At 45.4% G+C, this 288,358-nt stretch overlaps 1 protein-coding gene across 3 annotated transcripts; it reads right to left on the bottom strand.

Moving 5' to 3' along the window:
- Window positions 1–51,139: 51,139 nt before the first annotated feature.
- BAK1 (BCL2 antagonist/killer 1) lies at window positions 51,140–169,565 on the bottom strand. Of its 3 annotated transcripts, XM_073670638.1 has the most exons (7): window positions 169,438–169,530; window positions 133,747–133,961; window positions 114,100–114,197; window positions 69,613–69,730; window positions 63,459–63,602; window positions 56,520–56,700; window positions 51,140–51,558 (listed from the first exon to the last, which is right to left on the bottom strand). In XM_073670638.1, exons 3-7 carry the CDS (start codon window positions 114,143–114,145, stop codon window positions 51,448–51,450), a joined length of 600 nt encoding a protein of 199 aa, XP_073526739.1. In that variant the 5' UTR covers window positions 114,146–114,197; window positions 133,747–133,961; window positions 169,438–169,530; the 3' UTR covers window positions 51,140–51,447. The 3 variants fall into 3 exon arrangements, with proteins under 3 accessions (XP_073526739.1, XP_073526738.1, XP_073526740.1); XM_073670637.1 differs by lacking the exon at window positions 133,747–133,961 and having other exon boundaries at window positions 169,438–169,565; XM_073670639.1 differs by lacking the exon at window positions 133,747–133,961 and having other exon boundaries at window positions 69,613–69,725; window positions 169,438–169,487.
- Between the last annotated feature and the right edge of the window lie 118,793 nt (window positions 169,566–288,358).

Genomic DNA, 288,358 nt, shown 5'->3' on the forward strand with positions numbered 1-288,358 from the left:
CATTATAAAGAGAGGGGGGTACATCCTGCATGGGGCATTATAAAGAGGGGGGGTGGCATCCTGCATGGGGCATTATAAAGAGGGGGGATGACATCCTGCATGGGACATTATAAAGAGAGGGGGGGTGACATCCTGCATGGGGCATTATAGAGAGAGGGGGTGACATCCTGCATGGGGCATTATAGAGAGAGGGGGTGACAGCCTGCATGGGGCCTTATAAAGAGGGGGGGTTCATCCTGCATGGGGCATTATAAAGAGAGGGGGGGTGACATCCTGCATGGGGCATTATAAAGAGAGGGGGGATGACATCCTGCATGGGGCATTATAGAGAGAGGGGGTGACATCCTGCATGAGGCCCTATAAAGAGGGGGGGTACATCCTGGATGGGGCATTATAAATAGAGGGGGTGACATCCTGCATGGGGCATTATAAAGAGAGGGGGTGACATCCTGCATGGGGCATTATAAAGAGAGAGGGTGACATCCTGCATGGGGCATTATAAAGAGAGGGGGTGACATCCTGCATGGGGCATTATAAAGAGGGGGGGGTCACATCCTGCATGGGGCATTATAAAGAGGAGGGGTGACATCCTGCATGGGGCATTATAGAGAGTGGGGGTGACAGCCTGCATGGGGCCTTATAAAGATGGGGGGTTCATCCTGCATGGGGCATTATAAAGAGAGGGGGGGTGACAACCTGCATGGGGCATTATAAAGAGAGGGGGGGTGACATCCTGCATGGGGCATTATAGAGAGAGGGGGTGACATCCTGCATGAGGCCTTATAAAGAGGGGGGGTACATCCTGGATGGGGCATTATAAATAGAGGGGATGACATCCTGCATGGGGCATTATTAAGAGAGGGGGGGTGACATCCTGCATGGGGCATTATAAAGAGAGGGGGGGTGACATCCTGCATGGGGCATTATAAAGAGAGGGGGGGTGACATCCTGCATGGGGCATTATAAAGAGGGGGTGTGACATCCTGCATGGGGCATTATAAAGAGGGGGGGGTACATCCTGCATGGGGCATTATAAATAGAGGGGGTGACATCCTGCATGGGGCATTATAAAGAGAGGGGGGTACATCCTGCATGGGGCATTATAAAGAGGGGGGGTGACATCCTGCATGGGGCATTATAAAGAGGGGGGATGACATCCTGCATGGGGCATTATAAAGAGAGGGGGGTGACATCCTGCATGGGGCATTATAGAGAGAGGGGGTGACATCCTGCATGGGGCATTATAGAGAGAGGGAGTGACAGCCTGCATGGGGCCTTATAAAGAGGGGGGGTTCATCCTGCATGGGGCATTATAAAGAGAGGGGGGGTGACATCCTGCATGGGGCATTATAAAGAGAGGGGGGGTGACATCCTGCATGGGGCATTATAGAGAGAGGGGGTGACATCCTGCATGAGGCCTTATAAAGAGGGGGGGTACATCCTGGATGGGGCATTATAAATAGAGGGGGTGACATCCTGCATGGGGCATTATAAAGAGAGGGGGTGACATCCTGCATGGGGCATTATAAAGAGAGGGGGTGACATCCTGCATGAGGCATTATAAAGAGAGGGGGTGACATCCTGCATGGGGCACTATAAAGAGGGGGGGTCACATCCTGCATGGGGCATTATAAAGAGGAGGGGTGACAGCCTGCATGGGGCATTATAAAGAGGGGGGTACATCCTGGATGGGGCATTATAAATAGAGGGAGTGACATCCTGCATGGGGCATTATTAAGAGAGGGGGGGTGACATCCTGCATGGGGCATTACAAAGAGAGGGGGGGTGACATCCTGCATGGGGCATTATAAAGAGAGGGGGGGTGACATCCTGCATGGGGCATTATAAAGAGGGGGTGTGACATCCTGCATGGGGCATTATAAATAGAGGGGGTGACATCCTGCATGGGGCATTATAAAGAGAGGGGGGTACATCCTGCATGGGGCATTATAAAGAGGGGGGGTGGCATCCTGCATGGGGCATTATAAAGAGGGGGGATGACATCCTGCATGGGACATTATAAAGAGAGGGGGGGTGACATCCTGCATGGGGCATTATAGAGAGAGGGGGTGACATCCTGCATGGGGCATTATAGAGAGAGGGGGTGACAGCCTGCATGGGGCCTTATAAAGAGGGGGGGTTCATCCTGCATGGGGCATTATAAAGAGAGGGGGGGTGACATCCTGCATGGGGCATTATAAAGAGAGGGGGGATGACATCCTGCATGGGGCATTATAGAGAGAGGGGGTGACATCCTGCATGAGGCCCTATAAAGAGGGGGGGTACATCCTGGATGGGGCATTATAAATAGAGGGGGTGACATCCTGCATGGGGCATTATAAAGAGAGGGGGTGACATCCTGCATGGGGCATTATAAAGAGAGAGGGTGACATCCTGCATGGGGCATTATAAAGAGAGGGGGTGACATCCTGCATGGGGCATTATAAAGAGGGGGGGGTCACATCCTGCATGGGGCATTATAAAGAGGAGGGGTGACAGCCTGCATGGGGCATTATAAGGTGGGGAACAGCCTGCATGGGGCATTATAAGGGGGGGGACAGGCTGCATAGTGCATTATGTGGGGGGAACAGCCTGCATGGAGCATTATAATGGGGGGGACAGCCTGTATGGGGCATTATGTGGGGGGTAACAGCCTTCATGGAGCATCATAAGGGGGGGGACAGCCTGTATGGGGCATTATGTGGGGGGTAACAGCCTGCATGCAGCATTATATGGGGGCCAGTATCCTGTATGGAGTGTTATAAGGGGACCAGTATCCTGTATGGAGCGTTATATGGGGGTCAGTATCCTGTATGGAGCTTTATAAGGGGACCAGTATCCTGTATGAAGCGTTATATGGGGGCCAGTATCCTGTATGGAGCTTTATAAGGGGACCAGTATCCTGTATGGAGCGTTATATGGGGGCCAGTATTCTGTATGGAGCCTTATATGGGGGCCAGTATTCTGTATGGAGCCTTATATGGAGGCCAGTATTCTGTATGGAGCCTTATATGGGGGCCAGTATACTGTATGGAGCCTTATATGGGGGCCAAGTATTCCGTATGGAGCCTTATATGGGGGCCAGTATTCCGTATGGGGCCTTATATGGGGGCTAGTATTCCATATGGGGCCTTATATGGGGGCCAGTATACCGTATGGGGCCTTATATGGGGGCCAGTATTCCGTATGGGGCCTTATATGGGGGCCAGTATTCCGTATGGGGCCTTATATGGGGGCAGTATTCTGTGTGGTACGATTTGCTGGTTTCTGAGCTATTGTGGAATTTACAATAGATATCGCTCATGTAATGTAAGAAGTGAAATCTTTGCATTGTACTATATATATATTTCTCTGCGGTATCTGTGCATCATGAATCGTGGTATGTATTAAAGGGGCCCACTGAGACTCTTTCGCCCGGGGTCCAGAAAAACCTGGAGCCGGCCCTGTTGGTAAGCCCTTTTTTTTCTGTGATGTTTTTTGAATTCATGTCCTTTTGTGAGCAGTTTTTAATTTTAGAGTAGGGACTCGCAAGTGTTAGGACCCTTCATGCGGGTTGGCCAAAATATCGACCAATACCTCAAGTAATATATTTATCTTATACGTTATTTTTCATACTGTTATTCCACATTTTTCATTTTTTTCAAGCTGCAACTGGGCCTTTTAGTGTTGGTTGAGTGAATTGGGGTGTCTGTCTTGTGGGGTGCACTTATATAACTTATATATTGCTGGACAGCACGCTTGATCTACAATTATGGGCGTCATTAATAGGCTGTAAGCCAGACACTGTGCATCACACCTATCTGTGTGACTGGCGTCCTATGCAAGCACCATCTGTGTGCTTTTGTAATACTACACAGCCACTCACATATCTGCCAATTCATGGAGGGGATGGCTGTCAGTATTTTGCACCTGTGTTGCCCCGCCTTTATCATGGAAGTCTGCTGCATCCTCCTTGTGCTTTGGTAATCTGACCAGGTGTTGGTAAGGTCTGTTTTTTTCTGTGATGTTTTTTGAATTCATGTCCTTTTGACGGGCGAGCTCAGGCTACTCATCCATTTTTGAACATCAAAATGTCAAAGTGTCCAAAACCTCCCTGATGGTATTGATATTGAGTTATAGATACACGTGCACCATCCTCTTCAGTCATTCACCATGTGTCAGACTTATGCAACAGCACAACAGAGCATGAGCTGGTGTAAAAAATGTGTGAAAGGACTCACGGAAATTGCTTCTGCCACTTACACTGCTGCTGCTAATATTTTGGTGTTGACGAATTGACGTGCCGATGGTTGGAAGTGTAGAGCTGCGATGCACACTGTGTGTCTCACTGCTGTCTTGGGGAAAGCCTCTCTTAAGGTTGTGTAAAAACGTGTTTCGATACTTCAGCATTCGCGAGTCCCTTTCCAGGGTGGGAAGCATCTGGCAAAATGTACTCTTATAACGTGGATCTAACAGAGTGGCAACCCATTAGTCAGCACTATTTCGAATCATAACTATACAGGGATCATGTTACAGACAGTGCAGCAAGAAGGCACTCATACGTCAGGCTCTTGCATGAGGTCCAAGCCAATGCTGTGTTGGTGGCTTGGTAACTCTTGATGCTTGTTTCCTCCGTCCCCTCCCGTCAACCACGAACAACAGAGAGGGATGATTATCTTCTTCATTGCCCATCACCTCTTTCTCCTCCCCATTTGTTCCTAGGCTCTTGCACCTTCACTAAAAGTTTGTCTGATATCACCAGCCCCCTCTCGATTGCACTAATCCACCCTCCATTGGCACCCTGAGATGTCCCCTACTGTATCACGTTAGTAATAAAGTATTTTTTTAGTGTGGATGAGACCTGTATAACAGAGAAGATATGCACCAAACAATTTCAAACTCAGATCTAACCTGCTGAATCACGTTTGTCACAGAATAAAATAGATTTTTTTACTCTGCATATAGCTGAATTTCACCCCCACAAAATGACAGGGTGGCCTATGGTGTGCTGTATCACGTTTCTCACAGAAAAAAAAATTTTTTTTTACTCTGCATACAGCCAAATTTCACCCCCACAAAATGACAAGGTGGGCTACTATGGCTTGTTGTGTCACGTGAGCAGATGAAAAAAATAGATTTTTGTACTCTGCAGGAGCTCTGCATGAAGCTGAATTTCACCCCCACAAAATGACAAGGTGGGCTACTATGGCTTGCTGTATCACATTAGCAAGTGAACAAAATAGGTTTTTAAAGGTGTACTCGTGCATAGAGCACAATAGAAGCAGTGCACAACAGACTTCTATGACATGCACCCTGCTGTCTTTGTGTGGACCTCAGTAATGGCACAAGAAAAAAAAAATCTGCTGGAAGTTCAATTTCACAGCCACACAGGACACTAGTGATCTAAACGATCTGACTTAGGGGTTTGCTTCAATCTCACTAGCTAAAATCTCTCAGTCTGCAGGAGCAGCGTCTGTGACCCGTTATAATCACAAAATGGCGCTAAAACAACAAGTCCGCTCTTTATATAAAGAGGGACATGTGATTTCAGCAGCCAATGGCCCAATCCCTTCTGACTGGACAGTGTGGATGCTTCCTGCGCCCTGATTGGCTAGCGGCAATTTGCATACATAAAGTTAGGGAAAAAAAAAAAAGATTACAAGCATGCCGCTCCTCTGAGCTCTTGTTTGCTCTCCCCACCCCTTCCCCTCATCAAACACATCCCCCAGCTCATCATACACCACCACCATGCTAGCCAAAGTGTTAAAAATACTTTAGTTGCAACGCAATAATTTCCTGCACTTTTTCACCAAATTTTACCGATTTTAAGAAAAAATGCTCGTGTTTCCGATCACAAATCCAAATGTGCCATATTCGTGCCAAATTTGAAATTGGGGATCATTTTTCGAACATATTTGCTCATCACCATTAAAAACACATTTGCATTTGATTGCTTTCTTGCCTTGTGGTAGTTTGGTGAGTTCCCAATTTTGAAGTTGATGAAGAACCTTCATTTCCTCATTAGCAGTATTAATCAATTTCAGTTTTTCATGGACAGGTAGTTGTTGCATCTCATCCCATTACTGCGGCTCTGACTCAGTAGTGTTTTGACAAAGTAGGATAGATACTTAGCTGGTATACCTTTATTTGATCTTGATGATCTCCTGACTTCAGGTTTACGTGATTTTTCTGTTGCTTCTTCAGTGGTTGAAGAACCTAACGAAACTTCTACATCCTTTTTCTTGTTATTTTGACATTGTGACTGAGATTGTTGTTGCTTCAGTTGGACTGGTATGAGGTCAAGAAACGAGCAAAATGAAGTTCTCATCAATCATTACATCTCTGCTTATTGTGACCTTGTTCGTTTCTGAGTGCAGGATTCTATATCCCATTTGGGTTTCACTGTAGCCCACCAGAATAACCTCTTTTGCATGAGATTCCCAATGGGTACATCTTTCTTTGGGAATATGTACAAATACTTTACTTATGAATATTCTTATGTGTTGTAATTCAGGCTTCTTGGGGTTACATTGCTCAAATGGAGTATTATCAGTAGCTTTACCTGGTAGTCTGTTTTGAAGAAAGCAAGCAGTCATGATTGCTTTGTCCCAGTATGTGGTTGGCAAATCTGTGTCAAGTAGCATAATTCAACTTTCACAAAGTGTCCAGATTCTTCTTTCCGCTTCACCATTTTGTTCAGGGTTGTATGGTACAGTGGTCTGAAACATGATTCCATTGTTGCTTAAAACGCTTTGTGTCTCATTACTTGTATATTCAGTTCCATTATCTTCATCTAGAATTTGTTATATACTTCAGCAAGATATATTTCAAGTTTCTCTGGAACTTCATCTTTGCTCTAAAGCAGATAGACAACTGTATAGCTTGAATATTCATCAATAAATGTGAGAAAATATCTCGTTTCCAGGAGTTCAGTACTCATTGGAACACAAAGATCTGTGTGTATTAAGTCCAGAAGCTGTTCTGATTTTGTAGTACTATTCATAGGAAAGGATTTTCTAGACATTGTCCCGTTTAGACAGCTAGTACATTTCAAGCTCTGATTATACAGATCGACTGTAACACCATCAGCAAGTTGTTTTTGAACTAACTTTCTTATTGCTTCTGGGTCTCTATGTGCAAGACGCCAGTGCCATACATGGAAAAAATTGATGAGCGAGCACTAAAATGCTCGGGTACTCGTTGCTCGAGTCGAGCAAATTGGAATGCTCGAGTACTTGGCCAAGCAACGAGCACAATGTAAGTCTATGGGAAACTCAAGCATTTTTCCGGCGGCCTCCCCTCGGCGACCAGCAGAGGGCCTAAAAATTGCCCAAATCGATGAGAACAGTGCTCAAATGTCATGGGAACAGCATGGAGAAGACCCCTGGAAGCATCACTGACTCCCAGGTCACTGCTTTCAACAATGTTGTCAGGGATATTACGCCACTTTTACAGACTCACAATAAAACATACAAAAACAAAACCAAAATGGATTTTCCTGGGAAAAATGTTAAGGAACAATCTTTCCAGGGTAATGACTTGTATATAAGGCAAAATAAATATACAAAAATGCTTCTCCACACCTTGGGCTATGTTCACACGTAGCGTTTTTGATGCATTTTTGCATTTTTACTTTGCTTTCAACAGTGAAAAATACATTCACTGGTAAATGTAATTTTAACATTTTACTACCTTATCTGGACATGTGGTGTGTGAGACATGATCAGACACATCCTGTTTCATTTATGTAGGAGGGACTCTGAAAGTCAAAAAGACTATTTTTATAGGGCCAGCAGTTGGCCCTCACTATTTTTAGAGGACCATAAGCCGGCTATGCTTTGTTGTTCCCATTATTAAAGAGTGGGTCTCCTATACTGTTATTGCTTATGCAATGACTGCAAGGGCTGCCAAAAATTTGTACGCACCCCAATACCCCTTTGAAGAGACAAAGGAGGGCCTCAGTAAAAAAAATGTTCCCATTATAAAGGAGTGGGTCTCCGATAGTGGTAATCCCCATGCAGTGAAAATTTAGGAAAAACCCCAATAACAATTTAAAGACACATAGAGGGGGACCTCAGTAACGAGTACGACATGTATCCATTAGAAAGGAGCGGGTATGGTTTACAGTTATAGGGTATGCAGTGAGTACAATGGCTGCCAAAATTTAGGAAAAACCCCAACAACAATTTAAAGACACATAGAGGTAAGCCTCAGCAATGACATGTTCCCGTTAGAAAGGAGCATGTCTCCCATATTGTTCTTGCGTATGCAGTGACTTCAATGGCTGCCAAAAATTTGGAGGCAGTCCAATGCCCCTTGCTAGAGACGTAGAGGAGGACCTCCTGAAAACAATGTTCCCATTATTAGGAAGTGGGTCTCCCATACTGTTTGCCTATGCAGTGAATGCAATGGCTGCCAAAAATTTGGTGGCACTCCAATGCCCCTTGCTAGAGACGTAGAGGAGGGCCTCCTGAAAACAATGTTCCCATTATTAGGAAGTGGGTCTCCCATACTGTTTGCCTATGCAGTGAATGCAATGGCTGCCAAAAATTTGGAGGCAGTCCAATGCCCCTTGCAAGAAACGTAAAGGAGGTGATATGGTGGTGAATTATATGGTGATGGAGGATGAGGAGAAGGAGGAGGACAAGAGCAAATAGACAACATCAGGAAGTGTATACTCATGTCTGGGTGTGAAGAGGTGCATGGGAATAAACCTCCCAAAAAAAAAGACACTGAATTTGAGCTTATGTTACGCTGCTGTCATTCGGTGGTGTTGAGAAGTCTGGCCCAATCCAGCCCTTGTTCATTTTTATAAGAGTCAGCCTGTCAGCATTTTCAGTTGACATGCGGATGCGCCTACCAGTTATAATTCCACCAGCGGCACTAAAAACCCGCTCTGACAAAACACTAAGTGGCAGGGCAGGCCAGGACCTCCAAAGCGTAGCGAGTCAGTTCATGCCACGTGTCCAGCTTGGATACCCAATAATTATAAAGTACAGAGGAATCAAGGAGGACATTGATACTGTCAGCAAGGTACTCCCTCAGCATCTTCTCAAACTTTTCCTTCCTTGTGAGAGGACCCCGCGCATCAGGGCCTGTGCGATGGCAGGGTCTGAGAAAACCGTCCCAGAACTTTGACAGTGCTCCCAGCCTCTGCTTAATTGCATTTGTGTCTCTCTTGCCTGTACTCCTTAGTTGTCCAACAAACTGTGACCTCTGCCACCAGCGTTTTCAGATGGAAATTTTTTTAATAATTCAGCAACAAGGGCCTTCTGGTACTGCCCCATTTTATTAGGCCTGTCCGCCGAGGGAATAACATATATAAAGTTATTCTTGTAGCGTGGGTCTAGAAGAGTCACCAACCAGTAATGACCATCACCCAAAATTTGGACAATGCGAGGGTCACAGGAAAGGCAGCGTAACATATTCAGCTATATGTGCAAGACTGCTAACAGGCAAGACATCCGTGTCTTCACGAAGAGGACGACTGACTATGCTCTCCTCCTCCTCCCTGTCTTCAAGTCATCCACGCTGAACAAACGGTATGACAGTTGTGCAGGTAGTACCGTCTATAGCACAGGAAACTAGCTCCTGTTCTTCCTCCTCCTTCTCATGGTCAACCAATCCACATTGGAATGTGATGAGGCTGGTCTGTGTGGAATCACCCTGTATGGTTCCTTGCTCCGTCTCATCGTGCTCCACCTGCAATGCATCCTCTTTAATTGTGAGCAGAGAGTGTTTCAGAAGACATAGAAGAGGGATGGTGACACTAATTATGGTGTCATCGCCGCTCACCATCTTGGTGGTGTCCTCAAATAATTGGAGGATGGAACAGATGTCTGACAACCATGTCCATTCCTGAGGTCTTATATGTGGAGTCTGACCTGAATACCGACGGCCTTGTTGATGCTGGTAGTCAACCACTGCCCTCTTCTGTTTACAAATCCTTCCCAACATCTGCAATGTAGAGTTCCAACGCGTGGGGACATCGCACACCAGTCAGTGAGCTGGAAGCTGCAAATGCTGCTGAAGCATGGTAAGGGCAGCGGAAGCTGTAGCTGACTTTCTAAAATTGTCACACATGCGGCGTACTTTGACTAGCAGATCCGCATAGGTTTTGAGAAACCGCTGAACCAAGAGGTTAAGCATATGGGCCAGGCATTGTACGTGTGTGAGCTCGCCTCGTTTCTGAGCTGCCACCAGGTTCCAGTCATTGTCACACATGACCATGCCTGGCTGTAGATTCAGCTGTGTCAGCCACAGATCTCAGCAGAACATGTATAAGAAAGTCGGCACCACTGCACCACTACAACCCGGCTCTCAGCAAACAAGATGGAATCAACAGAGAAGTTCAACTCCAGGATAACCAGGTGCATACCATCAACAAGTAAAGATCCATGATCATGGAGAATAAGAATGGCAGATCTGTTTTAGCATTCAGTGAACGTTTTAAAAAAACAAACAAAAAAACAACTGTGGTATTGCACTTTTTTTGCAATTTCCCTGCACTTGGAATTTTTTTCCGGTTTTCCCGTACAAGATATGGTATAACCAGCAATGTCGTTCAAAAGTACAACTTGTCCAGCAAAAAATAAGCCCTCACACGGCCATATTGACCAAAAAATTAAAAACGCTATGGCTCTGGGAACAAGGAGAGCAAAAAACGAAAACGCAAACACGGAAAATCCCAAGGTCCTTAAGGAGTTAAAGGGGTATTCTCAAGTCTGAAAGTTATGACCTATCAAAATGGTCCCTAGCCGCTGGGACACATACTGATCCTGAGAAATTGGGTTCTTCATTCTTGTGATTGGCGCGGTGGTCGATTATGCGCACTTCTGCTCCATTCATTCTTAATGGACCTGTCACGCAAGGTGTGGGAAAGACTTAGTGCAACACAAACGGAAGAAGAAAAGGGAGCCCAGACTCTAGGGAAAAGGGGGAGTGGAGACCTCCTAAGATGGTCTAGTGTCACCCTGTCTATCCCAAAGACCCTATATTGGCTCTTCACCAATCGCCGCACGCGTGCCTCGCCCTGTCTTTCCCTGGCATATGGCTAAGGCTTGGGAAGGGAGGAGATTAGTACTAGTCGATCCCCACTGAACACTGAATACAACCAGAGAGGACAAACAGGGAGAAATTGCTTAGCTTTAGATGACTCCAGACAAATGCACACACTTCCTCAAGCTCCAGAGAGGAAGAAGTACTGCTCTTGCTAAAGCCTTCACAAGTAGTAATGAATATCGTCGACACCTCCCTCTGGAACACAGCAGGTATTTATACACCCAGGCCAGGGTGTTAATTAGCCAGAGGAAGGTAGCCGCTGGGTCCTGGAGACAGCCTCTAAGAAGATGTCTGTAATGCCAAACGTAGAGATCTTCTGCAACCCACTGCAGGGCGACTGTCTGTCACTTCTCACACACCCGTGACACTTGTAGGGGCTTTCCCTTTTTTACAGATAACAGACATTTTACCTGGAGTCATACCTTAACCTCCGTCACCGGGTTATACATAGTTTCCACAAGACTGTTGTGTGATGGTGCAATATCTTAGCATTTGAGGCCCCACTTTGAATTTTGCCTGGAGCCCCGCTTTGTCTAAAATCAGCCCTGCTTTCGTATATAGGCCAGAAACATCCACAAAGAGTTTATTTTAGTACATAATAAATACAGGGTGGTATAAAAGTAGGTGGACAGAAAGTGTAATAAGGTTATGAAGGGGGAGATTTATCAAACACTAAATTGCAGCCACCTGTCTGGATCATCCTCCAATAAACCATGAATTAGATGTGGACGATAAGGTTTCCACCCAATAGATTTCAGGATTCGCATGATAGAAGCTCGTGAAATTCCCAATTCCAAAGAGGCTCTTCTGGTGGACTTTTTTGGACTCTGAACAAATGTTTCAGCAACAAGTTGTTTATTATCTTCTGTACAGACAGTTTTGGGTCAACCAGTTTTTGGAACATTAAGGATTGAGCCAGTGGCATTGAATTTGTCACGAATGCGGTAAATGGTTTGTCTCTTTGGGGCTTGATTACCAAATGTTTCAACCCAATTTGCTCTAACGGTTTCAGCATTTTGAGATTTCCATTACTCTGTTAAAATCCATTTTCTTTGATCTGTAGTTAAATTATTCGCCATTATGTGTTATCTGAATTATCTGAAAAGAAAACAGATTTGGGGGAGATCTCTCTGTGAAAACTAGATCTGTGAAACTGGCTCAGTTGCCCTTAGCAACCAATCAGATTCCACCTTTCATTTTCCAAAGAGTCTGCGAGGAATGAAAAGTGGAATCTGATTGGTTGCTAAAGGCAACTGAGCCAGTTTCACTTTACACCATGTTTGATAAATCTCCCCCTTCATAACCTTATTACACTTTCTGTCCACCTACTTTTGGACCACCCTGTATAGTAATATATCCTCACCATTACAACGGCTTTACTATAGATCAATTCTAGAGTTCGTTGTGTAGCACACGAAAGCTGACTGAGATGAAGGCAAACTTTTGTTATGCTGTGACAGATGCTGTGTGTGACTCATTCTCTGGCACTCATGAACAGAAATCATGTTCAGTAGGAGGAAATGAAAGTTTCAAATGGCCTTTGTTTCTCTGGTAATCATTTTATTCAAACTGCACTGGCTCATTTATTTATTTCAGTATAGTAGCCATATTCTGATTACACTTTCCAAGCCAACTAGATCCATTATGTTCATTTTTGAAGTTTTCAGGACACACTTGCCCAAAGTTTTAATCTGTCGTCCATTAATAAAGGATGTATGTAGCATAGTACAGAAATAAAACCATGCAAATAATATAGGCACGACGGCAGTGAGAACCAATATTTGCATATTTGAGTGAATTTACATTGCAATGAGATTTATAAAGACCAGTTGAAAATAATGCAAAATAGTAATCAGTACTTCAATAAGAATGTGCAGCAGAATACATCCCTCTATTTGTATGAACCATTAGAAAAGGAGGCCTATTGAACAAAACTGCATTACAGATCTATATAATGCAAATCCAGAATATGGTCCTATAGCCTACTATGGGCTAATGCTATTTTTTCCGGAACCCACAAAAAAAAGTGTTATGTTAAATTTTATATCATATTACAGTATTTTTCCCTAGAAGCATTGCATAATACAACAGCACAAATCCTGACTTCTTATTGCACTTTAATATGGAACAGCAGGGATTCATACTGTGTGCATTAGCCCTTAGTTTCAGCATTCCAAGAAGCAAGTGCTTTTCCCTAACCCTTGTATGAAAGGGAACCTGTCACGTCATATTGCCCTACTAGGCTACATTCCCATAATGAGCTTTTGGTGCATTTTTGACACTGTGTATGTTTGCTGCACCAAAAACGCGTATTAATAGTATAGCAAAGTCAATGGGATTTATAGAGATCTCCTGCCCACTGTGCTTTTATTTTACTCAGCATAAACTGACCTGCGGTGCGCGTTTCAAATCTACAGCATTTTAATTTCTCTTGCGGGTACGCTGAGTTTTCTATGTAGATTTTCCCTATAGACAAGCATTAGATGTGGAAAATGCACAGGGAAAAAAAAAAACGCCCATGCATTTTTAGTGCATTTCTGTGGCGGAAACGCATCAAAAATGCATCTAATCCGCACCCAAGTGTATTAAAGTCCCGTCAAAGCCAAGCCAAACACAGAAAATTCTTAAAAATAAAGCAGCTTTATTTAAAGCATGACACACCAAAACCAGACAAAGGGTATGTGCACACGATGCAGAAATGCTCCGGATTTTTTCCTGAGCGTTTCTGCATCTCTCTGGCAGGAAAAAACGCATGCGGATTGTACATGCGGTTTCCTGCCAGGGACATGTGGATGTGAAGCGGTCTTCACTTTCATTTCCACATGCGGGTTGACAAGCGCTTTCCAAGCGATTTTAGCATCACTTGGAAAGTGCTTGTCAACTTTACACTATATAAATCCATGCAACCGGCATGGATTTATATAGTGTGTGAATGTCAAAAAATAAAAAATAAATATATACTTTACCCTCTGATGGCCCCCGGTGTCCGGCTTCGCTCGGTCCCGGCTGCCGGCAGTGAAGACTTTAGGACCTTCCGACATCAGCGTCACGTGACCCGTCACATGACTCTGACGTCAGCGAAGGTCCTTCTTCATTCAAACCCGAAGTGCCGGGAACCAAGCAGGAGTGCTGCGCGGGCCGTCAGAAGGTGAGAATATATATATTTTTTATTTTATTCTTTTTTTTTTTAATGGTACCTGGGTCTGGATGAGAGTCCTCTCATCCACACCCGGGTACCATCCGCACATTAGACCGCATGAAAAGCGCATCAACATATACAGTGATGCGGATTCCATGCGGTCTAATGCAAGTCAATGGCGGCAAAAGAGCAGCGTTTCCGCAAAATTAATTGACATGCTGCGGATTTTTGACCGCAGCGTTTATGCTGCGGAAAAATCCGCATCATGGGCACAGCACATGCGGATTTCAATTGGGGAACATTGCTGCCCTTCTACCATGCGTTTTTACTGCGTTTCCGCGGCGTTTACGCACCTGCAAAAACGCAGCGGAAACGCATGAAAAACGCATCGTGTGAACTCAGCCAAAAAACGCAGCATCAAGAACACAAAAACGCATTTTAAAAAGAGACAAGAAAACACAATGAAAAAACGCAAGTAACCTAATATAAATAATAGGTGCAGAAATTCTGCAGCAACAAAAAGTAACCAAAAGCTCACTGTGGGAACGTAGCCCTAAACAGAGTGATCTATTTCAAGTGTTTATTTCTGTTAATGTTGATGATTATGGCTTACAACCAATGAAAACACAAAAGTCATTATCTCAGTAAATTAGAATAATTAGCAAAAAACAGCTGCAAAGGCTTCTTAAGCGTTTAAAAAGGTCCCTTAGTCTGTTTCAGCAGGCTCCACAATAATGGGGAAGACTGCTGACTTGACAGATGTCCAGAAGGCAGTCATTGACACACTCCACAAGGAGAGTGAGCCAAAAAAGGTCATTGCTAAAGAAGCTGGCTGTTCACAGAGTGCTGTTGAAGTGACCGCGGGCAAGGCCGCGCATTGGTATCTATAATCTGGCCCAGCAAGATCCCCACACACAGACTCTATCTTGATAACCGTATCTTTACTCGTATACATTTTTAACACAGCAAAGTAAAACAATAAATGACAACCGTAAATATGCACAGTAATAACGTGTACTGATAAGCTGACCCTCACTGTCCCTACTCACACGTTACCAGTCCTTTACTTCAGAAGGATGTGTCCCCCGTCGCAGGCCTGTCTGTCTTTGCAGGAGGGCGTCCCAGCCGGAAAAAAAAAACAGGAACAGCAGAATTCGCGGAAAGAAAGGAAGGGATACTTCGGCCTCTCGCCAGAGGTCCCGCTTACAGTCTCTCTGATCCGGATAGAAGCTCTGGTGGGTCCCCTTATGTAGTCCACACTCCAGTAGCAGGGAGTATAACAGCTGAGTCCTTCAGCAGTGCAGAAGCTGGGGAAGGCTCCGAGGATATGGTGTCAGATAGAAGAAATCAAGTTGAGAGTCTCTCCTGCGCCACACACGAGGGCCTGCACACCGTCCTGGCTCTTTTCACAGACCACAGCAGACTCTTCGCGCGCTTTTTTCTGCTTCCCACTTTGGTCACGTGACTCTCTAGGGCGGGACACAGGAGGCACAGTCTTTTTCTCTGTCATCACACCCTGCGCAGGTGCAACCTCTGGCCACAAGGTGGCAACATCAACCTGCGTAATCACTTCTGTAACAGACTCTATTTCAATGATCACAGAACAGCCAGAGCCGGCCAGCTCACTACACTGTATCCAAGCATATTAATGGAAAGTTGAGTGGAAGGAAAAAGTATGGTAGAAAAAGGCGCACAAGCAACCGGGATAACCGCAGCCTTGAAATGATTTTTAAGAAAAGGCCATTCAAAAATTCGGGGGGAGATTCACAAGGAGTGGACTGCTGCTGGAGTCATTGCTTCAAGAGCCACCACACACAAACTTATCCAGGACATGGGCTACAAGTGTTGCATTCCTTGTGTCAAGCCACTCATGACCAATAGACAACGCCAGAAGCGTCTCACTTGGGCCAAGGAGAAAAAGACCTGGACTTTTGCTCAGTGGTCCAAGGTGTTGTTTTCAGATGAAAGTAAATTTTGCATTTCATTTGGAAATCAAGGTCCCAGAGTCTGGAGGAAGAGTGGAGAGGCACACAATCCAAGCTGCTTGAGGTCTAGTGTGAAGTTTCCACAATCAGTGATGGTTTGGGGAGCCATGTCATCTGCTGGTGTAGGTCCACAGTGTTTTATCAAGACCAAAGTCAGTGCAGCTGTCTACCAGGAAATTTTAGAGCACTTCATGCTTCCCTCTGCCGACAAGCTTTTTGGAGATGGAGATTTCTTTCTCCAGCAGGACTTGGCACCTCTCCACACTGCCAAAAGTACCAACACCTGGTTTAAAAACAACAGTATCACTGTGCTTGATTGGCCAGCAAACTTGCCTGACCTTAACTCCCATAGAGAATCTATGGGGTATTGTCAAGACGAAGCTGAGAGACACCAGACCCAACAATGCAGAAGAGCTGAAGGCTGCTATCAAAGCAACCTGGGCTTCCATAACACCTCCGCAGTGCCACTGGCTGATCACCTCCATGCCAAGCTGCATAGATGCAGTAATTGATGCAAAAGGAGCCCCGACCAAGTATTGAGTGCATTTACTGAGCATACATTTCAGTAGGCCAACATTTCAGATTTTAAAAACATTTTTCAAGCTGCTGTTCTAAAGTATTCTAATTTACTGAGATAATGACTTTTGTGTTTTCATTGGCTGTAAGCCATAATCATCAACATTAACAGAAATAAACACATGAAATAGATGACTCGGTTTGTAATGACTATATATATATAATATGAGTTTCACTTTTGGTATTGAACAACTGAAATAAATTAACTTTTTGATGATATTCTAATTTTGTGAGAAGCACCTGTACGTATGCATATTAAAGTTGGGTGTAGGACTTTCGTAGCATGCGCAGATTGAAAATCATGCTGGAGACACACATCCAGCTTCAATATGCATGTTTGGGGAGCTGGATGTCCGTGCAAAGGCGCAGGATTTCCTCAGCGAGCACTTAGATGTGGGGGCAGTCCAGTGACCTCAATCAAACTGCAAAGGGAATCACTACTGGGTGCAGGAGCATGACTGAGCCACTATTCACCGCCATCAACATGATGGCAATCCAGTAATTTATAAAGAAGGTGACTAAAAATAAAGTGTTTTTACTTATATACTACAGTCTTTATGTTCACTGAAACATATTAGTGATGTACATCTCATAACCTATATGGCAAGTTGGGCAATATAGTGTGGCGAAATGATGTGACAGGTTCCTTTCACCTGAATTGTTCCTCAGCTTCCCAGACCAGTACACTGCATGTCACCACTATAGACAAGAAGTGTTGACAGACCTGAATAGCTGGAAATAGCTGAATGTGAAGACCACCACATTGTGTACTAGCAGAATGAAAATCTGGAAAAGCACAATGGAACTCTATTAGGAAATAGCATTATTTAGCAAGTGTACACTGTCTGCACAAATATTAGGCAAGTGAGTATTTTGGCCATATCATCATTTTTATGAACATTCTCCAACTCCAAGCTGTATAAACCTGAATGCTTATTGGCTGAAGTACATCAGGTGATCTGTATGTGTAATGCCAATGATGCACTACGCTGTCATAGGTCACGCACCATGTAGTGTGCTGATGTTACCACCTCGCTACGGCAGGGACAACAAATAAAAAAAAAATGTAGTGTCTTATATTCTAGGTTCTTCAAAGTAGCCACCTTTTGCTTTGATGACTGCTTTGCACACTCTTGGCATTCTCTTGATGAGCTTCAAGAGGTAGTCACCGGAAATGGTTTTCACTTCACAGGTGTGCCCTGTCAGGTTTAATAAGTGGGATTTCTTGCCTTATAAATGGGGTTGGGACCATCAGCTGTGTTGTGCAGCAGTCAGGTGGATACAAAGCTGATAGTCCTACTGAATAGACTGTTAGAATTAGTATTATGGCAAGAAAAAAGAAGCAGCTAAGTAAAGAAAATTTTAAGAAATGAAGGTCAGTCCGAAAAATTGGGAAAACTTTGAAAGTGTCCCCAAGAGCAGTTGCAAAACCATCAAGCGCTACAAAGAAACCGGCTCACATGAGGACCGCCCCAGGAAAGGAAGACCTGCTTCTGAGGATAAGTTTATCCGAGTCACCAGCCTCAGAAATCGCAGGTTAACAGCAGCTCAGATTAGAGACCAGGTCAATGCCACGCAGAGTTCTAGCAGCAGACACATCTCTTCAGCAACTGTTAAGAGGAGACTTTGTGCAGCAGGCCTTCATGGTAAAATAGCTGCTAGGAAACCACTGCTAAGGACAGGCAACAAGCAGAAGAGACTTGTTTGGGCTAAAGAACACAAGGAATGGACATTAGACCAGTGGAAATCTGTGCTTTGGTCTGATGAGTCCAAATTTGAGATCTTTGGTTCAAACCACCGTGTCTTTGTGCGACACAGAAAAGGTGAACGGATGGACTCTACATGCCTGGTTCCCACCGTGAAGCATGGAGGAGGAGGTGTGATAGTGTGGGGGTGCTTTGCTGGTGACACTGTTGGGGATTTATTCAAAATTGAAGGCATACTGAACCAGCATGGCTACCACAGCATCTTGCAGCGGCATGTTATTCCATCCGGTTTGCGTTTAGTTGGATCATCATTTATTTTTCAACAGGACAATGACTCCAAACACACCTCCAGGCTGTGTAAGGGCTATTTCACCAAGAAAGAGAGTGATGGGGTGCTTCACCAGATGACCTGGCCTCCACAGTCACCAGACCTGAATCCAATCAAGATGGTTTGGGGTGAGCAGGACCCCAGAGTGAAGGCAAAAGGGCCAACAAGTGCTAAGCATCTCTGGGAACTCCTTCAAGATTGTTGGAAGACCATTTCCGGTGACTACCTCTTGAAGCTCATCAAGAGAATGCCAAGAGTGTGCAAAGCAGTCATCAAAGCAAAAGGTGGCTACTTTGAAGAACCTAGAATATAAGACATATTTTCAGTTGTTTCACACTTTTTTGTTAAGTATATAATTCCACATGTGTTAATTCATAGTTTTGATGCCTTCAGTGTGAATGTACAATTTTCATAGTCATGAAAATACAGAAAAATCTTTAAATGAGAAGATGTGTCCAAACTTTTGGTCTGTACTGTATATATATTAGCATTTTTATTGGTATATGGTCTCCCATGCTAGTATGTGCTGCCCCCATCCTGTCCCCACCATCCTATCCTGGTATGCATGACACCCCTCACCCCCAATCCTGGTATGCATGGCACCCCTCACTCCCAATCCTGGTATGCATGGCACCCCTCACCACCAATTCTGGTATGCATGGCACCCTTCATCTCCAATCCTGGTATGCATGGCTCCCCTCAACCCCAATCCTGGTATATGTGGCACCCCTCAACCCCAATCCTGGTATGCGTGGCACCCCTCATCCTCAATCCTGGTATGCGTGGTACTCCTCATTCCTATCCGGGTATGCATGGCACCCCTCACCCCCATACTGGTATGCATGGCACCTCTCACCCCCATCCCGGTATGCATGGCACCCCTCATGCCCAATCCTGGTATGCATGGCACCTCATCCCAAATCCCGGTATATATGGCATCCCTCATCCCCAATCCCGATATGTATGGCATCCCTCACCCCAAATCCCGGTATGTATGGCATCCCTCATCCCCAATCCCGGTATGTATGGCACCCCTCATCCCCAATTCCGGTATGCATGGCACCCCTCACCCCCAATCCTGGTATGCATGGCCACTCATCAATATCCTGGTATGCATGGGCCCCTCATCCTCAGTCCTGGTATGCATGGCTCCTTCATCCCCAATCCTGGTATGCATGGTACCCCTCATCCCCAATCCTGGTATGCATGGCACCTCTCATCCCCAATCCTGGTATGTATGGCTCCCTCATCCCCAATCCTGGTATGTATGGTACCCCTCATCCTGGTATGCATGGCACCCCTCATCCCAATTCTGGTATATATGGCATCCTCATCCCAGAAACCTGGCATGCACGGCACCCAATCCCTCATCCTAGTATGTATGGCACCCCTCATCCTTATCCTGGTATGCATGGTACCCCTCATCCCTATTCTGGTATGCATGGCACCCCTCAATCCTAATATGCATGGTCCCCTCACCCCCCCAATCCTAGTATGCATGGTCCCCTCATCCCCCAATCCTGGTATGCATGGCCCCCTCACCCCCACCCCCCAATCCTGGTATGCATGGTCCCCTCATCCCCCAATCCTGGTATGCATGGTCCCCTCATCCCCACCTAAAATGGTATGTGTGGTACCCCTCATCCTGGTAAGCATGGTCCCCTCACCCCCCAATCCTGGTATGCATGGTCCCCTCACCCCCCAATCCTGGTATGTGTGGTACCCCTCACCCCCCAATCCTGGTATGCATGGTCCCCTCACCCCCAAATCCTGGCATGTGTGGTACCCATAATCCTGGTATGCATGATCCCCTCAACGCACAATCCTGGTATGCGTGGTCCCCTCACCCCCAATCCTTGTATGTTTGGTACCTCTCATCCCTCCAATCCTGGTATGTATGGCACCCCTCATCCCTTTCACGCTGTACACACATACAAAAAAATAAACACTTATGCTCGCCTTTCTTCTCTGTGCTCCAGCACTGCTGCGTCCTGTTCTGCTGGAGGCTGGGGGAGGAGTGCGGCGCGAAGGTACACGCTGTCCGGCGCCATTTTGCTGAAGACACACTGCAAATGTGTCTTCATTAAAATGGCACCGGATAGCGCTATGCACATGCGCTGATCCGGCGCCTCACTCCTGCCCCAGTCTGCGGCCAGAAGAGAGGCGCCGTGGCAACGCTCCTCCCGGGTCAGGTAAGTATGTAAGTATGGCGCTGGAGATGGCGGTATGCGCTCAGTGCCTACTGTAATGCAGTGGCTTGCTGCATTGCTAGAATGTCCAGGGGGTGTGCTCTAGCTGACCATTTACCTCCCCCTCATGTGACTGATCACGTGACTGTGACATCATCACAGGTCCTGTGTGCACAAAAGGATATATAAACCCTGGTAGTTTTGAAACAGGGAGAGAAAGAGTGGCCTGGTGAGGCCTAGGTAGAGAGGCCTAGTGAAGCCTGGAAGGCAGAGATTGGATCCCCGGTGTGTGAGATACCAGTAGTCTTCGAGGGCGAGAGGCCAGGTCCCTGTGTGGGACTCCACTAGCCTGGAAGGCAGAGGCTGGATCCCCCTGTGTTAGAGATACCAGTAGCCTGGGAAGCCTTAAAGCCACAGCTGTGGCAGAACCGAGCTGACTGAAGCAGCTACGACCCAGCAAAGGTAAAAAAGCTGCTTGATGTGGACATTGATATTGTTACCTTGCTGAAGGCTGTAACTGGAGCCCAGTGGGCATGTCTGTCACTAGAAAGGCTCTGGGATATTATGTGTAACATGTCGGCGAGCCACTGAGATGGACTATGTCATTAGAGGTTTATGAGATGTAAAACTGCTGTACTGTGAATCACTGGAAAAACATTGCATGTGTGCTTTGATTGACCCGGTGAAGCGAGTGCACCCAGCGTGATGAATAGCGCTACCTTACATGTGGTTGGAGAATGAGGGCAACTGCAGCCTGGTTGCTAGGGGTAACGGCATAGGACGACGATTGTGGATGCAAGCATCTTGCTGTGCTTCGGCGGGGTCACGAAGATTAAAGCATCTGGCTGTAACTCGGCGGGGTTACGAAAATTGTCGTCGCACCCAAACCTGGTTTGCTGTGGCTCGGCGGGGCCACGAAAATTTTCCGGGGAGAGTGGTGTGAAGTGTCTAGTGTGAACAGCGTACCGCGATGGCTATGAATGGAGCAGTATCCCCAGACGGAATGGAGAAGTGGTTAGATGACCGGCAGCAAACACTCTTCAGCAAAATAGAATGTTCTGCAGAAATGCAAGAGCAGATAAAGATGGCTGTGAAGGGAGCAGCAGATGAGACTGAAGCTGCTGAGCGGTTAAGGTACCTGATAAAATTGCAGCAACAGGACATGGTGCAGGAACGGCAGGAGCTGTTGGCACCGTATAGAATGGTGGCAGTTGACCATTCTGTGAGTTCTACGGGGGCGCCAGTATTGTCCCAGAGTGCCCGGGGAGGTGGTAAGAGATGTTGTGAACTGAGTCCTAAGACTATCGCGTGTTTTTTTTTTTTAAAAAACCCTCTACAGGTGTGGACGTCCAAAAGGGGGCGGAGTCTCAAAAGGGGGCAGATTTTCAAAAGAGCATGGAGTATAGGAAACCAAAATTGGTTACTGGTTGTGGGTTGGTACCGCCTAAAAATGACAATTTGACCATTGATAACGGGGTAGCTCCAGTAGAAGGGGTTGACGTCAAAGTGGGAGGTGACTTGTTGGTCCACAACACAATGGGGAGTGACACAGACCCCCCAACTGATGGTGACACTACGAAAGTAGAAAGAGAGTTCAGTCAGGAGGAGCTAGACGAGGTGAGAAAGTCCCCCTCTCGTTGTTGACGGCGCAAGGGTCACAAAAAAGTTGCTCCTGTAGCCTTTGCTGAAAGCGCAAATAAGGAAAATGCATGCTGTGTGCTTTTATTCCGAGTGTGGATCCTCCTTTAGAAGCAGAAGAGGAGGTGACGTTGCCAGTAGCAACCTCCGATACAGTACTGAGACAGAAGGATCAGGATCCGACAGCCCTGAAAGAGGAGGTGGCCAGTCATGACCAAGAGCTGGAGCCTATCAGGCAGCAGTATAAGAGTCATGTGCAGCAACTAAGGAAAAACCTGGAGAACGTGTCCTCAAACCAGCTGAGCCTGGAGTCTGAATGCAGAAAATAAACCAGGTTGTGAGGAACTTACAGCGAGAACTGGAGGAAAGCAACAATTGGAAGGAAAAGTCCCAGAAAAGTAAAGAGGAGGTTTTTCAGTTGGAGCTTGACAAAGCGGAGTTTGAAGATGAGCTGTGCGAGTTGAAAGATTGGTTCTCCCTGGCACACTTAGAGCTGATGCAGGTGAAGCAAAAGCTGGATGAGGGACTACACCAGAGGGATAGGGAGCTGTCTGCCTTAAAAGAGGCACTGCAGGATGAAGTTTCTGGACGTGACCAAAACCTAGAACGACTGCGCGAACAGTTCAATCGGGAGCTGTGTGACTCCAAGAAGGAGTATGGTGAATTCATGAGGGAGCTGCAGCAATTCCAGGACCAAGTAAAGCCTCTAATGAAGGAGAAGGAGCGGCTGGTGGACTCTCTGTACCAGCGAGACCCGGAGTTATCCGCCCTGAAAGAGGCAATAAAAGATGAAGTGTCTGGTCACGACCATGAGGCAGAAAAGAGGCATGAAAAGTTCAATAGGGAACTGAAACAAATCAAGAGAGACTATGAGGATTTCCTCAAGGTTAAGGAAAAACTAGAGGATGATAAAACTGATGCAGAGCACATGCGCCAAGTGATTGAGACTACTCTACAGGGCACCCGTGCTGAGAATGATGATCTCCGCAGAAAGATCCCAGGTCTGGAAGCTCAGGTGGAGGAGCTGCAGACGTTCTGTGGTGATCTCCAGAGGACAGAGACATGCCTTAAGGATAGAATCTGCAGGATGGAGGAGTCCATCGAAGAAGGGAGGTATGAAGCAAATGCCTCTTCGGATAATGTGAGCTTGGGTGATTCGGTGGATGTAAGAGCCGAGATCAAGAAACTCAAGGAGACGCTACAAGCCCATTGGAAGCAAGAGAAGATTGAGAGACTGGCTGTCGAGAGCCGAGTGGGCGCATTGGAGACAGAGAGCTCTGAGAAAATTCTGCTGATAAAGGAGCAGTTGAAGCCGGAAGAGCTTCAGAGATCGGCTGCTGAGAGGTGAATAGCTGAGCAAGAGAAGGAGGTTGTCGAGCTCAAAGGTCGCCTAGCAAAGTACCAATCAGTGAACGAGGCCTCCTTGCAGAAGGAGAAGGGCAAACAAGTTGCGCTCAGTCCTTTGGGCCATGAGAGGGTGGACCTGAGGAGAGCTGAGAAAGTGTTGAAAGAAAATAAGTATGAAATGGGGGTGGTCAAGACAAGAATTCTTGAGTTCATAGCTGTGAGTCAGATCAGGGGAAGCATACAGGGTGAAGAATCTGAAAGTCAGTTGTCCCTGAAACCTGAGCCAGATGATCATTTGGAGACCACTGGTGAGACAAAGGTCTCGGTACAAGTGCCTCATAGATGTACCCCAAAATTTGAGAGAATGTACCAGAAAGTCAGTGCATGAAGAGTTTAAGAAGGCCCTTGGGAGCCAGTAAGGTGTACTCGACCTCAGATGCTAAACAGCTGGTGGCGCTGTCCACAGCCGAAGTCACAGCGAAGAGGGTGACTATCCTAAGTGACATGCACTGGCGATGTATTCGCACAAAGCGGTTTGTCCGGTTGAAGACGGAACAAGCCATTAGACAACTGGAGCTTATGAGAAAAGCTCAAAGTCTGGGGGAAGAGGTCATCCGGGTGCCTCATGCTCTGGTAAGAAAGCTCATTGGGAGAAATGGCCAAGCCATGCAAATGATGGTAAAGAAGTCTGGTGTGATGAAGGTAAGCAGTCCACGTGAACGCCAGGACTGGATACCAGATGAAGACGGCATGGTGTCATTCTCCGCTGTAGGAAAGGAAGAAAATCTTGCATATATACGCATGCTGATGGAGTATCAAGTGACCTACCTGCGAGAGGTAGAACAGTTGAATCTCGCCAGACTGCGAATTGAAAGACAGCATCGTCTGAGCAGGAGAAGATGGCAACCATCTATAAATTGTGAGACCAGACAGAGAAAGGGCCCTTCAAATAATAGGACAGCTACAGTAGAAGTTAGAGACCTTTCAAGATGTCCTGAGGATAGTGGGCATGGGTTTAGAGGTAGTGAGACCTCCAGTAACTCAGGTCTGAGAGGCCCATACAAACGACCCAATAGAGTATGGGACAGCATGAAGTCAGACCTGACCGTAGATACAAGGGCAAGTAAGTCACACTGCTGTATTGACCGCTGGGAGCGGGGGAGGTCTGACAAGGTTACTACTCGGAAATGTGATTTGACGAAGTTAGTGACAATGACAGATGGTAGGTCCCTAAGGAATGGGATAATGTCGATGACTAATGTTCCAGGGGCTGGGCAGCGCAATTGTCAAGTACATGGTCTCTGTGTGAACTGTGGGTTATAATGTGATTGTGTATGCTATGTGTTCAACCCCACAAGTTTGAACAGAGGGGGGGGATATGTAATGCAGCAGCTTGCTGCATTGCGAAAAAGTCCAGGGGGTGAGCTCTAGCTGACCATTTACCTCCCCCTCAGGTGACTGATCACGTGACTGTGACATCATCACAGGTCCTGTGTGCACAAAAGGATATATAATCCCTGGTAGTTTTGAAACAGGGAGCGAAAGAGTGGCCTGGTGAGGCCTAGAGAGAGAGAGGCCTGGTGAAGCCTGGAAGGCAGAGACTGGATCCCCGGTGTGTGAGATACCAGTAGCCTTGGAGAGCGAGAGGCCTGGTCCCTGTGTGGGACTCCACTAGCCTGTAAGGCAGAGGCTGGATCCCCCTGTGTTAGAGATATCAGTAGCCTTTGAAGGTATGTGGCCCGGAGGCCCCATCTGGGAAGCCTTAAAGCCACAGCTGTGGCAGAACCGAGCTGACTGAAGCAGCTACGACCCGGCAAAGGTAAAAACGCTGCTTGATGTGGACATTGATATTGTTACCTTGCTGAAGGCTGTAACTGGAGCCCAGTGGGCATGTCTGTCACTAGAAAGGCTCTGGGATATTATGTGTAACATGTTGGCGAGCCACTGAGATGGACTATGTTATTAGAGGTTTATGAGATGTAAAACTGCTGTACTGTAAATCACTGGAAAAACGTTGCATGTGTGCTTTGATTGACCCGGTGAAGCGAGTGCCCCCAGCATGATGAATAGCGCTACCTTACTCTACGCATACCGCGATCTCTGGCGCCATACACTCCTCTTACCTCTAACGGCGGTCTTCTGTCTGGAGCCAGACTGCGCGTCGAGCATCCGCAGTCTATAAAGGCTTCAGACAGAGACACGCATCCCCGGTTATATTATAGACATACATTACAGACCAAAAGTTTGGACACACCTTCTCATTTAAAGATTTTTCTGTATTTTCATGACTATGAAAATTGTACATTCACACTGAAGACATCAAAACTATGAATTAACACGTGGAATTATATACTTAACAAAATGTGTGAAACAACTGAAAATATGTCTTATATTCTAGGTTCTTCAAAGTAGCCACCTTTTGCTTTGATGACTGCTTTGCACACTCTTGGCATTTTCTTGATGAGCTTCAAAAGGTAGTCTCCTTATGATCGGAATATACCACGAAAGGATGTTTAGCTCCCTCCAATAGGTACCTCCACTCCGAAAAAGCCATCTTAATAGCAAGTAATTCTTTGTCCCTAATCGTGTAATTCCTGCTGGAGAGAAGGTCTTGGAGAAGAAAAAACATGGTCTTGTCCGACCCTGTTCGTTCTTTTGAGAGAGAACCACTCCTGCTCCTACAGAGGAAGCGTCGACCTCCAGGAAGAATGGCTTGTCAACATCCGGGCGATGGAGAATGGGAGCTCTAGAAAAATAGGATTTAATCTCCTGGAACGCATCGGATGTCTCCTTAGACCAATTCTTCAGATTGGCACCCTTCCTGGTTAAAGTGGCCAAAGGAGCCACCAGGTGGAAAAATGTGGTATGAACTGCTGGTAGTAGTTGATAAACCCCATGAAGCATTGTACCGCTTTAAGGGAATGGGGCTCCTGCCAGTTCTGTACAGGCACCAACTTTTGTGGGTCCATGGCCAATCCCTTACTGGATACGATGTAACCCAGGAACGGCAGAGACTCTCGTTTGAACTGGCATATCTCCAGCTTACAATACAGAGAATTCGAACGCAAGCGTTCGAAAACTCTGTGAACATCCTGTAGCAGGGGGCAGAGACGCCGTCCCTCTCACCGCCGCGCTCCCTGCCCGGCGTCCTCCAGCGCTCCTCTTCCTGCTTCTGCTGCCGGCGCGCGCAGCTTCCCGGGCACTGTGCTTAGGGCGCGCGCATGCTCCCTCCTTCTTAAAGGGGCCGCGCGCACCGCCCTAAGGAGTCCCCGGCCAATTTCCGGAGGTCCTCCCATATATAAGGCACCTCCTCCAAAATGGAGGTGCCCGAGTAATAATGCACAGTGTACTTACCTCTGCTTAAGCCCTCAGGTCCCGTTGCTAGCCTGACTACTCTCCAGCCTGACAGTCTGTCTTCCGTTGAGTCAGCCAGTCTCTCTATGGGCTTTGCCGCCTGCTTACCTGGAAGCACCTGCCTGTTACCAGTCAGCCTACCTGGAGGCTCCCGCCTGTCACTTGCCGTGACCACCTGACTGCCTACCTAGAGGCTCCTGCCTGTCGCTTGCCGTGACCACCTGACAGCCTACCTAGAGGCTCCTGCCTGTCACTTGCCGTGACCACATTTCAGCCTACCTACCTCTGCCGGTAGCACCTGGTCCCTCTGCTTGGTCCCTCCCTGGTCACGGAGTCGTTAGCCGCCGTACGACCTAGGTCGATCCGAGTTGATACTTAGTTACGCCCCTCTGGGTCACTCCTTGCACCGCAGCACAGAGGTTCCACCACCCGGATCCGTAACAGTTTGCTCGGGCCATGGAACCCGGCGGCCCCCAAGATTCCCTCGCTCTCTGACCTGTACCAGGAGGTTTCTCGTCAGAGATCCCAACAGGAAACCATCCTGAACTTCCTGCGGAGTGTCAACTCCCGCCTGGATACACTGACTGTTCCACCTGTGTCCGCCTCGAGTCGTGCGACTCCCGCTCCGGCAGCGCCGCTGCCCACCAATACCACGGCATCCAACCCAGGTCCCCGGCTTTCTGCACCTCCTCATTTTGGAGGTGACCGCGCTCTAGCTCGGGGTTTCATAAACCAATGCACCCTGCACTTTGAACTTTTGGCACATCAGTTTCCCTCCGACAGGGCCAAGGTGGCGTTCATCATGTCTCACCTCACTGGGGAAGCACTGGCATGGCTAAATCCCCTCTGGGAGAGAGGGGATCAGCTGGTGTCCGATCTATCGTCTTTCCTCGCTGCTTTCCGGAAAGTCTTCGACGAACCAGGACGAAAATCCTCTACTGCCTCCTCTCTGCTTCGTATCCGCCAAGGGAGTCTCACCGTGGGCCAAAATGCCATACGGTTCCGTACTCTCGCTTCTGAGCTTGCCTGGGAGGGCCTTTCTGGTCGGATTAAGGATGAGTTAGCCGACCGGGACATTCCTACCACCCTGGATGACCTGGTGTCGCTAGCTACATCAACATCCGTTTCCTGGAACATGCTAAAGAGACTACCCGGGAGCGCAGATTTCCTCGTCTTGCTCCTACTTTCCAGAGACCTGTCTCTCAATTAGCAACTCCCTGGGCACGCTCGCCCGAACCTATGCAGATCGACCAGACCAAGATGGTCAAATCTCGCCAAGAGTCACGCCGAGCCGAGGGGAGCTGTTTCTATTGTGGCAGTAAGGAACACTTCATCCGTTCCTGCCCGGTGAATCCAGGAAACGCCAGTTTCTAGGACCGCTCGGAGAGGTCGTCCTAGGCAAAAGTAAACCCTCTCCTTCCCTGACTTTGTCTGGCTCCATCTCCTGGGGAGAGAACCGCTACTTTGAAATTGCACAACTAGATTCTGGAGCTGCTGGGAACCTCATTTCCCAGTCCCTGGTAGAGAAATATCACATTCCCACCAAACCTCTGGCTGAACCATTGGCAGTCGCCTCCGTGGATGAAAGACTCCTTCCGGTGACCATCCTGCTCGTCACAGAACCTATAACCCTGCAGGTGGGAATGCTGCACTCTGAAAGGATCTCCTTCCATGTGCTTTCCGGTCTCTCTGAATCCCTATTGCTTGGTCTACCCTGGCTTCAGAGACATGAACCCGTGCTGAACTGGCAATCCGGTGAAGTTCTCCTTTGGGGGCAGGATTGCCATAAGACCTGCCTGGTCCCGGTCCACCCGGTTCATCCGCCCCTCACCCTGGCTAATCTACCCAGGTTACCGACACCCTACTGGTCCTATGCAGATGTCTTTGACAAAAAGGAAACAGAAACACTGCCACCTCATAGGCCATATGATTGCCCGATCGACCTGGTAACCGGTGCCACTCCACCCCATGGGAGTATTTACCCGTTGTCGTCGGCCGAAACCCGGGCCATGTCGGAATACATTAAGGATAATCTGGCTAGGGGATTCATCCGGAAATCTACCTCCCCGGCTGGAGCCAGATTCTTCTTAGTCAAGAAGAAGGATGGTTCACTACGCCCCTATATAGACTATCGAGGACTCAACCAAATCACGGTCAAAAACAAATACCCCCTGCCACTCATCTCTGAGTTGTTTGACCATCTTAAGGGCGCTAGGATCTTTTCCAAGCTGGATCTATGTGGGGCGTATAACCTGGTCCGGATCCGTCAAGGAGACAAGTGGAAGACGGCATTCAATACCCGGGACGGTCACTATGAATACCGTGTAATGCCCTTCGGTCTCTGCAATGCTCCCGCCGTCTTCCAAGAATTAGTCAATGACATCTTCCGTGATCTTCTATATTCCTGCATAGTGGTGTACCTGGACGACATCTTGGTCTTCTCTCTGGACCTTCCCACACACCGGAGGGATGTTCGCCAGGTTCTGCTTAGACTCAGGCAGAATCACCTCTATGCCAAATTTGAGAAGTGCCTCTTCGAACAGACCTCCCTTCCGTTCCTGGGATATATTATCTCTCAGACAGGTCTACGAATGGACCCCGAGAAGCTCTCTGCCATCTTAAAATGGCCCCGTCCGGAGGGGGTGAAGGCGATTCAGCGATTCCTGGGCTTCGCCAACTACTACCATCTCTTCATCCCGCACTTCTCTTCCCGAACTGCTCCCATCTCTGCGCTCACCCGTAAGGGAGCCAATCCCAAGGTATGGCCGCCCGAAGCTGAGGAGGCCTTCCTTTCCTTAAAGCAAGCCTTCTCCTCTGCCCCAGTGCTGCACCGTCCGGACTGCAACAAACAGTTCTTTCTGGAGGTTGATGCTTCCTCCTCCGGAGCCAGAGCGCTGCTCACCCAAAAATCTTCATCTGGGAGAATGGTAACCTGCGGCTTCTTCACCAAACTCTTCTCCTCGTCGGAGCGCCACTACTCCATAGGAGACCGAGAACTGCTAGCCATCTATACTGATCACAAAAACCTTGTATATCTCCAGAATGCCCAAAGACTCAATCCGCGTCAGGCCCGGTGGTCTTTGTTCTTCGCTCGCTTCGACTTTATCCTACATTTAAGTCCGGCAGACAAGAATGTTAAAGCTGACGCCTTGTCCCAATCCTTCCTGTCCTCCGATCTAGAGGAGGAGCCTATGCACATCATCGACCTCTCCAAAGTGATGAGTATGGCCCCCTTAGATCTGACTCACCTCCCACCCGGTAAGATGTTTGTAGCAGTTCCAGATCGGGAGAAGATTCTTCACTGGGGTCATTCATATAAACTAGCCGGCCATGCTGGTCAGAAGAAAACTTTCCTGCTCAATACCCGGCATTACTGGTGGCCCACCCTGCACAAGGATGTGGTAGACTTCGCCTCAGCCTGTTCGTCTTGTGCCCGCAACAAAGTTCCCAGACATCTTCCAGCCGGTCACCTCCTGCCTCTTCCCGTACCTGCTGCCCCTTGGCAACACATTGCTATGGACTTTATTACAGATCTCCCTGTTTCTGCCGGCTGTACAGTCATTTGGGTGGTCGCCGACCGCTTTTCTAAAATGGCCCACTTCATCCCTCTGCCTGGTCTCCTGTCTGCATCAGAGCTGGCTAAAGACTTCTTCCTTCACATTTTCCGTCTCCATGGCCTACCCCTCCACATTGTGTCAGATCGAGGGGTTCAGGTCACCTCACGCTTCTGGAGAGCTACGTGTAAGCTTCTGGATGTCACCCTGGATTTCTCCTCCACTTACCATCCACAGTCCAATGGCCAAGTGGAGCGTATCAACCAGATCCTTACCAGCTACCTCCGGCACTTTGTTAATGCTCACCATACCAATTGGGTGAACCTCCTACCATGGGCCGAATTCTCCTACAGCAACCATGAGAGCGAATTGACTTCCAAGTCCCCGTTCTTTGTAGTCTATGGTCAACATCCCCGGATTCCGTTTCCCGTCTCCGCTTCTGTGGACAATCCTGCCGCGGAGTCTCTGGTCAGCGAATTTTCCACTATTTGGGAGAATACTAGGTCCGCACTTCTTCAGTCCTCCAAGCGGATGAAGAGATATGCTGACAAGAGACGTCTGGATCCACCTCAATTCCATCTGGGAGACAAGGTTTGGCTCTCCTCCAAACATGTTCAGCTCAAAATACCCTCCTACAAGTTGGGTCCTCGGTTCATCGGTCCATCAAACAAATCAACCCAGTGGCCTACAAGTTAAAACTCCCGGCCTCCTTACGGATTCCCAACTCTTTCCACGTTATCACTCCTCAAACCAGTTGTGTTTAATTATTTTTCCAACAATCTAGGTACTCCCCCTGCTCCGGTTTCCGCTGAGGACGTTTTTGAGGTAGAGAACATTCTGGCCACCAAGAGGGTAGGAGGAAAAACCTTTTTTCTGGTGGATTGGAAGGGGTTTGGCCCATAGGAGAGAACTTGGGAACCCAGGGAGAACATTCAGGCCCCGCTTCTCCTTGAAAAATTTCTTTCTGGCCTAAAAAAGAGGGGGCGTAAAGGGAGGGTACTGTAGCATCGGCATCTCTGCCCTCTGCCAGGCAGAGACGCCGTCCCTCTCACCGCCGCGCTCCCGGCCCAGCGTCCTCCAGTGCTCCTCTTTCTGCTTCTGCTGCCGGCGTGCGCAGCTTCCCGGGCACTGTGCTTAGGGCACGCGCACGCATGCTCCCTCCCTCTTAAAGGGGCCGCTCGCTCCGCCCTAAGAAGTCCCCGGCCAATTTCCGGAGGTCCTCCCATATATAAGGCACCTCCTCCAAAATGGTGCCCGAGCAATAGTTGATGCACAGTGTACTTACCTCTGCTTAAGCCCTCAGGTCCCACTGCTAGCCTGACTACTAGTTCTGCCCGCCAGCCTGACTATCAGTCCAGTCCGCTAGCTTGACTACTCTCCAGCCCAACAGTCTGTCTTCCGTTCAGTCCGCCAGTCTGTCTATGGGCTTTGCACCTGTTAACTGTCAGCCTACCTGGAGGCTCCCGCCTGTCACTTGCCGTGACCACCTGTCAGCCTACCTGGAGGCTCCTACCTGTCACTTGCCGTGACCACCTGACAGCCTACCTAGAGGCTCCTGCCTGTCACTTGCTGTGACCACCTGTCAGTCTACCTGGAGGCTCCTACCCGTCACTTGCCGTGACCACCTGACAGCCTACCTAGAGGCTCCAGCCTGTCTCCTGCATTCTCTGCTGGTTCATCTACTCGGATCTCTCGTCAGCCTGCCTGCTGTGCCCATCTGCAGTATGGGTCAGTCTCAGCCATCTGACCCGTGGGAGTCGCCTGCTCTCTTACAAGGTTGTCCCCAGAGCAGCACCTGGTCCCTCTGCTCGGTCCCTCCCTGGTCACGGAGTCGTTAGCCGCTGTATGACCTAGGTCGGTCCGAGTTGATACTTAGTTACGCCCCTCTGGGTCCCTCCTTGCACCGCAGTACAGAGGTTCCACCACCCGGATCCGTAACACATCCTCTCTGTGTGTGGAGAGGTCCGGGGGAAATATAAGGACATCATCAAGATAGACTACCACGGATGATAGCAGCAAATCCCGAAAGAGATCATTGACAAAATCCTGAAAAACAGCGGGGGCATTGCATAACCCGAAGGGCATGATGAGATACTCGTAATGACCATCACGAGTGTTAAAAGCCATTTTCCATTCGTCACCTTCACGGATTCGCACGAGATTATATGCCCCTTGCAGGTCCAATTTTGTGAAGATGTTAGCCCCTCGCAACCTGTCAAACAGTTCAGAAATAAGGGGCAGAGGGTATTTATTTTTGATGGTGATGGTATTTAGTCCTCTGTAATCAAAGCAGGGACGTAAATCACCCTCTTTCTTCTGGACGAAGAAAAACCCCGCTCCAGCAGGAGAGACCGATTTTCTGATAAAACCACGGGCTAGGTTCTCTTTGATATAATCTGACATGGCCTGGGTCTCGGGGATAGACAGTGGATAAACCATACCGCGAGGAGGCTCCGTGCCGGGGAAAAAATCAATAGGACAGTCATACGGTCGGTGGGGAGGTAAAGTCTCTGCAACCTTTTTGGAAAAGACATCCGCAAAACTCTGATATTGCACAGGAAGAGCGGTCAAGTCGGTAGAAGGCTCTGAGACTACCCTCCGGGCGGCTGTAACCATGCACTGAGAAACACAATTCTCACCCCAGGAAGAAATTCTTCCCGTATTCCAGTCAATGTGTGGAGTGTGACAACGTAGCCATGGAAGACCCAATAGCACCTCATCCATTCCACCGGGAATAATAAGAAAGGAGATAACCTCCCGATGACCCTGAGGAAACGACATGGTGAGGGGAATCAACTGGTGAGTGATTTGCGTGTCCAAAAGTGAACCGTTGACCACCCTATTGTTCATTGGTTTTGGCAGTAACTCCATAGGAATGGCATGCTTCAGGGCAAACGTAGATGACAAAAAATTGCCATCAGCGCCAGAATCCACCCACGCCTTGGCAGTAACCGTGGTTGTTCCGAAGAGCAAAGTCACCTCATACAATAATTTGGAGGAAGAAGCCCCAGAATCTAACACACCTCCTCCAACGATGGTTAGACACATTCATTTCCCGACCGCTTGGAACCCTTATTAATGGGGTACTCCAAGAGATGTGCAGGTCGGAAACGAGGGTACTTAGACTTAGTCCGGGATATATCCATAACCTCAGACTCCGGGTCAGGAGTCGCGGGTTTGGAAATAGGTCTAGAGAATGAAGGTGCCAACCGAAACCGAGGTCTGGAGACCTCCAGCTCTAACTTGCGTTCTGCATGACGCAAATCTATTCGGTTAGCAAGAGTGATTAACTCTTCCAGAGAGGTTGGAATCTCTCTGGTAGCTAGAGAATCTTTAATATGCCCAGCCAGACCCTTCCAGAACACCGCTCAGACCAATCCAATTCAGCTGCTAAGGTTCTGAACTGGATGGCATAGTGGCTGGCAGTGGCCGAACCTGGACCAACGCAAGAAGCTTAAGAGCCGTATCATGCGTTACCTGAGGACCTAGGAAAACACTCTTTAGGGCTCTAAGAAAGAGGCCCGCATTAGCCACTACCAGGTCATTCTGCTCCCACAGAGGGGTAGCCCACTCTAAAGTCCTGTGGGAGTGTAACGACATGACAAAACCCACTCTGGCTCTTTCGGAGGGGAACCGGTCTTCCATCATCTCTAACTGAATGGAGCACAGATTAATAAAACCTCTGCAGGATCTGCTGTAGCAAGAAAATTTTTCCGGTAGAGCAAAACGGGGTACTGGAGCAATAGCAGCAGCCTCAGCATTCACCGCAGCAGTGTCAACAAGATTAGCCGTCTGTGAAGCTGCCTGGGTAGCTACTGCAGTGATATCAGCCACCGGGGCAGTTTGTTCCAGAGTCCTAAGTCTGGCCTCAAGTTGCTGTATATAGCGCTGCAGTTGCTGGTTGTCAGCCATGTTCGGCTAGACCCTGGCGCTCTGATACTGATAAGGGGACGGTTGCAACAACTTTATTAAAATGAAATGCAACCGAACCCGGGTTACGCGATGCAGCCTAGAAGACTGCGGCCGAACACCAATGGGGTAAGAGTGTAAAACAACCAACTTAAAGTGTAAATCACTCCATTTTTACTACACACCTGGACGGGAAAAGGATTCGCACTATCTCCGTTAAGTACATGGGAGATATGTGGCAACTAACGTAGCTGTAGCTGTGTTGACTGCACAGAGGCTACGCAGCAGAGGCTAGGAAGTGTGTGTGACTCACGCCGGCGTGCACTTGCTCCCAGCCGGAGTGTGACCGGTCTGCGGAGTAACTCTCCAAGTGGCTAACAGGCGGTGCCAGGGATACGGAACCCACAGTCTGCTCGGGGTGTATAGCAACCCCCTTGCCGGAGCCAGACTGCCAAACGGGAACTACCTGCCTCCCCCCGCTAAGCCTGCCTAAGCGACTTGTGCTAATCAGCCGAGCGAACTCTGGCATCGGCAGGTCACGGAGAGAGCAGCTAGGGAGCACATGGAGCCCAAACAGACAAGCGTCCACACATGTACACAACCTAAACGGAATGATCATAGCGCACAGCCATGCTTGTGGGCGGGCTATTTAAAGACCAAGCCCTGCCCACAGTCGCATTATTGGTCGCACTACTGATGACGTCACCCGCGGCCAATCAGGCGGTGCCAGGTCACCGGATCAGCTGACACCAAACCACCAATCACGGTCCGCCATGTCACGGGCATGTTCAGTGCAGTGCATCCTGGACTTAGGCTATAGTAGCCCTGCTCCCCTCCGCAACCTATGCTTAATGCTACTAGGAAAAAAGACCTGAGAGACAACTTGTACATCTCATGCACCAGCTAGGCGTTGGGATTGATGGTGATGCTGAGCAGCATCTGCCCTGGCTGGACCAGAATGGGAGACCACAAAATCTCATTGATGGTTCTGACCCAATTTCAGGTCCACCCAATGCCTAACAGCATGCATGCAAACACAGGTAGAGCCAGACAAATAATTCAGCAGAGATTCAATTCCAATGCAGCAAGCACAGTTATTTTCCAGTATAGGAAGTACTAGCTTCTGCTTATATGCACAGTTGTCCATTGCTGAGGCTGTGGTCTCTCATATACAGGAGCTCTGAGTTTCCCTACCTGCTGCTTCAGCTCTCATAAGCAAAGACAACCAGGACCTGGTCATATGGTATAACCATGTGACCTTATTGCTATACATGGAAAGCAGGGCTGAATTGATAACTCTAAGCAATCTCCTGATAGCAGAACATAATAAGTCCATCACTTTATGCATATTTAAACCACTTCTATGTACTTAATCCTCATGTACATTATCTGAAAAAAGGAAATGTGAACATATTGCAAACATAATGAGGTAGCTTCTAGCTCTGCTGCATCTTAAAAGTACATACACAACTTTGGGGCAAAACATATGTGTAATGAGGGAGGATGTGAACCACCATTTATCAAGGTGTGCAGAATTATTAGACAGCTTGTTTTCCTCAGTCAAAATGGGCCAAAAAAAGAAATGTAACTGACTGAAAAGTCAAAAAATTGTTAAAGTCTTATAGAGGGATGCAGCACTCTTGCAATAGCTAAGAACCAGCTTAAAAATTAAATATAAGTAAGGGTAAGGACATGACCATCTACATAAACAACCCCTTTAAAAGTATATTTTTATTAAAAATATTAAAATATTCCCAACTAAAGTGAATAAAGTGCTCAACAAGGTACAGAAACCTTTACTTAAATCAATATCACAGTCAGGGTAAGTAGGCAGAGAGGGGAAATATCTGTACTCGATATACCGTAACCTCACCCTTCCTGTCCGTGGAGGTTGGCACCCTAATTCAGTAATCCAGTGACAACGCCACTCACAAGTTGTCTGTCTCTCAGTCTCCCTATATGTCCCTAATCCCACTGGTTACGTGGATAAACCTGGATCAGACATGAAATATACTCAAGACATAGGCACATTAAGTATATTTATTAAAAGGGGATGGGTACCTGCACTAAGTAATTGAATAAGCATGGAAAATATACCCCAAGTTGGCCACAGATTATTTAAAAAGGATTTGTAGACATGATATATATGTACACTACCGTTCAAAAGTTTGGGGTCACCCAGACAATTTTGTGTTTTCCATGAAAACTCATACTTTTATTTATCAAATGAGTTGCAAAATGAATAGAAAATATAGTCCAGACATTGACAAGGTTAGAAATAAAGATTTTTATTTGAAAGAATAACTTTCTCCTTCAAACTTTGCTTTCGTCAAAGAATGCTCCCTTTGCAGCAATTACAGCATTGCAGACCTTTGGCATTCTAGCTGTTAATTTGCTGAGGTAATCTTGAGAAATTTCACCCCATGCTTCCTGAAGCCCCTCCCACAAGATGGATTGGCTTGATGGGCACTTTTTGCATACCATACGGTCAAGCTGCTCCTACAACAGCTCAATGGGGTTGAGATCTGGTGACTGCGCTGGCCACTACATTACAGATAGAATACCAGCTGCCTGCTTCTTCCCTAAATAGTTCATGCATAATTTGGAGGTGTGCTTTGGGTTATTGTCCTGTTGCAGGATGAAATTAACTCTAATCAAGCACTGTCCACATGGTATGGCATGGCGTTGCAAAATGCCTTCCTTATTCAAAATCCCATTTACCTTGTACAAATCTCCCACTTTACTAGCACCAAAGCAACCCCAGTCCATTACATTACCTCCACCATGCTTGACAGATGGCGCCAGGCACTCTTCCAGCATCTTTTCAGTTGTTCTGTGTCTCACAAATGTTCTTCTGTGTGATCCAAACAACTCCAACTTTGATTCGTCTGTCCATAAAACTTTTTTCAAATCTTCCTCTGTCCAATGTCTGTGTTCTTTTGCTCATATTAATCTTTATTAACCAGTCTCAGATATGGCTTTTTCTTTGCCACTTTGCCCTGAAGGCCAGCATCCTGTAGTCGCCTCTTCACTGTAGACGTTGACACAGGCGTTTTGCGTGTACTATTTAATGAAGCTGCCAGTTGAGGAGCTGTGAGGCATCGATTTCTCAAAATAGAGACTCTAATGTACTTGTCTTGTTGCTCAGTTGAGCAGCGGGGACTCCCACTTCTCTTTCTACTCTGGTTAGAGCCTGTTTGTGCTCTCCTCTCAAGGGAGTAGTACACACCATTGTAGGAAATCTTCAGTTTCTTGGCAATTTCTCACATGGAATAGCCTTCATTTCTAAGAACAAGAATAGACTGTCGAGTTTCACATGAAAGTTCTCTTTTTCTGGCCATTTTGAGCGTTTCATAGAACAAACAAATGTAATGCTCCAGATTCTCAACTAGCTCAAAGGAAGGTCAATTTTATAGCTTCTCTAATCAGCCAAACCATTTTCAGTTGGGCTAACATACTTGTGCAAGGGTTTTCTAAACATCCATTAGCCTTCTTACACAGTTAGCAAACACAATGTACCATTAAAACACTGGAGTGGTGGTTGTTGGAAATGGGCCTCTATACACCTGTGTAGATATTGCAATAAAAACAAGACGTTTGCAGCTAGAGTAGTCATTTACCACATTAACAATGTATAGAGTGTATTACTGATTCATTTAATGTTAGCTTCATTGAAGAAAATGTGCTTTTCTTTCAAAAATAATGAAATTTCTAAATGACCCCAAACTTTTGAACGGTAGTAAAGCTTGTTTAGGGGGAATTTTCTATACTCAATATTCCCTAGGCTCAACCTTCCTAACCATGGAGGTTGCACCCCCACTAGTTTAATAGAAACACCTAGGGCAGACAGAAAATATTCAATACATAGGTACTCTCAGAATTTCTGACAGAACAGTATAAGTACATCCACTAAACCATCAAATATATATATAAGAATATTCCAAATTAGCCATGGGTTTGCAGGATAAGTCAAGTAAACACCAGTAGAAGTTGCCTTTGCCAAAAGATCTCTCTATACTATGTCAATGTCAGCACTTGATGGTCTCAGATAGATTTTATGTATATAGTCACCTGTCCCTTGGCTGTGTGCACACGGTGTGTTTTTGGTGCATTTATGCAGAGTTGTTTTAGTGCGGAAATGCATCAAAATTACTAGGGAATCCTTGTGCCATCTAATGCAATGACAATCCTAAAGTACTGTGCACATGATCAGGAATTTTCCTGTCAGGATTTGCATTGTGTTTAAATCTGCACCATGTCAATTCTTTGTGCGTTTTTGACCCATTAACGTCAATTAAGTCAGTCAGATTTTTGCTGCATATTTGATTGACTCAATTTTAGTCAATGGGTCAAAAACGCCGCAAAAACGCACAAAGAATTGACCGCGGGTGACAGGCGTTGGCTGATGAGAGACTAGTCCTCCCATCAGCCTATGGCTGCTGCCGCTGATAATAGCGAGAGCAGGAGCAGCTGATGGGAGCTGTCATCAGCCGGCGTTTGTGCTCACAGTGATAAAAAGAAAAGTTAAAATAAATGAATGTTAAAATAAAGAACACATTTTACTCACCTATCTGCTGTAATCCCGAGTGTCTCACGGCGATCTGATCACCCGGCAGCACTCGTATTCACTGACAGGAGCATGATCGCTCCCACCAGTATATAATGCTGAGCTGCTGGGACAGAGGTCACATGAGTTCATCAGCTGATGAGCTCCAGTGACCTCACTTACTGCACCGCTGTGAGAATTTTTTCACTCAGCGGTGGTGCAGTAAGTGAGGTTACAGGACCTCATCAGCTGATTATCTGCTGAAGAATGCATGTGACCTCTGTCCCAGCAGCTCAGTGCTATACACTGACACAGGAGTGATTACACTCCCTGTCAGTGTATAGCCTGCGGCCCTCAAGAGCAGTCACATCAGTGATTGCTGATGTGACTGCTCTAGAAGTGACCCAGATCTTTTTGGGACTCTGTGGATTATGTCATCACGTTGGACAGATAAGGGATATGGTTGTTTTTTTACAGGTGACAATGGCTTCAGTGGATTAGGTGTTAGGTGAGTTTACAGTGTTTTTTCTTTTTAAATAAATTATTAAATTGTGGACTTTTATTTCAAATAAAGGATTTTTTTCAGGTAGTGTGTTTATTTCAAAATATTGACTATGGGGTTAGTAATGGAGGTATCTTATTGCCGCCCGCCATTACTAACCTGGGCCTCATGTCAGCTGCCAATACAAGGCTGACATGAACCCCAACCCTATTACCCCACTTGCCACCGCACCAGGGCAAGTGGGAAGGGCGAGCCTAAGTGCCAGAATTGGCACATCTTATGGATGCGCCATTTTTTGGGTCTACTGAGGGCTGATATTATTAGCCTCGGAGGGGGCCAGTATCCTTGGCTCTTTCCCTGGCTATTAATATCAGGTCACAGCTGTCTGTTTAGTCTTTGCTGGTTACATTTTATAGAAGGATCCTGCATCAATTTTTTTTCTGGGGTCCCCCTTGTAATCTAGCCAGTAAAGGCTAATCAAACAGCTGTGAGCTATTATTAATAGCCAGGGAACATTTTTGACTAATTTCCCCTTCCCTGGCTAGTAATATCAGCCCCCAGTGGTCGGCTTTCCCTCTGCTGGTTATGAAAATGACGCAGGAACCCACACCATTTTTTTAATTTAATTCTTCATTTTCTTTCATTTATAAGAAATCCCATGCCCACTAAACTTGCTTTTGACGCTGTGTAAACTCACCAGCAGGATGTAAATTTCTGTAGCGGAGACGCTAGTCTATGCTGCAGATTTTGACTGATTGAAATGTCATTACATGCGGTGGATCTGCATGTACTTGTAAAACAAGTGCAGCATTAGGACAGTGAAAATATGCTGTGTCCAAAGCACTGTTGGTTCCTGATAGTGGGGACGTTGCGGCTAACCAAACAGCTTTGACCTATTAATAGCCAGGGAACATGTTGTCCTAATGGCCCCTTTCCTAGACTAAAAATAACAGCCCTCAGCTGCCCCAGAAATGACACTTCATATTTGAATGGATTAGGGCTAATGGGATTAGGTGTCGCTAACACCAAGCCCAAGGTTTAGTGATGAAGAGGTGTCAGCCAGACACCCTCATTACTAAACCAGTAAGTAAAGAGTTAAATAAACACACACCGAGAATAAAACACTTTATTTGAAATACAACATACACATTTAATCATTTAAATTAACCAATATACTCACCTCCAGTCTGACGATAATCCTAGGGTTAAAGCGATATCCCACATTTCTTTTTTCAAATATCTTTATTTAGCTCCAAAAAGCATTCATTGCTGTACAAAAATGCATCAAAAAACACATGAAAAAATGCACCAAAGGTGCCAAAAGATGCAGAAACCTTGCAGAAATTTCTGAAGCCAAATACTCAACGTGACCACATAGCAGAGTAGTATACATCTATACAATAGGTGTATATAAGGTTAGATCTATAGTCCTAGATAAACATACACACACCATCATACCACCGGTACCCAGATATCAATACGACAATAGTTCACACAGTAAGAGACAATGCAGCAACTTATACGCAAGTGAAAAAATAAATAGATCTGATATAATGATTATAATATCAAAGATGCAAATATAATATGAAAGATCATGCACAATGATACTAATTGTTATAGAGAAAATTAAAATGCTTATAGAGAAGTTAGACAGAGCTTGCACTCTACTCTGTGTGGCTGACCCCCTCCTTTAGAATTAGGTAACCAAGGAAACTCTCAATGGCCAACATGTGAGTATTATAGAGCAGATTTATTGTCAAGATAAGACTTTTAAAAACCTGGGATATCTTTGTCTGCTTGCTAGAAATTAAGAAGGGAAGTTTGCATGATCTGCGTCGATCCAATAAATAGGAAAATCATATTTTCGGAAATGTGATGAAGTGGGGAATGCAAAGCCTGGTTTCACGTTGCTGAGAGATGACCACAATCCTTTCAATTGAATACGGGCCTGATACATGAAGCTACACCTCTCATATTTGGTTTCTTAAGATAAAATCATGATAAAAAATACGACATCAATATCAAGCACCTGCGACTCTCCGTAGCAAAGATGTAGTCAATGTAGGGAACCTCATAATTGTCTGAAACTGAAGCCACATCCAGGTCCAACCCTGGAAGGAGTCATCAAAGGGAGGTGTGTGGGTGTAACTTAGGAGTTAATAAAAGGCAAATACCTACTTTTGAGCATAGTTAGTACTTGGAGGCACAGTTCACTGTTGCTGCTGTCCAGTTTCCTGGAGTACCTCCCTCCATAAATCTGAAGCCATTGCTGTAACGACAGGTTTAGTAACTTTCTTTTGTTAATCCTGTTTGTTTTATGTAACTGTATATGCTGTATTGCTTTGTCCCCTTTGTAAAATCTTCTGCATATTTTTTTATAAACACTGCCTATTGTTCTGGATTAAATATAACATTTAATAGTGCTGCTCCTTTTGGTTCTGGTCCTGAAAGCCACACGCTACCTGAAACGGCGTCCAATCATCCGGAAAACGATTGGTGGTGGCAACCAGTCTTTTTTGGGTTATTGTGGAGTTAGCAGTGAGCATACCAAGGGGTATACACATATATTCCATGCGCTGGAATCGGAGCTGTATATACCATACACTAACTGTTAGTTTCTCAATAACCAGCCTTAGCCTCCTCCGTTAATTGTCGGTCAATTGCTAATTGTCTGGACGATAGGGGGCAGCAGAGTGCTGTTCGTGACAAAAAGATAACAGCTTAGTTGGTTCAGTTATGACCTCACTGGCTGCGATCTTTGACACTTCTCAATCTACATGTTTTTCTAGGTTACATCTCGACGTGTTTCCCCACCAGTTAGTTAATCAGAAGATCTATGGTTTAAGAATTAGCATATCTATATCCTGCAGATGAGTTGCACTCCTTCTGTTGAAATCCCACTAAATTTACCAGTATATCTCTATTCAGGGTTGGCAACCCCCGACCTCATGAAACAGTTCCTGTTTGGAGGGGATAAACTCATCGTAAGATCTATATTAAACTCTTTTGATACCTTTCTGTCCTAGGATCCCCTACTGTGCATGTCCGAGGATTTTAATCACTAGATGTCTGTCTGATACGATTGCACAGGCGCTGTAAGGGGAGATGGTATCTCCCTCAGCTCATCGAGTGTCTCATGGAGTCCACCATTGTGAAGGAGTGCAAATGCAACCCGTGGCTGTCGGGATAGATAGACCTGCGCAAGCGCAGAACACGGACTGATTTCACCTGGTCCCCCTCAGTCCAGCGTAGGCGTTGTTGGTATGATAACAACCCCTGACTTGGTCAATGTGCATGTCACGATCTATGATATAGTTAATCTTACATCACGTAAGTCAACTTAGGGAAGACCAATCAATTTCTGTGTTTGTGTAGTAGTGGGGAAGGAGGTAGCTTTCCACTGGCACTAAAAGGGTTGAACAAAATGTTCCCGATAGTTAGATCTCTCTGGGCTGCAGTTAGGTCCAGTTAAGGGGTTAACTGTGATAATCCAGCCCAGTAGAGTAAAAGGGGGAACCCAGTGCTATGGGTTAGCACAGAATGTGAATAAGGCTTTTTTTCTAATATGTTTCCTTGTGGGCTGTAGTATTGGTAACCAGCAACAAGATGCCACTGTCCTGGGTGCAGATGACAGGTTAAGTCGGCCAGCAGTATTGCAGACATTTAGGACAGTGAAGGGGTTAATTGTGTTTGAGGACAGCCCATAGAGGGTGGGCACATTAGGAAATTTTCTGCTTAGTTTCCAGAAGCAGTTCAGTGTGAGTGTGTACTTGGAACAGTTTAGGCCGCCTGAATATAGTGGTTGCTAGGGGAAACATGAGCCCCATACCCCGGACAGTAGGATCACCAGAGCGAAGATTCCCTACACAAGAGTCTCTTAGCGGGCCAGAGAAACTCAACAGAGTCATTGAGGACCCGGGGACACAATCTGTCTGCAGGCTGCAGAAGGAGCTAGGACTCAAATCTAGAACATGTGGAAAACTAGGATCCGGATATACTGTCATTGGTGAGCAAGATTCTCTAGGGCTAGAGTACAGAGCAACAGAGATGCTTCACTTAAAGACGGAACCGGGGCTGAAGGTGTATCAAGTACCTGTGGAAAAGATGACAACCCGTTGGACCTTATGCATTATATCTGCCTGTAAATATTGTACATATTCCTCTTCCCCAAGTAAAGTCACAGGTATTGTTATGAACCTTGTGTCCTCTGTATTTATTGCTGCCCTGGTTCCAGAAGAGAAATGCCTGGAGACTGAAGTGACCGGCTGGTCTGAAGTAAGTGGAAAGCACCACATACACCGCAGCACACCAGCGGGCGGACACACCTTGTCTGTAGGGTGCCAGAGCGGGCAGGGACCACAGCTCGCCCACGACTACCTCGCTGGGGCACCTTACATGTGTACCGCACAGCCACTGATAAGTCACACAGTCTCAATAATTGTGCATAATTATGTTGCATTAGTCATATACGATATACCAATTATATAGCTATGTTTTATTATGAAAAAAGGGACGGAGTGAAGGGGGGGGGGTGGATACCAAGGGCCCAGAAAGCACATGTTAAGAAGTATATACCAACCCTAATGATATCAGGAGAGAAGAGGGAGGACACAGATAGTAGTCTGGTACTAACACTATAGTGTCCATAGATATAATCATACGGCCCAATAAACATGGGTCAAAGAGACCAAAGTGTATGTGCAGGCTGATAGATCAGATCAACCTCAGAATGAAATAAAGCTACAGAAATTCAATTGTTCATTGAGTCCATTTGGTGACATGGATTTCAAGCTGAATATCGATTGGCATTTCTTTTGTAATAAAAGTTTATCCCAGTCACCTTTTTGGGGGCTCTGTCTCACTACTTCCAAAACATAGTTAAATGGGCATGAGCAGATGGACATATATACCAAACCCATTGAATTGCAATTAGCATAGTCACTCATATAATTTATCTTTGGGGTATGTGTGCCAGTGAAACTTTTACATGACCGAATCCAACTACAAAATTTGCAGTCTGTTACTCTGATTATCAGTGCCTGTGCGGCACATACACAAAGATTGATGGGTCTTTCCTAAGTTGACTTAAGTGATGTAAGATTAGCTACACTGTAGAGTGCGTTCTGCGCATGCGCAATGACCAAGTCAGGGGTTGCTATCATACTAACCGCTACTGTGCCAGAATGAGGGGTACTGAGTGAAATCTGTCCGTGTTCTGCGCTTGTGCAATTTATCTACGCCGACAGCCACGGGTTGCACGCACACTCCTTGGAAAAACATGGAAAATACAGTGGGTACAGAAAGTATTCAGACCCCTTTAAATTTTTCACTCTTTGTTTCATTGCAGCCATTTGGTAAATTCTAAAAAGTTCATTTTTTTCTCATTAAAGTACACACTGCACCCCATCTTGACTGAACAAAAACAGAAATGTAGAAATTTTTGCTAATTTATTAAAAAAGAAAAACTGAAATATCACATGGTCATAAGTATTCAGACCCTTTGCTCAGACACACATATTTAAGTCACATGCTGTCCATTTCCTTGTGATCCTCCTTGAGATGGTTCAGCTCCTTCATTGGAGTCCAGCTGTGTTTTATTAAACTGATAGGACTTGATTTGGAAAGGCGCACACCTGTCTATATAAGACCTCACAGCTCGCAGTGCATGTCAGACCAAATGAGAATCATGAGCTCAAAGGAACTGCCCAAGGAGCTCAGAGACAGAATTGTGGCAAGGCACAGATCTGGCTAAGGTTACAAAAGAATTTCTGCATTACTCAAGGTTCATAAGAGCACAGTGGCCACAATAATCCTTAAATGGAAGAAGTTTGGGACCACCAGAAGTCTTCCTAGACCTGGACGTCCAACCAAACTGAGCAATTGTGGGAGAAGAGCCTTGGTAAGAGAGGTAAAGAAGAACCCCAAGATCACTGCGGCTAAGCTCCAAAGATGCAGTAGGGAGATGGGAGAAAGTTTCACAAAGTCAACTATCAGAGCAGCCCTCCACCAGTCGGGCCTTCATGGCAGAGTGGCACGACGGAAGCCTCTCCTATTAGAACCCTCCTATTTGTTGATTCCATCTTGTGTTTTGCGGTCACATGACCATCTGCCTTTATATTCCAGCTCCGCCTTTTTGGCTGTGCTGGACTTCAGTGTTTTTTGACTGTTTTACTAGCCAGGTGTTTCAGTGCCTATCTCTGTCAGTTTGCTTTGGTCCTTCTGGGACCTCTAGTACCTTTTTGTCAGTTTCTTTTTTTTGTGTTCTGCAACAACTTTCTCTGTTCAGGAGGTCTCCCATTTTTGTTCCAGTCCTTAGTTCTTTTAGGTACCCCTTCCCTTTATTCTATAGGTCTTCGTTCAGACTAGCCTAGGACTTAGGCGGGTCTGTTCGCAAGGAACAGGCAGCCCGCTACATCGTAGGGATTCAGCTTAGTCTTACTGTAGGGAAAGCTTCCCCCTTTCTTTCCTTAGTTCTTGTTGCAGATCATAACACTCCTCAGTGCAAGACATATGAAAGCCCGCATAGAGTTTGCTCAAAAACACATGAAGAACTCCCAGACTATGAGAAATAAGATTCTCTGGTGTGATGAGACGAAGATAGAAATTTTAGGTGATAATTCTAAGCGGTATGTGTGGAGAAAACCAGGCACTGCTCATCACCTGCCCAATACAATCCTAACAGTGAAACATGGTGGTGGCAGCATCATGCTATGGGGGAGTTTTTCAGCTGCAAGGACAGGATGACTGGTTGCAATTGAAGGAAACATAAATACGGCCAAGTACAGAGACATCCTGGATGAAAACCTCTTCCAGAGTGCTCTGGACCTCAGGCTTGGTCGATGGTTCACCTTCCAACAAGACAATGACCCTAAGCACACAGCTAAAATAACAAAGGAGTGGCTTCAGAGCATCTTTGTGACCATTCTTGACTGGCCCAGCCAGAGCACTGACCTAAACCCAATTGAGCATCTCTGGAGAGACCTGAAAATGGCTGTTCACCATCCAACCTGACGGAACTGGAGAGCATCTGCAAGGAAGAATGGCAGAGGATCCCCAAATCCAGGTGTGAAAAACTTGTTGCATCATTCCCAAGAAGGTGCATTGCTGTACTAGCTCAAAAGGGTGTTTCTGCTCAATACTAAGCAAAGGGTCTGAATACTTATGACCATGTGATATTTCAGGTTTTCTTTTTTAATAAATTTGCAAAAATGTCTACATTTCTGTTTTTTTTCAGTCAAGATGGGGTGCAGAGTGTACTTTAATGAGAAAAAAAGAACTTTTTAGAATTTACCAAATGACTGCAATGAAATAAAGAGTGAAAAATTTAAAGGGGTCTGAATACTTTCCGTACCCACTGTATACCCAAAATTGGCCACAGGTTATTTAAAAAGGGTTTATGGACGTGATATATATCTGGCTTGTTTTGGGGGAATTTTCTGTACTCCATATTCCCTAGGCTCACTCTTCCAGACATGGAGCCCCCACTCACATGTTGTCTGTCCCTCAGTATCCCTATATGTCCCTAATCCCACTGGTTTCGTGGATGAACCTGGATCAGACAGAAAATATGCTCAAGACATAGGCACACTAACTATATTTATTAAAAGGGGAGGAGTACCTGCACTAAGTATACTTAGTGTGCCTATGTCTTGAGTATATTTTCTGACTGATCCAGGTTTATTCACGTAACCAGTGGGATTAGGGACATATAGGGAGACTGAGGGACAGACGACTTGTGAGTGGTGTTCTCACTGGCGTACTGAATTAGGGCGCCAACCTCCACGGAGAGTTAAGGGTGAGATTACGGTATATTGAGCACAGTTATTCCCCCCATCTGGGTACTTGCACTGACTGATATTGATTTAAGTAAAGGTTTTTGTACCTTGTGGAGCACTTTATACATAAAAAAAAAGACGCAAATTAGCTTGAGAAGAATCAAACATGAAGCGGACAGGAACTTATTATTCTCCAGTGCGATCATATTCCAGAAACACAACCTCCCTGGAGTGTCCAGAAGTACAAGGTGTTCAATGCTCAGAGACATGGCCAAGGTAAGGTATCAAAGATGAGCTAGTTGGAGTTTGTTTGGTTGAAGATGGACTCAAAATCAACTTTCAAACTTATAGCCAGTTTTAAAACATGTTTTCTTCAAGCAGTGGTACAGGAAAAGCTGCAATTAGAAATGTAGTATAGTTCTCCTGATTCGCTGTGTTCCTTAACACATGTGCAGGGCATTGCAGTAGCTTAGATATCCATATTGCCCTATTGTCTATATGAACAGGTGATTCATATTGAGTTGTGTAATATCAGTTACAGTAGCAATGGGTGCAACACTGAAATAGCTAATGCTGCACTAGTAATTTTTTGCACAAACCTGGGAATGTGCAATATTTAAACTGAGAGTGCTAATAATAATATCTAACTGTTGAGGCACCACTAATCTGATACATCATTCTATCGACTTTTTGTGGATTTAGGAAACCACATACTATAGAAATACTAATCTTATACAGTATACATAAGTTTATGATTTGTATATTTGATTTTTGCTGTGCTCGTCCATTTTAATGAATACCTAGTAAAGGTTATATTTTAACAGACCTTTAACAGCTAATCAGTGAATTAGTTGATAAATTTGTTTATGGAATTTTTTGGATTATCTTTCAGTGAAGTGCAGAAATGTATTTTCGGACATTCTGAGTTGTTTGGTTATCATTCTCACTTTAACATATCACAGACAACGGAGATGGGAAAATTCAGATTTTTTATTTAGTTGCATTAGAATTCTGTACACATAGTTTCCCAATAATTTAGCACACATACTGTAGATAGTGTCCAAAGAAAGATAAAACCACACTTTTACTTTCTTAAATATTCAGGTTTCAGGTTTATTAACCTTTTTGCTGGACCGAAAGCACTGTAGTTATTCAATAAAAAAATTAAATAATCAAAATGACAAATTGCCTAATAATTGTGCACACATTGTAAGACCCACAGCTGGTGGGCAGATATGAAGTGTGAAGAAAATCTCAATATAATCGAGTAAATGGCTAAAGCTCTAAGAAAGGGTTGTCATGATTTTGCCCATATGGGATGCTGATGCCAGATTGTGCATTATAAAAATGTTTGCTGCCATGTTAGAAAAAAAGAAACATATAGAAATAAATAACTGAGTAGTAAATAAAGAGCTACAAAACCTTTTTTTAAAAAGAGTTTTAGGCATATACTATAATTAGTCAAAGGATTTCTCAGTCCCCAACTACAGATGTAAATGAACTTCACTGCAGTAAAATGAGAAAAAGAATAGCAAGAATGCAAGGAAGATGAAATGTGAAAACGCATTGATTGCACAGTATGGACTACCCATGTATTCTCTATTGTCTCACGTTTCTTTAAGTTCTTTAGTTCCCCAAGAGACAGCTAAGGTGTAATTTTACCTTTTATATATAAGTTTTGTTGCAGGAAGATGGGTTGTCACGCTCAATGGTGCTGAGGTTTGTGTGTTGAGGTTAATGGATGAAGGAATGAGAAACTATTGGGGGACAGTAGCAAGGCAGACATAGAGAACGAATCACAGGGGGACAAAGTATTGTTACATGGATACACTGGTACCACAATATAAGACACGTCAGAAAAGTGCCCACATAAAATGGAGGTTTACAACCATTTGGAGACTGTGTGGTAAGTTGCCAAGTTTAAGTGTGCTTGGTCTAAGCAGAAATGGGTCATGTCCGTGGTCATATGAAGGAGCAAGCTGGTCTCCACAGGGAGGCAGAGGATCACTCTAATACTACTGCTGAGAAGTTAGTGTATGAGAGGTGAGGAGACGTGACAATAGAAAGTGGGAAGCTGTAGAGCAGGGTCGCATACCAAAGTGAGAATTGCCATTGAAGCAGTTTGGCTACCTACTGGACGGAACCAGGAGACAACATGGCAGAGATAGTGCCCTTGGAAACCTAACCCTGAGCCACAGAGAATTTACAGAAGGACAGAGAACACTGACAAAGAGAAAAAGACATCCCTTTGAGAGGTGTTCCCATCTCAGACATTTATTGCTCATCTACAGGACATATGGATGCATGTCCCACTTCTATAAACGTGACACAGGACCCCACTATTGAGATGTTACGGAATATTGCTCCTGTGGAAATGAAATTCATGTATGAGACGGGACTCCTAACGAGGGCTGTCGCTCTCCAGGACCTTGTTTCACTCTCTAAATATATTGTATTTATTAGAGATTGACACTAAAAAGGCATAAACTGGGAGTATGGTGTTAGCGTGCATTAAGCGTGTCGGGTGAAAAGGAAAGGCTCAGTGAAAAAGGGATATAGACCTGAGCAAGAGAATTTATTTAAGGATCTGTCAGCACAAAATGACTATTGAAACAAAAGCATAGGCCTTCCTACTTTCTTATTTTGCATCTATGTCCACCCCTACTTCTGTGATTGACAGCACTGGCTTTACAGGCATCAGTGAAGAGCCGTAGGCGAGAAGGTGGATTGAACTGTTTAGCCACACCAAGGTGGCATAAAGTAGCTGTGCTTTCTTTGGATAGTCAGTTGGTGCTAACAAGCACCCTTTAAATAGTTTCATGTTTTTTCAATTTTGTTAGCTGTGCAACGTTTAAGAATGAGGTCTTTTTTTAAAATCATCACTTATTGCATGGATAGTAACAAAAAAAAATTTGCTGTGTTTACACTTGTGTTCAGTAAAATATTACCTGTTGAATTTATTTGGCCTATGCTCGTCTTGTATATTTAAAGAAACACTCACAAAAACATAATCCCCAAAACTTTTCTATATATACACCAGTAATGCAGTGTGGTTGCATTAAAAATACTTACTGAACACCACCTTTACTGGTTTCCAGCCCCATTCTGGTCCTTTTCTGGGTCATGTGACCACTCCTCTCCTTTGCGGCCTCCCAAAGGGGCTGCCATGTGGGGCGATGCCATTTCCGCCAATGTAATAATATAGAGCCTCAGGACGAAGCTCCATAGACTTAAATTGTGAAAACTACTTCCAATCCAGACAAAATCCCTCTGTGGTCTGGCTAATTTGATTAAAGTGACTAATAAGAGGACCGGAATGACAGTGAAATCAAGGGAAAATGGTGACGGGTAAGTATTTTAATACAACTACAACTTCATATTAAGTGCCTAAAAGGGGCAGGGTGTTTTGCACAAAGTCGGGCTGAGGTACACAATAGAGAGGCACTAAGCCTGTGGACAGTCCTTGTTGCTCTAAACTATTGCCTTGCAGTCTTTCACATCCAAAATTCTTTCATTGTTTTCAAAGACAATAACAGGAAAAAACGAGAGGATTGTAGAAAGGCATATTTATTAAAACATGAATATATTCAAGATGCACCATAACAATTTACCCTTTATTCCCTGAGAATGTAACAAAGTTATAAATTCGCTCCTAATTGTTGGTTTTTAAAATGAAAGTGCCAAGGTACTGTAGCACATGAATAAAATCTAGAACGCCTTTAGAAATTAACCCATAGATCAAGTTGGGTTAAAAAAAAATCGCTGTTTAGAAATTAAGAGTCCTCATGACTGCAGCAACATAATTCGTGACAGGCACCTGAATGATGAAGAAACATACTCCCAGAAATGTGTCCATTCCTCAGCGGTCAAGTGACGATAAACGGCGCATCACAAATTGCAGTATCAGAACGACACCCAATGCCATGAGTACATATTTCACACTGTTATTTGTTAGTTTAAGGACAGCATCCTGTTTAAAATAAAAACAGAATATAGGAAAAAGATTAGATATCAGTTCTTAGCAATTTGTGTGGACTAAATAATAAAATATACATTATTCAACTTCAATTAAATATTACAATAATTGACACACTACAATATCATGAAAAGTAACTTGTAGCTGTGAGGCACTCTGAGCAGAATTTTTGGGGAGTAAGACGGGGTAAACAAAAAAAAAAGTATCTTTCAAAGACGACAGCTCTCTTATAGGTGTTTTGTCAACTCGTGTTTTCAGCAGCTCACAGCTTTGAGGTCTCCTTATGGCCTGGTTTCTGGGGGATGGGCACTCGTCCTTTAGGCTATGAGCCCACGATGCAGAAATGCTCCAGATTTTTCCTGAGCGTTTCTGCATCTCCCTGGCAGAAAAAACACATGCGGATTGCACATGCGGATTGCACATGCGGATTGTACATGCGGATTGCACATGCGGATTGCACATGCAGATTGCACATGCAGATTGTACATGCGGATTGTACATGCGTTTTTCTGCCAGGGACATGCGGATGTGAAGCGTTCTTCACATGCATTTCCGCATGCGGGTTGTCAAGCGCTTTCCAAGCGATTTTAGCATCACTTGAAAAGTGCTTGACAACTTGGTCACACTATATAAATTAATGCAAATGGAATGGATTCATATAGTGTGACCGTAAAAGAATGTTTAAAAATAAAAAATAAATATTATACTTACCTTCTGATGGCCCCCGATGTCCTTATCCGATCCATCCTGGCTTGCCGGCAGCTTGAGGTGGACTAAAAGGACCTGTGGTGACGTCATTTAGTCATGTGATGGCTCACGCAACCGCCGACGTCAGCGGTCACGTCACCCGTCACATGACTAAATGACGTCACCGCAGGTCCTTTTAGTCCACCGCGAGCTGCCGGCAAGCCAGGATGGATCGGATAAGGACACCGGGGGCCATCAGAAGATAAGTATAATATATATTTTTATTTTATTCTTTTTTTACAGGTACTATGGTACCCGGGTCCGGAGGAGAGTCTCCTCTTCTCCAAACCCGGGTACCATCCGCACATTGAACCGCATGATATCCGTATGATATCCGCATGTGCACATGTAGTGATGAGGATATTATGCGATTCAATGCAAGTCAATGGCGGCGAAAACGCAGCAATTCCGCAAAACAATTGGTAGTGCACAGCACATGCGGATTATCATTGGGTAACATGGCAGACCTTCTTTTTAAGAGTTTCTGCAGTGGAATTGCCACTGCGGAAACGCTGAAAAAACGCATAGTGGGCACACAGCCTTAGTAACATTTCTGGCCAGTGGTATAGCAGAACTTGTGCTGAGCTTTATTGTTCTACTGTAAAGCCCACCATACACATTAGATGGCTGTCAGCCAAACAACAGTTTGGCCAATTGGCTTTCTCATACACAGAAGCGTTCATTCAGCTTAGCCAAGTGTTCCTGTTTCCTTAATGAGGGAGCCATCACCAGACATGTCTAGTGGCAGCTCATCTCTGGAAGATCAAATCGATCCACAGTCTGAAATCAGACATGTCCGATCAACATCTTCCCTACAAACAGTTGTCCTGGGCTCCCATACATATTAGAGTGCCAGCCAAACCCATCGATATCGTCAGGTTCGGCAAACATTAGTCTATGTGTATGTGGGCCTTATCACATTCAGTTATCAGTGGATTTTTTCGGAAGTGTACACTGTAATTACTATATTTGCATATAGAGATAACAGGGCATTTGAACAAACACAGGTCTCTGGAAAGTAAGATTTATGATTAGGAGAGTGGTTCTGGAAGAAGGTACTGTTGGGGGCTAGGGCTGGTGTTTTTGCAAGACTGATAACAGCTCAGAAGTTGAGGGGGAGGGAATGGTAGGTGAACAGCCAACTGTTTTATAGAAATAAATGGGATGGACAGAGGTGGCTGGGATCTTAGGCGCTAACTCCTCAACCTGGAATATAGTAACTAAGCATACTCAGCGAGGCTCTGTTGATCGATCTCCTTGGCAGCAAGCTGTACACTATGTAAGATAGAAGCTCTCATATCAAGAGAATGAGAGCAGAAAGAAAAAGCAAATATAATTTATCAAGAGTTATCAATTTCTTTTACCATTGGTCATGCACAAGCTGCAGTAATACCCCATTTTTATATATAGGAGATGGATTTTTCAGTTGCAGAAATTTCTGCATTACCTCAACAAGCATTTTGAAGGAGGGTAACATATATAAGATGTATTTTAATTTAATGATTCTTTTAAACACAAATCATTGCGGAAAAAAAGTGAATAGCACCATAGACTTTAATGGGTACATGTACTATCCGTGAAAAACAGACATAACATGTATATGTCTCGCGGATGAAGGAGACACTGTCTGCTCATAAAGGTATTTCAACTGATTAATGGGAGATTCACATCTCGAAAATATAAAGAATATCCAAAGCATATGCCATAGATACCTTTTAAAAACATGTAGCTCTTCTGGGACTTGCAAATATCTTGACAATCAAGCCCAATTCCGCGCCACCAGGAATAGAGAGATGGCTGCAAATGCACGGCTCCCTATGCTCACTTTAATTGGTGTTAGGAAAATGGCCGAGCATGCTTGTTAGGCAATTTTCCAAACTCCCTTAGATGTATGGCCACATCTCCTTTCCTGGAAATGTGACCCCGGGCCCGGTTTTCAAGATGGATTGAAGCACTAGTCCACTACTGAATTTTATTCTACAAAAGGGCACCTATAGGTCCTAAAATGAAAAGTTCATGAGAATTACGGGCATAGCTGAGTCAATGTTTAACTTTCAGACCTCCAGTAATAGAATTTTGATATAATGGCAAGTATATTGATACCAGATGAGGCTATATGATCGTTGTCAATTATAAATTAAGACAGGACATAAAGTAACAAAATCCCTACAATAATAGCTTCTAGATATTAAATAGTGCTGGGTGGACCTGTAGATGTTCGGATCAGTCCGAACATTTAAAAAAAAAAAAGTTTGGTTCGGGTAACAAAACAGTATCTGAACTCAAACCTGGACCCCATTCAAATGAATGGGGGGCCAGAACATCTGGTGTTTCCCAAGCTATCATCTGCAAAGGTTGATAACAAACTAAAAAGGTTACCGCCAGTCACAGACATCGGCTGATAAGAGTACTACTCTTATCATCGTACGCCTGGTCTAGCTGATAGCAGCGAGAGCAGGTGTATGCTGATGAGGGTATTCACAAGCCAGCGCCTTTGCAATAAATAAACAAAATAAATAAAATGGCGTGGGTTCCCCTTTATTTTTGATAACCAGCGCAGGTAAAGCTGACAGCTGCGGGTTGCAGCCCCCAGCTTTATATTGGTTGGTTATCAAAAATAGACAAGTCCCCATGCCATATTTTTAAATTATTTAACTAAATAATAAAAAAAACGGCATGGGGTCCCCCTCATTTTTGACAACCAGCCAAGCTAAAGCAGACAGCTGGGGGCTGGTATTCTCAGACTGGGAAGGGACCATGAATATTGGTCCCCCCAGCCTAAAAATAGCAGCTCACAGCCACCCCAGAAAAGGAGCATCTATTATATGCGCCAATTCTGGCACTTTGCCCTCCTGTCCAATGATCATCCATATGTCCCACAACGTGCTTCAACGTTGCTACATCTGGATTGCATGGCATGATGCAACCGCTCAGCTGTGAATCCAGGAGACACTCTGGTGAGCCAGCTTCAGTGCCGAGCGGTTACGTCAATAAGGTCAGTGGAGTTCATAACAGATGAACTCCGGTCACCTCACTGACGTCAGCGCTCATGAGAGAGCACTCACGCAGCGAGCGCTGACGTCAGTAAGGTGACCGGAGTTCATCGGCTATGAGCTCCAGTCACATTATTGACATCAACGCGAGGCACTGAATCTGAGTTTTTCAGGCTCAGCTCAGTGTCTCATGCTACCTATCAGCCATGCAATACAGATGTAGCAGAGTTGGAGCACATTGTGGGACATATGGATTATCATCAGACAGGTGAGGAATATAGTGTTTTATTATTTTTAATTTCACAGTATTAAATAGGTGAAAGAGGGTATGGAATGTTTCTTTCAAATAAAGGAGTCTATGTTCTTATTTCAATTAAAGGACTTTTTTCTGTTTGTATGTTTCTATTACATTTGACTTTGGGGTTAGTAATGGGGGAGTCTTATAGACGGTCCACCATTACTATCCTGTGGGCTTAATGTCAGCTGACATTACAAAGCTGACATCAATCTCACAAATATAATCCCACTTGCCACTTCACCAGGGAAAATGGGAAGAGCCAGGCAAAGCGCCAGAATTGGTGCATCTAATAGATGAGTCTTCTCTGGGGTGGCTGCAGGCTGATATTTTTAGGCTGGGGAGGGTCAATATCCATGGCCCCCGCCCAGTCTGAGATTACCAGCTTAGCTGTCTGCTTTAGCTTAGCTGGTTGTCAAAAAGGGGGGGAACCTCCGTTTTTTTTAATTATTATTATTTTTGATAACCAGCCAATATAAAGCTGACAGCTGGGGGCTGCAGCCCACAGCTGTTGGTTGAACTTGTGCTGGTTAGCACAAATAGAGCGGATCGCACACCATTTTTTTTCCCCACAGTGTGCCCCAGCCAATCACAGCCATGCCAATACTTGTCATGGCTGCGATACCCACACCGGCAAAACTTGCTGTTTGCATGTGCTACAGCCTTTCAATAAACTTTGTTTGGGCTGCAGGGCACAGACTTCCTGGAGAAGTCAGTGTTCGGGGTCCATGAATAGACACTAGGTGTTCGGTACAGACCCCTAAATTTACGGTTCGGGTTTGCCCATCCTTAATATTAAAACAAAACATGGAAACTAGAAGATTATATTTTACTTCTCGTTTTGGACAGAAAGCTAGTATATATAGTACTGATTAATGTATATCTCAGGTCTTGGAAAAAAAATGAGGTTTTCAACTTACCCAACCACCTTGTCTTGCTATCCACTGTGCAATTTGACTTTCCACTAAATATCTAGCAAGACATTGAGCGATTTTCCTTAAAAATTTATGCTGTCCTTTTTTCCAAATGTAGACCGCCATCCGGTAACCAAAACCAAGCAGGGTTAAAATACGTCCCCAGTTCACGTCAGTTTCAAAAACACTGCAAAAGAAGTTTGTAACCATTGAATTACATTATGGGTTCTTTTAGGGAAAAAAGAAAGCATATGAGGTATTCAAAACAATTAAAAGGAAAATGTGGTGAAGAGCAAATAAAGTACCGTAACAAATCCATATAATAAAAAAATATATGGTTAAAAGGGAATCTGTCAGTAAGTTTGACCTCCCTCATATATATGTGCATGTAGCTCAGTGAGAGATGAATTCATGAGTTCCTTTATATTGTCAATCCGTTGCCTGAATCTTTACTAATCCATGTTTTTAATGCCGTGCAAATGAGGTGTTAACTGCATTGGACAGGAGAATGCATTTAACCAATCAGTTCAACCAATGAGTTCATCTTTCACTGGGTTACATGCGCATATACTGTAAATAGTTTATGGGGGAGGGGGATCAAACTTGCAGAATGATTCATTTTAATTATTTTCATCCATTAATCAAAAAGTAAAAGGAGTCAAAATAAAAAAATATATATTTAGATTCTGCAAGTCTCTGTTGGTGTCTTCTTCAAATAATAGCCATATGACAAGACTCCGCTAAATAAACTAACTTTATATAATCTGTTAAGCCCTTTGAGAAGTGGGCATTATTTACTTCTGTTTTTATGTCCCTCACCTTCCAAGATCTATTTTTTAATTTTTCTATCGGCATAGCAGTTTGAAAGTTGTTTTTTGCGAGAAGTTTTCTGGTTTTAAATTACACTATTCACTTTACCATACGATGTACAGAAAAAAAAAACTGAAAAAAATCCAAATGGTTAAGAATAAGGAAAAATTCCACAGTTTTTTTTTTATCTTTTAATTAACTTTCAGGGGGAAAAAGATGTAGGTGACAAACACATCCCAAGAGTTTTGCTAATAATCTATGAGGTATAATTTGCTTCCGATGATTGTGGCACACAATCAGCACCTGCACCATCCCCTTGTGGTACCATTTAAGGTAAAGTGCTTGCAGTGTAAACTAAACATGGCTGCTTGATCACATTCACAAATTTTGAGGCTGTTGATATTTGATGTACAAAAAGGTTAAATTGTTGATTGATATATGACCTATATGCCATAATTAATCACATAAACGCACCATTATTGATGTAGTAATATGAGAACCTAATAGTAGTATAACCATAGCCAGGGACGGACTGGCCCACCGGAGAATTCACGTTCTCCCAGGCATTGACATCTGCTTACATAGTGTACATAAGACACCTGGCATACAGACCATTCTCCCTGGTTAATTAATCAGGGTGCAGAAGCGATCTGTTACTTACAAATAGTGAGCAGCAGTCAGCAGCAAGCGAAGGCATCATCAGTGATGTGCGCACTGGGTTGTCTAACTCTAGGAGGAGTTGCAAGCTGGACAACCTTCCAGCATGTACATCACTACTCCTCGTGGCTCCTCCCAGAGTTAGACAACCCAGGAGAGCAGTGCTCGCATCACTGCTGACACACTCGCCTACTGCAGACTGCGGCTCGCTATTCGTAAGTATCAGAGCTGTTGCACCGATGACTTTTTATGTCACCACTGTTCCAAGTATTGAACAAACAGGGAGAGCGGTGCAGCTCTTGATAAGGCTAACACTGATTGACCGTATCGCAGCGAATTAGTGTCCTCTACTCCCCGGCTGTACAGCACAGTTCAGGTAATGAGCTGTGCGGTCACTCAGAACGCACGCTCCCATCCCCCACAGTTTAAGCAGCAGAGGGAGATAGACAGCTCCCTGCTACAGCTGCAATGATTGAAGGAGGCCACGCTGCCAGCCTAACAGTGAGTAAGTGCAAATGGAGTGCCTTTAGCCCTGGGTGATAGAGGGGGAGGGGCTAATGCCTTTTTAACTCATCTCTCCTTTCACCCCTGACTGACTGCACCCCCTCCCCATATCACCCTTGACTGAGACCCATCACCCGTGACTGCACCCCTTCCCTGTGTCACCGATGATGAGACCCTTGCCCTATATTATCCCTGACTGCACTCCCTCCCCATGTATTAACACCAACGACTGAGCCCCCTCTCCTCCCTGTATCACCCCTGTCTGACTGAGCATCTCCTCCCTGTATCACCCCTGTCTGACTGAGCATCTCCTCCCTGTATCACCCCTGTCTGACTGAGCATCTCCTCCCTGTATCACCCCTATCTGACTGAGCATCTCTTCCCTGTATTACCCATCTGACTGAGCATCTCCTCCCTGTATCACCCCTGTCTGACTGAGTGTCTCCTCCCTGTATCACCCCTGTCTGAGCATCTCCTCCCTGTGTCACCCCTGTCTGACTAAGCATCTCCTCTCTATCACACGTCTGCCTGAACATCTCCTCTCTGTATCACCCCTGTGTGACTGAGCCCCCATTCCCTGTATTACCCCTAACTAAACTGAGCATCTCCTCCCTGTATCACCCCTGTCTGACTGAGCATCTCCTCCCTGCATCACCCCTGTCTGACTGAGCATCTTCTCCCTGTATCATCCTTGTCCGACTGTGCCCCCTCTACGTTTTTCACCCCTGACTGACTGAGCATCTCATCCCTGTATCCCCCTGAATGACTGAGCCTCCTCTTATATCATCCCTGACTAACTAAAAGTTTTCTTCCCCAACTACTAACAAACATAAAAAGTTATGGCCTTATAGGTGGCAGAGAGATTTCTGTAAAAGTGTATGGGGCATGTGGAGAAAAGCTCTTTCAATATTAGCGGGTACATTCCCACTATTAGTGGGTACATTGACAATGTATTTGCTGCAGAATTTCTACAATGGAAATCCCTCAGCAAATTAACAGCGGTAATATCCCTACAGATATTGCTATGTCTACTACTATGTAATGGTGCACCTTTACCACTGACTTGATCCTTTATGTTGCAAAGGATGAAATCAGTGGTGAATATCCGCAGCATAAATTGATACATTGTTTATGTCTAATCCGCACCGCAGATCAATTAACGCCGCAGGTTTTCTCAGTATATGGATGAGATGTCATACAATCTCATTCACTGTGCTGGTACTATAATACATTGGTTTAGAGGTTAATAGTAAACACATCAGGGGACATTTATCTTTGAGTTTGCACCAAAATGTGGGCACCAGCTCTTTTTAAACCAAGTGTACTACCTTATATTATACCCTGATTTCACATGTAAAGCGCCATGGAATAAATGGCGCTATAATAATAAGTAATAATAATATTAGCACTTTTGACCACACAATTGTATTTTTTTCTATGTAGCTACATAGTGGGCCCCCAAAATGATTTTCTGTGGGGGACCCAAGGTACTCCAGTCTGACGCTGGAAATAGCCACAGGACTACTAAATTCAAGCATCAATTACTCAGCAAAGGTGTAAGTTATTAAAACATATAAGAGTGACTAGCCTTTGTAATAAGATGGCTTACACAATGAGACATATTCAGGTGACGGATCTGCTTTAAAAGGGTATTCCCTTGCAGATATTGGCCTTGGTAGGATTTGTATGTTCTCCCCGTGTTTGCGTGGGTTTCCTCTAGGCACTCCAGTTTCCTCCCACACTCCAAAGACATAATGATAGGGAATGTAGATTGTGAGCCCCAATGGGGACAGTGATGATAATGTTTGTAAAGAGCTGTGGAATATCATGGAGCTATACAAAGTAAGCATAATAAGAAATCCAAATGTACTGTACATTCATGGCTTATCATTGGGGTATGCCATAAATGTTTTACATGGGAATATCCCATTGACTGTAAAGTAATGCTATGATATTTCCTGCATGTTCTTACTGAAGGCTGTAAGGCTTTTTGCACACTGTGCGTTTTTGCGGCATTTTTTCAGCGTGGAAATACGCAAAAATGCTAGGGAATCCTTGTGGCAGCTAATGCAATGACAATCCTGAAGTGCTGTGCACATGATAAGGAATTTTCCTGTCAGGATTGCATTTTCATCTGCAGCATGTCAATTCTTTGTGCGTTTTTGCAGCGTTTTTTACTCATTGACTTCAATTGAGTCAGTCAAATCCGCAGGTATAAAAATATTTGCGGATCTGCTGTGGATAGCCTTCCCTGGCTATTAATATCAGCCCACAGGTGTCTGCCTAGCCTTAGCTGGTTAGAATTTGTAGGGGGACCCCAAGTCAATTTTTTTCTGGGGTCCCGCTGTAATCTAGCCAGTGACAGGACTGACAGTGAAAGGAAAGGCTTTCACTGTCAGAAATTAAAAATGTATAATTATTTTTCATTATGCAGTTGAATCAACTTATTACATTTGCTTGCAGTTTGCTATTCTAGTCTGTTTTTCTCTACAAACATTACTTACAGGAACAGTCTCCCCTGGGTTGTATAGAAATCAAGTGTAATGCTGTCACAATCTGCACAGCATGAAAGTCTAGCACTGTGCTCTCATTCTAATTCGGAGGTGGTCCTCACTGAGATACCCCTGCTGACTCTATTCCCATCTTAATCCTACCTTTCAGTGGTCTCAGTTTACATCACACCTAATACCTGGAGTGCTATGAGACAAAACAGCAAAAAGCATGTTGTTATATCATGTAGAAGGATTTGTCATGTGTTAAGGGAAATCAGAACAACAGAAGGAATGGTTAGGGAAACTGAAAGATTAGAGAATACAGAGAATTAAAGGATCAGAAAGACCAAAGTAGTATAAAATTACCTGAAGACATATGGAGAATGCTAGCCCATAAAGCGGGCTGGGAGGCAGGAGAAAGAATGGAAAAGTTACGCAAGCATGTACAGATCACAGAAAACATGCACAGTATTGGAATAGGTTATAGCTGGAAATAGTCCACAAATACATGTTATGGTCTTGGCTACTAGTTTGCTAAAAAGAATATGTAGTCAGAAAATGACTTTTTCATTATTTAAAGGGAGTCTGTCACCTATAAAACTGAAATAAATCTTTTATACATTCATTATACATGGACATTGTCCACTGAAAACAAAGTTATAGAGGTGAATAATCCGAAAACGAGCGTTCATAAAAGCGGTTAGATTGTAATTTTTGCCCCTTTTAAAAATGCTGCTGCTCACCTGAAAAACATGCAAACCGCTTGTTCAGCGAGTGTTTGGATCGTTCTGTTATCGCCTTATTACGGGGGATGAGCAGTCGACAACAAGATTATGTATACGGACAAAACCAAGATATTAAAGATGCTTGTTCCCTATATAGCTGTTGGCAGCTCAAGTGAAAAGTCCAGCAGATGAGATTGATCTTCGCTCACTAACAAGCCAAATTAAGCCCATCTAAAAGAGCCTAAGGTCTAATAGAAGACTCCTCCTATAGCATAAATTCTGTATAGATGATTTTTCAGCAGTCATTATTAGGCCACATTCACACGTTCAGTATTTGGTCAGTATTTTACATCAGTATTTGTAACCCAAAACCAGAAGTGGAACAATCAGAGGAAAAGTATAATAGAAACTCGTCACTCCTGGTTTAGGCTTAAAAATATGGATGTAAAATACCAAAGGTGTGAACATGGCTTTAGACAGGATTACAATGACAGATAACACATCTCTGTACAATAGGTAACACAGGGTCCACCATTAACAGTAGGTGATGATCACAGCTCCCCTTTTCTTTCCTTTGCAAAAGGAGTGGCAGACATCCCATTGGTGCAACCTGTGTAATTGAGCAGGGGCCTAAAAGGCAAGGGGCCCATTACCACCTCCTAATCAGGGGGAATTGTGCAATTATATGACTACTGGACTGCAGGGGGCCCATATACTGTTCTTGGTCCCTCTTCTGTCCGTGTCCTCTTCTGATTCAGAGCGTGCTTAGAATGCTCTTCTTTAGAAAGTCAATGAGTCAGCCGTCTATAGCTGCCTATGTGTATTTGACTTCTGAAAAGTCATCTGTATGGAACAAGTAGCAGGGTCTAGAATTAGGCTTCATAACCAGTGTAAAAATGGCAACATTTCAGCATTTATTATATTTTTTAAAAGATAGATCGTGAAATAGAAATTCTTTTTAAAGGTAACACACAAAGAAGCTTCCTAATGCAAATAACCCAGAAACTAACCCTAGATTTATTGCAGCAGTGACAGATTTTGCAGTGGTTTGATTTCTGCAGATGCAATTAGAACTAAGCACAATGTGCCAAGTCATTAGCTGCATGATGATGGAAACTAAATAGTAACTTTTCACAACCTATAGGTAAACATTTAGAAACATTTGTACATATTCCTGACTATATAGGGCTACAGTCAGCCTTCCTCATACTGTGATCTGTGGTTAGAAGCATGCCCCAGCACTCTGACTGACAGCTAGTGGTACAGAGTGAGCTTGCAATCAAAGTGCCGGGCTTGCTTTCAGCCGTCACTCACAGTATGGAGAGTAGTGTTGTGAACGATGATTGTAGGTGCTACGTGCATGCCCCCAATTACTTAAAGGCGGTGACCCTCAGGATGAAATAATTTAAATTTTTTCGCACCAGTCGCACTTTCAGTAAGACAGCGGAGAAGCATTGTAATACTATTTACCTGCACATTAACACCACATCTGCAGGTAAATAGTGCTTTCCAAAGGTGACAGGTTCTTTCTAACTGTGTTCATTCCAGGCAGCAATACAGATTCTCAGCTTTTCTTTATTACCCAAGAGCAAAAACGAATCCCGGCACTCACATGTGGTGAATTAATCTTGTTTATTCCACATCTCAAAACGTTTCAGCTCATTTGTTTTTGCTCTTGGATATATCACCTCTCCTCGTGCACCACGAAAGGATTGCCGAGGGCCCACCGCATTTTGAACGTTACACTTCTTTATTACCTGGCAGCTATCTTTTTGAACAAGTCATAAGCATTTCCCAGGTTGGGGTCCAAGTCTTTCAGGAAATTATCGAAGGTTGACTCATATCGCTTATATATGTCATCACCAATTGTAGCTAACTGCTTCCCCAAGGTGTCTATATTACTGTGGAAAAAGGAAAAACAATAAAAATCAATCGTTATACATTTTATTTTAATTTGTCATTTACAAAACACATATGATAATTATACCTGTTTTGTTAAGTAAAAGAGTTGTTTAATGACAAACATTGTTGAAATACGACTATGGTATGCCATCACCTTCCGATTCAAAAAGGTCTCATTGCTATGACAGTCACTGTGTGCTGTCAGATCCAGGCAGCCACATAATTTGCCAATGACATTGGGACCATTGGAAAAAGGAGAGTGGAGTCGGCATGAAGTGACACATACTTTCCATACTGCCATTTCATTCTAGTGATTGGTGGGATTTTCCTCATGACACCAGTATGCCTTTTTGACAAGTGGGCTCTTTAGAATAACAGCTGTAGTGATGAATGATATCAATATTTCATGCTTTAGGTTTTCTCCTATGAGCACTTGGTATACAGTGAAGCCAGCCACAAGAAAAAGAAGGGATATGAATAGTTGTCGAGGAGGGCTGCAGGTGTGTAGAAAAGGCAATAGCAAGTAGAGAAAAGCTACTGAAAGTTAGTGCAAAGAAATTCCTTGCGGCGCTGATGAAGTTAAGGAGACCGAAAAAACAAAATATTAAAAACACTTCAAGTAGAAAGTTGTTGGAGGAGGACAGACATAAGAAGTGCAACCCCCATTATAGACTGCTTAAATGCAGGACAGATTTAAAGAGCGCAAAGTATGCAAAGTGAAAAAATAGAAAAATTAGACATGCTAAACATGGAAAACCAGGTCCAGAATAAATGATTTATAAAACAAATGCCACATGTGATATGGCATATAATACATCCCAGATGAAAGAAATGTGAAGGTCATAATGACATTGCTTAAAATTCTCCCCCTCCCACCCACAAAAAGAAATTTGTATACGATAATATATAAAAGACAAAATAGGATACAAATTAGATGGCTAGCAGATGACAAATAGTTATTGGTGAAGAATAAGTACAGTTAGCCGTCCTTCACACGTCCGTGTTTTAACACATATGTTGAAACGGTAACGGTGCCATTAGTGTTTTCCGTCAGTGTCTCATCAGTGTTTTTCACGGATGGATAAAGAGAGAGATGATGAAGCTTCTCCTATACTTTGCAATGTTAGACACGCACAGTACATGGATGGCACGTAGATGCCATCCGTGTGCTGTGCGTGTTTTTCACGGGCCCATTGACTTGTATTGGCCCTTGTCATCTGTGCTACTGGAAAAAAACAGACATGTCTCGTTGCACGGACACATGGTCTGTATAAAAACATGGATGTGCATAGCACCATAGATTATAACGGGTACGTGTGGTATCCGCCAAGAAAACGGATGCTGCACAATTTGGAAACATGGAAGTGTGAAGGACGCCTAAAGAGAGAATGAACATGCCAAATGTGATACTGTCCAAATAACCGGACTATCAAATCAAAACAACACAAAATAAATAATGGCACAAAAATAAATTTGCACAAGTGATATAAGAAATGTAGCAAAAAAACCATCACATGATGGCTAATAAAAATGTACCAGGCCCATGTCAGTAGCAGATACATACAGGGACAACTACAGTGGAGGCTGCAGCATTGGGGCTACAGTAACTTCATTGGATAGCTGGATTTCCTTGTCCATTTAGACCCAGCTCAGCCCTGACCGTGACAAATAAATGGTGTAATTCACTACATAAAAAAGCCTGCATTTAAAGAGAATCTGTCAGCATGATTTTATAATCTAAAATAAAAATATGGCTATAATGGCTCATTAATACAGAGGGGTTGGGGAATCACAGACAGAGGAGAAGACCCAGTGTACAGTCTGACCCCTGTGCACCGAAATCTAATTAGCAAAAGTGTCCAACTGGTGATGAAAGAAGAACGTGGATTTCTTCACCAAAATGATCTTTTTAGTCAGTGTTACAGCACCATTACAGCCATGTCTTTACACTACAAAATCATGCAGACATGTTCTCTTTAAAAAGGTGGACATTCACTTAAGGACAATGAAACTGACCTCTTACACAATTAAGGTAGACATTTCACCAAATTTTTCATGTTGAACTCGACACCATGCAATTGTGGCTGCAGAGAAGAATAATGCATTTTTTTTTTTTTTTCTAATTTTGGCTAGTCATTGCAAAGATATTAGTATTTGGTACTGATATATCAAGTTTTTTCCCTATGTCCATAGTGTTATTACAGAATTTGGAAACCTAAGAGGTAAAGAGGACCACAATATTTTTTAGTTTACACTGTATATATCTCTAAAGAGGGGCTGAAGTGCTGATTTATAAGTTTTTTCCATTTTTTTTTCTTCACTAAGGGCTTTTGAAGTTTAGGAGACCCAAATCTGCAAATGTCCCCTTTTCTCTTCTTCTCTGAAGGCATTTACTTTTCCCCCTGTATAATGCCGCTCAATCATAAGAAGGCAGCATCATATAGGTGAAAAAAGCAAAAGCTCTCAGAAAAGGTCAAAATCACCATTTTCAGTATTATCTGGTGACACTTGAGTTTCACCTTATCACACCAAGCTATCTTCATGCCAATTACTTACTGTCATTACAGCAGCGGGAGGGGAGAAGCTCTTTAGCAAGAGAGTACTGGATCATTGAAGATCATTGTGTGATCAGCATTTGTCACACACAACGCTCTGGATCTAATACAGGAATCTGGGCATATCGTCAATCTCCTTATTCCTCGATATCTGCAGTAGTTCCACAGCATTGTATGTGACAAAAGCGACTCCCACAATAATCTTCAGTGCTCAGTTGTTCACTCACTCTCCTCCTAACCCAGTGTGGTAAGGACATTACATAGCAGCGGTCCTTCTCTCCCAGAGTTGTAATCACAATAAGCAACGGGAGTGAGACATTCTCAGCGTGAGCAAGTGATCCACATCAATTCTCACCAGATCACAATGAAAAAAGCCTACTTTGACCTGATCTGTGTCCATTTGGGCAGTGTCAGAGGTGGAAAAGTAAACACCCTCAAAGAAAAATCTCTATTAATGCCCCTTTGGTTGGGGGAACAGACATTGTATCGTTTGATCCATAGACCTAAATCGAAAGGTGGTATGGCCTGTCTCCATTATGGCTCTCCCTACTTGGACATAAGGGGGTCAAAGCACTGCAGCTGTGCCTTAAATGCTTTAGGTTAAGCGCTCACAATGAGATTTTGGTGAGGTTTTGAGGCGGAGTATTTTCAATGGGATTTATAAAAATCTCTTGCCCACTGTGATACAGGGAAAATATATATCTTTGTATCGTGTTAGCCAGTAGATAGAAAAATATTTAGATTTATGTGTCCTGAGTGGTTGATCAGATGTCCTTTTCAGTTAGCCATTAAAAGGTAACAATTTGCAAGCTACTATTAGACTACTCAGGTCTCTTCATCAAGCAGAGTATAACACAAAATTTGAAGAGTCACATATTTATGCACATCAAGACAAAGAAATAATGCAATAGATGGGACAAGTGACGTAAAGAAGAAGTATTATTATAGGAGAAGTTGTGGCCATAAATATTGGAATAGTTCATAGATAAGGAGTGCGAAAGTTTTATTATCCGGTGATTGAGGTCCGGTCCAGGGTTGTGATGACCCCACAGGTTTGAGGAGCACATTCCTTAGTTGATGTAGAATGACATAAATCCATGCGACACATTCATTACTGCTCTGAAGGTGTCAAAGATCATCATGAGTTTATATTCTTAAAACTTTTCTGTCTCTTTGAGATTTGAAATGACCTTGTAATACCAGTAATTTCATGTCGGCGATGCTGTGATCAGGGAAACAAAAATGTTTGGCCACAAGTAGATCTATTCTTTTTTCTTTTATTGTGTGGCGATGAGAATTCATCCTTGTTCGAAGTTTTTGCTCTGTCTCCCCTACATACAGACCCCCAGAGGGACATTTGGTACATATAATTAAGTACACCACATTAGATGTGATGCAGCTGAAAGTACCTGGAATCTTGTAGTCCTGATGTGAGTTGGGTATCTTCATTTTGTCTGTGGTCATTATAAATGGACAGGTTTTACATTTTTTCTGGTTGCGGGGAAAGGTTCCTGTAGCTGGTGGAGATGACAGGGAGCTTCTGACAATGATGCTTCTTAGATTTGGGGGCTGCCTGAAACACAAAAGTGGGGGGTCTGGAAATATGGATTGTAATAAGGCATTTTTATGTAGTAAAGGTTGTAGTTTCTGTGCAGCTTCCCTTAGCGCCTCCAGATTTGGATTGTAGGTGGCTACTAGAGGCATCCGGTTGATTTCTTGTTTTGCTTTGTAATGAACAATGAAATAGACATCCCTGTACCAGAAGCCAATCGACCGTCCTACATACCTTAAATAGGACAGTTTGCATTCAAAACACACAAAAAAGCTCTCTTGTCTACAGCCAAGCCATCAGATACAATCGGATACGTTCCAACCCTATGGATAGAGACAAACACCTTGGTGGCCTCAGAAAGACCTTTTTGAATCAGGGCTATCATCCAAGAACAATTGAGAACCAGATTACAAGAGCCACCACAATATCAAGGAATCACCCCCTACATTACAGAACAAAACAAGAAAGCAACCGAGTGCCTCTAGTAGCCACCTACAATCCAAATCTGGAGGCGCTAAGGGAAGCTGCACGGAAACTACAACCTTTACTACATAAAGATGCCCGATTACAATCCATATTTGAAGACCCACCACTTCTGTGTTTCAGGCAGCCCCCAAATCTAAGAAGCATCATTGTCAGAAGCTCCCTGTCATCTCCTCCTGCTACAGGAACCTTTCCCTGCAACCAGAAAAAAATTTAAAACCTGTCCATTTATAATGACCACAGACAAGATGAAGATACCCAACTCAAATCAGGACTACAAGATCCCAGGTACTTTCAGCTGCATCACATCTAATGTGGTGTATTAATTATATGTACCAAATGTCCATCTAGGGGTCTGTATGTAGGGGAGACAGGGCAAAAACTTTGAACAAGGATGAATTCTCATCGCCACACAATAAAAGAAAAAAAAGAATAGATCTACTTGTGGACAAACATTTTTGTTTCCCTGATCACAGCATCGCCGACATGAAATTACTGGTATTAAAAGGTAATTTCAAATCTCAGAGAGACAGAAAAGTTTAAGAATATAAACTCATGATGACCTTTGACACCTTCAGAGCAGTAATGAATGTGTCGCATGGATTTATGTCATTCTACATCAACTAAGGAATGTGCTCCTCAAACCTGTGGGGTCATCACATCCCTGGACCAGCCCTCAATCACCGGATAATAAAACTTTCACTCTCCTTATCTATGAACTATTCCAATATTTACGGCCACAACTGTTTAATCCTTCTCCTATAGCAATACTGCATTATGTCACTTGTCTCATCTATTGCATTATTTTAATGTCCTACTGTGTATAAATATGCCACTCTTCAGATTTTGGGTTATACTATGCCTGATGAAGAGACCTGTGTAGTCTCGAAAGCTTGCAATTTGTTACCATCTTTTCAGTTAGCCATTAAAAGGTATCAACCACTGAGGACTCTCAAATCGTAATATTTTACCCACTGTGGGTTTTTTTTGACACAGCATAAACTGACCTGCAGTGTGTGTTTGAATTCCACAAAATGTCAATTTCCCTTGTGAATATGCAGAGTTTTATATGCAGATTTTCCATACAGAATTTTATTAGTTTCGGAAATTCCACAAGTAATAAGACACTGTGGAAACACACTATAAATGCATGTAATCCACACATGACTATCAAGAAAGTTTTGTCAAAGTCAAATAAAGTATCAAAAACCAAGCAATTTTAGTTAAAATATGAAATACCAAAAAGAAACAAAAAATCGCAAAGTCAAAAACGTGATAAAACGCAATAAATAAAACACAACCTAATTTATATAATGGTGTGTTTTTTGCTCTTCTTGGGGATGTAGCCTTAAACCTCACTAATGTCTGTATATTGTGCTCAAATGCTTGGTTGTCTGCATTTTTATATCAGACTGGTACCTGTCACATTGTCTTGCATCTTCTATTTCATCACCGAGTGGTTTAATATCCTCATTTTCACTTCTCATTGCTGCCATGTGAAATGTGTAACTAAGGAAAACGGCCTCTGCCTGCTGCTCTGTAGAAATAAAAACATTATACTAATAAATTAGCCTTCCATCCAGGAACCACAATCATGTTACTACCAAAAAAAACAAGAGCAGTCACTTTGCTTAGTTACATGGTATACAACAACAGTACGAAACAGTACAAAGGAAATAAACGTTTAGCAACACAACTTACTACTCCTTAACACGTTACATTTGTTTTCAAACAATTTAAAAAAAAAAAACGAACTCTTAAAGGGGTTTTCTCATGAACAAAAGTTCTTGGAATAATAATAACTTCAACAATTTGATGTGTTTAAATAAAATGTTCCTGTGTTGAGATAATCTTATAAATGCTGTGTACTGTGTAATGGCTGTGTCTGACTGTGCAGTAACATGGTCTGATCATACCACATCTCCTGGGCAGAGGAGGAGCAAAAGACTATACAGACATTACAGTAGGGGATCACAGAGGATTCTTTCTTTGAGGTAAAACATTGTTTAAAAACAGTCAGTGAAATGTTCTACCTCACAAAAAGAATCAGCTGTAATGTCTGTTTAGGCTTTTGCTTCCTCCCCTGCCCAGGAGCTGTGGTATGATCAGACCATTTAATGTACACGGTCAGACACAGCCATTACACAGTACACAGCGGGGCATATTTATAAGATTATCTCAGCACAGGGACATTTTATTTAAACACATCCGATTTTGGAAATTTTTATTATTCCAAGATAAATTGATTAACCCCTGAAGGATCCTGGGATTTTCCATTTTTGCATTTTCGTTTTTTGCTCCCCTTGTTCCCAGAGCTATAAAGTTTTTTATTTTTTGGTCAATATGGCCATGTGAGGGCTTATTTTTTGCGGGACGAGTTGTACTTTTGAACGACATTACTGCTTTTACCATATCATGTACGGGAAAATGGGTAAAAAAATCCAAGTACGGTGAAATTGCAAAAAAAGTTCAATACCACAGATGTTTTTTTTTTTTTTTTATCACGTTCACTGAACGCTAAAACTGACCTGCCATTATTATTCTCCAGGTCATTACGAGTTCATAGACACCAAACATGTATAGGTTCTTTTTTATTTAAGTGGTGAAAAAAAATTCCAAAGTTTGCTAAAAAAAATGGCGCCATATTCAGAGACCCGTAGCATCTCCATTTTTCGGGATCTGGGGCCGGATGAGGGCTTATTTTTTGTGCGCCGAGCTGACGTTTTTATTGATACCATTTTGGGGTAGATCCAATGTTTTTATCGCCAGTTATTGCTTTTTATTACAATTTTGCGGCGACCAAAAAAAGTAATTCTGGGGTTTAGATTTTTTTTTCGTTACGCCGTTTACCGTTTGGATTAATTCTTTTTTTATGCTGATAGATCGGGGGATTCTGATCAAGGCGATACCAAATATGTGTATGTGGTTTTTTTTTAAATTACTTTATTCTGAATGGTGCGAAAGGGGGGTGATTTAATCTTCTATATTTTTTTTTTATATTTTTAAAAACTTTTTTTTTTACACTTTTTGCTTGCTTCTATAGTCTCCATAGGAAACTAGAAGCAGCAACTGTCCGATAGCTTACTGTACCAATTTTAAGATGTTTGTAAGAATTTTCTGTTCTTTGCATCTGCCTATATTTGTATCTTTATTCAGTGGGAAAGACTTTGAAGACATCCTTCCCTGTTGACACATTACTTTGTGTACAAAATATAAATGTAATAATAATTTTATTCATATAGCGGCAACATATTGGGCAGCACTTTACACTTAAGCGGGGACATCACAAGATGACACATAATTCAACAGTCACAGGAGGAGCGAGGGCCCTGCTTGAAAGCTTACAATTTTTAAGGAAATAGGTGGGAAACAATAGGTAAAAATTGCTTGTCATGTATGGTCCAGCCATCATTATAATAAGGCATTTCAAATAATGCTGCATGATCCAGTCACCAGCCAGTATCTGTGTCACGGGTGTGTCAGGTGTGACAGACTGTCGCTCTGGAGCTGGCTGTAGAAGGTCACTGTGCTTGACATTGCAGACACCTTCTTGATTCCCTCATCTCTGTAGTATAGTTATATCCTTCTTCCCTTAGGACCCAGCAGCGACCTCCACCTTCTTCTGCTGATTGACACACCCTTGCTGGGTAGTTAAATAGTTTCAGTTTCTCAAGAGAGTTAGTTCTATGTACCTCTGCGTAGGCTTGGAGCACTAGCAGTTGGCTAGTTCTTCTCTGGTGCCCTTGGAGGACAGTTGGCCTTATCTCTCTGGTGTCTGCTCAAGCTAAGTGTATCTCCTTTGTTTGTCTAGCTTGTTGTCTTTAGTTTATAGTGGGGCTTGACTAGTGCTCCCACTTTACCCTCCCTATCTAGGGCCAAGCTCTAAGGACATTCAGGGCTTAGGTCCCCCCTCGGTGATAGGTGTGGAACCTATATGGTGATGATAGGGTAGGCAGGGTGATATTAGATCTGCCTAGGGGTCTCCACTCCCCCATTCCCTAGTGTTTGGGCTTCCTCCCCCTCTTCCCTTCGTGCTCCACTTAGTCTTTCCCTCACCTTGCCTGACAATCTGTCCAAGTACAATTGTCAAGTGCTATTGGGTGCAAAGAGGAAGTGGTCACAGATGAATAGGAGGGATAAGGTTCTGAGTAAAATTTAGAAAGAGGGAACAGGGGAGAGTTAGGTTGGTGAATTGAGGCGATAGTCTTAAAAAGAGATGTTTTTGAAGTACATTTAAAAACATGGGGCTATTAGTTGAATCATCTGAGGTAGTGCATTCCAGAAAACTGGCACAGCATGAGAGAAGTCTTGGAGAGGGAATTGGGAGGTTTGTACTATGAAGGATGTTAGTCTGAGATGAGTTGTGAAGCGGAGAGAGGTAGGGTGACAGACAGAGATGAGGGAGGAGATATAGGGTGGTGCAGAACTGTGGAGATCTTTGTGGGTGATTGAGATAAGTTTGCATTATATTCTGTAGCGAATGGGCAACCAGTGCAATGACTTGCACTGGGTAGAGGCATCGGTGTAGTGGTTGGAAAGAAATACAACCCAGGCTGCTGCATTCAGGATGGTTGGAGAGGAGAAAGTTTGGTTAGACGGAGACCGATCAGTAGAGATTTGCAGTAGTCCAAAAAAGAATGATTTAGAGCGAAAATGTATATACAGTATTAAAAAATAGATTGTTCATCGTGCAACGAGAATATGAAGCTGTCCTTAATTGTGTTGGGTGCCATTGCAATGCTGCTGACCATCAGAAAAGTGCATGAAAAAAAGGGAAAGTTGATAAGCACAACCAAAGTTAAATAAAAAAACACCTTATTTCATAGAAGTTAAATAATTAAAATGCACATGTTGATGACAAAAAAAACACTGTCGCATTTCTGGCACTGCCTGCACACTTAGGCTTAGATGATAATGAAATATTGTGGAGGCAAACTTAAACCTCCACCAATCGTGTGAAAACAATAATTATAATTCTGCAAATATACATCAGAATAAACAGGGTCTGACTGGCAAAATTTGGCCTCGGGCGCAATCACAAAGCAATGGCCCTCAAGTTGCAGAAGCCCATCTTTAGCTTGCTTATCTCTGGCCGCAGCATTAAAGCAGCAAAGGTAGAAGGCTTTAATCCTAATGGTGGCTGGCAGGGCTGCCATCAGGGCATTCCTGCCCTTACTGCTGTATGGGGCCCGGTGAACAGCTGTAAAGAGTTCGGGGCCCCAACTCTTGTGCTTCTGCTCACCGGGCCCCAGGGTATCGGCTGCTGGCGTGCCACCGCCAAACTACATCTCGGCGCAGGGAGCTTCAGGCATAGCCAAATGGCTGTGAGAGCTCCCGGCCTCCTCTGTGATGTGCTGGAGACGGCGCATAAGCGATGACGTCAATGCGTACTCGCCGGGCCCATCATAGATCACCAGGATGTTGTTCAAGCAGTGGAGCTGCGCTTGCAGGGGATCATATGAAAGGTAAGTATGAAAACCTTTTTTTTAATAGAATTAAATGAATTTGATAGGGGTGGGGAGAGCACATGATGAACTCGGAGAGGGGGGTGGGGAGAGCTAATGATGAATTAGGAGTGGGGGTTGAGCAAATGATGAAACGGGGGTGGGGAAAGCAAATGAATTGGGAGTGGGGAATGGGGAAAGCAAATAATGAATTGAGGGTGGGGGAGCACAAATAATGATGAATTGAGGGTGGGTGTGGGGAGAGCAAATGATAATGAATTGAGGGTGGGGACAACAAATGATGAATTTGGGTGGGGGAGAGTAAATGATGAAGTGGGGGTGGAAGAGAGAGAGGACATGACAAAATGAATTGGGGCAGAGGGGGGGCATGTAAATATAATGAATTGGGTGAGGGGGCGTTGAGGATGATAAAGTGTGATTGGTAATAAATTGGGGGAAAGAGTACAGGTTCTAATTTAAATATTTATTAGGTGGGGAAAGTGGCCATTTACATTTAGTGGGGACACAGTGGTGGATTACAATTTATATTTGGAATGGTGGGTTGTATAATATCTAATTATATGTTATTGGTGGGTGCACTTCAGTAATCAGCTGCATATTGTAGAAAATGGGAAACATGCTCTAGATAACTGTGTGTTATTTTATGCAGAGACGAGTCCTGGTTGGAAGAAGTGATGGTGGTCTGTGATGAATGAAGGAGAAAAGCGAAGATGAAGGACTTGAACTAGAGACGTCAGTGGTGAGTCAGTGTTTTATCTGTAAACTGACACTATACACTATATACAGAGCTCCTGTGTATAATGTCACTGGTGATACCTGTACACTGACACTGTACACTGTATATTATGTGCAGAGCTTATGTGTATAATGGCACTTATGGAAATATTAGTATTGTGTTTTTTTATTAATAATCAGTATTGCAGTATTTGGTCACTATGTGGTGGTAATATGTGATCTGATCATGCTGTGGCAGTATTTGTTCCTTTTATGTGGTATTATTCGGTCACTAGTTGGTGGTAATATGTGGTCTGGTTATGGTGTGGCGGTATTTGTCCCTTGTATGTGATATTATTGGTCTTTTTAAAAAATTTATGTGACACATTCCCTTAATAAATAAAAATATACCTAAAAGTATTGGATATTATAAGAAATATTTAATAGGTTAGAGTAGAGTAGGGCCCTGACAGAAGAGTCTACCTTGTCGTGGTGGCGGCTTAAAAAATCTTTGGGCCAAAACAAAAGCTGATGGCTATGAATGTGATATGGTATTTTATGGGAATTGGTAATGTGTGATTGGTGAGGACATGGTGCAAAAGTAGGCATTGGGACTGTGGAAGGTTCAAAGGATGGAAGCGGAGCTGGGGTGGAGACTGGGCGGAGTCTCAAGGGGCCCGGAAATTTTGCTAGTATAGGGCCCTGAAATTCCTGGTGGCAGCCCTGGTGGGTGGTACATAGATATGTGAACAGAACAGAGCTTACTACATAGATACAGGAACAGAAAGAAATTACAGCACAGATACAGGAACAGAACCAAGCATACTACACAGGTATATGAACAGAACTGAGTTTACTACATCAATATGAGAACAGAACTGCACTTACTACATAGATAGAGCTACAGAACCAAGCTTACTACATAGATACGGGAACAGAACCAAGCCTACTGAATAAATATGGTACCAGAACAGAAATTACTACATAAATACAGGAACAGAAAGAAGCTTAATGCATACATAATTGAGCAGAATTCAATTTACTACATAGATGCGGGAACAAAAACAAACTTACTACATGAATACAAGAACAGAACCAATCTTAGTACATCAATATAGAAACAGAACCGTGGTTATTTCATAGATACAGCAACAGAACCAAGCTTACTGCACAAATATCCGGGGAGAATGACTCCTGCAGCGAGTGGGCCCCGGAGCTGCACTCAGAGAGCGGTCTCCTGTCACTCACTGAGTGCAGCACAACTCCTGGGCCCACTTGCTGGAGCGAGCCATTCTCCCCGGCTCCTTGGAGGGAGCGGTTACATGGATTACAGCGGTGGACACTTAAGACAGATGAGTATATGGATTTTTTACATTTTATTCTTATTTTTACAGGTGGACACTGCCAGAGCAGACTACTACTCTCATCATGGTCCCCTGCTGTTGTTGATCGCAGGACCGGCAGGGAACAATGATGAGGGCAGCATTCAGCATCTGGCACTTGGGAACAGCGCTAACTGTACTGCTGATTCCCAGACGCCGGTACGTATGCTCATGATTAGTGTTGAGCGAATTTGTTTGGCATTTTAAATTCGTGTTCAGAGTTCCGGCTTGTTCACGCCAAAAAGTCGGCTCCACCCACAAACATCACTGATTTGGGATCAGCGTGACAAATCAGGGATGTTCATGGGCGGAGCCGATATCTTGGCACGAACAAGCCGAACCCCCGAACACTAACTTGAAATGCCAAACAAATTCGCTTAACACTACTCCTGATGTGGCACACAGGCGGCACACATGTGCCACACAGGTGCACATGGACACTGATATCACCAGTACTGGTTTTCCGGTACCGTAAAATTCAGAAAGCGTGAAAAAGCCCTTAGGGATATTGAGCTGTGTGAAGACTTCTCTTTTGTGCCCTGAGCTGATGTTTTTAGTGATACCATTTTGGGGAAGATGCAATGTTTTGATCGCCTCGCATTGCATATTACTGCCAAAAAAAATGTAATTCTGGAGTTTCAATTTTTTTCTCAATATTGGCATCATGTCACAAGCGTGCGGATGGGCGTACAGAATGGTGCAGTAAAATGCTGCTGTCAGAGCTTCCGAACTTATGTTCAGAGGAACCTGTGTACTGTTACTTTCTTCCGTTGTAGGAAGAAAGACCTAGATGAGACATAGGGAGAAGATCAGAGCACTAGTGTTGAGCGAACATGCTCGACACTGCTCGGTACTCGCCCGAGCATCACGCTACTCAGGATGTTCGGCGAGCACCGAGCATTTCCGGGTTACTCGGGCGGGAGCTCGGGTCTCCGCCCTGCATGTTTGGCGCTCTTTACAGAGCCAATGAACATGCAGGGATTGCCAGCCAGTCACTGTAATGCTGCAGCCATGTTGGTTGTGGGCATTACAGTGATTGGCTGGCCGCACAGCGTCACCTCGAGTATTTAAAACCGGGCGCCGCCATCTTGGACACAGTCGCTCCGGATTAGACAGTGTAGGGACAGCGCTGCTGATTTAGGGAGAGATATAAACTGCGAAATAGTTAGTGTAGGGTCTGTAAAGGCTGCCAGAACAAACAAACAGTCCTTTTCAGGACTAATATCCATCCCAGATACCAGGCAGGCAGGCTGTATAGGAGACACAGTGGTTATACCAGCAAACGCTGCATTACAATCCTGTGTGCTCCTGTTGCTCAAATTGCTGGACTTAGCACCAGGTGTCGGGGGCCAGGAAAAACCCTTTTTTTTCCATCTAAATCCTTCTTTTTTTTTCCTCCTTCACACTGTACAAATACCAGTCTTATTAACCTTTTGGTGTGTCCCTCTCCCCCCCCCCCCCAAAAAAAAAGCGTGTCTGATTTTTCAGACACAAATATAACTGTTGAAAATAGTCTGGTGTAGGCTAGAGAAACAGAAGTGTTGTTTTGCACTTCCACGGTTCAAACCTCTGTATTATCCATTTTGGGCCATTTGTATCTAAAAAAAAAACACAGTTTGAGTGTGTCGCTCACTGTTCAGCCGCAAATATCTCTATTTAAAAAAGTATGGTATACCCCAGTAAACAATAACTGTGGTTTTGCCATCCCACGGTAAAAATCTCTATTATTCAGGTTTTGGTAGTTTTTTCCGTAAAGAAAAACAGTAGTGTCTCCTGACTGTTGTGACACAAAAATATATCTGTTGAAAATAGTCTTGTGTAGGCCCGACATCCCAGTGTGGTTTCGCAGTTCCACGGGTCAAAATCGCTGTACTATCCAGTTTTGGGCCTTTGGTATCTAAAAAAAAAAGCAGTTTGAGTGTGTCGCTCACTGTTCAGCCGCAAATATCTCTATTTAAAAAAGTGTGGTATACCCCAGTAAACAATAACTGTGGTTTTGCCATCCCATGGTAAAAAATCTCTATTATTCAGGTTTTGGTAGTTTTTTCCGTAAAGAAAAACAGTAGTGTCTCCTGACTGTTGTGACACAAAAATATATCTGTTGAAAATAGTCTTGTGTAGGCCCGACATCCCAGTGTGGTTTCGCAGTTCCACGGGTCAAATCGCTGTACTATCCAGTTTTGGGCCTTTGGTATCTAAAAAAAAAGCAGTTTGAGTGTGTCGCTCACTGTTCAGCCGCAAATATCTCTATTTAAAAAAGTGTGGTATACCCCAGTAAACAATAACTGTGGTTTTCCTCTTCCACGGTTCTAATCTACTCTTTATTACCCTTTTTCCATTGATCGTGCAAGTGTAAGCTATTTTACTTCATTTACAATGGGCAAGGCGCGTGGCAAGGGACGTGGAAGTGGACGTTCTGGTGATGGTTCGTGCAGAGGACGGGGCCGTGGCCAAGGTGAAAATGTGCCACAACCAACAGCCACATCTTCTCGCTCCCACTTCTTGACCGAATTACTAGGGAAGCACAGAACAACACCAGTATTGAGAACTGATCAGTGTGAACAGGTTATTAATTGGATTGCAGACAATACTTCCAGTTACCTGGGCACCACCACCTCTGGTCTGTCTTCCACACGGTCAACTCTTAGTAGTCGTGAGTCTCGACCGCATACTCCTCCTCACCCTGATGCTCCTTCCTCCCACCATGCCGAGTGTCGTCAGACAGCAAGTGATCCCACACTTGGACACTCTGAAGAGCTGTTCACTGGTCCATTTCCATATTTGGGCCCCTCGCCTGATACGCTTGAAGTGGTGGAAGAGGAGATCCCATCTTGCGATGCCCAAATATTTGAACAGCCACGGCCACAGGAAGTCGACGTTGGCAATCTGTCACAAGAGGTGGACGATGACGAGACACAATTGCCAGGAAGTGAGGAGGAGGATCGTGGTGCGCAAGTGGAAGAGGAGGAGGTGGTGGATGATCTAGTAACTGACCCAACGTGGAAGGAGGACATGCAGAGTGAGACCAGCAGCACACAGGGGGAGGGAGGCAGAGTACCTCAACAGGCAAGAAGAAGCAGTGTGGTGGCCGCAGACAGAAGGCAGGCAACCATTTCCCGTAACACCAACACGAGGGACGTTGCCAGTACAAGCGGTAGGTCTTCCAGAGTCTGGAATTTTTTTAAAGACTCTGCTGATAACCCCAAAAAGGCCATATGTTCCACCTGCCATGCCAGCATCAGCAGGGGTGACAAAACTACCAGCCTGACCACCACCAGCATGATCAGGCACATGGCAGCAAAGCACCCGACTTTGTGGGGCGAAACCCAGGGTCCACGACCAGTGTCAGGGGGTGTCACCACTGCTTCTTCCACTGTTGAGCGTGCAATAGAACCCCCTGTTGTGTGTGCAAGGCAATCCCCTGTCCATACTGCATGTAAAGATGCCCCCTCCTCTCAGTCTTCACTTGTTAAGGCAGTTTCTCAAGAAACAGCATCAACGTCCACGTCCACGTCCCACCGCAGAGTTCAATTGTCCATATCCCAGACCTTTGAACGAAAGCGGAAATTCGCAGCTAACGCCCCACAGACCACAGTCCTAAATTCGCACATTTCATGACTGCTTGCATTGGAAATGCTGCCTTTTAGGCTGGTGGAGACGGAATCCTTCCGCAATCTTATGGCGGTGGCCGTCCCTCAGTACTCGGTCCCCAGCCGACACTATTTTGCCCGGTGTGCCATCCCCGCACTACACAAGCACGTGTCCCAAAGCATCTGCCGTGCCCTCAACAATGCAGTTACTGGGAGAGTCCACCTGACAATGGACACGTGGACAAGTGCTTGTGGCCAGGGACGGTACATCTCTCTGACGGCACACTGGGTAAACATAGTGGAAGCCGGGACCCAGTCGGACCTTGGGACGGAACACATCCTCCCCACACCGAGGATTGCGGGCCCTATGTCAGTCAGAGTTGCCCCCACAGTGTACAGCTCCTGCGCATCCTCCTCCTCCTCCTCTTCCTCCTCCTCATGTTCAGCCTCCATCTCAGATATCACCACATCAGTTACAAGCTGGAAGCATTGCAGTACTGCCTCCGCCAAGCGGCAACAGGCTGTGCTGAAACTCATAAGCTTAGGTGATAAACCTCACACTGCTTGTGAGTTGTGGACAGCTGTGAAAGAGCAGGCAGATCTGTGGCTGAGACCGCTGAACCTACATCCCGGCATGGTCATGTGTGACTATGGCCGTAACCTGGTGGCGGCTCTGAAGCGAGGTGAGATCACACACGTACCATGTCTGGCTCATGTGCTTAACCTCGTGGTTCAGCGGTTTCTTAAATCGTACCCCGAGTTGCCAGATCTGCTCGTGAAAGTACGCCGCCTGTCAGCTCATTTTCGCAAGTCGGCTACAGCTTCTGCCGCCCTTGCTGTGTTGCAGCAGCGTTTGCAGCTTCCGGCACACCGACTGGTGTGTGATGTCCCCACACGTTGGAACTCTACCCTCCACATGTTGCAAAGGATTTGTGAGCAGAAGAGAGCAGTTGTGGAGTACCAGCTGCAACAAGGCCGTCGATATTCAGGTCAGACTCCACACATAAGACCTCAGGAGTGGACCTGGATGTCTGACGTATGTACCATCCTGACAAACTTTGAGGAGGCCGCCAAGATGGTGAGTGGCGATGACGCCATCATTAGTGTCAACATCCCACTTGTCTGTCTTTTGCAAAGCTCTCTGCAGAGAATTAAAGAGGAGGTATTGCAGCCAGAGTATGATGAGATGGATCAAGAAGCCGTAGCGGGCGATTACACACAGCCCAGCCTCATCTCATCCCAACGTGCATTGGGGGACAATGAGGGAGAGGAGGAGGAGGAGGAAGAACAGGAGCTGCTATCATGCGCTGTAGACGGTAGTACCTGTACAAGTGTCATACCGTCGGTTCAGCGTGGGTGGCCTGAGGACAGGGAGGAGGAGGAAGAGGAGGAGGAGGAGGAGAGCATGGTCAGTCGTCATCTTGGTGAGGACTCGGAAATCTTGCCCGTTACCAGTCTGGCACGCATGGCTGACTTTATGTTACGCTGCCTTAACCGTGACCCTCGCATTGTCAAAATGTTGGGTGACAGTCATTACTGGTTGGTGACACTTGTAGACCCCCGCTACAAGGAGAACTTTCACTCTCTTATTCCTGAGGTGGAGAAGTCTACAAAAATGGGGCAATACCAGAAGGCCCTTGCTGCAGAACTCTTAAAAAAATTCCCATCTGAACACGCTAGCGGCAGAGGTCACAGTTCGTTGCCCAACCAAGGCGTACAGGCGAGAGAGATGCAACTCCAATCCAGCAGAGGCAGGGGAACACTGTCAACGTTCTGGGACAGTTTTCTGACACCCGCCCAGCTTACAGGCCCTGATGCGTGGGGTACTCTCACAAGGAGTGGAAAGTTTCAAAAGATGGTGAGGGAGTACCTTGCCGATCGTACCAGCGTCCTCCGTGATTCCTCTGTGCCTTTTAATTATTGGGTATCCAAGCTGGACACTTGGAATGAACTCGCTCTGTACGCCTTGGAGGTCCTGGCCTGCCCTGCCGCTAGCGTGTTATCGGAGCGTGTTTTTAGTGCCGGTGGGGGAATTATAACTGATAAGCGCACTTGCCTGTCAACTGACAATGCTGACAAGCTTACCCTTATCAAAATGAACAAGGGCTGGATTGGGCCAGACTTCTCATCACTACCAAATGACAGCAGAGTAACATAAAGTCAAATCCACTGTGTTATTTCGGGAGGTGTATTCACATGCACCGCTTCACACCCACACATGGGTATACGCTTCCTCGTTTCGGCTGTTTAATCTTCTTCTCCTTATCCTCAGCCTCCACCACCACTATACCACCAGGGTGCCAGCATTGCAAGTTGCTGCGTCCTAATTTTTGGCAGCTTTTGCTTGCAAGGCATAAGCAAATACTATGGGACACCCACTCCCCAATAATGGGACTTATGTTTGTAATATGCTGTACTGCATGGCTCTTGTAAGGGGCATTGCAAGTTGCTCCGTCCTAATTTTTGGCAGCTTTTGCTGGGAAAGCATAAGCAAATACCATGGGACACCCACTCCCCAATAATGGGACTTATGTTTGTAATATGCTGTACTGCATGGCTCTTGTAAGGGGCATTGCAAGTTGCTCCGTCCTAATTTTTGGCAGCTTTTGCTGGGAAAGCATAAGCAAATACCATGGGACACCCACTCCCCAATAATGGGACTTATGTTTGCAATATCCTGTACTGCATGGCTCTTGTAAGGGGCATTGCAAGTTGCTCCGTCCTAATTTTTGGCAGCTTTTGCTGGGAAAGCATAAGCAAATACCATGGGACACCCACTCCCCAATAATGGGACTTATGTTTGCAATATGCTGTACTGCATGGTTCTTGTAAGGGGCATTGCAAGTTGCTCCGTCCTAATTTTTGGCAGCTTTTGCTGCGAAAGCATAAGCAAATACCATGACACACCCACTCCCCAATAATGGGACTTATGTTTGTAATATGCTGTACTGCATGTGATGCGCCCCCTGGGCCGTATGTACACGTGTGTGGGATACCCGGTGCCGGGTCTCTGGGGTCTGTAGTCTCCGTGGCGGTGACCCGGTCCCGTGGCTCAGGCTGGTCAAACCAGTGGCAGTCTTTCTTAGGTTCTGAGGTTAATTGTCCGACTGCGCCACCCGTGGATTGCGGTCAGGGAGTACCACCGCTGCGAGGCAGACCGCTGAGGCTGGTGTTGTGTGTGCAGCATAGAATGGGATAACTCCCCTCGGGAGGAGTATAGCCTCAGGGCAGTGAGTGTGGATGATGGGGGTGACGGTGCACGAGCGCAGCAGGAATGACTCAGAGTCTTTGCAGTGCAGTTCAGGGTCTTTACTGATGATTATAAGGTAGACCCTCCCGGGAGTACTGGCTAGCATAAGAGGCCTGGTCAGTCTGTGAGCAAGCAGGAGTTCCTCTGGCCAGGTGGAGTTGTAGGCCTCCCCGTCTGTCTGCACTCTTCCTGGCTACCATGCTGTAAGCGGGTAGAAGTAGCCCACGTCCCTGAGAGTACCGTGTAGTGCTCACCCGTATGGCTGGTGACTTGGGGCCTTATGTTAGCCTCTGCTCCACGACGGCGGTGCTGGTCCCTTGCTTGTGACTGAGCCTCCGGGCTTCTATGGCCAGAGGACCTGAAATCCCCTGCCGGCTGGTTTCTGCTGCTGGATATATAAGTCCTCACAGCTTCGGACTCCTGTGTCCGGTTCCTATTGTCTTCTGCCAGGGCGAGCTCTGCTCAGCTTCCAGCCCCTGGTCTTTAGCTCCTACAGAGCTCCTTGCTGTTACTTTCCCTTGCTCTCACTCTGACTCTGACTGTTCTCTGACTCACTCAACCCCGCCCCAGATCCAGTTTATAAGGGCAGAATTCTCCCCTCCCAGGACTGGGGCAGGAGGATGTTGCATGTTTAAGGGATCCTGACCAGGAAACCTCCCACTTGCTCTCCGACGTAATATCTCTATTACTGTGGTGACCAGACCCCTGGGGTGCCACACATGGCTCTTGTAAGGGGCATTGCAGTTCCTCATAATTTTTGGAAAGCCTTCCATTCACTGCTTAGGCCAACAGTGCACGGGAGACCCAGTTGCTATAAATCGAAAAAAAGGTTTAGTTAACGCCCTCTGACCTCCATGTCATTTCCAAGGGGCATTGGAGTGGCTCGAAATTTTTGGTAGGCATTGCACTCACTGTATGCCCTATAACTGTGTAGCCGAACCGCTCGTTTTGTTACAGAAACATATCCTACAAGACATATCTGGTTGACTGGTCTGATATTGATGTGAATGGTCCCTGTTCCTCCTGCTCTTTCTCCTTTGCCACCACCTCATCCATCATTTATCACCTGAAGCTTTGTTTTAACGGGAGTCATAGAACTGGGATAGTAGCAGGAAAACAACCAGCAATCCTCGGAGGAGGTAGGATATGCGCCAAAACGCGGACCACCTCAGGCCTAGCCGCTACTACATACATGCGCTTGCATTCCAAGGAACAGAAAGCTAAGGAGGTGGATGGCCTCATGATCATAAATAATTTACTCGTTGTGTAGGAGTCCGACCACTGCTGCTGTCTACCTTCTGAACTTTGTGTTGAAGCCTGATTGACCCAGGACCCGCAATCCTCTATGTCTGGAGGACGTGTTGCATCCCAGTGTCCAACTGTGTCCCGGCTTCCACAATATTAACCCAGTCTGAAGGCGTCAGTGAGATGGACCATTCCTGGCCACATTCACTTGTCCACGTGTTTGTGGTTAGGCTGTCCTTCCCACTAAATGCACTGGGGAGGGCACAGGTAATGTTTTGGTATGCGCGCTTGTGTATAAGGCGCACCGGGACAAATAGGGGCGGCTGGGGACCGTTTATGGACACCCGGCCACCCCCACACGGCTGGGGACTGGGTGTGGGCACCCGGCCACGGGGCGGCTGGGGACTGAGTATGGACACCCGACCGCCCCCTGGCGGCTGGGGACCAAGCGTGGACACCCGGAAGCCGGGTGGCTGGGGACTGAGTATGAATACCAGGCTACCGACGCAGCCATGACGTGGTGGCCAGATTCCACCTCCACATGCCTAAAAGGCCCAATTTCAAGTGCAAGCAAGCTAGCAGTATGGTATTGCAGCCTGGGGGTGGGTGGGTGGCAGGTTGCATACTTGCGCTTGTATTGCAAGTTATGGGGGAGGTACAATTGAACACTGCCCTGGGACAAGGACTTGCACGGGGATAGTTGCAAGTCTGCATCTTCTGATGCGGCAAGGATCACTTCTGATGGGCACACTTTTAGGCAGTGACCTGGGTGTCAGAGATGCTTCCAGGGGTCTTCCCCCTGCTGTTCCCATGTCTTTTTAGCACTGTGTGCATGTGTCACACAGCACATGGCCAGATAAGGTTGTAAAATGTTAAAATGACATTTCCCGGTGAATGCATTTGTCACGGTTGAAAGCAATACAAACGTGCAAAAACGCATAAAAAATGCTACTTGTGAACATAGCCCAAGGTGTGGAGCAGTATTTTTGTTTTTGGTTATTTATTTTACCTTATGCACAAGTCTTTACCCTGGAAAGGATGTTCCTTAACCCCTTTCCGACCTGGTCAGTAATAGTACGCACCAGGTCAGGAAGGCCGGTTCAGCGGGGGCTCCGGCGGTGAGCCCGCACTGAAGCGAGCACATGTCAGCTGATTATTGGAATCGCAATCCACCCGCGGCTGTTAACATGTTAAATCTCTGACAGTGGCATTTAACTCGCGCTTCCGGGAGTCCTAAGCCCCGCCCATCAGTGACCCCGTCACGTGATCGCGGGTCACCAATGGGTGGGCATGACAACTCAGGGTCTGCAGCAGACGCCTGTGGTTGTCATGTCTCAATTGCTATGAGCGCCACCTAGTGGTCAGCGCTCATAGCAAGTGAGCATTTCTCCTGCATACAAGCGATCTGCTCATCGCTTGTATGCAGTAGAAGCAATCAGACAACTGCTGCTTCTAGTCTCCTCTGGAGACTTTAGAAGCAAGCAGAAAGTGTTAAAAAAAAAGTTTTTAAAAAAATAAAAAATATATAAAAGTTTAAGTCACCCCCCTTTCGCCCCATTCAAAATAAGATATATATATAAAAAAAAAAAATACATACACATATTTGGTATCGCCGCGTTCAGAATCGCCCGATCTATCAATATAAAAGAAGAATTAATACAATCAGTAAACGGCGTAACGAGAAAAAAAATTTAAACGCCAGAATAAAGTTTTTTTGGTCGCTACAACTTTGCAATAAAATGCAATAACGGGCGATCAAAACATCGGATCTACCCCAAAATGGTATAAAAAAAAACGTCAGCCCGGCACGCAAAAAATAAGCCCTCACCTGGCCCCAGATCCCGAAAAATGGAGAAGCTAAGGGTCTCGGAAAATGGCGTCATTTTTTTTTTTTTTTTAGCAAGCTTTGGATTTTTTTTTCATCACTTAAATAAAAAAGAACCTATACATGTTTGGTGTCTATGAACTCGTAACGACCTGGAAAATAATGATGGCAGGTCAGTTTTAGCAATCTGTGAACATGGTAAAAAAAAGACCCAAAAAACTGTGGAATTGCATTTTTTTTGCAGTTTCACTGCACTTGGAATTTTTTTCCCATTTTCCAGCACACGATATGGTAAAACCAGTGATGGTGTTAAAAAGTACAACTCATCCCGCAAAAAATAAGCCCTCACATGGCCATATTGAACGAAAATTAAAAAAGTTCTGGCTCTGGGAAGAAGGGGAGCAAAAAAGGAAAACACAAAAACAGAAAGACCCATGGTCGTTAAGGGGTTAACATATTTCACAGGAAAGCAGTTTCAGTTTCGTTTTTGAACGTTTTATTGTGAGCCTGTAAAAGTGGCTTAATACCTCTGACCACGTTGTTGACAGCAGTGACCTGGGGGTCAGAAATGCTTCCAGGGGCGATCCCCATGCTGTCCCCATGTGATTTGAGCACTGTCACTATCGTTTTGGGCACTTTTTAGGCTTTCTACAGACTGCCGGGGGAGCCGCCGCAAAAATGTTCGGGTCTCCCATAGACTAACATTGGGCTCGTTGCTCGGGTCGAGCACCCGAGTATCACAGTGAGCTCGGCCCGAGCTTCGAGCACCCGAGCATTTTAGCGCTGCCAATAGCTCTTTTTCATAGGTTAGAACCTTTCTAAATTAAATGTTAGCATCTAAAGCCCTGGTTTCCCAATCCTATCTATCCAAGTCAGACAAATCTATTCAGGAAGGCCGAATTGCGAACTCAACAATCTTGCCGGTAAATTAATTGACCTACAAAATGGATAGAAGAGGAGACGGTTGGTAAAAGTCTAACTGGATGCAGTAACTGCTGCCTGGGGGCATCTGCAATGAAAAATGGAAGTTCTAGTCTCAATCTGAAGAATTCTTAGTTTAACAGGCATTCAAATCCTGCCCTGGTAGGAATAGACCAAGATATCTCTGGAAGAACTCTGACATGTGCCCAGACCCATCACCTACCAGCGAAAACCCTATAGCAGGAAGTAGACTTTTTGGGAGAATATCAGAGGTGTATAATCTTCAAACCCCCTGCAGTACAGGCAACACAACAAAAGGTGGACCATCTGAATGACCTGCCTTAAGTCTTTAAAAAAAAATGGACCTGGCCAGCACTCCCATATGCAGTAAAAAGATGGAAATACTGCTAGTATACTGTAACCCAGCCATCAATAACTGTAGGTGGAAAAAGAAAAACTAGGTTAAGATGGAGACCTCCGTATGGGCCGAGACATCATTAATGAAGAACCCAAGTATTGAACTAGTCGCCTCAAAAAGGTGGCTACAATAGTCACTTAATGCATCTAATGTAGTGCCCAATCAAGAGACAATGCATCAACAAGGGCAGGAAATCTGGACACTCCCAGAAAAAAATGAAGCCCACTGGCAAGAAGATCAGACTGTCAAGGGGATTTGAGGTGACTTGACTCTATGACTTAGGCAGCATCCATCCCTGTGTACTTGATCAATGTTCTAAGGCACCATGAAAAAAGGACTCCTCCTGGCTGAAGAAGCTTATAAGATTGTGATCCACCAGCATCCCCTACTGCAAAAATAAAAAGGGCTAGCTGAGTGAAGCAGTCACCCCTGTCTCTAGAATGAGATGAAATGTCCCTGCTAAAGACTACAATCATCTACCAATACAGAGCTATCTTCCTAGCAAGGCTACCTGGACTGCTTGGTGGATGCACTAAGCTGAGAGGTCTCTTCCAGAGTCAAAGATCCTCGCTGAAAGTTAGAGAAATGCACAGAGGTCTGCGACTCTGTCAAAAGCGGGAAGTCTCAGTTGATAGGTCTGATTAATCTAGAACAAGGTCAGAGATATATTCCTCACCAGAATACACCCCATTAACGGGTCTAAGTTCACTGCACTGACTCAACTTGGACGAGGTCAGTGTCCACTGCAATACTGAGAGTCTCAGCTTGGCTGACTCGCCAATAAAGAGGCACTTTTCTTGGAAGGTAGTCAGCATCTCCTCAGGTTATATTATGTGCTATCTTCAACTTAGAAGGCTGAGCCTGGTGATCGATTCATCCAGGTTATCGATCAGTGTACTGTCTGGTCTGCTAGCGTGATACTGTCACGGGTGTGTCAGATGTGACAGAAAGTTGCCCTGCAGTTGGTTGCAGGAGATCTCTTAGTTTGGCAGTACAGACAGCTTCTTAGATCTGTCGCACTCTAGGACCTAGGGGCTACCTCCCTCCGTCTAATTGACACCCAGGCCTGGGTGTTTAAATTATTCCTGTTTGCTACAGAGAGGTGACAGTGATAGTCACATGACCACTTGTGAAGGCTTGGAGCTGTTGCAGTGTGCTTACTTTCTCTGTGGTGCTAAGAGGCCTAGTGTGTAACCTCTCTGAAATCAGCGCAAGTTAATTTAATTCCCCAGTGTCTGTCTCCCCTTGCTGTCTTTAGTTGTTAGTGGGGACTGACTAGCGCTCATACCTCCCTTACCTAGCCAGGGTCTAGCTCTAGGGAGATACAGTGTTTTAGGTTCCTGTCCAGTGATTGGTGAACAACCAATATAGGGACAGTACGGAAGACAGCGTGATATCAGATCAGCCTAGGAAGTCTCTACCCCCTCTTTCCTTAGTGTCTGGGCTCATTTCCCCTCACCTCTTCGTGTTGCACTTGGTCTTTCCTACATTGTGCGTGACATTATCACCGGCCATGCACATTTAGGAAAAAAAAACAAAAAACTGACACTTGGTTTTAATTGTGTGGTTTTTTTCGGGCGTGTTTTTTTTTTTTTCCTTTCTCCTTGTTATAGGTTCAGTTGCAGAGCTCGCAGAGCAGCAGTGCGGTCTGTCTCTGGAGGGGAATGACCACCGCTGTGAGGTTCAGCAACAGCATCAGCAGCTACTGGATGCTAATGTGGGGGCCTCTGCAGGTAGGCCTGTCCAGCCTGAACCCAAGGTTGCCCTCCTGGACAGGTTTTCAGGAGGTAGGGACAAGTTTTTTGTGTTCAAGGAAGCCTGCAAACTGTACTTGAAACTTCGTTCTTACTCCTCCGGAAATGAGGAGCAACGAGTGGGAATTGTTATCTCACCATTGCAGGGAGATCCTCAATCCTGGGCTTTGACTTTACCACAGGATTCGGTTTGTCTCCAGTCTGTGGAGGGTTTTTTTGGGGCCCTGGCCCTCATCTACGAGGACCCTGACCAGGTCGCCTTAGCTGAGTCTAGGCTATGTCGTCTTCAGCAGGTTAATCGGTCAGTGGAGAAGTACAATTCTGAATTCCGTAGAGGGGCAACAGATTCTAAATGAAATGACTCAGCACTTAGAAGCCAATTTTGTGAGGGCCTTACTAAAAGGTTGAAAGATGCTTTGGCAGTATATGAAACCCCTCAGTCCTTGGAGGCTGCCATTTCTGTGGCTATACGCATTGATAGACGCCTTCGGGATAGGCGGGTGAGACCACCTTCTCCGAAGCCTTCTTGTTCTTCTTCTTGTTACTTCTCCTGGAGTAATTTTGTCCCCCAGCCTTTCTCTATCAGGAAATAATTATATCTCAGATACCTGGCCAACATTAAGAGGTTCCTATGGCTGTGGTCACACACGCTGTTTTTCATGCGTCTATGTCCAGAAAAGCACAACATTTCAGTCTTCTTTTACATAGAGATAATATATTAACCATTTAGAGGAGGGGAACACAAAGGGAAAATTCTCAATAGAGAATCCTTTTTGGATTTTTAGATTAGTTACCAAAATATTGTAAGGTCTGAACATCAGATAAGATTTAATACTATAATACACATAATTAATCGGTTGGAAATCTATCTTTTGAGTCTCTTTATGTCATTCTATATTTATAATAACTAAGAATATTGAATAAAAACTCATCAAGATGGAAAGATATTTTTCTAACCAAAATAAATTCCCATATATTTGCAGGTTAATTCATCAAATTTACTGAATATAAACAATTGTTTCCTATAAAAAAGTTATTTAAACTAATCCCTATCTGGTATAAACAATAATTTAGTAGAAACTAAACAATTGATCTTCCAAAAAAAATGGTTTGTTTGTTTTTTGTTTTTTTTTTCACACAGGATCTCTCTCTCATATTCTCTCTTTTGTTATTTGTTTGTTTCATGATTTATATATACACTTTTCTTAGATTTGTTTTTTGCTGTGATGGTATAATATCGTTACTTTTAACATGTATTCTGTTATATGAGCATGTCAATTTTAAATTTACTCCTATTCACTAATTAGTTATTTACCACTTGTGCCTAGGTGGAGCTACCGCTGTATGTTCAGTTATATATACTACTATGCTTCACAGTGAATTTATCCCATGATTAAGGCTAACACCTAGCTGAAACGCGTTGGGACGACCATGCTCTGTGGATTAGTACTCCGTGTGTTGTCCTTGTGACATGGCTGCTTTTATATGTTTTCAATAAAAGCTATATTTTAATGAAGATCCGCTGGATATCTGGTGCTCTCTTTTTCCTTGCTCTATATTCCAAGTGATTGCCTGGAACCAAGGTTATTCCGCTGTCGGATCACCTCCAACACAGAGCCTCCAGCTGGCTACTAACGGGTGAGCTGATATTTTTTTCCCTCTCCCTCTTCCCTGCTATTTTGCCAAGACTCCAGATACTAAGGGATAACAAACTTTATGCCAAACTAGAAAAATGTGTTTTCACGGTTCAGGAGGTGCAGTTCTTTGGGTACTTGTTGTCATCTTCGGGTTTTCGGATGAATCCGGAAAAGATCCGTGCAGTCCTTGATTAGGACCGCCCCGAGAACCAGAAGGCTCTACAACGTTTTCTGGGCTTTTCTAATTGTTACCGGAAATTCATTCAAAATTACTCAGTAATCGTGAAACCCCTTACTGACATGACTAGGAAGGGGTCTGATTTTTCCAAATGGTCGGATGCCTCCCTCCAGGCTTTTTCTTCCTTAAAGAATTGTTTTGCCACAGCACCTATACTCAGTCAACCAGATGTTTCCCAACCCTTTATTGTGGAGGTTGATGTGTCAGATGTAGGGGTTGGGGATGTGTTGTCTTAGGGTCCATCCCCTGGTAAATGGCATCCATGAGCCTTATTTTCTAAAAAATTGTCTTCGGCTTAGAGAAATTATGACGTGGGTAATATGGAACTCTTGGCGATCAAGTTGGCATTCGAGGAATGGCGACAATGGTTGGAGGGGGCTGTCCATCCTATTACTGTTCTTACTGACCATAAGAACCTGTCATATCTCCAATCAGCTAAACGTCTCCCTAGGCAAGTCAGATGGTCCAGGGTTTTACTAGGTTCAATTTTATTGTTACTTTCGTCCAGGGGTCAAAAATATCAAGGCTGGTGCTTTGTCCCGGAGCGTCCCTGGTGGCGGTGACCATGAGAACCCTGCCCTGAAGGGGGTAGTCGTTTTGGCATTATATCCTTGACTGGAGGGTGAGACGTTGGAGGCTCAGGGGGATGCCCCTGCCTCCTGCCCTTCAGGAAGGTTATTTTTACCATCTAATCTATGCCGCAAAGTAATCAAGGAACATCATAACTCTGTGCTTGCTGCTTATCTAGGTGGCAAGGCAACCACAGACCTCCTTTCTCGTCATTTTTGGTGGGCAAGGTTGCATCAGGGTGTGATTGAACACGTATCTGTTTGTAGTATTTGCACGCATTCTAAGGTTTCGCATACCCGTCCGTCTGGTACTCTTCTTCCGCTACCTATCCCTAGTAGGTCATGGACACAATTGTCCATGGATTTTATTACTGACCTACTGGTTTCTGCAGGCAAAACTCTGGTTTTGGTGTTAGTATATATGTAAGTAAAATGGTTCACTTCTTCGCATTACCTGCACTTCCAAATGTGTTTATAAAAGAGATTATAAAGCGTCAGGGGGCTCCCTCCGATGTGGCGTGAGATCGGGGGACCCAGTTTGTTTCCAAGTTCTGGAAAGTATTCTGTACTCGACTGAGGGTGCAGCTGTCCTTTTCCTCGGCCTTCCACCGGCAGTAGAATGGACAGACCGAGCGTGTCAATCAGAATTTGATTGACATGCTCAGGTGTTTAGTCTCCGAAATTCAGGAGGGTTGGGCATCCTACTTACTGCTGGCAAAATTTGCTATTAATAATTAAAATCAAGAATCCACTGGCAGCTCACCGTTCTTCGATGCATACGGTTATCACCTACAGTTTGGTACCTTTAGTGGGGGAGGAGCTTCAGGAGGTCCTGAGGAGGAATGTTTTGCTTCGTCGCTCTCCTCGTGTGGCGGTGGGTTCTGAGTAGTTTAAAGATCATGGGAGACAAGTATAAACGTATGGCTGACAGAAAACGCTTGCCAGGTCCGGACCTGAATGTGAATGACTTTGTGTGGATGTCTACCAGGAACATCAAGTTGAAAATCCCTTCTTGGAAGCTGGGACCTAGTTTTATTGATCCCTATTAAAAAAACGCTGTCATTAACCCAGCAGCGTTTTGTCTTGAGCTTCCTCAGGCCCTTAAGGTCCACAATGTTTTCCACAGGTCCTTACTCAAGAAATATGTGGAACCTCTTGAGCTCTCACCCCTACCGCCGCCTCCAGTAACGGTTGATGGTAATTTGGAGTTTCAGATTTCGAGGATTGTAGATTCTCATCTTCAATGTCGTTCCCTACAATATTTGGTGCATTGGAACGGTTATGGTCCAGAAGAGAGGATGTGGGTTTCAGCATCAGAGGTGAACGCTCCCAAGTTGGTTCATTAATTTCACACCTCTTATCCTGACAAACCTGGTCCTGAGTGTCCAGAGGCTACTGGTAGAGAGGGGGGGTACTGTCATGGGTGTGTCAGATGTGACAGACAGTCGCCCTGCAGTTGCTTGCAGGAGATCTCTTTGTTTGGCATTACAGACATCTGGGTCCTAGAGTGAGACAGATATACCCCAAATACCCAAAAGTGACACTATTCTAAAAACTACACCCTCAAGGTGCTCAAAACCACATTGAAGAAGTTTATTAACCCTTCAGGTGCTTCACAGGAATTTTTGGAATGTGGAAGAAAACAATGAACATTTAATTTTTTTCACAAATATGTTACTTAGACCCAAATTTTTTTTATTTTCGCAATGGTAACAGGAAAAAATGGACCCCAAAATTCATTGTTCAACTTCTCCAGAGCACGCAGATACCCCATATGTGGGAAAAACCACTGTTTGGGTGCAAAGCAGGGCTCAGAAGGGAAGGAGCGCCATTTGACTTTTTGAATGTAAAATTTGCATGAATAATGGTGTGAAATTCCCACTGTGCACGCAGATACCCATATATGGTCGAAAACTACTTTTGAGGCACAGTGCAAAGCGCAGAAGGGAAGAAGCACCATATTGGAGTTCATATTTTGCTGGGCTGCTTTGACAGTGCCATGTCACATTCGCAGAGTCCCTAAGGTGCCAAAACAGCAGAACCCCCCCATAAGAGATCCCATTTTACAAACTACACCTCTCAATGAATTCATCTAGGGGTGCAGTGAGCATGTTGACACCACATGTGCCTCACAGAATTTTACTCCATTGGGCTGTGAAGAAAGAATAATTACTTTATCACCCAAGTTTTGTTTTAGCCCCATTTACATTTTCACACTGGAAAATGGGTAAAATTGCACCAAAATTTGTCACACAATTTTTGCTGAATGTAGAAATACCCCATATGTGGCTGTAGAGTACTGCTTAGCCACACGGTGAGACTCGGGAGGGACGGAGTGCTATGTGCCTCCTGGAGCGCAGATTTTCCTAGAATAGCTAGAATAGTATGCAGACTCCATATACAGAGCTCCTACGTAATTCAGATGAACCCCGATGGATCCATTCACTATAATGAGGCAGCAGAGTTAGGCCTCTTTCACATGTCAGTGTGTCCGGTACATGTGGTAACAGTTTCCACACTTACCGAAGACACACACATACAGAGCTCAGTGTGTGACAGGACACCACTCACTGAGGGCAGCTCCAGGGCCCGCTCACTGGAGTGAGTCAGTCATTCTCCCCGGCTACTCTGCATTAGTGGTCAGATGGGTTACGGAGGGGGACATCTTTGGACAGGTGAGTATAAGCATTTTCTTATTTTATTTTTACACCAGGACACAGCGGGAGCAGAATACTACTCTCAACATTGTTCCTTGGCAGAGGACAATAATGAGGGCAGCGTTCAGAACCTGGCGCTTCCAGGCGTCGGTACGTGTGCTCCTGATGAGGCATGTGGGCTGCACACTGTTAGCACACAAGTGGACATAGATACCTCCGGTACTCGTTTTTCAGTTTTTTCGGGTACCGGAAATATCAGGACGTGTGAAACCGGCCTTACGTCTGGCCTCTGTTTAGCCGTGTCACTTTGAACAGAGGTTCACAAAACTGTCGCCGACGGCATTTTTATGCACGCCTAATAAAAAGCCAGACACCATGGGATCACAGGACAGACGGCATCCATGGTGCCTCCATCTACCTCATTATAGGGAATCTTCCGCCGGGGTTTCCGTCTGAATCACGTATTTCAGATATTAACAAGAAAAATCCGGTGTAAGTGCTCAGCACAGAGCGCAGGATAAACGTGCGCCTAGCCTTACTGCGATCTTTGGGAGGCAGAATGAACAAATCAGCAGCAGGTGAAGAATTGGTTTTATTTATTTTCAACGCCGTTCCTCGTGCAGTATAAGTGACTAGACTATTTTATTCTTCGGGTTGGTGCGTTTACAGCGATACCAGATTTATATCGGGTTTTTATGTTTGGCAGCTGTCACACACTAAAAAAAGGTCTTTTTTTTGCAAAGACTAGTTTTTCATCGCCATATTTTGAGAGCTATAATTTTTCCATATTTCGGTTGACAAAAGTTATGTAAGGGCTTGTTTTTTGTGGAACAAGTTGACGTTTTTATTGATACCATTTTTGGGCATGTGACGTTTTTTGATCGCTTTCTATTCAGATTTTTGGGAGGCAGAATAAACAAAAACCAACAATTCAGGAATTGTTTTTTGGTTTATGCCGTTCCGCGTGTGGTAAAATTGATAAGGCAGCTTTATTCTTTGGGTCAGTACGATTACAGCGATACTACATTTATATCTTTTTTTTATGTTTTGGCGCTTTTACAGAAAAAAATTTTTTGGATCGCTTTATTCTGAGAGCTATAACTTTTTAATTTTTCGACTGATGGAGCTGTATGGCGGCTTGTTTTTTGCAGAACAATTTGACGTTTTCAGCAGTACCATTTTTATTTACATTCGTCTTTTTTTTTCATGTTTTATGCCACTTTTTGTTCGGCAGTGTGATGATAAAGCACCATTTTTTGCTTTAACTAGTTAACTAGAGGGGTTGACTAGTGAGACAGTTTTATAGGTCAGGTTGTTCCGGATGCGGCAATACCAAATATGTATACTTTTATTGTTTATTTTTGGGTAATAAGAGAGATGGAGAGAGATGGAGAGAGATGGAGAGAGATGGAGAGAGATGGAGAGAGATGGAGAGAGATGGAGAGAGATTTTTTTTTATATTTTTACAGCTTTTCTTTTACTTTTTTACTATGGGACTTTCACTTTCTGCAGGCTGATCGCAGTTATAATGCATAACAGTGCAGAATCACTTTACCTCATAACTGTCAGTGCTGTAGACACAAGATAGTTTGATCATGAACTGCGCATGATGAAACGAACTTGCTGGTGCCTGGTGACCCAGATGTTTTCATGACGACATCGGGTCACCATGGCAACAATCGGAACACCGTTGTGACGTTGCGGGGTCTCCGATCCAACAGCAGAGGTGCTTCTGCGATCGCAGCATTTAGGGGGTTAAAGTGCTGGGAGCGTTGCGGGCACCAGTCCTGGCACTGAGTGCCTGGCGTCAGCTGTTAGAATCAGTGTGCAGGCGCAATAGCCAAGATGTAATAATATGTACCAGGTCACAGGGACGTATTATTACGCCTCACGTCAGAAAGGGGTTAAAGTGGTTGTCCGGGCTTGCGCTAAAAGTCAGCAATCACTCTGACTGCAGACTGTGAAATCATGAGAGGCTGCAGTACACCTGCTGTCATGAGTCCTCAATATCATCAGTGTGATCACTTATCATACACATACAAATAGCAGACATGTGGTCACATGACCGACCGATCACACTGATGATATTGGGGACTCATGGGCCATTACTACTATACATTTGGGGACACAGGGGACATTATTAAGTGTTAAGTGGGCACTTCAGAAACATTATTGTTAGAGGGTCACTCGGGGTATTGTGAACATCAAAGGTGCATATGGTGGGGTGCGAAATGTGGACACTGTTTTCTAGGGCACTTACACAGGGCAGTAAAATGTTATAGGGGTAGTTTTATTATCTAGAGGCCACAAAGGGGGGATTTTAATTTGTAAGATGCACAGTGTTGGCATTACGTTGGGGCACAGTGGTGGGCATTATTATGTTGAGCAGTAGGTGCAGTAATAGGGACATATACAGCAGCGGCACAGCATTGGAGTATCAGCAGGATATGGAGTTTTTGCAGGTTGAGAATATATGGGAATGGTGCATGAAATGTGAGAAGTCAAATGTGTCATTGGTGTAATTTCTGTAGATGAGTCGTAGCTGAAAAGTCGTCATGTAGGTCTGGGCCAGATGTAAAAAATGGGAAAAGTGAATGACTCCATCAGAAAGAACATCTGCTGCGAGTCACTAACGATAGCTATAATCTCTTATATGTTCTGCAGCACTGGTTTATACCACTATACGGTCACCATATGGCAGTAATATGAGTGTTGGCGTTTGTATAGAAATTTATTTTCAGTAATGGTGTGATCATCTGCTGAGGTTTCCCTTTGCCCACTATTAGGGTCCGCCACTGTAGGTGTAATCAGGGTTAACTGGTTAGGGTAACATTCTGATGTTTCACGCCCCCTAAACTGGATCCCTAGCTACGCCTCTGCAAGTACCCTATGGCTAACTTTTGCGGTATGACCTAAAAATGAGAGAAGACACTGGTTAAAAGTCAGACTAATTGAGTCTGAGTACCGTCAGGTTCACTTGCTCTGTTACGTCCTATTGAGGGGACTATGCCTGATAATGCAACTCCTCTGGTAGAAAGCAGATTGAGTACCCTGAGCGATTTGTCAGGCCAATAAAGTAACTTCATGGTTCAACCCCCTTGGAAGTGCTCAGAATATTGTCTGGTCCGCTACTAAGATCTACCCGTAAGAGAGAACACGACCATAGCCACCCTCACAATAAGTACTGCTGAGAGGACTCAAATAGCTGTTCTGACTCATACGGAAGCATGGTCAGGATACGGTCTGGCTCACCTGAACGCTTCACTCCTCTGAGCGAAATCTGTTTATCTGACCCACTGTGGAAAGTGGTCTCTGCATTGTAAGGTACAACTCACACTCTCTGGATCACCTGCGCTATCTGCTGGGGGTTCAGATTCACTGAGGAGAGTGGTCGAAGCACCTGTACAGTGAGTCCGGAAAGTATTCAGACCCTTTTACATTTTTCACTCTTTGTTTCATTGCAGCCATTTGGCAAATTTTAAAAAGTTCATTTTTTTTCTCATTAAAGTACACTCTTGACCGAAAAAAACCCCATCTCGTCTCTGAGCTTCTTGGGCAGTTCCTTTGGGCTCATGATTCTCATTTGGTCTCAAGGACGATCACAAGGAAATGGACAGCATGTGACTTAAATATGAGTGTCTGAGCAAAGGGTCTGAATACTTATGACCATGTGATATTTCAGTTTTTCTTTTTTAATAAATTTGCAAAAATTTCTACATTTCTGTTTTTGTTCAGTCAAGATGGGGTGCAGAGTGTACTTTAATGAGAAAAAAATGAACTTTTTAGAATTTACCAAATGGCTGCAATGAAACAAAGAGTGAAAAATTTAAAGGGGTCTGAATACTTTCCGGACCCACTGTAATTCTCTAAATGTGCAGTGTGTCAAATAGAGAGAAAACATAGTGGATCTGACTCACCAAGGGAAGCGTTCAGTGTGCTATATGGATCACTTTTTCAATGCTCCACCTTGCCTGCTATGGGAGGTGGTCAAATAGCATCCAGGTTGCAGGTTCACCTGTGCATTACTCATGGCTGTGAGGTCTCTTCTGGAGGTTTTGACTCACTCTAGAAGGTGGTCAGAGTCGCATCTAGATTGCAAGGTCTTCTGCGAGATTTGCCAGACTGTGAGGTCTCAGCTGATGAGTCTGACCCACTCAGGGAGGTAGGCACAGTAGCATTTTAGTTGTAGGATGCTCTACCAGCTTATCACAGCTTTACAGCCCCAGGAGATAGGTCTGACTCATTCCAGAAGGTGGTCAGAGTGCCAAGGACAGAGAGGAAATAGGAAGATAATTCACAACCATAATCAAGGACAATGACACCTTGGCAAACTCAGCCCCTGACTGAGACAGAGCAACAGCACTCTTAAGAGGAGGAAGTGCTACCTACGTTGGTAGCTCCTGAGCGGGCGTCAATCAAGAGGAGTTTAAAATTATTTTACACCCACAAACTACCTCTACCTGAGAGGCTATATCTTCTAACATTGTGAGCGATTTTGGTCTCCACCTATCCTGCATCACATGCTCCTGCCTCTAACCCTTGAGGCCTCGAGGAGTTGCCAGCAGAGTACATCAGCACTGATTAAATCAATGTAAACCTGCACTTACTTAAGGGTAACCAGGGCAGGCTTGTGAACGCAATGTTTACTAGGTTTGGACCTAATAGGAGCAATAGAGTTGCTGAGGCACTGCTAGTGCTGGTCGTCCGGCCAACCCAAAGCCCATCTGGCCCTAGATGATGACTTGGCCTAGTTGCGGGAGGCTAGTGGTGGGGCAGCGTTGTCAAGTAAAGCTGTGAGATGAGGCTTCACTGAGGCTGGGCAATGGAGTTGAGAGAGGTCAGACGGCTGTGTCAGATAAGCTTGACATCTGCCTGCCTTTCAAGGCCAGTCTGAGTATAGGCCACATTGTTGCCTGCAGATAACCTGTCATTAAGATCACCCATAGTCAGCATATTGATGTTGAGCATAGAGTACACAGCTCATCCACATAACATAAGATGGACCAGAACTCCCAAATGCTAGTGATTCAGCAACCTAAGCCTCCTATATCAGCTAGGATTTACAGTGCATGCCACAACACTCAGCTCTGCAGAGAGGCTAATCGGCGACTGTGTAGATGCTGGTGGTGAGGTTTCCTCCTTCCAGTGTTCAAGAGCCATGTAGCTCGAAACGCGTATGGACAGACTCCTGTTATACACACCACCCTTCTTTATTGCTTTGTTGTCTGAGATGCCCAATTTTTCAGCAATTTTATTTTTAAAGGATTTCCAATAAAGATTTTGTGAATTTTTAATTACTCCGGTGTGTTGAGCTGGTTCCAACTCTAATGTCCTTTAAAGACAACAGGCGTAAGTGTGAGTGCAGATCTATATCGGTGTTGTGAGATTAAAGATGAATGAAGTACAGAGCCAAGGAGACATTGGCAGCGTCCAGAGCACACAAACCCGGTTACAGACTAAGAGAAAATGGAGTTGATTAATCCACAGAAAGAGGAGCTATCGGTGAGCGGGAGGTCTTTGGCCTCTCTGAATGGCTGATGGAAGGGAACTTGTTGGCCACTCTGACTGGCTGGCAGGCAGGCTCAACCCGAAGACCTAGGAGAGAGGAGCAGAGGAGCAAAGGGACAAGGGAGCCCGGAGAAAGAGCACCAATTAGTACCTGGCCAGGACCCAGAAGTCAGATAGCCGCAGAAATGCTGCAACGACCACAGGGGGGCCAGTGCAACACATGGCCACAGTAATGGACCTACTTAATGGTCTTTAAGAGCTTTGGTCCTGTGGCTAGGCGTTGGGAAGTCCGGGCTCAATCTTAGTCTCCATGCAATCACACCAAGCTATGGAGGGCAGGCAGTAGGAATCACAGGCAAAAGGACCCCTGCTTGAGGTACCTGATCGCAAACTTCGTCAAGATACATGGTCCTGCCATAGCAACATGAGAGGATACAGGGTGACAAGTAAAGGCTGTACACTCTGTTGCACCATGGCAGAGTGGCATCATTGCTCTCTGTTACCTAACCAAACAAAAATCCGGCTCATTGGAAAAAAAAAGAAAAAGCTTAGATCCTAACCTAACCAATGCCAAGACAAATCTGAGACTCTGTCCTATGTCTGCCTCTGAATTTCACTAAAGGCCCCCATACAAATTTCGGCAGAGCCCGCTGATATTGACAGTCGGCAGACAGATGGTCGGGAGAGATGTCTATTGCGCATATCCGACTTTGGAATACCAATCGCATTGTTCTCCCTGAGATAAGACGCTGGTTGACATGTCAGCTAGCAGCTTTCTCAGGAATATTGGAGCGCTAGACCAAGCAAGTTTTCCTGTTTATAAGAGAATCAGTTGAGATGGCTGTTGGCTGAACGATTGTCCAAAGAATCATTTGGCCGACAGCCATCTAAAGTGTAAGGCCAGCCTAAGCTAAACTGAATCGCTGTGTGTTGGCAGCCCAGGTGTAGTCTGCTGGGGAGGAGTCAGTTTTTTTTTTTTATAACATGTATTTTGAGTGTCAGCCTCCAGATAGCAGCACATAACCCATGATTCCTGTGTCCCCCAAAGAAGCGACCAAAACATTTTTTTTAAGTGTAAGAGCAGTAAAACATACAAAAACACAATTTTACAAATTGGGTAACACTGTACATGTATCGACTAGTACTATAAAACTATCTTTAGCTATTCCATATATTAATGCAAAAAAATAAAGAAATATAAAACTGCGACATATTTCCTACTTTTTATTCATCCCTACTTATCATAAAAATGAATAAAAAGTGATGAAAAAAAAGTTGCATGTATCCAAAATTGGGACCAATGAAAACTACACCTGCGACCAAAAATTAAACCCTTATATAGCTCAGATAACAGAAAAATGTTTAACTTCTGGCTTTCAGAATACGGTGAAAGCACATCAAATATTTTTTTTAAATAGAGTATTTATTGTGTAAAAGTAGTAAAACTGCATAAATTGGATTATCGCCGTAATTGTGCCGACCCACAGAATAAAGTCAACACTTTACTTGTACAGCAAATGAAAAGGGTAAAATTTAAAATGTCAAAAACAGAGGAATTGTTTTTTGATTTTTTTCCTATGAAAAGATAATATAAGTTAGGTATTCGTTTTTATATACAGTACAGACCAAAAGTTTGGACACACCTTCTCATTTAAAGATTTTTCTGTATTTTCATGACTATGAAAATTGTACATTCACACTGAAGGCATCAAAACTATGAATTAACACTTGTGGAATTATATACTTAACAAAAAAGTGTGAAAAAACTGAAAATATGTCTTATATTCTAGGTTCTTCAAAGTAGATACCTTTTGCTTTGATGACTGCTTTGCACACTCTTGGCATTCTCTTGATGAGCTTCAAGAGGTAGTCACTGGAAATGGTTTTCACTTCACAGGTGTGCCCTGTCAGGTTTAATAAGTGGGATTTCTTGCCTTATAAATGGGGTTGGGACCATCAGTTGTGTTGTGCAGAAGTCCGGTGGATACACAGCTGATAGTCCTACTGAATAGACTGTTAGAATTTGTATTATGGCAAGAAAAAAGCAGCTAAGTAAAGAAAAACGAGTGGCCATCATTACTTTAAGAAATGAAGGTCAGTCAGCCTGAAAAATTGGGAAAACTTTAAAAGTGTCCCCAAGTGCAGTTGCAAAACCATCAAGCGCTACAAAGAAACTGGCTCACATGAGGACCGCCCCAGGAAAGGAAGACCAAGAGTCTCCTCTGCTTCTGAGATAAGTTTTTCTGAGTCACCAGCCTCAGAAATCGCAGGTTAACAGCAGCTCAGATTAGAGACCAGGTCAATGCCACACAGAGTTCTAGAAGCAGACACATCTCTACAACAACTGTTAAGAGGAGACTTTGTGCAGCAGGCCTTCATGGTAAAATAGCTGCTAGGAAACCACTGCTAAGGACAGGCAACAAACAGAAGAGACTTGTTCGGGCTAAAGAACACAAGGAATGGACATTAGACCAGTGGAAATTTGTGCTTTGGTCTGATGAGTCCAAATTTGAGATCTTTGGTTCCAACCACCGTGCCTTTGTGCGACGCAGAAAAGATAAACGGATGGACTCTACATGCCTGGTTCCCACTGTGAAGCATGGAGGAGGAGGTGTGATGGTGTGGGGGTGCTTTGATGGTGACACTGTTGGGGATTTATTTAAAATTGAAGTCATACTGAACCAGCATGGCTACCACAGCATCTTGCAGCGGCATGCTATTCCATCCAGTTTGCGTTTAGTTGGACCATCTTTTGCTTTTCAACTTGACAATGACCCCAAACACACCTCCAGGGTGTGTAAGGGCTATTTGACCAAAAGGGAGAGTGATGGGGTGCTACGCCAGATGACCTGGCCTCCACAGTCACCAGACCTGAACCCAATCGAGATGGTTTGGGGTGAGCTGGACCGCAGAGTGAAGGCAAAAGGGCCAAAAAGTGCTAAGCATCTCTGGGAACTCCTTCAAGATTGTTGGAAGACCATTTCCGGTGACTACCTCTTGAAGCTCATCTAGAGAATGCCAAGAGTGTGCAAAGCAGTCATCAAAGCAAAAGGTGGCTACTTTGAAGAACCTAGAACATAAGACATATTTTCAGTTGTTTCACACTTTTTTGTTAAGTATATAATTCCACATGTGTTAATTCATAGTTTTGATGCCTTCAGTGTGAATGTACAATTTTCATAGTCAAGAAAATACAGAAAAATCTTTAAATGAGAAAGTGTGTCCAAACTTTTGGTCTGTACTGTACCGCTAAATGGTGTCACAGACAAATGCAACTCATCTTGCAAAAATCAATCCCTTGTATACACTACATGGACAGAAAATAATTATAATTTTGGCTCCTGAAATTCGAGGATGGAAAAGAAAAAAAAAACATAAAAAGATACGTGAACACTAAAAAGGAACCTAACATCAGGCTTTACCAGCCACCTAATTGCTCTTTATAATGATGCTTGTATTATCCTTAAACGTTAAATGTGTGGATCTGGACCTGACTGCCTTTTTATTTGGCACGGGTGGTAGCAGACACGGAGAGTACCTGCAGCTGCGCTGCCGGCAATAGCAAATCACAAAGTGGATGCAAAAGTCTATTCTGGGCCCTGAGCATTCTCCATGATTCGGGAAGTACCTGGCTTGAAGAGGCCAAATCTACTAAGGGAAGAGACCTAACAGAGGATCCAATAGTAAAGACTGAGATTCAGCCCGAAACATATTTTTTGGAAATTGTTTATCCAATAACAGCTGGATACCCCTACCTTTTTCTGTAACCGAGGATCACCTGGAGAGGTAAGAGATTTTTTTTTTCAGGGTGAAGCATTGTACGGGTTGGGTGGCAGAAATGGATATGGCATTGCAATTAATTGGGGGGTAGAGAGGACATATAATTGGAATTAGTGGGTAACTGGGAGAAAGCACATGCAATTGTAATAAATTGGGGGAGAGTGGAGAAAAGGCATAAAATTGTAATGAATTTGAGTGATGGAAAGAGGACATGAAATTGTAATACAGTGGCGAGGTGGGGGTGAGAGAGAGGACATGTAATTGTAATGACTTAGTGGTAAAAGGCACAGGATAAAGACCTGTAATAAAATGGGGTATGGAAGTTGGGGGTGAAGACACAGGAGGCAATTTATTAGGAGGGAGGCATAGTTGCTAATTAATTTATACATTTTTATTTGACAGTGGAAAAAAAGACTAAAAGTAGTTAATTGGGTGGGCACAAGGCTGGTTTATCAATTTTCAACTCACTTCATCAACCATTTACAATATACAAACCTTAGGGCAGAGTAGTACAAGGGGTTGTATGATCTTGAGGAGGATAGCTATGACCTCTTTCCAAAAGTCTGCAATAGAAGGGCAGACCATAAACATTCCTTAACTCAACCCTACGTATATACAGTAAAGGATGCACCCTATTAAATTACAATACATAACACTCACAGGGACCTAGTTCATGGGAATAGTGATATGGTGCAAATGCCATGACATTTAATAATTAAATCACTTTTTATTTTAGATTTCTAAAAACATGAACATACAATACAATTATAAAAAATCAAGAGTGCAATGGCATGTGCCTGGGATCAGTCACATAATAAAGGACAATAGAAACGGTAATGATAAAACATACAAATAAGAAGTGGTTACATGCTTACCCGGTGATCTTCCAAAGCCCCAATGGGCGTTTCACCCTGCTACCTCAGGGGGCGTATGTGTTGGGTAGTAGTGAGTTAAGGGTTAAAATACTGTGAGTTAGCCAATGATAAGAATAGCATGTTTATACTCACAGGAGTTTTTCATCATCATTTAGGTCCCATGTGCGGCGCATCACACGCCGTCTCCCAGGCCGTTGGAATGTCCACTTCCTGTTTTCGGGCTGCAGGACACAAGCCAAGAACAGACACCATGGCAACATGTGCCAGTGTGCCTGCGCATGTGCCAGCTCCCCGCCGTGCTATACTGCAGGAGGAGGAGCCCAGAAGTTTCGGCCATACATGCGCACAGCATGATAAGGGGCGGTGTGTATATAGATCTAATATACACAACCTTTCAAAATTTTGGGGTCACCCAGACAATTTTGTGTTTTCCATGAAAACTCATACTTTTATTTATCAAACGAGTTGCAAAATGAATAGAAAATATAGTCCAGACATTGACAAGGTTAGAAATAATGATTTTTATTTGAAAGAATAATTTTCTCCTTCAAACTTTGCTTTCGTTAAAGAATGCTCCCTTTGCAGCAATTACAGCATTGCAGACCTTTGGCATTCTAGATGTTAATTTGCTGAGGTAATCTTGAGAAATTTCACCCCATGCTTCCTGAAGCCCCTCCCACAAGTTGGATTGGCTTGATGGGCACTTTTTGAGTACCATACGGTCAAGATGCTCCCACAACAGCTCAATGGGGTTGAGATCTGGTGACTGTGCTGGCCACTCCATTACAGATAGAATACCAGCTGCCTGCTTCTTCCCTAAATAGTTCATGCATAATTTGGAGGTGTGCTTTGGGTCATTGTCCAGTTGTAGGATGAAATTGGCTCCAATCAAGCGTTGTTCACAGGGTATGGCATGGGGTTGCAAAATGGAGTGATAACCATCCTTAGTCAAAATCCCATTTACCTTGTACAAATCTCCCACTTTACCAGCACCAAAGCAACCCCAGACCATCACATTACCTCCACTATGCTTGACAGATGGCGCCAGGCACTCTTCCAGCATCTTTTCAGTTGTTCTGCGTCTCACAAATGTTCTTCTGTGTGATCCAAACACCTCAAACTTTGATTCGTCTGTCCATAAAACTTTTTTCCAATCTGCCTCTGTCCAATGTCTGTGTTCTTTTGCCCATATTAATATTTTCCTTTTATTAGCCAGTCTCAGATATGGATTTTTCTTTGCCACTTTGCCCTGAAGGCCAGCATCCCAGAGTCGCCTATTCACTGTAGATGTCGACACTGGCGTTTTGCGTGTACTATTTAATGAAGCAGCCAGTTGAGGAGCTGTGAGGCGTCGATCTCTCAAACTAGAGAATCTAATGTATTTGTCTTGTTGCTCAGTTGTGCAGCGGGGCCTCCCACTTCTCTTTCTACTCTGGTTAGAGCCTGTTTGTGCTCTCCTCTGAAGGGAGTAGTACACACCGTTGTAGGAAATCTTCAGTTTCTTGGCAATCTCTCACATGGAATAGCCTTCATTTCTAAGAACAAGAATAGACTGTCGAGTTTCACATGAAAGTTCTATTTTTCTGGCCATTTTGAAAGTTTCATAGAACAAACAAATGTAATGCTCCAGATTCTCAATTAGCTCAAAGGAAGGTGTAGCATCGGAGTTTCTGCCTCCTGCCTGGCAGAGACTCCGTTCCTCTCACAGCCGCGGTCCTGTTCCGGCGTCTTCCTGTTCCCCTGCTGCTAAGGCGCGCGTAAGTGGTTGCGGGCTTATAATTGTTTTTTGTTTTTAATCTCATATTTTTTACTTTACTTTTTTAACTGGTTTATTTCTTTAGCTTTTTTCTAGATAATTTAATAACTTTTTCGTTCTGCACTGCACTGGACCTTTCTCTTATTTGTCTCAAGTGAACTCTATGACGCTTATACCTCAGATCGCACAGAGGATGGGATGACAAAAATTATCACAAAGGAAAAGAGAAAGAAAAGAACACTGATGGACTAAATACACTATATACTGGATTATCCACTTATCCATCTGCTTATCTCAACTTTTTCCTCTGTATATGATTGGTTGTTGATTTGGACCCCATTACTTATGTACACCTAATGGCAGGTGCCGCTGTCCCCGGATGCGGTGTGCATGCGCCGGCTCTCCTGCAGTTGGGCGCGCTCCCAGCTGTCTTTATGGCGTCCTCGCACGGTCGGGGACTTCCGCATTCTCCTGCGGCGTGCCCGCGCGTGCGCGGAAGGTCTTGACGGCTCAGGGTTGGCGTCTGACGTAGGACTCGGCGGGCGCATGCGCCGTTCTCGCGCCTGTGGGACATCCGCACCCGCCCCCTCTGATCATGCGACCGGTCACGTGACAGTGCACGTGACCGGCGCAAAAGATTTAAAAAGGTCCTTCACTGTAGATACCACTACTGCCCCTTGAGAAAGCGGCCTTAGACGCCGCGAAACGCGCGTCGGGGAACGCCCTGTGACCTCTGCCTGACCAGCCTGCTCCCAGTCTATAATTTTGGTAAGAATACCACCCCTAATATAACTCTTTAAAACTATAGGTATCTTTTTCCCATTATTCAGTGATTAAGGGGTTTGTGGGTATTTTCTTACCATATCAAATTAGATTGCATGTAGCACTTTATATACTGCAGGTCTGGTCACTCTTTGTATTGTGCCACATAGGCACGCCACTGTTTGGCCAGCCTACTGTCAGCCCGCCAGCCATGGTGTGACCATCACCCGCAATAAGCTCTCGGAGCCACAGAGGTACTACACATTTTCCTGTTACTCTGGCTCTAATAATAAGTGATTGATTATTCCCTGTTTAGTAACGGGGGCTACAGGGGTAGTGTCTCAACCCCATGGCTGTTTAGGTATCAATTCTTGCAACTTTGCACATATCGAATGAGTATATAGCACCTTATATTTTGGGCTGTGTTTAGTCTGGCCGTTCATATCATTGTTCACCTTGCACTTTATCCTGATGTTTTGGATTCTCTCTTTTAATGAACTTTGTTTAATAAAATATGTACTATTTTCTAAGCCGTGAAGACTCTGCCTTTCTGTTTATAAAAAATGTTTCCAATGAGTCGGTATAGAGGGGTGTTTGGGGGAAGTGGTTCTCCCCACGTACACCTCAATCTTGATTTTTGGGCTGTGTTTCTAATTAAGGCGCGCACTGAGCACAGCTTCCCGGGCACTGTGCTTAGGGCGCGCGCTCCCTCTTAAAGGGGCCGCACGCGCCGTCCTAGAGTCCCCGGCCAATGGCAGGAGGATTGTCCCTATATTAAGCACCTCCTCCAAAATGGAGGTGCCTGTGCAAGGTTGTTGTTTGTGTGCTAACACTCTTCTCAGCCCTCAAGTGCCTTGCCCGCCAGTCTGTCTAACAGTCCAGCCCGCCAGTCTGTTTACCAGCCGTGCCTGCCTGCCTACCCGGAGCACCGGCCAGTTACCTGCCGTGCTCGCCAGCCAGCCTACCCGGAGCACCTGCCAGTTACCAACCATGCCCGCCTGCCTGCCTACACGGAGCACCTGCCAGTTACCTGCAGTGCCTGCCAGCCAGCCTACCCGGAGCACCTGCCAGATTACCTGCCATGTCCGCCGGCCTGCCTACCCGGAGCACCTGCCAAGTTACCTGCCGTACCCGCCTGCTCGTGTACCCGTAGTACCTGTCTGGATATCTGCCGTACCCGCCCGCTTATCTACCAGGATCACCCGCCAGCCTACCTGCCGTGCTCTTCCGCTGTACCGGTCAGCTCCTGTCATCTGACCCGTGGGAGTCACCTGCTCTAAGACAAGGTCGGTCACAGAGTGGCACCCGGTTCACCTGCCCGGTCCCTCCTTGGTTCAGGGAGTCGACTAAGCCGCCGTGTGACCTGGGTCGGTCCGCGTAGGCACTTAGTTACGCCCCTCTGGTCCCTCCTTGCATCAAAGCACAGAGGTTCCACCACCCGGATTCGTAACAGAAGGTCAATTTTATAGCTTCTCAAATCAGCCAAACCATTTTCAGCTGGGCTAACATACTTGTGCAAGGGTTTTCTAGGGTCTTCTAAACATCCATTAGCCTTCTTACACAGTTAGCAAACACAATGTACCATTAAAACAACGGAGTGGTGGTTGTTGGAAATGGGCCTCTATACACCTATGTAGATATTGCAATAAAAACAAGACGTTTGCAGCTAGAATAGTCATTTACCACATTAACAATGTATAGAGTGTATTTCTGATTCATTTAATGTTAGCTTCATTGAAAAAAAATGTGCTTTTCTTTCAAAAATAATGAAATTTCTAAATGACCCCAAACTTTTGAACGGTAGTGTATATATATTATATATATGTTGTAAGTAACATACAAGTACTGTTTTAGTGCAACATATTTGAATTGTAATATTCTGTTAGTATTACTATCCAACTATACAATCTATGTACTCTATAACCTTGTGAATTGGTTCACCTACCCGTGTTCCCTTGAGGCACTCTTTCTTTTTTATAATTGTATTGTATTGTCTTGTATTTAGAAATAATCTAAATAAAGGTCATTTTAATAATTAAATGGCATGGCATTGCCAGATCACTATTCCCAAGATCTAGGTCACTGGGAGTGATATGTTATAGGATGGTAAAGTCACGTGAGGTGTATAAAATCTGCCGCTTCCTCCACACCTATGGCAATCTGTAGTGGTAGATCTATCCATGTTGTTTAAGCTAATACGGGTCAGGTAGCAGTAATGGACTATAAACACATTTGAACTAACATTGCGGGGAAGTCAAGGCCTCACTCCAATGCCCATTTGATAGGTAAGATATTATTGTCCTTAACTAACAATCACGATGAGGAGCATTGCCTGCTCAGTAACTGGGCATATAAAAAAATAGATTAACTCCTTGGTCACAGTTTTTTTTAGAATCCTAATCAGGGGGTATTGGGATAGGAGACAATGCTTAATGTTTGGAAACTGGGTATTCAAGGTTGTAGGTATTCCTTAGTTGAAGATAACTAAAGAAAGACTGCCTGCTGTGGTTGACATTGCATAAAAGAAAAAAGAATACCCTTATATAACTGTGTCAATGTCTTGAGCCTTTGGTCCGATCAAAACTGAAGCTCTCGGGGATATATCAATTCGGAAAGAGCCTTATTATGCCATAAGGGGGGGGCTCAGCTACTGTGTCCCTGAATTGAAAAACCTTTTTGGTGGTTCCAAATGCTTGAATGATAAGTAAATGGGCCTCAAGAAGAGTGAATATAAGTTTGGAGCCTCCAAGACTCCTCATAGTCTTTGAAGATATAAACTGTGTGCAAGGTGTTCAAAGTTAAGCAATAGGTTATCTGATATTAATCTCTTCACCCCCAGGCCATTTTCCATTTTTTCGTTTTTGTTTTTTTCCTCCTCTTCTTCCCAGAGCCATAATTTTTTTAATATTTCCATCGTAAGGGATTGTTTTTATCGTGACGAGTTGTATATTTGAATGGCACCATTGATTTTACCACACAGTGTACTGGAAAATGGGAAAAAATTCCAAGAGCAGTGAAATTGGAAAAAAATGTTCAATTCCACAATTGTTTTTTTTTTATTTATCATGTTCGCTATATGGTAAAACTGACCTGGCAATATGATTCCCCAGGTCAGCATGAGTACACAAATACCAAACGTGTATAGCATATTTTTCATTTAAGTAGTGAAAAAAAATTCCGAACTTTGCATGAAATTTTTTTTGGCTCCATTTTGCGAGGACCGTAGTGTTTCCGTTTTTCAGGATCTGGGGATGTGTGATGGCTTCTTTTTTTGCACCCTGAGCTGACGTTTTTATGGATACAAATTTGGGATAGATATGTTTTGTTCGCCTCTTATCGCAATGTTGCGGTGGACAAAAAAATGTAATTCCGGGGCTTTCAATTTTTTTCTCGTTGCGCTGTTTACCGATTAGATTCATTTATATCATATTGATCGGACATGTAGCGCAGCGATATGAAATGTTTATTTTTTTATTATTGTTTTATTTTCAATGTGGCAAAAGGGGGTGATTTGTGTTTTATTTTTTTCACTTTTTACTTTATTTAATATTCCCTATAGGAAACATGATGCTGTGATCATACGGTCGCCTATGCTATACATAGCAGGGCTTCAGCACTGCTATGTATATCAGAAACCACGAAATATATCAGAAACCACGATCTATGAATGATGGCCACGGGCCGGCGTTCACAGGAGTATCGTAACGACAGGCATGGAGGTCTTCTGCGCAGATCCCCGGCTGTCATGACAATCCATTGGTGTCTCCCAATCACATTACAGGTGAGCCGATGGGCAAGATTGAACTGGTTAAAACCCATGGCTGTGCATGGGGTCCTGATGCTCGCTACATCTGGTCAACTGCAGAGTTTTGTTTGCAAGTTCTAAAGCAAATGGCTTATAAGCATGCACTCCTTGCCTAGAAACCAGTAAAACTCTTAAACAACCGCAAAACTGTAGATATAAAAGTCTTTCAGTTCTTGAGAATAGAGAGAATTTTTAACAATACTGTGAGGACCTGGCCACTTACTAAGTACTTTTCCAGCACTGAGCACCCATTTTCGTTGATCTTATTTTTTTATTTTGTTAGAAATTTGCTTGCTGTGTTTTGTTAGTGATTTGTTTGCTCATCAGTTCAACCTCAGGTATCTATTCCATTCAGTGACCTTATCTCAGGGGCCTTAGGCCATTGTTCTTTCAGCCAGTGGACCACTTATGTAGATGGAAAGAGTGGACACAGTGGAAACTTCACCACAGGAGATCTTACATGCAGTCTCATGTTAAAGTAAATGCTTAAGGGGGAGGGTGTCATCACTTCTGACCTTTGGAGTGGGCTGACCCCAGGGAGGAAAACAGACATGCTTTAGTGAGGAGTTTGTGGAAGGACACCGAAGGGAGAGGATCGATGGCTATGGACGTGGAGCCGAAATATGAATGGCTTATGGATTGTTGGAGATCAGTTACTAGCTAAGCTGGATAAACGTGCTACAGTTGTGGATATGTTTTGTAAAAATAAATATTGCGCTGTTTTTAAATGGACACCTTGTGTTATTCTTTATTTTTAAACTTCTCTTGGAGCTACCACTCCTTGTGTTTATATGCTTTTATCTTACATTCTTTCTTTTTTCTTTGATATCTATTTTGACCCAGATTTGCTATGCCATAATACTGTGACGACATGGACTGCCGGGAGGGCTGTATTTGATATTCGCTCAACAGGGGATATGATATAAGAATTCTTCAATGAATATCACAAACGATCTATAAAGCATTGAGGAGAAGAATCTGACGACAGTCTTAACGTAATAGAAGAGACTTATGGAGATACTTGCGTATATTATTATTATTATATCTTTTGTCTTCTAATATAAATTCTGTTTAATTGATTTCTATTTCTCTGGAGTATCTTTCTGGATTTATATTTTTTTGATATGTCTATCAGCCATTTATCTGTTTTAGGATTTATATATACTGAAGCTGTTTGATTATTGCTCTGATGACCACTATGTGCTTTCTTAATAAAGCTTTGACTATGAATTACATATCTGCAGTTTTCTCTATAGTCTTGTATGGACTTACAATTCTCAAACCACCTCTGGGTGATAGGTAGTTTAAACTAATTACTTTCTCTTATGGTGATATATATGACCTTCTAAAACTACTATCCCTACTGTCTGATTTCTGATCCCCTGCTGGCATGAACACAGCACCTTGCGACACAGTGAACTGGCCACTCCGTGTGTTCGCACTGTGCTGTGTTCTGCATAGCCTACAGCCCTCACGCGCACTCCCCCTTCTGACAAGCTTAGATATCCGGCATCACCTGCTGCTATACGCACATGCTTCCCCTCTGACGGCGTCCTGAGCAGAGCGCGCTGCCGCAGCAACAGAGGAGATTCCCTCTCCTCCCTCTAGCTACGTGCAGCGCGTTCACTCGGTCGCGTCATCGCCGGAGGCGGGGCCTCATGACGCTTAGGCCCCTGATTGGTAGAGTCACGTACATAAGGTGTCCCCTTTCCTAATGACAGCCACGCCTCCTGACGAAGCCATTCCAGGTGAAACGCGCGTCGAGGCTGCTTCACATCCCCAGCATTTCAGTTTGTGCCACTTCTGACCACATTAAACATGACCCAAGGTAATTGAAACTTTACAAATATATAGATCTCTTATCGCAAATGATTCACCTTATAGAGTTGTTACCTTGGTGACATGAGAATTTTTTATAATATCTATCTTGAACTGATTATTTCTCTCTGTCCTTTCATGTCATAGATTTTTGATACATGGACTGATTTGGTCTTTGCTAGGATTTCCTTATTTTGTATTACCTAGCTGGCTATTGATATTTACACCAGATATCTAATTAATGCTGACTAGGGATGTAGTCTCTTTGCTGGATCTTTTCCATCTTATCCTGCTTTATAGTTGTCCTCTCTTTTCAAACTCCTTTCCCCTCTTTTTCATATCTTTCAATCTTATTTATTGTATATGTACAATTTTATAAATATTGTCTAATAAAGTTTATATATTTTATGACACAAAATCCCTCTTTGTCATTTTGGGCTACTGATAAGTGGGCAGAGATTGTAGTTATAATTAGGGATGGTTTTCCCTCACACTTAATCTCCTCTTTCCAAAATGGATCATATGTCGGTTTTTCTAGTTGTGGATATGTTGTTTGGATTTAAACTTTCTTAAAAGGACTGTGGCTGCCGGATAATTGTGCTTCCATCATTTTATCTGTCATCTGGAGGATCGTGGACTGTGACTACAGACTAAACTGGCTGGTGATACGAAATCTGTGGGCCAACCAAAAGTTGGGAGACATTGAGTATCGCCTGGTACAAAGCCAGTGGAACTACTGATCCCAGATAGGGAACTTGAAGACTGAGAACACTGTATTTTGGCCATTTACCTGGAATTGCTTTAGTACCATGGATGTTGTGAGGACCTGGCCACTTACTAAATACTTTTCCAGCACTGAGCACCCATTTTCATCGATGTTATTTTTGTATTTTTTTAGAAATTTGCTTGCTGTGTTTTGTTAGTGATTTATTTGCTCATCAGTTCAATGTCAGGTATCCATTCCATTCAATGACCTTATCTCAGGGGCCTTGGACCATTGTTCTTTCAGCCAAGGGACCCCTTATGTAGATGGAAAGAGTGGACACAGTGGAGCTGTCACCACAGGAGATCTTACATGCAGTCTCATGTTAAAGTAAATGCTTAAGGGGGAGGGTGTCATCATTTCTGACCTTTGGAGGGGGCTGACCCCAGGGAGGAAAACAGACACATGCTTGAGTGGAGAGTTGTGTGGAAGGATTGAAGGAAGAGGATGGAGACCGTGGACTTTGAAGGATGGATGGATAAACATGTTACCATTATGGATTATGTCGTTTGGATTTAATCTTTATTGAAGGACTGCTGCTACTGGATATCTGTGCTTTCATCATTTTATCTGCCGTCTAGAGGATCATGGACTGTGGCTACAGACTATACTGGCTGGAGATACGAAATCTGTGGGCCAACCAAAAGACAGTGAGTATGCCTTATACAAAGCCAGTGAAACTACTGAACCCAGATTGGGAATTTGAGGACTGGGAGAACTATTTTGGCCATTTACCTGGAATTTCTTTATTACCATGGCTGTGATCAATAAAATATTGTTGCCTCGTTAACCTGCCTAGGTGATTACTTACAACCCACAACCTCAGATCTTTACAGATGTGATTAATAAAATCCTGTTGCCTCGTTAACCTGCCTAGGTGATTACTTACAACCCACAACCTCAAATCTCTGCAAATAGTTAAATTGCAATTTTTACCTATTAAACATCCCCTTTAAATCGATTATCTTGTATAACTAACTGATAACTTTGTTCTTTAGATATATATGGTTCGATGTTTATTCTTGCTTCAAGCTTTTCAATCTGCTTTCCTTTGTAAACTTTAAATACTAATTTAGCCTGAAAATATCCTAACAGATGAGGATCTTGGTGTTGGGTGTCTATATTTATGCCATTTCTTTGAATGTATATATTAACCTATGTTTAGGGGACTCACCGCCTTCTGCTACATCAGCAACGTCTTCTCCTCCTCTGGTTGCCATTGTTGATAGATGGAGCAAATTAAAAGGAAAGGATCAATATTCTCCAGGGATCCTGCAATGCATAACTCATTTAAGACACAAAAATAATTGTTGAGGCAATGAATGCAAGCCTAGCATAAATAAATGGCCATAAATGGAATACAGTATATTTAAAGCAAATGCAACATTAATACAAAACAGGTTTCATTTACCTTAAAGTGGATCTGCCACCACATTTCACAATACAAATTGCATATATTATTAAATCGATCATCTCAACCTGATGAGGCTCTCGTACTTACTCCATATCAGAATGTCTGTACAATCATTTTTGTAAATTAAATGTAACCTATTATTAGGTGCCCCAGTGCCCCCAACTGCTACCATTATCAGATAGACTTCTATTCCTGTATTGTAATAAAGACCTTGTTGTTCAAAAACTCTCCTGCTGCTGCTGTGTTCTCACAATGCTTGGTACAAACTGCAGCTGTGAGTCAGATTAGGTGGCTGGAGACTGAATAGATTTGCACTCAGAAACCATTTAATTCTATAAGCTGTTCCAATAGGAATTTTCAAAGATAGTACACCAGCCTCATCAGATCTAAGATCTATTGAATAATTTATCCAGCTTGTATATTGAACCTCTCATGAAATTCTTGATATAAACATTTTAGTAGCTACAAAATGAAGCTCCACTTTCACCTTCTTATGAAAAAAAGTAGAAAACCATACACAAAAATTCTGAAATATCCAATTGATTAAACAATTTGCAATAAAGATATTTTTTTCAAGACCCTATGGTTTTCTACTTCAACTGTTTGATTACTTGACCCTGTAGCACAACAAGGAAAATAAACTGCTGTCTTTACTTCTGATTTAGGTTTTCTTCACATGTCAGTGTCTCCAATACGTGTGGTGACAGTTTCCACACGTACCGGAGACAGTGACACACAGAGACCCATTCAAATCTATGGGTCTGCGCACATGTCAGTGTGTTTCCATTGACCGTGTGTCTGTGAGCTCCACACGCTGACATGTCCGTTTTTTCTGGCTGCATGGTCCGCAAAATGTCTCATGCTGAACACACACGAATGACATCCATGTGTCATCACTGTGACAAGTTCCGGCGCCTGGGAATCAGCGGTTCAGTTAGCGCTGTTCCCAAGCACTGGGTGCTGAACGCTGCCCTCATCATTGTCCCTTGCTAGCGTTGTGACCAGCATGAGCAAGGGACAATGTTGGTAGTAGTAGTCTGCACACACAGTGTTCATGTGTAAAAATAATAATAAAATACGGTAATTAAATCCTTACACTTACCTGTTCGAAGATGTCCCCCGCTGTAATCCTCTGACTGCTGACGCCGGAGAGAATGAGCTGCTCTAGCGAGTGGGTCCTGGAGCTGCACTGAGCTCAGGAGCGGTATCCTGTCACTCAGTGAGCTCAGCAGAGGTCCGCGGCCCGCTCGCTACAGCAGCTCATTCTCCCCGACACTTTGGAGTCAGCGGTCAGAGGATTATAGCGGGGGACATCTCTGGACAAGTGAGTATAAGGATTTTATTATTTTATTCTTATTTTTACACATGGACACAGTGGGAGCAACTCCCAATATTGTCCCTTGCTCGTGCTGATCACAGTGTGAGCATGGGACAAGGATGAGGGCAGCGTTCAGCACCCGGCACTTGGGAATAGTGCTAACTGAACACTGATTCCCAGGCGCAGGTACGTGTGCTCCTGATGCGGCACACAGGCAGCACACGGTTGCCACACACGGGAAACGGATATCTCCGGTAGTGGAAATATCCGGACGTGTGAAAAGCCCTTAGAGCGAGCTAAAGGGAGTCTATTAGCACCAAATAACAGTGCCTGTGCTTGGTTTGAACAATGTGCATTCATGGCATAAAGAGCTGTTCACTGATCACATGTGCCTGATTAACTGTGCACTGATCTGAGTGTTAATCAAGGAAGATGGGAATGGAGACAGATGCAAAACAAGTAGGTGGGAAAGTGCAATAAACTAAGTGGCCACGCCAATGGTGCACAGAACTTGTGCTTGGTTTGAAAAGTCATTTTGCGCTGACAGACTCCTTTCAATCAACATATTCTTTCACGTTTACTGCAGTACAAATTACTGAGCCTATTTATTGTACTAATCCTAACCATAGCATTATTAAACCTATTCTGCACATTATCCGGGCCTTTTTTTAGTATGACTGAAGCAATGCAAATCTAGAAAATATCTCTGTAATACTGCACTGTCTAAACGCACTGAGCTGCAGGGGCTCCATGCCATATTACCACTTATGGTTTATATATTACAGCTATAAAAACAAAGAAAATTGTTCAAGTTCAAACATTTACCTTAAGGGTTCATATTCATCTGCATTTAAAATCAGACGAGTGCAATCCGATAAAAAAATCAGATTGAACTCTGACTAATGTTATTCAATGATTATGTATTCATCTGTGATTTTTTTTCTCAGCTCGAATCGGACGGAGAAAAAAAAATGCCGCATGTTGCGAGTGGCTGTGTATATCGGACGAGACTCGACAATGCAAGTCAATGGGTGAAAGAAAAGGGAGAGATTTGTACAATTAAAGGACTTTTCACTGTTTGTGTCTTTACTAATTTTGACTATGGGGTTAGTAATGGGGGTGTCTGATAGACATATTCTCCATTACTAACCCCTGGCTTGATGTGAAACAGCTGAGGCTCAGCACCATAATTGGTGAATCTAATGGATGCGCCATTTCTGGGGCGGCTGAGGGCTGGTGTTATTAGTCTGGGAGGGGGCCAATATCCATGGTCCGTTCCCAACCTTTTAATATCATCCCACAGCTGTCTGTTTAGCTGTTGCTGGTTATTAAAAAAAATAGGGGGGATCCCAAGTCATTTTGCTTGATGTCCCCTCTTTTTAATAACTAGTAAAGGCTATGCAGACAGCTGTAAGCTGTTATTAACCCCTTCGCGACCTTGTGATTTTCCGTTTTTTGCATTTTCGTTTTTTGCTCCCCTTGTTCCCAGAGCCATTGCGTTTTTATTTTTTGGGCAATATGGCCATGTGAGGGCTTATTTTTTTGCGGGACGAGTTGTACTTTTAAACACTATCACTGGTTTTACCATATTGTGTACTAGAAAACGGGACAAAAATTCCAAGTGCAGTGAAACTGCAAAAAAATGCAATTCCACAGTTTTTTGTTTTTGCTTCTTTCCACGTTCACAGGATGCTAAAACTGACCTGTTATTATTCTCCAGTAGTGTTGAGCCACCCCCGTAGTGTTCGAGTTCGGTTCGGTTCGTCGAACACCCGTGTGTTCGCCGAACTGTTCGTCGAACTGTTCGTCGAACACCGTTAAAACCAATGGCAGGCAAACAAAAACACATAGAAACACATAGAAAACACCTTCAAAGGTGTCCAAAAGCTGACAAACTGCTCAGAAGACACAACTAACACATGGAAAAGTGACAAGTACATATAGTCATGCGAAAAGAAAAGAGGTGGAGGAGTAAAAGGAAGGGGAGACACAGATATAGGCATGTCATGCCCTTCTAAAATCCAAAAAGTGAAAAGCCGAGACGGCCAGTCCGCTCCTGCCCGTGCCACCTCCGTGTCGCCGGGTTTGTGCCAGAGCCGCGGTGAACCCTGACGGCCAGCCCCCCTCTCCCAATACTGGTGCCTGTCCGCTGGTGGGTCGAGAGAGCCCCCCTGTGGTGGAGGCAGCTCTAAGCTTTTTAATTTAAATTGTCCCTCTAATTTGAATGAATACACTTTAAATCCATTTACAAGGATCTATTGGAGGGCAAGTCTCATGCCAGCAGCCGCGTAATTCCAGCTCCAGTAGCGTCCACTAAAGCTGCTGCAGTTAAAAAGCTTTTATAAGGATCGAGCTCGGCTGTCCACCGCAAGGCATCCTACCGCCAGTCCCAGCCCCTATGCCTTGGGGTGCCTCCTGATGCTCTTCACTGAGTATCCCGTGGTCCCGAAGCATTTCCTTTGAAAAAATTAAGTGTCCAAACTACAGGTGGTGTAGCTTGCTTAACAGCCGGGATAATCCGCTGACTAGCAGACACTGCTACTAGGCACAAAGTATTTCCTGGGCTAGATGCAGTTAAAAATTTGTAAGTAGATACTCTCGTTGGATGCTGAGAAAGCATTCCATAGAGTCTCCTGGCACGCCATATATGATTCTCTTAAAAAGCTTGGGGTAGGGGTCTAGGGGACCCTTTTATAGCCAAAATCACGGCCCTGTATCACAATACGTCACCTAGGCTGAAGATAAATGGAACTGTAGCACCGAGGGCTCGGTTGCTACAGACGTATTGCACCTCACCCAGAGGTGTGATATCTCACTCTCAGATAAGGATGGAGTGTGGATCAGGACCCGACACCTGCATGCATTACACCACATTGCCGTGGGGCAGGGCGACCAATATGCCCCTGAGATGGGCACGACAGTCCCTGTCCCTGGCTGGAGTGGGGGGAGGGAACACTGAGGAAGGGGAACCCTGCAGTGCAGGAGCAGGGAGGAAGCAGTTCCTGGGTGCATTGAGAAGGGAGTATAAAAGGTGGGCACCATCTTAGTTCAGTGCAGAGAAGTCTGAGCAGAAGTGGCAGGGAGCAGGGGCTCTGCATGAGCTCTGCTCCGGAGGCGGGCCTAGTAACAGAGGCCCAGGCCTGCAAGAGGGAGAAGGAAGGAAGAGGAGCGGAGAAGGCTCCAGGAACGAGGAATGAAGGGATCCCAGGGGTGCGGACGGGCGAGTCGCCACCGCACGCCCGAATCCACCTGCGTGGAGGGGTCAGGCCAAAGGGGGAGACCGGTCCCCGAACTAGTGGAGGCAGGAAACGACCCTCAGCTAGAAACCGGAGGCTCTGACATTTTATGTGGCGCAGCCCCTTGCTCCACCCGCTAGGAAGGCACCACATAGGGTCAGGGAAACTGGCGCCAAGTTTACCAAGAGGAGGCCCGAGGCAGCCGGACAGAAGTGTTGGTAAGAAAGGCCAGACAAAGGACACACAAAGGGGGTCCTGTGAAGCGCTCCAAAGTTATCTGGGAGTTGTCTGAGCCCCTCACCTGGTGAGCACAGTACGACGTGGGCAGCCGTTACCTGCAGACGTGGTCTGGATAATAAGAACTGTGAGTAAAGGCCCTGAACTGCATCACTGACTCCGTGTCGTTACTGCTGCTGCCCTGCACCATCACCCCCATCCTCCGCATACACTGCCCTGAGGCTATACTCCTCCCGTGGGGAGTTATGCTACGCTCTGCTGCACCCACAACACCAGCCTTAGCGGTCTGCCCTGTAGCGGCGGTTCACTCTGACCGCAATCCACGGGTGGCGTAGTCGGACATTTAAACATCAATACCACATAAATAGTTCCGCCACTGGTTTGACCGCCCTGAGCCACGGAACCGGATCGCCGCCACGAAGACTACAACCACCAGCATCCACCAAAAAGGGTCCGGCTCCGGGTGTCCCAAGGCCCAGGGGGTGCGTCAGAACATTTTCATCACCTTTCACAATCACCAATGGGACAAGGCAGGGATGTCCTCTGTCCCCTCTCTTATACATCCTAGTGACGGAGCACCTGCTCTCATCAATTCGCCATAACCCCAATATTAGGTGGATTGAGGTGGGAGGCACCGAGTACAAGTGCTCTCTATTTGCTGATGATGTCCTAGTATATATCACTCAATCACATATATCCATCCCTGCTGTTATGGCTGAAATAGATCACTTTGTTACATGGTAAAATTTTAAAATCAATGCAGCGAAGTCTGAGGCCCTCGATGTCTCCCTCCCTAAATCCATATAGGATTCCATCCAGTCCAACTTTCCCTTTGCCTGGCCCTCACAGGGTATCAAATACTTAGGAATTCCTATTCATAGAGACCTCTCCCGTCTATGTTATCTTAATTTTGGGCCCTTTATTGAACAATTCCATACAGACCACGGTTGGCAAGTTAGAACTGTAAGATTCACTACGTGAACCACTGGTGTTTTGTTGAAAAGCACATGTACACCGCGTTCCAAATTATTATGCAAAAAGTGTTTAGGAGTGATAAGGGAAGAATTTGTTTGTTTGTCAGTTAAACTCATTGATGGTGATGTGTGTCAGGGCTCTTTATATCACTGTAAGCAATTGCAGACACCTGTGCTAATTAGTTTGGCAGGTGTGTCCAATGAAAGGCAAGACTACTTAAGAAGGCTCTCTCACATTATTAAGCAGCCTACATTTTCTGCCAAAATGGGAAAGAAAAAGGATGTGTCGGCTGCTGAGAAGCAACAAATTGTGGAGTGTTTAGGTCAAGGCATGACTACAATCAACATTGTGCGATGATCAGGATGAAGTGTCTTGGCAATCAAGAAGTATGTAGCTGATTCACAGTACACACGTGTGCGTGCTGATAAGGGCAAATTGAGGACTCTTTCCTACAGGCAATTACGTCAGGTTGAAAGAGCAGCGGCAAAAAAGCCTTGTCATAGCAGCAGACAAGTTTTTGAAGCTGCTTGTGCCTCCAACGTCCCCCGAACAACAAGATGCAGGGTCCTTCAGAGGTTTGCAGCTGTGCATACGCCATCCTGTCGACCTCCTCTATCCACTTCACACAAGCAGAAACGGCTCCAGTGGGCCAAACATTACATGAAGACTGATTTCAAAACCGTTTTGTTCACGGATGAGTGCCGTGCAGCGCTCGATGGTCCAGATGAATGGAGTGGAGGATGGCTGGTTGATGGACACCCCACGCAAACACGGCTACAGCGCCAACAAGGAGGAGGTGGAGTAATGTTTTGGGCTGGAATCATGGGGAGAGAGATTGTCGGCCCCTTTAGGATCCCTGAAGGCGCTAAAGATGAACTCCATAATGTATGTCGATTTTCTCAAACAGCACTTCCTGCCATGGTTCAAGAAGAAGAACCGTGTATTTCACAGCAAGATCATTTTTCTGCATGATAATGCACCATCTCATGCTGCACATAAAACATCTGCATCTCTGGCTGATATGGGCATAAAAGGGGACAAACTTATGGTGTGACCCCCATGCTCCCCTGACCTCTACCCCATTCAGAACCTTTGGAGCATCATTAAAAGGAGTGTCTATGATGGCGGGAGGCAGTTCACATCTAAGCAACAGCTCTGGGAGGGTATTCTGTCCTCATGCAAAACAATTGAAGCAGAAACCATCCAAAACCTGACAAATTCAATGGACGAGAGAGTTCAGAAGCTCCTTTCGAACAAGGGGTCCTATGTGAAAATGTAACATCACCTAGAATAAAGTTTTGAGTTGAAAACTGTTTGATTTCAGTTTCTAACAACCTGCTAATGCTTATAATTTCAAAAATTAAAATGAAAAGGTTGATCGAAAAGTTTGGGGGATCTAAGAGTGTGGCAACCCAGTAGTCATGATTACTTCGAATTCTGACAATATGAGGGTCATGCTGCAGGTAGTGCAGCAAGAAGGCACTTATGTGTCTTGCGCATCTCGGAGCCCCAAAATTATTTTCCGGGCTAGATGCAGCTAAAAATTATTGTTAATTTTAAATCTGGTGAAGCTTATTATAGATGGCCTAATAGGATCAGTGCTGCACACTGCTACAAAGCCCAAATTATTTTCCAGTCAAGATACAGATAAACATGATTAGTAATTTGAAAGCTTAAAACGGTTGGTAGGGTGATTTTAACCAATCATCAAGCTTTTACTCTCCCCAGGATGACACAGGGGTAGAAAAGTCGTTTCGGATCCATGATTTGTTCATCTTTATGAACGTGAGTCTGTCTACATTATCAGTGGAGAGCCGCGTGCGCTTATCTGTCAGCACACCACCAGCAGCGCTGAACACACGTTCAGACAGAACGCTGGCTGCGGGGCATGACAAGATCTCCAAGGCGTAAGTGGCTAGCTCCGGCCATTTATCCAGATTGGAAGCCCAAAAAGAGCAAGGGTCCAGTGACACAGTCGTGGCTTCAATGTTTACTTGGAGATACACCTGTACCATCGTCTCTAGGCGTTGACTATGTGTCAGACTTCTTGTCTCCTGTGGCCTTGCAAAGGATGGGCTAAAAAAGTGGTGAAATGATTCCGCAAAATTGATGTTACCAGCAGATACTGTGGTTCTGTTACGGTTTGAGTGCTGAACACTTGACGGTCCCACGGTTGGCAAGTTGGAACTGTGAGATTCACTACGTGCACCACTGGTATTTTGTGGAAAAGCACATGTAAGATTCTGCAACAGTCTCTGCTGATACTCCTGCATGCGTGCATCCCTTTCTATGGCAGGAATAATTTCTGCAAATTTACTTTTGTACCGGGGATCTAACAGTGTGGCAACCCAGTAGTCAGCATTATTTCTAATTCTCACAATTCGAGGGTCATGTTGCAGGTAGTGCAGCAAGAAGGCACTCATGTGTGTTGCGCATCCAGGAGCACCAAGTCCCTGTTGTGTTGGTGGCGAGGTAACAATCATGCTTCCTTCCTCTGTCCTCTCCCCCCAACCTCGCACAACAGAAATGTGATCAAGGTCTCCCTCATCTGATGAGTCTTCCATCAGTTCGTCCTCCACTTCTTCCTGGGCTCCTGCACCTTCCTCACTAGTTTGGCTGCTACCATGCGCCCTGGTAAAATCATCTCCCCCACCCTCACATGCCTGCCGCCTTGGTGCTGCCGACCGTCTGGACCTTGCAGATGTTAGCCCTTCCGCATACAACTCCTCCTCCTCCTCTACTTCCTCCACCTCCTCTTGTGCCACCACCTGACTCCGAATTCTGTTTAACATGTGCTCCAGCATGTAAATCACCGGAATAGTCATGCTGATAATGGCATCGTCAGCACTAAACATCTTCGTCGCCATTTCAAAACTGTGCAGAAGGGTGCATAGGTCCCTGATCTGAGACCACTCCTCCAGCGTGATTTGCCCCACCTCTGAATCTCGTTGGCCCAGGCTATACGTCAGAACGTATTGCACCAGGGCTTGTCGGTGCTGCCACAGTCGCTGCAACATGTGCAGAGTTGAATTCCACCGGGTAGGCACATCGCATTTTAGCCGGTGAAGTGGCAGGCCCAACGACTTCTGTAGAGATGTAAGTCGCTGAGCTGCGGGATGCGAACGGCGGAAGTGAGCACACAGCGACCGTGCCCTCTGCAGAAGGCCATCTAGTCTGGGATAGTGGGCTAAAAATTGCTGGACAACCAGGTTCAACACGTGAGCCATACAAGGCACGTGTGTGACATTGCCCCGGCGAAGGGCCGCACCCAGGTTTGCAGCATTGTCGCACACGGCCTTCCCTGGTTTCAGGTCCAGTGGAGACAACCATTCATGAAATTGGTTCTCCAGAGCTGACCACAACTCCTCAGCTGTGTGACTCACATTTCCCAGACATTTCAATGTAAAAACCGCCTGATGACGTTGAGCCCTACTGCCAGCATAGTAAGGAGGTGTGCAGGATCCCTTCTGCGCAGTTAGAAAGCTTGTGGCATGACCAGACAGGCTTTGGGTGCAGGTGGAAGACCGAGAGGAGGTTGAGGAGGTTGAAGAGGCAGAAGCAGTGGAGGAACTTTGACATAAAGAGGATTGACGCACAACTCGTGCGGACGGCAAGACTTGGACAGCAGCCCCTTGTCCTGCTGTCACCATAGTTACCCAGTGCCCAGTCAGCGACATGTAACGCCCCTGTCCATGCCTACTCGTCCAAGTGTCTGTGGTGAAATGCACCCTGTCACACACAGAGTTTCTCAAAGAAGCGGTGATGTTGTGTGCGACATGCTGGTGGAGCGCAGGCACACTTTTCTTTGAGAAGTAGTGCCGACTGGGCATCTGGTACTGGGGCACTGCGACGGACATAAGGTCTCGAAAATCCTCTGTGTCCACCAGGCGGAAAGGCAGCATTTCTGTAGCCAAGAGCTTGCAGATGGTGAAATTCAACCTCTTAGCTTTCTCATGGCTAGGAGGAAATGGTCTTTTACTTGTCCACATCTGAGGGACCGAGGGCTGGCTATTGTGCTTAGACGGGGTTGATAAGGGTGTCCCCGGCAAACTGCCGGTCTGTGAGGAAGATGCAGGCGGACATGTTAGGTTGCCTTGATCCAAAGGTGGTGCTATCGATGTCGGACAGCGCTCAAGACCAGCTGGTGTTACCACCTCCAAAGAAAATGATGACCTGCCAATCACGCTGGCTGTTGCGGGTAAAGAGGTGGCAGGTCTGCGCCCCAAAACAGGTGTGACTGCTGTCCCCCCAGTCACAGAGGATGAAGAGGCCGCGGATGCACAAGATATGGCAGACGGTGGTTGGCCCGGCCGGCTAGGCCGCATTGTAGCACACTGAGCTTCCCACTGCAACTTATGCTTCATGTCCATGTGCCGGTTCATGCATGAAGTACTCAAACTATGTATTTTTTGGCCTCTACTTAGCTTTTGCTGACAAATGTTACAGATAACACGAGTTGGGTCATCTTTATCGATCTGAAAAAATGCCCAGGCTATGCAAGGCTTAGCACCCATGCGACCTGAAGAGCCACCACGACTTGTGGTGAGAGGCAGAGTTGTGTTTGAGGATGCAGTTGTTGACGTGCTTCCAGTACTACGTCTCTGTCCAGGAAGGCGCAACCTGACCTCGTCGTCACTAGCATCTTCCTCCACCTCCTCTGCTGACCTCATCTCTTGGCTGACTGTGGGTTGACAGTAAGTGGGATCTCCGACCTCATCATCATCACCCTGTGCGTTATCACACCCGTCGTCCTCAGAGCCAACCTGTTCCTGCCCTGACAAAAAACTAAAGTTGTCGCTCCAATCAGGTATTTGAGTCTTATCATCGTCTTCCTCATTGTCTCCACCAACAGGAGTTACAGTTTGGGAATGAGGGTCTACATTATGGTCAGAACCTTCTGCGTCTGGTCCTGGATCCGACTCATAAAGATTCTGGGCATCAGTGCAGATCATTTCCTCGTCTGGATTCACAGAAGCGCTGGAGTCGACCTCTGATTCCCAGGCTATAGTATGAGTAAACAGCTCTGCAGACTCAACCATCTGTTCTACCTCATACTCAGACGGGCAGCTGGAGATTTGGGAGCTGTGAGGAAGCAAGTGCGATTTGGGTGACACCTTTGAGGACTGGAGTATTTGTGATGTTGAAGTTGATGTGGAGGAGAGCCCACTTAAAGGAGCACTTGATATCCGTTGAAGCACCTGCTGTTTTTGTGCCTCATCTGGAATTTGTAGCGATTGGCGTGGCCGTAAGAAAGGGATCTTATCACATTGTCCGCTAAAAGAAGTAGACATTTTAGTTTGGCTGGAAGATGGTCTTTCTTCTGCACCTACCCCACGGACACAACCTTTTTTCCCCTTCCCAACACGCCTATTCCCCTTTCCACCAGCAGCAGGCCTTTTTCCACTCATTTTGGTGGTTAACTAATTCACAACTCTGGAGTTGTTTGCACAAAAAAACAATGGATGGTAACCGAGCAGAGCTGAGTGGCCAAACTGTGGTATTAGGCCAAAACTATTGGCTGGGTTAGATGCAGAAAAAAATTATTTTTAATTTGCAACCTGATGGAGGTCAGTATAGATGGACTAATAGACCAAGTCCCACACACCGCTAGAAGCCCAAATATTTTTTCAGAGCTAGATGCAGAAATTTTTTTTATTCAATTTGCAACCTGATGGAGGTCAGTATAGATGGACTAATAGACCAAGTCCCACACACTGCTAGAAGCCCAAATATTTTTTCAGAGCTAGATGCAGAAAAAAATTATTTTTAATTTGCAACCTGATGGAGGTCAGTATAGATGGACTAATAGACCAAGTCCCACACACTGCTAGAAGCCCAAATATTTTTTCAGAGCTAGATGCAGAAAAAAATTATTTTTAATTTGCAACCTGATGGAGGTCAGTATAGATGGACTAATAGACCAAGTCCCACACACCGCTAGAAGCCCAAATATTTTTTCAGAGCTAGATGCAGAAAATTTTTTTATTCAATTTGCAACCTGATGGAGGTCAGTATAGATGGACTAATAGACCAAGTCCCACACACTGCTAGAAGCCCAAATATTTTTTCAGAGCTAGATGCAGAAAAAAATTATTTTTAATTTGCAACCTGATGGAGGTCAGTATAGATGGACTAATAGACCAAGTCCCACACACTGCTAGAAGCCCAAATATTTTTTCAGAGCTAGATGCAGAAAAAAATTATTTTTAATTTGCAACCTGATGGAGGTCAGTATAGATGGACTAATAGAACAAGTCCCACACGCTGCTAGAAGCCCAAATATTTTTTCAGAGATAAATGAAGAAAAAAATTATTTTTAATTTGCAACTTGATGGAGGTCAGAATAGATGGACTAATAGACCAAGTCCCACACACTGCTAGAAGCCCAAATATTTTTTCAGAGCTAGATGCAGAAAAAAAATATTTTTAATTTGCAACCTGATGGAGGTCAGTATAGATGGACTAATAGACCAAGTCCCACACACCGCTAGAAGCCCAAATATTTTTTCAGAGCTAGATGCAGAAAAAAATTATATTCAATTTGCAACCTGCTGGAGGTCAGTATAGAAGGACTAATAGAACAAGTCCCACACACTGCTAGAAGCCCAAATATTTTTTCAGAGCTAAATGAAGAAAAAAATTATTTTTAATTTGCAACCTGATGGAGCTCAGTATAGATGGACTAATAGAACAAGTCCCACACGCTGCTAGAAGCCCAAATATTTTTTCAGAGATAAATGAAGAAAAAAATTATTTTTAATTTGCAACCTGATGGAGGTCAGTATAGATGGACTAATAGACCAAGTCCCACACACTGCTAGAAGCCCAAATATTTTTTCAGAGCTAGATGCAGAAAAAAATTATTTTTAATTTGCAACTTGATGGAGGTCAGTATAGATGGACTAATAGACCAAGTCCCACACACTGCTAGAAGCCCAAATATTTTTTCAGAGCTAGATGCAGAAAAAAATTATTTTTAATTTGCAACCTGATGGAGGTCAGTATAGATGGACTAATAGAACAAGTCCCACACGCTGCTAGAAGCCCAAATATTTTTTCAGAGATAAATGAAGAAAAAAATTATTTTTAATTTGCAACCTGATGGAGGTCAGTATAGATGGACTAATAGACCAAGTCCCACACACTGCTAGAAGCCCAAATATTTTTTCAGAGCTAGATGCAGAAAAAAATTATTTTTAATTTGCAACCTGATGGAGGTCAGTATAGATGGACTAATAGAATGATGCTATGCCCAAAAGATTTTACTTCACTAGGTGCAGTAAAAAAATTGGTATTCTATACACAGGTGGTATATTTTGCAACACAGATAGGCTACTCCACTGACTAACACACTCTGCAATAGGCCAAAAAGGATTAGCTTTGCTAGATTCAGCCAAATGCTGTGAAAAAAACTTGCACAGCACTGGCACAGACCTGCCTGGCAAAAACTGATAGGAACTGATGTAACCTAGTCCTGAAAAGGACTCCAATTACAATTAGTCTTTACTCCCACAATCTATCTATTTAAGAGCACAGACCTGCCTGATAAAAGTCGTAGGAAATGCTGTAACCTAGTCCTTAAAAGGACTGCAATCACAACTATTCCCTACTCCCAAGCTATCTGTATATTTGTGCGAAAATTGGCTTGAAATTAACAAGGTATAGCACACACAGCAACAGCGGTGCCGTCTAACACGCAGCTGCAGCAGTGAGAAAATGGTGGCGACGGGGAAAATGGCTTGGTCTTATAGGGCAAGGACATGTGACATACACTGCCAATCACACATGCCCTTGCTTGTGTGAAAAAAAGCACTTCGCTCCGTGTGTGCGCTGCTGATAGGCTGACAGATTGCACCTCCCCACTGCAAATGCGGGAAAGAGAAAAAAAAATGGAGATCTTCATTGTTCCTGCAGAGATCCATCCCCTGCCCCTCCCCCCACCCCGCTGTACACTCAAACTGCGTATTAACATTAATTTTCATCATTACTGAGAAAAAATCCAGTTATGATTTTGGTGCACGAACAGTTATCGAACATAACCTCGAACAGCCGAATTTTTCTCAAATTGTTCGTGTTCGCCGACCGGCTCGAACACCGCCCAAAACAGCTCGAATTTGAGATTGGCGAACAGTTCGAGTAGAACAACGCTCATCTCTATTCTCCAGGTCATTACAAGTTCATAGACACTAAACATGTATAGGTTCTTTTTTATTTAAGTGGTGAAAAAAAATCCAAAGTTTGATAAAAAAAAAAAAAATGGTGTAATTTTCCAAGACCAGTAGCGTCTCCATTTTTCAGGATCTGGTGCCGGGTGAGGGCTTATTTTTTGTGCGGTGGGCTGACGTTTTTATTGATACCATTTTGGGGTAGATACGATGTTTTAATCACCCGTTATTGCATTTTATTGCAATGTTGTGGCGACCAAAAAAAACGTAATTCTGGCGTTTGGAAATTTTTCCTCTTTACGCCGTTTAACGATTGGATTATTTGTTTTTTTATATTGATAGATCAGGCGATTCTGAAGCGGCGATACCAAATATGTGTATGTGGGGTTTATTTTTTATTATTTTATTTTGAATGGGGCAAAGGGGGGGTGATTTAAACTTTTCTAATTTTTTATTTTTTTTAATATTTTTGAAAACAATTTGCATGCTTCTATAGTCACCATAGGAGACTAGAAGCAGCAATTACCTGATCGCCTCTGCTAGATAGAGGTGATGAACAGATAACCTCTATGTAGCAGAAATGCTCCTGTGCTATGAGCGCCGACCACTAGGTAGAGCTCATAGCAATCTTTTCGTGACAACCACTGGGGTCTGCTGCAGACCCAGGGTTGTTATGCCCACCCATCAATGACCCGCGATCAGGTGATGGGGTCACTGATGGGCAGGGCTAAAGCCGCGCTTCCGGCGGGGCGATGTTAAATGATGCTGTCAGAGATTGACAGCGGCATTTAATATGTTAACAGAATCGTGATCCACCCACGGCTGTTGCGGGCACATGTTAGCTGTAAGAATCAGCTGACATGTGCCAGGTTCAGTGCGGGCTCACGGCCGGAGCCCTCACTGAACCGGGGGGGTGATGGCCTGGGGCGTACAAATACGCCCTGGGCCATTAAGGGGTTAATAAGCTATGAAGACCCATGGATAGTGGCCCCTTCCCAGAAAAATAACACCAGCCCCCAGCTATCTGCTTTCCCTAAGCTGGTTAGTAAAATAAGGGGGACCCCAAGCTATTTTTTTTAATTATTTAATAGGTTTAAAAAGGCTAAACACTCTTTAGTGCCACATGAAAGGCAATAAAGGTTGCTAGTTTATTATATGTAGGGAGTTTGTGACATTAAATATCTATAGGACATCTATCCTATTTATTCTATCCTATCTGTTGAGGTACATCGGCTCACTTGGTTGCACATAGAGGTACACAGGAACACTGTCTCTTTAAATTCTCCCCAGATTTATTAGGCAGCATAAATCACGGGGAAGTAAAACAAACACAGCCATTTGGGCAAAAACAGGAAAACAAAACAAAATGATGATACCAAACAGTCCTTGTGGTAGCGGGGATCCACCCATTCAGAGTCCAGCAAACACAGGGTTCATATTAGCACAGAACACAAGTTTCCTCTCTGGAGTATTCCTCTCCAGACACTGAACACTGAATGCCTCAGAAGGCCGAGTATTTAAACCCCAGACCACACCCTGAGGTGGAGATATGGTGAATGACCTCCGCCCTTAACAATGGCCATTCACAAAAACCACTCCCTTTTAAAATGGAGGTTTAACCCTCTCAGCAAATAACATGCTGGTTTTAATTCAGTGAAGCTAATAGAGAGAAGATAGATTTCATGGAGGCTATCACTTTACCAGTGTCTATATATAAGATTGCTTTTTTACTGAAATGACGCATGACACTCATCCTACTTTTCAGGAACAACGTCAACGTGATTTTATTTACTCTGATGAGTGCGATCCCTAAAGGGGTTATCTGGAACTACCATATTAACCCCTTTCTGACGTACGTAATAATACATCCCTGTACCCTGGGACTTATGGACCAGGTACGCATTGTTAAGTCTCCTTTTTAATGTGGCACTGCGACCGGAGTTGCGGTGATCACATTAAAATTCCGGCGCCATCTTACCTCAGGTAAGACCGCGTTGTCATCCTGGCGGGTGTCGCCGCCCCCTCGCAACTACGATTGCTGTGATTGGTTGTTCAATTCTGAACAGCCAATCATGGCATTCCTTAGTGCTTCAGCCAATCAGATTGCCTGAAACACTTATGTCCAGCCTAGGATCGGTGCTATAAGAGCACCGATCTTAAGTTGGTGCCTGGCAACACCAGGCCTCGCCTTAGCACGCTCTGATTGGTGCGATCGACTATGACTTTGATCGCATCAATCACAGCGCACAGTCGTTCTGTGACCGCCGTGCACTTCCTTTATAGTAGCTGAGGATTTGTACAGGGCAGTCACATTGTCAGATTGTGCGCTGTGCTGGGCCTTTTGGTGCCACAGAAGCCTGTGACAACACAATCCTTGCTCCTGCTGCTGGTGAAGAAAGAAGAGAGAAGACATCTGTAAGAATATCCCTGCCTGATATCTCCTCATCCACCCCAATCTCCCTCTACCCCCTTCCTCTCCTCCCCACTTCCCCCTTTCTGCCACCGAGCATTGATCAGTACTTGATCCCTCAATTTTCAGCAGTTGCAGTTTTTTTTCTGTCCCCTGCAGCGGCCATGCTCACTGTTTTCCAGGATTTTTTTTGTTCCAGTCTAATTCCCCCCCCCCCACCACCACTTTGCACCACCTCCAAGCGCACATCCAGCAGCCGCCGAGCGTTCATCGGTGAAGCAAATCACTGATCCGCACTCGTGCTTGCTGTTTTACACTTTTTTGCTCACTGACTTTTTTTGTATAGGGCGGTCACTCTGTCCGATTGTGCGCCGTGCTGGGCCTTGTGGTGCCACAGAAGCCTGTGACACCACAATCGCTGCTGCTGCTGCTGCTACAGAAGAAAGAAGAAATAAGACAACTGTAAGTAGATTTTTTTGATCCCTGCCTGATTTCTCCTCATCCACCCCAATCCCCCTCTCCCCACCTCCCCTTTCTGGCACCGAGTGCTAATCAGTACTTGATAGCTTGATTTTTGGCGTTTTTTAAATTTTTCCTTTCGTGCATCCTGCAGCGGCCGAGAGGTCATCAGTGACCGCAGATCACTGATCCACCCTCGTGCTCGCTGTTTAACACTTTTTTCTTCCCCCTTTGCACCACCTCCGTGCGCACATCCTGAAGACGCCAAGATCTTTGACGCAGATGACTGATCCGCACTCATGCCGCTGTTTGCACCTCCTCCAGTTGTTGCTTTTTTCCTTTTATCTTTTTTTCAGAAAAAAAAAAGTTTACACCAAGCACTTTCCCATACACAACTGAATAAAGTACTGACACAAACACCACATACATTAAAAAAAAAAAAATGTCGTCCCGCTCATCCCAAACCTGCTATTCAGTGGAGGAGGCATACATTTTCCTTGCCTCCGACCCCTGAGTGAGGGAGAGGATCCTACCTTTCTTTATTTTTCTGACTTCTCCTCTTCCTCCTCAGGTGATGCTGAACCGCCACGAAGACACCCCAGGACAGAAGCTGAGCATCGCCCCCCATTACTGACCCCGTATGGACCTCGTCCCCTGAAAATTATGAGCCACTGATTCCTGATTTTGTGGCGCAATCAGGAATCAAGTTTGACATCACCGGCCTCACAGAAATAAACTTTTTCAAAGTCTTTCTCTCTGAGAATTTTTTAAACCCCATGGTGGGCCAAATTAATTTGTACGCTGAGCAATTTTTAGCACAAAATTGCTCATCTTTTTCTAACTGGACTCCTGTAGATGCAGTAGAAATGATGAAGTTTTGGGGCCTGGTCCTTCACATGGGGATCCAGTAGAAGCCAGAAGCTGGACAATGCTGGAGTGTTGATGTTTTGTATAACACTCCAGTGTTCCGAATAGTCATGACCCGAACACGTTTTGAGGCAATCCACAAATTCTTGCATTATAATGATAATGCACGGTGTTCTCACAGAGATGACCCCAACTTCGATAGTCTTTTGAAAGTTCGGCCGATTATAGAACTTCAACAAGCTTGCTGAAGTGCACGTGCCCTAAAGGGACATCTGCTTGTTTGAGTCCCTAATTCATTTTAAGGGGAGGCTTAAATTCCGGCAGTACCTGCCAAGTAAAAGGGCCAGGTACGAACTTAAGCAGTATAAACTATGTGAGAGTACCTCAGGGTTCACCCACAAGTTTAGGGTTTATGAAGGGAAGGACTCCCGGATTAAACCCCCTAAATGCTCCCCTGTCCTGGGAGTGTGAAAAGTGTGGGGGATTTGGTGCACCCACTGCTGGATCAAGGTTATCACCTCTACGTGGATAACTTTTATACCAGCATCCCACTCTTCAAGTATCTCTCTGCGCAAGGTACTGCAGCCTGCAGTACTGTCCGCAAAAATCAGAGAGGCCTCCCGAAGACGTTAAATGGGCAGGAGCTCAGAAGGGTTGACAGCAGAGCCCAATGTAGAGACCACTTGCTGATGGTCAAGTACACGGACAAGAGGGATGCCCTTTTCTTGACCACCATACAGCACTGTACGAGGTACCTCTACACAGGTCGTCAAACCAGACTGTGTACTGGGGTATAACAAGTACATGTGGGGAGTTGATCTCTTTGATCAAGTCCTCCAGCCGTACAGTGCTTTTGAGAAAAGCCAAGGTGTGGTACAAGAAGCTGGCAGTGCACATCGTATAGATGGCAATGCACAATGCTTTCCTGCTATCACGATATGCAGGACAGACTGCTACATCGTACTTTCAGCTCCAGGGGGTAGGGATCAAGGCCCTGATAATTGCCAGTGGTGAAGGAATGGGCCTCAATACTTCTGGAACTAAAGGACCTCGAGTTGTACCAGGCCAGCATTTCCCGGGGCAGATCCCTCAAAGTGCGAAAAAAGGTAAGTCACAAAAGAGGTGCAGAGAGTGTTACAAAAGGGGGATACGCAACGACACCATTTATCAATGTGACACCTGCCCCGACAAACCTGGCCTGTGTATGAAAAAAGGCTTCAGACTTTACCACACATCCATGGACTACAAAATTTATTTCTGACTTACACAACCAACGTATGACAACCTGACGAACACTAGATAACTGACGTATGACACTATATTATAACATTCATATACCAGCAAACAGTAAATCAGTTCCAAAAAGGGGGCACTTGTTGGGCATTTCTACTGTTTATGCACATCAGGGGCTCTGAGAACGTGACATGATGCCATTCCATCAGAGTCTGCATTCCAAAACGTCACTCCTTCCCTTGTGAGCCCTGCCGTTTGCCCAAACAATGGTTTCCCCCCACATATGGGGCATCAGCGTTAACAGGAGAAATTGCACAACAACTTTTGGGGTCCAATTTCTCCAGTTACCCTTGTGAAAATAAAAACAAAACAGCGGCCAAAAGATAATTTTTGTGGAAAAAAAAAGATATTTTTTTCACGGCTCTATGTTATAAACTTATGATAAACACTTGGAGGTTCAAAGTGCTCATTACACATCTAGATAAGTTCCTTAAGGGGTCTAGTTACCAAATTGGGGTCACTTGTGGGGGGTTTCCACTGTTCAGGCACATCAGGGGCTCTCCAAACGCGACATGGCGTCCGTTCTTAATTCCAGTGAGTTTTGCCTTGAAAAAGTCAAATGATGCTCCTTCCCTTCCAAGCTCTGTCGTGCGCCCAAACAATGGTTTTCCCCAACATATGGGGTATCAGCATACACAACAACTTTTGGGGCCCAATTTGTCCTGTTATCGATGTGAAAATAAAAAAATATAAATAACATATTTTAGTGAAAAAAAAGTTAAATGTTCATTTTTTCCTTTCACATTCAATTAATTGCTGTGAAGCATGTGAAGGGTTAATAAACTTCTTGAATGTGGTTTTGAACACCTTGAGGGGTGCAGTTTGTAGAATGGTGTCACTTTTGGGTATTTTCTGTCATAAAGGCCCCTCAAAGTTACTTCAAATGTGACGTGGCCCCTAAAAAATGGTTTTGTAAATTTTGTTGGAAAAATGAGAAATCGCTGGTCAACTTTTAACCCCTATAACTTCCTTAAAAAAAATATTTGGTTCCAAAACTGTGCTGATGTAAAGTAGACATGTGGGAAATGTTATTAACGCTTTTGTGTGACATATCTCTCTGATTTAAGGGCATGAAAATTCAAAGTTTGAAAATTGCAAAATTTTCAAACTTTTTGCCAAATGTCTGTTTTTTTCACAAATAAACGCAAGTGATATCGAAGAAATTTTACCACCATCATGAAGTACAATATGTCATGAAAAAACAATCTCAGAATCAGGGGGATCCGTTGAAGCGTTCCAGAGTAATTACCTCATAAAGTGACAGTGGTCAGAATTGTAAAAATTGACCTAGTCATTAACGTGCACACAGCCTTGGTAGGTAAAAGGGGTTAATGTCCTCTCAGTAGAATCGGTCATCAATATAAAAATTGGTGAGGGTCCGACACCCAGCAATCCAACTGGTCAGCTGTTATGTGCAATGATGGCTGGTTATACACAATGTACAGAGACAGAATGGCGCGGCTCGATACTTTACATTAATGGTCACCTACTGCACCTTTTCTCCTGTGCATGTGAATAAGTACATAAGGTACAACCCTTGGATCACCTTATGTACCAACAACATATGGAGCCAAGCTGTTTTGGCTCCCTACAATGTTTACATTTGACTGCCTCCAAACCAGATAACAGCTGATTGGTGGGGGTGCAGGGTGTTGCTCCCCCACCACTTTCACCTCTAAGATTTAGGAAATTTTACTAGGGCAAACACAAGTGAAATTAAAAGTTTATTCCTGGCTGTGAAGATCATGATAAAAATATTATAAGTTATTCAGCTACTGAATGTCTCTAATTCATAGAGTATTGCATAATTTACTGTAAATTACCACTTCAGAACTAGTTTTTCCCACTCAGTGTTTCTAGATGGTTAATATTCAAACAAAGTTCATACAAGAATGTCAACAATCTATTTCGGAGTACTCTCAATTAAGCCGTTTCAGAAACATACACTGAACCAATGCTTGGAGATAGAACAGACTGTACATTTGCATCACTGTATATATTCCAAATTCAGCTTAGTTAGGGCACACTGACCCCTTTGGATTTGTGCCCTGGGATCCCTATTTACGTGATTACTTTGCACAATGCCTAAATAGATTCAGTGAAAAGAAAAATATGGTAATGGAAAGGAAATCAGCATCGCTGCCTTTGTTTTAAGAATCAGTGGGTATCGAAGTGGTTTGATCCCACCAAAAGCTATGATGCAGAAACATAGCTTAATACATTAGAAAACCCACAATCTGCTGCATAAAAATAAATAAGCCACGTTCACACGTTCAGTATTTGGTCAGTATTTTACATCAGTATTTGTAAGCCAAACTCAGGTGAGGAACAATCAGAGGAACAGTATAATAGAAACACGTCACCCCTTCTGTATTTATCACCCACTCCTGGTTTTGGCTCCTGAGGTAAAATACTGACCAGTTGCTTAATATGTGGACATGGCCTTACATGTCTCCTCACACACTCAGTTTATGTAGGAGTTTAACCTCTTAAGGACCAGGCAATTTTTTTGTTTTTGCGCTTTCGTTTTTTTCCTCCTATTATTCCAAGAGCCATAACTTTTTTATTTTTCCATCCACATGGAAGTGTTAGGGCTTGTTTTTTTTGCAGGACAAGTTGTACTTTTGAATGGCACCATCCATTTTAACATATGACGTACAGGAAAGCCAGAAAAAATTCCAGATGTGGCAAAATAGGCCAAAAAAAAGCACAATTACGCAGTTGTTTTTTGGGCTTTTTACTTACAGAGTTCATTTACGTTAAAAATTTTAATATGATTCTCCAAGTTGCTTGGATTTCATACATACCAAACGTGCATAGGTTTTGTTTAATTTAAGTGAAAAGAAATGTAGAAAGTTGTAAAAAAAATAAATAAAATAAATAATAATCACTTTGTGACTCCATTTTACAAAAGCCTAAACGTTTTCAATTTTCAGGATATAAAACTGTGTGAGCGATTGTTATTTTGACCTTGAGCTGTTGTTTTTATTGATATTATTTTAGCATAGATACGATGTTTTGATCGCCTCTTATTACATTTTTCTGAGTTGTTGCCGCAGCTGATAAATCGCAAGTCTGGGGTTTCGATTTTTTTTTCCTCGTTACACCATTTAACGATCGAATTAATTTTAGATATTGATAAATCAGACTTTTACAATAACAGCGGTACCAAACGTGTGTATTTTTTTTTTTCTTAATTTTTAACCCCTTCACGACATTTGACTTAAGTTTATGTCATGGTCAGGAAGGGGTTACCGCAAAATGACGTAAATTTATGCCATGGTGATCATGCGGGCACAGCCTTGTCAAAGCCATAGGCGAAACGAGCATCGGGTACGTTCAGCCACAGTTGGGTTAGTATTTACTATTATTCTGCCATCTTTTTCTACACACATTATAACATCATGTCGCTAGTTTTATTAAATGCACATGTCATTTTAGGATACTGAGCATACCACTTGGTTCTTTTACAATGTATTCATCTCAGTGACTTGTACTTCTGTATTAAATGTTTCCTATTTCTTCTGTCGTATGTTGAATCTACTGTCCATAATTTTCTTTTAAAATCCTGTGCTGTTATACTTCTGTCATTTTGTGACTCGTTGGCTTCTATTATGGATTAATAATCATATGCAATATATATCTTTGGACCATGTCTCCCCCATAGCAACATGTACACAAATAAGAAGATAATATACATTTGATGGTTTATATATTACGCTGTATATATTGTTCATTTGATTTATAATGATTTTCGTTTGATGTATAATTATACATACAATAATGTCATAACCCCACTTGATTGCAATTTTTTGTGGACCCCTTTTTTCCCTTGACATTTGAATGGTTTTTAATATCTGATAAATAAAATTTCCACAATTGATTGCTCAATAAAATTGTATCATGTTTATAGGCTGTAGACTTTTTTACAAAAGCAGCTATACCTAATGTGTGTACTTTTTCTTTCTAAAATTTTTAACCCCTTCACAACACTTGACATAAGTTTATGTCATTATGTCATAGTCAGGAAAAGGTTCCTGCAAAATGACGGAAATTTACGTTCATGGCGATCATGAAAGCACAGCCCACACCTCTCCAGGCCACTTATCCCCCAAATACTGGGATCGATAGCGAACACAGCATTTGAAGGCAGGGAGAGGGATAGAGCTCCCTCAACCCTTCAGATCGATGTTATTGCGACCTCCGTGTCAGCCAGCTACAGCAAGCCTGTTAAACCCATGCTGAGAGCATGGTCTACCAGGCATCTCTCAGTGCAGCATTGACAGGTATAATGCATTGCACTGCTTTATAACAGCAATCAGAATAATAACAGTTAAAATCTCAGAGCACGCGTCAAACTCTGGCCCGCAGGGTGATTATATTTGGCACAAGACTCCAGCACCGCTCTCCCACCCCTGCCCTGCATTGCACTTTTAACTGTATCGGCATCCTGGATGTGGAAGTTATTATACTGTATGGAGGACAATGTGGGCGGTGCCATTATACTGTATGGAGGACAATGTGGGCGGTGCCATTATACTGTATGGAGGACAATGTGGGCGGTGCCATTATACTGTATGGAGGACAATGTGGGCGGTGCCATTATACTGTATGGAGAACAATGTGGGCGGTGCCATTATACTGTATGGAGGACAATGTGGGCGGTGCCATTATACTGTATGGAGGACTATGTGGGACCCATTATATTGTGTGGGGATCACAGTTGGGGCAGCATACTGTTTTGGGGTCACCATATTTTGCTGCTGGAGGCTACAGTGGAAGAATTCACTGTGGGGGGTATCATAATGTGTTTGGGCAGGGGCATACATAGAAATCATGGGGCCCCATAGCAGAAGATCTAATTCCCCCCCCCAAAAAAAATATATATATATTTGTCAGTGTCACAGAAGAGCAGATCTCACAACTTTCCAGCCTTTACTTTGTAATTTTCCTCCTGCTGAAGTCCTAGACTCCTCTTTCATTGCCCCATAAAGTATGATGCCAATAAAAATGCCCCCCAAACACAGTATGATACCCCTATGGTGCATTCCTCCATATGCACAGTGTAATGACCCTATTGTACCCCACTTCAATTCCCAAGGCAAAGTATGATGAATCTAGCACAGTATAATCCCCCAACTGTGACCCCCACACAGCCCTCCATACAGTATAATGGGCCTACATACAGTATAATGGCCCACACAGCCCTCCATACAGTATAATGGCCCACACAGCCCTCCATACAGTATAATGGCCCCTTACATAGCTCTCAAAATATTATAATGGCCCCACATAGCCTTCCACATAGTATAATACGCCACCCATAATCCTCCATAATCCACCCATAATCCTGGATTTGGGGATCCTTTTCTCCAGAGGATCCCCAAATCCAGATGTGAAAAACTTGTTGCATCATCCCAAGAAGACTCATGGCTGTACTAGCTCAAAAGGGTGCTTCTACTCAATACTGAGCAAAGGGTCTGAATACTTATGACCATGTGATATTTCAGTTTTTCTTTTTTAATAAATTTGCAAAAATTTCTACATTTCTGTTTTTTTTTCAGTCAAGATGGGGTGCAGAGGGTACTTTAATGACAAAAAAAAAATTTCTAGAGTTTACCAAATGGCTGTAATGAAACAGAGTGAAAAATTTAAAGGGGTCTGAATACTTTCCGTACACACTGTACATGTGTGTATAAGTGTGTGCCTTGTACATGTGTGTATATAAATGTGTATGTTTATAGATTTTATTGCATTATTCTAACTTGTATATAGGTTAATAGTATATGTAGATGGTCTGGTACAGACACACAGTGTGTGTGCGTGCCTAATCCACATTTATAAATCCCGGCAGCGTGCCCATCAATCTTCCTCAACCGATGTAAAGAGACCAGGAAACAGACGTCGAACGACTTTAATATTGTCGATCACGCTCATTAAACGGCCTGAACTCAGCGCATGTAAATACAACCGAAATGTTTCTGCTCGATGGTGCAATATGTGAGCATTTAGGGCCACACATTAAACTTTTGCCTAGGGCCCCACTTTGCCTAAAAGCGACCCTGCCGGGAATCACTGCTTTTTCCTGTTTGGTTTGTATACTGTACTTACTACTACCACTGCACAAATCATAATGTAAGATTATCACTGGGGTCTATGTAAACTACAGCAACACAATACACAAGGTGGAAGCAGAGTATTTACTGAATTGTGTTTGGAAATGTAAATATTTGGGACTACATGACAAAGTGAATAGTCTCCATAACGTTAATAGTGTCAAATCTACAGTTAAAAGAAAAAGGATACAATAACTAGTTTTCCATTAGCAATGATTCAGTGTTTGTAGGAATGCAATCGATTTCCACCAAGATGGGTTCCATTAGCCTTTCTTATAGCCAGAACATATAATGAACTAATGATAGATCCATTAGATATCAGGTCCCCATAGAAATATGTGCGCCACAGATATAAACCTACATGCACGAACAAGTTTTTGTTTTACCGATAATTGCTGAAGCTCTAAAGCAGATAAACCTGTTCTCTATTGCTGACAAATGCAGAGTCCATGTTTTAATGTCAAAAGAAAAACAGTGTGAAAGAAGTAGCACACAGCAGATGCAGAAGAAAAGATAAAAGACCCACACACACAGTTGTGCTCAAAAGTTTACATACCCCGGCAGAATTTTTCCTTTCTTGGCCTTGTTTCAGAGAATACGAATGATAACAAAAACCCTTTTTCTCCACTCATGGTTATTGGTTGGGTGAAGCCATTTATTGTCAAACTACTGTGTTTTCTCTTTTTAAGTCTTAATGACAACCAAAAACATCCAAATGACCCTGATCAAGAGTTTACATACCCTTGTGATTTTAGCCTGATAACATGCACAGAATTTGACAAAAATGGGTTTGAATGGCTACTAAAGGTAACATGCTCACCTGTAACCTGTTTGCTTGTAATCAGTGTGTGTGTGTGTGTGTGTGTGTGTGTGTATAAAAGCTGAGTGAGTTTTTGGGATCCAGACAGACTCTTGCATCTTTCATCCAGCCATTTCCAGATTGTGAGTCATGGGGAAAGCATAAGACTTGTCAACGGATCTACGGGAAAAGGTAGTTGAACTGTATAACACAGGAAAGGAATACAAAAAGATATCCAAGGAATTGATAATGCCAGTCAGCAAAGTTCAAACTGTGATTAACAAATGAAAAATCAGGGGCTCTGTAAAAACAAAAACCACGGTCAGGTAGACCAACAAAAATTTCGGCCACAACGGCCCGGAAAATTGTTTGGGATGCAAAGAAAAACCCACAAGTAACATCAGCTGAAATTCAGGACTCTCTGAAAACTAGGGACTTGGCTGTTTCAAGATGCACAATAAGGAAGCACTTGAAGAAAAATGGGCTGCATGGTCAAGTTGCCAGAAGAAAGCCATTACTGCGCAAATGCGACAAAGTATCTCGCCTACAATATGCCAAACAGCACAGAGACAAGCCTCAACTTCTGGAACAAGGTAATTTGGAGTGAGGAGACCAAAATTGAACTTTTTGGCCACAACTATAAAGTTTACATTTGAAGAGAGGTCAACAAGGCCTACGATGAAAGGAACACCATTCCTACTGTAAAGCTTGGAGGTGGATCGCTGATGTTTTGGGGATGTGTGAGCTACAAAGGCGCAGGAAACTTAGTAAAAGTTGAAGGAAAGATGAATGTAGCACGTTAGCAGCAAATACTGGAGGCAAATTTGCACTCATCAGCCCGGAAGCTGCGCATGGGACGTACTTTGACGTTGCAACATGACAACGATCCAAAACACAAGGCCAAGTCGACCTGTCATTAGCTACAGCAGAACAAAGTGAAGGTTCTGGAGTGGCCGTCTCAGTCTCTTGACCTCAATATCATTGAGCCATTCTGGGGAGATCTCAAGCGCGCAGTTCATGCTAGACAGCCAGGAATTTACAGGAACTGGAGGCTTTTTGCCAAGAAGAATGGGCAGCTTTACCATCTGAGAAAATAAAGAACCTCATCCAAAACTACCACAAAAGACTTCAAGCTGTCATTGATGTTAGAGGGGGCAATACACAGTATTAAGAACTTGGGTAAGTGAACTTTTGATCAGGGTTATTTGGATGTTTTTGGTTGTCATTAAGATTTTAAAAGAGAAAACAATAAATGACTTCACCCAACCAATAACCATGAGTGGACAAAAAAATTTTTTGTCATCATTCATATTCTCTGAAACAAGGCCAAAAAAGGAAAAATTCTGCCGGGGTATGTAAACTTTTGAGCACAACTGTATGAAGAGTAATTGCAAATTGGCAAAGAGTCAGGCTGACAGACCTCACATTCAAGGAGTAGTCATACTTTATAGTTTTTAAATATTTAACAAACTTATTTTATCGTGAAACAACAAATACCTGCAGAATGAATTCCAGTCACCCAGCTATATATGCCGACCACCTTGCATATCACAGTGCCACTAGAAGCAGTGTTTGCCACTCAGTACTGATTCTGTATCATTTCGGGAGTAGGGGGAGAGAAGCTTGGAAATTTTACAAATTTTGAGCTATTCTGACTCCATAACTAGGCTGAGTATGTGGGGCGCTTGAGAGACCGTTTCTGTGCCAGTCTATGTACCGTTAATAGTAGAAGAACAACTTGGCACTCAGGTAAAATAAAAAGTGATAAAAATATATTGGCAATCCATACAGTGTAATGTTTCAGTCTTATTTAGACCTTCATCAGAACTGATTGCCATATGTAGAGGCAGACTGTCAACTGGCAGCGCTATGTGGCATTAACGTTCCATACGCTGTTGAATCGCGCCACATAGTACTGTCCGTTGATAGTCTCCTTCTACATACGGCAATCGAAACGTTACACTGTATGGATTGCCAATAAATCTTTATCACTTTTTATTCTACTTGCATGCCAAGTTATTATTCTACTATTGATTGACAGGTTGGAACCCTACTTGGGCACCTTAATCTACTACCAGGAGTGCCGTATAGTTCTCGTTACTCACAAAAGTGATCTCATCAGATGATTTGAACTTGACTGCAGGAGTCACATGTGAAGTTTCCAGAAGAAGGTTTATTTTCCAGCTGAATTTTTGTAGTAATGCACAAATACAATAGGTAAACAGAACTTATTCTGAACAAGAGATGCAGACACGTGTACTTCTTAACATGGCTGACATACAGAATGAGGAAAAAGAAGGGAGCGGTTACTGACATCAGAGCTAGATCAGAGACACATGGAGAGAGGAAGGACAGACTTCTAAAACGGGGGCAAACCTTGTTGCACAGCAACCATGTAGTAGCACAATAAAATACAATACTGTCTGTATGATTCCTAAATCATGGGACATACCATGCTAACCCACTGCTAAGGGTTGACTACTGTTCTAAAAGGTGGTGAGACCAATTTAAAGGAAAAAATGAATGACAAAATGATCACGAACGTTCTACTGTTCGTATGCTCATCGTAGCTTAGTACTTCTTGTAAACTGGAGTCTATATAATAATATAAAGTAACTGTAGAAAGAGTCATTTTTTATTTTATAATAATTATCAGAAGGAATTTGCAAACATGAGGAAACCCAATTATGAGCCATCAGGGATTCAGCCTATAGGAAATAAAACTAATTGCATGCCTTTTGCCTGCAGGCTTTGTTAGAGTAGGCCCACAAGTTGTGCAGTACTAGCTAAGTAGATGAGATTTCATCAAGTTTCATTTACACATTGCTGAAAAGTTTGGTAAAGAAAATGGCATGCTGTAACACATACAACTAACCATACAAAAGGATGACTGGTTAGTTATGGCACTGTGATTGTTCCCAGGAGGCTAAGGCTACGTTCCCACAATGAGTATTTTGTGAGTTTTTGATATTGTAGATTTTCTGCAACTAATTAGCCAAGTTATATTACTTATGTGTTTCTCATTACGTTTTTTTTACGCGTTCTTATTGCGTTTTTGACGCTGCTGTTTTTGTCTCTGGTATGTCATGTTTTAAAACTGCCTTGATACTTCCTGGTATTTGGCTTTAACAAAACTACATAGATATAGTCATGTGAGGATTACATGCAATATTGGTGCATTCACAAAGCAGAGACGTATGCATATGCATTTTTTAAATCCAATCAATTCTATGGGGAAAATTGTCACATAAAACTCTGTGTCCTCACAAGAGAAAATTATATATTGCTGATTCCAAAAATGCATCACAGGTCACTTTATGCACCATAAAAAAAAGCACCATGGACATGAGATTTCTATAAATCCCATCCACTTGGAACTGTGAAACGATGCCTTTTTATGTGCAACGAAAATACAGTGATGTGAAAAAGTGTTTGCCCCCTTGCTTATTCTTTTGCATGTTTGTCACATTTAAATGTTTCAGATTACAAAATAAATTTAAATATTAGACAAAGATAACACAAGTAAACACAAAATGCAGCTTTTAAATTAAGGTCTTTATTATGAAGGGAAAAAGTAGGTTCGGCTTTCTTTTTCCCTTCATAATAAACACCTTAAAGGGAATCTGTCACCCCCTGGCACGTATCTGACCTCTAATATGGGCATGCAGGTGACAGAAATGTAAATCTATACTTACCTGTATGCCTCATATTAGAGGTCTTGTTGCAGTGAAATGTCTTTTTATTCCTACAAGCTTCTGATGTGTTCCATTCCCGGGAACTGGAAGAAATCCCCACCTCATATGGTTATTATAATGTTTCCCCCCCTCCCCTGCATCCCACAGTGCCCTGTGATGTGCAGTTGCAGCAGCCAAATCCTGGCACTGTGACATGCAGGGAGGGAGGAAACATGGTAAATCAGACAGAAGGCGGGGAGTTCTTCCAGTCCCTGGGACTGGAACACATCAAACTTGTAGGAATAAAAAGACATTTCACTGCCACAAGACCTCTAATATGGGCCATACAGGTAGGTATAGATTTACATTTCTATCACCTGTATGTCCATATTAGAGGTCAGATAAGTGCCAGGGGGTGAGAGACTCCCTTTAATTTAATTTAATTTAATTTAAAAACTGCATTGTGTGTTACTTGTGTTATCTTTGTCTAATATTTAAATTTGTTTTGTGATCTGAAACATTTAAGTGTGACAAATATGTGACAGCATTATGCATTAGATTTTAGGAGAACTCATGCAAATGCTGTTAAAAATATCAGCAGATGAAGTTAACTAATGCTTTGAATTTATAATGCTCTTCCCTAGTATGATTGTAAGAAATACAGTAGCTTGAACATTAAATAAAACAAATCATATACTTTTTTTAAATCAGATTTAATATATGGTATGATGATTATCAACAAGCTGGAATTTGCATCTACCGAATTATCTAACAACTCACAGAACCCATACTCAACATTACTATACAGCTGTAGAGTGTGTCCACAGACCACTGCTTGTCACACAGCCAAAACTCTGCCCAACTGAGGAAGGCCAATGGCCCGACCTGTAGTGAGCACACGGCCGCTCGACTGTATCCACACACACTTAAACAGTATTACAGCGCACCTGTCAGCAGGAGTATGCCCGTTAAACCACATACACTGTCAAGTGGACCCTGATACACTGATTAAAATGATACCTTTGTTGATGAAATCTGTCATGTGGTTCTTTTTTAATCTTTATTTTCATTGCGGAGATGAGATTCTCGTGCTTCGGGGGCGGCCTTTGGGGAGGTGCTTTATGTGGTGCTTTGATCATGTATTCCACTGTATGGATTCTGACTGTGCCTTCAGTGACCTGCCTCCTATTTTAATTACTGCCTGTGTAATTGTGGTAGAAATCGAAAAATTTATATGTAGCAAAATGGCCCAGCCGTCCGCACATCCACAGTAGCATCTCTCGTTTGCTGAAAGATGCTACTACGCATTGGCGGGTGGCGGGGCCATTTTGCTGCAGCCAAATTTCTTTTTCCTCCAGCAAAATGACATTTTAATCAGTGTAACGGCGCCCACCTGACTGTGTATGTGGTTTACTGGGCACAATCCTACTGACAAGTGCGCTTTAAACGGGTTGTCCAGGCATTCAGTAAAATCTGTGTAAGCACCTAGGCTGCAGAATGCTGACAGTTTGTAATTTACTCCCTGTCAGCATTCTGCTTTTGCCTAGCAACATACATGCCATTTGACCAGCCTCACTCATGATTCTGGAGGAGCTGGTGAAAGTCAGACTAGACTCTGCCAGACCCTCCCCCTCCTCCTGCTACAGCCTCCCTTGCAGTACACAGTGGGAGGGAGGGAGGCAGCAGGGGAATGACTCCGCTGATTGGTAACAGCAAATTTGGATTGGTTTGTCCAGAGAGAGACTGCTGAATTGAATGGTGGAGAATAATGCTGAAAGCTTTCTCCACTGTTGAGTCTCAGGCAAGTCTGAAGTTCCTGCCAGGACCTTTGCGTCACATGACAGCCTCAAGTGACAAGGTACCAAATACCCAGTGTTCTCCTGAAACCCAAGAAAGAAAAGGCTTCATATGGGAGTATAATGTGCTGTGTATGTCTATCTATCCATCTCTATTTATCTGTATATTTAGCCATATCTCTATCTATATATCTATCCATCCATCTATCCATATCTATCTGTATATCTATATCTGTATATCACTGGCTGCTGTGATTGGTGTTTTGGTCAGGTTGGGTTTGGGTGAGCTGTTCCAAGGATCCTGACTCGGGTGGACCACCTATGTGTAGGAGGGCTTTATGGTGATGGAAGCTTGGATCGCTACTACGTAGGTGAGCCCAGAATGCCAGCTCCCTCTTCACAGCTGCTAGGTGTAGAGGAAATCTGCCCAGCTCAGCCCGACAGGCAATGGTGGTGGTGCTCCGATGGACCTGGAGAAGGCGCTTACAGAATTCCATGTGGAATATTTCTGTTTGGCTGGAATCCTATCTTGACCAGTCTGGGTATGTGTAAGGACCCCAGACTTCGCTACTGTACAGGAGGATTGGGGTCAATGATGGCATTGAAGATTTTTAGCCAGACTCTCAATGGCGGCTTCAGATGGTAGTTTCCTTCGGATGGCTTAGAAGGTTTTACAGGCCTTGTCCTTCCAAGTCTCTATGGCTTATTTGAAGCTCCCTGACTGATGAATTTCCAGGCCCAGGTAGGTGTATTTATACATTCTTGTAAGAGTATAGTTGTTTAGTATAAATGAAGGGTGCTGGTCTGATCTTAGCTGTTTCCTCTAGAACACCATGACATTGGTTTTATTGAGGTTAATTGGGGGTAGTGCCCATGTGGAGCTGAATTTCTCCAAGATTTTCAGGTGGTCTTGAAGGCCTTTCTCGGTTGGTGACAGCAGCAGTAGGTTATCAGCATACAGCAAGAATTTCACTTGGGCGTCATGGAGTGTGAGACCTGGTTCCGTAAAGGATTTCAGAGCAGTGGCCAGCTCATTGATGTAGATATTGAATAGTGATGGACTTAGGCTACAGCCCTGTCTGACTCCTCAACTCTTCTAGAAATCAGCCATTCTTTTCCGGTTCACATTCAGGCTGCAGCGGTTCTCGGTGTAGGAGCTTTTGATTACATCATAGGTCTTTCCTCCTATTCCGCCGCTCTCAAGCAGTTTCAGAAATAGGCTAATAGGCTCAGGTGCCACACTGAATCAAAGGCATTTTTAAAGTCTACAAAGCAGGCATATATCTTACCGTGCTGTGTGTTGTGGATGTGGCTCTGAAAAAGGCTGTGCAGAGAGTAGATGTGGTCGGTGGTGTGATGGTTTGGCATAAACCCTGCTTGGTTTTGGCTGAGGACGATGTGCTCTGTGAGGAAACAGACGATCCTCTTGTTCTGGATGCTATTGAACAGTTTTCCCAGGTTGCTGCTGACACATATGCCTCTGTACTTGGCCGGGTCATACTAGTCCCCCACTCTTGTGGATGGGTGAGATGAAGCCTTGGTTCCAGGTACAAGGGAAGTAGCCAGCACTCAGCACAATATTGAGCAGTTTAACCATTGCAGCCTATACTTCTGGTGGGCTGTATTTCAGCATTTCTGGTGAGATTCTATCAAGGTCACTGGCTTTTCTACATCTTATGGAAAACATTGTCTCTATAACTTCCGTAATGTAATTGGTGTATCCAGAGGATTTTGGAATTTTTTTACTGTTTCCTCCATTTCTTTTAGCTGTGCCATCATGTTTTTCTGTTCTTGGCTTAGTCCTTCCTTCGGGATGTCTTTATAGACGTACTGGAGTCATATATTGCAGTTTTGAATATGAATGTTGTTTTTCTTGCTTTTTGTGCCCATGTGGTACCATAGTTCCCAGAAGGAGTGGTCTTGAAGGGCGTCTTGGAGTTAGCCAAGTTTGGTAGAGATGTAACTCTGCTTCTTCCTTCTGAGGATGGTTTTGTATTGCCTTTGTATGGTGTCATAGGCATCCCTCAGACCTGGGTGGTTGGGGTCACTGTTTCTTGTTTGAGGCTGTTCGCAGGATTTTCCATATGGCTTTGCATTCTCTGTCAAACAAACCATTGCTCTGTTTTTCTTTTGGTCTCTTGTAGTTGACTTTAAAGTTGTACAATCTGGCCATGGTGTAGAATATATCATTGACCTCTTTTGCAGCTTGATTCACTCCTTCTGTGTTAGGTTTGTATTCGTAGTTCTAGAAGTGGTGGAGTATCTCCTGTATTTTGGGTCTGCTTGGAACCTCTTTATATTTTATTACCGACGTATTGAACCATTTATAAGAGAAGCCGCTCGGCTGAGGCTTTTCTGTTGATGATTTCTTTGAAGATTTAATTTATAGAATTTGGCTGTAATCCGACAGGTGCGTTTGTGGGGTGACTATAAAGGTGCCGATATTTGCCAGGTACATACAGTGGGGAAAAAAAGTATTTAGTCAGACACCAATTGTGCAAGTTCTCCCACTTAAAAAGATGAGAGAGACCTGTAATTGACATCATAGGTAGACCTCAACTATGAGAGACAAAATGAGAAAACAAATCCTGAAAATCACATTATCTGATTTGGAAAGAATTTTTTTTTTCAAATTTTGGAGGAAAATAAGTATTTGGTCAATTACAAAAGTTCATCTCAGTACTTTGTTATATATCCTTTGTTGGCAATGTCAGAGGTCAAACGTTTTCTGTAAGTCTTCACAAGGTTGGCACACACTGTTGCTGGTATGTTGGCCCATTCCTCCATTCAGATCTCCTCTAGAGCAGTGATATTTTGGGACTGTCACTGGGCAACAGGGACTTTCAACTCCCTCCAAAGGTTTTCTATAGGGTTTAGATCTGGAGACTGGCTAGGCCACTCCAGGACCTTGAAATGCTTCTTATGAAACCACTCCTTCGTTGCCCTGGTGGTGTGCTTGGGATCATAGTCATGCAATGTTTCATCTTCAATGCCCTTGCTGATGGAAGGAGGTGTGCATTCAAAATCTCACGATACATGGCCTCATTCATTGTTTCATGTACACGGATCAGTCGTCCTGGTCCCTTGGCAGAGAAACAGCCCCAAAGCATGATGTTGCCACCCCCATGCTTCACAGTAGGTATGGTGTTCTTTGGATGCAACTCAGCATTCTTTGGTACAAACACAACTCGTCGTGTTTGGAGGAGAAACAGTTCTACTTTGGTTTCATCTGACCATTTGACATTCTCCCAATACTCTTCTGGTTCATCCAAAGGCTCTCTAGCAAACTTCAGATGGGCCCGGGCATGTAATGGCTTAGCAGGGGGACACGTCTGGCACTGCAGGATCTGAGTCCCTGGCGGCGTAGTGTGTTACTGATGGTAGCCTGTGTAACGTTGGTCCCAGCTCTCTGCAGGTCATTCACTAGGTCCCCCCGTGTGGTTCTGGGATTTTTGCTCACCGTTCTGGAGATCATTTTGACCCCACGGGGTGAGATCTTGTGTGAAGCCCCAGATCGAGGGAGATTATCAGTAGTCTTGCAGGTCTTCTATTTTATAATTATTGCTCCCACAGTTGATTTCTTCACACCAATCTACTTGCCTATTGCAGATTCAGTCTTCCCAGCCTGGTGCAGGGCTACAATTTTGTTTCTGGTGTCCTTCACAGCTCTTTGGTCTTCACCATAGTGGAGTTTGGAGTGTGACTGTTTGAGGTTGCGGACAGGTGTCTTTTATACTGATAACAAGTTCAAACAGGTGCCAGTACTACAGGTAATGAGTGGAGGACAGAGGAGTCTCTTAAAGAAGACGTTACAGGTCTGTGAGAGCCAGAAATCTTGCTTGTTTTTAATTGACAAAATACTTATTTTCCACCAAAATTTGAAAAAAAATTCTTTCCAAATCAGACAATGATTTTCAGGATTTGTTTTCTCATTTTGTCTCTTATCGTTGAGGTCTACCTATGATGTCAGTTACAAGCATCTCTCCTTTTTAAGTGGGAGAAGTTGCACAATTGGTGGCTGACTAAATACTTTTTTTCCCCACTGTATCTGTAATGGCATAATCTATACTCCTTCCTAAATGGGAGTTTAGTGTACACACTCCTAGAGAGTCTCCCTTGTTACGGCCACTGAGTATATGAAGTCCTAAACTTCTGCGTAAGTTCAGAAGCTTTTTATCTCTTTTGTTGACTGTACTGTCATAGCTGTTTCTCTCCATGTGTACTGAGCTGTGGCTGTCAGTCTCTGCTCCAAATGTATAGATGTTTCCATCCATGGTCAAAAATTATTTTTTTCTCCATGTTTTTGCATTGAGATCTCCAAAGATGAGAACTTGACCCAGGGCCTGACAATGGGCTGTTTCTCCTTTTAAGCTCTCAAAGTTGTCTGGATTGAAGGAGTGTGACTCTGGCGGCGGTATGTAGGTAGCGTAAATCTATCCATATCTACAGTGCCTACAAGTAGTATTCAACCCCCTGCAGATTTAGCTGGTTTGATAAGATGCAAATAAGTTAGAGCCTTCAAACTGCAAACGAGAGTAGGTTTTATGAACAGAAGCATAAATCTTACAAACCAAAAAGTTATGTTGCTCAGTTGAATTTTATTAAATTTTAAACATAAAAGTGTGGGTCAATTATTATACAACCCCTATGTTTAATATTTTGTGGAATAACCCTTGTTTGCAATTACAGCTAATAATCGTCTTTTATAAGACCTGATCAGGCCGGCACAGGTCTGTGGAGTTATCTTGGCCCACTCCTCCATGCAGATCTTCTCCAAGTTATCTAGGTTCTTTGGGTGTCTCATGTGGACTTCATTCTTGAGCTCCTTCCACAAGTTTTCAATTGGGTTAAGGTCAGGAGACTGACTAGGCCACTCCAACACCTTGACTTTTTCCCTCTTGAACCAGGCCTTGGTTTTCTTGGCTGTGTGCTTCGGGTCGTTGTCTTGTTGGAAGATGAAATTACGACCCATCTTAAGATCCTTGATGGAGGAGCGGAGGTTCTTGGCCAAAATCTCCAGGTAGGCCGTGCTATCCATCTTCCCATGGATGCGGACCAGATGGCCAGGCCCCTTGGCTGAGAAACAGCCCCACAGCATGATGCTGCCACCACCATGCTTGACTGTAGGGATGGTATTCTTGGGGTCGTATGCAGTGCCATCCAGTCTCCAAACGTCACGTGTGTGGTTGGCACCAAAGATCTCGATCTTGGTCTCATCAGACCATAGAACCTTGAACCAGTCTGTCTCAGAGTCCTCCAAGTGATCATAAGCAAACTGTAGACGAGCCTTGACATGACGCTTTGATAGTAAAGGTACCTTACGGGCTCGTCTGGAACGGAGACCATTGCGGTGGAGTACGTTACTTATGGTATTGACTGAAACCAATGTCCCCACTGCCATGAGATCTTCCCGGAGCTCCTTCCTTGTTGTCCTTGGGTTAGCCTTGACTCTTCGGACAAGCCTGGCCTCGGCACGGGAGGGCACTTTCAAAGGCTGTCCAGGCCATGGAAGGCTAACAGTAGTTCCATAAGCCTTCCACTTACGGATGATGCTCCCAACAGTGGAGACAGGTAGGCCCAACTCCTTGGAAAGGGTTTTGTACCCCTTGCCAGCCTTGTGACCCTCCACGATCTTGTCTCTGATGGCCTTGGAATGCTCCTTTGTCTTTCCCATGTTGACCATGTCTGAGTGCTGTTCACAAGTTTGGGGAGGGTCTTAAATAGTCAGAAAAGGCTGGCAAAAGAGATCTTTAATCCACACATGTGAAGCTCATTATTCTTGGTGCCTGAACTACTTCTTAATACTTTAGGGGGACCAAACAGAATTCTTGTGGTTTGAGGGGTTGAATAATAAATGACACTCTGAATTAACTTTTAACGTTTTAAAAAAAAAAAAAAAAATTTGCTGCAGTGCATTTCCCACTTCCAGGCTGATCTACAGTACAAATGTCACAATGCCAAGTTAATTCCGCATGTGTCAACCAGCTAAATCTGCAGGGGGTTGAATACTACTTGTAGGCACTGTATTATCTATTCATCCATTTATCTATCAATCCATCCATTTATCTACCTACCAACCATATGATAAAATGAAGGCAGCACACCATTTTCAGAAAGTGAAAAAAATACTTTTTAATAGCTCATGTTGGCAACAGTTCGGCTTCGAGGCTTGAGAAAGACTCACACCTTGAGCCAAAACTTCAACAACATGTGCTATTAAAAAGTTGTTTTTTTTTCACTTTTTGAACTGGTGTGCTGCCGTTTTCTTATATGGTATATAAAGCTTGGTTTTTGCTTGTGAGGCTCTGCACCCTAGCTGTATTTGCTGGTGCTGTTTTCTATTTTCTTTTTTATATATCTACTAGTGTACAGATGCCTAGTCACACACAGCGCAGCATGACCCTATAGTAGCTGTTGGCAAAGTCTGTGGAGTGTCAGAACAAGGCTCCATAGACTTTTTGGCAGAGTCGCTGGACTATGTCAGATTAGGTGGACTATGTCAGACCTGCGTGGGATTTTTTCTTTTTTTTTTTTTTTTTTTTAAATAAAGTGGTGAATGAAGGAAAGTGTGAGCAAGTGTTTACATCAATACATTTTTTTCTGTGCATGTTTTTCCTTTTTATTACTGGGCTAGTAATGGGGGCGTCTGATAGACACCTCTCCATTACTAACAACAGGGCTTGATGCTAGCTAACATTACACAGCTGACATCAATCGCAAAACATATTACCCTGATTTCCAAAGCACCAGGGCAATCGAGGAGAGATGGATAAAATCACCAGAGTTGGCGCATCTCATGTAATGTGCCAATTCTGGGGTGGCTGCGTGCTGGTAATTTTAGGCTGGGAAGAGTCCAATAACCAGGGATCTTCCCAGCCAGATAATATCAGCTCACAGCTGTCTGCTTTACCTTGGCTGGATAGGGTGCAGTTTTATAATATGTTGTGTGGTTGTGAAGTTATACATCTTCTGGATTTTGTATTATCTATTTATCCATCTATGTATTATATGGATAGATTATATAAGATCTTTGCACATCTTTTCTCGCCAGAAATAACGTTATTAACCTGTAGATATGCGGTTAATCTACAGGATTACACCATTATTATGCTGCCTGGCGCCTGCACATAGCCAAACGCTGGTGGGAGAAAATTAACTTTGTTCCCTCCGCAGCATTCTGGTTTCAGACATGAGATGGAACATGCCACACTTTCGCGTGTACATATGAAGGAGGCCTAAGATGTATAGTGCTGTTCTGCAGCAGCTGAGGTGTATTACAAGGTTATTAGGAGATATATACAGTATAGACCAAAAGTTTGGACACACCTTCTCATTTAAAGATTTTTCTGTATTTTCATGACTATGAAAATTGTACATTCACACTGAAGGCATCAAAACTATGAATTAACACATGTGGAATTATATGCTTAACAAAAAAGTGTGAAACAACTGAAAATATGTCTTATATTCTAGGTTCTTCAAAGTAGCCACCGTTTGCTTTGATGACTGCTTTGCACACTCTTGGCATTCTCTTGATGAGCTTCAAGAGGTAGTCACCGGAAATGGTTTCCACTTCACAGGTGTGCCCTGTCAGGTTTAATAAGTGGGATTTCTTGCCTTATAAATGGGGTTGGGACCATCAGTTGTGTTGTGCAGAAGTCAGGTGGATACACAGCTGATAGTCCTACTGAATAGACTGTTAGAATTTATATTATGGCAAGAAAAAAACAGCTAAGTAAAGAAAAACGAGTGGCCATCATTACTTTAAGAAATGACGGTCAGTCAGTCCGAAAAATTGGGAAAACTTTGAAAGTGTCCCCAAGTGCAGTTGCAAAAAACATCAAGCGCTACAAAGAAACTGGCTCACATGAGGACCGCCCCAGGAAAGTAAGACCAAGAGTCACCTCTGCTTCAGAGGATAAGATTATCCAAGTCACCAACCTCAGAAATCGCAGGTTAACAGCAGCTCAGATTAGAGACCCGGTCAATGCCACAGAGAGTTCTAGCAGCAGACACATCTCTTCAACAACTGTTAAGAGGAGACTTTGTGCAGCAGGCCTTCATGGTAAATTAGCTGCTAGGAAACCACTGCTAAGGACAGGCAACAAGCAGAGGAGACTTGTTTGGGCTAAAGAACACAAGGAATGGACATTAAACCAGTGGAAATCTGTGCTTTGGTCTGATGAGTCCAAATTTGAGATGTTTGGTTCCAACCACCGTGTCTTTCTGCGACGCAGAAAAGGTGAACGGATGGACTCTACATGCCTAGTTCCCACCGTAAAGCATGGAGGAGGAGGTGTGATGGTGTGGGGGTGCTTTGCTGGTGACACTGTTAGGAATTTATTCAAAATTGAAGGCAAACTGTACCAGCATGCCTACCACAGCATCTTGCAGCGGCATGCTGTTCCATCCGGTTTGCGTTTAGTTGGACCATCATTTATTTTTCAACAGGACAATGACCCCAAACACACCTCCATGCTGTGTAAGGGCTATTTGACCAAGAGGGAGAGTGATGGGGTGCTACGCCATATGACCTGGCCTCCACAGTCACCAGACCTGATCCTAATCGAGATGGTTTGGGGTGAGCTGGACCGCAGAGTGAAGGCAAAATGGCCAACAAGTGCTAAGCATCTCTGGGAACTCCTTCAAGATTGTTGGAAGACCATTTCTGGTGACTACCTCTTGAAGCTCATCAAGAGAATGCCAATAGTGTCCAAATCAGTCATCAAAGCAAAAGGTAGCTACTTTGAAGAACCTAGAATATAAGACATATTTATCAGTTGTTTCACACTTTTTCGTTAAGTATATAATTCCACATGTGTTAATTCATAGTTGTGATGCCTTCAGTGTGAATGTACAATTGTCATAGTCATAAAAATACAGAAAAATCTTTAAATGAGAAGGTGTGTCCAAACTTTTGGTCTGTACTGTATGTAGATATACACACACACACATATACTTCTACTCATACACACACAAACACACACACATCACTATAGACTGAGATTCTGCAGCAGCTGAGGTGTGTATTATGAGGATCTGCAGCAGCTGTGGTGTGTATTATGAGGTTCTGCAGGAACTGAGTTGTGTACTATGAGGTTCTGTAGCAGCTGAAGTGGATTATGAGGTACAGTGGGGGAAATAAGTATTTGATCACTTGCTGTTTTTGTAAGTTTGCCCACTGACAAAGTCATGGACAGTCTATAATTTTAAAGGGTAGATTAATTTTAACATTGAGAGATACAATATCCAAAAAAGAAAAAAAAAATCAAGAAAATCACATTGTATAAATTAGATAAATGTATTTGCATTTTGCAGTGAGAAATAAGTATTTGATTCCTTTGGCAAACAACACTTAATACTTGGTGGCAAAACCCTTGTTTGCAAGCACAGCAGTCAGACGTTTTTTGTAGTTGATGATGAGGTTGCGCACATGTCAGGAGGAATTATGGTCCACTCCTCTTTGTAGATCATCTCTAAATCATTAAGATTTTGAGGCTGTCACTTGGCAACTCCCTCCATAAGTTTTCTATGGGATTAAGGTCTGGAGACTGGCTAGGTCACTTCATGACCTTAATGTGCTTCTTTTTGAGCCACTCCTTTGTTGCATTGGCTGTATGTTTTGGGTCATTGTCTTGCTGAAAGACCCAGCCACGACCCATTTTTAATGTCCTGGTGGAGGGAAGGAGGTTGTCACTCAGGATTTTATGGTACATGGCTCCATCCATTCTTCCACTGATGCGGTGAAGTAGTCCTATGCCCTTAGCAGAGAAATACCCCCAAAACATAATGTTTCCACCTCCATGCTTGACAGTGGGGACGGTGTTCTTCGGGTCATAGGCAGCATTTATCTTCCTCCAAACACGGCAAGTTCAATTAATACCAAAGAACTCAACTTTTGTCTCATCTGACCACAGCACCTTCTCCCAATAACTCACAGAACCATCCAGGTGTTCATTGGCAAACTTCAGACGGGCCTGCACATGTGCCTTCTTGAGCAGGGGAACCTTGCGGGCACTGCAGGATTTTAAATCTTTAAGGTTTAATGTGTTACCAATGGTTTTCTTGGTGACTGTGGTCCCAGCTGCCTTGAGATCATTAAAAAGATCCCCTCGTGTACTTTTAGGCTGATCTCTCACCTTCTTCATGATCAAGGATACCTCACAAGGTGAGATTTTGCATGGTGCCCCAGATCGATGTTGATTGACAGTCATTTTGTATTTCTTCCATTTTCTTACTATTGCACCAATACTTGTCTCCTTCTCACCCAGCGTCTTGCTTATGATTTTGGAGCCCATTCCAGCTTTGTGCAGGTCTATGATCTTGTCCCTGACATCCTTAGAAAGCTCTTTGGTCTTGCCCATGTTGTAGAGTCTGACTGATTAATTGAGTCTGTGGACAGGAGTCTTTTATACAGGTAACAAGTTGATTAGGAGTGTCTAATTGGTCTGTAGGAGCCAGAACTCATAATGGTTTGTAGGGGATCAAATACATGTATTTGCATTTTGCAGTGAGAAATAAGTATCTAATTTATACAATGTGATTTTCTTGATTTTTTTTTGGATATTCTCTCTCTCAATGTTAAAATTAACCTTCCCTTAAAATTATAGACTGTTCATGTCTTTGTCAGTGGGCAAACTTACAAAAACAGCAAGGGATCAAATAATTATTTCCCCCACCGTATATACAGTTGAAATCTGAAGCTAACATGCACTATATAAAAAGACACATATGCGCCTGTGGACTATCTGAAGAATTGTGAGTAAAATCTCGGATGACTGCACCGTACCGCCTCTGTGTCTATTCTTTTATCGGCGGCATTGTTCCCTCTCTGCACTACAACGCCCAGCGCAACCACCATTTCCCTACACTGCCCTGAGGTCTGCTCCACCTGTGGGGAGCCGTCCCATCACAAGCTGCCCTAACATCTGCCTCAGAGGACTGTTGCAGCGCTGGTGATCCTCTCTAGGCACCACAGGTGGCGTCACGAACTTTCCAATCCCATATAATAATCTCCCCCTTTTTACTGACCGCCCTGGGTCACGGACCGGGCCAGCCACTGTGACATCCCCCGGCAACCAGAGGCCCGGCTGCCGAGTGCCCCACGGCCCAAGGGGAGCGTCACAGGCGTATGTCTTTAAGCCTGTATCCACTTAAACATGGAAAAGATTGGTAAATAAACCTGGCAAACCAGGAAAATCATGTTTTAGGTCAGTGTTACAATACAATGAATGCTGTAAAAACAAGGGCGGAATTGAGGGGTTTTTTTGCTTTTACACAGCATCAGGATTTTGTTCTCCTTTTTCCAGTACACTGTATGGTAAAAAGAATGGTAGCTTTTGAATGACTCGACTTGCCCTCCAAAAACATAAGCCCTCATATGTTGAAAGATAAAAAAAAAAAAAAGTTATGATTCATGGAAGAGAGGGAGGGAAAATGCAAAAACAAAAACATATTTGGTCACTAAAGGGTTAAAAATATAACACATGTGTTTACTACTTGATTGCAAATGTCTTGCTCTGGGAACTTCTAGAGAACACCTGTCTGCTCTCCTGACAAGTCTATGTTAGTAATAAGATGCATTTCCCAGAAATTCTTATGGCACATTTTCTTAGAACTCTGCATTGTTTCATTCCTGTTATTCTTCAAAGAAATGTACACGGAAATTAACAGTTATTGAGAGTTACCAATGCTGATGAGGTCTAATCAATAAGGACCATGTCAGACTATATAGGGGCACCACAAATGGTTAAAAACAAAGGGTTAGGCTCGATTCACACATCAGTATTTCTATGCCAAAACTAGGAATGTCTCCAAAACACAGAACAGGTGTCTGTCAATATTTCTATGGGGCCACGGCCCCACTATCAGTATTTGGTCAGTATTCTTTCTCAGGAGTGGGAGCCAAAACCAGGAGTGGGTGATAAATGCAGAATTGGTGACTTGTTTCTATTATACCTTTTCTCTGATTGTTCCTCACCTGGTTTTGGCTCCCACTCCTGAGAAAAAATACTGACCAAACACTGACCAAATAGTGGGGCCGTGGCCTAATACTTTTCCTCTGATTGTTCCACTCATGGCTTAGGCTTACAAACACTGATGTAAAATACTGACCACATACTGAATGTGTGATCATGGCTTTAGTTTCCTAGTTTAATGCCAGGAGTAATAACAGAGTGCTAGCGCAATACAGAGCTCTAAGAAAGCGTTTTCCATCATTTCTGTTTTAGGATATGTTTACAAGGAAATTTGTATAGTGGATTTTGAAGAAGATCTGCTTCAAAATCCATTAAAAAAATAAAAATAAAATGTGAATATCTTAGGTGCGTATTTATGGAGCAGACTAAGGGCCCTTTCACACAGCGTTTTTGTCTACATTTGATGGTCCTGTAGGGGCTTGTGCCCGAAACACCTCTGCCACCCGCAAAATAGGATTCGGACGTATGCACCGACTGGGCCATAGACTATAATGGTGCCGACAGTCAACATGTGCTCTGAAGTGCAACATTTTCGGAGGTGTATGCCTACTGGAGAACACCCAGATGCAGTTTAATACAATGAGTGTCCGCCTCCAGTAGGCATACATGCCCGAAAATGATGCACGCAAGAGCAAACGTTGACTGTCGGCACCATTATAGTCTATGGCCCTGTTGAAGCATACGTTCAAATCCCGTTTTGCGGGGGAAGTTCGGATACAAGCCCCGACGGGACCAAAACGCTGTGTGCATGGGCCCTAAAAGGAGCTGAGCCCACTCCAAATGCTGCAGATGCCAGCTGTATTATACAGCCTGCATTTGGCGGTAACACCAACAACTAGAGATTGCTCCAATCACTGCTGTTTAACTATTTAGATGCCACTGTCAATCATCTACAGCAGCATTTAAATGGCTTAGTCACTGGTGTGCGTGGGCACCAGCGACCTTCTGAAGGCCCCTGTCATTACCATCTTGGTCTTCTTGTGAAGCCCACCCTGTGGCTAATTAATTTCATTACATACTGCTATGCTAGGAAATTGTGTTTTATAGAACAACTGATCAAACAACAAAAAGTGTAACAGTTTTAAAACATATTAAAAAAATACCTAACAATAAATAAATAAAAATTTAATAACCTCCCTTTTCTTCATTTAATCGTGAAGAGAATAAAAAAAAAACATATTTAGTATTGCCATATCTGCAAAAGGCTGATCTAGCTAAATATAAAAATGATTTCAGCTAAATGTTGATAAAAAAAAAAAACAAAACTGGCATTTTTCGTTCACTGTACACCATAAATGCAATAAAAAAAGACGATTGAACAATTTTATGTACCCTGAGGCCTCATGCACATATTGCATATTTGGTGAATTTTTACCTCAGTACTTGTAAAAAAACAAAATGAGCAAATACCCTGCAGTAAATAAATAAATAGCAATTGTGCATGAAAATAACATAGGGTACTCAGCTAGCAATTTTAATTAGAAAAATAAAAGCCATCCACCACATCAAGGTGACCCTATTCTATTCAGGACTGTCCTATCCTCTAGTATTAAAACCTTACCATATGTCAAATGAACATGTTGCATGCACACCAACTTATATTCCAGTTCATCCTGTTAGGTTTTTGTCTCAGTATTTGTAAACCAAAACCAGGAGTAGGTAAAAAAAATCTAGAAGTGGTGCACGTATTTCTATTATACTTTTTCTCTGATTGCTCAAATCACGTTTTTGGCTTATAAATACTGATGTAAAATACTGACCAAATATTGACCATGTGCACGTGGCCTTAAGGCTCCGTCACACTAAGCGATGCAGCAGCGATCCCGACAACGATACCACCTGTCAGGGATCGTTGCTGCATCGCTAATACATCGCTGGTGAGCTGTCAAACAGGCAGGCTCACCAGCGATCAGGGGAGCAGCGACATCGTGGAAAGAATCTTTCCACGATGTCCTGCTCCCGTTACCAGCCTGCTGCAAGCAGGAGCAGGCTGGTAACTATGGTAAACATCGGGTTACTAAGTGCGCGTGTGCCCCTAGTAACCCGCTGTTTACCATGGATACCACTCTGCTACGGTGCGCGGGAGCCTCCGCGCACCGTAGCAGAGTGGTATCCATGGTAAACAGCGGGTTACTAAGTGCGCGCGTGCCCCTAGTAACCCGATGTTTACCATAGTTACCAGCCAGATCGTTGGTCCCGCTGGTCACACACAGCGATGTGTGCTGGCCAGCGGGAGGCCAACGACCAAAAAATGGTCCAGGACACTTTGCAACGATCAGCGACCTCACAGCAGGGGCCTGATCGTTGCAAAGTGTCACACACAGCGACATCGCTGGTGAGGTCGCTGGTGAGTCACCAAAACCGTGACTCAGCAGCGATCTCGCTAGCGATATCGCTATGTGAGACGGGGGCTTTATACTTTTCCTCTGATTGTTCCGCTCCTAATTTTGGCTTACAAATACGGAGGTAAAAAAAAACTGACCAAATATCCAACGTGTGCACATGGCTTAAATAGTACCAATAACACAGGCTTTCACACAGATCCATCGATGGATAATAAAAGTAATATCTTATACCACACTGATTAAATTAGTTTCTATTTGTTTGTTTGTTTTTTTCTTTTTACAAATTGCTACACTTTTTTTGCTACTTGAGGCTGTGTGCCCACAATGCGTTTTTTTTAAGCGTTTCTGCAGCGGCAAAAACGCTGCAGAAATGCTTAAAAAAACGCATGGTAGAAGGCCTGCCATGTTCCCCAATGATAAGCCGGATGTGCTGTGCACATGCTGCGGAGATTTCCGCTGCGGATTATCATTGCGGAAAAAAACGCAGCATGTCCATTAATTTTGCGGAAACGCTGCGTTTTCGCCACCATTGACTTGCATTGGAACGCATGGATTACGCATCACTGCATCTGTAGATGCGCCTTCCATGCGTTTCTATGTGCGGATGGTACCCGGGTGTGGAGGAGAGGAGAGGAGACTTTCATGTAGACCCGGGTATCATAGAACCTGTAAAAAAAAGAATAAAATAAAAAATATATATTATATTTACCTTCTGATGGCCCGCGGTGCGCTGGTCTTTGAAGATCGCGGTGAACTGTAGGACCTGCGCTGACGTCATTTAGTCATGTGACGGCAAGTCCTTCAGTGTAGTGTACCGCGATCTGCCAGCAGCAAGAAGCAAGACTGCGGGGGCCATCAAAAGGTAAGTATAGATTTATTTTTTATTTTTTTAGCATTCTTTCGGTCACACTATATAAATCCATGCCGGTTGCATGGATTTATATAGTGTGACCAAGTTGTCAAGCACTTTCCAAGTGATGCTAAAATCGCTTGGAAAGCGCTTGACAACCCGCATGCGGAAATGCATGTGAAGAACGCTTCACATCCGCATGTCCCTGGCAGGAAAACGCATGTACAATCCGCATGTACAATCCGCAGGTACAATCCACATGTACAATACGCATGTACAATCCGCATGTACAATCACCATGTACAATCACCATGTACAATCCGCATGTACAATCACCATGTACAATCACCATGTACAATCACCATGTACAATCCGCATGGGTTTTTTCTGCCAGGGAGATGCAGAAACGCTCAGGAAAAAATCTGGAGCTTTTCTGCATCGTGGGCACATAATCTGAATGAAATAAAATAAAACCTTATACAACTTTGCCATCACCATAATTTTACACACCTGTGGATTCATGTTGCCTGGTCAATTTTAGCACAAAGTGAGGAATCCAAAAACAATGGTGGAATTGCATTTTTTTCACCATTTCTCTAAAATTCCAGTACATTGTATGGAAAAATGAATCATGTTATTGAAAAAACTATACCCCTTACAGCAAAAAACACAAGCCACTCTCTGTGGTGTCAATTAAGATGATCAGAGTTCACATACAAACTAATGCCATTTTCTGATAGAGAAAAAAAACAACTTTTGATTTTTTAAACATGGATGTTTTTAACCCCTTTCTGACACGAGACGTATCCATACGTCCCTGTGGCGTGGTGCGTAATGACCAGGGACGTAAGGATACGTGTCAGCGATTCTGCGCGCACAGAGGCTGTCCATGTGCGATCGCCGCCGGTTGTCAGCTGATTCTGACAGCTGACACCAGGCACTTTAACCCGCTAAATGCTGCAGCATTTAGCGTGCAGGCAGAGGGAAGAAAGACCCTCAAGCTTAGGATCGGAGACCCCGCAACGTCATCACTGGGTCCCGATCGTTGCCATGGTTACCCGATGTTGTCATGACATCCGGGTCATCAGAGCTAGGAAACTTGGTAGATCATGAGAAGTGCATGATCTAATAAGTTTGCCTGTCAGTACAGCAATGACTGTATAGTATACAGTGGGTACAGAAAGTATTCAGACCCCTTTAAATTTTTCACACTTTGTTTCATTGCAGCTATTTGGTAAATTCTAAACAGTTAATTTTTTTCTCATCAATGTACACTCTGCACCCCATGTTGACTGAAAAAAAACAGAAATGTAGAAATTTTTGTAAATTTATTAAAAAAGAAAAACTTAAATACCACATGGTCATAAGTATTCAGACTCTTTGCTCAGACACTCATATTTAATTCACAGGCTGTACATTTCCTTGTGATCCTCCTTGAGATGGTTCTACTTCATTGGAGTCCAGTTGTGTTTAATTAAACTGATAGGACTTGATTTGGAAAGGCACACACCTGTCTATATAAGACCTCACAGCTCACAGTGCATGTCAGACAAAATGAGAATCATGAGCTCAAAGGAACTGCCCAAGGAGCTCAGAGACAGAATTGTGGAAGGCACAGATCTGGCCAAGGTTACAAAAAAAATGTCTGCAGTACTCAAGGTTTCTAAGAGCACAGTGGCCTCCATAATCCTTAAATGGAAGAAGTTTGGGACCACCAGAAGTCTTCCAAGACCTGGCCATCCAGCCAAACTGAGCAAATGTGGGAGAAGAGCCTTGGTGAGAGAGGTAAAGAAGAACCCCAGGATCACTGTGGCTGAGCTCCAGAGATGCAGTAGGGAGATGGGAGAAAGTTCCACAAAGTCAACTATCACTGCAGCCCTCCACCAGTCGGGCCTTTATGGCAGAGTGGCCCGACGAAAGCCTCTCCTCAGTGCAAGACATATGAAAGCCCGCATAGAGTTTGCTCAAAAACACATGAAGGACTCCTAGACTATGAGAAATAAGATTCTCTGGTCTGATGAGACGAAGACAGAACTTTTTGGTGATAATTCTAAGCGGTATGTGTGGAGAGAACCAGTCACTGCTCATCACCTGCCCAATACAATCCCAACAGTGAAACATGGTGGTGGCAGCATCATGCTATGGGGGTGTTTTTCAGCTGCAGGGAGAGGACGACTGGTTGCAATTGAAGGAAACATGAATGCGGCTAAGTACAGAGATATCCTGGATAAAAACCTCTTCCAAAGTACTCTGGACCTCAGACTTGGCCGAAGGTTCACCTTCCAACAAGACAATGACCCTAAGCACACAGCTAAAATAACAAAGGAGTGGCTTCAGAACAACACTGTGACCATTCTTGACTGGCCCAGCCAGAGCCCTGACCTAAACCCAACTGAGCATCTCTGGAGAGATCTGAAAATGGCTGTCCACCAACGTTCACCATCCAACCTGACGGAACTGGAGAGGATCTGCAAGGAAGAATGGCAGAGGATCCCCAAATCCAGGTGTGACAAACTTGTTGCATCATTCCCAAGAAGACTCATGGCTGTACTAGCTCAAAAGGGTGCTTCTACTCAATACGGAGCAAAGGGTCTGAATACTTATGACCATGTGACATTTCAGCTTTTCTTTTTTAATAAATTTGCAAAAATTTCTACATTTCTGTTTTTTTTCAGTCAAGATGGGGTGCAGAGTGTACTTTAATGAGAAAAAAATTAACTTTTTAGAATTTACCACATGGCTGCAATGAAACAAAGCGTAAAAAAATTAAAGGGGTCTGAATACTTTCCATACCCACTGTAGGAATGCTGCTGCATCCCTATACTATATAAGCGATCAGCCTACAATTAGTGAAAGTTCCATAGTGGGACAAAGTGTAAAATAAGAAAAAGTGCAAAAAAAAAAATTGCAAAAAATATTTAAAATAAATAATCACAAAATAATAATAAAAAAATATATATTGTACCCATAAATAAATATTTTTATGGAAAAAAAAGTACACATATTTGGTATTGCCCCGTCCGTAACAAGCTGACCTATAAAACTGTCCCACTAGTTAACCCCTTCAGTGAACTCCGTAAAGTAATAAAAAAACAAAAAGAAGAGGCAAAAAACGATGCTTTATCATCATACTGCAGAAGAAAAAGTCGAATAAAACGCGATCAAAAAGACAAATGTAAATAAAAATGGCACCTCTGAAAACGTCATCTTGTTCCGCAAAAAAACAAGCCACCAGCTCCATTAGCGGAAAAATAAAAAAAGTTATAGCTCTCAGAATAAAGCAATGCAAAAATAATTATTTTTTCTATAAAATAGTTTATTGTGTAAAAGCTCCAAAACATAAAAAACAATATAAATGTGGTACCGCTGTAATCATACTGACCCGAAGAATTAAGCTGCCTTATCAATTTTACCTCACGTGAAACTATAAAAAAAAAAACAATTCCCGAATTGCTGTTTTTTGTTCATGCTGCCTCCCAAAAATCAGAATAGAAAGCGATCAAAAAAAGTCACGTGCTCAAAAATGGTACCAATAAAAACGTCAAAAAACAAAACGTCACATAACTCTCTCAGCCGAACTATGGAAAAATTATAGCTCTCAAAATATGGCGATGCAAAAACTAGTTTTTGCAATAAAAAGCATCTTTTAATGTGTGACAGCAGCCAAACATAAAAACCCAATATAAATCTGGTAAAACCCAATATAAGTCGCTGTAATCGCACTGACCCAAAGAATAAAGTCGCCTAATCAATTACACCGCATGAGGAACGGCGTAAAAAAATAAATAAAACCAATTCTTCACCTGCTGTTTATTTGTTCATTCTGCCTCCCAAAAAGATCGCAGTAAGGCTCGGCTCACATTTATCCTGCGCTCTGCGTTGAGCAATTATACCGGGGTTTCTGTGTAAATCTCTGACAGAAACCCCGGGCGGAAGATTCCCTATGAGGCAGATGGAGGCACTGTGGACGCCATCTGGTCTATGATCTGTCGCCGCCCGTCATTTTATTAGGAGTGCATAAAAGTGCCGTCACCCACAGTTTTGTGCACTTCTGAAAAAGACACCACTAAACAGAGGTCAGACGGGGTCCAGAGTAACTCTGCTGCCTCATAATAGTGAATAGATCCCTCAGGGGCTTCATCTCAATTACGTCACTCGGAGATTTAGATGGAAACCTCTATATAAAAGTGATCAGCGTAGAGTGCAGGATAAATGTGATCCAAAATGTTATGTAAATAGTTCCCAACAAAAGCTTCAACTCAATCCACAAAAAAAAAAAAAAAAACAGGTTCTCTTTCTTATAGGAAATATAGGGGCTTCCACATTACTTGTAGCACAAAGTCTCTGGAAAAGCGCCATGGCTCATCACCCCCCAAAAGAAATTGAGTAAATTCTCAACTCCTAAATCCAAATGCCCCCCTTCCTTCTGAGCTCTAGTGTGCCTAAACCGCAGTTAGCGTCTACATGTTTGGCATTTCTGTAGCAATGAGAGCCCGCCTAATTTATGGGTGTGTGTCTCCAGAAGAATGAGCCGGGCACAACGTACTGGTCACTAGAATGGCAGTTTGCAATTTTCACTTAGCAACATCCACTGCTGCTTGTTTCTGGAAAAGACCAAAGGAGTCAAAATCTTCACTACATCTATAGATAAATTCCCAAAGGGGTATCATTTCCAAAATGGGGTCATTTGAGGGGGGGGGGGGGGGGGGATTATGCTCTTCTAGCATTACGGGGCTCTATATATGGAGTACGTATACTATTCTAGAAAAATCTGTGCAATATCCTTTCCGAGTCTCGCCGTATGGCTAAGCACTACTGTACATTCACATATCGGGTATTTCTAAATTCAGCAGAAATTGTGAGACAAATTTTGGTGCCATTTTTATCCATTTTCCAGTGTGAAAATGTAAAATCTGGGGCTAAAACAAAATTTTGGTGGTAAAAATGTCATTATTTTTTTCTTCACTGCCCAATGGCATAAAATTCTGTGATCCATCTGTGGTGTGGGTCTGCTGTTATGGCACCTCAGAGGCTCTGCCAATGTGTCATGGCACCCTCAAACCAGTCCAGCAAAATCTGAACTCCAATATGGTGCTTCTTCCCTTCTGAGCTTTACACTGTGCATCAAAAGTAGTTTTCGACCACATATGGGGTATCGGCGTACATAGGAAAAATGGTGTCTCTTGTGGGGGGTTTCCACTGTTTAGGCACATCAGGGGTTCTCCAAACGAGACATGGCGTCTGCTCGTTATTCAAATTTTACAGTCAAATGGCACGCCTTCTCTTCTGAGCCCTCCCGTTCACCCACACAGTAATTTTCCCCCACATATGGGGTATCGGCGTGCTCAAGGGAAATTACACAACATATTTTGTGGTCCATTTTTCCTGTTACCTTTGCGTAAATAAAAAAAAATGGGTCTAAAGTAACATTGTGAAAAAAAGTTAAAATGTTAATTGTTTTCTTCCACATTCCAAAAATTCCTGTGAAGCACCTGAAGGGTTAATAAACTTCTTGAATGTGGTTTTGAGCACCTTGAGTTTTTCGAATGGTGTCACTTTTGGGTATTTTCTGGCATAAAGGCCCCTCAAAGTCACTTCAAATGTGATGGTTTTGTAAATTTTGTTGGAAGAATTAGAAATCGATTGTCAACTTTTAACCCTTATAACTACCTAACAAAAAAAAAAATTTTGTTCTAAAATTGTGCTGATGTAAAGTAGACATGTGGGAAATGTTATTTATTAACTATTTTGTGTGACATATCTCTCTGATTTAAGGGCACGAAAATTCAAAGTTTGAAAATTGCAAAATGTTCAAATTTTTTGCCAAACTTCCGATTTTTTCACAAATAAACGCAAGTGATATCGAAGAAATGCTACTACTATCATGAAAAAAACAATCTAAGAATCAGTGGGATCTGATGAAGCGTTGCAAAGTTATTACCTCATAAAGTGACAGTGGTCAGAATTGTAAAAATTGGCCTGGTCATTTACGTGCCCACAGCCTTCGGGGTAAAGGGTTTAAAATTAGAAGAAAAATTTAAAAAAGAGACGTCACCTTGAAGCTCCCCCAGTGGATCCAGTGCAGGACGCCACGGACATATGCGCCAGTTCTAGAAACGTCTTCTCCGTTGAGAAGTCGCAGGAGTGCTGAAGCCTGTGGCTGTAGCAGTCAGGTGACTAGAAGAGTGCATCTGATGACATGCTCTTCTTGTCACCTGACCGCTGCAGTCAATCACAAACTTCAGCGATCCTGTGATTTCCGAAAGGCACAGACATCACCTCCGGAGAGGCCATGTTGGTACATGAATATTTTTCTGCTTTTTACTATAAAAGCATCCATGACTAAAAGGAAAAATATTGTGTTATAAAATCCCTTTACGTGATTTTTTTTTTTTAAAAAAAAGGTTTCTTTTATTCCTATGATATTGAATGATGACCTATCAGTATGGGTCCAATACCTGATGTCTCCGTCAATCATGTTACTAACTCTAGCAGCCGCGACTAGATGTATCAGAATACAGAGCAGAACACCTCTGCTAGGTCACACTGTTTAGTGACCCCACCCCGATACTATAGATCGGCTCCTAATCACTTTAATAGGAATAGGTCCACAGTACCAAGCAGGGCCGGGAAAGTGCCGGGGCCCTGAGCTGGCAGGGGGCCCACTTGCCCTTGGGCACCCTGGCGGGCTTTGGGGCCCGTGAGCGGAAGAGTGCAGTGTCAGAGCCCGCGACTGGCCACCCCCCCCCCCCACCCGTGCTTGCTCAGGGCCCGTGGCACAATACTTACCTCTCCCCGTGCCTCTGCAGGTCCTGTCAATTCCACGTCTCCTGACTGTGACGTCTCAGGTCAAAGGGTGTGATGACGTCTTTCCAGCACGCCCTCTGTTGAGCAGTCACAGCACAGAGAGCGGGAAGACGGCGAAGCTGAGAAGTCCCGAGCAGAGCAGCAGGAGAGGTGAGTATTTGATTTTTTGATTTTTTTATGTATGGAGGCATGGGGCATTATATGGGGCCAATTACACTGTGTGGAGGACTATGTGGAGCCCATTACACTGTGTGGAGGACTATGTGGAGCCCATTACACTGTGTGGAGGACTATGTGGAGCCCATTACACTGTGTGGAGGACTAAGTGGAGCCCATTACACTGTGTGGAGGACTAAGTGGAGCCCATTACACTGTGTGGAGGACTATGTGGAGCCCAATAGACTGTGTGGAGGACTATGTGGAGCCCATTACACTGTGTGGAGCCCATTACACTGTGTGGAGGACTATGTGGAGCCCATTACACTGTGTGGAGGACTATGTGGAGCCCATTACACTGTGTGGAGGACTATGTGGAGCCCATTACACTGTGTGGAGGACTATGTGGAGCCCATTACACTGTGTGGAGGACTATGTGGAGCCCATTACACTGTGTGGAGGACTATGTGGAGCCCATTACACTGTGTGGAGGACTATGTGGAGCCCATTACACTGTGTGGAGGACTATGTGGAGCCCATTACACTGTGTGGAGGACTATGTGGAGCCCATTACACTGTGTGGAGGACTATGTGGAGCCCATTACACTGTGTGGAGGACTATGTGGAGCCCATTACACTGTGTGGAGGACTATGTGGAGCCCATTATACTGTATGGAGGACTATGCGGAGCCCATTATACTGTATGGAGGACTATGTGGAGCCCATTATACTGTATGGAGGACTATGTGGAGCCCATAATATTGTATGGAAGACTATATGAAGCCCATAATACTGTATGGATAACTATGTGGAGCCCATTATACTGTATGGAGGACCATGTGGAGCCCATAATACTGTATGGAGGACTATTTGGGGTCCATTATTCTGTATGGAGGACTATGTGGAGCCCATTATACTGTATGGAGGACTATGTAGAGCCCATAATACTGTACGGAGGACCATACTGTCCGGTCTGCATTGTGCGCTGTGAGGATTCACTGGTTTCTGAGCTACTGTAGAATTCACAATAGATATCGCTCATGTAATGTAAGAAGTAAATTAAATCTTTGGCACTGTAATATATATATATTTATTTATTTATTTATTTTTTTTAATTACATCTAGATGCTGCAAGTTGGACCTGGACAATCTGATAGTAGTGACGTATCCCAGGAATAAGTAATCAATATCATAAAACGATAATTGGATTTGATAAAATGATAATTGGATTCTATAATTGGAAAACAATGCTTTGATACGGTGAGCCATAGTCCAGATTCACAAGCTTTTTGGAATCTATGAGTTTCTTACCAGACCTTGAAACAACAAAACATCTGACAGTCTCTGTGCAAACTTGTAAGAGGAAATGGCCTGTGTAGACTCTGGACAGGAATGTGTGCAAGTAAGAGCCACTATACAGAGGGGAAAGCACACAGACTGGGGAGGGGATGTCCCACTCTAAGCCATCGGTGACAGCAGCTGTGCTGCATACAGATGCCTCCTGATGGGGCAGGCAGCACACAGCTGGGGGAGCTTGTACTGGAAGTCATATACTGTACTGATAAATGAGAAGCCAAGCAGCAGATCACTATGCTTCATCTAGAACAGCCCACTCACCCTGAGGAGTCTTCCTCTGCTCACAGTGCAGCCTGCTTCTGCTAATGCAGAGGCTACTTGTCACTCCTTCCTGGAGGATGAGAAAGGGTTGGGCCCTGAGTTAACTAGTTCAGGCCAGAGTCAGTATGACAGCTGTGCAGATACAGGGAGGAGTATCTCTTACTGGAAATGGAACCTGTTCTAAAAAATAGTCACTGATCAGCACCGAAAGTGAAATAATAGCCTTAGACATAGTTTTTCGATAGGTTTGTCGTGCATGATGTAAGTGTTGTCGCCTCAGTCACATCTGCCTGCACCCTGCTACGTCAGATGTCCCTAGTGTGCTACAGCGGACCTGAGGCCGGGTTCATACTACTGTCGGTCAGACAGAGACAACTAGGGATCCCTGTGCAAAAATACAGCCTGCAGTTCCCTTACCACCAGGATACTTGCAAACTAAAGTGTAATCTATAAGGAAAGGGAACAATGGAGACTGTGGGGGGAGGGGAGCAACACATCTTTTAATGGTTGTGGCCAAAGTTGGTCCACTGCTCCTTTGGGACCCTGTGCTGCCTGTTTATGTGTCCGCCCTTGCTCTGATTCAGTAATAACTTGTGTAGTGCATGTCAATAGCAGGCAGCTCCTGCGCTAGTCTGTTATGTGGCAAGCCAACAGACCTCCACACAGAGCCCGTCATGTCTGCAGTTTCTACCCATGGCTGGCCTTAGTTTTAACATTCTGAAGCATGCCTAAAGGGGGCTATCTCACAAATCAAGTTTGCACAAAGAGGTCATGAAAAGCTATTAACCCCTATTTTAATCATTTGGCTTTGACGATAGTTCTGGCCTTCATGATCCAATTATTTGATATTATATTTATTATATTTTTTCATGCATTTTGAGAAAACGTATTACTTTCCTCACTATGCTCTGCTCTTTTGGCCTCAAGGACATTGCTCTTTCTTGGTTCTCCTCCTATCTCTCTGACCGCTCCTTTACTGTATCTTTATTTGGCTCCTCTTCCTCTCTTCTTCCCCTTACTGTCGGTATTCCTCAAGGATCAGTCCTAGGCCACCTCCTCTTCTTATACTGCCTCTATTGGACAAACCATCAGCAGGTTCAGTTTCCAGTACCATCTCTATGCTTGTAACGGGGGGCAGGGTGGTAGTCGGTGGCGAGTGGCAAGTCAGTTTCAGTGTTTGGATCTTCACCCTGGACCGCTATAGACAATGGGGACTCTGAGAATTCCTGTGTGTGTGCTGTAGTGATTCTGTGGAGGGAGCCTCCATACTCACTTCTGACCCGCCGTCCCAGGTGTCGACTCTTTCAGCCTTCAGAAGGAGGAGACCGGACAGTTTGATAAAAACCAAGTCCATTTTACTTGTGAAACAATCAGCATACAAAGGATAGCAGGAATTATACTTATTCACTTCTGCATCAAACAGAGGCATGTTCTTGGCGGTTACTGGTGATGGCACAATACTTGTGGCAAACGTTACTGGCAATTCACAGTTTAGGCAGAGGACCTCCATATTACTAATGCAGCACCACCCGGGTCGATGTGTTTCGCCGTGGAACTGAACTCAGACCAATCTTTCCTAGGGAACAGAAGTAAGGGAGCTTCCCCCACTATCTTCTTCCAATTCGTGCCTAGACCTCACTGTCTCCGTCCATCTGACTGCAGCTCTCGGGCCTATCCAGCACTAGGGCAGTTCACACCACCTCTCTTAGAAATGTTCCTCAAACGTCTCTTCTTGACTGTAGGTCCCCCAACTTGCCTGTGTCCAGAGAACACACACTGTCGCACTGTAGTTTTGCTGAGAACACTTGCTTCCTTTTACACCAGCTCCCACACACACCCTTCTGTTGTACTTGTTCCTGTGTCCTCCTGACACGTCTCCACTCTTCACTGTCCCCTGAACGACTAACTAAGATGGCCTAAACTAACCTCCCAGAGATCCCTCAGTTCCCCCTTGTCACCGAGGGTGGCCCATCCTAGGTTAACCCTCTATGTGCCCCCAACTACCATGAAGGTAAGATAATACAAGTATAAACCTCTGCTGCCATCTAATGGCCGTACCTTAAAACAGTTTTTTTCAGATGACTAAAACATACACAGTTATTAAAAAAGTACAGTTCTATAGGGGAGTGGAGTAGACATTCTCCACACACCCCTCACCTGCTGATGACATCCACTTATACATATCATCTCCCAACATCACTCCCACCTTAATACAGAATACTAATGACTGTCTTTCCACTGTCTCTAACATCATCTTCTCCCTCTATCTTCCCTTCATCTGATCACTCTCTCGCTTATATCACCTACATCTTAAAAACATCTGCAAAAACTCTTACTGTTGCTCGTATTCATTCTCGTCTAGATCATTGTAACTCTCTACTAATCGGTCTCCCTCTTACTAAACTCCTCCCTCTCCAATTTATCATGACTACAGCAACCAGGATCATATTCTTTCCCAACCACTACACTGATTCCTCGACCCTGTGCCAGTCGTTTCACTGGTTACCCATATGCTACAGAGTACAATCCAAACTCATCGCTCTCAACCATGAAGCTCTCCACAGTTCTAGACCAACCTACATCTCCTCCCTCATATCCGTCTATTAGCGTACCCGTGCCTTCATTCCGCTGATGACCTAAGACTAAAATCCTCAATATTAGTTACCTCCCACTCCTGTCTGCAAGACTTCTCACAAGCTGCTCCGATTCTCTAAAATTCACTACCCAGGAAAATTAGATTAATTTCCAATACCAGCAGTTTTAAGCTTGCCCTAAAAATGCACTTCTTTAGACTTGCCTATTGCCTCACCGCATTTTATGCAATTATTCACGTTTTACACTTCCAAAATTTTCTTCCAAATTTGGTCCTTTGTAGCATCTGTTTACACATCCTCTATGTACGTAATAGCCCTCTGTGTCTGTGCTGTACACATACTGGCTGATGACTGGTTCATGCAGCGTTATATGAATACCCTATTTATTATATTACTGACTCTACCATACAATGCAATCATTTTTTACCATTCACCTTTCATGTCTCCCCTATTTCCTCATTGATCGTAAGCTGTACTCTTGGTAACTGTTGAATTATGTATTTACTCTGTTATATGTCTTTAAATTTCAGTGGATACTTCTACAGAAAATAAAGTGCTATGTAACATGCTGGCACTGTAGCAATAAAAATATTATTTTCCCATTTAACCCCTTAGTGACAGAGCCAATTTTTACCTTAATGACAAGGCCAATTTTTTAAAATCTAACCAGTGTCACTTTATGTGGTAATTAGTGCTGAGCGAGCACTAAAATGCTTGGGTGCTCGAAGCTCGGGCCGAGCTCGCCGTGATACTCGGGTGCTCGACCCGAACAATGAACCCAATGTTAGTCTATGGGAGACCCGAGCATTTTTGCGGTGGCACACCCGGCAGTCTTTTAAAAGCCTATCAAGTGCCCAAAACGATAGTGACAGTGCTCAAATGACATGGGGACAGCATGGGGATCGCCCCAGGAAGCATTTCTGACCCCCAGGTCACTGTTGTCAACAACGTGGTCAGAGGTATTAAGCCACTTTTACAGGCTCATAATAAAACCTTCAAAAACGAAAGTGAAACTTTTTTCCTGTGAAATATGTTAAGGAATTTCTTTTCCAGGGTAAAGACTTATGTATAAGGTAAAATAAATAACCAAAAACAAAAATAGTCCTCCACACCTTGGGCTATGTTCACAAGTAGCACTTTTTATGCGTTTTTGCACTTTTGTATTGCTTTCAACTGTGACAAATGCATTCACCGGGAAATGTCATTTTAACATTTTACAACCTTATCTGGCCATGTGCTGTGTGACACATGCCTACAGTACTGAAAAGACGTGGGGACAGCATGGGGAAGACCCCTGGAAGCATCTCTGACTCCCAGGTCACTGCCTAAAAGTGTGCCCATCAGAAGTGATCCTTGCCGCATCAGAAGATGCAGACTTGCAACTATCTCCGTGCAAGTCCTTGTCCCAGGGCAGTGTTAAATTGTACTTCCCCCATTCCTTGCAATGCAAGCGCAAATATGCAGCCAACCACCCACCCACCTGCAGACTGCAATACCATACTGCTAGCCTGCATTTGAAATTGGGCCTTTTAGTTTTGAGGAGGCTGAAGCTGGCCACTACCTCATGGCTGCTTCGGCAGCGAGGTATCATACTCAGTCACCAGCCGCCCGGTAGCCGGGTGTCCACACTCGGTCCCCAGCCGCCAGGGGGCGTCCGGGTGTCCACACTCGGTCCTCAGCCACCCCGCGGCCGAGTGTCCACACACGGTCCCCAGCCGCCCCGATTTCTCCTGTTATCGACCCACACACTTTTCTTAGACTGGCCTGCTTTAGGGCAGCATTGGACGAGCCCACCAGAGAACCAGACTCCTCCGGTGGGCCCTGGCTTCTCCATCAGGGGAGTTGAGAGTGCCAAGGTGAGGAGCATGATGATGATAGAAGTTAGCATCTGCTTTGTTTTCTTTGAAAGCAAGCACATGTATGTAGTAGCGGCTAGGCTTTAGATGGTCAGCGTTTTGGCGCATATCCTACCTCCTACGAGGATTGCTGGATGTTTTCCTGCTACTATCCCAGTTCTATGACTCCTGTTAAAACAAAGCTTCAGGTGATAAATGATGGATGAGGTGGTGACAAAGGAGAAAGAGCAGGAGGAACAGGGACCGTTCACATCAATATCAGGCCAGTCAACCACTCATGTCTTGTAGGATATGTTTCTGTAACAAAAGGAGCGGTTCTGCTACACACTTATAGGGCATACAGTGAGTGCAATGCCTACCAACATTTCGAGGCACTCCAATGCCCCTTGGAAGTGACATGGAGGTCAGAGGGCCTTAACTAAACCGTTTTTTCCATTTATAGCAACTGGGTCTCCTGTACACTGTTGGCCAAAGCAGTGAATGGAAGGCTTTCCAAAAATTATGAGGAACTGCAATGCCCCTTGAAACAGACGTGGATTACAGCGTACTAAAAACCTTCTACCCATTATTTGGGAGTGGGTCTCCATTAGTTTTCGCCTTGGCATTGAAAAGCAAAAGCTGACTAAAATTAGGAGGAAATACAATGCCCGTTGGAAGAGTCGTGGAGGTTAGAGGTAATTAAAAACAACATTTCAATGCCCCTCGGAAGAGACGTGGAGGTCACAGTAGCTTAACAAGACGGTTTTAATGCCCCTTGAAAAAGTGGTGGAAGTCACAGTAGCTTAACAAGACGCTTTTAATGCCCCTTTGAAGAGACATGGAGGTTGCAGTAGCTTAATAAAATGGTTTTAATGCCCCTCGGAAGAGATGTGGAGGTCGCAGTAGCATAACAAGACGCTTTTAATGCCCCTTGGAAAGTGGTGGAGATCGCAGTAGCTTAAGAAGACGGTTTTATTGCCCATCAGAAGAGACGTGGAGGTCAGAGTGGTATAACAAGACGGTTTTAATGCCCCTTGGAAGAGACGTGGAGGTCAGAGTGGTATAACAACACGCTTTTAATGCCCCTCAGAAGAGACGTGGAGGTCCCAGTAGCTTAGCAAGACGCTTTTAATGCCCCTCAGAAGAGACGTGGATGTCCCAGTAGCTTAACAAGATGCTTTTAATGCCCCTCAGAAGAGACGTGGAGGTCGCAGTAGGTTAACAACATGGTTTTAATGCCCGTTACATAGCCATACAGTACAGCATATTACAAACATTATTCCCATTATTGGGAAGTGCGTCTCCCATAGTCTTTGCTTATGCTTTCCAAGCAAAAACTGATAAAAATTAGGACGTAGGAACTTGCAATACCCTTACCAGAGCCATGCAGTACAGCATATTACAAACATTATTCCCATTATTGGGGAGTGGGTCTCCCATAGTATTTGCTTATGCCTTCCAAGCAAAAGCTGCCAAAAATTATGAGGAATGCAATGCCCGTTCGAAGAGTCGTGGAGGTCCCAGTAGCTTAACAAGACCATTTTAATGCCCCTCAGAAGAGACGTGGAGGTCAGAGTGGTATAACAACATGCTTTTAATGCCCCTCAGAAGAGACATGGAGGTCAGAGTGGTATAACAAGACACTTTTAATGCCCCTCAGAAGAGACGTGGAGGTCACAGTAGCTTAACAAGACGCTTATAATGCCCCTCGGAAAAATGGTGGAGGTTGCAGTAGCTTAACAAGACGCTTTTAATGCCCCTTACAAGAGCCATACAGTACAGCATCTTAAAAACATTATTCCCATTATTGGGGAGGGGGTCTCCCATAGTCTTTGCTTATGCCTTCCAAGCAAAAGCTGCCAAAAATTAGGATGAAGGAACTTGCAATGCCCCTTACAAGAGCCATGCAGTACAGCATATTACAAACATTATTCCCATGATTGGGGAGTGGGTCTCCCATAGTATTTGCTTATGCCTTCCAAGCAAAAGCTGCCAAAAATTAAGATGGAGGAACTTGCAATGCCCCTTACAAGAGCCATGCAGTACAGCATATTACAAACATTATTCCCATGATTGGGGAGTGGGTCTCCCATAGTATTTGCTTATGCCTTCCAAGCAAAAGCTGCCGAAAATTATGAGGAAATGCAATGCCCGTTCGAAGAGTCGTGGAGTCCCAGTAGCTGAACAAGACCATTTTAATGCCCCTCAGAAGAGGTGTGGAGGTCAGAGTGGTATAACAAGATGCTTTTAATGCCCCTCAGAAGAGACGCGGAGGTCACAGTAGCTTAACAAGACGCTTATAATGCCCCTTGGAAAAATGGTGGAGGTTGCAGTAGCTTAACAAGATGCTTTTAATGCCCCTTACAAGAGCCATACAGTACAGCATCTTAAAAACATTATCCCCATTATTGGGGAGGGGGTCTCCCATAGTCTTTGCTTATGCCTTCCAATCAAAAGCTGCCAAAAATTAGGATGGAGGAACTTGCAATGCCCCCTACAAGAGCCATGCAGTACAGCATATTACAAACATTATTCCCATGATTGGGGAGTGGGTCTCCCATAGTATTTGCTTATGCCTTCCAAGCAAAAGCTGCCGAAAATTATGAGGAAATGCAATGCCCGTTCGAAGAGTCGTGGAGTCCCAGTAGCTTAACAAGATCATTTTAATGCCCCTCAGAAGAGACATGGAGGTCAGAGTGGTATAACAAGACGGTTTTAATGCCCCGCAGAAGAGACGTGGAGATCAGAGTGGTTTAACAACACGCTTTTAATGCCCCTCAGAAGAGACGTGGAGGTCAGAGTGGTATAACAAGACGGTTTTAATGCCCCTCAGAAGAAACGTGGAGGTCACAGTAGCTTAACAAGATGCTTTTAATGCCCCTCAGAAGAGACGTGGAGGTCAGAGTGGTATAACAACACGCTTTTAATGCCCCTCAGAAGAGACGTGGAGGTCAGAGTGGTATAACAAGACGCTTTTAATGCCCCTTGGAAGAGACGTGGAGGTCAGAGTGGTATAACAACACGCTTTTAATGCCCCTCAGAAGAGACGTGGAGGTCCCAGTAGCTTAACAAGACGCTTTTAATGCCCCTCGGAAAAGTGGGTGAGGTCCCAGTAGCTTAACAAGACGCTTTTAATGCCCCTCAGAAGAGATGTGGAGGTCCCAGTAGCTTAACAAGACGCTTTTAATGCCCCTCGGAAAAGTGGTGGAGGTCGCAGTAGCTTAACAAGACGCTTTTAATGCCCCTTACAAGAGCCATACAGTACAGCATCTTAAAAACATTATTCCCATTATTGGGGAGTGGGTCTCCCATAGTATTTGCTTATGCCTTCCAAGCAAAAGCTGTCAAAAATTAGGATGGAGGAACTTGCAATGCCCCTTACAAGAGCCATACAGTAAAGCATCTTAAAAATATTATTCCCATTATTGGGGAGTGGGTCTCCCACAGTCTTTGCTTATGCCTTCCATGCAAAAGCTGACAAAAATAAGGACTGAGGAACTTTCAATAATGGCAACACGGACCATGGTCACCCTGGTGGTATAGTGGTGGTGGAGGCTGAGGATAAAGAGAAGAACATAAAACTGCCGAAATGAGGAAGTTTATACCCATGTGTGAAGCGGTGCATGTGAATACACCTCCCGAAAAAACACAGTGGATTTGTCTTTGTTACTCTGCTGTCATTTGGTGGTGATGAGAAGTCTGGCCCAATTCAGCCCTTGTTCATTTTGATAAGGGTCAGCTTGTCAGCATTGTCAGTTGACAGGCGAGTGCGCTTATCAGTTATAGTTCCCCCAGCGGCACTAAAAACACGCTCCGATAACACGCTAGTGGCAGGGCAGACCAGGACCTCCAAGGCGTACAGAGCGAGTTCATTCCAAGTGTCTAGCTTGGATACCCAATAATTAAAAGGCACAGAGGAATCACAGAGGATGCTGGTACGGTCAGCAAGGTACTCCCTCACCATCTTTTGAATCTTTCCACTCCTTGTGAGAGTACCCCGCGCATCAGGGCCTGTAAGCTGGTCAGGTCTCAGAAAACTGTCCCAGAATGTTGACAGTGTTCCCCTGCCTCTTCTGGATTGGAGTTGCCTTGGTTGGTCAACGAACTGTGACCTCTGCCGCTAGCATGTTCAGATGGGAACTTTTTTAACAGTTCTGCAGCAAGGGCCTTCTGGTACTGCCCCATTTTTGTAGACCTCTCCACCTCAGGAATAAGAGAGTGAAAGTTCTCCTTGTAGCGGGGGTCTAAAAGAGTCACCAACCAGTAATGACCGTCACCCAACATTTTGACAACGCGAGGGTCACGGTTAAGGCAGCGTAGCATAAAGTCAGCCATGCGTGCCAGACAGGTAACGGGCTCGACTTCAGTGTCCTCACCAAGATGACGATTGACCATGCTCTCCTCCTCCTCCTCCTCCCCCCTGTCCTCAGGCCACCCACGTTGAATCGACGGTATGACAGTTGTACAGGTACTACCGTCTACAGCACATGACACAAGCTCCTGTTCTTCTTCCTCCTCCTTCTCCTCCTCCTCCTCTCCCTCATTGTCCCCCAATGCACGTTGGGATGAGATGAGGCTGGGCTGTGTGTAATCGACCGCTACGGCTTCTTGATCCATCTCATCATACTCTGACTGAAATGCCTCCTCTTTAATTCTCTGCAGAGAGCGTTGCAAAAGACAGACAAGTGGAATGCTGACGCTAATGATGGCATCATCACCACTCACCATCTGGGTGGACTCCTCAAAGTTTGTCAAGATGGTACAGATGTCAGACATCCAGGTCCACTCCTGAGGTCTTATGTGTGGAGTCTGACCTGAATATCGACGGCCTTCTTGAAGCTGGTACTCCACAACTGCTCTCTTCTGCTCACAAATCCTATGCAACATGTGAAGGATAGAGTTCCAAGGTGTGGGGACATCACACAACAGTCGGTGTGACCGAAGCTGCAAACGCTGCTGCAACACAGCAAGGGCGGCGGAAGCTGTAGCCGACTTGCGAAAATGAGCTGAGAGGTGGCGTACTTTGACGAGCAGATCTGGCAACTCGGGGTATGATTTAACAAACCGCTGAACCATGAGGTTAAGCACATGAGCTAGGCATGGTACATGTGTGATCACGCCTCGCCTCAGAGCCACCACCAGGTTATGGCCATTGTCACACACGACCATGCCTGGATGTAGGTTCAGCAGTCTCAGCCACAGATCTGCCTGCTCTTTCACAGCTGTCCACAACTCACAAGCAGTGTGAGGTTTCTCACCTAAGCTTATGAGTTTCAGCACAGCCAGTTGCCGCTTGGCGGAGCCAGAACTGCAGTGCTTCCAGCTTGTAACTGATGTGTTGATATCTGAGATGGAGGATGAACATGAGGATGATGCGCAGGAGCTGTACACTGTGGGGGCAACTCTGACTGACATAGGGCCCGCAATCCTTGGTCCCGTCTTCCACTATGTTTACCCAGTGTGCCGTCAGGGAGATGTACCGTCCCTGGCCATAAGAAGTTGTCTACGTGTCCGTTGTCAGGTGGACTCTCCCAGTAACTGCGTTGTTGAGGGCACGGCAGATGTTTTGGGACACGTGCTTGTGTAGTGCGGGGATGGCAAAATAGTGTCGGCTGGGGACCGAGTACCGAGGGACGGCCACCACCATAAGGTTGCGGAAGGATTCCGTCTCCACCAGCCTAAAAGGCCGCATTTCCAATGCAAGGAGTCGTGAAATGTGCAAATTTAGGACTGTGGCCTGTGGAGCATTAGCTGCGAATTTCCGCTTTTGTTCAAAGGTCTGGGATATGGACAATTGAACGCTGGACGTGGGATGTTGATGCTGTTTCTTGAGAAACTGCCATAACAAGTGAAGACTGAGAGGAGGGGGCCTCTTTGCATGCAGTATGGACAGGGGATTGCCTTGCACACACAACAGGGGGTTCTATTGCACGCACAACAGCGGAAGAAGCAGTGGTGACACCCGCTGACACTGGTCGTGGACCCTGGGGTTCGCCCCACAAAGTCGGGTGCTTTGCTTCCATGTGCCTGATCATGCTGATGGTGGTCAGGCTGGTAGTTTTGTCACCCCTGCTGATGCTGGCATGGCAGGTGGTACAAATGGCCTTTTTGGGGTTATCAGCAGAGTCTTTAAAAAAATTCCAGACTCTGGAAGACCTACCGCTTGTACTGGCAACGTCCCTCGTGTTGGTGTTACGGGGAACGGTTGCTCGCCTTCTGTCTGTGGCCACCACACTCCTTCTTCCTGCCTGTTGGGGTACTCTGCCTCCCTCCCCCTGTGTGCTGCTGGCTTCACTCTGCATGTCCTCCTGCCACATTGGGTCAGTTACTAGATCATCCACCATCTCCTCCTCTTCCACTTGCGCACCACGATCCTCCTCCTCACTTCCTGGCAATTGTGTCTCGTCATCGTCCACCTCTTGTGACAAATTGCCAGCGTCTACTTCCTGTGGCCGTGGCTGTTCAAATATTTGTGCATCGCTACATGGGATCTCCTCTTCCACTACTTCAAGCGGAGCAGGCGAGGGGCACAAATCTGGAAATGGACCAGTGAACAGCTCTTCAGAGTGTCCAAGTGTGGGATCAGTTGCTGTCTGACGACACTCGGCATGGTGGAATTAAGGAGCATCAGGGTGAGGAGGAGTATGCGGTCGAGACTCACGGCTACTAAGAGTCGACCGTGTGGAAGACAGGCCGGAGGTGGTGGTGCCCAGGTAACTGGAAGTATTATCTGCTATCCAATTAATAACCTGTTCACACTGATCAGTTCGCAATACTGGTGTTGTAGTGTGCTTCCCTAGTAATTCGGTCAAGAAGTGGGAGCGAGAAGATGTGGCTGTTGGTAGTGGCAAATTTTCACCTTGGCCACGGCCCGGTCCTCTGCACGCATCATCACCAGAACGTCCACTTCCACGTCCCTTGCCACGCGCCTTGCCCATTGTAAAGTAAGTAAAATAGCTTACACTCGCACTATCAATGGAAAAAAGGTAATAAAAAGTAGATTAGCACTGTGGAAGAGGAAAACTACAGTTCTATTTCTCTGGCCCACACCCGACTCTTTTAAACAATCTGAACAATCAGGGAGAAAATATTACTGTTTTTCTTTACGGAAATAATACCAAAAGCTGAATAATAGAGATTTCTTACCATGGAACAGCAAAACCACAGTTATAATTTACTGGTGTATGTAGGCGAGACTTTTTTAAATATATATATTTGCGGCTGAACAGTGAGCGACACAATCAAACAGTTTTTTTTACATACAAATGGCCCAAAAGTGAATAATACAGAGGTTTGAACCGTGGAACTGCAAAACCACACTTGTATTTCTCAGGCCTACACCAGACAATTTTCAACAGATATATTTGTGTCTGAACAATCAGGAGACACTATTATTTATTTTTTACGGCCAAAAATTGCGAAAAGCAGGATAATACAGAGATTTAACCCGTGGAACTGCAAAACCACACTTGTATTTCTCGGGCCTAAACCAGACTATTTTCAACAGATATATTTGTGTCTGAAAAATCAGGGAGACACTATTATTTTTTTTTTTATGGCAAAAAATGCCAAGAGCAGGATAATAGAGATTTTTTACCATGGAACAGCAAAAGTTCACTTTTGTCTCTCTGGCCTACACCAGACTATTTTCAACAGATATATTTGTGTCTGAAAAATCAGGAAGACACTATTATTTTTTTTTTTATGGCAAAAAATGCCAAGAGCAGGATAATAGAGTTTTTTTTTACCGTGGAACAGCAAAAGTATACTTCTGTCTCTCTGGCCTACACCAGACTATTTTCAACAGATATAATTGTGTCTGAAAAATCAGGGAGACACTATTATTTATTTTTTTACGGCAAAAAATGCCAAGAGCAGGATAATAGAGATTTTTTACCGTGGAACAGCAAAAGTACACTTCTGTCTCTCTGGCCTACACCAGACTATTTTCAACAGATATATTTGTGTCTGAAAAATCAGGGAGACACTATTATTTTTTTTTGCAGCAGTAAAAAATGGCAAGAGCAGGATAATAGAGATTTTTTACCGTGGAACAGCAAAAGTACACATCTGTCTCTCTGGCCTACACCAGACTATTTTCAACAGATATATTTGTGTCTGAAAAATCAGGGAGACACTATTTTTTTTTTTTACGGCAAAAAATGCCAAAAGCAGGATAATAGAGATTTTTTACCGTGGAACAGCAAAACCACAGTTATAATTTACTGGTGTATACCAGACTTTTTTAAATATATATATATATTTGCGACTGAACAGTAAGCGACACACTCAAACTGTTTTTTTAGATGCAAAAGGCACAAAACTGGATAATACAGAGATTTCACCCGTGGAACTGCAAAACCACACTTGTGTTTCTGTGGCCTATACCAGATTCTTTTCAACAGATATATTTGTGTCTGAAAAATCAGAGACACACTTTTTTTTTGGGGGGGGGGCACCAATAGGTTAATAAGACGGGTATTTGTACAGTGTGAAGGAAGAAAAAAAAAAGAGGATTTAGATGAAAAAAAAAGGATTTTTCCTGGCCCGTGAGACCTGGAGCTAAGTCCAGCAATTTCAGAAACAGGAGCACACAGGACTGTAATGCAGCGTTTGCTGGTATAACCCCACTGCATCTCCTATAGAGCCTGCCTGTCTGCCTGAAATCTGGAATGGATATTAGTCCTGAGAAGGACTGTTTGTTTGATCTGGCAGCCTTAACAGACCCTACACTAACTATTTTGCAGGATAAATCTCTCCCTAGCTCTGCAGCGCTGTTCCTACACTGTCTAATCCAGAGCGACTGTGTCCAAAATGGCGGCGCCCGGTTTTAAATACTCGAGGTGACGCTGTGCGGCCAGCCAATCACTGCAATGCCCACAAACAACATGGCTGTGGCATTACAGTGACTGGCTGGCAATACCTGCATGTTCATTGGTTCTGTCTAAAGCGCCAAACATGCAGGGTGGAGACCCGAGCTCCCGCCCGAGTAACCCGGAAATGCTCGGTGCTCGCCGAACATCCTGAGTAGCGTGATGCTCGGGCGAGTACCGAGCAGTGTTGAGCATGCTCGCTCAACACTAGTGGTAATAACTCTGGAAGGCTTCAATGCATCCCACTGATTCTAAGACTGTTTTTTCATGACACATTGTACTTAATGTTAATGGTACATTTTGGTCGATATTTTATGTGTTTATTTGTGAAAATATCGGCATTTTGGTGAAAATTTCACAATTTGCAAGTTTTCAATTTTTATATCCTTAACCCCTTTACAGCCCATGATGTACTAATACGCGTCTGTGTCCTGGGCTTTAAGAGCCTGACCCGTATTAGTACGTCATCGCGATCGCGCGCGCACACAGGCTGTGCGGGCGCGATCGCCGCCGGGTGTCAGCTGATTCTCACAGCTGACACCCGGTACTATGTGCAGGGAGCGGTCCCGCACCGCTCCCGGCACATTAACCTTCGCAATGCTGCGATCGAAGTCGATCGCAGCATTGCGGTGGCAAGGGGAGGTAATCGGTATACTCACCTCCTCTTCCAGTCACCAGCGCTGTCTGCCGCGGCTTCCCGGGTGTTGCCATGACGACCCGATGTTGTCATGACAACATCCGGGTCACAAGGCAGCAGGAACATTGTTTGGTCATGCGCAGTGCACGACCAAACAATGTTCTCACTGTGCAGCGCTGACTGCCTGCATGGCACAGGGATGGTGCTCCATCCCTATGCTATGCAGGCGATCAGAATAAAAAAAGTGAAAGTCCCAGAGTGGGACAAAGTAAAAAAGTGTAAAAACTCTCAGAATGTGAAAAAAAAATAAAAAAAAAATGTAAAAATATAAAAAAATAAATAAATAAATAATCCACCAAAAATAAAAATATAATGTACCCATCAATAAATATTATTATGAAAGCAAACAAACAATAAAAGTGCACATATTTGGTATCACCGCGTCCGGAATGACCTGACCTATAAAACTGTCCCACTAGTTAACCCCTTCAGTGAACACTGTAAAAAAATAAATAAAAAACGAAGCAAAAAACAATGCTTTATCACCATACTGCCAAACAAAAAATGGAATAACACGCGATCAAAAAGACAAATATAAATAAAAATGGTACCTCTGAAAACGTCATCTTGTCCCGCAAAAAACAAGCCACCATACAGCTCCATCACCCGAAAAATCAAAAAGTTACAGCTCTCAGAATAAAGTGATGCAAAAAAATATTTTTTTCTATAAAATAGCTTTTATTGTGTAAAAGCGCCAAAACATAGAAAAACAATATAAATGTGGTACCACTGTAAACGTACTGACCCGAAGAATAAAGGTTATCAATTTTACCACACGCGGAACAGAATAAAAAAAAAAAAAAAAATTCCTGAATTGGTGGTTTTTGTATATTCTGCCTCCCAAAAATCGGAATAGAAAGCGATCAAAAAATGTCACGTGCCTGAAAATGACACCAATAAAAACGTCAACTCATCCCGCAAAAAACAAGCCATCACATGACTCTGTCTGCCAAAATATGGAAAAATTATAGCTCTCAAAATATGGCGATGCAAAAACTAGATTTTACAAAAAATGCGTCTTTTAGTGTGTGACCGCTGTCAATCATAAAAACCCCATATGATTCTGGTATCGCTGTAATCGCACCGACCCGAAGAATAAAGTCATCTAATCACTTATACCGCACGAGGACCGGTGTAAAAAATAAACTCTCGTGTTAGGGTTGTGCTAGGGTTAGGGTTGTGCTAGGGTTAGGGTTGGGCTAGGGTTAGGGTTGGGGTTGGGGTTAGGGTTGTGATGGGGTTTGGATTTTTTTCAAAACTAAGAAAAAAAATGACGATATGACGACTAGTGTTGAGCGCAAGTGCTCACTACTTGAGTTTGCATCGGGTGCTCTGGTATGCATTGAGTATCGTGGGTATTTGAGTGACATGCTCGAGTCTCTGCCCCATATGCTACGCGGCCAAAAATACTTTGCGGGGATTGCCTGCCATGCACGAGCGATCCCCGCATGGTTTTTTTGGGTGTCTAATAACCGTGAAACATGCGGGGCAGGGACTCGAGCATGTCACTCGAGCACACGAAGTGCATGGTGCATACCTGAGTACCCGATGCGAACTCAAGTAGCGAGCACTTGCGCTCAAGACTAATGACAACTTATTCAATATGATGACCTAATGTTATCAAATTCTGTGTCGTACCTCTGGGCTCAAAATGTTCACTATAGCCCTTGATAAAATCCTTAAGGGGTCTAGTTTCCAAAATGGGGTCACTTGTGGGTGTTTCCACTGTTTAGGCACATAGGGGCCCTCCAAACGCGACATGGTGTCTGCTAACAAATTGAATGGAAAATCGGCTCAAATTGTTAGCGGACACCATGTTGCGTTTGGAGAGCCCCTGTGTGCCTAAACATTGGAGCTCCCCCACAAGTGACCCCATTTTGGAAACTAGACCCCCCAAGGCACCTATCTAGATGCATAGTGAGCACTTGGAACCCCCAGGTGCTTCACAAATGAATCCGTAAAAATAAAAAAGTTTTTTTTTTTCCACCTTTTTCATTTTTACGAATCAATTTGTGAAGCACCTGGGGGTTCCAAGTGCTCACTATGCATCTAGATAGGTGCCTTGGGGGGTCTAGTTTCTAAAATGGGGTCACTTGTGGGAGAGCTCCAATGTTTAGGCACACAGGTGCTCTCCAAACGCAACATGGTGACCGCTAACAATTTGAGCCGATTTTCCATTCAATTTGTTAGCGGACACCATGTCGCGTTTGGAGAGCCCCTGTGTGCCTAAACATTGGGGCTCCCCCACAAGTGACCCTATTTTGGAAACTAGACCCCACAAGGCACCTATCTAGATGCATAGTGAGCACTTGGAACCCCCAGGTGCTTCACAAATTAATCCGTAAAAATAAAAAAGTGTTTTTTTTTCATTTTTACGAATCAATTTGTGAAGCACCTGGGGGTTCCAAGTGCTCACTATGCATCTAGATAAGTGCCTTGGGGGGTCTTGTTTCTAAAATGGGGTCACTTGTGCGGGAGCTCCAATGTTTAGGCACACAGGGGCTCTCCAAATGCAACATGGTGTCCGCTAACAATTTGAGCTGATTTTCCATTCAATTTGTTAGCGGACACCATGTCGCGTTTGGAGAGCCCCTGTGTGCCTAAACATTGGAGCTCACCCACAAGTGACCCTATTTTGGAAACTAGACCCCCAAGGCACCTATCTAGATGCATAGTGAGCACTTGGAACCCCCAGGTGCTTCACAAATTAATCCGTAAAAATAAAAAAGTGTTTTTTTTCCACTTTTTCATTTTTATGAATCAATTTGTGAAGCACCTGAGGGTTCCAAGTGCTCACTATGCATCTAGATAGGTGCCTTGGGGGGTCTAGTTTCTAAAATGGGGTCACTTGTGGGGAACTCCAATGTTTAGGCACACAGGGGCTCTCCAAACGCAACATGGTGTCCGCTAACAATTTGAGACAATTTTCCATTCAGTTTGTTAGCGGACACCATGTCGCGTTTGGAGAGTCCCTGTGTGCCTAAACATTGGAGCTCCCCCACAAGTGACCCCATTTTGGAAACTAGACCCCCAAAGGCACCTGTCTAGATGCATAATGAGCACTTGGAAACCCTAGGTGCTTCACAAATTGATTTGTAAAAATGAAAAAGTGGAAAAAAAAAAAACTTTTTCATTTTTACGGATTCATTTGTGAAGCACTTGGGGGTTCAAAATGCTCACCACCCATCTAGATAAGTTCCCAGGAGAGTCTAGTTTCCAAAATGGGGTCACTTGTGGGGGGTTTCCACTGTTTAGGCACATCAGGGGCTCTCCAAACGCAACATGGCGTCTGCTAATTATTCAAACAAATTTTACAATTGAAAATTCAAATGGCGCTCCTTCCCTTCCGAGCCCTGTCATGCGCCCAAACAGTGTTTTTTCCACACATATGGGGTATCTGCGTGCCCAGGGGAAATTGCACAACAAATTTTGGGGTCCAATTTTTCCTGTTAACCCTGCAAAAATAAATAAAATTGGGTCTATAGTAACATTTTTGTGAAAAAAGTTAAATGTTCATTTTTTTCCTCCACATTCCAAAAATTCCTGTGAAGCACCTGAAGGGTTAATAAAGTTCTTGAATGTGGTTTTGAGCACCTTGAGGGGTGCAGTTTTTAGAATGGTGTCACTTTTGGGTATTTTCTGTCATAAAGACCTCTCAAAGTGACTTCAAATATGATGTGGTCCCTAGAAAAATGGTTTTGTAAATTTTGTTGGAAAAATGAGAAATCGCTGGTCAACTTTTAACCCTTATAGCTCCATAACAAAAAAAAATTTTGGTTCCAAAATTGTGCTGATGTAAAGTAAACATGTGGGAAATGTTATTTATTAACTATTTTGTGTGACATATCTCTCTGATTTAAGGGCATAAAAATTAAAATTTTGAAAATTGCAAAATTTTCTACATTTTTGCCAAATTTCCGTTTTTTTCACAAATAAACGCAAGTGATATTGAAGAAATTTTACCACAATCATGAAGTACAATATGTCACGAAAAAACAATCTCAGAATCAGGGGGATCTGTTGAAACGTTCCAGAGGTATTACCGCACAAAGTGACAGTGGTCATAATTCTAACAATTGGCCTGGTCATTAACGTGCAAACCACCATGGGTTGTAAAGGGGTTAAACCAGTAAGTCATGCTGTACAAAATAATGAATTAATAACATTTCCATATGTCTACTTTACATCTGCATCATTTTTCAAACGTCATTTGTTAGGATTCTGGAAGGGTTAAAAGTTTATCAGCAAATTTTTAATTTTCCAAGAAATTTACAAAACCTGATTCTTTAGGAACCTATTAAGATTTAAATGGACTTTTAGGGGTCTATATATTGGAAACTCCACTGAAGCGATACCATTTTAACCCCTTTACACCTGAAGGGTGTTTGCTCGTTAAAGACTGGGGCTCCTTCCCTTCCGAGCCCTGTCGTGCGACCAAACAATGGTTTTCCCCCACATATGGGGTATCATCATACTCAGGAGAAATTTCTCAACAACTTTTGGGGTACAATTTCTTCTGTTATCCTTGTGAAAATAAAAAAATTGGGGCTAGATGTTCATTTTTTGGGGGAAAAAAGTGATATTTTTTATTTTAACAGCTCTACGTTATAAACTTTTGTGAAACACTTGGTTGTGCAAAGAGGACACCACACATCTATATAAGTTCCTTAAGGGGTCTAGTTTCCAAAATGCGGTCACTTGTAGGGGGTTTCCACTGTTTAGGCACATCAGGGGCTCCCCAAACGCGACATGGCCTCCGCTAATTATTCCAGAAATTTTACGTTCAGAAGTCAAATGGCGCTCCTTCCATTCCAAGCCATGCCGTGTGCCCAAACAGTGGATTTCTCCAACATATGCGGTATCGGCGTGCTCAGGAGAAATTGCACAACACATTTTGGGGTCCATTTTTTCCTGTTACCCTTGCGAAAATAAAAAATTTTTGGTCTAAATTAAAAAAAAAAAATGTTGGTTACAAAATTGTGTGTAAAGTAGACATGTGGGAATATTTTTGTGTGACATATGTATTGGATTTAAGGGCATGAAAATTGAAAGTTTGAAAATTGCAAAATTTTCACCAAATTTCTGATTTTTTCATAAATAAACGCAAGTCATATCAAATAATTTTTATCACTATCATAAAGTACAATATGTCATGAAAAAACAATCTCAGAATTAGTGGGATCCATTGAAGCGTTCTAGAGTTATCAAAGCAAAACTCACTGGAATTGAGAGCGGATGCCATGTTACGTTTGGATAGCCCCTGATGTGCCTAAACAGTGCAAACCCCCCAGAAGTGACTCCAATTTGGTAACTAGACCCCTTAAAGAACTTATCCAGATGTGTAGTGCGCACTTTGAGCCCCCAAGTGTTACACAAAAGTTTAAAACGTAGAGCGGTGAAAATAAAAAAAAACACTTTTTTCCACAAAAATGACCTTTTAGCTCCATTTTTTTATTTTCACAAGGGTTATAGGAGAAATTGCACCCCAAAAATTGTATTGCAATTTCTCCTGAGTACGCTTATAACACTCACAGCAAAAGCTACACTAAGAGGAAATAAAATTCCCCCAAAAATTCAAGAAAAAACAGCAAAAAAGGGCAGCAGTGTTTACCTGCCCAGATCTTCAAAACCAGATACTGTGCACTACCCTAGTGTGAACAGCACCCTATACAAGTCTATCTTTGTGCAATTCTAATACTAAGCAGTCACCCCCTCCATGAAATGGTAGGTTGTGAGTGATTGTCTCATCAGTGTTTTGCACCTGTGTATCCGCCATTTTTATATGGGTCTGCTGCATCCTGGTAGTGCATTTGGTTTTGAAGATCTGGGCAGGTAAACACCGCTTCCCTTTTTTGCTGTTTTTTCTTGAGTACGCTTATACCCCATATGTGGGAAAAAATGACTGTTTGGGCGCACGTCAGGGCTCGGAAGGGAATGAGTGACATTTTGGAATGCAGACTTTGATGGAATGGTGTGCAGGTGTCACATTTATGTCACATTTACAGAGTCCCTGATGTGCCTAAACAGTGGAAATGCCTCACAAGTGACCCCTTTTTGGAAACTAGACCCCACCCAATGAATTTATCTAGATGTGTGGTGAGCACCCTAAACTCTCGGGTGCTTCACAGAAAATTATAACATTGACTTGTGAAAATAAAAAAAATCTAATTTTTTTCCACAAAAATTATATTTTAACCCAAAAAATATTTTCACAATGGTAAAGGAGAAAGTGGACCCCAAAATTTGTTGTACAATTTCTCCTGAGCAGGCAGATACCCCATATGTGGTCAAAAACTATTTTTGATGCACAGTGCAAAGCTCAGAAGGGAAGAAGCGCGATATTGGAGTTCATATTTTGCTGGGCTGGTTTGATGGTGACATGTTACATTGGCAGAGCCCCTAAGGTGCCAGAATAGCAAAACACCCCATAAGAGACCCCATTTTACAGACTACACCTCTCAATGAATTCATCTAGGGGTGCAGTGAGCATGTTGACACCACATGTGCCTCACAGAATTTTACATCATTATATGGTGAAGAAAGAATAATTACATTTTTATCACCAAAGTTTTGTTTTAGCCCCAGATTTTACATTTTCACATTGGGAAATGGGTAAAATGGCACAAAAATTTGTCACACAATTTCTGCTGAATGTAGAAACACCCCAGCCAGGACCCCCCTTGTAAACGTCCCCCCTTGCTGAACACACACTGGACACACAAGGGGAACCTGGCTGGACACACAAGGAGGGCCCTGGCTTGACAGACAAGGGGGGCCCTGGCTGGACACACAAGGAGGCACTGGCTGGACACACAAAGGGGGCCCTGGCTGGACACACACTGGACACACAAGGAGGGGCCCTGGCTGGACACACAAGGGGGGGCCCTGGCTGGACGCACAAAGGGGGGCCTGGCTGGACACACAAGGGGGGACCCTGGCTGGACACACAAGGGGGGACCCTGGCTGGACACACAAGGGGGACCCTGGCTGGACACACAAGGGGGGCCCTGGCTGGACACACAAAGGGGGGCCTGGCTGGACACACAAGGGGGGACCCTGGCTGGACACACAAGGAGGGACCCTGACTGGACACACACTGAACACACAAGGGGGAACCTGGCTGGACACACAAGGGGGGCCCTGGCTGGACAAACACTGGACTCACAAGGGGGGGCCCTAGATGGACACACAAGGGGGGACCTGGCTGGACTCACAAGGGGGGGACCTGGCTGGACACACACTGGACACACAAGGGGGGGACCTGGCTGGACACACAAGGAGGGACCTGGCTGGACACTCACTGGATACACAAGGGGGGGCCCTGGCTGGACACACAAGGGGGCCCTGGCTGGACACACAAAGGGGGGCCCTGGATGGACACACAAGGGGGGCCCTGGCTGGACACGCAAGGGGGGGCCCTGGATGGACACGCAAGGGGGGGCCCTGGCTGGAGACTGGACACACAATGGACACACAAGGGGGGACTTGGCTGGACACACAAGGGGGGCCCTGGCTGGACACACAAGGGGGCTCTGGCTGCACACACACTGGACACACAAGGGGGGGCCCTGGCTGGACACACACTGGACACACAAGGGGGGGCCCTGGTTGGACACACAAGGGGGGCCCTGGCTGGACACCCAAGGGGGTCCGACTGGACACATAAGGGGGAGCATGGCTGGACTCACAAGGGGAGCCTGACTGGATACATAAGGGGGAGCCTTGTTGGACACATAACGGGGAGCCTGGCTGGACACATAAGGGGGGGCCTGGCTAGACAGATAAGGGGGGGCCTTGCTGGACACATAGGATGGATATATGGGGGGGCAGGCTCAATACACGTGGGCTTCGATAAATATATGGAGGGACCACGCTGGACATATGGGGGCCAGAAGGGATATATAAGAGGGGGTGTCAGGATGGATATATGCGGGTGGGCCAGGATGGATATATGGGGGGGCCAGGGTGGACAAGGGACTTAATTACTGTTTGGGGGCCAGATTGAGGAACATATTTTATTAGTTTATGGTGGCGAGTGGGAAACAATATTACTTTAGAGTCCAATTAGGGACATTATTACTTCTGTAGTATAATTTACTTTTTAGGAAACTGTTTTCCATGAGAGGGGACAAAAGGGGGGACGGGGGACCCTGTTACTGTGCAGGGCGGCACTGTCGCTTTTTTCCTTCAACTGGTGTAGTGTAGAAGTCGGGGGGAAAAAGTGGGAATGTGCTCTAGAAGAGATCAGTTATTAATAACTGTGTGTTATTTTCTGCAGAGATGATTCCTGGCTGGAAGAAGTTATCGCGGTTAACACTATATAGTATATAGAGAGCTCCTGTGTATGTCACTGGTGACCACTGTATTACCTATACACTATATACAGAGCTTCTGTGTATAATGTCACTGGTGATCACTGTATTACCTATAAACTGACACTATATACAGAGCTCCTGTTTATAATGTCACTGATGATCACTGTGTTACCTGTACACTGACACTATATACAGAGCTGTGTATAATGTCGCTGGTGGTAATAACAATGTTGTTAGTATTGTGGTTTGTATTCATGATCAATATTGTAGTAGTTGGTCACTTTGTGGTGGTAATGTTTGTTCCTTGTATATGGTATTATTCGGTCACTTAGTGGTGGTAATATGTGATCTGGTCATGGTGTGGCGATATTTGTCCCTTTTGTATGTGGTATTATTGGTGTTGGTATAGTGGATTGTGTTGTGTATGGCGGTCATTTGTTCTCGCTGATATTAACTAGGAAAAGATTTTTTTCCATTAGGACACAGCCCCACTATCAGTATTTGGTCAGTATTTTTTCTCAGGAGTGGCAGCCAAAACGAGGAGTGGGTGATAAATGCAGAATTGATGACTTGTTTCTAATATACATTTTCTCTGATTGTTCCTCACCTGGTTTTGGCTCCCACTCCTGAGAAAAAATACTGACCGGATACTGAGCAAATACTGATAGTAGGGCTGTGGCCTTAGAGATTAAATACTTGAACCAGAGTGGCAGAGATGCACTTACAAGGGTCTCTGGTGAAAACAAGTAATCATCTCTCCACAGGATAAGTGATAACTTATTAATTGGTGGGGGTCAGACTGCTGGCACACAATCGGCAGAATGTGGAGCTTTTCTCCCCATTAGACTGAAGCTGATGTGCGACTCGACCCCTGATCCATTCATTCCCTCAGTGGCTGTGAGCGCTGCTCTTTTTTGGAAGCCCCCAAGGGAATGAATAGAGCTGCGGTCAGACATCCCACCTGTCGCTGCATTTTAAAATGGGGATAAGTGTCCTGACAGGGATAAAAAGTCCCCATTCTTCTGATCTGTGCGGTTTCCAATGTCCGTACTCAAATGATCAATAAGTTATAACCAAAGAACCCCTTTACTGCTAACTACAGTAATTGTATATCTCAGTTATAGTATGTGCACAGTAGATGTGCAGGAGCCGCCATTCAATGCTCCACTATAACAGGCATAACAGATATTTGCATATTGCTGTAGGTGAGCCCCTATAGTCAATCCCCCCTGTGAGCCCCAGACACCCCAGTCTGACCGTCTACAGGTGTGGTGAGGATTTTATCTACATGGGTGTTTTCCAAAAACAAGCAGCAGTGGATGCTGTGGAGTAAAAATTGCAAACTGCCGTTGTGACCAGTACGTTATGCCCAGTTCGTGCTTCTGGAGACATGCACCTGTAAATAAGGTGGGCTCTCAACGCTACAAAAATGCCAAACATGTGGACACTAAATGTGGATTAGGCACAATGTGGGGCTCAAAAGGGAGGTGGGGACGCTGAGTCACTTTTCACAAGCAAGCCGTGAGACGGGATAGTCAAGGAGTCCGAAGTCAAAAGCCAGGAGGGTACATCATAAACTGATGGAAGAGACAAAGGCGTAGTCAGATAACTTTCCATTGGTCAGAATACCAGGAGGATAGTGGATCAGCGCAGAAGAGGTTAAACAGACATATGGTCAGAACAAGGTGCAAGGTCAGGCAACAGAAGATCAATACACAGAACACTAAGCACAGAGACACAAACCTCACGCAAGCTGAATGTACAGTACAGACCAAAAGTTTGGACACACCTTCTCATTTAAAGATTTTTCTGTATTTTCATGACTATGAAAATTGTACATTCACACTGAAGGCATCAAAACTATGAATTAACACATGTGGAATTATATACTTAACAAAAAAGTGTGAAACAACTGAAAATATGTCTTATATTCTAAGTTCTTCAAAGTAGCCACCTTTTGCTTTGATGACTGCTTTGCACACTCTTGGCATTCTCTTGATGAGCTTCAAGAGGTAGTCACCGAAAATGGTTTTCACTTCACAGGTGTGCCCTGTCAGGTTTAATAAGTGGGATTTCTTGCCTTATAAATGGGGTTGGGACCATCAGTTGTGTTGAGCAGAAGTCAGGTGGATACACAGCTAATAATCCTACTGAATAGACTGTCTGAATTTGTATTATAGCAAGAAAAAAACAGCTAAGTAAAGAAAAATGAGTGGCCTTCATTACTTTAAGAAATGAAGGTCAGTCAGTCTGAAAAATTGGGCGAACTTTGAAAGTGTCCCCAAGTGCAGTTGCAAAAACCATCAAGCGCTACAAAGAAACTGGCTCACATGAGGACCGCCCCAGGAAAGGAAGACCAAGAGTCACCTCTGCTTCTGAGGATAAGTTTATCCGAGTCACCAGCCTCAGAAATCGCAGGTTAACAGCAGCTCAGATTAGAGACCAGGTCAATGCCACACAGAGTTCTAGCAGCAGACACATCTCTACAACAACTGTTAAGAGGAGACTTTGTGCAGCAGGCCTTCATGGTAAAAAAGCTGCTAGCAAACTACTGCTAAGGACAGGCAACAAGCAGAAGAGACTTGTTTGGGCTAAAGAACACAAGGAATAGACATTAGACCAATGGAAATCTGTGCTTTGGTCTGATGAGTCCAAATTTGAGATCTTTGGTTCCAACCACTGTGTCTTTGTGCGACGCAGAAAAGGTGAACGGATGGACTCTACATGCCTGGTTCCCACCGTAAAGCATGGAGGAGGAGGTGTGATGGTGTGGGGGTGCTTTGCTGGTGACACTGTTGGGGATTTATTCAAAATTGAAGGCATACTGAGCCAGCATGGCTACCACAGCATCTTGCAGCGGCATGCTATTCCATCCGGTTTGCGTTTAGTTGGACTATCATTTATTTTTCAATGGGACAATGACCCCAAACACACCTCCAGGCTGTGTAAGGGCTATTTGACCAAGAAGGAGAGTGATGGGGTGCTACGCCAAATGACCTGGCTTCCACAGTCACCAGACCTGAACCCAATCGAGATGGTTTGGGGTGAGCTGGACCGCAGAGTGAAGGCAAAAGGGCCAACAAGTGCTAAGCATCTTTGCGAACTCCTTCAAGATTGTTGGAAGACCATTTCCTGTGACTACCTCTTGAAGCTCATCAAGAGAATGCCAAGAGTGTGCAAAGCAGTCATCAAAGCAAAAGGTGGCTACTTTGAAGAACCTAGAATATAAGACATATTTTCAGTTGTTTCACACTTTTTTGTTAAGTATATAATTCCACATGTGTTAATTCATCGTTTTGATGCCTTCAGTGTGAATGTACAATTTTCATAGTCATGAAAATACAGAAAAATCTTTAAATGAGAAGGTGTCCAAACTTTTGGTCTGTACTGTACGTCTGGCAGAGGTCTAGGAGAAATAGTAGTTAAGTAGCCTGGCAGTCACCTGGAATAATGAACACCTGGAAATAACCGGCCCCACCCAATCCCAGATTGAACAGCCGTGCTGTAAATCAACACACTGACAGCTTCAGCATGCCCCTGTACCAGATTAGATGGCCGAGCTGTCAATCAAAGTATTGACAGCTCCTGCACGCCTCTGCATCAGACTGAATTGCTGTGCTGTCAGTAATTGCATCCCAGACACACTGAGGGGTGGAACCGTGACAGTAGCACAGAATATGTGGAATTTCTTTTAGGGGGCAAGGCCCATTTCACTTTTCCAGAGCCTTTGTGCTACCAGTAATGTAAAAACCCCATATATTTCTGTTAACAGATGAGGGACCTGAGTGGGGACTTGCTTTTTTTGTAGATTGAGTTGAAGCTTTTATTGTTATTGTTATGTAAAATGTTCCCATTTATCCTGTGCTCTACGCTGAGCACTGATATCGGGGTTTCCATTTAAATCTCCTAGTGATGTAATTCAGATGAAACCCCCAAGGGATCCATTAACTATAATGAGGCAGCAGAGTTAGTCCTCTTTCACACGTCAGTGTGTCCGGTAGGTGTGGTGACAGTTTCCACACGTACCTTAGACACATACACATGCAGACCCATTAAAATGAATGGGTCTGTGCACATGTCAATGTGTTTCCACTGATCGTGTGTCCGTGGGCAAAACACGTTGACATGTCTGTTTTTTTTGCGCTGCATGGGCCCCAAACTGTCCCTCACTGATGACACACAGATGACATCCGTGTGTCATCCGTGTGACATGTACCGGCACCTGGGAATCATCGTATAGTTAGCATTGTTCCCAAGCGTGGGGTGCTGAACGCTGCCCTCATCATTGTCCCCTGCTTGCGCTGTTATCAGCACAAGCAAGGGACAATGATGAGAGTAGTATTCTGCTCCCCCTGTGTCCTGGTGTAAAAATAAGAATAAAATTAAAAAAATCCTTATATTCACCTGTCTGAAGATGCTATAATCCACCTGATCGCTCACACAGAGGAGCCGGGGAGAATGACTCTCTCCAGCAAGTGGGCTCCTGCTCTGTGCTGAGTTAAGTGAGTGACATGACACCACTCGCTAATCACAGCTCTGGGGCCTGCTCGCTGGAGTGAGTTATTCTCCCCGGCTCCTCAACATGAGAAGGTCAGATGGGTTACAGCATGGGACATCTTCGGACAGGTGAGTATAAGGATTTTTTTATTTTATTCTTATTTTTACACCAGGACACAGTGGGAGCATAATACTGTGCTCAATATTGTCCCTTGCTAGAGCTGATCACAGCGATGGCAGGGGACAATAATTAAGCACCCAGCGCTTGGGAACAGTGCTAACTGTACCGCTGATTCCCAGGCACCGGTACCTGTGCAAATGTTGTGGCAGACAAGCAGGACACAGTTGTCACACGTATGCCGCACAGGTGCACACGGACAAATGGACATCTCCGGTACTGATTTTTCTGTTACTGGAAATATCAGAACGTGTGAAACCGGCCTTATTCTGGACTCCGTCTGACGTCTGTTTAGCGGTGTCCTTTATTTCAGAGTTTCACAAAACTGTGGCCAACGGGTATGCCTAATAAAAAGATGGACACTGTGGGATCAACAGGTCAAACAGTGTCCACGGTGCCTCCATCTGCCTCATTACAGGGAATCTGCCGCCGGGAGTTTCGTCTGAATCACGTATTTCAGAGATTTACACGGAAACCCCGGTGTAAGCTCTTAGCGCAGAGCGCAGGATAGATGTGAGCCAATCCATACTTCGATCTTTGAGAGGCAGAATGAACAAATCAGCAGCAGGTGAAGAATTGGTTTTATTTATTTTTTACTCTGTTCCTCATGTGCTGTAAGTGATTAGACGACTTTATTCTTAGGGTCAGTGCGATTACAGCGATACCATATTTATATCGTTTTTTTTATGTTTGGCAGCTGTAACACTAAAAAACTTTTTTTTTTTGCAAAGACTAGTTTTTGCATCGCCATATTTTGAGAGCTATAATTTTTCCATATTTTGGCCGACACAGTCATGTAAGGGCTTGTTTTTGCGGGACAAATTGACGTTTTCAGCAGTGCCATTTTTATTTATATTCGTCTTTTTGATCGCGTTTTATTCCACTTTTTGTTCAGTGGTATGATGTTAAAGCACGCTGTTTGCTTCATTTTTTTTCACTAAAAGAGGATAACAGTTTTATAGGTCAGGTTGCTCCAGACGCGGCGATACCAAATATGTGTACTTTTATTATTAGTATTTTTTTTATAATAGTAATAATAATAATATTTATTTATGGGTACAATATATATATATATATATATATATATATATATATAATTATTTTTTAAATATTTTTACTACTTTTTTTAACTTTTTTCACTTTTTTCCTTAGTCTCACTATGGGACTTTCACTTTCTGCAGTCTGATCACACTTATATGGTATAGCAATGCAATGCAGACCTGCAGACACAAGATAGTTTGATCATGCTCTGTGCATGATCAGGCTACCTTTCTAGTGCCTGGTGACCCAGATGTCGTCATGATGACATCAGGTCACCATGGCAATGATCGGGACCCTGTGATGACATCGTCGTGTCTCCGATCCAAGAGCAGAGGGGCTTTTGTCCCTCTGCTCTCTCGCTAAATGCTCCGATCGAAGCAATCACAGCATTTAGGGGTTTAAAGTACCGGGAGATGTGTGGGCACCGCTCTTGGCACTGAGTGCCGGATGTCAGCTGTTAGAATCAGCTATTATTATGGCTTACATCAAAAAGGGGTTAAAAACCGCAACCTTCAAATACTTCAAAAGTGCTGTCAGGACTTTTTTTTAACCCTTCAGGTGCTGCACAGAAATTAATGCAAAATGGAATGAAAACAAATTTTAAAATTTTTCCTCTAAAATGTTGCTTTAACCCCAATTTTTCCCTTTTACAAGGAATAGCACAAGAAAATGCACCCATAAATTGTTACCCAGTTTCTTCTGAGCACGCTTATACCCCACATATGGTCAGAAACTTCTATTTGGATAAATCGCATGGCTCAAAAGGGAAGGGGCACAATTTGAATTTTGGCACACAAAACTGGCTGAAATAGATAGAGGGCTAGGTTGCATTTGTAGGGCCCCTAAGGTGCCTAAACAGCAGAAACCCCAAAAAATTGACCATATTTTGGAAACTACACCCCTCAAGGATTTTAGACAGGGGTATAGTGAGCATTTTGATCTCACAAATACTACACAGAATTTGATAACTTTAGGTCATCATATTGAAAATGTTCATTTTTTTCACAAAAATATTGCTTGAACCCCAAATTTTTTACTTTTGCAAATGGCAAAACGAGTAAGTGGACATCACAATTTGTTTGACACTTTCTTCAGAGCGCAGTGATCTCCATATGAAAGGAAGGGCTCAGGAAGGAAGAATCGACATTTGGTATTGTAAATTTGGCTGGAATAGATTGCAGACACAGTTTCATTTGCAGAGCTCCCGAGGTATCAAAACAGCAGAATCCCCCACAAGTAACCCCATTTTGGAAACTACACCCAAGAAAAATATCATCTAGGGGGGTGTTGAGCTTATTGAAATTATATGTTCTTCATAGAACTTTTTAAAATGTGGATGTAAAAACAAAAATTACAAATTTGAAGCTAAGATAATATTTTAGCATAAAAAACGTAATTTTCACAATGGATAACAAGACAAAACGGACCCCATAATTTGTTACGAAATTTCTCCTGAACGTGATGTTACCCCATATGTGCTCCAAAACTGCTGTTTAGGCAAGGCTCATAAAGGAAAGAGCCCTATTTGATTTTTGAAGCATAAATTTGTCCAGAATAGATTGTGAATGGCATGTCACATTTGCAGAGCCCCTGACATGGCAAAACAGCAGAAAGCACCCACAAGTGATCTTATTTCGGAAACTAGACCCTCAAGGAATTCATCTAGGGGTGTACTGAGCATTTTTACTGATTCACAAAACGTTATAACATTTAGATGAGAAAACAAAAAATTACTTTTTTCCACTAAAATACTGTTTTAGCACCAAATTTATAATTTACCGTATTTTTCGGACTACAAGGCGCACCGAACCATAAGACACACCTAGGTTTTAGTGGAGGAAAATAGCAAAAAAAATTTAAGCATAAAATGTGGTCATGATGCCCTATTAAGGAGGAGGGGGTCTGCTGTTGACACTGTTATAGGGGTAATGTCCCCCAATTCAGTTAATATCCCCATCCTGGTATATATGGCCCCCTCCTTCCCATCCTGATATGCATGGCACCCCAATCCACCATCCTGGTATGCATGGCACCCCAATCCCTCATCCTGGTATGCATGGCCCCCTCATCCCTCTTCCTGGTATGTATGGCACCCTTCAATCTGTTATGTATGGACCCCCTCACATCCATCCTGGTATTTATGGCACCTTATCCCTCTTCCTGGTATGTATGGTACCTTCATCCCTGTATGTATGGCCCCCCTCATCCTGGTATGTATGGCCCCCTTCATCCCTGTATGTATAGCCCCCCTCATCCTTCATCCCTGTGTGTATGGCTCCCTTCATCCCTGTATGTATGGCCCCCTCATGCCTCATCCCTGTATGTATGACTCCCCTCATCCTTGTATGCATGGCCGCCCTCATCCCAGTATGTATGCCCTCCCTCATCCTTGTATGCCAGGCCCCCTTCATCTCTGTATGTATGGCCCCCTCATTCTGGTATGCTTGGCACCCCCTGATCCCCTTCACTCTGCACAGAAAAAAAATAAACTGTCATACTCACCTCCTCTCTCCTGCAGCGCTGTTTCTAGCTCTGTGCCAGAATAGTCACTGCTCTCCATACCGGGACTGTGTGTGTGAGGAGCAGTGACCATTTATCTCCCTAATAGCGCGCACACTGTAGCCGCAGTGCTGCTCCTGCTGCGCTCGGCTGTCAGCGTGCCCGCTATTAAAGGCCACACCCTCCGTTCTGATGATGTTACCCTCTGTGCTTATCCTGACATCTAAAAATTCGAAGTTAGGTCCCCCAAAGCAAGAAGTGAAATACATATTCACATCATTACTTGAATTTAGGTACCCAACGAATTCCTTGAATAATTCTTTTGTCCCGGACCATACCACAAAAATATCATCAACATATCTGAGGTATAATCTAATATACCTCAGATATGTATTAGAGGGAGCATACAAGTATCTTTCTTCGAAGCCCGCCAGACACAAATTTGCGAAGGTGCAAGATACTGGTGTCCCCATCGCAGTGCCTTTATGTTGAATGAACCATTCGTTCATAAATTGGAACGCATTATAGTTGAGTATGAAATTGATTACTTCAGAAATGAAATCTGCCATATTGTGGCTGATGTTTGTGTTAACCAAAATTGCTTTAATTGCATTCACACCTAACTTTTGCGGGATTCTCGTGTATAAACTTTCTATATCAATGGATGCCAATGAATAACCTTCCTGCCATGCAAAAAAGCAGAGGTGTCCTTTAAATAAGACGGAACCGATTTTAATAATGGTTTTAATAGCCACTCTATATATTTTGACAGGGGTTCAGTTACTGAACCCATCCCTGATATAATGGGGCATCCTGGGGGTTTAGTCATAGATTTATGCACTTTTGGAATAAAGTACCAGTTAGGCTTCCTGGGAAATTCTGGATATAATTTCTCAGCTATTTTATTTGTAATTAAACCTTGTTCTACTTGTCGCCTCAAAAAACTTTGTAGGTCTTTTTTAAATTTGTGAGTTGGATCGTAATCAAGTTTTTTATAGGTGTTTCTATCAGTCAACTGTCTCATAGCTTCTTGATGATAGTAGTCCCGTGTAAGCAAGACAAGGTTGCCACGCTTGTCTGCCTCCCAGAAAACCACATCATCCCAGCTTCTTAATTCTGTCAGGGCTTTCCTTTCTCCCAAGGTTAGATTATTAGGAAATTTAGGATAAATTAACACCTTCACATCCCTTAGTACCTTATCATGAAATATATCTATGACATTTCCTGGGGAAACGGGAAGCATGTATGATGATTTTAAGCCCCCAGTAAAAGGTTCTGAATGGGTTAATGAAAATGAGTGATCTAATTGATTGGTTTCATCATCAGTTAAATTCGCTAAGAGCAAAGCATCATCTCTTACCATTGCTAAGGAAGTGGTTTCCAATTTCCCAGCTATTAAACCCAAAGGAACAACATTACATGGAATTTCCCCTTCCGGGAGATTTTTTGTAGCCTGTGAAGATGAAGCAAATTATTTAAATAAATGCATCACAGATTTAAACATGTCAATTTAAAATTCAGTGTAATCAAAGCTTTCAGGGTGTGGTAGGACGACTCGCTCGGCCACTTCCGAAAGTAGACTCAGGAACCCGGGTTTTCCTTGCAGGCTTTATTAATAGCTGTAATGTAGCGGCTTGCTGCATTTGCCAAAATGTCTGAGGGGGTGTGTTCCGGCTGATCACGTACCTCCCCTTCAGGTGACTGATCACATGACTGTGACATCATCCCAGGTCCTGTGCACACAGAGGGATATATATCCGGGTGGTTTTGAAACACAGAAAAAGGCAAGAGACCTGTGTTTGGGACGCCAGTAGCCCTGGAAGGCACGTGGCCTGGAGACCACGTCTGGGGAGCCTTAAACCACAGCTTTGGCAGAACAGAGCTGTTGGAAGCAGCTAGACCCGGCAAAGGTAAAAACGCTGCTTGATATGGACATTGATGTTGTTACCTTTCTGAAGTCTGTATCTGAAGCCAAGCGGGCATAGCTGCCACTGAAAAGGATCTAGGACATTACATGTGTAACATTCCTGTGAGCCACTAAGATGGACTATGTTATAAGCAGTTTATGATGTGTAATAAACTGCTGGACTTCAGATTACTGGAAAACATTGCATGTGTGCTTTAATTGACCCGTTGAAGTGAGTGCCCCTCAACATTAACAATAGCGCTACCTCACGCAGCATAAAGCTTTACACTCCAGCAAAATAACTATAGCACAGTCCATGTATGTGTGTACGGGTCGCACACACAGGTTATGTCCAGCATTCAGCTCCCTCCTGAGCTATGGCTGTCCAGTCTGGACCTTGCCTCTCCAAACACAACTCACAGAAAAAAAAACAGGGCTGAACATTTAAACGATGCTCAGCCACACCCAGAGGTGGAGGTATGGGGAATGACATCCCTCCCATCACTGTCATTCCCCTTGAACCACGCCCTTTAAGGGAATTAACCCTCCAGCATATAACATGCTGGCAGAAAGTTCATTGGTTTCAGTTCACACAGGCTAGCAACCTGTGCGACACATACTTCCCCTCATATACCATACCAGTGACTCTGTCACAAGGGATACAATAACTAAGACCTTTAGATAATAAGCATAAAGCGTCCTCGTTCAAATTTTTTTCTGTAAGGCTGATAACTTTTAGATCATCTTAGAGTTCTATCTCCATATAACTTGTTTTCTCTTTCGAGTGATTCCGTGAACGCTGTTTCCTACCGCCCCTCCTGATTCTTCTCCAGGGGTTAGACCTACCAAATCCCGCTCCAAAGGGTCAGCAGTGTTAATGTCTGTATAAGAACCATTGTCCTCATTCACACTGGAATTGGAATCTGTGGTCCTGTAGTCCTTTGGTGGGCATTTTTTATACTTTCTATTTTGATGTGGGGTTTTATTAGAATTGAATGGATGGTTACTATTTCTTTGAAACTTATTCTGCCACGGAAAAATATTTCCAGAATCGAAATAAGCCTTATCTCTAATAAATTTGTCCTGTTTTCTCTGTTTTATTTCTGTTTGTATTAGTATCAATTTCTTGTCCAATTTTTATTAAATGTGTTCCATTGTAAATTCGTATGTCGGGTCTTTAACTTGTTCTTCGCTTTTTCTAATTCGATAGTAATGTTCTGATAATTTTTATTATTTTCTTCCCACATTAGTTTAAGTAGCTCCTGTGAGCTACAAAGTAGAATATTTTCCCAGGCAGATACAAAGTCTTTACTTCCTTGAAAGTGTGTATTGTTCTTATTAATCCGCAAACCTCTTGGAACCCTTCCACACTCCATGTAGGATTTAAGAGAGTTGTTAGTCCAAAAAGATCTGACCTCCTTTTCGGCCAAATTAATGAGTTTATATTCCAGCGTCTTCGTGGTAATGGTTTCTATTGCACCTTTTTGATTGCAGTCTAGAAAAAAGGTGTTCACATTTTCCCTCCCAGCTTGTAAAGCATTTGGGGTCAACGGTGCTCCTCTGTCCATTTTGCGGACCAGTGCCTGCTGGTGCACGGTAAACAAAACTGGTATAGAGATCCACATCATAAAGTAAATTAGAATACCGGCACCATTGCATACTACACTGCTCAAAAAAATAAAGGGAACACTTAAACAACAGAATATAACTCCAAGTAAATCAAACTTCTGTGAAATCAAACTGTCCACTTAGGAAGCAACACTGATTGACAATCAATTTCACATGCTGTTGTGCAAATGGAATAGACAATAGATGGAAATTATTGGCAATTATCAAGACACACTCAATAAAGGAGTGGTTCTGCAGGTGGGGACCATAGACCACATCTCGGTACCAATGCTTTCTGGCTGATGTTTTGGTCACTTTTGAATGTTGGTTGTGCTTTCACACTCGTGGTAGCATGAAACGGATTCTACAACCCACAGAAGTTGCTCAGGTAGTGCAGCTCATCCAGGATGGCACATCAATGCGAGCTGTGGCAAGAAGGTTTGCTGTGTCTGTCAGCGTAGTGTCCACAGGCTGGAGGCGCTACCAGGAGACAGGCCAGTACACCAGGAGACGTGGAGAGGGCCATAGGAGGGCAACAACCCAGCAGCAGGACTGCTACCTCCGCCTTTGTGCAAGGAGGAACAGGAGGAGCACTGCCAGAGCCCTGCAAAATGACCTCCAGCAGGCCACAAATGTGCATGTGTCTGCACAAACGGTTAGAAATCGACTCCATGAGGGTGGTATGAGGGCCTGACGTCCACAAATGGGCTCACAGCCCAACACCGTGCAGGACGCTTGGCATTTGCCACGGAACACCAGGATTGGCAAAGTCGCCAATGGCGCCCTGTGCTCTTCATAGATGAAAGCAGGTTCACACTGAGCACATGTGACAGACGTGACAGAGTCAGGAGATGCCGTGGAGAGCGATCTGCTGCCTGCAACATCCGTCAGCATGACAGGTTTGGTAGTGGGTCAGTAATGGTGTGGTGTGACAATTCTTTGTAGGGCCGCACAGCCCTCCATGCGCTCGCCAGAGGTAGCCTGACTGCCATTAGGTACCAAGATGAGATCCTCAGACCCCTTATGAGACCATATGCTGGTGCGGTTGGCCCTGGGTTCCTCCTAATGTAGGACAATGCCAGACCTCATGTGGCTGGAGTGTGTCAGCCGTTCCTGCAAGATGAAGGCATTGAAGCTATGGACTGGCCTGCCCGTTCCCCAGACCTGAATCAGACTGAGCACATCTGGGACATAATGTCTCGCTCCATCCACCAACGTCACGTTGCACCACAGACTGTCCAGGAGCAGATGCTTTAGTCCAGGTCTGGGAGGAGATCCCACAGAAGACCATCCGCAACCTCATCAGGAGCATGCCCAGGCATTGTAGGGAGGTCATACAGGCACGTGGAGGCCACACACAATACTGAGCCTCATTTTGACTTGTTTTAAGGACATTACATCAAAGTTGGATCAGCCTGTAGTGTTTTTTTCCACTTTAATTTTGGGGGTGACTCCAAATCCAGGCCTCCGATGGTTAATAAATTTAATTTCCATTGATGATTTTTGTATGATTTTGTTGTCAGCACATTCAACTTTGTACAGAACAAAGTATACAATGAGAATATTTCATTCATTCAGATCTAGGATGTGTTATTTGAGTGTTCCCTTTACTTTTTTGAGCAGTGTATATTTTTTCTCTGTTAAGCAGGACTAAGCACCTATCCCTTACGACTGGGTGCTAAACCTCTGTGTGAAGATTCAAGTGTCCATATATTAATGAGAAAAGTAGAAGGCACTCACAATTGCTTTTTTATTATTTCATGGATAATAAAACAAGCTGGGGGTGTACGTGTTGCACCTGCAAATGCGCTTCGACGGGTCAAACAAGTATGGGAGAAGTGACGGAGGTAACCATATAAAACTAATGTGTTCACCATCATTAACCAATCCCAAAAATCCATACAGCTGCAAATTAAAAGGTCAATTAAAAACATATTTCAGGACATGCTAAGATACATCTCCTTATAGCACATAAAATGCTGATTTCTCTTTTTATATACATGTAATCAACACTAGTTGAGATCGTGGGAATAAACCCTCTGAGATTACTATAGGAACACTGACATTTCTATTCTATGATTCATCAAAAAACTGGTTAGATACGGATTCCCCCGAAGGGCAATTTTAAATGTCCATTGCAACTATTGTCAGTTCCACATTATGGACAAATGGATTAGAATAGGGAGTATCAATCACTTGGTACGGAACTTTATTTCTTGCTGTACAAAATTCATTGTTTATGCAATTATATCTCCCTGCAATTATTTCTACAACCCCTGGCAAAAATTATGGAATCACCGAGCTCGGAGGATGTTCATTCAGTTGTTGAATGTTGTTGAAAAAACGCCGATCACAGACATGGCACAAAGCTAAAGTCATTTCAAATGGCAACTTTAGGGCTTTAAGAAACACTAAAAGAAATCAAGATTAAAAATGTGGTACTCAGTAAGGTTATGTGCCCATGATGCAGAAATGCTCTGGATTTTTTCCTGAGCGTTTCTGCATCTCCCTAGCAGAAAAAACGCATGCGGATTGTACGTGCGGATTGTACATGCGTTTTCCAGCCAGGGACAAGCGGATGTGAAGCATTCCTCACATGCATTTCCGCATGCAGGTTGACAAGCGCTTTCCAAGCCATTTTAGCATCACTTGGAAAGTGCTTGACAACTTGGTCACACTATATAAATCCATGCAAACGGCATGGATTTATATAGTGTGACCGTAAAGAATGGTAAAAACTAAAAAAATAAATCTATACTTACCTTCTGATGGCCCCCGGAGTCTTGATTCGATGCGTCTCGGCTTGCCGGCAGCTCGCGGTACACTGAAGGACCTGCCGTCACATGACTAAATGACGTCATGGCAGGTCCTTCAGTCCACCGCGATCTGCCGGCAAGCGAAGACAAGCACACCGCGGGTCATCAGAAGGTAAGTATCATATTTATTTTTTATTTTATTCTTTTTTTTACAGGTTCTATGCTACCCGGGTCTGGAGGCGAGTCTTCTCTCCTCCAGACTCGGGTACCATCCGCACATTGAAACGCTTGGATTGCGCATGTACAGATCCAGTGATGCAGAATAAAAGCGTTCCAATGCAAGTCAATTGGGGCAAAAACGCAGCGCTTCTGCAAAATAATTGGTAGTGCTGCGTTTTTTTCTGCAATGATAATCCGCAGCGGAAATTTCCACAGCATGTGCACAGCACATGCGGATTATCATTGGGGAACATGGCAGGCCTTCTACCAAGCGTTTTTTAAGCGTTTCTGCAGCATTTTTGCCACTGCGGAAACGCTTAAAAAATGCATCGTGAGCACACAGCCTTAGGGTATTTTTTTCAGACCAAGCAGAGGGAAAAAATTATGGAATCACTCAATTCTGAGGAAAAAATTATGGAATCATGAAAAACAAACACACAAAAGAACACTCCAATACATCACCAGTATTTTGTTGCACCACCTCTGGCTTTAATAACAGCTTGCAGTCGCTGAGGCATGGACTTAATGAGTGACAAACAGTACTCTGCATCAATTTGGCTCCAACTTTCTCTGAATGCTGTTGAAAGATCAGCTTTACAGATTGGAGCCTTGTCATGGACCATTTTCTTCAACTTCCACCAAAGATTTTCAATTGGATTGAGATTCGGACTATTTGCAGGCCATGACAATGACCTTATGTGTCTTCTTTCAAGGAAAGTTTCCACAGTTTTTGCTCTATGGCAGGATGCATTATCATCTTGAAAAATGATGTCATCATCCCCAAACATCCTTTCAATTGATGGGATAAGAAAACTGTTCAAAATATCAATGTAAAATTGGTCATTTATTGAAGATGTAATGACAGCCATCTCCCCAGTGCCTTTACCTGACATGCAGCCCCATATCATCAATGACTGTGGAAATTTGCATGTTCTGTTCATGCAATCATCTTTATAAATCTCATTGGAACGGCACCAAACAAAAGTTCCAGCATCATCACCATGCCCAATGCTGATTCGCGGTTCATCACTGAATATGACTTTCATCCAGTCATCCACAGTCCACGATTGCTTTTCCTTAGCCCATTGTAACCTTGTTTTTTTCTGTTTAGGTGTCAATGATGGCTTATGTTTAGCTTTTCTGTATGTAAATCTCATTTCCTTTAGGCGGTTTCTTACAGTTTGGTCACAGGCATTGACTCCAGTTTCCTCCCATTCGTTCCTCATTTATTTTGTTGTGCATTTCCTGTCTGGGAGACATATGGCTTTAAGTTTCTGGTCTTGAAGCTTTGATGTCTTCCTTGGTCTACCCGTATGTTTGCCTTTAACAACCTTCCCATGTTGTTTGTATTTGGTCCAGATTTTAGACGCAGCTGACTGTGAACAACCAACATCTTTTGCAACATTGCGTGATGATTTACCTTCTTTTAAGAGTTTGATAATCCTCTCCTTTGCTTCAATTGACATCTCTAGTGTTGGAGCCATGATTCATGTCAGTCCACTTGGTGCAACAGCTCTCCAAGGTGTGATCACTCCTTTTTAGAGGCAGATTAACGAGCATATCTAATTTGATGCAGGTGTTAGTTTTGGAAATGATAATTTACAGGGTGATTCCATAATATTTTCCTCAGAATTGAGTAATTCAATAATTGTTTCCCTCTGCTTGGTCTGAAAAAAATTACCCTTACTGAGTACCACATTTTTAATCTTGATTTCTTTTAGTGTTTCTTAAAGCCCTAAAGTTTTCATTTGAAATGACTTTAGTTTTGTGCCATGTCTGTGATCTGCTTTTTTTTAACAACATTAAACAACTGAATGAACATCCTCCGAGCACGGTGATTCCATAATTTTTGCCAGTGGTTGTATATAGGAAAAACAATTTGTCCACTCTTTGTAAGGTCCATGAGCATTATAAGTCTATTCAAACTAAAAAAGGGTTCCAAAAGATTGATTGATCATATATGTGAATGCCATGCGGGAAATCCACGGGTCCTGCGGTTTGCAGGATTGGAGCAGGTACATTTGCCAAAGCAAGGTGGAGACCTGCATAAACTTTTGCTTAGGAGAGAGGCATGGTGGATCCTTTGCTCACAAGCACAGGGTCCGACCGGCTTAAATGATAGAAACTCCCACAAGTGTACCCATATTGGAAACTTCACGGCTTAAGGACTTCATCTAGGGGTGTTGTGAGCATTATGAATCCACAGGTGCCTACAGAATTGTATAACATCGGGACGTGGAAATATAACATTTTAATGGTAAAAATATTTGCTGCAAATTTGTCAGTTACACAAGGGTTAGTAGGTGAAACTGGACCCTAAAATTTATTGCGCAATTTCCGCAACGCAGTGATGCCCCATATCTCGGCAGAAACCACTGTTAGGCCTCACGTAAGGGCTTTGAAGACAGGAGCGCTATTTGGCTTTTGGAGCACCGATTTTGGTAGAATAGTTTGCGTTCGACATTTGCAGAGCCCCTAAGGTGCCAGAAGAGCAGAGAAACCCCAAAAGTGACCCCAATTGTAGAAACTACACCTCGCAATGAATTTAATTTTGGAACAATCACGCCATGCTTTATTCTGAAGAATTGTAAATATGCCAGTTTAGTGCACATACATTGTGCCCCCATACAGTGTAGTGCCCCCATACAGTGTAGTGCCCCCATATATTGTGCCCAGCTTGTGCTTCTGGAAAAACACACCTGTAAATTGTTAAGTGCGCTCTCCCCACTTCCATAATGCCAAAGATGTGGCCGCTTAGGCTGTGTGCCCATGATGCGTTTTTTAAGCTTTTCCACAGTGGCAGAAACGCTGCAGAAATGCTTAAAAAACACATGGTAGAAGGCCTGCCATGTTCCCCAATGATAATCCGCATGTGCTGTGCACATGCTGCGGAAATTTCCGCTGTGGGTTATCATTGCGGGAAAAAACGCAGCACTACCAATTATTTCGCGGAAGCTCTGTGTTTTTGCCGCCATTGACTTGCATTGGAATGCTGGGATTCCGCATCACTGCATCTGTAGATGCGCAATCCAAGCGTTTCAATGTGTGTATGGTACCCGGGTCTGGAGGAAAGGAGACTCTCCTCCAGACCCGGGTACCATAGAACCTGTAAAAAAAAAAGAATAAAATAAAAAATAAATATTATATTTACCTTCTGATGGCTCGTTTGCCGGCAGATCGCGGTGGACTGAAGGACCTGCGCTGACGTCATAGTCATGTGACGGCAGGTCCTTCAGTGTACTGCGAGCTGCCGGGAGGCTGGACGGAGCAAATAAAGACTCCAGGGGCCAGCAGAAGGTGAGTATAGATTTATTTATTTTTTAGCAATCTTTTCGGTCACACTATATAAATCCAGGCCGTTTGCATGGATTTATATAGTGTGACCAAGTTGTCAAGCACTTTCCAAGTAATGCTAAAATCGCTTGGAAAGCGCTTGTCAACCCGCATGCGGAAATGCATGTGAAGAACGCTTCACATCCGCATGTCCCTGGCAGCAAAAATGCATGTACAATCCACATGTACAATCCGCATGTACAATCCGCATGTACAATCCGCATGTACAATCCGCATGTACAATCCGCATGTACAATCCGCATGCGTTTTTACTGCCAGGGAGATGCAGAAATGCTCAGGAAAAATCCGGAGCATTTCTGCATCGTGGGCACATAGCCTTACTGCGGTTTAGTGGGGTTTAGAAGGAGGAGGGACTTGGGAGCGCAGATTTCACTGGTTTGTATTTGAGGGGGTGGGAGGAGTTGCTTTTCCAGAATCTTTGTTCTACCCTATATTTCCAGTGACAGATAACAAACCTCAGTGAGAGCTGGTTTTGTGCGGGATAAGTTAGGATTTTTATTGGCAACATTTTGGGGTATATAGCATTTTTGATTACTGGGAACAAATTCTTGTGTTCTACGGACTTACATCATGGTTTCTGTGTAAATCCTACACAAAGGAGATTCAGAAAAAAAACTCAATGGAACCACTCACTATAATGAGGCGTGTGGAGACACTTTAGACTCTGTTCCAGTGCTATCCATCTTGTAGGCCACGTGCACACATAGATTATTTGTTGAGTTTTTCACCTCAGTATTTGTAAGCAAAAATTAGGTGTGTAACAATCAAAGGAAAAGTGTAATAGAAACACGTGCACCACTTCTGCATTTTTTGCCCACCCTTGGTTTTGGCTTACAAATACTGATGTAAACCACTGATTAAGTACTCATCATGTGCACTTGGACTTAGGCGTGCACAGAACTGTGGTCAACCACACTTGTGGGCTAAAAAGAATCGTAAAATAGTGGGACATCGCCTGAACAGAGACCAGACAGAGTCCAAACTGACTCCATCTGCCTCGTACGTGAGTGGTTCCATTGGGAGTTTCATCTGAATCGCATTTTTTGGGAATTACATGGAAACCCCGCTGTAAGCGCTCAGCGGAAAGCACAGGATAAATGTGAACCGAGCCTTGCTCTGATTTTTGGGAGTCACTGTGAACAAATAGACCACAGTACAAGAGAAGTTCTTCTTTTTATTTTTATGCAGTTCACCATGTGGTATTAGTGATAAGACTGCCTTATTCTTCGGGTCGTTGTGATTACAGTGTTACTAGATTTATATTGTTTTTTTTTTATGTTTTGTTGCTATCACAGTAAAAATGTTTTTTATAAAATAAAATAGTTTTTTCGTCGTAATATTCTGAGAGCTGTAAAAAAAAATTTTTTATTTGAACATAGCTATATGAGGGCTTATTTTTGCACGACAAGTTAGAGAATTTTTTTGGTAAGATTTGGGGCCCATAAAGTTTTTTGATAACTTTATAATCATATTTTTCAGACGCAGAATGGACAAAAAACAGTAATTCAGTTATTGTTTTTCTTTTTTTTTGCGATAAAAGTGATAAGACTGATTTGTTCTTCAGGTCAGTGTGATTACAGTGATACCAGATTTATATATATTTTTTTATACTTTGCTACTTTTACAGACTAAAAACAATATTTTACAGAATTATTTTTTTTGTATGATCAATCCATATTAGGGCTTCTTTTTTGCGGGATGGTTTGGAGTTTTCATTTATAGAATTTTTTTTCTACATATGACTGTTGGTCACTTTTTACTTAATTTTTTTTGTGTCAGTGTGATGAAAAAGCTAAATTTTTAGTGTTTTTTTTTATTATTTTAATTTACAGTATTCTTCACCGTACAGAATAAGTAGCGTGATATCATTTGGAACGCAACTATACCAATAATGTGTACGTATTTTTCTTGGTTTTGCTTTAACACAAATGCTGAGTTTTTAGTGGGGAAATGGCTTTTCCTGATTTGTGTTGCGTTGTTTTGTGTGTTTTTTTACATAAATTATTTTACTTTTTTTCCACTTTTTCACTTAGTCCCATTGTGGAACATGTGTAATCTCATGCATTGCAGTACTCATCTACTGCAGTGCCTGAGACCTGTCAGTGACTCACTGGCAGAGCCTGTAAGGCCACGTTCACACATTCAGTATATTGTCAGTATTTTAAATCAGTATTTGTAAGCCAAAACCAGGAGTGGAATAATCAAAAGACAAGTATAATAGAAACACGTCACCACTTCTTCATTTTTCCCCCTTTCATTTTTTTGGCTTACAAATACTGATGTAAAATACTGACTAAATACTGAACATGGCCTAAGACTTGGCTTATAGCAGGATCTTACAGGCAACCACAACTTGGGATCGTAAGATGACCTCGGGTACCATGGCAACAATCAACACCTACTATTACGATCTTGGGAGTCAGTCCTGTCAAAGGGGGTCTTCTAACCCCTTTTTAACTATTTAGACACTTCTGTCACGATTGACAACAGTATATAAGGGGTCATTCAGTAACAAAACCAGTTGGGGGGCCAATACTGCAGGGTGTCAGATGTCATATACAGCTGTCATTCGCAGGAATTGCGCCTGCAGAGCGGCGCTATTCACTTATTCCTCAGCTCCGCTGAACGCCATTAAAAAATGTATCGGTGGTCATGTTCACTTTTTTGATAATTTTTATTCTATTTTAGGGAGGAAAGTGGAGCTAAATTTCTGTCATTGCTCAACATGTGGTGAATTTAACTATTTTTTCTTTTGTATTTTTCTAAAACCTTTTTGTTTTTCAACCTTTTATTATATTTTTCTCACTAGGGGACATCCGATCTCCTTATTGCTTAGTGTAAGGTTCCCTCGTCAAAGCCCACAGCAAGGCGAAACGTGATTTGGGAGTCAGTCTGGGATACCCCCCCTATATATGGTATATTACCCTAACCATGCGCTTTACCAGTACTGTAGCCTGCAGTTTTCTATGCACTTTGGCACTTTACAGGATCTAATTCTTTGTTTACTGTATTTATTTGCACTGACACTTTATTATTTACTCTTGGACAGGGTCGGACTGGGGTGTCTGGGGCCCACAGGGAGAACTGACTCTAGGGGCCCACCTACAGCCATATGCAAATATCTGTTATCCGCTATCCCTGTTATAGTGGTGCATTGACTGGCGGCTCCTGCACATCTACTGTGCGACACTAACTGGGATGTACAATTACGGTAGTTTGCATTAAAGGGCTTCTTTGGTTAAAACAAGTTATCACCGATCCATGGGATCCACAGGATCGGTGATCACTTATTGATCGTTTGGGTCCGAACATTGGAAAACGCGCCTATCAGAAGAATGGGGAAGTTTCATCCCTGACAGGACACTTATCCCCATTTTAAAATGCAGCTTCCAAAAAAGAGCAGCGCTCACAGTCACTGAGGGAATGAATGGATCAGTGGTCGCATCTCACATGCCGCTCCAGTCTAATGGGGAGAAAAGCTCCACATTCTGCCGATTGTGTCCCAGCAGTCAGACCCCCACCAATCAATATTATCACTGATCCTGTGGAGACGTGATTACTTGTTTTCACCAGAGAACCCCTGTAAGTGCATCTCTGCCGCTCTGGTCCAAGTATTTAATCTCTAAGGCTGCGGCCCCACTATCAGTATTTGGTCAGTATTTTTTCTCAGGAGTGGGAGCCAAAACCAGGTGAGGAACAGTCAGAGAAAAGGTATAATAGAAACAAGTCACCAATTCTGCATTTATCACCCACTCCTGGTTTTGGCAGCTACTCCTGAGAAAAAATACTGACCGAATACTGATGGTGGGGCTGTGGCCTAATGGAAAAAAATCTTTTCCTAGTTAATATCAGCAAGAACAAAATGACTGCCATACACAACACAGTCCATTATATCAACACCAATAATACCACATACAAAAGAGACAAATATCGCCACACCATGACTAGATCACATATTACCACCACATAGTGACCGAATAATACTACATACAAGGAACAAATACGGCCACACCATAACCAGATCACATATTACCACCCCAAAGTGACCAAATACTACAATACTGATCATGAATACAAACCACAATACTAACAACACTGTTATTACCACCAGTGACATTATACACAGGAGCTCTGTATATAGTGTCAGTGTACAGGTAATACAGGGATCACCAGTGACATTATACACAGGAGCTCTGTATATAGTGTCAGTGTACAGGTAATACAGGGATCACCAGTGACATTATACACAGGAGCTCTGTATATAGTGTACAGTGTACAGGTAATACAGTGACCACCAGTGACATTATACACTGGAGCTCAGTATATAGTGTCAGTGTACAGGTAATACAGGGTTCACCAGTGACATTATACACAGGAGCTCTGTATAGAGTGTCAGTGTACAGGTAATACAGTGATCACCAGTGACATTATACACTGGAGCTCTGCATTTAGTGTACAGGTATTACAGTGGTCACCAGTGACATTATACACAGGAGCTCTGTATATAGTGTACAGTAATACAGTGGTCACCAGTGACATTATACACAGGAGCTCTGTACATAGTGTATAGTGCACAGGTAATACAGTGGTCACCAGTGACATTATACACAGGAGCTCTGTATATAGTGTACAGATAATACAGTGGTCACCAGTGACATTATGCACAGGAGCTCTGTATATAGTGTACAGGTAATACAGTGGTCACCAGTGACATTATACACAGGAGCTCTGTATATATTGCACAGGTAATACAGTGGTCACCAGTGACATTATACACAGGAGCTCTGTATATAGTGTACAGATAATACAGTGGTCACCAGTGACATTATACACAGGAGCTCTGTATATAGTGTACAGGTAATATAGTGGTCACCAGTGACATTATACACAGGAGCTCTGTATATAGTGTATAGTGTACAGGTAATACAGGGATCACCAGTGACATTATACACAGGAGCTCTGTATATAGTGTCAGTGTACAGGTAATACAGGGATCACCAGTGACATTATACACTGGAGCTCTGTATATAGTGCACAGGTAATACAGTGGTCACAAGTGACATTATACACAGAAGCTCTGTATATAGTGTATACATAATATAGTGATCACCAGTGACATACACAGGAGTTCTGTATATACTATATACACACGTGGTCAGAATTGTTGGTACCCCTCGTTTAATGAAAGAAAAACCCACAATGGTCACAGAAATAACTTGAATCTGACAAAAGTAATAATAAATTAAAAATCTATGAAAATGAACAAATGAAAGTCAGACATTGCTTTTCTGCTTCCACTGAATTTTAAAAAAAAATTAAACTCATGAAATCGGCCTGGACAGAAATGATGGTACCCCTGAAAATAATGTGACAAAAGGGACATGTTAAATAAAGTTGTGTCCACTAATTAGCATCACAGGTGTCTACAATCTTGTAATCAGTCAGTGGGCCTGTATATAGGGCTACAGATACTCACTGTGCTATATATAGGGCTGCAGATACTCACTGTGCCTGTATATAGGGCTACAGATACTCACTATGCCTGTATATAGGGTTACAGATACTCACTGTGCCTGTATATAGAGTTACAGATACTCACTGTGCCTGTATATAGGGTTACAGATATTCACTGTGCCTGTATATAGGGTTACAGATACTCACTGTGCTTGTATATAGGGCTACAGATACTCACTGTGCTTGTATATAGGGCTACAGATACTCACTGTGTTGTTTGGTGACATGGTGTGTACCACACTCAACATGGACCAGAAGAAGCAAAGAAAAGAGCTGTCTCAGGAGATTAGAAAGAAAATTATAGAAAAGCATGTTAAAAGGTAAAGGTTATAAGACCATCTCCAAGCAGCTTGATGTTTCTGTGACTACAGGTGCACATATTATTCAAAAATTTAAGATCCATGGGACTGTAGCCAACCTCCCTGGACGTGGGTGCAGGAGGAAAATTGATGACAAATCAAAGAGACGGATAATATGAATGGTAACAAAAGAGCCCAGAATAACTTCTAAAGAGATTAAAGGTGAACTTCAAGCTCAAGGAACATCAGTGTCAGATCGTAGTATCCACCGTTGTTAGATCCAAAGTGAACTTCATGTAAGACGACCAAGGAGAACACCATTGTTGAAAAAAAAAATAGTAAAAAAGCCAGACTGGAATTTGCCAAACTACATGTTGACAAGCCACAAAGCTTCTGGGAGAATGTACTATGGACAGATGAGACAAAAATTGAAGTTTTTGGCAAGGCACATCAGCTCTATGTTCACAGATGGAAAAATGAAGCATATCAAGAAAAGAACACTGTCCCTACTGTGAAACATGGTGGAGGCTCTGTTATGTTCTGGGGCTGCTTTGCTGCACCTGGCACAGGGTGTCTTGAATCTGTGCAGGGTACAATGAAATCTCAAGACTATCAAGGGATTCTAGAGAGAAATGTGCTGCCCAGTGTCAGAAAGCTTGGTCTCAGTCGCAGGTCTAGCAACAGGATAATGACCCAAAACACAGCTAAAAACACCCAAGAATGGCTAAGAGGAAAACATTGGACTATTCTGAAGTGGCTTCTATGAGCCCTGAGCTAAATCCTATGGAGCATCTTTGGAAAGAGCTGAAACATTCTGGAAAAGGCAACCTTCAAACACGAGACAACTGGAGCAGTTTGCTCATGAGGAGTCGGCCAAAATACCTGTCGAGAGGCGCAGAAGTCTCATTGACAGTTACAGGAATCGTTTGATTGCAGTGATTGCCTCAAAAGGTTCAACAAAATATTAAGTTAAGAAGAAGAACCATCATTTCTGTCCAGGCCGATTTCATGAGGTTAATTTTTTTTTAAATTCTGTGGAAGCAGAAAATCAATGTCTGACCTTCATCTCTTCATTTTCAAAAATTTGTAATTTATCAGATTGAAGTTATTTCTGTGACCATTGTGGGTTTTTCTTTCATTAAACGAGGAGTACCAACAATTTTGACCACGTGTGTAGTGTAAGTGTACATGTAATACACTGACTCACCAGTGATGTCTCTAGGTGAAGTCCTTCATCTTCGCTTTTCTTCTTCATCTGGCACAGACAGCCATCACTTCTTCCAGCCAGGAATCATCTCTGCAGAAAATAACACACAGTTATCAATAACTGATCTCTTCTAGAGAATATTCCCACTTCCCCCCCCCCCGACCTCTACACTACACCAGTTGAAGAAAAAAAGCAACATAGTGCCGTCCTGCACAGTAACAGGACCTCTCTTTTGTCCCATCCCATGGAAAACAATTTCCTAAAAAGTAAATTATATTACAGAAGTAATAATGTAATAATAATTGGAATCTAAAGTAATAATGTTCCCCACTGGTCACCATAAACTAATAAAGTATGTTCCTCAATCTGGCTCCCAAACAGTAATTAAGTCCCTTGTCTAGCCAGGCACCCCCATATGTCCCTTCTGGCCACCATTTGTCTAGTGTGACCCCTCCATATATTTATCCTAGCACATGTGTATTGAGCCTGCCCCCTCCCATATACCCATCCTAGCCCCCCCATGTGCCAGTCTGCCCCCCCACATATCCATCCTTGCCTCCATGTTTCCAGCCTGCGCCCCCATATGTCCCCCCCATATATCCTCCATGTGTCCAGCCTGCCCTCTACATATTCATCCTGGCCTCCATGTGTCCAGCCTCTCCCCTCATATATCTATACTGCCCTTACCCCCTGCATATATCCATCCTGACACCTCCCATATATCCAGCGTGCCCCTCCATATATTTATGCTAGCCCATGTGTATCGAGCCCGCCCCCCCCACATATTCATCCTAGCCCCCCCCATATATCCATCCTGGCCTCTATGTGTTCAGCCTGCCCCCCCCCCCATATATCCATCCTGGCCTCCATAAGTCCAGCTTGCCCCCCCCATATATCCATCCTGGCCTCCATATATCCATCTTGCCCCCCCATATATCCATCCTGCCCCCCCCCCATATATCCATCCTGCCCCCCATATATCCATCCTGGCCTCCATGTGTCCAGCCTGCCCCCCATATACCCATCCTGCCCACCCCCCTTTGCCTGGGTCCACCTTGGTTCCCCCTTGTGTGTCCTGCCAGGGCTCCCCCTTGTGTGTCCAGCCAGGGCTCCCCTCCCTTGCGTGTCCAGCCAGGGCTCCCCCCTTGCGTGTCCAGCCAAGGCTCCCCCCCTTGCGTGTCCAGCCAGGGCCCCCCCCCTTGCGTGTCCAGCCTGGGTTCCCCCCTCGTGTGTCCAGCTTGGCCCCCCCTCGTGTGTCCAGCTTGGCCCCCCCTCGTGTGTCCGTCCAGCTGGGCCCCCCCTCGTGTGTCCGTCCAGTTGGGCCCCCCCTCGGGTGTCCGTCCAGCTGGGCCCCCCCTCGTGTGTCCGTCCAGCTGGGCCCCCCTCGTGTGTCCGTCCAGCTGGGCCCCCCTCGTGTGTCCATCCAGCTGGGCCCCCCTTGTGTGTCCATCCAGCTGGGCCCCCCTTGTGTGTCTGTCCAGCTGGGCCCCCCCTTGTGTGTCTGTCCAGCTGGGCCCCCCCTTGTGTGTCTGTCCAGCTGGGCCCCCCCTTGTGTGTCTGTCCAGCTGGGCCCCCCCTTGTGTGTCTGTCCAGCTGGGCCCCCCCCTTGTGTGTCCGTCCAGCTTGGCCCCCCCTTGTGTGTCTGTCCAGCTGGGCCCCCCCTTGAGTGTCTGTCCAGCTGGGCCCCCCCTTGTGTGTCTGTCCAGCTGGGCCCCCCCTTGTGTGTCTGTCCAGCTGGGCCCCCCCCTTGTGTGTCTGTCCAACTTGGCCCCCCCTTGTGTGTCTGTCCAGCTGGGCCCCCCCTTGTGTGTCTGTCCAGCTGGGCCCCCCCCTTGTGGGTCTGTCCAGCTGGGCCCCCCCTTGTGTGTCCTGCTGGCCCCCGCCTTGTGTGTCCAGACCATTACACACACACACACCTCTTACCTTCCTGCGATCCCGTGCGGTGTCCTCCTTCTCCTGAGTTGCGCGCCTCCTTCACAGCAGGCGCATGACGATGACGTCATACGCCGGCCGGCGAAGGGAGACACGCAGCTTCAGCTGCTTCACTGGGACGTGCGCCGCGGTGGTTCAGGTAATGAACGCTGCGTGCGCGCGTCCCTGCATACACTGTGCCTGCGCTTTTAAAGGGCCTGTGCCCCTTAAAACCGCAGGATTTTTTATGTTCTCTTCTCCCCCCTCTACTCTGCAGCAGGGGCGGGGTCCACCGGGAAATTTCCCGGTATCCCGCCAGCCCAGACCGACCCTGCTCTTGGATACAGTTTTTCATGGATTTCTTTTTTGCAGTTTGCCCTTATGGTTTAGAGAGGATTCTCTATAATAATATTTAAACTGCTATTGAGACATCTGCCACTGCCTAGGCTCAGTAATTATGTGTATCCTATATTATTGTCCTCCTGTTTGGATTTTTTGCTCCTTTTATACATTTACCTGTTTGCCACTTAGTTGTTGAATAAAATCATTTATTTGTTTATTAAATTTGTGCTTTGTAATTGTTTGTAGGTTATTCTTAGTGTAAGGTTGCAGTTGGACAGGGCGTGAACGGGAGGTATGTGTCCCTGAGGTGCCAAGCTTTGGTGATGTAGGACCCGGTGAAACAGGCTCCAGCACACATAGTGCTGAGAGGTAGTTAATTGGCCCGGATTATAGGGCCGGGTTTTACGAGCAGCTGAAAGAGCTGGGGGGATCGGCTGCTCACTTACCTCCAGTCCTGGTCTTGAAATGTCCTGATTTAAGGCAGCTGGGTCTGTCCCAGTCTGTTTATGTGTTTTGCAAGATGAACAAGCCTTGCATGTGCTGCTTAAGCCCTGCTGAAGGCAGAGAAAAGCACTTCATTTAACCCCTTAATGACCGCTGTAATGCATTTTCACAGAGGTCATTAAGGGTATTTATTCCTCAGTGCCGTGAAAATGCAACACTGAGGAATAGGTATATAGCGCCACCCGGCGACGGTGATTCCTGCAGGTGTCATATGTGTGACAGCTGACACCCTGCAGTATCTGCCCCAGCCAGTCTCGATGCCAATCGGGTCCGATTAACCCCTTAAATACCGCTGTCAATCGTGATATTGTCAGCGATATTTAAGTTGTTACAAGGGGATCTTGCGACACCCTTAGTAACCATCGGACTCCCGCGATGAGAATCGCGGGTCCCGATCATTACCATGGTACCCTGAGATCATGTGATGATCCCAGGGTATGGTGGCCTGTGGGATCCAGCAATAAGCTGGATCTCACAGGCTGAGTCAGTGAGTCAGACATGACTCACTGACAGGTCTCATACACTGCAGTGTACTGTATTGCAGTGTCCTGCAGTGTATGAGATCAGATCAGCAATAAAAGTGAAAATCACACATGTCCCAAAAAAAAAGTAAAAAAGTAAAATAAAATACGTAAAAAAAGTAAAAAAAAACACAAAAAGCGCACATAAATCATTAAAATCTGTTTCGCTGCTCAAAACGCAGTGCTTGTGATAAAACAAAAATGAAAGAAAAAATGTACACATAATTGGTAGCGGCTAGTGCGGAACGACCCGCTTTATAAAACTGTGGTGTTATTTAGTCCATTTGGCGAATGCCTTAAAAAAAAAAAAAAAACAACACGCCAAAAATGACACTTTTTCGTCATACTCACAAAAAAGTGAATAAAAAGCGATCAAAATGTCACATGTAAAAAAAAATTCTACAAATAATAATGGCAAACCGTCCCGCAAAAAACAAGCCCTAATATGGCTCATTCGGCAAAAAAATAAAAAAGTTACAGCTCTCAGAATGCTGCAATGTAAAAACAAATTCTTTTTTGTAAAATACTGTTTTTTGTCAATAACTGAATTGCTGGTTTTTGTTCATTCCGTGTCTGTAAAATCTGAATAAACAGCGTTAAAAAAATACTATGTGACCCAAAATAGTACCAAAAAAATCTGCAACTCGTCAATCAAAAAATAAGCCATCATACTGCTCTGTTCGCCAAAAAATAAAAAAAATACAGCTCTCAGAATATTGGTGACGAAAATAACTACTATTTATAAAAAAAAGAATGTTCACTGTGTGATAGCAACAAAACCTAAAAAACCCGATATAAATCTGGTATCGCTGTAATCGCACCAACCCAAAGAATAAATCCGCCTTATCACTCATACCGGACAGTGAACCGCGAAAAAAATAAAAATAAGAACTATTCTGGTAATGCTGTCTATTTCTTCATTCTGCCTCCAAAAAAATCAGAATAAGGCTTGGCTCACGTTTATCCTGCACTCTCCACTGAGTGCTTACATTGGAGTTTCCATATAAATTCACCAAAACCGCAATTCAGACAAAAAACCTAGATGGAGCCAGTCACTTATGAGGCCGATGGAGTCCCTTTGGACTGGTCTCTGTTCCGGCGGCGTACCGTCATTTTACGTTTTTTTTTTAGCGCACAAGTGTGGACAACCAAAGATCTGTGTGGACCTAAAAAGATGGAGACCGCCGGAGCAGACTTCAAACAGACTCCAAAGTGTCTCTATCTGCCTCTTGTGGTGGGTGGTTCTGTTGGGGGTTTCGTATGAATCGCATTTTTGTGGGATTTACACGGAAACCCCGACGTAAGTGCTCAGCGTAGACTGGCGATCCAGTCTTATTCTGTAAGCAATCAAAAATTATGTACCCCAAAATGTTACCAATAAAACCCCTAATTTATCCCACATAAAACCAGCCCCCTCTCAGATCTGTCATCAGTCACTGGGACTATAGGGGGTCCCACATTACTGGTAGAACAAAGACTCTGGAAAAGAGACATGGCTCCCATCCCCTCAAATAAAATCCATTCAATTTTGTGCTCCCAAATCCAAATGCCCCCTCCTTCTGAGCCCCACTGTGCCTAAATCGCAGTAAGCAGCCACATGTTCGGCATTATTATAGCGGGGAGAGCACTTAATTTATGGGGTATGTGTCACTGGGAGAAATGTATGGGGGCACTACACTTTATGGGGGCACAATGTATGGGCACTAAACTGGCATAAGAATAAAGCCTTGCGTGGATGTTACATAATAGCCACTGCAGCAGTAGATGAATTCATTGAGATGTGTAATTTCTACAATGGGGTCACTTTTGGGGTTTGTCTGCTGTTCTGGCACCTTAGGGGCTCTGCAAATGTCGCCCGCAAACTATTCTACCAAAATTTATGCTCCAAAAGCAAAAAAGTGGTTCTTCCTTCTCAGCTCTGATGTGTGGCCTAACAGTAATTTCTGATGACATATGGGGGGGCATCATTGCGTTCGGGAGAAATAGCATAACAAATTATGGGGTCCGTTTTCTTCTATTATCCATTGCAAAAATTACAAATTTGGGGCTAAAACTACATTTTGTGAAAAAAAATTAAAATTTTCAGTATGACTACCTAGTGTTATCAAATTCTGTGTAGTAACTGTGGGTTCAAAATGCTCACAATACCCTTGGATAAAATCCTTGAGGGGTGTAGTTTCCAAAATGGGGCAACTTGTCTGGATTTTCCACTGTTTAGGCACATCAGAGGCTCTCCAAACGTGACATGACACCCGCAGACCATTTCATCAAAGTCTGCGTTCCAAACGCCACGCCTTCCTTTCCAAGTACATTTTTGTGGAAAAAAATTAGATTTCTTAATTTCACGGCTCTATGTTATAAATGTCTGTGAAGCACCTGGCAGTTCAAGGTGCTCACCACACATCTAGATAAGTTCCCTGCGGGGTTTAGTTTCCAAAATGGTGTTACTTGTATTTTTTTTTCACTGTTTAGGCACATCAGGGGCTCCCCAATCACGGCATGCCATCCGCTAATTCAAGCAAATTTTACATTCAAAAAGTCAAATGGTGCTCCTTCCTTTCCGAACCCTGCCGTGCTCCCAAACAGTGTTTTTTCTCCACATATGATGTATTGCCTTACTCAGGAGGAATTGCACAACAAATGGTATGGGGAAATTTCTTCTGTTACCCTTATGAAAACACAAAATTAGGGGCTGAAAAACATTTTTGTGGGAAAAATGTGAAAAATGTATTTTTACGGCTCAATGTTATAAACTTCTGTGAAGCACCTGGTAGTTCAAGGTGCTCACCACACATCTAGATAAGTTCCCGGAGGGGTCTAGTTTCCAAAATGGTGTCACTTGTGTGGGGTTTCCACTGTTTAGGCGCATCAGCGGCTCCCCAAATGTGACATGGCGTCCGCTAATTATTCAAGCAAATTTTACATTTAAAAAGTCAAATGGGGCTCCTTCCATTCCGAACCCTGCCGTGTGCCAAACAGTGGTTTTCCTCCACAAATGGGGTATTGGCATACTCAGGAGAATTGCACAACAAAGTTTGGGGTCCGTTTTCTCTCATTACCCTTGTGAAAATAAAAAAAATGGGTTTGAAGTAAACATTTTGTGAGAAAAAGTTAAATGTTAATTTTTCCTTCCATGTTACTTCAGTTCCTGTGAAGCATGTGAAGGGTTAATAAACTTCTTGAATGTGGTTTTGAACACCTTGAGGGGTGCAGTTTTTAGAATGGTGTCACTTTTGGGTATTTTCTATCATAAAGGCCCATCAAAGTCACTTCAAATGTGATGTGGACCCTAAAACAATGGTCTTGTAAATTTTGTTGGAAAAATTAGAAATTGCTGATCAACTTTTAACCCTTATAACTTCCTAACAAAAAAAAAATTTGGTTCAAAAATTGTTCTGATGTAAAGAAGACATGTGGGAAATGTTGTTTATTAACTATTCTGTGTGACATATCTCTCTGATTTAGGCTATGTGCCCACGTTGCAGAAATGAAGCAGAAAATTTCTGCTTCATTTCTGCAAGTCCTCTCCCGGAAAAACGCATGCGGAATTCCGCACGCGTTTATTTCGCGTTTTTCATGCGTTTATCGCGCGTTTCCAAATGCGGAATTGCCTTGCGTTTTTTACTGCATTGCACAAGGCAATTCCGCTTGCGGAAAAGCAAAATTAATGGACATGCTGCTTATTTTTGAACGCAGCATAAACGCTGCGGAAAAATCCGCAGCATGTGCATAGAACTTGCGGAATCCCCTTGGGGACCATGGGGAGCGGATTACATAGCGTTTCACAAGCGTTTACGCTGCGGAAATTCCGCAGCATATACGCTTGAAAAATGCTACGTGGGCACGCAGCCTTAAGGGCATAAAAATTCAAAGTTTGGAAATTGCAAGATTTTCAAAATTTTCCCAAAATTTCCATTTATTTCACATGTAAACGCAAGTCTTATCAAATAAATTTTACCACTGTCATGAAGTACAATATGCCATGAAAACACAGTCTCAGAATCAGGGGAATCCGTTGCGTAATTACCTCATAAATTGACAATGGTCAGAATTGTAAAAATTGGCTTGGTCATTAAGTACATAATTGGCTCCGTCCTTAAAGGGTTAAACAGCTGAGGCCGTGCTTTATATGGACTGATTCTTTTGAGCTTTTGTTTAGTTATACCTTTTTGAACTTGAATGAGGCTGTTATATTTTGTTTCCTGACTGGTTTATGGACTCTAAATAAACCACCAGTTTGTTTGAACCTGAGAACTGCATCCCTGTGTGTGAACCGCCATCTACCAAAGAGCCGATCCCTCACAAATTGGTGCTTCAAATGCGGGCAAAAGTCTAGGAGGACAGGTGATTGCTGCCTGGAAACAGCATATCATGGGTTAGGCAACCATGGAGAAGCTGATAAGACAACTGATACAGGTGAATATGCAGCAGGAGACCAACAAATTGTTAATACAACAATTCCAGCTTCAATAGAAACAAATGCAGCAGCGACAACAACAGGAATAAATGACTCTCCTGCAGAGGCCGTTCATGTCAGAGAACCTGCACCACCTCCAGGCCGAAGTGACGAGACGCAGGTGAGGAAAACCGTGAGAGGGGCGTTACAAGAGATGACTCTGGGCGGATGACGTCGAGGCATTCCTGGCCATGTTTGAGAGGGTGGCGGACCGTGAGAGGCTACCACTGGAGCAGCGGGAGGAGGTTCTAGCGCCAAATCTGACCGGGGAACCACAGAAGGCATACTTTGATTTGGCCCTGCAAGACGCTAAGGAGTATAGCAAACTTAAGTTCATGGCCCCACTATCAGTATTTGGTCAGTAATTTTCCCAGGAGTGGATGCCAAAACCAGGAGTGGGTGATAAATGCAGAATTGGTGACTTGTTTCTATTATACCTTTTCTCTGATTGTTCCTCACCCGGTTTTGGCTCCCACTCCTGAGAAAAAATACTGACCGAATACTGATAGTGGGGCTGTGGCCTAAGGCTGAGATCAGGGGTGGATTAAGAGTAGAAAGGGCCCTGGGAAGTTTAGGAGGCGTGGCCTCCCTCACCCCCAGTACTTGATGTATCACGTGACATGTCACATGATCCCCTTTGGTAAATCATGTGATAGTTTATGTGACTAACACACAGGTGCTCTGTGCAGATCTGTAAATAAAAAAAAGATAGAGATGGTGATGCGCCGTGTGCCCTCCACAAATTTTTCCCTTGTGTACAGCGCTATACATAACATGTAGTATCGGCGTCTCTGCCCTCTGACAGGCAGAGACGCCATCCCTCTTACCGCCGCGGTCCCCGCCCGGCGTCCTCCGGCGCTCCTGCCTCTATTGCTGCAGGCGCGTGCAGCTTCCCGGGCACTGTGCTTAGGGCGCGTGCGCGCACGCTCCCTCCCTCTTAAAGGGGCCGCGCACGCCATCCTCATTGGCTGGAGGACCTCTCATATATAAGGCACCTCCTTCAAAATGGAGGTGCCCGTGCAAGGTTGTAGCTTTGTGTGTTAGACTCTGCTTCAGCCCTCAGGTCCCGCTGCTAGCCTGACTACCAGTCCAGCCCGCCAGCCTGACTACCAGCCCTGTCCGCCAACTTATCTACTCCCCAGCCAGACAGTCTGTCTACAATCCAGTCCGCCAGTCTGTCTATGGGCCTTGACAGCCTGCTTAACTGGTAGCACCTGCCTGCTACCTGCCGTGCCTACCAGCCAGCCTACCTGGAGGCTCCTGCTTGTTACCTGCCGTGCCTGCCAGCTCGCTTACCTGGAAGCACCTGCCTGTTACCTGCCGTGCCTACCATTCAGCCTACCTGCAGGCTCCTGCTTGTTACCTGCCGTACCTACCAGCCCGCCTACCTGGAGGCTCCTGCTGATTACCTGCCGTACCTGCTAGTCCATCTGCCCGGATCACCCGTCAGCCTGCCTGTCGTGCTCATCTGCTGTACCGGTCAGTCCCTGCCTTCTGACCCGTGGGAGTCACCTACTCTCATACAAGGTCGGTCCCCAGAGTAACACCTGGTCCCCCTGCTCGGTCCTTCCCTGGTCGCGGAGTTGATTGAGCCGCCGTACGACCTTGGTCGGTCCGAGTTGATACCTAGTTACGCCCCTCTGGTCCCTCCTTGCACCGCAGCACAGAGGTTCCACCACCCGGATCCGTAACATAACATAGCGCTATACAAAATAGAGCAGGGTTGGGAGATTAATTTTCCCAAGGGGCCACATGAGAGACTGTGACTGTTGTGGAGGCTGAACCAATAGACTGAAATTAATTATGCCCAATATTAATATTAACATATTAATTATAATTATTTTTTATATTAATTGTATGGCTTAATATTAAGCACAATTAAGTATGCTGACATCCTGCTATATACAGTATGAGTATGAGACCCTACATACAATATGAGCTTCCACATAAGCCATCTATATACAGCATGAGACCGCATGTCGCCCCCAGATACAGCATGAGGCCGCACGGCGCCACCCAGATACAGCATGAGGCCGTACGGCGCCCCCCAAATACAATACGTGCACACGTAGTCACGCGCACACGCGGTCTTGCACGTGCAGTCACATATACACATGCAGACTTGCACGTATATGGGTTGCAGAAATGTTCACACACACACAAACATATACAGACATATACAAAGACACAGACATACATGCATAAACATAATTGAAACAAAAAATATATATAAACAGACCTATCACACATACATAAATAAAACTATCATACATGTACAAACAGACACAGTGTCACACACACACGTCACTCACCATCCCCCTGCTCGGCTCCCGTTGTCCAGCTCCTTTCCAGTGCAGCAGTGCAAGGCGCACTGTGCGACGTCACTTCAGCAGACACGCTGCACACAGAGCAGTGTCTGCTAGCTGTGACGCGGCCGGGCCAGCACACAACTAAGTTTAAAAATGCAATGGCGGCCCAGCCGAAAAAGAAGCGGGGCTCCCCCCAGCCCAGCACACCCCTGCCTGCCGGGATATGTGCGCATTTGCATTGGCGGCACACACATTAAAATGAGGGCAATCTGGCCATGGGCCTCTCAGAGCCTTGGGCCGCGGGCAGTAGCCCAGATTGCCTTTATTATAATCCACCTATAATTGAGATCCTAAAAAAACTGTCCGGCACTTCCAAAACAAGGCGTGAACAGGTGCTTACTAGGAGCAGCTACCTCTATATACAACTAACAAACAAATCAGCACACTGTAATGCTAAGTGTGCGAACATTAAATATATGGTAGCCACGTTAAAGGGAATCTGTCGCACTTTGGATTTATCAGACCTCTACTATGGGCATACAGGGTATAGAAAAGTAAATCTATACATACAATACCTGTATGGCCCATAGTAGAGGCTCGATTGCGCTTTAATCAATTCTATTTTGCACAGGCTTGGCGTCCGGGGGACGCCAAGCAATCCCCGTCTATGTGCTTATTATTCTTCCAAATCCTCACCTATATGCTTAATTATCATATTCCCACCCCTACCTCTGCACATCACAGGGCCCTGTGATGTACACTGTGCTCCCTGACTTCCCGAGCATGTGCAAAACGCCACTCACATAGAGCGCTCTTTGCTTCATCCAGGCCCGTCTCTCTGTACACTGCGCTGCAGGGTTCTATTGCGCAGGCGCCGGAGAGTCACTGTCACTTCCCGGCGCCTGTGCAATAGAACCCTGCAGCACAGGGCACTGAGAGACGGGGCTGGAGTGAAGCAAAGTGCGCTGTATGTGAGCATGCCCGGGAAGTCAGGGAGCACAGTTCATGTCACAGGGCCCTGTGATGTGCAGGGGAGGTTGGAATATGATAATTAAGCATATAGGCAGGGATTTGGGGGAATAATAAGCACATAGGCGGAGATTGTTTGGCATCAGGGGGGTGCCAAGAATGTGAAAAACGGAGTTTATAAAAGCAGATTTCTCTGCATTTAGACCTCTACTATGGGCCCTACAGGTATGTATAGATTTACTTTTGTATACCCTGTATGCTCATAGTAGAGGTCTGATATCTCCAAAGTGGTGACAGATTCCCTTTAAGGTGTCTCTCAAAATACCAGAACCCCATCAATGTTAACTCATCTCTAAGAGACTATGTCTGCTTGTATGTGGCATAATAAGATCCTGCTGCAATTAAAACCGCCTGTGGCATAGAGGCGGAGTGCTGAGTCAAAGCTTATACATAGAAACAGAAAAAACTGGCCAGTACTTCCAAAACAAGGAGCAGCCACCTCCATATATAACTAATAGTGTTGAGCGAGCGCTAAAATGCTCGGGTGCTCGAAGCTCGGGCCGAGCTCACCGTGATACTTGGGTGCTCGACCCGAGCAATGAGCCCAATGTTAGTCTATCGGAGACCTGAGCATTTTTGCGGCGACACCCCCGGCAGTCTGTAGAAAGCCTAAAAAGTGTCCAAAACGATAGTGACAGTGCTCAAATGACATGGGGACAGCATGGCCCCAGGAAGCATTTCTGACCCCCAGGTCACTGCTGTCAACAACGTGGTCAGAGGTATTAAGCCACTTTTACGGGCTCACAATAAAACATTTGAAAACGAAACTGAAACGGTTTTTCTGTGAAATATGTTAAGGAACTTCCTTTCCAGGGTAAAGACTTGTGTAAAAGGTAAAATAAATAACCAAAAACAAAAATACTCCTCCACACCTTGGGCTATGTTCACAAGTAGCATTTTTTTTATGCGTTTTTGCACTTTTGCATTGCTTTCAACCGTGACAAATGCATTCACCGGGAAATGTCATTTTAACATTTTACAACCTTATCTGGCCATGTGCTGTGTGACACATGCATACAGTGCTGAAAAGACATGGTAACAGCATGGGGAAGACCCCTGGAAGCATCTCTGACACCCAGGTCACTGCCTAAAAGTGTGCCCATCAGTAGTGATCCTTGCCGCATCAGAAGATGCAGACTTGCAACTATCCCTGTGCAAGTCCTTGTCCCAGGGCAGTGTTCAATTGTACCTCCCCCATTCCTAGCAATGCAAGTATAAGTGTGCAGCCTGCCACCCACCCACCCCCAGGCTGCAATACCTTACTGCTAGCTTGCTTGCACTTGAAATTGGGCCTTTTAGGCATGTGGAGACAGACGCCGGCCACCATGTCATGGCTACGTCGGCGGGCTGGTATCCATACTCAGTCCCCAGCCGCCCGGCGGCCAGGTGTCCACGCTCGGTCCCCAGCCGCTAGGGGGCGGCCGGGTGTCCATACTCGGTCCCCAGCCGCCCCGCGGCCGGGTGTCCACACATGGTCCCCAGCCGCCTTGGAGCGGCCGGGTGTCCATAAACGGTCCCCAGCCACCCCTATTTCTCCTGGGAACTTCCCCCACACTTTTCTTAGCCTGGCCTGCTTTAGGGCAGCATTGGACGAGCCCACCAGAGAACCAGACTCCTCTGGTGGGCCCTGGCTTCTCCATCAGGGGAGTTGAGAGTGCCAAGGTGAGGAGCATGATGATGATGATAGAAGTTAGCATCTGCTTTGTTTTCTTGGAATGCAAGCGTAAGTGTGCAACCTGCCACCCACCCACCCCCAGGCTGCAATACCATACTGCTAGCTTGCTTGCACTTGATATTGGGCCTTTTAGGCATGTGGAGGCAGACGCCGGCTACCATGTCATGGCTGTGTCGGCGGCCTGGTATCCATACTCAGTCCCCAGCCGCCCGGCGGACGGGTGTCCACGCTCGGTCCCCAGCCAACAGGGGGCGGCTGGGTGTCCATACTCGGTCCCCAGCCGCCCCGCGGCAGGGTGTCCACACACAGTCTCAAGCCGCCCCTATTTCTCCTGTCAACTTCCCCCACACTTTTCTTAGCCTGGCCTGCTTTAGGGCAGCATTGGATGAGCCCACCAGAGAACCAGACTCCTCCGGTGGGCCCTGGCTTCTCCATCAGGGGAGTTGAGAGTGCCAAGGTGAGGAGCATGATGATGATAGAAGTTAGCATCTGCTTTGTTTTCTTGGAATGCAAGCGCATGTATGTAGTAGCGGCTAGGCCTGAGGTGGTCAGCGTTTTGGCGCATATCCTACCTCCTCCGAGGATTGCTGGATGTTTTCCTGCTACTATCCCAGTTCTATGACTTCCGTTAAAACAAAGCTTCAGGTGATGAATGATGGATGAGGTGGTGGCAAAGGAGAAAGAGCAGGAGGAAAAGGGACCATTCACATCAATATCAGGCCAGTCAACCACACATGTCTTGTAGGATATGTTTCTGTACCAAAAGGAGCTGTTCGGCTACACAGTTATAGGGCATGCAGTGAGTGCAATGCCTACCAAAAATTTCGAGGCACTCCAATGCCCCTTGGAAGTCACATGAAAACTAAACCGTTTTTTCCATTTATAGCAACTGGGTCTCCTGTTGGCCTAAGCAGTGAATGGAAGGCTTTCCAAAAATTATGAGGAACTGCAATGCCCCTTGAAACAGACGTGGATTACAGCATACTAAAAACCTTCTACCCATTATTGGGGGGTGGGTCTCCCTTAGTGTTCGCCTATTCATTGAAAAGCAAAAGCTGACTAAAATTAGGAGGAAATTCAATGCCCGTTGGAAGAATGGTGGAGGTCGCAGTGGAATAAAAGGACAATATCAATGCCCCTGGGAAAAGTGGTGGAGGTCGCAGTAGCTTAACAAGACAGTTTTAATGCCCCTTGGAAGAGACGTGGAGGTCGCAGTAGCTTAACAAGACGGTTTTCATGCCCCTTACAAGAGCCATGCAGTACAGCATATTAAAAACATTATTCACATTATTGGGGAGTGGGTCTCCCATAGTCTTTGCCTATGCCTTCCAAGCAAAAGCTGCCAAAAATTAGGACGGAGGAACTTGCAATGCTGGCAACACAGACCACAGTCACCCTGGTGGTATAGTGGTGGTGGAGGCTGAGGATAAAAAGAAGAGCAAAATACAGCCAAAATGAGGGTGTGAAGCGTTGCATGGGAATACACCTCCCGAAATAACACAGTGGATTTGACTTTATGTTACTCTGCTGTCATTTGGTGGTGATGAGAAGTCTGGCCCCATCCACCCTTGTTCATTTTGATAAGGGTCCGCTTGTTAGCATTGTCAGTTGACAGGCGAGTGAGCTTATCAGTTATAATTCCCCCAGCGACACTAAAAACACGCTCTGATAACCCGCTAGCGGCAGGGCAGGCCAGGACCTCCAAGGCGTACAGAGCGAGTTCATTCCAAGTGCCCAGCTTGGATACCCAATAATTAAAAGGCACAGAGGAATCACGGAGGACACTTGTACGGTCGGCAAGGTACTCCCTCACCATATTTTGAAACTTTCCACTCCTTGTGAGAGTACCCCGCGCCTCAGGGCCTGCAAGCTGGGCGGGTCTCAGAAAACTGTCCCAGAATGTTGACAGTGTTCCCCTGCCTCTGCTGTATTGGAGTTGCGTCTCTCTTGCCTGTACGCCTTGGTTGGTCAACGAACTGTGACCTCAGCCGTTAGCGTGTTCAGATGGGAATTTTTTTAACAGTTCTGCAGCAAGGGACTTCTGATATTGCCCCATTTTTGTAGACCTCTCCACCTCAGGAATAAGAGAGTAAAAGTTCTCCTTGTAGCGGGGGTCTAAAAGTGTCACCAACCAGTAATGACTGTCACCCAACATTTTGACAAAGCGAGGGTCATGGTTAAGGCAGCGTAACATAAAGTCAGTCATGCGTGCCAGACTGGTAACGGGCAAGACTTCCGTGTCCTCACCAAGATGACGATTGACCATGCTCTCCTCCTCCTCCCCCCTGTCCTCAGGCCACCCACGCTGAACCGACTGTATGACAGTTGTACAGGTACTACCGTCTACAGCGCATGATACCAGCTCCTGTTCTTCTTCCTCCTCCTCCTCCTCTCCCTCATTGTCCCCCAGTGCACGTTGGGATGAGATGAGGCTGGGCTGTGTGTAATCGCCCGCTACGGCTTCTTGATCCATCTCATCATACTCTGGCTGCAATGCCTCCTCTTTAATTCTCTGCAGAGAGCGTTGCAAAAGACAGATAAGTGGGATGCTGATGCTAATGATGGCGTCATCGCCACTCACCATTTTGGTGAATTCCTCAAAGTTTGTCAGGATGGTACATATGTCAGACATCCAGGTCCACTCCTGAGGTCTTATGTGTGGAGTCTGACCTGAATATCGACGGCCTTGTTGCAGCTGGTACTCCACAACTGCTCTCTTCTACTCACAAATCCTTTGCAACATGTGGAGGGTAGAATTCCAATGTGTGGGGACATCACACACCAGTCAGTGTGCCGGAAGCTGCAAATGCTGTTGCAACACAGCAAGGGCAGCGGAAGCTGTAGCCGACATGCGAAAATGAGCTGACAGGCGACATACTTTGACGAGCAGATCTGGCAACTCGGGGTATGATTTAAGAAACCGCTGAACCACGAGGTTAAGCACATGAGCCAGGTATGGTATGTGTGTGATCTCGCCTCACCTCAGAGCTGCCACCAGGTTACAGCCATTGTCACACACGACCATGCCTGGATGTAGGTTCAGCGGTCTCAGCCAAAGATCTGCCTGCTCTTTCACAGCTGTCTACAACTCACAAGCAGTGTGAGGTTTATCACCTAAGCTTATGAGTTTCAGCACAGCCTGTTGCCGCTTGGCTGAGGCAGTACTACAGTGCTTCCAGCTTGTAACTGATGTAGTGATATCTGAGATGGAGTCTGAACATGAGGAGGAGGAGGATGATGCGCAGGAGCTGTACACTGTGGGGGCAACTCTGACTGACATAGGGCCCGCAATCCTCGGTGTGGGGAGGATGTGTTCCGTCCCAAGGTCCGACTGAGTCCCGGCTTCCACTATGTTACCCAGTGTGCCGTCAGGGAGATGTACCGTCCCTGGCCACAAGCACTTGTGCACATGTCCGTTGTCAGGTGGATTCTCCCAGTAACTGTGTTGTTGAGGGCACGGCAGATGTTTTGGGAAACGTGCTTGTGTAGTGCGGGGATGGCACACCGGGCAAAATAGTGTCGGCTGGGGACTGAGTACCGAGGGACAGCCACCGCCATAAGGTTGCAGAAGGATTCCGTCTCCACCAGCATAAAAGGCAGCATTTCCAGTAGTCATGAAATGTGCGAATTTAGGACTGTGGCCTGTGGGGCATTGGCTGTGAATTTGCACATTCGTTCAAAGCTCTGGGAAATGGACAATTGAACGCTGCGGTGGGACGTGGACGTTGATGCTGTTTCTTGAGAAACTGCCATAACAAGTGAAGACTGAGAGGAGGGGGCATCTTTGCATGCAGTATGGACAGGGGATTGCCTTCACGCACAACAGAGGGTTCTATTACACACACAACAGCGGAAGAAGCAGTGGTGACACCCGCTGACACTGGTCATGGACCCTGGGGTTCGCCCCTCAAAGTCAGGTGCTTTGCTGCCATGTGCCTGATCATGCTGGTGGTGGTCAGGCTGGTAATTTTGTCACCCCTGCTGATGCTGGCATGGCAGGTGGTACAAATGGCCTTTTTGGGGTTATCAGCAGAGTCTTTAAAAAAATTCCAGACTCTGGAAAACCTACCGCTTATACTGGCAACGTTCCTGGTGTTGGTGTTACGGGGAACTGTTGCCCTCCTTCTGTGTGTGGCCACCACACTGCTTCTTCCTGCCTGTTGGGGTACTCTGGCTCCCTCCCCCTGTGTGATGCTGGCCTCACTCTGCGTGTCCTCCTGCCACGTTGGGTCAGTTACTAGATCATCCACCACTTGCGCACCACGATCCTCCTCCTCACTTCGTGGCAATTGTGTCTCATCATCGTCCACCTCTTGTGACAAATTGCCAGCGTCGCCTTCCTGTGGCAGTGGCTGTTCAAATATTTGGGCATTGCTACATGAGATCTCCTCTTCCACCACTTCAAGCGGAGCAGGCGAGGGGCACAAGTATGGAAATGGACCAGTGAACAGCTCTTCAGAGTGTCCAAGTGTGGGATCAGTTGCTGTCTGACGACACTCGGCATGGTGGTAGGAAGGAGCATCAGGGTGAGGAGGAGTATGCGGTCGAGACTCACGGCTACTAAAACTTGACCGTGTGGAAGACAGACCGGAGGTGGTGGTGCCCAGGTAACTGGAAGTATTATCTGCTATCCAATTAATAACCTGTTCACACTGATCAGTTCGCAATACTGGTGTTGTAGTGTGCTTCCCTAGTAATTCGGTCAAGAACTGGGAGCGAGAAGATGTGGCTGTTGGTTGTGGCACATTTTCACCTTGGCGACGGCCCGGTCCTCTACACGCACCATCACCAGAACGTCCAGTTCCACGTCCCTTGCCACGCGCCTTGCCAATTGTAAATGAAGTAAAATAGCTTACACTCACACTATCAATGGAAAAAGGGTAATAAAAAGGAGATTAGAACCGTGGAAGAGGAAAACTACAGTTCTATTTCTCAGGCCTACACCAGACTCTTTTAAAGAGATATATTTGTGTCTGACCAGTCATGGAGACACTATTATAGTTTTTTTTTAGGGCAAAAAATGCCAAAAGCAGGATAATACAGAGATTTGACCCGCGGAACTGAAAAACCACTGTTCTATTTCTCTGGCCTACACCAGACTCTTTTAAACAGATATATTGGTGTCTGAACAGTCACAGACACACTCAATTTTTTTTTTTGGGGGGGGGGGATGCCAAAAGGTTAATGAGGTGCGTATTTGGACAGTCTGACTGAGGAAGAAAAAAAAATTACAGGATTTAGATGGAAAACAAAAGAATTTTTCCTGGCCTCTGAGACCGGGGGATAAGTCTAGCAATTTGACCAACAGGAGCACACAGGACTGTAATGCAGCGTTTGCTGGTTTAACCACTGCATCTCCTATACAGCCTGCCTGCCTGCCTGATATCTGGGATGGATATTAGTCCTGAGAAAGTCTGTTTGTTTGATTTGGCAGGGTTTAGAGACCCTACACTACCTATTTCGCACTATATATCTCTCCCTAACTCAGCAGCACTCTCCCTACACTGTCTGATCCCGGGCGACTGTGTCCAAGATGGCGGCGCCCGGTTTTAATTACTCGAGGTGACGCTGTGTGGCCAGCCAGTCACTGTAATGCCCTCAAACATGGCTGCGGCATTACAGTGACTGGCTGGGAATCCTTGCATGTTCATTGGCTCTGTAAAGAGCGCCAAACGTGCAGGGCGGAGACCCGAGCTCCCACCCGAGTAACCCGGAAATGCTCGGTGCTCGCCGAACATCCCGAGTAGTGAAATGCTCGGACGAGTACCAAGCAGTGTCGAGCAAGCTCGCTCAACACTAATAACTAACAAACAAAGCAGCACACTGTAACGCTAAGTATGCGAACATTAAATATATGAAATTTGAATAGCATTACCGCCTTAGAAAATAGAAATAAATGAGAAATCTTAGCGCATGAGTTATCCAATTCATGTGTACCTGGAAGCCACTCCTCTTAGAGAGGAGTTCACATTGATAGGGTCCTAGTATTTTGAGAGACACCTTAATGCTAAGATTTCTCATTTATTTCTATTTTCTGCAGCAGTAATGCTATTCAAATTTCATATATTTAATGTTCGCATACTTAGCGTTACAGTGTGCTGCTTTGTTTGTTAGTTATAGCTGAAAACCTGGCACGGCTGGGCGTAACCCTGGCAGTCAGGGCACAACGAGTCCGCCTCTGGGACTTTCACAGGGACAAGCCTCTCCGGTCACAAATATTTGATCTTCTGCACCTGGTATAGAAGTGGCTGCAGACAGAGACTTGTTCCCCAACCCAGATGGTGGAAAGAGTAGTCATGGATCGGTTTATCCACTCACTGCCCAAGCCGATTCAGTCCTGGGTTACCCAGGGAGATCCCCAAAATGCAGATGACCTGGTGAGCCTAGTGGAGAGGTACTGGGTGGTGGAGGGTTCCCTGAGTGGTCAAGCAGGGGTTAGGTCACCTTTCTGGGATTCCCAAAAGGGGGATGGCTCCCAAAAGGGGACTGAATCCACACTGGATGGGCATACAAAGCCCCAGGAGGCCACGGAATCCCAACTGGGCAATCAGTCCCATTCCATCCTCTGTTGGAGGTGTCATGCTCCTGGCCATATAACCACCCAGTCTCCCATGAACTCTGACACAATGGACTGCTACACAGGCCGCTGTTGCTCCTATATGGCCTACCCCACCTGCTGCATGGTTCCGCAACATGGCAAGGGCCCTCAGGCGTGCTCAGTGTCCGTAAACGGGGTGCAAGTGTCTGGACTGTTGGACTCAAGAAGTCTGGTGACCCTGATAAGGGCCACACTCCCTCATCCGCTGGTTCCTGGTAAGGTAATGGGTGTCCGGTGTATCCATGGGGACGCTAAAAACTAGCCTGTGGCACGGGTGAATGTAAGCAAGGTCTGTGGCACCACATCTCAGGAAGTGGGGGTCGTTAAACACTTGTTGCACCCGATAATAATCGGATGGGACTTTGCATTATTCGGGGACACCTGGTTGCTTGGACGAAAGCCAGATCACCCCTGAAGAAACCTTGTCACAGGCTGTAACGGACGAGTTTCCCATGTGTGTGATTGTTGGCGATGAGGTAGAATCCCCCTGAGGCTGACATTCCTCAGCTGGAGGTGTCCGAGGGAAACTTTGGAACTGCCCAACTCAGGGATTTAATTCCTCAAGGGACATTTCATAATGTGTCTGTACTTAATGGTATTGCTCAAGAGCCGGGGGGTGACGCCCAATACCTGTATTTTGCCGTCAATGGGGAGTTTCTATATCAAGTCACCAAGCTGAGAGGGGAGCTCGTCGAGCAGTTGCTGGTGCCAAAGACATACAGACGTAAGGTGTTGGACATGGCCCATGCACAAGTGTTAGGTGGTCATCTGGCGACAGAAAAAACACAGGAACGAATCCTCCAGAGGTGCTATTGGCCCGACTGTCACCAAGAAATTGTGAATTATTGTAGATCCTGTCCCACCTGCCAGCTGACCTCCCCGATGGCTCACTTCCATAGCCCCTTAGTGACGTTACCTATCATTGAGGTGCCGTTTGATCGCATAGCCATGGATCTAGTGGGATCCCTGGTCAAGTCCGCCAAAGGGCATCAGTATATCCTAGTGGTACTCTACTATGCGACACGGTATCCGGAGGCCATACCCCGTACGAAACTCCGCCACAAAGTGTAAGGCCCGGGAGTTGGTCCATATCTTTTCTAGAATGGAGTTGCTTAAGGAGATCCTAACGGATCAAGGGACCCCATTTATGTCAAAGGTGATGAGGGAGGTGGTGGAAAGGTTCAACAAAACCTTGAAGGCCAAGTTAAAGAAGGTCGTAGAGAAGGACGGTCGAGACTGGGACTGCCTGCTGCCGTACCTTCTTTTCTCCATCAGAGAAGTACCACAGTCCTCTATTGGATTCTCCCATTTTGAACTGTCATATGGCCGACACCCCCGTGGACTCCTTGATGGAGCGAAGAGACCTGGGAGGCAAAAGAGAATTGCGAAGGTGATGCCCATCGTGAAAGAACACCTCCTCAAAGCACAAGAGGCACAGTCTACAGAGTACAATAGATCGGCGAGAGTGAGACACTTCAGTTCTGGGGATCGGCTACTGGTGCTGGTACAGTGGAGAGCAAATTACTGGCCAAGTAGCAGGGCCCTTATGAAATAGTTGAAAAGGTTGTCAAGTATAAAGTCCACCAGCCAGGGAGATGGAAGCCCTACCAGGTTTACCACGTCAACTTGATTAAGCCATAGGGAGCCCGTTGAAGCTCCATGTTTGGTGGCTGAGTCTGAAACTGACGTGAAAGAGGTCAAGGTGGCAGAGTCGCTGTCAAATGCCCAAAAGCAAAAGTGCAGAAAGTTGCTACATTGGAACAGAGAACTGTTCTCAGAACTACCCGGTTGTACTCAAATCATAGAGCATGAGGTTCTTACGGAGTCTCATGTCCAGGTAAACTTGAAGCCGTATCGGATTCCCAAAGAGGTGATCTTGAAAGAGGTGAAGCGGATGCTTAGCCTGGGAGTCATTGAAGAGTCCAAGAGTGGCAGGTTCAGTCCCATAGTCTTGGTGCCGAAACCAGATGAAGAATGACGGTTTTGCAATGACTATAGGAAGCTGAATGAGGTCTCAAAGTTCAATACCTACCCAATGCCTAGGTTAGATGAGCTTATTGAAGGGCTAGGACTCGCTCTGTACATCACCACCCTGGACCTCACAAAAGGATACTGGCAAATTTCCCTGTCTAAAGAGGCCAAGGAGAAGACAGCCTTCTTGACACCAGACGGATGTTATCAATATATCAGGATGTCGTGTGGGTTGCAAGACTCTCCAGCCACTTTCCAGAGAGCCATGGACTGGATCTTAGCACACCATAAAAAGTATGCAGTAGCCTACGTAGATGACATTGTCATATTCAGCCAGGACTGGTGAAGTCGTCTTGACAAAGTGCAAGCCATACTTGACGCCCTAAAAAAGGCGAGTTTTACCATCAACCCAAAGAAATGTGCTATGGGGATGGAGGAAGCCAAGTATCTGGGCTACGTGGTTGGTAGAAATGAAACCACAAATAAATAAGGTGGAGGTGATCCAGAACTGGCCACAGCTCCTCGTGAAGAAGCAGGTCAGGGCATTTTAGGCATCGGGGGCTACTATGGAAGATTTGTCCCTAACTTTGCCGTGATAGCAGCCCCACTGATGAATCTTCTGAAAGGGACAAATTCAGCTATGGCAAAGTGGTCTCCGGAAGCTGAGGTGACCTTCCAGAAACTAAAACTTGCCCTCTGTAAACAGCCAGACTTTGTGGCGCCCAACTTTTACCAAGAGTTTGTGGTCCAGACGGATGCATCGGATGTTAGGCTGGGAGTAGTCTTGTCCCGGGAGATTAACGGGGAGGAACACCCTATAATGTACCTCAGTCGGAAGCTGTCCATGGGTAAGAAGAACTACTTCATAGTGGAAAAAGATTGTTTGACCATCAAGTGGGCGTTGGACACTCTGAGGTACTACCTCTTAGGTAGAAGGTTCAGGTTAGTGTTGAACAATGCCCCACTGAGGTGGATGCGAGAGAAGGGGAACAATGCCAGAGTAACTATGTGGTTCCTAGCCCTACAGGATTTTAGTTTTCTGGTGGAGCATAGGCCTGGGAAACAACATGGGAATGCTGATGCCCTATCAAGGCTCTATTGTATGTTGGTGGAAGGTGCCAAGTTCCTCCCCGCTTTGTGCAGGGAAGGGGTATGTAAGGCTGCTACTGGACAGGTCATGGACGGGAGGTATGTGTCCCAAAACCTCGGTGATGTAGGACTAAGGGAAGAAGGCTCCAGCACACATAGTGCTGAGACGTATTTAATGGGCTCGGATTATGGGTCTAGGTTTTACAAACAGCTGAAAGAGCTGGGTGGAATCGGCTACTCACTTACCCAGACAGCTGGGTCTGTCCCAGTCTGTCTGTGTATTTTGCAAGGTGAACAGACCTTGCATGTGCTGCTTAGGCCCTGCTGAAGGCAGAGAAAAGCACTTCATTTAAACGGCTGAGGCCGTGCTTTATATTCTTTTGAGCTTTTGTTCAGTTATACCTTTTTTAACCTGAAAGAGGCTGTTATATTTTGTTTCCTGACTGGTATATGGACACTAAATAACCCAATAAACCACCAGTTTGTTTGAATCTGCGAACTACATCCCTGTGTGTGAACCGCCATCTACCAAAAAAGCTGATCCCTCACATTAGATAATACACTACAGTAGGCCGCCAAGCCTGGGGACATTGTTAGTACTGTGGGCACTGTGAGGGCACTGTGAAGAGCTGCCCACTTACTAAAGACTATGATACTTTTTCAGCAACGGACCACCATTTTTGTTAATATTATTATTGTGCTTTATTAGTGATTTACTTGTTATGTTTTATATAGTTCTGCTAACTTGTCAGTATGTGCACTAGATTCACTTGTAAAATGTCCAGCATTCCACTAATCTGTATCTTAGAAGTATCTAACCATTGTTCCAATAGCCAAAAATCTCATTATGTGTGTGTAGATTGTAGACACAGTGGAGCCGTCACCACAGGAGGTCTTACATGCAGTCTCAGATGAAGGCTTCTAGAATATTCTTCATTGTTTTAGCGAACAATGAATGTTTAAGGGCGAGCGTGTGATCACTTCTGACCTGGGAGGGGATTGATCACAGTGGTAAAAAGTGGAGACATTTTTTAGAGAGTTGTGTGGAAGGATTGAAGGAAGAGGATGGAGACCGTGGACTTGGAAGGATGGATGGATAAACATGTTACCATTATGGATTATGTCGTTTGGATTTAAATTTTCTTAAAAGGACTTGCTGCTACTGGATATCTGTGCTTTCATCATTTTATCTGCCGTCTAGAGGATCATGGACTGTGGCTACAGACTATACTGGCTGGAGATACGAAATCTGTGGGCCAGCCAAAAGTTGGGAGACAGTGAGTATGCCTTATACAAAGCCAGTAGAACTACTGAACCCATATTGGGAATTTGAGGACTGAGAGAACTGTATTTTGGCCATTTACCCGGAATTGCTTTATTACCATGTGATCAATAAAATATTGTTGCATCGCTAACCTGCCTAGGTGATTACTTACAACCCACAACCTCAGATCTTTACAGGCACGTTAAACAACTTTGTACTGTTTCCGCAAAAAAATTCTACCAGCTGCCCCAGGCCCTCCTTTCTAATGATCAGGCAGAGAGTTCATAAAATACTTTGCCTGATCACTGAGGAAAGGAAACTGTGTGGCTTCTCATAGCCACACAGTTATCTATGGTTTTTATGGTTCATGTAAAGCAGGGATTCTCCGGGACCACAGCACAGGGAGCACTGAAGATGCTGACGTACCTTGGAGTCAGCATACTCCACGCTCTAGTCCCACCGACAACGATGACAGAAGTGGTAGCCCCAGCCCATTCCTGTGATGCGTATATGCCCACAGCCCATATGTGAAGCCCAGCTGTGCTTGGCATCACAGACCCAGAAGGGTGTATTGAAGGATTCCTCCACAAGAGGCCCCCCATACCATTCACACATCTCCACCTTCCACCTCAGACCACCAGAGGGAGCTCCTTAGGGAGATATATAAGGGAAGGTGGAGCCAGGCAGCCGTTAGCCTAGACTGGAGTCTGTTGATGAGTTACTGCAGAGCGAGACACAGAAACAGGTCAGTCTGCAGTGGAGCTCAGTGACTCAGCAATTCCTCTGAGAGTTCAGTTGGTGCAAGCCTGAATACAGAGTGGAGTCCAGACTCAGGTGTAGCTCAGTGAGGTGAGCTTTAGGTGTGCCGGCGCCATAAGATCGGTGAACCGCGGCACGCTGCCATTTGTGTGAGTAGCTTATTGAGGGCTCGAGTAGGCCGAAGGCGAAGGAGTAGAGAGTTAGTACATAGGGGCAGAGGAGCTTAATTAGCTCACCCCTAAGAAGAAGTTACCGGACACCGGGTCCGAAGCTTGCCGGGATCTCCACGACCCAGAAACATAAACCGGAATCCCTGGAGAACTACAGGTCCCAGGATCGCTAAAGTGCTGATACGTACCAGAGCCAGGAGACACATAGGCCTCGTAAGTCGGGAGCGTGCACTCCAAGAGAAGGCCCTACCACAAGGTCAGCCAGCGCAGGACAGAGACAAAGTTAGGCCTAGCTCCAGGCAGGTCAGAAACTTATTACGCAGCAGCAAGAACCAGGAGGCCCAAAACCTGCTCACTGGGGAGGATCCGGACATACACCCTTCACCCTACAGTGCTCCGGGGAGTGCCTGAAATTCCACCAGTAAAAGGTACTGAAGTGACTATCGTGTCCGTCCCTGTTCTTGCTCTGGCCCGGCGTAGTCTCTTTGTCCTGCATCCCCGTTCCTATACTGCCCTGAGGCCCAGCTCTACCTGTGAAGAGCTATACCATCAAGCTGCCTTATCATCAGCCTCAGTGGACTGCGCAGCGCTGGTGATCCTCACCAGAAACCACAGGTGGCGTCACGAACTCTTTCTTTTATAAACTTTACAAATATCAACCCCTTTTTAAAGAGAGGCCCAGGGTACGGGCCCGGGAGCCGACCACCGCGACATCCCTAAAGGCCAGGCTAAAGGCTCGGGTACCGAGTATCCCCCATCTTCCTCTGGGCTAGTCATCTCTTTCCTGGCGTCACGAACAGGATTGCGTGCCCGCTGCAACGACGCCGTGTTTTGCCCGTTGCCACCGGGTACTGTGCGCCTTTATTTTGAACTGTGTATGTAAAGTTGTGGTGAAGATAGCCGCCATTGTTGTGCCGTTGAGCGAGAAGAAGGGCGTAACCGCGGGAAAATAAGGGGCGTACCTGCAAAAGAGCGCGAAGCCCGGACACGCCCCTCGCCTTGACGTCAAAGCAGGAAGCGCCAGGTCCTGTACGGAGCGTCGCTGAACGCTCTGACGTAGTACACAAGCGACGCAAGGTCCTGAAGGCAACCGTCACCTGCGGAGCTGCGGCCTACCGGAAGAAAAACCATAAGGTAAGCCACGGTTAACTAGGGGGGCGCTAAGATGTCCGTCTTACAGCAGAACGCCGACCTACCGGTCAACGTCCCTGAAGCCCAGCCCGCGCCCGATAATGGGCAGGCAGAAGCCGCCGCTCCACCAGCAGCACCTGTAACACCTGTGATTCCTATGACTTTACCGTACATTCCTGGAGAAAAGTGGCTCCCCCAGTACAACGGCAAACCAGATACCCTGTCTGGATTTAAGCAGAAAATATGTGGTATTTTGGACATGTACTCTATGACCGGCAAACAAAGAGCCGCCGTTGTATTAGGACAGCTGACCGGTGCTGCGGAACGGGAAGTGGAAACATGGTCGGCCGCAGACCGGGAGACAGTGTCCGCAATATTCCAAAAATTACAGACTGTCTTTGAGGACCATACTGAGGCGGACCTCCGGATGAGGTTCTACAGCTGCTCCCAACAACCAGAGGACAATGTTCTGGACTACGCCTGGCGTCTCCAAGGGGCCCTGCGGGCTCTGAACCAGGTTTGTCCGACCAGCTTTGAGAATGAGAACCGAATGCTGAAGGAACAGTTTGTCCGGGGACTGAGGTCTCCAGAGGAGAGCAGGACTGTGCGTTGGTGGTCCCTGGATCATCCAGATGCCACCTTTGACAATCTCAAGGACATAGCTATAAAAGGACTGCAGCCCCTGGAAGCAAATGCCATCCAACGTTACCAGGGTGGGGCTACCCCAGAGCCTGCTACACCTACCTTTTCCCCAGTGACTGCTGAAGCTAAGGTTCCAGCAACGTCCCCTAAAGAACTGGACAGCCTGCGCTCTGAGGTGCGTCAGTTGAGCAAAACCCTGACCACAGTGCTGAGTGCTCTGCAGCTGCGGACGGAGCCTGAGGAAGGATGGAAGATCCTGCTAGCTGACAGCCCTGAGGATGTCCCCTGGATGCGGAGGAGGAGGAGGCCAACACCACCCTCGCCGAGGACCAGTGACCAACGCCGTCCACCAAGGGAACCAGTCTGCTACCGATGCCGTAAGACCCGACACATCGCTCAGAATTGTCCTTTACACGGGAAAACCCTGGGTCCGAGGGCCGCCACCCAGGAGTAGACTCACCAGGCCCATCAGACTGGTACAACAGGTTCGTCGGAGGAAGACCTTTCCTGTCCATTGTGTTGGACGGGATCCCGACGCATGCCCTGTTGGACACAGGATCTCAGGTAACCATCATGCCTGAAGTCCTCTACAAGAGGTACTGGTCCATGTACGATCTACGTCCGCCAGCTCCAAATTTGTCTGTATATGCATCAAATGGACTCCCCCTTAACCTACTCGGGGTAAGGATGTGACTGTAAAAGTGGAGCTGAAGGACCAGGGACTTATTGCAGTGGAGACTAACCCTGATGACAGCAACCCTTATATGGTACTAGGCACAAATGTTGTTGGTAACTGTTTGGGAGAGGTTGTGTTCTTGCTCCAACAGATCGCTGACACTACCAGACCGAGACAGAGGAAGGCACTGCAGAGAGAGATTCGCGTCCTGATGTATCAACAGCAAGTACAGTTGACAGATGGTGAAATCGGTAACGTGAGGGTAACAGACCCTATCTCCATTGTCGTCCCCCCAATGAGTGAAATGCTCATCTGGTGTAGAGCTGCCATAGGTCTTAGAGGACAGAGCTACCAGGCGGTAGTAGAACCCCTTTGCTCTGAGCACAGACCCACGCTCTTAACCGCCAGGGGGGTGGTAGATGTACGTAATGGGAGGGTGCCTGTCTGTCTTCTTAACTTAGGGGAAGATGAGGTTAAACTGCCACGTTATGCCACTGTTGCTAAACTACATGCTGTCAACAACAACTGTATCCATGAGGCGGAGTCCTTAACCTCACCAGATGAAGTAGAGGATAATGACCCTGCAACCCAGGTGGAGGATTGGTGTCAACAGCTCCATGTTGGGACAAACACCACTCTTGCCCATCAAAAACAGGGTGTACACCGGGTGGTTCAAGAATACTCGCAGGTGTTCAGTAAACATCCACTTGACTTCGGGAGGGTTAAGGGGGTTCAACATCATATCATATGGAGACATTTTTTAGAGAGTTGTGTGGAAGGATTGAAGGAAGAGGATGGAGACCGTGGACTTGGAAGGATGGATGGATAAACATGTTACCATTATGGATTATGTCGTTTGGATTTAAATTTTCTTAAAAGGACTTGCTGCTACTGGATATCTGTGCTTTCATCATTTTATCTGCCGTCTAGAGGATCATGGACTGTGGCTACAGACTATACTGGCTGGAGATACGAAATCTGTGGGCCAGCCAAAAGTTGGGAGACAGTGAGTATGCCTTATACAAAGCCAGTAGAACTACTGAACCCATATTGGGAATTTGAGGACTGAGAGAACTGTATTTTGGCCATTTACCCGGAATTGCTTTATTACCATGTGATCAATAAAATATTGTTGCATCGCTAACCTGCCTAGGTGATTACTTACAACCCACAACCTCAGATCGTTACAGGCACGTTAAACAACTTTGTACTGTTTCCGCAAAAAAATTCTACCAGCTGCCCCAGGCCCTCCTTTCTAATGATCAGGCAGAGAGTTCATAAAATACTTTGCCTGATCACTGAGGAAAGGAAACTGTGTGGCTTCTCATAGCCACACAGTTATCTATGGTTTTTATGGTTCATGTAAAGCAGGGATTCTCCGGGACCACAGCACAGGGAGCACTGAAGACGCTGACGTACCTTGGAGTCAGCATACTCCACGCTCTAGTCCCACCGACAACGATGACAGAAGTGGTAGCCCCAGTCCATTCCTGTGATGCGTATATGCCCACAGCCCATTTGTGAAGCCCAGCTGTGCTTGGCATCACAGACCCAGAAGGGTGTATTGAAGGATTCCTCCACAAGAGGCCCCCCATACCATTCACACATCTCCACCTTCCACCTCAGACCACCAGAGGGAGCTCCTTAGGGAGATATATAAGGGAAGGTGGAGCCAGGCAGCCGTTAGTCTAGACTGGAGTCTGTTGATGAGTTACTGCAGAGCGAGACACAGAAACAGGTCAGTCTGCAGTGGAGCTCAGTGACTCAGCAATTCCTCTGAGAGTTCAGTTGGTGCAAGCCTGAATACAGAGTGGAGTCCAGACTCAGGTGTAGCTCAGTGAGGTGAGCTTTAGGTGTGCCGGCGCCATAAGATCGGTGAACCGCGGCACGCTGCCATTTGTGTGAGTAGCTTATTGAGGGCTCGAGTAGGCCGAAGGCGAAGGAGTAGAGAGTTAGTACATAGGGGCAGAGGAGCTTAATTAGCTCACCCCTAAGAAGAAGTTACCGGACACCGGGTCCGAAGCTTGCCGGGATCTCCACGACCCAGTAACATAAACCGGAATCCCTGGAGAACTACAGGTCCCAGGATCGCTAAAGTGCTGATACGTACCAGAGCCAGGAGACACATAGGCCTCATAAGTCGGGAGCGTGCACTCCAAGAGAAGGCCCTACCACAAGGTCAGCCAGCGCAGGACAGAGACAAAGTTAGGCCTAGCTCCAGGCAGGTCAGAAACTTATTATGCAGCAGCAAGAACCAGGAGGCCCAAAACCTGCTCACTGGGGAGGATCCGGACATACACCCTTCACCCTACAGTGCTCCGGGGAGTGCCTGAAATTCCACCAGTAAAAGGTACTGAAGTGACTATCGTGTCCGTCCCTGTTCTTGCTCTGGCCCGGCGTAGTCTCTTTGTCCTGCATCCCCGTTCCTATACTGCCCTGAGGCCCAGCTCTACCTGTGAAGAGCTATACCATCAAGCTGCCTTATCATCAGCCTCAGTGGACTGCGCAGCGCTGGTGATCCTCACCAGAAACCACAGGTGGCGTCACAAACTCTTTCTTTTATAAACTTTACAAATATCAACCCCTTTTTAAAGAGAGGCCCAGGGTACGGGCCCGGGAGCCGACCACCGCGACATCCCTAAAGGCCAGGCTAAAGGCTCGGGTACCGAGTATCCCCCATCTTCCTCTGGGCTAGTCATCTCTTTCCTGGCATCACGAACAGGATTGCGTGCCCGCTGCAACGACGCCGTGTTTTGCCCGTTGCCACCGGGTACTGTGCGCCTTTATTTTGAACTGTGTTTGTAAAGTTGTGGTGAAGATAGCCGCCATTGTTGTGCCGTTGAGCGAGAAGAAGGGCGTAACTGCGGGAAAATAAGGGGCATACCTGCAAAAGAGCGCGAAGCCCGGACACGCCCCTCACCTTGACGTCAAAGCAAGAAGCGCCAGGTCCTGTACGGAGCGTCGCTGAACGGTCTGATGTAGAACACAAGCGACGCAAGGTCCTGAAGGCAACCGTCACCTGCGGAGCTGCGGCCTACCGGAAGAAAAACCATAAGGTAAGCCACGGTTAACTAGGGGGGCGCTAAGATGTCCGTCTTACAGCAGAACGCCGACCTACCGGTCAACGTCCCTGAAGCCCAGCCCGCGCCCGATAATGGGCAGGCAGAAGCCGCCGCTCCACCAGCAGCACCTGTAACACCTGTGATTCCTATGACTTTACCGTACATTCCTGGAGCAAAGTGGCTCCCCCAGTACAACGGCAAACCAGATACCCTGTCTGGATTTAAGCAGAAAATATGTGGTATTTTGGACATGTACTCTATGACCGGCAAACAAAGAGCCGCCGTTGTATTAGGACAGCTGACCGGTGCTGCGGAACGGGAAGTGGAAACATGGTCGGCCGCAGACCGGGAGACAGTGTCCGCAATATTCCAAAAATTACAGACTGTCTTTGAGGACCATACTGAGGCGGACCTCCGGATGAGGTTCTACAGCTGCTCCCAACAACCAGAGGACAATGTTCTGGACTACGCCTGGCATCTCCAAGGGGCCCTGCGGGCTCTGAACCAGGTTTGTCCGACCAGCTTTGAGAATGAGAACCGAATGCTGAAGGAACAGTTTGTCCGGGGACTGAGGTCTCCAGAGGAGAGCAGGACTGTGCGTTGGTGGTCCCTGGATCATCCAGATGCCACCTTTGACAATCTCAAGGACATAGCTATAAAAGGACTGCAGCCCCTAGAAGCAAATGCCATCCAACGTTACCAGGGTGGGGTTACCCCAGAGCCTGCTACACCTACCTTTTCCCCAGTGACTGCTGAAGCTAAGGTTCCAGCAACGTCCCCTAAAGAACTGGACAGCCTGCGCTCTGAGGTGCGTCAGTTGAGCAAAACCCTGACCACAGTGCTGAGTGCTCTGCAGCTGCGGACGGAGCCTGAGGAAGGATGGAAGATCCTGCTAGCTGACAGCCCTGAGGATGTCCCCTGGATGCGGAGGAGGAGGAGGCCAACACCACCCTCGCCGAGGACCAGTGACCAACACTGTCCACCAAGGGAACCAGTCTGCTACCGATGCCGTAAGACCGGACACATCGCTCAGAATTGTCCTTTACACGGGAAAACCCTGGGTCCGAGGGCCGCCACCCAGGAGTAGACTCACCAGGCCCATCAGACTGGTACAACAGGTTCGTCGGAGGAAGACCTTTCCTGTCCATTGTGTTGGACGGGATCCCGACGCATGCCCTGCTGGACACAGGATCTCAGGTAACCATCATGCCTGAAGTCCTCTACAAGAGGTACTGGTCCATGTACGATCTACGTCCGCCAGCTCCAAATTTGTCTGTATATGCATCAAATGGACTCCCCCTTAACCTACTCGGGGTAAGGATGTGACTGTAAAAGTGGAGCTGAAGGACCAGGGACTTATTGTAGTGGAGACTAACCCTGATGACAGCAACCCTTATATGGTACTAGGCACAAATGTTGTTGGTAACTGTTTGGGAGAGGTTGTGTTCTTGCTCCAACAGATCGCTGACACTGCCAGACCGAGACAGAGGAGGGCACTGCAGAGAGAGATCCGCATCCTGATGTATCAACAGCAAGTACAGTTGACAGATGGTGAAATCGGTAACGTGAGGGTAACAGACCCTATCTCCATTGTCGTCCCCCCAATGAGTGAAATGCTCATCTGGTGTAGAGCTGCCATAGGTCTTAGAGGACAGAGCTACCAGGCGGTAGTAGAACCCCTTTGCTCTGAGCACAGACCCACGCTCTTAACCGCCAGGGGGGTGGTAGATGTACGTAATGGGAGGGTGCCTGTCCGTCTTCTTAACTTAGGGGAAGATGAGGTTAAACTGCCACGTTATGCCACTGTTGCTAAACTACATGCTGTCAAAAACAACTGTATCCATGAGGCGGAGTCCTTAACCTCACCAGATGAAGTAGAGGATAATGACCCTGCAACCCAGGTGGAGGATTGGTGTCAACAGCTCCATGTTGGGACAAACACCACTCTTGCCCATCAAAAACAGGGTGTACACCGGGTGGTTCAAGAATACTCGCAGGTGTTCAGTAAACATCCACTTGACTTCGGGAGGGTTAAGGGGGTTCAACATCATATCATATGGAGACATTTTTTAGAGAGTTGTGTGGAAGGATTGAAGGAAGAGGATGGAGACCGTGGACTTGGAAGGATGGATGGATAAACATGTTACCATTATGGATTATGTCGTTTGGATTTAAATTTTCTTAAAAGGACTTGCTGCTACTGGATATCTGTGCTTTCATCATTTTATCTGCCGTCTAGAGGATCATGGACTGTGGCTACAGACTATACTGGCTGGAGATACGAAATCTGTGGGCCAGCCAAAAGTTGGGAGACAGTGAGTATGCCTTATACAAAGCCAGTAGAACTACTGAACCCATATTGGGAATTTGAGGACTGAGAGAACTGTATTTTGGCCATTTACCCGGAATTGCTTTATTACCATGTGATCAATAAAATATTGTTGCATCGCTAACCTGCCTAGGTGATTACTTACAACCCACAACCTCAGATCTTTACAGGCACGTTAAACAACTTTGTACTGTTTCCGCAAAAAAATTCTACCAGCTGCCCCAGGCCCTCCTTTCTAATGATCAGGCAGAGAGTTCATAAAATACTTTGCCTGATCACTGAGGAAAGGAAACTGTGTGGCTTCTCATAGCCACACAGTTATCTATGGTTTTTATGGTTCATGTAAAGCAGGGATTCTCCGGGACCACAGCACAGGGAGCACTGAAGACGCTGACGTACCTTGGAGTCAGCATACTCCACGCTCTAGTCCCACCGACAACGATGACAGAAGTGGTAGCCCCAGCCCATTCCTGTGATGCGTATATGCCCACAGCCCATTTGTGAAGCCCAGCTGTGCTTGGCATCACAGACCCAGAAGGGTGTATTGAAGGATTCCTCCACAAGAGGCCCCCCATACCATTCACACATCTCCACCTTCCACCTCAGACCACCAGAGGGAGCTCCTTAGGGAGATATATAAGGGAAGGTGGAGCCAGGCAGCCGTTAGTCTAGACTGGAGTCTGTTGATGAGTTACTGCAGAGCGAGACACAGAAACAGGTCAGTCTGCAGTGGAGCTCAGTGACTCAGCAATTCCTCTGAGAGTTCAGTTGGTGCAAGCCTGAATACAGAGTGGAGTCCAGACTCAGGTGTAGCTCAGTGAGGTGAGCTTTAGGTGTGCCGGCGCTATAAGATCGGTGAACCGCGGCACGCTGCCATTTGTGTGAGTAGCTTATTGAGGGCTCGAGTAGGCCGAAGGCGAAGGAGTAGAGAGTTAGTACATAGGGGCAGAGGAGCTTAATTAGCTCACCCCTAAGAAGAAGTTACCGGACACCGGGTCCGAAGCTTGCCGGGATCTCCACGACCCAGTAACATAAACCGGAATCCCTGGAGAACTACAGGTCCCAGGATCGCTAAAGTGCTGATACGTACCAGAGCCAGGAGACACATAGGCCTCGTAAGTCGGGAGCGTGCACTCCAAGAGAAGGCCCTACCACAAGGTCAGCCAGCGCAGGACAGAGACAAAGTTAGGCCTAGCTCCAGGCAGGTCAGAAACTTATTACGCAGCAGCAAGAACCAGGAGGCCCAAAACCTGCTCACTGGGGAGGATCCGGACATACACCCTTCACCCTACAGTGCTCCGGGGAGTGCCTGAAATTCCACCAGTAAAAGGTACTGAAGTGACTATCGTGTCTGTCCCTGTTCTTGCTCTGGCCCGGCGTAGTCTCTTTGTCCTGCATCCCCGTTCCTATACTGCCCTGAGGCCCAGCTCTACCTGTGAAGAGCTATACCATCAAGCTGCCTTATCATCAGCCTCAGTGGACTGCGCAGCGCTGGTGATCCTCACCAGAAACCACAGGTGGCGTCACGAACTCTTTCTTTTATAAACTTTACAAATATCAACCCCTTTTTAAAGAGAGGCCCAGGGTACGGGCCCGGGAGCCGACCACCGCGACATCCCTAAAGGCCAGGCTAAAGGCTCGGGTACCGAGTATCCCCCATCTTCGTTTGGGCTAGTCATCTCTTTCCTGGCGTCACGAACAGGATTGCGTGCCCACTGCAACGACGCCGTGTTTTGCCCGTTGCCACCGGGTACTGTGCGCCTTTATTTTGAACTGTGTTTGTAAAGTTGTGGTGAAGATAGCCGCCATTGTTGTGCCGTTGAACGAGAAGAAGGGCGTAACCGCGGGAAAATAAGGGGCGTACCTGCAAAAGAGCGCGAAGCCCGGACACGCCCCTCGCCTTGACGTCAAAGCAGGAAGCGCCAGGTCCTGTACGGAGAGTCGCTGAACGCTCTGACGTAGGACACAAGCGACGCAAGGTCCTGAAGGCAACCGTCACCTGCGGAGCTGCGGCCTACCGGAAGAAAAACCATAAGGTAAGCCACGGTTAACTAGGGGGGCGCTAAGATGTCCGTCTTACAGCAGAACGCCGACCTACCGGTCAACGTCCCTGAAGCCCAGCCCGCGCCCGATAATGGGCAGGCAGAAGCCGCCGCTCCACCAGCAGCACCTGTAACACCTGTGATTCCTATGACTTTACCGTACATTCCTGGAGCAAAGTGGCTCCCCCAGTACAACGGCAAACCAGATACCCTGTCTGGATTTAAGCAGAAAATATGTGGTATTTTGGACATGTACTCTATGACCGGCAAACAAAGAGCCGCCGTTGTATTAGGACAGCTGACCGGTGCTGCGGAACGGGAAGTGGAAATATGGTCGGCCGCAGACCGGGAGACAGTGTCCGCAATATTCCAAAAATTACAGACTGTCTTTGAGGACCATACTGAGGCGGACCTCCGGATGAGTTTCTACAGCTGCTCCCAACAACCAGAGGACAATGTTTTGGACTACGCCTGGCGTCTCCAAGGGGCCCTGCGGGCTCTGAACCAGGTTTATCCGACCAGCTTTGAGAATGAGAACCGAATGCTGAAGGAACAGTTTGTCCGGGGACTGAGGTCTCCAGAGGAGAGCAGGACTGTGCGTTGGTGGTCCCTGGATCATCCAGATGCCACCTTTGACAATCTCAAGGACATAGGTATAAAAGGACTGCAGCCCCTGGAAGCAAATGCCATCCAACGTTACCAGAGTGGGGCTACCCCAGAGCCTGCTACACCTACCTCTTCCCCAGTGACTGCTGAAGCTAAGGTTCCAGCAACGTCCCCTAAAGAACTGGACAGCCTGCGCTCTGAGGTGCGTCAGTTGAGCAAAACCTTGACCATAGTGCTGAGTGCTCTGCAGCTGCGGACGGAGCCTGAGGAAGGATGGAAGATCCTGCTAACTGACAGCCCTGAGGATGTCCCCTGGATGCGGAGGAGGAGGAGGCCAACACCACCCTCGCCGAGGACCAGTGACCAACGCCGTCCACCAAGGGAACCAGTCTGCTACCGATGCCGTAAGACCGGACACATCGCTCAGAATTGTCCTTTACACGGGAAAACCCTGGGTCCGAGGGCCGCCACCCAGGAGTAGACTCACCAGGCCCATCAGACTGGTACAACAGGTTCGTCGGAGGAAGACCTTTCCTGTCCATTGTGTTGGACGGGATCCCGACGCATGCCCTGCTGGACACAGGATCTCAGGTAACCATCATGCCTGAAGTCCTCTACAAGAGGTACTGGTCCATGTACGATCTACGTCCGCCAGCTCCAAATTTGTCTGTATATGCATCAAATAGACTCCCCCTTAACCTACTCAGGGTAAGCATGTGACTGTAAAAGTGGAGCTGAAGGACCAGGGACTTATTGTAGTGGAGACTAACCCTGATGACAGCAACCCTTATATGGTACTAGGCACAAATGTTGTTGGTAACTGTTTGGGAGAGGTTGTGTTCTTGCTCCAACAGATCGCTGACACTGCCAGACCGAGACAGAGGAGGGCACTGCAGAGAGAGATCCGCGTCCTGATGTATCAACAGCAAGTACAGTTGACAGATGGTGAAATCGGTAACGTGAGGGTAGCAGACCCTATCTCCATTATCGTCCCCCCAATGAGTGAAATGCTCATCTGGTGTAGAGCTGCCATAGGTCTTAGAGGACAGAGCTACCAGGCGGTAGTAGAACCCCTTTGCTCTGAGCACAGACCCACGCTCTTAACCGCCAGGGGGGTGGTAGATGTACGTAATGGGAGGGTGCCTGTCCGTCTTCTTAACTTAGGGGAAGATGAGGTTAAACTGCCACGTTATGCCACTGTTGCTAAACTACATGCTGTCAACAACAACTGTATCCATGAGGCGGAGTCCTTAACCTCACCAGATGAAGTAGAGGATAATGACCCTGCAACCCAGGTGGAGGATTGGTGTCAACAGCTCCATGTTGGGACAAACACCACTCCTGCCCATCAAAAACAGGGTGTACACCGGGTGGTTCAAGAATACTCGCAGGTGTTCAGTAAACATCCACTTGACTTCGGGAGGGTTAAGGGGGTTCAACATCATATCCCCACAGGCAACCATTCCCCAATTAAAGAACATTACAGGCCTATACCCCCAGCTCACTACCAGAAGGCAAAAGAAATGCTGCATGACATGAGGAAGGCGGGAGTGATTAGGGATAGTTGTAGTCCCTGGGCGGCTCCCCTACTGCTGGTTAGGAAAAAGGACGGGAGCATGAGAATGTGTGTAGATTACCGTCAAGTAAATCACATTACACATAAAGATGCATACCCTTTGCCATGCATAGAGGAATCCCTAGCTGCCTTGAAATCTGCAAATTACTTTTCTACCCTTGACCTCACTAGTGGGTACTGGCAAGTCGCTGTGGCTGAGGAGGATCGGGAGAAGACGGCCTTCACCACCCCGATTGGACTCTGCGAGTTCAATAGTATGCTGTTTGGACTCTGCAATGCCCCCGGAACGTTCCAAAGACTGATGGAGTGCTGACTGGGACACCGCAATTTTGAGACTGTGTTACTTTACCTGGACGATGTAATTGTGTACTCCAGAACGTACGAGGACCACTTGAAACACCTGGCAGAGGTATTTGAGTCACTGTCCCGGTACGGGATGAAGTTAAAACTCTCAAAGTGCCACCTGCTCAACAAGAAGGTACAGTACCTGGGGCACATTGTCAGTCCGGAAGGGGTAGCACCAGACCCGGAGAAGGTCACTGCCATCCAGAAGTGGCCGGAGCCAAAGAATCTCAAGGAGGTGCGTCAGTTCTTGGGACTAGTAGGATACTACCGGAGGTTCGTAAAGGACTATACTAAGAAAGCAGCTCCTCTGCAAGACCTCCTGGTAGGGCAGTCCCCCAAAGGCAAAAACCCTCCATTCCACTGGGGTAAAGAACAGGCTGAATCATTTCAAGAGATGAAGGAGATCCTGACAGGTAATGAGATCTTAGCCTACCCTGACTACAGCCAACCGTTCCTGCTGTATACAGATGCCAGCAACGAAGGTCTGGGAGCTGTCTTGAGTCAGAAGCAGAATGGGCAAGAGAAAGTCATCGAGTACGCAAGCAGGAAGCTCCGCCCGACTGAGAGGAACCTAGAGAACTATAGCAGCTTCAAGTTGGAGTTCCTGGCCTTGGTCTGGGCCATCACAGAAAGGTTCAAGCACTATCTGGCTTCCAGCAAGTTCACTGCCTTTACTGACAATAATCCTCTAACCCATCTTGAAACAGCTAAGTTGGGGGCTCTGGAACAGCGATGGATGGCTCGGCTGTCAAACTACCAATTTACAATCAAATACCGGGCGAGCCGCAAGAACGCCAATGCCGATGCCCTGTCTAGGATGCCTCACCAGTCAGACACAGAAGAAGAAGTGGATGACTTGGAAGAGATTGAGCTACCTGCCTTTCACCGGAATGGGATGATCCATGAGCAGAGAATCTCCAGGAAGCAGCGTGGAAAGACGTTAAACCCACTGCCTCACCACAGCTGGAAAGAGACCCAGGACAGCGACCCGGTTGTCAGCTGCATTAAACAGCTGATAACCCAAGAAGGTGCCTCCCTGGAGAAAGATGCGTCTCTCCAAGCAAAGCAGCTGTGGAACGAGAGAAGCCGGCTGTTTATCTACCGTGAGAAGCTGTGCCGGAGGTACGTCAATCCAAAAACTCATGAGATGGTATGGCAGATAGTAGTCCCGAAGACAGACATCCAGATGGTATTAGAAGCTTACCACGATCAGGCGGGACACTTTGGCTGGAAAAAGCTAGAGACCCTGCTGAAATGTCGATTCTACTGGGTAGGAATGCGCAGCTCCATTGAGAGGTGGTGCCGGGACTGTGGACCCTGCGGCCTAAGAAGGAAAGACTTCAGCAGCCAGAAGGCACCCCTGCAACCCATCAAGACGACTCGACCCCTGGAGATCGTGGCCCTGGACCATGTCAAGCTCTCCCCCAGCAGGTCAGGGTACTCCTATGCTCTGACTATGGTGGATCACTACTCACGTTTCCTGGTGGTCGCCTCTGTCAAAGACCTGACAGCAGAGACAGCTGCGAAGATGTTCCAAGTGTACTTCTGCAGACCCCATGGATACCCTGAGCAAGTACTGACTGACCAAGGCCCGGCCTTTGAGGCTGAATTATTCAAAGAGTTCTGCCATCTCTACGGGTGTAAAAAGATAAGAACTACACCATATCACCCACAAACAAACGGTCTCTGCGAAAAGATGAACAACATCATCATCGACCTACTGAAGACCATACCACTTGAAGAGAGAAACCTGTGGCCAGACCTACTACCTGACCTAGTGGATCTGTATAATCATATACCAGTCAGTTCCACCAATTGCACTCCGGCATATCTCATGCGGGCAAGGCCAGGAAAGCTGCCCATGGATTTGGAGCTTGGTGTTGTGGAGCCTGAAGCTGATATGACCACTGAGGACTGGGACACTACCAGACAATAGCAGTACAGAAGAGTACAAGCTTGTGTCAAGGACAGTCTTACTCGGGTGAGAGAAAAACAGGAAATTCAATACAACAAAAACGCACCCGCAGAACCTTTCACACCTGGTGAAACAGTGCTAAAAAAGAAAAGACGCAACCACAAACTCGACGACCAGTGGGAAAAAGACCCCTACACTGTGTTACCATCAAAGTTTGAGAACAAAAATACCTGCATCATCAGTCGTGATGGAGGAAAAACATCTGCTACAGTGTCCAGGGACCACTTAAAGTTGTGTCCAGATGTACTGAAACCCCAAGATGAAGTGTCTTTCACAACCCAGGAAGAACCTAAAGAAACAGTGATCCATCCACACTGACCTAGGAGACTTCCCAGCGGATTGGCCTCAGATAGGAGGAGCAGTAATCATTCCAGTACTCCAATTCTATGAACAGCCAGAAAACCCTCCACAGCAAGTTGTACCTGTAAGTGCTGTAGAAGAGCCAGCTCAAGAAGTATCCCCGGATGAAGGATCCCTGGCAGGAGCGGAGCAAGAGGGCCCAGCCAATGGTAGACTTGCCAGTCCAAGAGAAAGGTTAAGGCAGTTTTACAACATGGTTACACGTAGAGCTGATAGAGTAACTGAGGATACAGATACTGACACTCCACCAACCACAGCACTACGCAGATCAGTACGCTGCACGAGAGGTAAACCTCCTGCTAGGTACACTGACTAAAATAGTACAATTTCTGGGAGTGTAGATAGTTACCCCTGGGGTATTGTGTATTAAATTGTAATGTACTGCATAATTGTTTATATTCATGCATGCTTATTAATTTGTGTTTTTTCTTGTTAATTCTTTATTTCATGCATAATGAACTGCGTGGCTGAGGACTGTGTGCAGCCCAAAAACTCTTGATGTATATAATTGCGCTCCCTGGAGTGCCCCTTTAGGTGACCTCAGAAGGAAAACCTGTCTGGAGTGGCATGTGTGGAGGTCCAACACGGGATCTTCATGCCCTGCAGCCACCCCAGGGCCTACGTAGAGGGTTTAGGACAGGTCCCTCAAAACTACCAAAGTACTCTACTTTGTGAGATGGACATCCTGTATGGGAACCTCACCTTAAGAGACTTGGATTCTGAGGACACTCTGTAATTGTTTTGTTATGCAACGTTTAAGATTCATGCCTCCCATAAAGGGAAGAATGTTCAAGTATTGCTTATGTTTCATATTACTGTTCTTTATAAAATGTACTTCAGCCCGGGAGTGCTGAGTTTAACTAGGGGGGAATGTGAAGCCCAGCTGTGCTTGGCATCACAGACCCAGAAGGGTGTATTGAAGGATTCCTCCACAAGAGGCCCCCCATACCATTCACACATCTCCACCTTCCACCTCAGACCACCAGAGGGAGCTCCTTAGGGAGATATATAAGGGAAGGTGGAGCCAGGCAGCCGTTAGTCTAGACTGGAGTCTGTTGATGAGTTACTGCAGAGCGAGACACAGAAACAGGTCAGTCTGCAGTGGAGCTCAGTGACTCAGCAATTCCTCTGAGAGTTCAGTTGGTGCAAGCCTAAATACAGAGTGGAGTCCAGACTCAGGTGTAGCTCAGTGAGGTGAGCTTTAGGTGTGCCGGCGCCATAAGATCGGTGAACCGCGGCACGCTGCCGTCTGTGTGAGTAGCTTATTGAGGGCTCGAGTAGGCCGAAGGCGAAGGAGTAGAGAGTAGAGATGAGCAGTGTTCGACTAGAACTGTTCGCCAATCTCAAATTCAAGCTGTTTTGGGCGGTGTTCGAGTTGTTCGACGAACCCGAACGATTTGCAAAAAATTCGGCTGTTCGAGGTTATGTTCGATAACTGTTCGTGCACCAAAAGCATGTCCTGCATGTCTGGCGCTATTTAGAGCACCAATCATGCAGGGATTGTCTGCCACTCACTGTAATGCCACAGCCATGGTGGTTGTGGCATTAGAGTGATTGCCCAAATCGATGGGAACTGTGCTCAAAGTGAAACATGAAAAGCCGGCAATTCAGCAGCGGCGTACACCGGTACCCGACAAATTAGAACCGAAAGAATAGAGCTTCACACATAGATTAGATAGATAGACACATGTCAGTCACATATATAAGAAGTACAGTGACAGTGTTGCTTACTGTACTTGTCATTTAGTGTAAAGGATTTATTTAAAAAAATAATAGAGTTTTCATGCACCGTCTCTTTAAAGAAGCTGGCCGGCAATTCAGCATCTGTACCCGACAATTTAGAACAGAAAGATAGAGCATCACACATAGATTAGATAGATAGAAACATGTCAGTCACATATATAAGAAGTACAGTGACAGTGTTGATTACTGTACTTGTCATTTAGTGTAAAGGATTTATTAAAAAAAATATTAGTGTTTTCATGCACCGTCTCTTTAAAAAAAACGGCCGGCAATTCAGCAGCAATACCCGACAATTTATAAGACAGAATAGAGCTTTACACATAGATTAGATAGATAGAAACATGTCAGTCACATATATAAGAAGTACAGTGACAGTGTTGATTACTGTACTTGTCATTTAGTGTAAAGAATTTATTAAAAAATATATTAGTGTTTTCATGCACCGTCTCTTTAAAAAAGCCAGCCGGCAATTCAGCAGCGGTACCCGACAATTTAGAATAGAAGGAATAGAGAATCACACATAGATTAGATAGATAGAAACATGTCAGTCACATATATATGAAGTACAGTGACAGTGTTGATTACTGTACTTGTCATTTAGTGTTAAAATAAAGGATTTATTTAAAAAAAAATTGGCGTGGGGTTCCCCATAATTTTATGCTCTAGCGGAGGTTAAGCAGACAGCTGGGGCAGATGTTTGAAGCCTGGGAAGGGGGTAATACCCACGGAGCTTCCCAGGCTACTAATATCAGCCCCCAGCTGAATACCTAGCCTTTACTAGCTATTAAAATGGGGGACCCCCCAAAAAAATGACGTGGGGTCCCCCCTATTTTAACAGCTAGCAAAGGCTAGGCAGACAGCTGGGGGCTGATATTAATAGCCCAGGAAGGGTGCCATGAATATTGGCCCCCTCCCAGGCTAGAAACACCAGCCGTCAGCCACCCCAGAAATGGCGCATCCATAGGATGCGCCAATTCTGGCACTTAGCCTCGCTCTTCCCACTGCCCTGTAGCGGTGGCAGTGGGGTAATAGGGCTGGGGTTGATGTCAGCTTATCATGCCCGCTGACATCAAGCCCAGGTTAGTAATGGAGAGGCGTCTATAAGACACCCCCATTACTAACCCCATAGTCAAAGTTAAAAAAAAACACAAACACCCAGAATAAAGTCCTTTAATTGAAATAAAGACACAATTCTTTATTGGTCTAAATTAAACCATACTTACAATCACCCCCATTCCAGCTGAAGCCAACAATCTCCTGAGATAAAAGAAAAATAATAAAGCAACATAATCCTTACCTTTCCATGGTTCCCACGACAGCTTCAGCTCTGCTACATCGAGATGACAGGCTGGACCGGAGCAGAAAGCTGCCATCCAGCCTGTCATCCCGCAGACACTGAGAAGCGCAGGCTTGCTTGCGCTCCTCAGCGTCTCTCTGTGACGGCATCCAGATGAGCCGAGTTCTTGTCCAATGAACTCGGCTCACCTCATGCACGTCACTGACAGCTTGGGAAAATTCTCACGCTAAAGCGCTGAGTGCAGGAGAATTCTCCCACGCTGTCAGTGACGTGCATGAGGTGAGCTCATGTCCAATGAACTCAGCTCACCTCATTGCACGTCACTGACAGCGTGGGAAAATTCTCCTGCACTCAGCGCTTCAGCGTGAGAATTTTCCCACCCTGTCAGTGACGTGCATGAGGTGAGCTGAGTTCATTGGACATGAGCTCACCTCATGCACGTCACTAACAGCGTGGGAGAATTCTCACGCTGAAGCGCTGAGTGCAGGAGAATTTTCCCACGCTGTCAGTGACGTGCATGAGGTGAGCTGAGTTCATTGGACATTAACTCGGCTCATCTGGATGCCGTCACAGAGAGACACTGTGGAGCGCAAGCAAGCCTGCGCTTCTCAGTGTCTGCGGGATGACAGGCTGGATGGCAGCGTTCTGCTGCGGTCCAGCCTGTCATCTCGATGTAGCAGAGCTGAAGCTGTCATGGGAACCATGGAAAGGTAAGGATGATGTTGCATTATTATTATTTTTTTTATGTCAGGAGATCGTTGGCTTCAGCTGGAATGGGCGTGACGGTAAGTTTGGTTTAATTTAGAACAATAAAGAATTGTGTGTTTATTTCAATTAAAGGACTTTTTTCTGGGTGTTGTGTTTTTTTTAAATACTTTACTAGAAATTCATGGCGGTCATGTCTAATATTGGCGTGACTCCATGAATTTCGGGCTTAGGGCCAGCTGATAATGCCAAGCTGGCCCTAACCCCTTTATTACCCAGTGAGCCACCGCACCAGGGCCCTGGATGAGTTGGGTACAACGCCAGAAGATGGCGCTTCTATGAACGCGCCATTTTCCAGGGGTGGCTGCGGACTGCAATTTGCAGCGGGGGTGGCCCAGAAAGCTTGGGCCTCCCTGCGCTGCGGATTCCAGCCCCCAGCTGCCTAGTTATACCTGGCTGGACACATAAACAGGGCGAAGCCCCACGTCAATTTTCTTTAAATTATTTCATGAAATAATTAAGAAAAAAAGGACTTCCCTATATTGTTGCGTCCGGCCAGGTACAAATAGGCAGCCGGTGGTTGGGGGCAGCCCGTTCCTGCCTGCTGTACCTGGCTGGACACAAATATAGGGCGAAGCCCCACATCAATTTTTTTTAAATTATTTCATGAAATAATTTAAAAAAAAGGGCTTCCCTATATTGTTGTGTCCTGCCAGGTACAAATAGGCAGCTGGTGGTTGGGGGCAGCCCGTTGCTGCCTGCTGTACCTGACTGGACACAAATATAGTGCGAAGCCCCACGTCAATTTTTTTTAATTATTTCAGGAATTTCCTGAAATAATTTAAAAAAACTGAAGTGGGGCTTCGCACTATATTTGTGTCCAGCCAGGTACAGCAGGCAGGAATGGGCTGCCCCCAACCACCAGCTGCCTATTTGTACCTGGCCGGACACAACAATATAGGGAAGGCCTTTTTTTCTTAATTATTTCATGAATTTCATGAAATAATTAAAAAAAAAATACGTGGGGCTTCGCCCTATTTTTGTGTCCAGCCAGGTACAACTAGGCAGCTGGGGTCTGGAATCTGCAGCGCAGGGAGGCCCAAGCTTTCTGGGCCCCCCCCGCTGCAAATTGCAGTCCGCAGCCACCCCGGAAAATGGCGCGTTCATAGAAGCGCCATCTTCTGGCGCTGTACCCAACTCATCCATGGCCCTGGTGCGGTGGCTCACTGGGTAATAAAGGGGTTAGGGCCAGCTTGGTATTATCAGCTGGCCCTAAGCCCGAAATTCATGGGGTCACGCCAATATTAGACATGACCGCCATGAATTTCTAGTAAAGTATTTTAAAAAAACACAACACCCAGAATAAAGTCCTTTAATTGAAATAAACACACAATTCTTTATTGTTCTAAATTAAACCATACTTACCATCACACCCATTCCAGCTGAAGCCAACGATCTCCTGCAATAAAAGAAAAATAATAAAGCAACATCATCCTTACCTTTCCATGGTTCCCACGACAGCTTCAGCTCTGCTACATCGAGATGACAGGCTGGACCGCAGCAGAACGCTGCCATCCAGCCTGTCATCCCGCAGACACTGAGAAGCGCAGGCATGCTTGCGCTCCTCAGTGTCTCGCTGTGACGGCATCCAGATGAGCCGAGGTCATGTCCAATGAACTCGGCTCACCTCATGCACGTCACTGACAGCGTGGGAAAATTCTCCTGCACTCAGCGCTTCAGCGTGAGAATTCTCCCATGCTGTCAGTGACGTACATGAGGTGAGCTGAGATCATTGGACATGAGCTCACCTCATGCACGTCACTGACAGCGTGGGAAAATTCTCCTGCACTCAGCGCTTCAGCGTGAGAATTCTCCCACGCTGTCAGTGACGTACATGAGGTGAGCTGAGTTCATTGGACATGAGCTCACCTCATGCACGTCACTGACAGTGTGGGAGAATTCTCACGCTGAAGCGCTGAGTGCAGGAGAATTTTCCCACGCTGTCAGTGACGTGCATGAGGTGAGCTGAGTTCATTGGACATGAACTCACCTCATGCACGTCACTGACAGCGTGGAAAAATTCTCACGCTGAAGCGCTGAGTGCAGGAGAATTTTCCCACGCTGTCAGTGACGTGCATGAGGTGAGCCGAGTTCATTGGACATGACCTCGGCTCATCTGGATGCGGTCACAGCCTGACACTGAGGAGCACAAGCATGCCTGCGCTTCTCAGTGTCTGCGGGATGACAGGCTGGATGGCAGCGTTCTGCTGCGGTCCAGCCTGTCATCTCGATGTAGCAGATCTGGAGCCGTCCTGAGAACCATCGAAAGGTAAGGATGAGGTTGGTTTATTATTTTACTTTTATTGCAGGAGATCGTTGGCTTCAGCTGGAATGGGCGTGATGGTAAGTATGGTTTAATTTAGAACAATAAAGAATTGTGTGTTTATTTCAATTAAAGGACTTTATTCTGGGTGTTTGTGTTTTTTTTAACTTTCACTATGGGGTTAGTAATGGGGGTGTCTTATAGACGCCTCTCCATTACTAACCTGGGCTTGATGTCAGCTGGCATTATAAGCTGACATCAACCCCAGCCCTATTACCCCACTGCCACCGCTACAGGGCAGTGTGGAAGAGCGAGGCTAAGTGCCAGAATTGGCGCATCCTATGGATGCGCCATTTCCGGGGCGGCTGACGGCTGGTGTTTCTAGCCTGGGAGGGGGCCAATATTCATGCACCCTTCCTGGGCTATTAATATCAGCCCCCAGCTGTCTGCCTAGCCTTTGCTAGCTATTAAAATAGGGGGGACCCCACGTCATTTTTTTTGGGGGGTCCCCCATTTTAATAGCTAGTAAAGGCTAGGTATTCAGCTGGGGGCTGATATTAGTAGCCTGGGAAGCTCCGTGGGTATTACTCCCTTCCCAGGCTTCAAACAACTGCCCCAGCCGTCTGCTTAACCTCTGCTAGAGCCTAAAATTATGGGGAACCCCACGCCAATTTTTTTTTAAATAAATCCTTTATTTTAACACTAAATGACAAGTACAGTAACCAACACTATCACTGTACTTCTTATATATGTGACTGACATGTTTCTATCTATCTAATCTATGTGTGATGCTCTATCTTTCTGTTCTAAATTGTCGGGTACAGATGCTGAATTGCCGGCCAGCTTCTTTAAAGAGACGGTGCATGAAAACTCTATTATTTTTTTAAATAAATCCTTTACATTAAATGACAAGTACAGTAAGCAACACTCACTGTACTTATTATATATGTGACTGGCATGTTTCTATCTATCTAATCTATGTGTGATGCTCTATTCTATCTGTTACAAATTGTCAGGTACCGCTGCTGAATTGCCGGCCGGCTTTTTTAAAGAGACGGTGCATGAAAACACTAATATTTTTTTAAATAAATCCCTTACACTAAATGACAAGTACAGTAACCAACACTGTCACTGTGCTTCTTATATGTGTGACTGACATGTTTCTATCTATCTAATCTATGTGTGATGCTCTATTCCTTCTTGTCTAAATTGTCGGGTACCGGTGTATGCCGCTGCTGAATTTGCCGGCCGGCTTTTTTAAAGAGAGTGTCTTCTCAGCAGTTTGGACACCTTTGAAGGTGTTTTCTATGTGTTTCTATGTGTTTTTGTTTGCCTGCCATTGGTTTTAACGGTGTTCGACGGTGTTCTAAGGTGTTCTAAGGTGTTCGACGAACAGTTCCTCGAACATCTCGGTGTTCGACGAACCGAACCGAACCCGAACACTACGGGGGTGGCTCAACACTAGTAGAGAGTTAGTACATAGGGGGCAGAGGAGCTTATCACCCCTAAGAAGAAGTTACCGGACACCGGGTCCGAAGCTTGCCGGGATCTCCACGACCCAGTAAGATAAACCGGAATCCCTGGAGAACTACAGGTCCCAGGATCGCTAAAGTGCTGATACGTACCAGAGCCAGGAGACACATAGGCCCAGTAAGTCGGGAGCGTGCACTCCAAGAGAAGGCCCTGCCACAAGGTCAGCCAGCGCAGGACAGAGACAAAGTTAGGCCTAGCTCCAGGCAAGTCAGAAACTTATTACGCAGCAGCAAGAACCAGGAGGCCCAAAACCTGCTCACTGGGGAGGATCCGGACATACACCCTTCACCCTACAGTGCTCCGGGGAGTGCCTGAAATTCCACCAGTAAAAGGTACTGAAGTGACTATCGTGTCCGTCCCTGTTCTTGCTCTGGCCCGGCGTAGTCTCTATATCCTGCATCCCCGTTCCTATACTGCCCTGAGGCCCAGCTCTAACTGTGGGGAGCTATACCATCAAGCTGCCCTATCATCAGCCTCAGTGGACTGAGCAGCGCTGGTGATCCTCACCAGAAACCACAGGTGGCGTCACAAACTCTTTCTTTTATAAACTTTACAAATATCAACCACCCCTTTTTAAAGAGAGGCCCAGGGTACGGGTCTGGGAGCCGACCACTGCGACATCCCTAAAGGCCAGGCTAAAGGCCCGGGTACCGAGTATCCCCCATCTTCCTCTGGGCTAGTCACATTCCTGTGATGCGTATATGCCCCCAGCATCTCCGGTGTTCAGAACTTACTGATGCGAGTTCTTGTCAAAATTCATCACAAAGAGTTGACTCCTGACCAACGCAAACCTGGAAAAGTAGTTGCAAGCCGTAACATCATTACTACCACCTAACATCACGCGTATCACCAAAGAGAAGCAGCTCCAGCCATCACATTAGAGGTGAGTTAATTAATTTTTTGACCAAATATAGCAGAATTAATTTCCATGTGTATACATTTTGAGGTGCACATGGAAAAAGCCATTCTTTTTTTACAAGGGGATGGGGTGAAGCAAAAATTAAAACTGTTTGGGGAGCAGTAAGAGATTTGTTGTTTGCTAAATTATGAACCTATAGCTTTTTCACAAGCTGTCCAAAAGTTATCCCTGTATTGGTATTGGCAGCAGATTTCCTGTTTGAAAAATTAAGAAACCAAAGCTTTTTATCTAGTCGTACAAAATATTTAGGGAGCTGTAACAATTTTGCTGTTTTGAAAGTGGATAGCTTCTTTAAAAAAAAATGAAAACATTATTCCTATTTTAGGATCAGCAACAGGTCTGCTATTTGCAAAATGAAGAATTCATGTGTTTTTTTTACCAAAATTTATTTATCCCTTTTTTTTGAGCAAGAACAAATTGGCCATTATAAAAGAAGAAAATGGGGGCAGAAACATGTTTATGTACTCTGTACTGCTTCACTACAGCAGTACAGCATAGCATACAACACACAGTACAAGCAGGAGATGTGTGTGGCTGTCTGCCGGCAATGACAGTGGAATTGGCAGCCACAACAACCGCATACAATACAACCGTATACAATATGACAGGGCAGGCAAGATGTCTGCAATGTATGTACGGACAGTACTGGCTGCCTGTTCATGCCGCGCTCTGCCTGCTCACGCCGCGCTCTGCCTGCTCATGCCGTTATACTCATACCACTGTGCTCTGCCTGCTCATGCTGCTCTCCCTGCTCATGCCGCTCTGCCTACTCATGCCGCTCTGCCATGCAGCCCTGCCTGCTGACGCTGCTTGACACCACTCTGTCCTGCTCCTTTTCCCTGTTCCTGTATCATGTCTTCTCAGACCAATCATTCAGTATAATAAGGCGGTATGCATGTTTCTGTCTGAAGCCTCAATAGACTGCGCATGCGTGACGTGCAGTCTGGCTCCAGAGAGAAGCAGGCATCCAGCCGTTACAGGTAAGAGGAGGTGTATGGCGCCGGAGATCGCGCGGTATGCGTACACACTGAACGCATACTGCAGATCTCCGGCGCCATACTTGCATACTTACCTGACCGGGAGGAGTGTTGCCGCCTCTCTTCGCTGGAGACCGGAGGCGGAGTGAAGGTGTCTTCAGCAAAATGGCGCCGGACAACGCGGTGCTCCGGCACCGCACTCCTCCCCCGGCCTCCGGCAGAGAGGACACAGCAGCGCTGGAGTACAGAGAAGAAAGGTTGGTATAACTGTTTATTTTTTTTGTATGTGTGTACAGTGTGAAAGGGATGAGGGGGGACCACACATAACAGGATTGTGGGGTGAGGGGGACCATGCATATATCAGGATTGGGGGGGTGAGGGGTACCACACATACCAGGATTGGGGGGTGAGGGGTACCACACATACCAGGATTGGGGGTGAGGGGTACCACGCATACCAGGATTGGGGGGTGAAGGGTACCACGCATACCAGGATTGGGGGTGAGGGGTACCACACATACCAGGATTGGGGGTGAGGGGTACCACGCATACCAGGATTGGGGGTGAGGGGTACCACGCATACCAGGATTGAGCGGTGAAGGGTGCCACACATACCAGGATTGGGGGGTGAGGGGTGCCACGCATACCAGGATTGGGGGGTGAGGGGTGCCACGCATACCAGGATTTGGGGTGAGGGGTACCACGCATACCAGGATTGGGGGGTGAGGGGTGCCACGCATAACAGGATTGGGGGGTGAGGGGTAACATGCATACCAGGATTGGGGGGTGAGGGGTACCATGCATACCAGGATTGGGGGGTGAGGGGTAACACGCATACCAGGATTGGGGGGTGAGGGGACCATGCATACCAGGATTGGGGGGTGAGGGGACCATGTATACCAGGATTGGGGGGTGAGGAGACCATGCATACCAGGATTGGGGGTGAGGGGTGCCACGCATACCAGGATTGGGGATGAGGGGTGCCACGCATACAAGGATTGGGGATGAGGGGTGCCACACATGCCGGGATTGGGGATGAGGGGTGCCACGCATGCCGGGATTGGGGATGAGGGGTGCCACGCATGATGGGATTGGGGATGAAGGGTGCCACGCATGCCGGGATTGGGGATGAGGGGTGCCACGCATGCCGGGATTGGGGATGAGGGGTGCCACGCATGCCGGGATTGGGGATGAGGGGTGCCACGCATGCCGGGATTGGGTATGAGGGGTGCCACACATACCGGGATTGGGGATGAGGGATGGAGTGCCATGCATACCGGGATGAGGGATGGGGTACCATGCATACCAGGATGAGGGATACCATACACACCAAGATAGTGATGAGGGGTGCCATACATACCAGGATAGGGATGAGGGGTGCCATGCATACCGGGGTGAGGGGTGCCAAGCATAGAGGGGTGAGGGATGCCACGCATACTGGGATTGGGGGTGAGGAGTGCCACGCATACTGGGATTGGGGGTGAGGGGTGCCACGCTTACCGGGATTGGGGCTGAGGGGTGCCACGCATACTGGAATTGGGGGTGAGGGGTACCATGCATACCAGGATTGGGGATGAGGGGTGCCAGGCATACTGGGATTGGGGATGAGGAGTGCCATGCATACTGGGATTGGGAATGAGGGGTGCCACGCATACCAGGATTGGGAATGAGGGATGGGGTGCCATGCATACCAGGATGAGGGATACCATAAACACCAGGATAGGGATGGGATACCATTCATACCAGGATGAGGGATACCATACACACCAGGATAAGGATGAGGGGTGTCATGCATACCGGGATTTGGGGTGAGGGGTGCCACGTATGCCGGGATTGGGGGTGAGGGGAGCCACGCATACCGGGATGAGGGGTGCTACGCATACCAGGATTGGGGGTGAGGGGTGCCACGCATACCGGGATTGGGAGTGAGGGATAGGGTGCCATGCATACCAGGATGAGGGATACCATGCACACCAGGATAGGGATGAGGGGTGCCACGTATACCAGGATTGGAGGTGAGGGGTGACACGCATACCAGGATTGGGGGTGAGGGGTGCCACGCATACCAGGATTGGGGGTGAGGGGTACCACGCATACAAGGATTGGGGGTGAGGGGTACCACGCATACCAGGATTGGATGGTGGGGACAGGATGGGGGCAGCACAAATACAAGGAGGGGGGCAGCACATACCAGCATGGGAGACCATATACCAATAAAAATGCTCACCACCTGGGCGTAGAACGGGTTCAATAGCTAGTTCAGTATAATGAGGCTATGTTGTATCAGGATCTAGTACGATAGTAAGCTCTGAATTGTACAGGTACAGAGCTGAGTTTGTCATTTGGTTCTGTGACGTCACTGCATAAGACTACAGGGAATCCTACTGTCTCATAGATCTTATATACAAAGGTTGTCTGCTGCAATTTGCCTGATGAATCCCTAGATACGGCTGTCAGTGAATCATTCGGCTGATCCATGCGGCGGCGTGTGCGGCGTGTTAGCAACGGTGTTCCGCTGGTAGTACCATGCAAGAGGCTGTGTATGGCGTATACAGTGTGTGTGTGTGTGTGGTGCGTATGGCGTATACAGAGAGTGTGTGTGTGTGTGGCATATACGGCGTATACAGTGTGTGTGTGGTGGTGCGTACGGCGTATACAGTGTGTGTGATGCATAAGGTGTATACAGAGTGTGTGTGTGGCGCATACGGCGTATGCAGTGTGTGTGGTGCGTACTGTGTATACAGTGTGTGTGTGTGTGGTGCATACTGCGTATACAGTGTGTGTTTGTGGTGCGTACACCATATACAGTGTGTGTGTGTGGTACGTAAGGCATATACAGTGTGTGTGTGTGTCTGTGGTGCGTACGACGTATCCAGAGTGTGTGTGGTGCGTACGGCATATACAGAGTGTGTGTGGTGCATACGGCGTATACAGTGCGTGTGTGTGTCTGTGGTGCGTACGGAGTAAACAGTGTGTGTGGTGCGTACGGCGTATACTGTGTGTTTATGGCGTATACAGTGTGTATGTGTATGGGGTGCGTGCGGCGTATACAGAGAGTTTGTGTGTGGTGTGTTTGGCATATACAGTGTGTGTGTATTTGGTGCGTATGGCGTGTATAGAGTGTGTGTGTGTGTGGTGCATACGGCGTATACAGTGTGTGTGGTAGTGCGTACGGCATGTACAGTGTGTGTGTGGTAGTGCGTACGGCATGTACAGTGTGTGTGTGGTGCATACAACGTATACAGTGTGTGTGTGGTGCGTACGGCATATACAGTGTGTGTGTGGTGCTGTGACGGGGTATGCGGCAGAGCAAGAAGAGACCACAGGACTAAGAACGATCCAACGGGATTTATTAAGGCAGGCAGCATACCAAATCAAACATCCATGTTATTCCTAAGGTCCATAAAAAGTCCACAATCACCGACGGGCGTGAGGTCTTGCCGCAGCTAAGAGACCCCACACTTCTTCCTCCAGAGATCTCCCAACACAACACTGGTTACGCATAAGTCCATTGTCTTGGGCTACCGGGAACAGCCCAAGGGTAGGGGAGGAGAGGTTTCCCCCCTCCTAGTCGATGGTTTAGTCCATGGCATGGCTCCGATGTGTCTATAAAGATGTGTACTGTGAGTTCTCCCCCTGCTTAAGAGAACAATGGGGAGTCCTCTAGCGGTGTTGACACAAGCCCAAGTTAAATTATAGTTGAGGAACAAAGATTTGGGAAAGGGCATGGGTACTTACATCACATCATGACATTTTATACAGAAATGCAGGACAGGGAAAACTATGTACCATGACAATTCCTTCCCCTCCAATTTTGTGTACGTATGAGGGACCTCTGCAGGTCGCTTGTTAAGTACACACAGGCAGGGCTGACCGGACTCAGGGCTCCTCCTGCCTGGACAGTCCATCTGCATTTTGGTGTTGGCTGCCTCTTCTATACTGTATTGTAAAGTTATAGGGCTGCAGAGCCAGGTTCCATCGTAGTAAGCGTCCATTGTCCCCAGAGGCTCTGTTCAGCCAAGTGAGGGTTTTGTGATCAGTAACCACAGTGAATTCTCGTCCATACAGATACGGCTTTAGTTTCCGGAGGGCCCACACTATAGCCAGACATTCTTTTTCCACAGTTGCATAGGCCACTTCTCGGTCCAGCAGTTTCCTGCTGAGGTAGGCGACGGGATGCTCATCCCCCGCTGCATTCATCTGGCTGAGTACAGCTCCCAATCCATAAGCAGAGGCGTCTGTCTGCACAATGAATCGCCTCTTGTAGTCCGGAGCAGCCAGAACATGGTCACAGACCAGGGCGTCCTTCAGCTGGTTAAAAGCCTCCTCACAGGCTGGAGTCCAGATTACCAGCCTGGGCATCGTTTTCTTGGTCAGGTCAGTAAGAGGCTTGGCCACAGTGCTAAAATGAGAAACACATTTTCGGTAGTAGCTAGCAGTGCCCAAAAAAGCCATAACTTGTTTCTTAGTTTGGGGTACAGGCCAGTCTCTAATAGCCTGGATTTTTGCAGATTCTGGACGGAGCTTCCCTCCCCCTACTCTATGCCCTAGGTACTGGACTTCACCCATCCCCAATTGACATTTATCGGGTCGAATGGTTAGGCCGGCTGCAAGAATCAGGTCAAGAATAACGGCTTCTTGATTCAGATGTTCCTCCCACATCTGGCTGAAGACAGCGATATCATCTAAGTAGGCACAAGCAAAGTCCCCACATCCCCGGAGGATCTGATCTACCATTCTCCGGAAGGTTGCCGGGGCATTTTTCATTCCAAAAGGCATGCTTAGAAATTCATACAGACCAAAGGGGGTTATAAAAGCGGACTGTCCTCTACCTTCGTCCGTCAGAGGAATTTGCCAGTATCCCTTACTGAGATCTAAGGTAGTGACATATCGGGATCCAGCCATTCGGTCTAGAAGTTCGTCAATACGGGGCATTGGGTAAGAATCACTGACAGTATGGTCATTAAGTTGTCTGTAGTCCACACAAAATCGAGTACTCCCATCCTTCTTTGGTACTAACACCACAGGAGAGGCCCAAGGGCTATGAGAGGCCTGGATTACCCCCAGCTATAACATCTCCTCTAGTTCGTGCTGCATGGTGTTTCAAACTGATTCAGGTACCCGGTAAGGAGCCTGTTGTATGGGACGGATACCCTGAGTGTCTACATGATGTTGGGTGACTGTGGTTCGACCTGGTTGAGATGAGAAAGCATCCCGTCTCTGTTGAAGCACTCCCAGCATCTGGTCTTTCTGTAAGGGGTCCAGGTGATCTCCCAGAGGAACCTGTTCCACAGTGGACGGGGCTCTCGTGGCTTCCCCGAGATCCGGTAGGGAGTCCTCTTCCTCGGGACTGTCTTCTGAAGCTAGTCGACAGCTTGCTATCATTGGAAAGTTCCGGTCATGGTAGTCCTTAATCATATTCACATGGACAGTCTTTTGTCTTAGTCCCTGATCATCTAGAGCAAGAAGGTAATTGGTGTCATTTAGTTTCTTGAGAACCCGGAAGGGACCCTCCCACATGGTCTGCAGTTTATTTTGTGGATGGGGAATAATCATTAAGACCGGTTGTCCTTCTACAAACTCCCGATAGCGTGCTTTACGGTCATACCAGGTCTTCTGTCGGGCTTGAGCCATATGCACATGACTCTGGGCGAAACTAGCAAGTTGAGCCAGGGTTTCTCGCAGCTTTAGGACATAAGGGACAACAGGGGCTCCTGTATCTTCAACTTGCCCCGCCCAGTATTCATTGAGCAGAGTTAAGGGTCCTCGGACCTTTCTTCCATAGAGGAGTTCAAAGGGGGAAAACCCGGTGGACTCCTGAGGAACTTCCCGATAGGCAAACAAGAGATGGGGTAGGTACTTCTCCCAGTCTGAATCTCTGTCCGTGAAGGCCCTCAGCATATTCTTCAGAGTGCCATTAAATCGTACACAAAGTCCATTTGTTTGTGGATGATAAGGAGTCGTTCGAATCGCTCGTACTCCACAGGTGCGCCACAGACACTGGACTAGTTCTGACATGAACTGGGAGCCTTGGTCCGACAAGATCTCACTGGGAAATCCTACTCTGGTGAAAATGGTAACCAGGGCCTCGACCACCTTGGCTGCAGAAATACTGGACAAAGCCACAGCTTCCGAATATTGGGTGGCGTAGTCCACAACAGTGAGAATGTACTGCTTTCCTGATCTACTTGGCTTAGCTAGAGGCCCAATGATATCGACAGCTACTCTTTTGAAATGGCTCTTCTATGATAGGGAGTGGTTGCAGAGGGGCCTTTGGGTGATCTCCGGGTCGCCCTCTACGCTGACATATATCGCAAGTTCGGCAGAAATGCGGCACTGCCTGAGAAATCCCTGGCCAATAGAAGGTTTGAGTCAATCGTCTCTCGGTGCGGGTTTTGCCTTGATGGCCAGCAGTAGGGATATCATGAGCAAGGTGTAGTAGGGTAACCTGTATTTCTGAGGAACAATCATCTGTTTGTTACAAGTCCAGGGCTTATCTGGGGAAGCAGCATTGGTAACCCTATACAAAAGTCCATTTTCTCGGATAATTCTTTCCCCGTTCTCCCCTAACTGCCCTATCTCAGCTCGTGCTCTAAAACTAGCTAGGGTGGGGTCAGTATCGACCTCTTGTCGAAACTGAACTCTATCCCAGGTATCACTCACATTGTCCCCACAAGAAGAATCACTCACCGGCTGTGTCGGCGGTTCTGGTGGCCTCATTTCCATGGATGAGTTGTATGCGTCCCCATCTGCTGCTCTCTTGGCTTGACTTCTGGCTACCGCACCAACGAAGTGGCAATGCAGATGTCCCACATCATTTCCTAAAAGAACATCTGCGGGGAGGCCGCTCATCACACCGACCACGCATTGTTTGGCCCCAAAGCCATAATCCAGGGTCACCCTCGCTCTTGGAATATATCTCTGGGTGCCTCCAGTCAATTCAATGGCAATTCCTGGTCCTTTTTGAATTGCTTCTGGCTGAAGTACGCGGGGATCGGCTATGGTGAGAAAAGCCCCAGTGTCACGGAAGCCGACAACCTTTTGGCCATCCAGCACGACCTCCTGTAGATGTTTGGGCTGACGGTCAGAAGAACAGGTGGCAGGGGCTCGCACCCCATAGACTCCTGGTATGGGAGCCAGGGTATCAGAGTCACTTGGCAAGTCGTCAGGGACTGAATCCAGCTCTTCTCCTGGTGAGGGTGTCTGTAAATAATGAACCGGTAAAGGCGGTCTGTAGCTGTCCTGCCTCCGAACACCTGGGCATTGGAATTGCAGATGCCCAGGCTGCCCACATCTATAACATCTGCGCTCTGGGACTCTTCCTCCACGTCGTAGTCCCGAAGACGGAGCAGGAGTAATGCGAGGCACGGTCACACGAAGGTCACCATGAGTGGATGGTCTATTGGGATGGTGAGTATGGGAGGCCGAAGGACCAGGGGCCGCCATCGTCGGGGGGCTGGTAGTTCTTTTCTCACTGAGTAGTAGTTTTTTCCATTGAGGCTTGATGGTGAGAGCCTCATCCGCTAGAGCTGCAGCTTCCTCCACCGTGGCTGGTCTCCTTTCACACACCCATTCTCGGATCTCAGCGGGACACTTGAAGTAAAACTGCTCTTTCAAGATGACCTTGTGGCGTCCCTGAGGGTTCGACCGCCACAGGAATGCTGCACTTCTGTAATGGAGTGTGGTGTTCCTCCTCTGAGGTAAGGCCAGTGTGATGGTTGTGACCTAACCTTTTGCATCCAACACCACATTTCCACCAGAGGGAGCTAATATGCACTAGGTGCTGCTCCCCTGGTTACAGGGAGACTGGGGAACACAAAGTGGTAGGAACCAGTTAGTGGGTGTGGGTGGAGGAACAACTAGTTAGTGACACTTCAAATCTAGTATATAATAGAATGCCATCTTTGATCTTGGTCCTGTCCTTCTTGTGCAGAGTTCTTCTCTGGTCCTTCTTGCTAATCCTAAGTCATAGGATCTAGTGGTCGTACTGTGCAGTCAAAATACTGTGTGTAATGTGACTTCCTTCCAGGAGCGCAGATCCTGTGTGGGCCTGCACCGCATGGGACACAGCCCTCGTACCCCGATCTTTGGGACGAGAGTTAGGTTGCAGACAAGGAATGTCTCAACCCGGCCGAGGACCAGGATCAAGAAGGCCCGGGAGCCTTAGAGTGGGGCTCCCTAGAAAATGGGTCCCGGGGAGGATGCAGACGGAGCAGAGCACGCCACCTGTCCTCGCCTACCTGATCTATTCAGAGGGATTCCAGCTGCAAGAGGGGTACCGGCCCCCAACACCCGACCTTGTACTCTACGTCCAGGACGGGAAAGCCCGGTTAGGCCCTGAGGATCCCACCAGGCGTCGGATGGAGAGGAATTGTCACCCGAGCCCTACACCTGAGAGGAGCTCAGAGGGAGACCCGGCCTATCTACACACGCACAGACGGGAAAGGGTGAAGTCTGTAGTGCAGGAACACTCTGGTGTAGGGTCGCTACCGAACACTGGACTTCCTCGGAGGTAGTCGGACCCCCGTCCCTGGTGGCCTCAGGACTCTGCGAGGAGCAGGGAGTCGCCTTCCCGCTACCGTCTCTGAGTGAGTAAAGCCTTGGAAGTTCACCCCTGTGGCCTCCGGACTGTTCATTACGCGCCATACCACGCGACGCGGTGCCCGTACTCCCCGCGCTACTACTACTACCCCCCTTCATCCTGTCTTGCCTGCCCTGAGGCCCTGCTCCTCCTGTGGGGAGCAGCGAGAACTTTAGCCGCCATGACATCGAGCCTCAGTGGACTGCTAGCGGCGCTGGTGGCCCTTCACCAGACACCACAGGTGGCGTAGTCGTTAATTAAGCCACTCAACCCGGAATAGCCCACACCATCTCTTTCTAATGTGACGGCCCTGAGCACGGGTCGGGCCCGGGCCACGGCTGCATCCCATCTCTTCGACACAGGGCCCGACACCGAGTCCCCCAACACCCAGGGTAAAACACGGCTTTCTGAGTAGAGGCATCACAACCTGGAGGAAGGTCCCCCAAGTTAAGGCCTCCTCTCCCTCCAGCCAGCGATGACATATTTGTTTGAGTCTGTGGGCATACATCTTGAAGGACACCTCCTCATCACAGGCCAAAGTACGAAACTGGGTCCTATAAGTGTCTGGGGTCACAGTGCAGTGTTCCAGAATAGTCCGTTTAATGTCTGCATACTCACAGTCCCCCCGAGGGTCCATAGCTCTATAGGCTGCGGCAGCTCCACCCTCTAAGAGCCCCGCCAGATGTCGGACTCGCTCCCTTTCTGGGACTTCCATTAATCGACACTGATGCTCAAAGTCCTGGAAGAAGCCCTCAATGTCACCTGCAGCCTCCTGGAACGGCTTGAAATCTTTGCGGGACACTCTGGGGAGTTCCCTCATGGTGGGTGCTGGGGTTACAGTCTGTCTGGCGCTTCTAGCTGCTTCCAAAGCTATCTGCCTCTCCAGTAATGCCATCTCCTTAGCTCCTCGCATGACTTCCATCTTATAGCCTATGGAGACCTCCTCTCCCATCATTGCCATCTCCTCCTCGTACCACACAGCCCACTGACTTTTTTGGGTATTTACCTCTGCCTGTCGCCTTTCCTCCATTGGCCGTGGAGGTGGTTCCTCAGCGTCCTCTTGCAGGCGAACTCCTTCCAAAGCCTCAGTTAGCTGCTCCTTTGAGAGCCCCTTGTAGCTGACCCCCAGTTCACGGGCCTTTGTTTGTAAGCTCACCACAGTCCAGTTCTTGTACTCTGAGGCTCTGGTTCCAGCAGCTGATGGGCCGTTGTCCTCCATTTCTTCTGCTCTGATCCCACCGCTGCCAACCAGTTTGTGATGGGGTATGCGGCAGAGCAAGAAGAGACCACCGGACTAAGAACGATCCAACGGGATTTATTGAGGCAGGCTGCATACCAATTCAAAAATCCATGTTATCCCTAAGGTCCATAATAAGTCCACAATCACCGACGGGTGTGAGGTCTTGTCGCAGATAAGAGCCCCCACACTTCTTCCTCCAGAGATCTCCCAACACAACACTGGTCACGCATAAGTTCATTGTCTTGGGCTACCAGGAACAGCCCAAGGGTAGGGGAGGAGAGGTTTCCCCCCTCCTAGTCGATGGTTTAGTCCATGGCATGGCTCTGATGTGTCTATAAAGATGTGTACTGTGAGTTCTCCCCCTGCTTAAGAGAACAATGGGGAGTCCTCTAGCGGTGTTGACACAAGCCCAAGTTAAATTATGGTTGAGGAACAAAGATCTGGGAAAGGGCATGGGTACTTGCATCACATCATGACATTTTATACAGAAATGCAGGACAGGGAAAACTATGTACCATGACAGGTGCGTACGGCGTATACATTATGTGTGTGTGGTGCGTACGGCGTAAACAGAGTGTGTGTGGTGCGTATGGCATATACAGTGTGTTTGTGTGAGGTGCGTATGGCGTATACAGTGTGTGTGTGTACGGCGTATACAGTGTGTTTGTGTGTGGGGTGCGTACGGCATATACAGAGTGTGTGTCTGTGTGTGTGGTGCGTATGTCATATACAGTGTGTGTGTGTGTGTGTGGTGTGTACGGCGTATACAGTGTATGTGTGTGTGGTGTGTACGGCATATACAGTGTGTGTGTGGTGGTGCATACGGCGTATAAAATGCGTGTGTGGTGCGTACCGCATATACAGTGTGTGTGTGTGTACGGTGTATACAGTGTGTGTGTGGGGGGTGCGTACGGCGTATACAGAGAGTGTGTGTGGTGCGTATGGCATATACAGTGTGTGTGTATGGTGCTTACAGCATATACAGTGTGTGTGTATGTAGTGCGTACGGCGTATACAGTGTGTGTGTGGTGCGTGCGGCGTATACAGTGTGTGTGGCGCGTACGGTGTATATAGTGTGTGTGTGTGGTGCGTACGGCATACACAGTGTGTGGTGCATACAGCGTATACAGTGTGTGTGTGTGGTGCGTATGGCGTACACAGTGTGTGTGTGTTGCATACGGCGTATACAGTGTGTGTGGTGTGTACGGTGTATACAGTGTGTGTGTGGTGCGTATGGCTTATACAGTGTGTGTGGTGCATACGGCGTATACAGTGTGTGTGTGTGTGTGTGGTGCATACGGCGTATACAGTGTGTGTGTGTGTTGTGTATGGCATATACAGTGTGTGTGTGGTGCATATGGCGTATACAGTGTGAGTGGTGCGTACGGCGTATACAGTTTGTGTATGTGGTGCGTACGGCATATACAGTGTGTGTGTGCCACGTATACGGTGTGTGTGTGTTTACGGCGTATACAGTGTGTATGTGTGTGGGGTGCGTACAGCGTATACAGAGAGTGTGTATGGTGTGTATGGCGTATACAGTGTGTGTGTGGTGCGTGTTGCATATACAGTGTGTGTGTGTGTGTGTGTGTGTGGTGCTTATGGCGTATACAGTGTGTATGTGTGTGGTGCGTACAGCGTAAACAGTGTGTGTGGTGCGTACGGCGTATACAGTGTGTGTGTGGTGCATGCGGCGTATACTGTGTGTGAGTGTGGTGCATACGGCGTATACATTATGTGTGTGTGGTGCGTACGGCATAAGCATTGTGTGTGTGTCTGTGGTGTGAACGACGTATAGAGTGTGTGTGTATGTGTGGTGCGTATGGCATATACAGTGTGTGTGTGTTGCGTATGGCATATACAGTGTGTGTGAGGTGTTTACGGCGTATACAGTGTGTGTGTGGTGGTGGTGCATACAGCGTATACAGTGTTTGTGTGGTGCGTGTGTGTATAGCGTATACAGTGTGTTTGTGTGTGGAGTGATTAAGGCGTATACAGAGTGTGTGTGTGGTGCGTATGGCGTTTATAGTGTATGTGTGTGTGGTGCGTACGGTGTATATAGTGCGTGTGTGGTGCGTACGGCATATACAGTGTGTGTGGTACGTACGGCATATACAGTGTGTGTGTGTGTGTGTGTGTGTGTGTGCCGCATATACAGTTTGTGTGTGTGTATGGCGTATACAGTGTGTATGTGTGTGGGGTGCGTACGGCATATACAGAGAGTGTGTGTGGTGTGTATGGCATATACAGTGTGTGTGTGTGTGTGTGGTGGTGTGTACGGCGTATACAGTGTGTGTGTATGGTGCCTAAAGCATATACAGTGTGTGTGTATGTAGTGCGTACGGCGTATACAGTGTGTGTGTGTGTGTGGTGCATACGGCGTATACAGTGTGTGTGTGTGGTGCGTACGGCGTATACATTATGTGTGTGTGGTGCGTACGGCGTAAACAGTGTGTGTGTGTGTGTGTGTGGTGCGTACGGCGTAAACAGTGTGTGTGTGTGTGTGTGTGGTGCGTACGGCGTATACAGTGTGTGTGTGGTGGTGGTGCATACGGCGTATACAGTGTGTGTGTGTGGTGCGTATGGCATAAACAGTGTGCGTGTGTGTGAGGTGCGTACGGCGTATACAGTGTGTGTGTGGTGGTGCGTACGGCATATACAGTGTGTGTGTGGTGCATATGGCGTATACACTGTGTGTGGTGCTTACTGCGTATACAGTGTGTGTGGTGCGTACGGCGTATACAGTGTGTGTGGTGCATGCGGCGTATACAGTGTGTGTGTGTGGTGCGTACGGTGTATACATTATGTGTGTGTGGTGCATACGGCGTATACAGTGTGTGTGTGGTGCGTGCGGAGTATACAGTGTGTGTGGTGCGTGCGGCGTATACAGTGTGTGTGTGTGGTGCGTACGGCGTACACATTATGTGTGTGTGGTGCATACGGCGTATACAGTGTGTTTGTGTCTGTAGCACGTACGGCATATACAGAGTGTGTGTGTGGTGCGTACGACATATACAGTGTGTGTGTGTGTGTGTGTGGTGCGTATGGCATAAACAGTGTTCGTGTGTGAGGTGCGTACGGCGTATACAGTGTGTGTGTGGTGGTGGTGCGTACGTTGTATACAGTGTGTGTGTTGCGTATGGCGTATACAATGTGTGTGTGTACGGCGTACACAGTGTGTGTATGTGGTGCGTACGGCGCATACAGAGTGTGTGTGTGGCGCGTACGGCATATACAGTGTGTGTGTGGTGCGTATGGCATAGACAGTGTGCGTGTGTTTGAGGTGCGTACGGCGTATACAGTGTGTGTGGTGGTGGTGCGTACGGAGTATACAGTGTGTGTGTTGCGTACGGCGTATACAATGTGTGTGTGTATGGCGTATACAGTGTGTTTGTGTGGGGGGTGCATACTGCGTATACAGAGTGTGTGTGGTTCGCATGGCATATACAGTGTGTGTGTGTGGTGCGTACGGCGTATACAGTGTGTGTGGTGCGTACGGCATATACAGAGAGTGTATGTGGTGCGTATGGCATATGCAGTGTCTGTGTGTGGTGGTGTTTACGGCGTATACAGTGTGTGTGTGGTGCGTGCGGAGTATACAGTGTGTGTATGGCGCATACAGCATATACAGTGTTTGTGTGTGTGTATGTAGTGCGTACGGCGTACACATTATGTGTGTGTGGTGCGTACGGCGTATACAGTGTGTGTGTGTCTGTAGTACGTACGGCATATACAGAGTGTGTGTGTGGTGCGTTCGACATATACAGTGTGTGTGTGTGTGTGTGTGTGGTGCGTATGGCATAAACAGTGTTCGTGTGTGTGAGGTGCGTACGGCGTATACAGTGTGTGTGTGGTGGTGGTGCGTACGTTGTATACAGTGTGTGTGTTGCGTATGGCGTATACAATGTGTGTGTGTACGGCGTACACAGTGTGTGTATGTGGTGCGTACGGCGCATACAGAGTGTGTGTGTGGCGCGTACGGCATATACAGTGTGTGTGTGTGGTGCGTATGGCATAGACAGTGTGCGTGTGTTTGAGGTGCGTACGGCGTATACAGTGTGTGTGGTGGTGGTGCGTACGGAGTATACAGTGTGTGTGTTGCGTACGGCGTATACAATGTGTGAGTGTATGGCGTATACAGTGTGTTTGTGTGTGGGGTGCATACTGCGTATACAGAGTGTGTGTGGTTCGCATGGCATATACAGTGTGTGTGTGTGGTGCGTACGGCGTATACAGTGTGTGTGTGGTGTGTACGGCGTATACATTGTGTGTGTGTGTGTGTACGATGTATACAGTGTGTATGTGTGTGGGTTGCGTACGGCATATACAGAGAGTGTATGTGGTGCGTATGGCATATGCAGTGTCTGTGTGTGGTGGTGTTTACGGCGTATACAGTGTGTGTGTGGTGCGTGCGGAGTATACAGTGTGTGTATGGTGCATACAGCATATACAGTGTTTGTGTATGTATGTAGTGCGTACGGCGTACACATTATGTGTGTGTGGTGCGTACGGCGTATACAGTGTGTGTGTGTCTGTAGTACGTACGGCATATACAGAGTGTGTGTGTGGTGCGTACGACATATACAGTGTGTGTGTGTGTGTGTGTGTGTGGTGCGTATGGCATAAACAGTGTTCGTGTGTGTGAGGTGCGTACGGCGTATACAGTGTGTGTGTGGTGGTGTTGCGTACGTTGTATACAGTGTGTGTGTTGCGTACGGCGTATACAATGTGTGTGTGTACGGCGTGCACAGTGTGTGTATGTGGTGCGTACGGCATATACAGTGTGTGTGTGTGTGTGTGTGTGTGTGTGTGTGTGTGTGTGTGTGTGTGGTGCGTATGGCATAAACAGTGTGCATGTGTTTGAGGTGCGTACGGCGTATACAGTGTGTGTGTGGTGGTGGTGCGTACGGCGTATACAGTGTGTGTGTTGCGTACGGCGTATACAATGTGTGTGTGTATGGCGTATACAGTGTGTTTGTGTGTGGGGTGCATACTGCGTATACAGAGTGTGTGTGGTGCGTACGGCGTATACAGTGTGTGTGTGGTGTGTACGGCGTATACATTGTGTGTGTGGTGGTGCATACGGCGCATACAGTACGTGTGTGGTGCGTACTGCATATACAGTGTGTGTGTGTGTGTGTGTGTGTGTGTGTGTGTACGATGTATACAGTGTATATGTGTGTGGGTTGCGTACGGCATATACAGAGAGTGTATGTGGTGCGTATGGCTTATACAGTGTCTGTGTGTGGTGGTGTTTACGGCGTATACAGTGTGTGTGTGGTGCGTGCGGATTATACAGTGTGTGTATGGTGCATACAGCATATACAGTGTTTGTGTGTGTATGTAGTGCGTACGGCGCATACAGTGTGTGTGTGGTGCATACGGTTTATATATTGTGTGTGTGTGTGCGTGGTGCGTACGGCGTATACAGTGTGTGTGTGTGTTTTGTGCGGCATATACAGAGTGTGTGTGTGGTGGTGCGCACGGTGTGTGTGTTGTGTACAGTGTATGTGTGTGTGTGGTGCATACGGCGTATACAGTGTGTGTGTGGTGGTGGTGCGTACGTTGTATACAGTGTGTGTGTTGCGTATGGCGTATACAATGTGTGTGTGTACGGCGTACACAGTGTGTGTATGTGGTGCGTACGGCGCATACAGAGTGTGTGTGTGGCGCGTACGGCATATACAGTGTGTGTGTGGTGCGTATGGCATAGACAGTGTGCGTGTGTTTGAGGTGCGTACGGCGTATACAGTGTGTGTGGTGGTGGTGCGTACGGAGTATACAGTGTGTGTGTTGCGTACGGCGTATACAATGTGTGTGTGTATGGCGTATACAGTGTGTTTGTGTGGGTGGTGCATACTGCGTATACAGAGTGTGTGTGGTTCGCATGGCATATACAGTGTGTGTGTGTGGTGCGTACGGCGTATACAGTGTGTGTGGTGCGTACGGCATATACAGAGAGTGTATGTGGTGCGTATGGCATATGCAGTGTCTGTGTGTGGTGGTGTTTACGGCGTATACAGTGTGTGTGTGGTGCGTGCGGAGTATACAGTGTGTGTATGGCGCATACAGCATATACAGTGTTTGTGTGTGTGTATGTAGTGCGTACGGCGTACACATTATGTGTGTGTGGTGCGTACGGCGTATACAGTGTGTGTGTGTCTGTAGTACGTACGGCATATACAGAGTGTGTGTGTGGTGCGTTCGACATATACAGTGTGTGTGTGTGTGTGTGTGTGGTGCGTATGGCATAAACAGTGTTCGTGTGTGTGAGGTGCGTACGGCGTATACAGTGTGTGTGTGGTGGTGGTGCGTACGTTGTATACAGTGTGTGTGTTGCGTATGGCGTATACAATGTGTGTGTGTACGGCGTACACAGTGTGTGTATGTGGTGCGTACGGCGCATACAGAGTGTGTGTGTGGCGCGTACGGCATATACAGTGTGTGTGTGTGGTGCGTATGGCATAGACAGTGTGCGTGTGTTTGAGGTGCGTACGGCGTATACAGTGTGTGTGGTGGTGGTGCGTACGGAGTATACAGTGTGTGTGTTGCGTACGGCGTATACAATGTGTGAGTGTATGGCGTATACAGTGTGTTTGTGTGTGGGGTGCATACTGCGTATACAGAGTGTGTGTGGTTCGCATGGCATATACAGTGTGTGTGTGTGGTGCGTACGGCGTATACAGTGTGTGTGTGGTGTGTACGGCGTATACATTGTGTGTGTGTGTGTGTACGATGTATACAGTGTGTATGTGTGTGGGTTGCGTACGGCATATACAGAGAGTGTATGTGGTGCGTATGGCATATGCAGTGTCTGTGTGTGGTGGTGTTTACGGCGTATACAGTGTGTGTGTGGTGCGTGCGGAGTATACAGTGTGTGTATGGTGCATACAGCATATACAGTGTTTGTGTATGTATGTAGTGCGTACGGCGTACACATTATGTGTGTGTGGTGCGTACGGCGTATACAGTGTGTGTGTGTCTGTAGTACGTACGGCATATACAGAGTGTGTGTGTGGTGCGTACGACATATACAGTGTGTGTGTGTGTGTGTGTGTGTGGTGCGTATGGCATAAACAGTGTTCGTGTGTGTGAGGTGCGTACGGCGTATACAGTGTGTGTGTGGTGGTGTTGCGTACGTTGTATACAGTGTGTGTGTTGCGTACGGCGTATACAATGTGTGTGTGTACGGCGTGCACAGTGTGTGTATGTGGTGCGTACGGCATATACAGTGTGTGTGTGTGTGTGTGTGTGTGTGTGTGTGTGTGTGTGTGTGTGTGTGTGTGTGTGTGTGTGTGTGTGGTGCGTATGGCATAAACAGTGTGCATGTGTTTGAGGTGCGTACGGCGTATACAGTGTGTGTGTGGTGGTGGTGCGTACGGCGTATACAGTGTGTGTGTGTATGGCGTATACAGTGTGTTTGTGTGTGGGGTGCATACTGCGTATACAGAGTGTGTGTGGTGCGTACGGCGTATACAGTGTGTGTGTGGTGTGTACGGCGTATACATTGTGTGTGTGGTGGTGCATACGGCGCATACAGTACGTGTGTGGTGCGTACTGCATATACAGTGTGTGTGTGTGTGTGTGTGTGTGTGTGTGTGTGTGTGTGTGTGTGTGTGTGTGTGTGTGTGTACGATGTATACAGTGTGTATGTGTGTGGGTTGCGTACGGCATATACAGAGAGTGTATGTGGTGCGTATGGCTTATACAGTGTCTGTGTGTGGTGGTGTTTACGGCGTATACAGTGTGTGTGTGGTGCGTGCGGATTATACAGTGTGTGTATGGTGCATACAGCATATACAGTGTTTGTGTGTGTATGTAGTGCGTACGGCGCATACAGTGTGTGTGTGGTGCGTACGGCATATACAGTGTGTGTGGTGCATACGGTTTATATATTGTGTGTGTGTGTGTGCGTGGTGCGTACGGCGTATACAGTGTGTGTGTGTGTGGTGCGTACAGAGTATACAGTGCTTGTGTGTGTGTGTTTTGTGCGGCATATACAGAGTGTGTGTGTGGTGGTGCGCACGGTGTGTGTGTTGTGTACAGTGTATGTGTGTGTGTGGTGCATACGGCGTATACAGTGTGTGGTGCGTACTGCGTATACAGTGTGTGTGGTGCGTACGGCGTATACAATGTGTGTGTATGGCGTATACAGTGTGTTTGTGTGTGGGGTGTATACAGCGTATACAGAGTGTGTGTGGTGCGCATGGCATATACAGTGTGTGTGTGTGGTGCGTACGGCGTATACAGTGTGTGTGTGGTGTGTACGGCGTATACATTGTGTGTGTGGTGGTGCATACGGTGTATACAGTACGTGTGTGGTGCGTACTGCATATACAGTGTGTGTGTGTGTACGATGTATACAGTGTGTATGTGTGTGGGTTGCGTATGGCATATACAGAGAGTGTATGTGGTGCGTATGGCATATGCAGTGTCTGTGTGTGCTCGTGTTTACGGCGTATACAGTGTGTGTGTGGTGCGTGCGGAGTATACAGTGTGTGTGTGTATGTAGTGCTTACGGCGTATACAGTGTGTGTGTGTATGTAGTGCGTACGGCGTATACAGTGTGTGTGTGGTGCGTACGGCATATACAGTGTGTGTGGTGCGTACGGCTTATATATTGTGTGTGTGTGTGTGGTGCGTACGGCGTATACAGTGTGTGTGGTGCGTACAGCATATACAGTGTGTGTGTGTGGTGCATATGGCGTGCACAGTGTGTGTGTGCTGCATACGGCGTATGCAGTGTGTGTGGTGCGTACGGTGTATACAGTGTGTGTGTGTGTGGTGCGTACGGCGTATACAGTGTGTGTGTGTGTGTGGTGCGTACAGAGTATACAGTGCTTGTGTGTGTGTGTGTTTTGTGCGGCATATACAGAGTGTGTGTGTGGTGGTGCGCACGGTGTGTGTGTTGTGTACAGTGTATGTGTGTGTGTGGTGCATACGGCGTATACAGTGTGTGGTGCGTACTGCGTATACAGTGTGTGTGGTACGTACGGCGTATACAACGTGTGTATGGCGTATACAGTGTGTTTGTGTGTGGGGTGCATACGGCGTATACAGAGTGTGTGTGGTGCGTATGGCATATACAGTGTGTGTGTGTGGTGCGTGCGGCGTATACAGTGTGTGTGTGGTGTGTACGGCGTATACATTGTGTGTGTGGTGGTGCATACGGCGTATACAGTACGTGTGTGGTGCATACTGCGTATACAGTGTGTGTGGTGCGTACGGCGTATACAGTGTGTGTGTATGTAGTGCGTATGGAGTATACAGTGTGTGCGCTTGGTGCGTAAGGCATATACAGTGTGTGTGTGTGTGGTGCGTGCGGCATATACAGTGTGTGTGTGTCTGTGGTGCGTACGGCCTATACAGTGTGTGTGTGTGTGTGGTGCGTATGGCATATACAGTATGTGTGTGTGGTGCGTACGGCGTATACAGTGTGTGTGTGTACGGCGTTTACAGTGTGTTTGTGTGTGGGGTGCGTACGGCGTATACAGAGTGTTTGTGGTGCGTATGGCGTATACAGAGTATGTGTGTGTGGTGCGTACGGCATATACAGTGTGTGTGTGGTGGTACGTACGGCTTATACAGTGTGTGTGTGGTGCGTACGGCGTATACAGTGTGTGTGTGGTGCGTACGACGTATCCATTATGTGTGTGTGGTGCGTACGGCGTAAACAGAGTGTGTGTGGTGCGTATGGCATATACAGTGTGTTTGTGTGAGGTGCGTACGGCATATACAGTATGTGTGTGTACAGCATATACAGTGTGTTTGTGTGTGGGGTGCGTACGGCATATACAGAGTGTGTGTGTGTGTGGTGCGTATGGCATATACAGTGTGTGTGTGTGTGGTGCGTACGGCGTATACAGTGTATGTGTATGTGGTGTGTACGGCATATACAGTGTGCGTGTGTGGTGCATATGGCGTATACAATGCGTGTGTGGTGCGTACCGCTTATACAGTGTGTGTGGGGGGGTGCGTACGGCGTATACAGAGAGTATGTGTGGTGCGTATGGCATATACAGTGTGTGTGTGTATGGTGCATACAGCATATACAGTGTGTGTGTATGTAGTGCGTACGGCGTATACAGTGTGTGTGTGTGTGTGGTGCGTACGGTGTATATAGTGTGTGTGTGTGTGGTGCGTACGGCGTATACAGTGTGTGGTGCATACAGCGTATACAGTGTGTGTGTGTGGTGAGTACGGCGTACACAGTGTGTGTGTTGCATACGGCGTATACACTGTGTGTGGTGCGTACGGTGTATACAGTGTGTGTATGTGTGTGGTGCGTACGGCTTATACAGTGTGTGTGGTGCATATGGCGTATACAGTGTGTGTGTGTGTGTGGTGCATACGGCGTATACAGTGTGTGTGTGTTGTGTACGGCATATACAGTGTGTGTGTGGTGCATATGGCGTATACAGTGTGTGTGGTGCGTACGGCGTATACAGTGTGTGTGGTGCGTACGGCGTATACAGTTTGTGTGTGTGGTGCGTACGGCATATACAGTGTGTGTGTGCCACGTATACGGTGTGTGTGTGTGTTTACGGCGTATACAGTGTGTATGTGTGTGGGGTGCGTACAGCGTATACAGAGAGTGTGTGTGGTGTGTATGGCGTATACAGTGTGTGTGTGGTGCGTGTTGCATATACAGTGTGTGTGTGGGGGGTGCATATGGCGTATACAGTGTGCGTTGTGACGGGGTATGCGGCAGAGCAAGAAGAGACGACCGGACTAAGAACAATCCAACGGGATTTATTGAGGCAGGCAGCATACCAAATCAAAAATCCATGTTATTCCTGATGTCCATAATAAGTCCAAAATCACAGACAGACGTGAGGTCTTGCCGCAGCTAAGAGCCCTCACCCTTTCTCTCCATAGATCTCCCAACACAACACTGGTCACGCATAAGTTCCTTGTCTTGGGCTACTGGGAACAGCCCAAGGGTAAGGGAGGAGAGGTTCCCACCTCCTAGTCAATGGTTTGGTCCATTGCATGGCTCCGATATGTCTATATGAATGTGTATTGTGAGTTCTCCCCCGGCTTAGGAGAACAATGGGGAGTCCTCTAGCTGTGTTGACATAAGCCTAAGTTAAATGATGATGGAGGAACAAAGTTATACAGAAATGCAGGAAAGGGCAAACTATGTATCATGACAATTCCTTCCCCTCCAATTTTGTGTACGTACGAGGGACCTCTACAGGTCGCTTGTTAAGTACACACAGGCAGAGCTGACCGGACTCAGGGCTCCTCCTGCCTGGACAGTCCATCTGCATTTTGGTGTTGGCTGCCTCTTCTATACTGTATGGTAAAGTTATAGGGCTGCAGAGCCAGGCTCCATCGTAGTAGGCGTCCATTGTCCCCAGAAGCTCTGTTCAGCCAGGTGAGGGGATTGTGATCAGTAACCACAGAGAATTCTCATCCATACAGATATGGCTTTAGTTTCCGGAGGGCCCACACTATAGCCAGACATTCTTTTTCCACAGTTGCATAGGCCACTTCTCGGTCCAGCAGTTTCCTGCTGAGGTAGGCGACGGGGTGCTCGTCCCCCGCTGCATTCACCTGGCTGAGTACAGCTCCTAATCCATAAGCAGAGTCGCCTCTTGTAGTCTGGAGCAGCCAGAACAGGGTCACAGACCAGGGCGTCCTTCAGCCGGTTAAAAGCCTCCTCACAGGCTGGAGTCCAGATTACCAGCCTGGGCATCGTTTTCTTGGTCAAGTTGGTAAGAGGCTTGGCCACAGTGCTAAAATGAGAAACAAATTTTCGGTAATAGCTGGCAGTGCCCAAAAAAGCCATAACTTGTTTCTTAGTTTGGGGTACAGGCCAGTCTCTAATAGCCTGGATTTTTGCAGGTTCCGGACGGTGCTTCCCTCCTCCTACTCTATGCCCTAGGTACTGGACTTCACCCATCCCCAATTGGCATTTATCGGGTCGAATGGTTAGGCCGGCTGCAAGAATCCGGTCAAGAACAACTGCTACTTGATTCAGATGTTTCTCCCACGTCTGGCTGAAGATGGCGATATCATCTAAGTAGGCACAAGCAAAGTCCCCACATCCCCGGAGGATCTGATCTACCATTCTCTGGAAGGTTGCCGGGGCATTTTTCATTCCAAAAGGCATGCTTAGAAATTCATACAGACCAAAGGGGGTTATAAAAGTGGACCGTTCTCTCCCTTGCTCCGTCAGAGGAATTTGCCAGTATCCATTACTGAGATCTAAGGTAGTGACATATAGGGACCCAGCCAGTCGGTCTAGAAGTTCGTCAATACGGGGCATTGGGTAAGGATCACTGACAGCATGGTCATTAAGTCGTCTGTAGTCCACACAAAATCGAGTACTCCCATCTTTCTTGGGTACTAACACCACAGGAGAGGCCCAAGGGCTATGAGAGGCCTGGATTACCCCAAGCTGTAACATTTCCTCTAGTTCGTGCTGCATGGTGTTTCGAACTGATTCAGGTACCCGGTACGGAACTTGTTGTATGGGACGGATAACCTGAGTGTCCACATGATGTTGGGTGACGGTGGTTCGACCTGGTTGAGATGAGAAAGCAGCCCGTCTCTGTTGAAGCACTCCCAGCATCTGGTCTTTCTGTAAGGGGTCCAGGTGATCTCCTAGAGGAACCTGTTCCACAGTGGAAGGGGCTCTCGCGGCTTCCACGAGATCAGGTAGGGAGTCCTCTTCCTCGTGACCGTCTTCTGAAGCTAGCTGACAGCTTGCTATCATTGGAAGGTTCCAGTCATGGTATTCCTTAATCATATTCACATGAACAGTCTTTTGTCTTAGTCCCTGATCATCTAAAGCAAGAAGGTAATTGGTATCATTTAGTTTCTGGAGAACCCGGAAGGGACCCTCCCACGTGGTCTGCAGTT

The sequence above is a fragment of the Phyllobates terribilis genome, unplaced genomic scaffold, assembly GCF_046119375.1.
Source record: "Phyllobates terribilis strain yellow unplaced genomic scaffold, ASM4611937v1 Scaffold_2__4_contigs__length_985480577, whole genome shotgun sequence".
Taxonomy (NCBI): domain Eukaryota; kingdom Metazoa; phylum Chordata; class Amphibia; order Anura; family Dendrobatidae; genus Phyllobates; species Phyllobates terribilis.

What these genes read in the sequence shown, in the direction of transcription:
- BAK1 (XM_073670637.1), bottom strand. Translation starts at nt 114,145, where the DNA reads ATGGCAACCAGAGGAGGAGAAGACGTTGCTGATGTAGCAGAAGGCG. An exon ending in TGCTGATGTAGCAGAAGGCG is followed by an intron (nt 69,731 to 114,099) that starts GTGAGTCCCCTA and finishes TTATTTCTACAG; the next exon opens with AGCAGCAGGCAGAGGCCGTT. An exon ending in TTCAAAAAGATAGCTGCCAG is followed by an intron (nt 56,701 to 63,458) that starts GTAATAAAGAAG and finishes CTTCTTTTGCAG; the next exon opens with TGTTTTTGAAACTGACGTGA.